The 278,363-nt window shown below is 47.5% G+C and overlaps 22 protein-coding genes and 2 long non-coding RNA genes across 51 annotated transcripts; 11 read left to right on the forward strand and 13 right to left on the reverse strand.

Annotated features, from left to right (window-relative positions):
- Positions 1-205: 205 nt before the first annotated feature.
- LOC143376328 (uncharacterized) lies at positions 206-16,778 on the reverse strand. 2 transcript variants are annotated; one of them, XM_076826513.1, is made up of 4 exons: positions 16,181-16,778; positions 4,974-5,071; positions 4,669-4,872; positions 206-2,196 (listed from the first exon to the last, which is right to left on the reverse strand). In XM_076826513.1, exons 1-4 carry the CDS (start codon positions 16,255-16,257, stop codon positions 1,691-1,693), a joined length of 885 nt encoding a protein of 294 aa, XP_076682628.1. In that variant the 5' UTR covers positions 16,258-16,778; the 3' UTR covers positions 206-1,690. The 2 variants fall into 2 exon arrangements, with proteins under 2 accessions (XP_076682628.1, XP_076682629.1); XM_076826514.1 differs by lacking the exon at positions 16,181-16,778 and adding an exon at positions 7,192-7,668.
- A 3,047-nt stretch (positions 16,779-19,825) lies between these two features.
- On the reverse strand, positions 19,826-31,814 carry LOC143376581 (uncharacterized). The gene is made up of 11 exons (XM_076827061.1): positions 31,770-31,814; positions 29,713-29,844; positions 25,890-26,055; positions 24,809-24,963; positions 24,620-24,703; positions 24,237-24,386; positions 23,467-23,652; positions 22,935-23,087; positions 22,789-22,846; positions 22,288-22,371; positions 19,826-21,527 (listed from the first exon to the last, which is right to left on the reverse strand). The coding sequence occupies exons 1-11, from the start codon at positions 31,812-31,814 to the stop codon at positions 21,358-21,360; spliced, it is 1,383 nt and encodes a 460-aa protein (XP_076683176.1). The 3' UTR covers positions 19,826-21,357.
- Eb1 (microtubule-associated protein RP/EB family member 1) lies at positions 31,069-38,207 on the reverse strand. Of its 6 annotated transcripts, none has more exons than XM_076826511.1 (7): positions 37,789-38,194; positions 36,406-36,698; positions 34,242-34,473; positions 33,864-33,938; positions 33,128-33,219; positions 32,894-33,049; positions 31,069-32,801 (listed from the first exon to the last, which is right to left on the reverse strand). In XM_076826511.1, exons 2-7 carry the CDS (start codon positions 36,670-36,672, stop codon positions 32,778-32,780), a joined length of 846 nt encoding a protein of 281 aa, XP_076682626.1. In that variant the 5' UTR covers positions 36,673-36,698; positions 37,789-38,194; the 3' UTR covers positions 31,069-32,777. The 6 variants fall into 6 exon arrangements, with proteins under 6 accessions (XP_076682626.1, XP_076682624.1, XP_076682622.1 ...); XM_076826509.1 differs by having other exon boundaries at positions 31,069-32,805; positions 33,864-33,920; positions 37,789-38,191; XM_076826507.1 differs by having other exon boundaries at positions 31,069-32,805; positions 37,789-38,188.
- A 638-nt stretch (positions 38,208-38,845) lies between these two features.
- On the reverse strand, positions 38,846-41,120 carry LOC143376326 (spermatogenesis-defective protein 39 homolog). The gene is made up of 9 exons (XM_076826505.1): positions 40,923-41,120; positions 40,691-40,847; positions 40,404-40,582; positions 40,185-40,321; positions 40,086-40,113; positions 39,870-40,014; positions 39,554-39,795; positions 39,102-39,278; positions 38,846-39,030 (listed from the first exon to the last, which is right to left on the reverse strand). The coding sequence occupies exons 1-9, from the start codon at positions 40,995-40,997 to the stop codon at positions 38,905-38,907; spliced, it is 1,266 nt and encodes a 421-aa protein (XP_076682620.1). The 5' UTR covers positions 40,998-41,120; the 3' UTR covers positions 38,846-38,904.
- A 531-nt stretch (positions 41,121-41,651) lies between these two features.
- LOC143376325 (uncharacterized) lies at positions 41,652-48,087 on the forward strand. Of its 2 annotated transcripts, XM_076826503.1 has the most exons (4): positions 42,079-42,574; positions 42,734-44,422; positions 44,517-46,596; positions 47,386-48,087. In XM_076826503.1, the coding sequence occupies exons 2-4, from the start codon at positions 44,414-44,416 to the stop codon at positions 47,700-47,702; spliced, it is 2,406 nt and encodes an 801-aa protein (XP_076682618.1). In that variant the 5' UTR covers positions 42,079-42,574; positions 42,734-44,413; the 3' UTR covers positions 47,703-48,087. The 2 variants fall into 2 exon arrangements, with proteins under 2 accessions (XP_076682619.1, XP_076682618.1); XM_076826504.1 differs by lacking the exons at positions 42,079-42,574; positions 42,734-44,422 and adding an exon at positions 41,652-42,019.
- Positions 48,088-48,235: 148 nt separating this feature from the next.
- Positions 48,236-55,269, forward strand: Fs(1)n (female sterile (1) Nasrat). Its single transcript, XM_076826515.1, has 16 exons — positions 48,236-48,552; positions 48,658-49,171; positions 49,240-49,535; positions 49,609-49,913; positions 50,006-50,704; positions 50,775-51,026; positions 51,089-51,404; positions 51,484-52,308; positions 52,382-52,894; positions 52,972-53,180; positions 53,258-53,396; positions 53,477-53,751; positions 53,877-54,242; positions 54,316-54,642; positions 54,753-54,906; positions 54,976-55,269. Exons 1-16 carry the CDS (start codon positions 48,357-48,359, stop codon positions 55,170-55,172), a joined length of 5,583 nt encoding a protein of 1,860 aa, XP_076682630.1. The 5' UTR covers positions 48,236-48,356; the 3' UTR covers positions 55,173-55,269.
- On the reverse strand, positions 55,209-61,052 carry LOC143376330 (kinesin-like protein KIF6). The gene is made up of 14 exons (XM_076826517.1): positions 60,631-61,052; positions 60,441-60,559; positions 60,302-60,376; positions 60,178-60,220; positions 60,015-60,119; positions 59,127-59,236; positions 58,484-58,600; positions 58,268-58,399; positions 57,682-57,816; positions 57,245-57,341; positions 57,022-57,177; positions 56,742-56,964; positions 56,600-56,659; positions 55,209-56,517 (listed from the first exon to the last, which is right to left on the reverse strand). Exons 1-14 carry the CDS (start codon positions 60,694-60,696, stop codon positions 55,457-55,459), a joined length of 2,499 nt encoding a protein of 832 aa, XP_076682632.1. The 5' UTR covers positions 60,697-61,052; the 3' UTR covers positions 55,209-55,456.
- Positions 61,053-61,396: 344 nt separating this feature from the next.
- Daam (disheveled-associated activator of morphogenesis-like protein) lies at positions 61,397-114,147 on the forward strand. 7 transcript variants are annotated; one of them, XM_076826499.1, is made up of 12 exons: positions 61,397-61,996; positions 101,010-101,117; positions 108,586-108,894; positions 108,982-109,206; positions 109,289-109,886; positions 109,968-110,242; positions 110,318-110,650; positions 110,763-111,238; positions 111,478-111,914; positions 112,080-112,207; positions 112,282-112,452; positions 112,548-114,147. In XM_076826499.1, the coding sequence occupies exons 2-12, from the start codon at positions 101,076-101,078 to the stop codon at positions 112,812-112,814; spliced, it is 3,261 nt and encodes a 1,086-aa protein (XP_076682614.1). In that variant the 5' UTR covers positions 61,397-61,996; positions 101,010-101,075; the 3' UTR covers positions 112,815-114,147. The 7 variants fall into 7 exon arrangements, with proteins under 7 accessions (XP_076682614.1, XP_076682615.1, XP_076682613.1 ...); XM_076826500.1 differs by lacking the exon at positions 61,397-61,996 and adding an exon at positions 74,996-75,237; XM_076826498.1 differs by lacking the exon at positions 61,397-61,996 and adding an exon at positions 89,039-89,219.
- Positions 114,148-117,686: 3,539 nt separating this feature from the next.
- LOC143376312 (uncharacterized) lies at positions 117,687-173,777 on the reverse strand. Of its 2 annotated transcripts, none has more exons than XM_076826477.1 (7): positions 171,630-173,777; positions 159,539-159,580; positions 138,619-138,709; positions 137,375-137,498; positions 119,266-119,440; positions 118,700-118,876; positions 117,687-118,406 (listed from the first exon to the last, which is right to left on the reverse strand). In XM_076826477.1, exons 1-7 carry the CDS (start codon positions 172,093-172,095, stop codon positions 118,243-118,245), a joined length of 1,239 nt encoding a protein of 412 aa, XP_076682592.1. In that variant the 5' UTR covers positions 172,096-173,777; the 3' UTR covers positions 117,687-118,242. The 2 variants fall into 2 exon arrangements, with proteins under 2 accessions (XP_076682592.1, XP_076682591.1); XM_076826476.1 differs by having other exon boundaries at positions 118,700-118,951.
- Positions 173,778-192,676: 18,899 nt separating this feature from the next.
- On the forward strand, positions 192,677-233,223 carry Cep164 (centrosomal protein 164). Of its 7 annotated transcripts, XM_076826490.1 has the most exons (12): positions 192,677-192,880; positions 197,467-197,616; positions 221,365-221,613; positions 224,805-225,575; positions 225,652-226,463; positions 226,544-226,963; positions 227,686-228,005; positions 228,394-228,842; positions 229,293-229,465; positions 229,550-229,781; positions 229,998-230,192; positions 230,315-233,223. In XM_076826490.1, exons 3-12 carry the CDS (start codon positions 221,445-221,447, stop codon positions 230,560-230,562), a joined length of 3,789 nt encoding a protein of 1,262 aa, XP_076682605.1. In that variant the 5' UTR covers positions 192,677-192,880; positions 197,467-197,616; positions 221,365-221,444; the 3' UTR covers positions 230,563-233,223. The 7 variants fall into 7 exon arrangements, with proteins under 7 accessions (XP_076682605.1, XP_076682606.1, XP_076682607.1 ...); XM_076826491.1 differs by lacking the exon at positions 197,467-197,616; XM_076826492.1 differs by lacking the exons at positions 192,677-192,880; positions 197,467-197,616 and adding an exon at positions 218,201-218,496 and having other exon boundaries at positions 229,998-230,254; positions 230,315-230,436.
- A 417-nt stretch (positions 233,224-233,640) lies between these two features.
- LOC143376737 (uncharacterized) lies at positions 233,641-234,614 on the reverse strand. Its single transcript, XM_076827381.1, has 4 exons — positions 234,496-234,614; positions 234,167-234,417; positions 233,970-234,089; positions 233,641-233,901 (listed from the first exon to the last, which is right to left on the reverse strand). Exons 1-4 carry the CDS (start codon positions 234,572-234,574, stop codon positions 233,641-233,643), a joined length of 711 nt encoding a protein of 236 aa, XP_076683496.1. The 5' UTR covers positions 234,575-234,614.
- LOC143376739 (uncharacterized) lies at positions 233,892-236,656 on the forward strand. 3 transcript variants are annotated; one of them, XM_076827385.1, is made up of 5 exons: positions 233,892-234,352; positions 234,529-234,919; positions 234,999-235,168; positions 235,260-235,543; positions 235,716-236,656. In XM_076827385.1, the coding sequence occupies exons 2-5, from the start codon at positions 234,909-234,911 to the stop codon at positions 235,851-235,853; spliced, it is 603 nt and encodes a 200-aa protein (XP_076683500.1). In that variant the 5' UTR covers positions 233,892-234,352; positions 234,529-234,908; the 3' UTR covers positions 235,854-236,656. The 3 variants fall into 3 exon arrangements, with proteins under 3 accessions (XP_076683500.1, XP_076683498.1, XP_076683501.1); XM_076827383.1 differs by having other exon boundaries at positions 233,892-234,919; XM_076827386.1 differs by having other exon boundaries at positions 233,892-234,919; positions 235,269-235,543.
- Positions 236,657-236,767: 111 nt separating this feature from the next.
- On the forward strand, positions 236,768-239,603 carry LOC143376738 (H2.0-like homeobox protein). The gene is made up of 4 exons (XM_076827382.1): positions 236,768-237,428; positions 237,579-237,791; positions 239,064-239,254; positions 239,336-239,603. Exons 1-4 carry the CDS (start codon positions 237,323-237,325, stop codon positions 239,522-239,524), a joined length of 699 nt encoding a protein of 232 aa, XP_076683497.1. The 5' UTR covers positions 236,768-237,322; the 3' UTR covers positions 239,525-239,603.
- A 134-nt stretch (positions 239,604-239,737) lies between these two features.
- Positions 239,738-243,817, forward strand: LOC143376732 (putative cytochrome P450 12a5, mitochondrial). Of its 2 annotated transcripts, none has more exons than XM_076827373.1 (11): positions 239,738-240,042; positions 240,176-240,457; positions 240,801-240,912; positions 240,974-241,096; positions 241,201-241,342; positions 241,424-241,674; positions 241,800-241,983; positions 242,344-242,513; positions 242,580-242,658; positions 242,735-242,935; positions 243,360-243,817. In XM_076827373.1, exons 1-11 carry the CDS (start codon positions 239,919-239,921, stop codon positions 243,468-243,470), a joined length of 1,779 nt encoding a protein of 592 aa, XP_076683488.1. In that variant the 5' UTR covers positions 239,738-239,918; the 3' UTR covers positions 243,471-243,817. The 2 variants fall into 2 exon arrangements, with proteins under 2 accessions (XP_076683488.1, XP_076683489.1); XM_076827374.1 differs by having other exon boundaries at positions 240,176-240,412.
- On the reverse strand, positions 243,609-244,981 carry LOC143376735 (uncharacterized). The gene is made up of 5 exons (XM_076827380.1): positions 244,483-244,981; positions 244,206-244,305; positions 244,032-244,133; positions 243,813-243,971; positions 243,609-243,737 (listed from the first exon to the last, which is right to left on the reverse strand). Exons 1-5 carry the CDS (start codon positions 244,875-244,877, stop codon positions 243,678-243,680), a joined length of 816 nt encoding a protein of 271 aa, XP_076683495.1. The 5' UTR covers positions 244,878-244,981; the 3' UTR covers positions 243,609-243,677.
- On the reverse strand, positions 244,761-247,546 carry LOC143376733 (uncharacterized). Of its 5 annotated transcripts, none has more exons than XM_076827377.1 (6): positions 247,160-247,546; positions 246,672-247,078; positions 246,466-246,565; positions 246,262-246,363; positions 244,963-245,212; positions 244,761-244,892 (listed from the first exon to the last, which is right to left on the reverse strand). In XM_076827377.1, the coding sequence occupies exons 1-5, from the start codon at positions 247,454-247,456 to the stop codon at positions 245,000-245,002; spliced, it is 1,119 nt and encodes a 372-aa protein (XP_076683492.1). In that variant the 5' UTR covers positions 247,457-247,546; the 3' UTR covers positions 244,761-244,892; positions 244,963-244,999. The 5 variants fall into 5 exon arrangements, 4 of the variants coding, with proteins under 4 accessions (XP_076683492.1, XP_076683491.1, XP_076683490.1 ...); XR_013087136.1 differs by lacking the exons at positions 244,761-244,892; positions 244,963-245,212 and adding exons at positions 245,221-245,754; positions 245,837-245,979; XM_076827376.1 differs by lacking the exons at positions 244,761-244,892; positions 244,963-245,212 and adding exons at positions 245,221-245,754; positions 245,837-245,992.
- A 1,565-nt stretch (positions 247,547-249,111) lies between these two features.
- On the reverse strand, positions 249,112-251,018 carry LOC143376734 (odorant receptor 4-like). The gene is made up of 5 exons (XM_076827379.1): positions 250,145-251,018; positions 249,939-250,038; positions 249,735-249,836; positions 249,310-249,465; positions 249,112-249,227 (listed from the first exon to the last, which is right to left on the reverse strand). Exons 1-5 carry the CDS (start codon positions 250,534-250,536, stop codon positions 249,165-249,167), a joined length of 813 nt encoding a protein of 270 aa, XP_076683494.1. The 5' UTR covers positions 250,537-251,018; the 3' UTR covers positions 249,112-249,164.
- A 1,353-nt stretch (positions 251,019-252,371) lies between these two features.
- LOC143376741 (uncharacterized) lies at positions 252,372-254,506 on the reverse strand. The gene is made up of 6 exons (XM_076827387.1): positions 253,666-254,506; positions 253,160-253,566; positions 252,988-253,087; positions 252,800-252,901; positions 252,573-252,728; positions 252,372-252,500 (listed from the first exon to the last, which is right to left on the reverse strand). The coding sequence occupies exons 1-6, from the start codon at positions 253,957-253,959 to the stop codon at positions 252,435-252,437; spliced, it is 1,125 nt and encodes a 374-aa protein (XP_076683502.1). The 5' UTR covers positions 253,960-254,506; the 3' UTR covers positions 252,372-252,434.
- LOC143376742 (uncharacterized) lies at positions 252,427-253,469 on the forward strand. The gene is made up of 3 exons (XR_013087139.1): positions 252,427-252,516; positions 252,678-252,930; positions 253,356-253,469. It is a non-coding gene; the product is annotated as an uncharacterized LOC143376742 (long non-coding RNA).
- A 1,695-nt stretch (positions 254,507-256,201) lies between the features above and the next one.
- LOC143376582 (odorant receptor 49b-like) lies at positions 256,202-256,886 on the reverse strand. The gene is made up of 4 exons (XM_076827062.1): positions 256,744-256,886; positions 256,567-256,668; positions 256,337-256,492; positions 256,202-256,270 (listed from the first exon to the last, which is right to left on the reverse strand). Exons 1-4 carry the CDS (start codon positions 256,807-256,809, stop codon positions 256,202-256,204), a joined length of 393 nt encoding a protein of 130 aa, XP_076683177.1. The 5' UTR covers positions 256,810-256,886.
- A 3,961-nt stretch (positions 256,887-260,847) lies between these two features.
- Positions 260,848-263,476, forward strand: LOC143376271 (uncharacterized). The gene is made up of 6 exons (XM_076826398.1): positions 260,848-261,665; positions 261,743-262,149; positions 262,733-262,832; positions 262,912-263,013; positions 263,075-263,233; positions 263,353-263,476. The coding sequence occupies exons 1-6, from the start codon at positions 261,372-261,374 to the stop codon at positions 263,419-263,421; spliced, it is 1,131 nt and encodes a 376-aa protein (XP_076682513.1). The 5' UTR covers positions 260,848-261,371; the 3' UTR covers positions 263,422-263,476.
- On the reverse strand, positions 263,295-264,369 carry LOC143376270 (uncharacterized). The gene is made up of 3 exons (XR_013087061.1): positions 264,235-264,369; positions 263,690-263,881; positions 263,295-263,427 (listed from the first exon to the last, which is right to left on the reverse strand). It is a non-coding gene; the product is annotated as an uncharacterized LOC143376270 (long non-coding RNA).
- On the forward strand, positions 263,860-274,019 carry LOC143376583 (uncharacterized). The gene is made up of 11 exons (XM_076827063.1): positions 263,860-264,751; positions 265,091-265,497; positions 265,770-265,869; positions 265,948-266,283; positions 266,350-266,413; positions 268,167-268,483; positions 268,552-268,958; positions 269,021-269,120; positions 269,187-269,288; positions 272,591-272,746; positions 273,893-274,019. The coding sequence occupies exons 1-11, from the start codon at positions 264,458-264,460 to the stop codon at positions 273,950-273,952; spliced, it is 2,343 nt and encodes a 780-aa protein (XP_076683178.1). The 5' UTR covers positions 263,860-264,457; the 3' UTR covers positions 273,953-274,019.
- Positions 271,094-272,263, forward strand: LOC143376269 (uncharacterized). Its single transcript, XM_076826397.1, has 3 exons — positions 271,094-271,467; positions 271,537-271,943; positions 272,006-272,263. The coding sequence occupies exons 1-3, from the start codon at positions 271,177-271,179 to the stop codon at positions 272,169-272,171; spliced, it is 864 nt and encodes a 287-aa protein (XP_076682512.1). The 5' UTR covers positions 271,094-271,176; the 3' UTR covers positions 272,172-272,263.
- Positions 274,020-278,363: the final 4,344 nt, after the last annotated feature.

Here is a 278,363-nt window from a genome sequence, read left to right on the forward strand (position 1 = left end):
GTGGAACTGGGGTGACGATGTCTTCGAGTGTATTGTTTAATCACGTCAAGCGTGCAAATGCAGCTCGGGCAGATAGCAAATTCAATGCGATTGAATTTGCTCGATCTTGGTGCTTGAATTAACTATAAAAATTGTAATGGTGGTTAAAACCCATAAATTCATTCATCGTTTTGCGTAATGTTAGAAAAGGGTAATAAACGAGACGTTTCTTTCGCTGAAGATTCGATTTTATTAAATATGTATCTGATATATTAGACTACTATGTATTATACACAATGTACATATATACAACCTATCGAATTAATTACACGCTATCTAGTTAAAGGCGATAAACTGGGATTCCTTTGTCGACTATTCGAGTGTCACTCACCAACCCCTGTTTCATTCACATTCTACATAATTACAGTGTTAGTGCCTGTTTTCATCCACCTGCCAGAGAACATTAAGCAGTCGTCTGTTTCGCACACCTTTCACACACGATCGTACTCGAAGTCGTTCAATCGTCGAACTTAAACGTTAGAAAACTGACCGTCCCCTATTTCACGAGAACTCCTAAGCGAAGGAACACGCTCAAACGACAAGCTTCGAACAGTTATCGATCTGATAAGTCTCTACAATTTCATTCCTCTGATGGTATCTCTAAAAATGTTCGCTACATGTCTGTTCTATCAAATTAGAAATATAAGACCTACCGAAGATTCGTCGAATGTTCGTAATCCAAGTGCAGGAGGTTCTATTCCCTTTTAAAGCGTGGAATTATTTTCGCCATCCTCGAGCAGAGTAATTGTTTTCCATCGTTTTATCTCGTTATCGCGATTAGATTGATAGAAAGCGAGCCGCTCGCGTTACATAAGCGACGGGCAATCTTTGCGATTTCGCTGTTCGACGCCTTCTTTCAACGAGCGCTCGACTACGCGTGACACTTCTGCACGATAGAAGGGAAAGATGGAAAGAAAACGCAGGGACTTGTAAACAGTGAATTTATCTAACGACCAACATCCTACGTATCTCATTTACTTATCTATTTATTCGCGCTAGATCACTTTCCCGCCACGATACACGTTCCGAAGGGTTCGAATATTATCTTTGGTTTCGCGCCATTCTCCTCGCTCCTTCAAGTCCACTTCCAAGGAAGCCTCCCATCCCCTTAGGTCCGTCCAGTGACACTTTTTTCCCAGAAAAGTTTCACCGACTTCTTTAAATCAAAGTGCTCTCGAGTACCTAGTCATCAAGAACACGTCGCAGTTACTGTTTCCCTTCGTTTAAGACTCTATGTTCACCATTGCTGATAGACGGATCTATGCTAGTAATATGTTTCACAGAATTCTCACTGGAAACAGTAAAGAGTCTTCTCGTTGAACTATGCTGCACTTCAAGATTCCGAAACGCCGCAAATCAGTGGCGCTGTTCTAAACGCCCCAACTTATCCCAAGAATATCTGCGCTTCCTCTATCATCCACCCAAGAACTACTCCATATTCACTCGTCACTGTTCACTCTCGTCGATGGAATTATTGACGTGTTCTCGTTCAGAACGAAGAACTCTTCGATCACCCGTGAATGCTCACTCCTCAGGTATCCCGTAGCCATCGACCTCGTGTCCACTGAAACGTCGAGTGTGCCGATCCACGTGCACTTAGACATCCCAGTACCAGCGACGCACAGTTCACAACGCTCACTAGAAGTTCTGTTTACCACCAGTAAGGCTTCTGCATGTACGGCGGCATGGGTACCTGCCCAGCGCTGGTGTACACCGCTGGCTCCATCAGCTTCGACTGGCACGGCTTGCCGTCCTTGATCAGCAAGGGAACAGCCACTCTTCTTGGCGAGCAACCGCTGCCGCTTGCTTCTACCCTCTCGGTGGCCGCCCTCTTCGTCTTGTACCTGTGGTTCTGGAACCAGATCTTCACCTGGGTGGGCGTCAGCCGGATGATCGAGGCCAGGTGCTCCCTTTCCGGGGCGCTAAGGTATCGCTGCTGACGGAAGCGTCTCTCCAGCTCGAACGTCTGCGCCTTGGAGAACAGCACTCGCCTCTTCCGCTTCTTGTGCTCGGTCTCGTGGGGCTGCGCCTCGGCCGCTTGCTGGTCGTCCTCGAACTCGGCCGACTCTTCCTCCTTGCACTCGTGGCTGCTCTCTTGCTTCGGGGCGAACGACAGGTCCGAGATCGTTGGGCTGGTCGAGTCTGGCTGCTGGAGCACTGCAATGGTTCAAAGAGTACGGGGTTAGTTGAAGGTGCGAACGGTTGGTAGAGTTGACGTTCGGTTGTGATTCTTGGAATTTTGATCTCCGTCTTTGACAGTTCAGTATTGAATATGATTGTGGAGTAGTTCTGTGACGCTCGTGGGGAAGCTAATAAAGATTAGTTTCATTTGTGTCGGCCTACCATGTTCCAAAGCTCCCAGAATCTAACAACGATCCTCGTATTCGATTAGGTGCGCCGTGTGGTGAACCGTTTGGGAATCGATAAATTCATTTAGGCACGGGGCCATTACGAAAGTGACCAGAGCTGCAGCTGCATTTTTTAGTACCCTTGGAACTCTTAACGGTGATTGCAGGCAGATGCAAGTATCTGTATCGATTTCTTAAGTCCTCCTAAACGAATGCTCACTCATCGTTCTGAACGCATCGACGGGGTTCTAAAAGTCACGTTCCTGTGCAATTTTCGGGGACTAAGTAAATCCAGAGCGGTATTAACAGCATCGTAGGCTCTGGGGAAAAGCGATGCAGTGAGGTACTGAGTAAATCTCGCTACTGATAGAACTGCTTGGTGTCAAGTTGAAGAAGAAAATGAGGGAAATACTAAGTTCGTTCAGGATGGAATAGAGGAGAGTACCCGACGATTCAGTGCGCCCGTCGCGTTCGCCGTTTAATCCACCAATATTTTGATTGGCCCCACGCTAAAGTGGCAAATACCGCGGTGGCCGTGGAGGAGACACGCTAATTTAATGTACAACGTCGAATCCCTGGCCGGGCGAGCACACAATACGCTTTTGTCAGCGAGATCCCTGCGCCCGTTTCGGGAGGGTGCGAAGCGATATAAAGCCTGTTTGATACCCCCGCGCCCTGGCTGCGCCCCATGGGACCGACTGTATCATTTTCATGGGAGATTAGCCTCCGCTCGGTGTGTCGCGTCGTGATTTCAATTAGACACTCGCCAATGGCGGTGTTAACGTCTTTAGATGAAACGATTCAACGATTAATTACACCCTCGTTTCAAGGCTGATCATCCGTGCACCGCGATTCTAAGTTCGCATTAATCCTGCGCGATCACTGGCTACGGTGAATAGTAGCTAACTATTCGGTGCAAAGGGACAGGGCACTAACAGGACACGGGGCCCGGAGACTACGAAAATACCTTGATTACCAATTTAACTGAACAATCTGGGAGGAGCGAAATTGTAATAAATTTAGTTGAAATTAACTTCGATTTTAATTGATTAAAGTTTTTAGTTGGAGGAGCTTAATTTCAGTTACAAATGATTTTCAAAAACAATCCTAATGCGTTCAGCTAAGTAAAAAATTAGAAGAAGCTTCGTGGAAACAAATAGAAAATGAAGAAGAATTGTTTGTCTGCACCAGTGGAATATCAACGACACCCTTCCCCCCTTGGATGGGGCGAAATCCCCCCCGATTTCTCGATTTCACGGTAACAATCGTAAAATAGGGACAGGGCGAAACGGACGAGTTAAAACGATAAGGAAAAAGTGAAAAGAGCTGATAGGCTACCGGTGGATTTTTTGGGCGTGACAATTTCGATTCATCGAGGGCCCACAGGCCTATGCACACGCATCTGTCCTCGAAAGGACATCTGTCCCCCTGTACGAGCCAATCGGTGAGCAGGAGCCACAAGGAGCTTTTACAGGACCATTAAATCCTGCTTAGCCGACGTGGGCCAATTGTATCGTGATAAATAAATAAGGGTTTCTATGTACCCCCAACTTTTTCACCGAACCCCCTGTCAACATATCCCTGCGCGAAGGCTGTGGATCGCGTGCTAGTATCCAGTTGATAAGGAACCTTTTAGCGAGCAAGATGGTGCCCTCCTCGTGAAAGTAACGAGAAAAGAAAGACACCTATATACATGTATACATAAATCCTGATATAGTTTCACAATCCATTATTGGCATTTATTCCGCTATGGAGTGTTCGCATCGAAAGTATTTTCATTTGAACTTTTAAATTACCGTACGACTTACAGTAATAATTGATTTCTGGAGTGTAATCCGGCCGAGATAATTAGTTGTTGGATAGATGACAAAGTAAACGATCGAGTCGTGTAATATTAGGTTACATTCACGAGGGAGGATTACGGCTGGAATAACCGCATTTCGTATGGAAAGGGGCGCAGAATTTAGGGGATGATGTGTATCAATAAATCCCAGAACGACTGGCAGCTTCACATATTTATATCTCCTTGACTGTATTGAAATCTACACCTACAGAGATTTCTCCTCGAAGAATTAGAGTTTCGATTTGAAGGCATTTTAGAACGTTAACAGCGGAGAGATTGGGACAACGGGTGATGGGGATGATGTATGCAAAGATCTGCAAATACCTCTGCAGCGACCCCATCGATTCAAGCAGCGCGCAGCTCTGCCTATTTAAAGTTCCTTCCATTTCTTCTTCGGCCTCCACGCGAAGGGGGTATAATAGACATTCTGTCACTCACCATTCACTTCCTCCAGGGGTTGTGGCAAGGTAGTCGGCAGCGTTGGACCAGTCGGCCATCCCAGCAGACCAGGTGGCGGCGGCGGTAGGCTTCCCCTATTCAGGTTCGCGTAAATCGCGGGTTGCAACATGGCCGTCGTGTGCTCGAAAAACTGTTGATACGCCGACGGGACATCGTTCGTGGTCGGTAGGACCGTGGTGCTACCTGGAACAGAAATCCCAAAGAAAGTAGTATCGACAGACGATGTTTTAAAACAACTCTACAGGCTCGACAGCATTAAACGCGGAAGGTTCATTCGTCCTTACCTTGGACCTCGGTTTCCTCCTGAGACGGCTTCGAGTCCAGCTGCAGGATGTCATGGATGTGGAAGCCTGTCCTCGGCATCTTTATGCTCTCCAAAATTCTGCAACAGAGAGACGTCGAGGCTCGTTTGAAAAACAATCATCCAAGTGGAAACTACGTTAGCTAAACACTAATCGAGCATTCTACGTGGTCACTTGAACGAACCTCTCCTCCGTACGTGCATTAAAAGGATCACTTTGTCTCTGTGTTCGGTGTTTGAAACGAGCAAGAAAACGGAGTAAAGCAAACGTGGTTAAATTATACTGAGAAGGAAGCAGAAAGCTTGTTTAAACGAAGGGTTGGATCGTCTGGTTTCGGGCGGAAGGATCTCGCGAGTCGAAAAGTCGGGCACAAAGGTCGGTTTTCGGAGCGAATCAATCCAATTTCCTGAGTTGTCCTGCGGCTTGGAGGGTGGAACTGGCGAGCGGAGCGTCAAGAAGCCATCCCGGGGCCCTTAAAACCCGATTAGGCGCGTCTTTCCCGTGAAAAGGACAAGCCGCTCGCGGGATACCTGCAGTTTCCCTGCCAAACAACCTGTCCCTTAGCACAGAAGCGAATTTCTGGCCCACCAGTTTAAGCCAAACGACCTATTATCGCGACACGTTCGGCCACGTTCCTCCGGTCATTCAAAGGGCCTTCCGTCGTGACGCTGGACGGTCGAGCAGTTTCTCCTAATCGAGAAAGAACGTCCACCATGTCTCTAACCATCGCGTGATGTTCGGTAGACTACGATAGTTAACTACTTGTTGTTGATTATATTTGGTAAATTGCTACTTTAAATATAGGTCATTGCGAATTCTCAGCGAAAGATTTCAGGGGGAAGAATGACGCTGATGGGGAACAGAGTACTTGACTCCAGTTGATGAATTGAATTTCTAAATATTTCACTGTCTCGTCTATGAAACTTGCGATAATTGAAAAGGTGAATTTGTTGTTAGTTTGGATGTGGATGCTCCCCTTGATGAAGATTAAGGAAGACGTAGTCTTACGATTAGTGAAATGTGATAGATGATCGACGAAGGGAAGGGTCTAACAGTTCTAAAGATTGTGCCTCTTTGGAATTTCAAGGATTAAGAAAAAATTCTAAGCTCGTGTTTAAGCTTTCAAGCGTCACACAAGAAAGTGAGAAACAGCAGCTAGTTTAATGAAAGAAGTTCGCGAAAGCTATCTAATTTTATGCAACGAAAGAGGTTAGGCGTTTTTAATGCAAATCACTGAGAGGTTGCTACACAAACATATATAAATATTTCATTCTAAAATCGTAAACACTTTGACAGGAGTGATTCATGCTTATCTTTGACCAATTAATTCTTAAGCCACAGCGTTGAAATCACTAGCGATTTCAACAGTTGCAATTAAACAAATGACTAAGAGTCTAATTGAAAATCCTTCGGTTTCTTCTTTTTGTTTATGTAAAATGCACAATGCGGAGCGACACACGCGTTCAAGATTCCCGTCAAGGGTACAATGATCGAACGGAAATTCGTTTCGATAAGCCACCGATACATCCCGCTGAAGCCACGTGCAAGAATTCAGGGTCATCAAGATCTTTGGGCGATCACAAAACCACGGATTATCGATGGAATCATCGACGGACCCCCCGACAACTTTTTGTTACGTTTCGCTTTTATCACCAGCCATTTCCAGGCCATTGTTAAATCTCCACAAATCTTCAAAAACCACTGGGGAGTGCTAAGCTTAAAAAAAAGAGAGAATCGAGATCTACAAACTTGATGTTACGAATTTATCATCAGCTTTTGTTAAAAGAATCCTCGAGGAAATTAGAAGAAATATAGCGAGTCACTTTTACCCTTTCAGGCTGTAGGGCTCGAAACCCCTATTCACTTTGACACGCTTAAGCCCCGAATTTGTTATTATTCAGAAACAATAAATAGTGCATCCGCAAAACATGCTACCATCGTTACACTTTATTCTTTCCACGACTTCGCTGCATTTCTTCCATCCACGATGCAAGCCCAACTACAACATACTGTATTTATCGCAAACGTGCTCGTCCACGGTGGAAACTCTAACACAAACGCATGCGAAAGTACGCTCGAAGAGAAGCGTCGATGAAACAACTCTACTGGAGGGTGTCTGAGCTGGGGGTGGATGGTGGTGTCAGAGAAGCTCCGTTAAACCCGGCGGTGTGGTATTCGGTGTTCTTGATGGTTCGTTTACCTATTATTGAAAGCAAGGTGGCTGTACCAGACGTGATTCAATAGACTGGTCGGATATGATAGCAGCGACCAGGGCAGAATCTTATTCTTGTCCGCCATTTTGAAAGGGTCTCGGTGAGGTGTTTCAGTGGCGTCAGTACATGTTACAAAGTCCTCGGTGCCTTTCACTGGCCTCGCCGCGTACTTGCTCGGAACCGGCCCTCGGATCGATCGAATATCACCTCTCTTTCTTATTTTAATCTCTCTCCCTCTATCGAGCACTCTCTTCCCTTAACCCTGTCCTCTCTACAGCTCCCTCGTACCTTTCTGTTTATCTTTTCACTCGGTCCACTTTCGTCCCCCTTTTCTACCCTGCCTCTGGCCCTCACTATCCCAACACCGTCACTCCGCGAATCCGTTCAACGTTCACACGCGCACCGGTGCATCCTCTTCTCGGCCGGCCAGCCGTCTCCTCGAGGACATCGCGGGGCCCAAGCGGCGCACGCGGTCAGCTCCGCGTTCGGGGCTCCCTGTCGTGCAGGAGGCACGCTCGTTGGAACTGGGTCGCGTTTCCACGGGGAGCACTACGTTGACGAGACCTGGACGGTACTTGGCTGAGACTTCGCGGTCGAACGGGAGAGGACGAACTGAGCCGAGACACCTAGCAGAGTCCTCCTAGCAGCGCTCTGAAGGGCTCTCCTTGTAGTTTTTGAGTGTCCTCGACGAGCACTTGACGGCTAGTGTTCCCTACCTCCGCGCAGTTTCGCCCGTCAAGCACCCTCGAAACCCGAGGGCGGATCTTCGCAGGGGCGGAGATTCCGAGTTTCACCCCTCGCGGCCCGAGCCAGGCGACAGTCCACCCCTCTCGGTGCAGCGGGGCACTCCTCGTCGACGAGCACTCGCCGGGCGGATTTTCCACGGAAGACCCGCTCGCTTCCCTTGCCCGAGGAGAGACGCGCGGCTCGGTCGATGATCCCTCCGAAGGTCGTGCACGGAAATCAATTTCGATCCGCAACTGCTCGCGAAAGTCGGACTCTGGGTGACCCGGGCGGGGGATGCCTCCTAACGTTTCGAGGGTTGGCGTGGCCACTCATTTTCGCGATAGGGGTGGGTTGGTTTCCACTGTCTGCTCGAGAATCTTTGCCAGATTGCGTTTGAGAATAAAATTGTTGGGCTTGTGGTTGAAAGGAGTCGTGGAAATTAGGGGGTGCAATTGTAGTTAAATTTTGTCAGGTCTTTGTTTCTTCTTAGGGTTGGCGGATCTTCCTCTTCTGAATTCATTATTTGCCACGTTTTATATTATTATATAGCCTCGTACTTCTAGACAGGAGTGCCAAGCATTGAGCTGTACTACTTGTTCCAGGCGTAATTAAACCTAAAAAATAATAGAGATCCACTAGAAACGTGAACCACATAGACGAGCTTGATAGTCATTCCTTATCGACACACGAGCCAATGTGACTTCTGACTTCGTTATCATTCCAACAAGCTTCTGAACTTAGTTACCATCATTTCAAGATGTGATTAGCTATATAACGCCAGTGCACACGTCCCATTCACCCTTCTTCCTCTATACGCAACTAAGAAACAGCGTTACGACGGTGTACTTGGATTCGAGGGTGCAGCGTAGCAGAGGGTTGAATAGGAATTTATTGAAAGGCGAAACGCTCGAGGAACAGCGGCCCCGGACGGGCAGGATCGGCTGGCAGCGCAACGAGGGGTGAGTTTCCATGGGGGTGGAGCCTTGGCCCGGCCAATCGGAGCACGGTGCGTCGAGGATCGCGACGTAGAAGTGTTTCGGGGGTTGATTTCAACCCTCCCCGCGCCTCGACCAATCGGGTCGCTCCATCGATCAGGGCTTTTTACACCGAGAGCATACTTTACGTCGAGTGTTAATGTGAAAGGGCATTAGCGGTGCTTTCACCGTGTCGTTTCGATTTTCTATTTCTCTCTTCATCCCTCTGCTGTCAATTTTAGCCCACTTCCTCTCCCCCTCTCTCTCTCCGCCTGGGATCGAGACCTATTGATACTCGAAACTGGGTTACAAGCGTCCTCGGTCGTCCTCGCGATCGTTAAACGATTTACGCCGCTCGGTGGAAGTTACGTCGCCATCGAATTCACTGTTGGGCTTCAGAGGGGGCTGCGCTGGATTGTAATTATCGTTTGACTATCTCTGTCTCTGGGAAAACTGATTTCTAGGTGTAGGGATGCTCGGGAAGTAATTAGCAACCACGGATTTTACAACAACCTAGCCTTTGCGATCCTCTTAAGCCTCGGAGAGCGTTCTAAACTTGGAAAATGTATCTCACACAGTAATAATTACGATGTGCCTCATAGTAAACAATGCAACCCTCAGTCTTGCCCACAAGTAATCCGAGTTTATTGTATTATTTATTTTTCGTGTAATAGAAGACCATCGAGGTTGTTCAGGATACACTTTATAAGAACCTTGATTTAAGGGCTTATTTGAAAGGAATCTCTTCGACTCAGCGTTACAAATGCAAGGTTGAGGACTCGTGAGACTAGCCAGGATGGTCAAATTCACCCTTGTCCGTGCTTTTTGACTTCTCCCCGTACAGGGGCCCACACGGACCTACAAAGGCCAGTCAGAATGAACCGGAAACCCGCTCCATCGTCGCCCTTGGCCCTTACCTGTTCCTCTTCCGAATCGCGCTCCTCTTACCGAGCCTGCAGCCATTTTCCCTCGGTAGATTCACCGTGTGTGCGTTGACAAATATTCGTATTTATGCGGGCTGCTTTTCTGGTCGATTTGATTCGAGCTGCAGGCCCATTATACTAGATCTCACCTGAATCCGACCGACCCAATTTGTCACTCCTTCGAGTACGATCCATTTCGTAGTTCTTCGACGTTCTAGTCTCGTTTCGCAGGTCTTTGAAGCTTCGGGGGTTTACAAAGATTGTGCGGGAGGAAATTTATGAGCGATGTACTTAAAAATCTTGTAAAATGGCCCCCTATACGTGTGTAATACCAGTTACGTGATTTATGGGGGAACTTGTAGAATAGTGGGGCAGTTTTAGGGGGTATTAAAAGGAGCTTCGTGAGTTCTAGTGGTGTGTACTTGGGAAGACGAGGTTAAGGGTGTTTAATTCACTTCTGCAAGCTTTTCTGAGTACATTCTTCTAGTATGTGCCAGTTCTTCTGCAAGGGGAGTTGAAAGCACAGCTACCCAGGAGCTTCTACATCGCCCCTATATTAGAAATTAAAACAGCAGAAGCTACCAGAACCCAATAAAATAAGATCCCCAAGTAGAGAGAAGAAGTTGCGGATAATATCGAGTGGAGTGTACCCTAATTATATTCTACTAATTTCAATCTCAAGCAACCCTTGTACCTAAGTGTTGTACCATTTCTGTTGAGGATCTTCTAAACCTCCCTGTATCAGAATTTTAATCCTTAAAAGCTACAGGGCCTGAAAACAGCGTTGACTTTTATAAATCATGGAAAAGGCACTTTCTCGTAAGAGATTCGAAGTGGAATTTCTGGAAGATAGAACGCCAGGTTCCCGTTTACATGTCTGCGCCCGTTTAACTCGGTTAGAATCGAATTCAACGAGAGTTTCTCCTCGTCGTTTTTCCTCCTTCGTCGGAGCGCTTCCCTCTCCTCGTTCGTCCTGGAAACGTCGACGGCAGGAAGCAGCAACGTGAAAAAGAGGAGCCGAGTCGGTGAAGTTGGAGCTGGGCGGGCAATCGAGCAACATTTGCGAGGATCCCACGACTGTTTGGCGATAGCTGTGCCAACTTGTTTCGAGCACGCAACCCAATTTGTCTGCGTCTCATTGTTTCATTGCCCTGGCTGTTGTTGCCTGTGCTTTTTCCTTGCCGGCCGCCGAAAACGTCGAGGGGATCGTGCCACGAATCATTACGATCCTTCAATGATCGAGTGTTGACCTCTCGACACGATTTTCTTCGTGGAAATCTCGTTTCATCTTTTATGGTTATTCGCTGAACGAACTGTCCTCTGTGTGCCACATGGACTTCAGCTTCCCAGTGTGGATTATTGGGAGTAGGTATGGGTCGGAACACTAAGACATAATCTACATATGTTATCGATGATGAGCTGTGAGTGAACGGTTTTAATGGAGAACTTTTAGAATTCTCCCTCATGTTTTAGAATTCTCCCTCTTGTTTTAAAATTCTCCCTTTTCTTTTAAAATTCTTTTTCCTCTTTTACAACTTTCCCTCCTCTTTTAGAATTCTCCTTCTTCTATTAGAATTCACCCTCTTCTTTTAGAATTAACCTCCTTTTTTTAGAATTCTCATTCTTCTTGTAGAATTCTTCCTCTTGTTATAGAATTCTCCCTCTTGTTTTAAAATTCTCCCTTTTCTTTTAAAATTCTTTTTCCTCTTTTACAACTTTCCCTCCTCTTTTAGAATTCTCCTTCTTCTATTAGAATTCACCCTCATCTTTTAGAATTAACCTCCTTTTTTTAGAATTCTCATTCTTCTTGTAGAATTCTCACTCTTCTTGTATAATTTTCTCCCTTCTTTTAGACTCCTCCCTTTTCTTTTAGAATTCTTTTTCCTCTTTTACAACTTTCCCTCCTCTTTTAGAATTCTCCCTCTTCTTTTAGAATTCACCCTCCTTGCACGATTTAATATCGGAATAAAGTATGAAAAGTAACATCCCCAGATTAATAATTCTTCACATTATTATACCAACTAATTTTGACCAAGTCGAGTGACTTCCACTTTCCACACACGTGTTTTTACTCGCTATAAAAACAGTCGTAAAGTATTTTATTCGGCGGATACTTGTGCATGGTGAGAAAATATGGACAGCGATGATTTATTGCATATTGTTGCAGTACGCAGGGTTTTACTGCCACCAGTGTTGAGTTTAATTGCCTTACCAGGTGGCCAGGTTGGGAGCCAGTCCTTCCTCGTCTATCCCGCTCTGTCTATGTCCCTCTCCGTCTGCCTGTTTACCACCATTGGGTGTTTACCCTCAAAGAGCTCGAGAATATAAACTTTTAGTCGTCATTGGCGATCGAACTCTGCCGCCGCCAGTTGCAAGGCGATCGGCTTAACCGATAGAGGTTACTTCCTTCAAACAGTGGATTAACTCGGGGTCCAACCGGACTGGCTACCGCCATGGTTTATCTTAAACGCCATAACGACGGTTTTAAACGGTGTTAACTGCCCTGTTCAAGTTAATCGGACGGGCTCGTTGCTGCCACGAGATTATCGGGGGCTAATCTAATCCACAAATTGTATTTGAACTCCTTCAGCTTATGGAGGTTCAAGAAGCCACTTATTTATATAGTAACCACAGGATAGAGCGAGATGAATGTCGCTTTAATTGTATAACTGACTGTATATTGATTAAGGAAGTACAATTCGTAAGATTTATGTTAGCAACAGCTGCTGTTTAGATAGCGTTGTCGAGGAAAGTTAGGTGATTAGGTTTTCCAACTGTCCTGAGAAATTATTCTTCAGCTTGCTCAGCAATGAAGTTACACTTGTGATTAATGATAATGTTTGGGTATCCTTCATGTGGAGCTGAGAATTCTTTGGAACGTGTGGATAACTATAGCACCACCGAGTTCCAAGGCCGATAAAAAGTCACATATCACCCCCACAGTACAATTAAACCAACCTGCCTAAATAAAATCATAAGCAAAGAACTCATCCAAACAACCTCAGCTCCCCACCACCTTCGACCACCGTAACCATGAGAAGGACGTCCCGTGGGGCTGAAGGGACCCTGAAAATTCACGGAGCGAAGCTAAAATTCGTTCGTTATGAATAAAATTCGTGCCTTCCATAAACGGCACTCGACCTTTCGAGAGGAAGGAACCGAGGGCCATTGGTAGCAGCAGTCGATTCCTGTTTATGGACACACTTGCGCGTACTCGTCCCACGAATGGCCACTTGATACCTCGCCTCACTCCGGCGGAGATTCAGGTGCCCGGGCTGAAACGTGCCGCGCTGAATGGCGGCTCCATCCATTTACGAGATATCCCGTCCATTAACATCACAATATCGGTACCTGTCGGTCAAACACCTGAGGCTCCCTCGGCGGTTCTTATTTATTGCCGCTACGTGCCTGCGCAAGACTTGCTGCAAAATTTCCCGGCCCTTGCCCAGTGGACCCCCTACTTTACACATCTGGCCGGGCCCGGGAGTGGACGGATGGTGCCTGTGTTTGCCCGTCACCCTGTTCACCGCGTTTACGTGAGAATCTGAATATTTTTTCTCAATAAGCTCGAGCACCACTAGACTCTTGGCCTATCGAAACGGTCATCCTCGAGTGCCGCCCTCCTCGAGTGGCTATTACCACCGGGATTGCGGAAATTGTTAAGCACCGTTGATCGGTGCTTTCGACAGCGAGCGAGGATGCATCGTAGAGAAGCAGCTTGCGGCGTCACGGTGAGATTATAAGCGTTGCTTTGTGCTCCTGGATGTTGTATCTTCTCTTCGAGATTACGTCCTGGGGATGTTTAAATTTCTAGAATTTATGCGAATTCACACTTCGAAGCCGCTCGGTAGCAATCTCAACAACCACCAAGAACTGTGCAACTGTCTGCAGAAGGTTTCTCCCGAGGCCCTTCAAACACGGCTCTCTCGATTGCCGTACAACTGTACGCGATTGAAGGGCCTCGAGAAGCGACTACGAGCCTAGGGTGTGAAAGGGGTCGGCGGGGAAAATGGAGTTTTACGTTCATTCATGAAGTGGGCACAATGGAGCAGCGGATCCTGGAGTCATGAATGAACGTAGTGGCCGTAGTAGACGGCTCGGCGGGTGGCCTTCGGGGAAACCTCTTTCAGAGGGGGCAGCTTCCTCGAGGAGGGCCCCTTCGTCTTCTCTGCCGTTAGAAGCCACGGGGCCAAACGTGACCCAAACTCTGCACGGCTCGTTAAAGACCAGCCACCGCCATCGTTTAAGAAACGTTTAAGAAGTTATATCCGAGGCACAAGGCAGCACCGTGGCTCCATTCACTTTTTCCAACCATTCTTGTTCGTCTCCTTTGCCGCGCCGTCGAGCTGGAACACGCTGTAAGGTCGTAGAAAGTGTTCCTTGTAACAGCCTCGATGGCCCACTCGAGGACTTTCCTGTCCGTGGCCTCTCGCAGTTTTGAATATTTATTCAGTCGCAGACGGGGAAACTCTTTGTGAGCACGGAGGAAATGATATGTTTGCGCAGCAAGTTCTGCTTCTCCAAGCCTCTTCAGTTTTGCTCTTCAGGTCTGCAGGCTAAGTAGTTATTGCCTGACGTGTTTTAGATTTATAAAATTTCGCTTTTAGCTGTAATTAGTTTATTGACTTTATATGCTAGTGTTCAGAGCGGAGGTGAGTTATGTCAGTTTTCTTAAGAGTTGTGAGTTTGCTGTTTATGCACTGGGTAGTTTATAAGGGAAGGTGAAAGCAGATATAGCTTTTCTGTTCTCGGTGTATTAGGAAGCCATTGATCTGGTCATTCCTTTGATATTGTACGTGGTAATTCAAATAATATCTGAACTCTTAGGCTTTTCACAGGCCTCTGCACTATTTCATACTCTAAAGTATGTGTTCTTGCGTTAGTAATCGCTTAGTTGTTTGTAAATTCTTCGGTAAATGCTTGTAGAATGAACATGGAACTGGAGCAATTTTTTAATAATCCGCAAAGAAAATTAATATCCCTGTTCTTATGCAACCATATCTTCCCTACTTCTAATCACGAAATCTATTCACTTTCGCGCTGGAACAAACACGGCACAGATATTCCCTGGCGTTCTAACTTCGTTTCGCGATATCACGTGTCCATAATCATTAATCACGCGAGGCACGACTGCGGTTTGAAAAAAAAAAGAGCGAAGACAATCCATTCGTGTGATCGCTGCGTGGACGTATCGATCGACCTGCATCGGACAATGGGAACGCGACAGATCTAGGTCGCGTGTCCACTGGATCTAGCATTAAGATTTATCGAAACTGAAATCTTAGTTAACTCAACTGTGCGGAACATTATCATTGACCTTAATTGAAATAGGAAAATAATTCTCGGCTTATCCTCTAGGCCTACAATTTCACTATAAATCTCCCGTTACAAACAACCGCGCAATCGAATTTCATTTCGATCTCCCATTCTCTCAGAAACAGAGACCCGTAGGAAAAGAACACGTACCTGTTCCACGCTTTCCACCTACTTTTTAACAAAGAAGCATCCCCCATTTGTTTCCCCAGAAAATACACCAGCAATTCCAGTGATAACTAGCATTATCGATTGACTTTCACGAGGCTCTTTCTGCGTTGCGGTCTCGAATAGAACCGTAGGATTCCGTGGAAATTTCGAAGGCTTCCGCCGCCGGTGATCCGACACCGGCTTGCCACGCAGAAACACACGAGTCGAGCGATCCATTCGCGTTACGATTAATCCGAAATTTATGGTGGAAACCAACAGGTGTTGGCACTTGGGGCCATTTCAGTTCTCTCGCGTGTCCAGCCGTGTAACAAGGCGTACCACTCTATACCGAAGGATTCGCCTAACCGATATGCGTGACTACTCTTAAACGTTCACTTCCGGTTTCCGGTGCTATCCGCCTAATCAGATATGCTAATCGTCCTCCGCGGCGCTAACTCCTGCCCTATCATTGATTTTTCTCTCCTACGACTGACTTGACAGCTCGCGATCGATGTTTCGGATTACTTTCCCGAATTATTCACACTGCCAAGTAAGTATGCCTGCAGGTGTTAAATATCAATCGCGAAAGAGCTTTAAATCCGTCATCCTATTTCAGAAATTTGAGTGTACGAGTTCTCTTCGGTTCAAGTTCGACTTCAGACATTTATTACTTATTTCATAGCGATTCGCTCTTAATCCGGATGAAATTCAAGCATGGAAAGATCGTAGAAGATGCTGCAACTAGACCTGGGACATTTTCAGAGTGTTTGCGATATTATTCATTTTGGAGTGCCATTGCAAATCTTCATTTCTAATAAGTTGAATGAAAACTCGACCAGCTCTGGTCGCGACGTACCTTCGGTCGATCCGACTGTTCACAGGATTCTTACCTGTAGTCGTCCTCGACGTAATCCGGAGGAAACAGATGCCAGGACGCGTCGTAGCACTCGTCGTAACCGGCTGCCATTTTCCAAGCTCCTCTTCCGTTCACTTTCCTCTGTGTCTTCGGTGGAAACACCCCCTCGATCCTTGCAGGAGTTCGCGGGCCGAGAGTCCTGCCGTTTCTCTAACGCTCCCGATCAAATTCGAAAACGGCTAATCTTTGGCGACGAGTTCATTCGAAGCGATATGTTTCTCTGTCGCAGGAAATTCCTCCCCAAATCTACCTTTTTGCCGCCGCCTTCGCGCTCGGTCCTTTGAGCCGATCCGCAGGAATTTTAATCCCCTCGGTGTTCTCCCTGCTTTCACGCCGAGCTTCCTTCTCGCCTCAGCTTTCTCTATTACAGAAACACACTCCGTCGCGGAACGAAACGAAGGGTGCTCGCATGACTTCGCGGAGCACGTAGAACGAAATCTCGTCGATGTAGTAACACACTGGACGACACAATTAAAGCCGACGATGGGGACGTTTCCCAGCCGTCCAATCCGTAATGGGTGCTCTCACTTACTGAGAACTATACAGGGATATATCGATCACCTATATATTGTATCAAAAATATGGCTACCAGATAGGAGCTCCGGCAACGTTATCTGTTTGATAACACCCTATATAGATTAGTTTGACTACTGGTAACGTCAGAGAGTCCGAAATGATATCGGATTTTACGGAGGTGCGGTACACATTGTACTGGGAAGTGATTTTGCCGGGGACCTTCGGGAAATATCCCTCGACATTAATCGTGCCATTTATTTAAATCCAGCATAATCAAATACGCTTGTTGTGCCACTCGAGGATATCGTTTGACAGATTCGTAGAAGTAGGGAAGAATTTCAAATTTTGACGGGACAGGATTTATATTCAGGGGGATTTGTGTTTTAATAGAATCAATTCCGCAGGAACGGCTCGCAGATAAATTTATTGTTGTTGACTGTGGAGAATGAAACGGGGGCAGTTATCGTTGCACGGTTGCCACCAGCGTGGTGGGAAAAGAATTTGTGAACGAAAAAAATGAAATGAAAGTATGTGTGCAAGAACGAGGAAGAAATAATAGATTATTGCGGTATCTTTCTCGCGTGACGATTTCACGATATCTCGGACCAATGGCGGCGATCTATTTTACCGTTCCTATACGGAGATCTTAATAGATACGCACGTGGATGTGTAGATACTGTTCGCTGTCAATGTGGTTAGCATTTCGTAATAATTAGTATTTCTTTCAGACATCTCGTAACAAGTGGCAATTCCCTTCGACGATATCACTCATCAGCATTCTGCTCCAATACTTTGAGCTCTCATATCACGAACGGAACTTTGGAAAAGAACGGAAGGGTGGTTAATTGGTTGTTAATTAATATTCTTAATTCGATGTTATACAGAACGGTTCTTCACAGTTTCATTTAATTGCGCGTCTATCTATTTTATGCTTTGAAAAAGCTGCTGATTTCAACAGGGAACACCCAGACCTAACAGAAACCTCACCCAAATCCAACCTAATCATTTCGTACTCCTAAATGTAACGTGTTCTATGCTTGACGAACTCGATTAATCAAGCATCGTATCTCCTAACTACAGCACCTAGATTTTACCGAAATCTGGGTCAGCGACGATAGCTCCGGATTAAAAAGCAAGAAGAGAACACGGCGTTAAAGTTACAATTTTCGTTCCGATTCATTAAATTAATGTTATCTAATCGAATCCACATCGAACTCCTACCTAAAACAGATTGACTCAAACGTAATTGTTCGATCGTACACCAAGAACAAATAAATCCAACGACCAACCGTCTCTTCGACTCTTTCGAACGATCAAAGCGCTTTAACGAATCATTGGTAATTGCAAAAGTTTCCTGCGCAAATTGGAAATCTCTCCGCAACACTTGGACGAGGGGAAAGCATTCTCGATGGTCCGCGGAAGCTCGCCCCTTCGACAGGCATCTCTGCGCGGGTCACCAAGGGTGTGAGAGAGTTCGCGAGATAACCGACTAATTTGTTACTACTCTACAATCGGCTGTACCTTACAATTTGTTAATGACAAGAGACCCTCGAGGTGAAGTATCCAGGCTTAGCCGACAAGTGCCACCGAACTGAGTCTGCTACGAGTGCACTGATAAAGCGAAATATTTCCTTCCGTATCTGTATTTGTATATGCAACGATCACGATAAGTAGCCGTCGGTTTTGCAAACTAAATGCACACGTGCAGATTCAAAAGTGCTCTGCCAGTGGAAGGCGCAGGAGCTGAATGAAAGGCAGTAAGTGCCTCCGTGAACGAGGGATGGGACTTTGACGAAGATTGAAAGGGAGATCCCTTTATTAGAATCTCGAGAATTCGATGTACAGGGTGGTCCACGCGAAATGTCGCGCGTTATTTTCATGCAAAGTGTTGGAGAGGACGAGGAATAAAATTTATTCTGCATTTCATTTAAAAAAATGAGGATTCACTAGGCAGCGCTTTTATCGTTCTGTCCTCTAAGGGTGTTTTGAGACACATGTTTTACAAAAGGGCTGCAACCGATTTCTAAAATTTGAAGGGAGATTTTTGTCGCATACTTGCGGTAGTTTTTGAGAAAATACTTTGTAACATTTGCTGGAGTATATTAATTCGTACATTGACCAGTAAGAAATGACGACCAATGGTCAAATAAACACGATGGTCAGAACGATCGCGTTACCAAGCTTTCTTCCGTTGAATTTCTAGGACAGTGTGACGCACTTATCTGTCCATCAAGCACATGTACGACATATGGGCTGTAATCTCGGCTTATCGTGATTCGCGATAAGGGATATTTTTTTCCGTAAGAATGAACGGCGACGTGTCGATATTATTAATACCGCGAGCAATAAAATAATGCTTCGATCGTTTCAATATTGTCGCGAGTTTCGCGAGACGAAAACGTTTCTCTGCCCGCGAAAGGGGTTGGAAACGAATCGAAAGGGTCGCGATAATTGTTTATTGCTCTTCAGATTGCAATGTGCCGGCTGTGTCGCGAACGGCATCGCACGAAACGATTGCTAATAGATAATAAATCTTTTCTTCACCGTCGTTGGCTAGAAACTCTGGCATCATTAAGACAGATGCAGTGTTCCTACGTATACAAGGTGTCCCATGAAATTGAAAGGAGGTATATCATCGAAACGGTTATGAACAGAAATCGTTTATGACGTCGCTCCGCGTTGAGCCTTAATTGAAAACTGTCCCAGCTGCAGACAAAGCAGAGCGTAATATCGAAGACCTTGCAGCAAGAGGGGTGCAGCTCCGTCTTTAGCAACTTCAAGTAAATTAGAAACAACTGTTTAAAAAATTATCGCTTTCACTTGAAATTAAAAAGAGACACTGATTGAAAAATAAATATAACACTAATTGAAAAATAAATATATTTCTACAAAATAAGCAGTAGTTACTGACTTGACGAGTCTCTATTTCTATTTCCGGGGAATTTTTCAAATCTGCTGCGTGCAAAACGTAGCTGCAACCCTCTTGCTGCAAGATCCCCCAATTGCATCTTGGCCGAAGGTTACTTATGGTATACCGATTATGTCACCGCAGAATACGCAGTATTACGTCCTCATCGGCGAGCCACGCAAACAACGGGCTGGCTCAGATTAAATAATTTATTAGCGTAAAATTAATTGCACATCCAGCGATAACAGTACAAGTTCGACCGCACGCGACCAGATAATTGTGCGGTCGTGAAGCGAGAGATACAATAGGACCGTAAATTTCCGTCCGTTTTTCATTCACTCGCGCGTGCGCTATTGAACATTCGCGCTCGAAACGATCGGAACGGAGAAATAATAAAAGGGACAGGGGGCGAAGACGAAACTGAGGGGTGGAACGGCGGGTAGAGGGAGCGGGGGAGAATGGTACTCTCTCAAACTTCCAACAGTCAAGTTCGAACGACTTCAGCGCAAGTTATTAAATAGCTGTAGTAGCTACAGTTCAGCAAGGTCCATGAATTTTCAGCAAAATCGTTCGGCTCTTCCATTTATTCCCCTCTCCCTCCCCCTCTGTATCGCTTGACTTCTCAGCCTCTGGTATCAAAAGAATTGCAAGAACGATAATAGTCGCCGCGAATTATCATCCTCGAGGCGGACGCATGGCGGAACCCCGGTTCAATGAGATAACGAGTATAACGGCGCCTCGTCGTGTACTTTGAGCACGGCCAGAAGCATCGCGGAGGTTTACGTCGTGCTCGACCGATCGCGCTTTTTCTCGCCTATGTCCACGCGTAATTGCTATCTTCGTGACCGCTGTGCTTCTTGCTTCGCCAGGAGCGCCGGCGATACGATGTCGTGTTGTCAATTAGATTACACGCTGGCTAGACAACTTGGCCGAAACGAGTACACAGTTTCGATGGCGGTGATCGAGTCGCTGCTTAAAATAATCAGGAGATATCCTCGCTCTACGGTGCTTGGCTCTTAAATCCAAAAGCGAATGATCTCCGAATTGTTTTTAGCATCACATGTCTCCGGCGCTCGATACTTAGCTAGCTTCTCGAATCCAACAGCGTTGTATCCTTCTACACAGTGGCATAGTTGGATCCTTTACAAGCTGAGAATTGCCAGGCGAATGGCTGCCGCAAACGAGTACTTGCTGGTAGATTCACTGGTCTTAAATCGGAGCAACGAAAATCCACGCGGCCACGAATTTAAGTTCTTCGAACAGCAATCTTGACTCTCGATCTCACACGGTCGATCCCGGCTCCCCGAGGACTCGAAGCAATTTAAGAGCCGCTCCGTCGCGCCGCGAAACGAACCGTTCCGCCGCGAGCACTGTGCAAAGAAGGATACAGCTGGGGAAACGAGGCATTTCCACCCGTTTCGATTGCTTTCTTTTTTCAACCGAACCACCGACACGTTTCGCCCGGGATCGCGATCGATAAGTGTAGCCGTATCTCTGCGAGTGCAGCTGCCCCGGCGACACTGATCGCGAGGCGCACGATCTTGACCGCTCGATTACAGCATTGCGAGCCTCGCCGATAACGCTTTCCCTCGTTCCACGAGTGTCCGAAATAAAAAGTACCGCGGCACGATCAGAATCCTTTCTGATCCTTCTGCTTCCCGAGAGGAACGTTCAGCGTCGAGGACAGTGTCCTCTCTGCCACTTCCTCCATCCAAAATGCTTCGCGCCTACTTAGCGTCGTTTCGAGCAGCCTTCTTGCGAGCGACGCTCTTCTTCTCCTGTGCAGCCGATGAGCTCTCCTTCGGACGGGAAGCACGAGGCTTCCATGCGCCGGATTTCTGTGTCTTGCGTTTCTGGGCTACCACTCCGTTGCTCGCTTCCTGCGTAAGGGGCACCGCTTCAAACCCGTGTGTACCGATTAATCTCTGGGTAATTGGTTAATCTGTCGGAAAGGTCTGTTGTATTAGAAGTTTCTAGTAATTCGCCGTTCTTATTAACCGTTCTTATTTATTTTCTTATACTGTACCCGTAGAAATCGTTATTAATTTTTAATATTAGCATGTGATTCATAAGTTCGTTATGAAGATAATTAGCTTTTGACTCACGCGCGGTTAGTATGCAGAGGGTTAATTGGATGCTTGCTCACCCCACTTTTAGTGTTCTTAGATTAAATATAGAAGCTAGCGTTTTGTAGTCACACGGGGTGTATCGCACTCCAGACAATTTTCTTCTAGAAGTATGCGTCTTTGCCAAAATTTCTGTAAATTTTTAGACCTTAATATCAAGATTTAGAAATTTCGTGGACTTTAACATAAAATGTCTCTTTCTTCCCACAACTGTTTTTCCAACTGCAAACTCCATCATATAAAAATTTCCACTTCTAGAAAAAGACTATCAGAGCACTGAAAAGTTGAAAGATTCAAGAATACGAAAATGGTGACTCCAAAATGACGCCTGGGGTGCAGTGAACCCCGTGTGACCAATTTCTGATTAGAAGAAAGTGACCGCGGAGGGTTAATGCAGAGTTTTGTTGGAGATATTTAACGAATGAAATAAGCCAGCAGAAATTTCTTTCGATTCTTCTGCGACAGAACGACAGTCCCTTCCGACAGACGCAAATGCAGGAGACAATCCGTGAAACTGATCGATGAGAATACCTGCCGGTGTTGAGTTTGCAGCAGATTCTACTTCTCCGCTAATGAAATCGCTGGTTTGTTTGCTCACTGTTTGCATCTGGGATTCTACAAAGATAAAAGTCTCTGGTTGCTCTTTCAGTAACCTACGTAGCTTTATTTCATAGATCTCAAATTTGGAAGGTAATTACTCTACAAGCATGAAGCTATACTTCTTCTAAGCGGAAACAGAGAAAAGGTCCACTATGTTCTACTATCATATCCTACGCGAAAGTATCAGGACGTCAAGAAGCGAAGAGTTTACGAGACATTTCACACATTCTGGCGGGTATCCCCTTTATTCAATTATCTCTGGTCCGATTCGCAAACATTAGCGCAGCTCATCAGCTGACAGAGCAGTGCACCGGACCGACTCTGTCGGGGAAATGCAGGTCTCCGGTGTACGACTCGTCCAGCTGATAGGCGAGTAAAATAGCGCGTCGTCATCGGCCTCGTACTCTTTTGCCGAAGAGTAGGCAGACTCACCCGGACTGGCGCACTCGAAGTCGGCTGCTATCGTCCCCAAGTCCGTGGTACGCGTATTCTACAATTTGCATAGCAAGGAAAATAGTATAGTCTTGTATTTTCATCCTTCAGATGTTACCGCCGACATATCCATCGATTTTTCCTACCTCGTCAATAGGAAATATCGTAGGCTTCTGGTTGCTGTCGTTGCAGAACAAATCCTTAGCTTCTCTACGAAGATCATTCAGCTCGTTCGACGACACATTCAGCTCTGCCTCGTCCTCGCTGCTTGTGCTTGATTGCATGCTGCATTCGGCGGGCTAAAAGTTAATCGAACAGATCCTTCTTGAACGAGTTTCCAGGGCAGATTAGATTGCAAATCGTTCGCATAGAGCAGCGTCTCCTAATTAAATTCCACCACGGAACCCTTCCGAACTCGCTAAAATTTGGCGGAACCCCCAACTTCAATAGTTTCTTTTTTACAGTGCGGTGACTAATTCTCGTTTAAATCTCGTTGATTAATTCAAACATTCTATTAAATTTTATTAGAAGATAACTTTTCGCGGCGCACCAATTGGGAAACGCTGACTTAAAGGGTGCAGAAGTCTCTACTCGTTCGATTTATCATTTGCTAGTATCACTTTTTTAAGAGGAGGAACTCCGAAAGTACAGTAGCGTTAATTTGCGCGTTTCACTCACGTTAAAATCAGTGTCGTCCGAGTTGTACTCCCGCGCGAGTCTGTCTATCCTCGATTGCAGCGTTTCGTTCTCTAATTCGTCGCTGCTCCCTTCGCCGGAGCTGACTTGAGAGAACTTGCGCTTCGCCTCCATTTGGTTGGAGCTTTCGGCTGACTCTGTGGCTGACTTCTCGTCTGGCGTTATTGCCTGCGATCGTTTCATACCTTACGATGTTAAATACTGAAAATTTCTCAATGCGATTGCTATCGAAACGGTGGACAAGAGCCTGATCCGTTCAATGTCTTGCTTATTAAACAGTTTGCGGGATTGCGGGAAAGTTGGCGCACTTCACGAATATAGGGGCATTTACCGAACTATGTGTATTATACTGGTAAAATAGCAGTGTAATAGCAGTGGCTCCAGCATTACTACAGACTGTATTATTTATCTATTTTATCTCGCTAGTACTAGGTGGCTATATTGGCAGTAATCTGTATTATGGTGTATTAACACACTGGTAGCCTAGTAAGATCATAATAGTACTTCAATTTCAACAGGGCTGTAATCTGGTGGCAATATACTTCAAGCGAATGCTATAATAGTGGCCATATAGATATAGTTCTGATACAGCTGGAATATAGTCTCAGTGCAATTGCAGTATATCAGTATAATACACGTATTGAAGGAAATCACTCCACAGAAAAGGTTCAACTATTCAACAACATTCGCGACCTACTTATTGTTAGTTACTGACAGCACACTCTACAAAAATCTGGAATAATTCTACTTACCGTCTCAAGATCCATGCCGCTTATACGAATTTTAGTCGGTGGAGGTGACGGTGATGATTTGGACGTGTCCAAGCAAGACAGTGTCGACAGAGTCAACTTGATGGATTTGATCAGGGCCTTCTTTGCCTCGATCATCGTCAACCTCTTGTCCTACATCCATCACCGAGACTATTATCGCTCCGTTAAATGGAACGTCTAAGGACTGACCGAATTGGAGGGACACTACTAACTACTTCCATGAAACTTTCACTGAATTTCTCACAGTCCATGCTCGAGTTTCTTTCATCAAAACGACTAATGGGGGGTTCGACGTACAGACAGAGAATCACAGAAAAGACAGCCATAAAAGTACATACACGTGGGATAGAAATTCCTGCATTTACCTTGGACGCTCTGCGCCTTGAAGACTTTATCGCCTTTAGGTTCATAGTTCTCAGCCTTCTGCGACTCCTTTGCATGAACTTCACCTAAGTAGAAAGCGATTTTAACAGAATGTTATCAGAGAGTAACTGCTGTGAGTTATATTCGTGTTACACGAGATTCTTCTAAATTTAATTGTAAAATATATGTACCATTCCACTCGGTTGTATTCGTGGGTAGCCCAGAATGAGCGCACCCACGTTAAGTCCGGTTCTAATGATACGCAGAATGACCAAGCCTGGCAGGAAGAGGACCCAAGGCAGAGGTCTCACCAGCTCCACTTTCCCAAACATTTTTCCATTCTCCTCTGTTACAACAAACAGGGAAAGAGAATGTTACGTGCTCGTTTCGCGTAATATTTAAGGGACTTTTCTTGTGCATTTCATACAATGAAATCAATACAATCAACCTGAGGATTGTATTGCTCGAGTGGCATTTCATTAAAAATTTCAGATCGGTATGAAATTTAATGGAGATTATTTAAGCTTTGAGGGCGTTCAGGGCCAAAGAGAAAATTAAATTCAATAAAGACCAATAAAAACGTACAACTTTTTGAAAATGCTTAAAAACTAAGTAATACATGTTTGAATTTCAGGAGAGGAAGAGAGTTTGCTGAGGAACTAGGCGGGGCAGGTTCGATGGCAATACGACAGAATACTAGGAGGCAGATACAACGTTCATTATACAGAAATCAAGGATAACCAGAGAGCAAATTTCCTAAACGGAGACTACAGGGGAAGAGACCAAAGCATAATCGCAAGGTTCAGATGTGGGAACGAAGAACGGGGAGGCAAGTGCTGGTAGGAAGAAGAAGAGGCAGTGTGCAGATTATGTAAAGGGGCTAGAGGAGACACTGGACCACATGCTATAAGAATGTAAGGAGTTGAGAAGAGAACATTCAACGATAAAAGGGATACTAAACGGAGAAGAAGAAGGAGCGAATTTAGTATCAAACTTAGAAATTTATTGAATCACCTATATAATGACTATTATACTAGGGAAAGGTGGGTACCTATATTAAAGAGCTACAAAAAGCTTCTGTTATTCAAGAAATATCTAAAAAAAACCTTCACTCACTGTCAAAAATTATATTTTAAAGTAATTATCTATAATTAAATACAAAGGGAGGAAAAAATCATTTTTGCCCAGAGTGACAGAAGAGCTACATCAGGTTCTGAGGGGATTGACAGTTTGAGACAGTTGTTCATTCACGAATATCTTTTACAGACGTACCTGCATTGATTTCGTGGGCTGGTAAGCTCCATTGAGCTGATTTTTCCACGACCCACAGGAACGAGTCAATGAGCTTCAACAGCGACTGCCCGACGGAAGATTTTGCCGTTGTGATGACCGCCGACTCTATCCACCCTGTAACACCCTCGGGTGTCTTGGGTACCACCTAACGAATTAAAAATTATCAAGAAAAGCTACAGAATCGTAGCTCTGTATTCACGCATTCACATTTGGTTTGTTTATCCCCTTTTTAATACTGTTTCGATGCGATTTCGATACTCACGACTGTCGAAGCTCCTTCATTCTCCATATTTGAATTCAATCTGAAAGTGGAGGCAGAGATTCTTTTAAATTCGTGGATAGGGTGAAGTTGCATTTGTCATTAGATTGTTGTACTATTTATCACTGCGTTGTTTTTCGCGCGGATAAAGTGCATAGAACTAGATGCGAAGGGCGTGGAAGAATTAGTCAACTTCGAGCGTAATAATAATCTAACAACAATGCTTATTCAACAAGCTTAGATAAACTTAGACAAGCGTGTCACGTTTAAATTTAGTAGCGGGGCTAAAAACCCGAGTGCCCCTCGAGATTACAAAATAAGATATTGCCTGCGTTTCACTCGACACTTATCGTACTTCCATTCATGAGGCTGCTGGAAAAGCTATTAGTTCGGACGTAGGGAGATGATCAAGCTCGTTTCGACTCGAGCAAGCTCTGTTTTCGCGCTTTGAGACGACGAACAGTTCTTCCAATTTCCAGCGAATACAATCGGGCCACCCTTCATTGCATCTTGATGATACTCGCACCCACCCCCATTCGTTGCATTACAATATTAAAAACAATGAACTTGTGGGCTAACACCGCGCAACCATACACCTTTTGCAAGCACAAAACTCGCTACATTTGAGGTATTGAGAGCAAAAACGGACTGACTCACATTGGAAAAAAATTATTTGCTCTCAAGAACTCATTCCTATTTCGATTGTTCCCCATCTTTCACTTACGCCGATCCACAATCACAGTGCAATAAATAATTAACGACCATTGATCACACGCGACGTATCGATAAAGTCACCTGTAGTACAGTGAATATTTTATTTGCAACTCGCAACTGGAGAGGAACTAGATTATTGGAAATTCGAATCCTAGGACGCAACGGAACTTGTAGCTTTCTCTACGCAGCGGCTTCCCGAGAGGGGAGACAGAGGGGCGCGCTGCCCCCTGGCACGAGCCAAATAACATTTTCGACTTTGCTCGAACCGGGGGACGTTCGCGCGGTTCGTTGGACGGGTTCGCGCGAATAAAACTTCTTCGGCATTAAGTCGGAATGGATCGTTAATAAATAAACAATAAGAAGCGCAACGGTGATAATCCGCTATCGGGAAGGCATGACCTCGTCCTATCGCGCTCCGAGCGCAGAAACTCCCATGATGCAAAACGCAACGCTCGGTGCGAAAATAAAAAAGGGGGCACCCTCTCGTCGTTTATAGGTTGATCGATAGACTTTTGTACGTTTCCGTGTTGCTTCGTGTACAGGGTCGCGGAGAAAGGAATTAATGGGGTATTTAGTCGATGAACTGGGTAGAAAGTATTTAGGGTGATTTCGTGTGAGACACTTTTGTGACTTACGATTGATATTTCGAATAGATTCACTATCGAACAAATGAAGGCAATAATTTGTTTAAAATCGTGGGAGAAAATAGAGTTGTGAAGTGAAAAAATCCTTAGCGATTTGCGTTTATTTTAGGAACTTGATTAGGGTAAATGTCCCAATTACTGCCACTTCATTTATTTTACTTAATAAACACGCAACGTATAAAGAATAGTGTAAAAAAGAATTTATCACAAAATTGGGACTGTTTTTCTTATTATTATAGTACACTCTTTATACGGCTATTCTTTATACGTTACTTTTTTTTTAAGTGAAATAAATAAAGTGGCAGTAATAGGGACACTGACAGTAAATGGGACATCTACCCTAGATGCTCTTTTTAGAATGTGTTTGGAAAAGTATCCTAAGTATACTACTTTAATTTTTCCATGCACCCTTCAGCATTGAGTTCTGTGCTTTTTAATGCGTCCCCCGTCTGCGCTTAACTGGCGTTTTCCAGTCTTGCTCTAATTGCCTAATGTTTCAGTCAGAAAGGAGATTTATATTATATTTATATTTGTTCGTCAAATTATTCCACGAGAAGGAGTGGAAGCAGTGAATTATAAAAACCACGTTAAGAAACGGACGGGAAGACGGTGCACGATATGTGAAGCGTTGTTTGTAAACATTTGAATGGGACCAACTATCCTGGTTCGAAAGTTATTGTAACCGAATAACTGTGAGAGTCCCCGCGAATCTGAAATCGATCGTCTAACAATTTCAAGGTTTAACTCCCATATCGTGCATTTTTAATGCGAATTCTAAGAGTATATTGATTCAACGAAACCCCGCGGAAAATATTTAAGTCCTCCAAATCCGATTCCTCAATTCGAAGAATGATTACTCAGGTATTTTTAAATAAACACAGATTAACAATTCTGTCGAAAGATCGTATTACCGCGAATACTACCCTGAGGAAGTTAGATTTCCAAAAAATCTGGCAGCATATGAAAATCATCGCTTCTTCAAATATACCTGTCACTTCGAACGAACGTAACTATCTCTTTAAATAACTTCACCGCGGACGAGAATCTTTTACCATGAGTCATCATTCACCAAGCACATATTTCACACTACCGAATCAACAGTTATTAATTAAATTTTCAGCACAAGATCGACCTTAATTAAATACTCGATCTCCACTTTGCACCGAACTTTCTCTGCTATCGCCACAAGTAGCCTCTCCTCTGATTTCGTCACAAAAAAATCTGCTAAACGTGAATCAAAAGCAGAACGTGATCAATAAGGAAAGCAACGATAACAATTCCGATATCGGAAGGCGCGAGCCGGTGTTATCCGCGCGGATGCAGAAGCTCCCGCAGCGACGATCTCCCCGCCAAAGACGGCGCAGCGCGAAATAAAAATCGCCCCCGCGACCTGGCCGCGGAAAGCCGTCGACATTGAAAAACATCAAGCGGCAGGAAAAACGTGAAAGAAAAGAAGCAGAACGGGACTCACCGAACGCTGCTCGCTCTACGGTATAGCGTCGATTCCGCGCTGCTCGCAACCGACTACAAGGGAACCTAACGAGGACCTCAGTTTTTCTGATGTTTATGTCAACGAGGACGTATCTGGAGCGAACGTTATAGAACCGAAGCGGGTTTCTCAAACCGCTTTATTCAAAATTCTCCACGTGAAGGAGCACTTGTTCCAGGAACCACGCAAAGTAAAACACCTTCGACTCTCTGTTCCTTCGAAGATCATCGGTGCATCCTACTCCAGTTTAGCGCGTCTCTGTACCCTCTACCCCACCGCCAGTAGTTGGTAAAAGCAAGAAACAGAAATTAAGGAACCGTCCTTGATCAGAGCAGAGTACTTTAGGCGATGAAGTTCGATCTCCCAGGAAAGTTGCCTCGGCTTCCAAGAGTCAATCTCCTCGTAGCCAGTGATTAATCTATCGATTGAAACTACCCGCTACCATGGTCGCTTCTAAGAAGCCGTGCAACCGCGCAACGATGCAAACAGCGATCCAGGAACGACTGGTATCGATGTCCAACTGGTGCCAGTGCTGAGATGACCGCAGAGATCGGGACCATGAAAAATCTGCATTACATAAGCCTAGCCAGACGTTCTACGGTCGCTTCCTGTCGCAGAAAACCGCGGCGCAAATAGAGCAGCGAGGTGGAGCCTTGGCTATCGAGGGTGTCTTTGGTTCGCCTTGGATTGCCTCACCTGGACAACCGAACGGTGCCGGTTAACGGCGGCGGAGCCTTCCCTTGGCAGAGCCTCCTCTTCGAGTCCTTCGGCGAGCTCTCGCGAGGCCCTCGAGTCGTTCCTCCAGAGGTCCGAGGGGTACCTGGCGAACTAGGGGCACGCGCGACCGACCGTTCGATCGCTGGCAATCGCTGGCGACTGGTACGACTGGCGGAGAACTGTCTGGATCGGGGAACCTTTGGCCGGCAACCGTATCTCCGCCGCTTCCTCGCGCACGTTAATGGTCACTGGGAACTCGGTGTGCGCCAGGCACCTCTCTTCTTCTCTCTTCTTTGACTTCGGACCGCGGTGGCCCCCATCGAAATCCCGCGTTCCCCTCGCGACGGGACTGTTGGATGTTGTTCTGGTATATGCGAGATAGAATTGGAGGCTGGGTCGAGGGAGCCTTATCTCGGTTTTGGAGAGATTATCTAGTTTGTTGTAGGTGCTGGATGCTGATAATCGTCGGCTTCTCGATCAGCCGTTTCTGTTTGTTGGATTTGGGACTTGTTCTTCGGATGGAGTTTTAGGGTGTGTCCATGAGGGAGTACTGGGGTTTTCCTGGAACAGATTAGAGGGGTTAATTCTGCGTTTCATTTAAAATTTCAAAAGTTGGGGATGTTGAAAGAATTTAGTTACATCCCAATTATAATACTGCCGTGTTAATTCGAAAGGGTATGCTATATAAATCGGATTAGATTAAATATTAAATCTGCATAAAAAGGTATCTAAATATTTGTGACAAACCCGTAAAATATTTCATAATCTCCAAAAGAAACTTTGGCAGATACGCTCAAAAGCTGGCATCGATTTCAAATACGTTCGAAATATAAACTGGTATATCTTCAGATTTAATACAGATGGCTTTCGTATTTAATATACATATAGATAAACTATTTTCCTGCTACCTGGCAGCAATAACTCAATTTAAGCGAAAGTTGCAGATACGCCCTTTTGAATTAACACGACAGAATAATAGATTGTTTATACACGAAAAATAATGTAACTTTAATCTTCTTCCAAGGAAAAGAGAATGGTACAAAGTCAGCCAGGTCCAAAATTGACCAATTTCTACCGTTCTCCTTTAAATATTACCCTGGATCACTTTTTGTAGCATTATTATTATTTAAAAGACAAAAGCAATGTTATTCGGGAAAAAAGAAAAAACGTACAATAGAAATACGAATAATAATTGAAAAAAAAACAGTAAAACTATTATTGCAACAAATTTTTGTTTTGGCAGAAAATATGATTCTCGTTTACTTGACTCTTCAAGTAAATATGGTTTAAACTCCACAAGACGAAGCCCACGCCAGTAAATAAAAGAATACGGTGTTGAATCCTATTAAACGTTTATTATCTCACCATTAAAATTTCAATTTTGAAGCACATTCGCGCGATGACCGTTGTGTACGCACCTCTACATAGAGCAATGAACGTAGCGCAAGTTAAGATGTGTTACTATCTCTCTGTCTGTAAAATATACGGCGGTGTGGTGTCACAATCCTAATCAAACAATAGTAACAATAGTCGACGTGTGTTCCTTACAGTTAATTCGATTCTTAAGAACCTAAAGACGACACGTAATTCATAGCTTCTCTTTTTATAATTATTGAAACCGACGATTTCAAAGGGGCATGCGTACCAGCCATACACACCAAGCAAATAACGCGCATATACAGTTTTCCCATATGTGTTCGGAAACCCTTTCGCTCGTTGCCTCTCATACTCTTCGGCCACACAGTTTTACAAATTCTTTTTCTCACTCCTCTTCCCCCTCCAAAGCGAAACGCTCCGTTTGCCTCGCGCTCGGAACGTAATCGCCGTGACGCTCGATAGATACACCCCGCGCGCTTCCTCCAATAATTCGAGCTCTCTCTCTCTCTCTCTCTCTCTCTCTCTCTCTCTCTCTGTAATCTCGCGTTCGTCGCTGTAGTAAGGCCATTCCTGCTTTGAAAGACGGACCGCGGAGATGCAAAGGACAAAAAGAACCGCGTAACGATCGGGCGGCGACGCCCGATCCAGCTACCTCTCACATCTCCGAAAAATACAACGCTGGTAACGGAAGCAGAATCTATCATTATCGTATTCTATTATCAGGGGGACCGTATCTGAGTTACGTTGTCGCTCGATGACTTTCAAATTGCACGTAAAGTTTTCGAACGCGTCGGAACGCGCCAGTTCGTGAGAATGAGAGATGAAAAAAAAAAATTGATAAAACTTGTAAAATTCAATTTAATGCGTTTCGTGTCGGCTTCAACATACATCATCGATCCTTCCCTCTCGGCTTGACAAACTTAATATCCCGTTTATAACAAACAGTCGGGTTACATGCGTGTTTTACAATTTGCACAATGTAAGCGGCTTGAACGAGTCGAAAACAGCAATATTAATGTACGCACGACATATAAATCTACGCTTTCGGAGAACTACAACAGGGGGGGGGGTGGGGGGCGTACGAAAAGGGCACAACTTGAGGCGAGACTGACGTTTATCGGTAAAAAAAAATGAACGAACGTAGTGCATTTACAAACAAAACCACTCATACGTTAATTAACATAGCGTAACATAGAATCGTCGTGTAACAAATTCGATTCGGATAACAGATAGGATCATACGTATTCGAAAATTCCCGCTTCCATACTTGGCGACTTGTCGATGTTCAAAGCTCTACCATTATTGCGTAGTACGACAAAGAACTATGACAATATGTAAACCGCTAATCCTGTATCAATCTCGTAACGATTACTTGCTGTAGAGTACAAGTTGCACGAGTGCATCGTTCCACGTATATCTATATCCTAATTACGTGCGAATCCCAATGAACTCGGTGAACTTTTCTTTAGTAACAAAATGAAGGCGCAGAAATGCTTAAATAGCTATACAAAGTAGCTTATCAATTATGCAAAAGGGTACTGATACTGGCTCACAAACGTAATAAACTGAAACGCACTTGGACAATTTGCTGTTATTCGTCTTATAATGATTGTACAAAATGTGAAATTAATATTCTTCCTCGTCATCGGGCGCGAGTCCATCGCCTTCTAACTCCTCGGGTGGTGCGAATCCTTCCTAAATCGAAACAAAAATGGCCATGTAATCTCTCTGCACCTATCTCGCGAGGCAGTATCGTTTTACAAGCAAACTGCCTAAAATATACCTCTGTTGCGTAAAGGACTTCTAAGATTTTCTGTACTATTGGCGGAGGATCTCCGTTATCACAATCTTGGCACATAACTTCGATATCGCGTAATTTACCGAAATAGAAATCCCTTTCTTTCTCCAATCCCTCGAGTGACATCTTTAATTCCATCAACTGTAACGAATCAGATATTCATTAACAAGTGTTGAGTAATTAATATCGCAAAGTAATAGGCTCGATAATTTATTGTACCTGAGCGCTTAGCTCTTCAACTTTGCCAGAATCGCCACGATTACCAACAGCCCCTGTTTTCACTGGTGGACGATGAGTGGGGACTTTGTTAGCTAGATTAAAAAGTTCAACGTATCATCCTTTGATCTTTCTTCTATCTAATTTATTTCTTTTCACAAACTGGTATCTACTATATTTACATAGATATTACGTACAATTTACGAGAGGGCTATAATTATTTGACAACAGATCTACTTGGACATATAATTACTACTGTTCCAACATTTATGCAAGCAGTGGGAGTACTAACTGTAAGCGTGGCAAGTTTGTGCGACGCACAGTACCAAAAGTTAAGAGGCATGCACTGACATGTTTAGCAATTGAGCAAAAGGAATTATATAAATGTTTCTACCTTAACGGAATTAAAAGAGTAAACGAAATTCCAGTATACTTTCGAAAGGTTTAGAAACATTATTATGTATTACATGCGACAGTTGATTGAAGTCATTTGTAATATGTAAAGTGAAGAAATATTAATAAAGTCTGCATGACTGAGTAGTTAAACGAAGGATGGACAACCAAAGTTAAGATTGATTTAATGGATTTTAAATGATTATCTGAATACTTCAATGAATAAGACACCAAAGTTGCAATGATTCTTTTTGGATGGATACCCTCCTTTAAACTTCTCAACAACGAAACAAAAGGAAAAGGAAACGAGCATGAAAATATAGATGAAAAAAAAAATAATAATTACTAGTACTCCTTATAGACTTGGTATTTTCTGCAAGCACAGGAGGCGCAGTTCCCTCGCCTGAAGTGAAATTTGCTCCTACGTTATTAGAACACACAAGTTCATTAATTTCTCGCACGTAGAATTTAAAATCTCGAATAGAATAAATGAATATATAATGCTCTCGATATCATAGCTCTCAGCGAATGCGTTTAAATTTTCGAAATCGTCTTTGTATAAGTGAAACCAGACTGAATTATTTCTATTTAGAAGAAAGCCAATGTTCATTTCGTGATCATTCTTGCAAAAGTCAATTATCCTTAACAACTATCTTTTTGCATTCTGTTCAGCAGTGTAATTTCAAGTACAACATAAAAGAAAAAAAGTTGTGAAATAATGTACCAATACGAGCAGCTGATTTAGGTAAATTTACATCACGTGGTGTGGTGCGTTTTGCATTAGTGCCGTGTTGTGCATTACTTCCACCACTACCCATTGACTCTCCTCCACGCATAGCAAGTGCATCGTATGACTCCGTTCTAGAGTAGTTTGCATCAAAGAATTTCTTGAACCATTGCAAAAATTCGAAGTTGTCTTGGAATCTGCCTTTCACCAGCCTATCAATTGGAACAATCTGCAAATCATTAGCAAAAAGTACGTGCAACTAAATAATAAAATAAACTGACGAATGATAAATCATAATAACGAAACTAAGGATTGGTGTAGCGAAACATTTTTATAATAACCATTGATAATTTTGAAATATGTATTTAAAGAATGAGGAAAGAGAAATAAGAAACGTGGATAATAAATTAACGAAAAGGGTTGACGATAAGTTTAAACTTCTCCCTGTCACGTTTATTAATAAAATCGTATGTCGGATATTAAATTTAATGCGATAACAATGCTATCGGCGCATACTTATTTATATAAATATGTATGTCGCATGGCTAAAGTGCATTTGTGATGTTTAACGTTGCGAGTACTATATAAAGATTAAAGACAATTCGGACTGCTCTATGTCCCTAAGACAATCTGTTACCCCCTAGTTCAGTGTATTAATAGACTGTTAAAAATAACAAACAGTCCTGATACCATTCTACTTCTATAGTAAACAAGTGATTCAAGAATTATTCATCTATACGACAGTTCTGTTCCTATGAATAAGTTGAACCGAACGAATGCAGAAGTGAGAAAGAAATGAGAATCTACGTACACTTAAAATAGATAAATATTGCGTAAAGGAACATCGTGCTATAAGATGATACAAAACTGTGCATCTGTGTATTTATATGCAATTGAGACTGCAAAAGCAGAAAGTACTTTATACTTTACATCGAACACCCCTTAAAATATCTAGCTATACATGTGTAGAGTGCAATTATACGCAGCCAAAGTAATTATTTATGCAGCAGATAGTTCTGTCGATGTGTAAATTACGATAGTAACATGCAGAAAGCAACACTATAGAATCGACACGATATTGCTATACCCATCTGTTGGCGAGGGGGAATATTACGTTGCTGCATATGCTTTGGCTGCACTTGTGGCTGCCTTAATTGAGGAGGTAAAGGTACCAACTGGGGATTTGATAAGTTATGCGTTCCATCGACCCCAGAACCCAGCGGTACAAAACCACGAGCTTCGTAAGCATCATATTCACGGCCATCATAATTTGCGTCAAAGAACTTCTTGAACCATTGTAGAAATTCAAAATTGTCTTGAAAACGACCTTTTACCAGTTTATCCACTGGAATTACCTGAACCATTTCCACAATAACAGAATTATGACTTTATGCACGCTGCGCTTCATACTGCAAAACTATTCTCTATGAAGTAACGTGATTCCACTTATTGCCATGATATCCCCTTTCACTCCCCGAGCTTACCTTCATTCTAGTATCTTATTTCACCGATGTATATTTCAAACTATTGTTATTATAGCTATGAATGATTCATGAAATACTGTTTATGCATGAATTTAAATAACTTTTCAATCTGGAGTTTAAACAGCTTACGAAGTAGAGACTTTCCCGCTTGAGCGAATAATACAAACCGGGTGTTACAAATATCCGAACAATAGTTTTCAGGCTTTACATTTGACGACACTACCGCCAATCCTATGTTTACCAATCATAATTGTTTTCATACAAAATCTTAAGTGATAAAACTAGGGATGGGTTCCTCGAAGCGTTGAAACCTCGAAACCCAAAAAAATGTCGAGTTTCGAGAGTTTCAGAGCCCTGCAAAGTTTCGGATTCGAGTTTCAAGGGTGTAAAAATCAGGGATCGAAAAAGTTCTCAAACCCTCGTTTTTAAAAAAATTCTGTTATGTTTCGATTAAGAAAATATCTGTTCCTGTGGAATTTTTATTGAAAAAAATGTACCTATTGGAACCTATTGAGAAAATTCCAAACTTTTTTAATCCCTGGTAAAAATTAGATTCGAGGCCACCCCTAGACAAAACACTTCGATAGACATAATTTCAAGGATCCTCTGCTCAGAATTTTCAACCAATTTTATGTCCGACGCATTGAATAAGTTGCGCTTAGGCTTTTCTCGCTTACCTTATCTACATTCATCTTTTTGAAACCACTTTGCAAAATTTTGAAATTCTGTATGTATTCGTGTTCGAGGTTGGTCTTGAATTTGACCCTCTTCAATGGTACGCTACCAGGGAAAAGCATGTCCATGAACTGACAATAGACCGCACCAGTGCATAGCTCCTCGATCTTGGTGAACGACGCCTGTAGACAATCGTTCACCCAGGCCAACATATCATGTCGACTCAGGTTCTCAGTTGTCACATTTGTCGCATAAACATTAACAGCCATATTGTTATTCTTCTCTCAGTTGGTGGCTAGAACATATAATAATTCGCAAAGTAAAAACAACATATCATCGCTGCATGGACAAAAACGAAGCGCATAAGTCTAGCCCGACCACAGTGGCATAGTATAATGAATTTATTGCTTGACCACAGAACGATTGTTATGAAACTGTTACATATATATATACATAATAAAACAATTGTGGGAGTACAAAAGCATTAGGGTAAAGGTACCAGTAGTTGACCATGTATCAGTAGTTGACAACTTTTCAGAAAAATGTGAAAAATAAGGTTTTTAAAAGTGGCTAACTGTGGGAATTATGAGCCGCGGCGCGCTGTTGAAAAGAGATAGTTGCACTTCTAAAAACCTAATTTTTCACGTTTTTCTGAAGAGTTGTCAACTACTGATACATGGTCAACTACTAGTACCTTTACCCTAAATAGAGTCCTTCCGATTCGTCGGATGCTAAACGCGTGGGACCAAAGAATTTTGATAAGTTATGCCACCAATGTGCGTGTGAGTGCATCTCTCTCTCTCTCTGTGTGTGTGTATCTCTCGGAACAGATAATTGTTAAGTGTTGTGACAGCTGAATTACATACAACTGTTAAGCGATACCATTGTATGTAACGAATGGAAAGATTACCATGCACAGAGACACAAAGTTCTAAGAAAATAATCTGTCCGCGATTAAATGCATACAGAGAACATCTGTACGCGTGATTGCTTTAATAGTTTCAATACACCGAAACATCATACTGAAACCAATATTGGAGCCGACTTTGGGCCCGATATATGTGAGAAGCTATTTTACCAATAACAGTTATGTACATCGCTTCGATTCTCCGCAACCGTTTCGGAAGGAAGGTTCGCGGGGCCGTTTTTAACAGTTATTTCTGTAACAGTTTCAGTGGCTGCTTAAAAGGAATAACATTCCATTCACTTTTTTGGCTCGAAACACTGTCCGTAGACATATTCGGGGTTCCTTCCTGGACGTGCCGCGACCTCGATGCACGCGTAATTCGTGGAATATACGACTAGCCACTGGTTCGCGCGATAAAGCAAGATCCAACGGCTCCGGGAGCCACGTAAATCCAGGAAATATCCGTTTAATAACTTACCAAGCAACAGGAAAACACGGTAACACCAATACGGGAGTGGTTGCCGCACGCAGATGACAAATGTGTACTATAGATCGTTCAAATGCGCATCCAACGGAAACTTCTAACGGTTCCTTCGGCAACGATTGGGCGATACACATGTACCGCGGTGGATCTCACCGAAGATTCTCGCGACTCCTATGAAAGATTTCTCTCTTGAGCTTTCTCACAAGCGCATTTATTTTTATCGTCCACTCGAGCGAGCATTTCCCGTCGAGCCGACTACGTAGCTACGGAACTATCGCGCGCCTGTCAACGATATTAACAAACGAGCACAAATGTGCACCAAGGAAAATTCAGTCGCCGGTAGGCGAGTTCGTTACAAGGAGATACGTTTAAAATTGAAGAATTCCCGATATCCGTTGAAAGGAGGAGGAGATCGAAGATTTAATCCTGCTCCACAAGGTGTGCCGCTTATCGCTCGCAGCCTATGCCACGAGCTTCGCCAATCAGAATGCTCCCCTTGGACAAGATCGTTGAAAAGGTAACCGTCGCGAAATTTAGAATTGCAGGGCACTTGTTCACGCATCTTCATCCGCTACTGGGAAGGAGTCAGGGACGAGGTTGATGCACGCGTTTCCCCTGACCCTTACGAGTCGAGGGGATTGATTTTCATTCGATAATCTTGCGAGATACTTGGAAATGAATAATGAAAAGAAATAGACTCCGAATATATCAGATAGGAGAGTTTTTCTACTAATGCAGATATATTGGTATTTTCTTATGTAATAAATAGGGATGACATTCTCGAAACTTCGAAACTCAAAATTTCGAGTCTCAAGAATTCGAAAGTTCACACTTTTTTCGTGATTCGAAACTCTCGAGAGACAGATATGAAAAAGTATAAATTCAATGAATAAAAAATCGTGCAAACAGGTTTATGCAAAAACTTCGTTGACTCCGGTTCTTAAAGCAAAATACTCCACTTACAAAACAGAATCAGCACCTCAAGCGTCGAGAGTTTCGAAGCCTTACGAACCTTCGAATTAGAGCTTCGAGAATTTAGGAATTACCTTCGAACCCACCCCTAGTAATAAATATATATATGAATATACAGTACAGTTTGTAAAATTGATGCTAATTTTTCCATTTGACTGATGGTAAACGTAGCGCGCTTTCCGCATAGAAATATTCCTCCGACTGGGGTTGTAATTTGGTTTTATATTCCATTAGTGCAGCGCGATCCGCTTGCTGTACAAGAATCTATAGAGGAACGCACGAGTAATATGTGAACTTCTCTGATTACAGTTGAATGTTTAGATTCAGATACTCACGTCGATCGCTATTCTAAAGCAATGCATGCTTTTCGCCAACTCCAATCGCCTTTCTATGTTATCAACGTATTTCAGATACTTTTCCAGGGCGTCGGGAGCTGCGTTGTTTTTATGCAATATCTTCACTACATCCTCGATTGGTAGATGAAGTTGCAGCTTTTTACTGCCAAGCCAGCCCTAGTGATTAATCGGTGTAAATCTGTATATGTTGCTGCTACAAATCTTAATATATAAAGCAGAACGTGTTTGTGTGTTTGTCTGTCGCCTAAAAACTTTCGAAGGGTAAACTCTGGGGTCACGAAATGTGTTCCAGCTCGTTATGCCCTAACTAATCTAGATGGATATGACTATTTTCGCAAAAAAAAAAATTTTTTTTATAAAATCAGAATCTAAATTTCGGGCGGGGCCGAGTAGTAAAGTTAGTATCATAAATACAGTGTGTCGTGCGCTACCTTTGTTAGGAGTAATCGATCCACATCGTCCCATTCACCAGCCGATGCTCTGACTTCCAGTGCAACTTTTTGATACTGTCTAGGAGATATATCATGTTGCTGCGATAGTATCAAGGGAGATCTTAAGGTATCCTCTGGTAAATTATAGTGAACCTTGCACGCGTGTCGCAGGCATTCGAGAACTGATGAATTTAATTCTAGTTCTTCATTGCCATCTATCTTCGTCACTACCATTTGCCACTCTGGTAATATATTAACACAGTTTCATTCAATGTATAAATCAGTCGCTCGAATACCGAGGAAGAGAATAGTTTACCAAGTAACTTTATGTAAGACTGAACGAACGAAGCTTCTTTACAGTCGGGTAAAGTTGAGAATTGCGTTTTATAGCTGTTTCGAAGCTTCTGCAATAGTCTGTCAGGGTCTCGGGTATTTTTTATAATAATATGTAAAGTTTTCATCTGGAATGAAACGTAATAGGTGCGATAGCTTTTTAAAATAGCTCGAATGTTTGTAATACGTGAGAACTTACGGCAGCATCCACCGAGTGTCCCAGCATACTGTAAGAATTATAAATTACTGAAGCAATGAAAACAGCGCAATGCGTATAAGAATGTTTAGTCATACGCACGTTAAAATATCTGTTATTTCGTTTATCTGCAATCTTGTAGAAAGATATCGTATATAGACATTTACGGCATCCGGTCTCTCTGCTAATATTCTTTGGACCAAGGACCTTTTAAGAGTTTTTGTGAGAAATAAGATAATCTGGAACATCAGTTTCACGCTGTACGTAAAAGCAAATTCACTGGAAGCGCTTGAGAAAAAATTACGAGCGTATGAGAATTACTATTAAAATTGCATTTCCATCCCCGTTTATTATAGCTGAATCTAATAGGGCAGTTTTACTAGCAAGCGATTTGTACTGCTCCAAAGAGTATGGTTGACCTAGTAAAATGTTCTTAAGAGTCACGTCCGGCTGAACAGCATTCTCTGAATGAAGTTTCTGCAATTTCTCCGTGGCCAAAACTATGAAACATAAAATTCATTAGTCCCTATCGTTGTTATATTAATGGTGAAGTAAAAATTACTCCAAATAACATATGTATTTGTCTTTATATGAATTTACTGGCATACTGCAAGATAGTGTTTTCTCTGATATGACGGAGAGCATAGGTTTAAGTGGTGGATAATCATCAGCAATCTTTAAAGATCCTTCCGATACGGGGGTACTCGAAATGTCAGCCCAAAGCTTATCTGTGTCGGTTCTTGATACTCCAAACAACTGATCCACCTGCAGTAGTCGGTATTAATTAATGTTGCGCTAATGAAGCAACGGACAACAATAATGAATTTTTTTTTATTTAACCTCGTTGTTTTCGAAGCAGAAGGATCGTTTCTCGCTACTGTACCAGAAATCTTCGTCATCTTTGGCAGAACTCATATTTGTAGGATTCTGTGAATTATGAGTTCAGTATTATAAGTTCGAAACACCAAATATTTGTTTTCAAAGACGTATACATTCAGTTTGCGTCACAGACCACATACTTTGTCGATGAACCCTAATCTGGTCTGTGGTCGATGGCAATGTTTCTACTTATGAACAGAGGCTAAGAAAGGTTTCTCATGGTAACTCACCGATGCATTGTGCATTCTGACGATACCACCACAGACGAGGTATAGAACTTATATAGAAATTATGAGACGGTAACACAGTTTGGGTGGCGACACGACATCTATAAGGTGATAGGTTTATCCTATACCTCGTCTGTGATGATACTGTCGCAATAGAATCATTAATTTACACATTTAGGTTATAATTACACTCACAAAACTGAACACTAACCACTTTTTTACATCGAATAAAAGAACTCTACGTTTTATTCAACAGAATCTGTGCACAAATCAATTTCTCACCAATTAGTACAGAAAATTTTCACTCACATAAAATTAATAATTCACACTTAAAATAATTGTAATATACCATTTCCTCTAAACAGTCCCCTCTCCTGTCAAACCACCCTCAATTTGAACAACGTTTTCTCTTCAAAGAATCCGAGAAACTTGACTTTTTTCCTCGAGACTAAAGTTTTCGAGCCTCGTCTCGTGGTGAAAAATCAATTGGGAGCTGATCCATCGAGGAACCGTGGCTCGATCGATCAATTTCGCTGCAGAACTTTCTTTCTCCTTGAACTTGAAAAATCCGGCTCGCCTTTCCATCTCGTATAGGTGGTAGAAAGAAAGCGCGTGCATCGCTCGCACGTCGCCGGGATGCTGTTTAAGGGGGCTTAAATTGGCGGGAGTTGGCTCGGTTGCACCTGGAGGTGGTGAACAGATGAACCGAGCACCGTGCATGTGGACAGTCGAGGTGAAATAAGCGGGTAAGATGGAGAGAGAGTTCGAAAGTAGGCCTTAGCCGTTCAGTCAGTAGTCAACTGCGTCCCTAGACGATTGGTTGCCGTAATGGTAAGTTTTCCTGTGACTTTGGTGTGTCATCGTTTCGTATACTTCGCGCTTCTAAAACTACAGTTCCAAAAGCTTCTGTCGCTTCTCCACGGTACGAAGTATCGCTGTGACTAGGGACTAAACATGTGCTACGATTATCGCGCGCGTTAGTATCATATTGTCTTTGTGGTGATAAGAATCAGCGATCTTATTGGCCGTGAAATAGGAGAGTTGCTTCGTGTCGCAGATGATTAGCTTGTCAAACCTGAAATACTGTGATCGGGGTTTCGTGCGTAGGAACGAAGAAAACGATGGAACTGTTAGTTCTTGGTCAGGTTATGTTGTGGAATCATCGAATTGGTGTCGATTAATTTATATTCAACCGTGGACAGTTCGTCAATCGAACATTTGGTGACTGGTGAGTGACAGGGCACTGTCACTTCACAGCTACTCGAACCGAGGAGGTAGAAACGCAATAACCACATGAATCGTTTTGTGCTATATATTAATCGTGGCGCGGGATATTTCATAACAGAATACGAATCAATTTAATACAGCACCACGATTTTATTTAAAGTGAGAAAGCACTATCGAAATTGTAGTATAAGAAAATAATTATTTTTTAGTTTCTAGCGCATTTTTTTGTAAAATCGTTTAACGTACATTTTTTTAAAAATATTTTTTTATTTTCTAGCTTTTGGTTTGTGGATTTTAATATTTTTTTCTGGTTTTTAGTCTTTGTGGATTTTTATACATTTCTTTCTATATTCTTTTATTTCTGACTCAAAACAATTGGATTGGTGGAAGTGGGTGAAAATTAAGTTGCCAGATTTGAACCATACACCAAACATACATACGGAGGATCGAAGCTAAGTAAAATCATTTAATAAAAAAATACCTACGACCGACGTAGCAAGATTCCAATTAACAATCCTGTATCAGATAGTGTATCGATCCATTCCAACGTTTCGTTTGAATCCAGATTGCAGTAACCTAGTTACACCATCTTTTTCTACATTGCTTATGCATTTATTCCGTCTCTCTTTAGCCTCGTGTCCGATCAAAGTTCGGACGAAAGTCACACCCAGAAGATATTAAATTTGTTCGAAGTGGCACAGGCGAGGATTGCAGAACTACTGTGCCCGTGTTAACGCGTGAAAAAGGTCACGTCTTCGAACACGAAAGTGACTTTCGTTTTCGACGATCATTACCGAGAATCGCGCACCGTGTCCAATTCCACGGACGTTATTCACAATAACGACTCTACGTAACGTAGTTCTCGTTGCGGCAAACACTCGTAACCCTAAACCCTGAACCATCATGGCACAGGCTGGAGCTTGGTTCCTGTTTTCACTCGATAACATTTTATCAAGGAAGAGAGCACGAGGGAAGTCTCGCCGAAGCTCGCATTCGTGTTCCCAAACCTCCTTTCAAACCAGCCGGAAAGTAGTGGCCGCTTCAGGCAGCCAGGGTATAAATTCGACCATAATTGAATAGAAAGTAGCTTAATAGGTCCTTGAAACTGAGGAATAATAAAGACAGGAACGAAAAGTGCAGATGTTGAAGCAACTGCCACAAGGGACCCTGCAGAATTCGTTATCCATACCCGCAAGCAAATAAAAACTACCGCAGTAGCTGCGTGTGTTACAAAATGCAACAACGGTTGCTGTAATTTCCTTCGATAATTATATTGCGCCGGTGAAACGGGCATAACAAGAAATCGCAGTTATCGCGTCACGCAATTCTATGCGCCCGTTGCATCTCTGTCTTAAAAATTTCGCTTGCATCGTTTCTGTATAGAAATTAGCCGGGTCGTTTCACGAGTAAGGGCACGCCAGTTTGTCGTAATTGAAATTAAACCCTCGAATTTAGATCGCACTTTGGATCACGCGATTCTCGGCGCGGGAAAAACGAAACACTGAACCAGTGGAAATACGCAAGGAGCTGGACTTTCTCGATCAGGCCAATTCAGTCAAGGATATTTTGCCAGAGCTGCTTTATGAATATGAAAGAGACACGCTGCTGAGCTGATTTCTAGATGTTCAAAGGGATAAACGTGTATCTTTCTTGCGCATTACCTATTACACGGAAAGTCGACGGTATCGCCTTTAAAGGCTACACGGGATCGAGGTTTTTCTCTCGCGAACAACCTATCCATCGTTAAGAAGATACTTTGTCCCTGCTTCTTGGAGAAAGGATCATTAACAGGACAGGTTAATAGCAATTATGTGAAAGACTTGATAATCGCAGCACAGTTCTAGATACGGTTTGATTTTTTGCTGAAAGGTGATGGGTGAAGTACGAGTGACGCAAGTCCTCACGAATGTAGGACAGATGTATACTGATTACGATTTGTCGCCTGTATAACGACGAGGTAGGGTTGGTGGGTCACAGAGTATTCCGTTATGGGCCAGAATGCAGATGGTAATTGTTTTACGAAGGCGCGTATAAGTTCAGAAGTTCCATTCGTTTCATAAGGTCTCTCAGCAAATACTCCCATTTATTATTATCTGCGTAGCTTGCAGTTTTCTGTCTGCTGCTCGTCCTCAGCCTAGGTCACTGCCAGGACAATGATCTCCCGTCGAGGACCGAGATCGAGGGCTCGATCAACCGCACGATCGTGGAAGTCGAACGGCAGATCCACAAGGACTCCACCCTGCCACGATTGTCGAGGCAAGAGATCGTGCAGATCCTTCGGAACATCACGTCTCAGGATTTGAATTCGTTCACCGATAAAGAGAAGATCGAGAAGGCTAGGAAGCTCTACCAGAGAGCGTTGATGGTCGTGCTTCCTTACAACGCCGGGGAGTCTTATGGGAACTTGAAGGACCTCTACACGAAGCCACCGATAACTCAGATGATTCCCGACCTCCTAAACCCAGGCAACGGTAAGACCGTGGCTGAAGAAGGCAGAACTGGAACGGAGGCTATCGACTCGGGCGCCGATTCCTCTGCACCATCAGCTTCCGAGAACCTGGTACCGTCCAGTGCCACTTACAAGACAACTGTGAAAGACACTCAGGCCACCACCACGAAGGACCGGTACAAAAATCACCGGGAGACTTACTCGGAGGTACGGACGAAGGTGCCGTTAAAGGAGACGTTGAAACTGGACTCCACGCCGCTAAGGTTCACCTTCAACCTGGAGAATCTTCAGAAGAACTCGCAGACGACCGAGAAAGCCGCGACAGCGAGGTATCCAGTTTATAGGAGTAACGGGGATAAGGATCTGGAGATCGTTTACAGTACCAGCGTCACGGAGCAGCCTACCACTAAGCCAGCTCCCAAAGAGATTACCATCAACCTGGAGAAGCCCAGGAACGACCAGAACGTGCTGACGTCCAGCGAGTGGCGTTACAACCCACCGCCGAGTACCACTTTCAAGCCAACTGTACCGTCCAGGCTCGACAAGCTGCCGTTTTTGCCAACGATTAACGCGGAACCTGAAGATCGCCTTGTAGCTTCTTCGACAGAGGGAACAGAGGCTTCTACTAAGGATTCAATGATGGCAGAAGCTTTGATCATGAACAGCGAACGACCATCTGCTCTCTATGTCACCCCAATGCCCACGGAAACCTCCTCGAAGGGGAAGTACAGTTCCACTTACTCGTTGAACTCCGCAGGTTTTCGCGCAGCCGCGACTACCACCACCACCTCGATGCCTATGAGGCCCGAGGTGATGGATTTGCTAGCGTCGATTGGCTTGAGGCCGGATAATAAGAGCAACGTGGAGGATGTGTACAAGAAGAACAAGGATATGTTGGAGAGCAAGTTCCAAATTCCTGATACGAACAGCGTGATCGACGCCACTGTTTCGGGGCTGACTTCCTTCGCATCTGACGCAGCATCGATCGCCAAGCAGAACACGTTCGAGAGTACAGGGTCCGAGATCAAGAAAGGTATGGATAATCTGTCGCCAGACGTGCAGCTGTTGTTCCAAAGGTTTGGTCTCCAGTCTTCCAAGCAGGACCACTCTACAACGATCTCCACGCAAAGGCCGACCATCAACCTGAACTCCTATACTAACTTCAAGCCCCTGCCCACTTCCAACGTGAAGGATCAAGAGATGAAGGAGTTTCTGGCTAGGTTCGGCCTCGGCGTCACCGATAACAGGAGGCAGAAGTCGATGAAGCTGACCACAGAGACACCCTCGCTGATCGAGGCTGTCCCAGGCAACATGAGAGGCGTCCTGGAGAACATGGGCCTGATCTCCAGCTCTCGTAAAACCACCAAGACCGTGAAGAACACCGTGGAGGACATGGACAGCACGGAGACCTCCAAGTTCCACGTGTTCAAGCCTCACGAAGTGAACGTGGACGATGAGAAGCAGAGGTACAAGATCAACGAGCTTCTGGACACGGTGAAGCTGGTTCAGGAGGGTAAAGTTGACATTCAGAGTGTCAGGAAGGTGGCCAATGATCTGCTGGAGTCGGCGAAAACGCTGAAGGACGGGCCGGATCCTTTGAAGCTCGAGGAGATTATCAAGATCTATAACGAGGACCTGAAGAACGAGATAAAGAGGCAAGAGGAGCAGCGGCAAGAGACAACTACGAGCGGCGACGTGGAAGAGACCACTCTGTCTTCGATGGCTACGACTGGTATTAAGAAATTTGTCATATATGTTTTGGGCAGCTCGGAGCTCTGGGTTGGAAAGATGATTCGGGGATTAACGAAACTTCGAAATGTACTAACGAACGTGTATAACAGGTTCAGGCGTGGATTTAGATGACTGGATGGCTGGCTACTAATTCTGCGGATCATACCAAAAAGCTCTGTTGACTTTTCTTGCTGCGGCTTGCGTTCTCTTGGTCTTACTGGATGGCGCGGTGAAATGCACTCTATCAACCACGCTTTTTCTCCTGTATTCTGTTCCTAGTTTCTCTCGGGTACAGTCGACCGTCGCGTCGAGTCTTACTTTCATGCGAAAGGAAGAGTTCGGTGTTTTCCTCAAAAGGAGCTGAGAAAAGACGAGGAGTTTAGATTGATATCGAAGTCTGTTACTTTCTACTTGCTTGTCCATACCCCATGCTAATCGTGAGAAGTACTCTGTTTTCAAGGTAATTTCCAGCCTCTCTGTCTGTGACTAACACCCGCGGGAAAGTCATTAACGCGTGTCGCTTGCGTTAGGGAGACAATTACTTCATTGTGTCCCGCGTACGATACCTTTCTCTGTTTGCAACGTTGAATGGTACCAGCGATCGAAATCTGAGCGCATGCTGTCCAAACGCCTCTCAGACTGGTGGCTCTGTTCGATTCTAATCTCCTTCTGTGATTAACCCTTCCAATCTACCGACTACCAGAAAGGACTCTTAGGGACCTTCGCTCAGAATTATACTCGAAGGACGTAGGAATTGAGAAAAGGGCTTCATGACGAAACTTGTCAACAGAATCGGCAGGAACCTCGACAGATTCGGCGAAAGCAGCCTCCGGCCAATTGGATTCCTCCTCAACGACGCCGGCACCTGACACTTCCTCGACATCCACCACGGTTTCGAATTTGCTGGCGCTGGAGGAATCTTTCGGTGGGACGTCGCCACCTGAACCCGAGCCCACTGTGCCTCCGAGGCCAAAGAGTGGTCTGTACTTCCTGGTGGACTGGAACTCCTTCCTCGAGGTCGGCGACGACGGACAGGAGAAGATCAACTTGAGGTTCCAACCGAAAGTTGGCGATAGAAGGCGATTCTTACCGGTCACTGTACCTTAGAACCCAACCAGTTCAAGGAGATTAGGGTTACTTAGAGTTTCGAAGTAATTGTTGTTGTCAGTAGAAAATGCGAGGTCGGGGATAACAAGTTTGGATTTAACATCGGTCGTTGCTGGGGTATAAAGCACTCGACTTGGAAAATAAGGGGAATTATTGAAATTAGATTAAGTAACAGTATGTAAATAGATATGACGTAACCGCGGGGTGCGTGGAGCTATTAAAGTGCACTTTACTTGGCCGTACAATGACGAAACACGTAGGACATATAATAATTTATACAGCTATTTATACGCGTCGTTTGTAATTGTTTTGTACCATATGTTGAACGAATAAAACGTTTTCCGTAAAGGAAACGAGGAATTTACGTCGTTTGACCTACATACTTGTGAAAGTGTGCTATTATCACGTGCGAACGAAGTAGAAACTCGGATTGGTTAATAAATACTCAATAAGGAAAGCGTGAGGAAGGAAGGATCTAAGGACACCTATCAAGCCTGCTTATATTTTCACACGCACGCTAAAATCTTCACCTGTATTGCGTCCTCAGAGGAGACACCGTTTCAAGACCGTATTCGTATCAAAATATTTTGTATCGCTGGATTCAGTATCACGAATCCGTTGCTGCGAATCGTTGAATCTCGTCGTGAAGTTGAAATGTCTTCAACGATTCTTAGCAGCGCGGTTCTGCTGATTTTCTTCTTTTACGCGAGTGTTTCAAAGTGCTGGGACCTCGAGGAAGCTGCGCAGAAGCTCATTGGCACGAAATCTTTGCGAACTCCACGCGATGCCGAGGACTTGTCGCCGATTTGGTTGGAATACGAATTCGACACAGGCGCTGGGAACAGAGAAGGCAATTATTACTGTTAATCACTACTCGATCCCTCTGACGCTTAAAATATTCTGAGACATCTTGAAGAGGCATTTCAAGCTTGAACAAAAAGGTTTCTTCTTCCAGAGCTGATCGTGACGGACATTTCGGTGAACGAATACGCGAGCCTCCCACAAACGGGGACGAATTGCCAATTCGTGGAAGCGAATGGAACTGGTTACTTGATTCGTAGCGCACCATCAGTCTTATCGTTCCACAAACTCGAGCTTGATAATATTCTAATCGGCGATCCCGCGAACTTGAGTATCACAGGAGTTATTTCGACGTTCAAAGTGATCAGCCTGAACAGCTTTCGATCGACGGTGTCCAAACCGGAAAGCGACCTGGTCGTCGTTTTGTGCGTTGAATCGGACAGTGGAACGTCCTTGCAATGGTACAGGGTGTTCGATGGAAAATCCTTTGAATTTTTCTGGTCCTGGCCGGTCCAGAAGCACATAAAGGACATAGAGTTCGCCCAGGTCGGGAATGGAAACCAGCTGTTGCTGTTGGACGAGGACGAACTCCGTTTTGGGAACATGTACTCGGCCATCGATATTTATAGCTTCAGCATCGATTTTTCAAACCATGCTTTCCACTTCTGGTAATCACCCAGTTTCTCGTTTCTCGAACAGTGCTGCTGCATGTAATCATCACGTTGACTTAATTTAGGCTCTGCCAGAGGACGCTGGTACCAAGAGTGTTCGAGATCCAAGTCTGCTCGGTGTACGAAAGCACATTGTTGGCCCTTCAAGGAGGTAGCGACGTGTTTCTGTACGAATACAGAGACAGAACGCCGAGCAGCATATTTGAGGAGCTGCAGACGATCAAATCGCAAGACCTAAAGAACTTTGTCTGCTTCGAAAGCGGGTACCTGCAGTTCCTAGCGATATCTGGTCCCGAAGCTGGGTTGTTTCACTTCTTCGAGGGTGAATTCCAGTACAACACGGAGTCCGAGTCGAACTTCGGTACGATTTCAATTTCAGATGTACGATCTTCTTTAGAATTAGCCTGACACCGATTCGTTTATATTTCTGGCAGATATCACAGAGATTTCTTGGGTCAGAGATATCAGGCTGGATACCTACAGAGATGAATCTTTATTGCTGATTCAGTTACGAAACTCCACGGTGATCGCTTTAGCGTGGCAGGGTCTGAGTTTCAAGAGGATACAGCTACCTAATAACGTCCTCGATGAATTCGACCTGTCTATGGTCACAGTTATCCCAAAAGTTGGCTTCGTTTTTGGCAACAGGCTCGTCAGGCTCCATACTGACCTGAAGGACCTCAAACACCCGATTCAACACACTACGGAGAGGCTGTTGAGCCTGCAACGTCTGCTGAATGTAAGCTTCTCGTTTAAGTTAACATATCAAAGAGTTTGCATGGAAATATAGAGTGATATTGCCAGTTGCAAATCGTGGAATCTGTTGTCTAGGACTCTCTGAATTATCAAGAAAGAATTCTCAACGAAACGGAGTCGCGTCTCGAGAAGAGCTACTTGAAGAAGTCCGAAATCACCGGGTTGTGGAACATCAGCGAAGTGAACGCGACGAATGCAGTGATAGCCAACGACGTGATCTATTATTCGGTCACGATCGGATCTGCCAACTTGACGAGGGAAGATTTAGGCTTCAACGCGACGTTTTATGCAGAAGCTTTGAAGGATTTGGAGCAGAAACTGGGAGAAGTCGACGTGAATTTAATTGGTAGTCTGGATTCCAACTCAACGGAGCTGAGTTTCGACTCCGAAGTCGAGGTATTCGGGAATATTAACGTCACTGGTACCTTGAATGTCGAGGATTTAACTGTGGAGTCCATCAATGACGTCAACGTGCTGAGTGACTCTCAAGCCGACGATGAAAGCGGCGTTATTGAAAACAGAAAGGTGTTTTCTTCCATGGAAGCTGTGAATCTGACGATACGTTCATTGAACGGTATCCCAGTAGAGGATATTCTATTCAGCGATTCGATAGGGGATTACGGGGAAGTAGATTTCTCGAAAATAAGACGGGCTGAAGTTAAGGGACACCTTTCCTTCGATGTGATTAATGACGTTGAGTGGGGAAACTTGATGAGGAGCATCGTGTGGAAGAACAAGCCGGCAGTTATTTGTGGGGACACTGTTATCGAAGGGGTAATATCTGAATCCTAGAAACTGAACACTTTTTCCTTGATACTAACATTGTTGTATTTAATATTTTCAGACCTTAATCGCGGACGCCGTGGATATAGATTTTCTGAACGATCTTCAATACCCAGAAGAGTATGTATTGATGGATAGTGACACTGTGGTCGACGTACCAGGGCCGAAATCGTTCAACAAGCTCGTAGTTTTAAAAAATCAGGCGAACACTATAAATGGCATAGGCATAGAGGATTTCGTGATTTTGGACAAAGAGAACGTTCTTAATAAGGAAATCACCTTTGAAAACCTGACAGTTGATGGTGTTCTACAGGTACGTTTTTGAAGTTCAAATGTACTTTCGTTTCGAATACTTGGAACGATTAAAAATTGCAGGTGGATGGCGAAGTAACAGGGCTGGAGAAAAAGTATGCTAAACTGTTGAATGAAAGCTCTGAAGTCTCGTCGAATATCATCTTCGGGGACTTAACAGTTTTGGGAAACGTCACGTTCGAGAATTTATTCGTGAAGCAGCGGCCATTGAATCTGACGGATTTATTATTGAAAACCGATCAGAATGTCGAAATAATTGGGAAGAAGACGTTTCTGGGGAATGTTGCGTTCAAATCCAATGTAATAATCACATCTGGCATGGTAAATGGCCACTTAATAGACGAATTCGCGACTTTGGACACGGATCAGCAATTTCCAAGTAAAAATCTAACTTTATTCACGCACACTTAGAATATATTGGATCTTTAGAGTGTCCTTCAACCCTTTCTGGTTTACAGATTTAATAAAAATATCGCCACACGTGACATTTGGAAATGTAACATTTGGAGCTGTGAAAAAATTGGAAACTCTTTTCAACCAGAACGAAAATTCAACGAGCAGTTGTTTGGAGAAGACAATTGTGTTCAAATCTCCAATTACTCTGGACGAATTGTCATTTGACAGTATCAATGGCAATATTTCATACGCAGACTTTGCTCGGAAGATAAATGAAACATTCCAGAGTATCCCCTTCGAGAACTTGACAGCAGATAAATTAGAGGCTGAAGAAATCGTGCCTGTATTTATAAACGGCGTCGATTTCGCGAATTTCACTAAACACTTGTCATCCTTGAACGTCATAGATGAGTATGTTATCGATAGTTTGGAGACCGATCGCTTAAACGCGAAATTTATCAACGGTATGCCTGTGGATGAGATCGATCGTTTGAAGAATCACGTGAATTCTTTGCTGGCTGGAATATTCAATGGGACTGTTACTTTGGAGTCTCTTCAAGTCACAGGGAAGATAAATACGAAGTTGATTAATGGAGAAGCCGTAAAAGACCTCTATAAAACTGATCGAATCGGTACTGTGGTTTTCAAGGAGAATGTTTCCATCGAAAACTTGACGATTCTTGGGTCGATGAACAATTTCGATTTTCTGGAACGCGTGTCGGACACGGTGCTAAAAACTGATCAAAATATCAAGGTCGATGGGTATAAGTTATTCGATGTTCTCACTTGCAATCAGCTTGAAGCTGAGTTTTTGAATGGACATGCAGTGGAGAATATCTTTGATCCAATTAGGGAACAAGAGTTGACAGGCCCTGTGGTTGTAAATGGTACGTTGTAAATTAATAAACACTGAATTACAGTGCCATTTAATTAACTCGAAATTTCTTGGCATGTTTCAAGGATCCGTGACAATTATCAACGAGTTCAATGCGACTGGAAATATCGGTGACGTGCCCTTCCACGATTTGATAGACAGATTCAAGTTCCTGGGGAACAATTCCTACGAACTTGGAGGAAACGTTCGTTTCTTCGGAAACGTGTCCGTTGAGAACCTTTTCACCAATGGCACGATTCAAGGAACAGACTTGGATGGCTTCTTGGAGACGACGATTCCCAAGAACGAGGACAACGTCACGATTTCTGGCACGAAAGTGTTCCAAAGCCCTGTCACCTTTAACGGCGCGTTCGTCGTGCGTGACGCGTTGAACGACATCGACTTGAAGAGATTCCGGAGGGCTGTCTTCGTTGACGAGCCTTTCTCCGTCCAGTCGAAACTGATTTTCAAGGATGGCATGAAGATTGAGAAGGATATTGCCGTTGAAATAGAGTTGGAGATGAAATCTCTCATGGGGGTCGATGTAGATGAGTTGCGACTCAATGTTCTGTATCTGAACAGGCCCACTTATATCAAAGGTTATTTGAATAACGCTAAAAATACAATATAATTATATTCCGAAGATTGTGAAAGTTTTTTTTATATTTCTTTGCAGAAGCTGTTACGTTCAATGACGTGACTTTCGAGTCAGATATCAAAGTGTCGAAGTTCAACGACCTGGATATGAGTTTGTTAATACCATTGAATAGTGAGCAAAGTTTGCCAGTGGTACTCAAGTGCCTCACTGTCACCGTCGATGAGATAAAAATCTGGGGATTGGTCAATGAGAAGAGCTTGGACACGATTCAGGAGAACACTTTCATGGTATGTTGCTGGAGACAAACACAAGCGTTGCTTGTCTAATTTGAGCGCCAAAAAAAGGGTACTTTTGCTTTTTCCAGATGAGTGGGAATCAGAACATAACAGGACACATCAACTTCCTTGGACATGTTCAAGTACGTCGCGATTTTAACGCGCGTCTCATCAATGGCATCGATCCAACGATGATGGTCCCACTGAATTTGAAGAGTGCATTGACTGGTAAGAATTTTGAGAGAAGTTCCATGAAGCCTTTGTGTGATCTTTCCTTTTACGAGAGTTCTTTTCGTCCACCTTATCAGGGAAGTTCGTGTTTGAGAAGCCAATCGTCTTCAACCAAGGTCTTCGAATCCTAGGCTACCTGAACGGCATAAATCCGAATCGATGGGAAGCAGTAGCTATCACGAAGAATTCCTTGCAGCAGATCATCTCTGGTAGATGGACCGTGCTGGGTAACGTCCACTTTGAGAATGGAGCCTCAGGAAGGGACACCCTGAATGGCACAAATGTCACTGAACTATCAGCCACTTTGGCGAAGAGGCATTTGGAAATGGACGCTCTGATGGCAGAGACCAATGTAGAGTTACCATTTCTTTTATAGAAAAGGTCCAGGTTTCGCTGGGAATTGCATAGAGTCTTCAATGACTTCTTCTATTATAACTTGATTTACTTTAATGCTTGGAAAACACACGTTTCTCACAGGAAAACTTGAACACCATGTGCCAAGATCTGAGTCAGCTGCAGCGTCACGCAGAGAGGCAAATCTACAAGTTCAGCGTGTTCGACTACCTGCAGATCATCGAGTACGACGCCACCATCGTCAGCCTTCATCATATCGAATGGCAAGGCTTGGACTACATGCTGGTAAGCTACAGCACCTGCCACATGCACGCGTACCTGTTCACTGGCACGAATTTCGAGCTGAGGGCCAACGTACCTGATTTTGGAGTAATCAATCGATGGACCAGCTTCAAGCACCACGAGACCTTGTATCTCCGCACCTCAGGGACAGACTCCTGTGGAAATGGACCTCTGAACTATTGGAAACTCGAGGGGGATCAGTTTATAGTGAGCTTTTATGTTGCAGCTGATCTTTGAAAGTGTTTCGTCCCCTTCTACACGTTTCTTTCACTTTTTCCAGCATGTTTTGAGTCTAGGCCACGAGATAGACCAAGATCAATTCTTGAGGTCGATTAACAAAAAAGATGGGAAACGGTCCTTGGAACAGGTGCAGGATAAGTTGGAGAAGTTTTTTTCGTCTCACGCAGATGATGATGACGTGAGGATTGTTTTGAAGGGCGATGAGATGGTGTTGACTAGTAGACAGGCCATTCATGAACAGGACTTGGTTAACAGGAGTGTTGGTATACGATATGGGATCCCTGAGATTCTGAATTTCAAGGCGGGGGTGTTTGGGAAGCATATGTTCTTGTATCATGACAAGGAAGTTAGCAAGGATCACATATTCGTGAGTTAAACTTTAATAAGAAATGCTTTGTGTGTTCGTTTTGATAGATTCTGATGACTCGTATCATTTCATCCATAAAAATCTTTGTTACCCTCCGGTACACTATACAGATTTGTAGCAACGACGTAAAACAGAAGAAGGTCCTGCAAACCATAAAATCTCACAGGCCAACGTCGTTCAGGATCCTTAATTTCGAGGGTTCGATCGAAACGCTGCTAGTTTTCGTCGATAACAGAAGGAATCTTCAGATTTATGAATACAAAGGTAGCTAGATAAGGGTTTACAAAATGTTTAACTCTCTCGAGCTTAGTAAAAGCTGTATCTTCTTTCTAGGAATCCAAGGATTTGTGCACAGGGACACCATAAGAATAAATGTTGACAAACTGTTCAGCTTTAAAATCAGGAAGCACCCTAATCTGGCAAAGCGAAACTGCCTCGCCTTGATCCACGAAAATCGATTAACGATCTTGGAGGCGAACATGCATGGCGAGAGGTTGGATATGGAAACGCTGACGTGCTCGGGACATTGAAGCTTGTTAAAAGATCATGGGTATTAAAAATACTGATGAATTAATATATAATTTATTTCTGTAAATACACAAAAATAAAATCAGCATTTCATACAAATCAATATGTTTTCTTTTATTGTAGTTAGTCTGGCAACATCACCTTGGCTTCTGATTATAAATACTAATACATCAAGAAAATCTTATTGCAAAGTGCATATGCACTTGGGACATATTTATTAATCACCACTGTGTGGTTGAATATAATTACTGCTACTGTTAATATCACTGCTCGCGTGTGAAGTCTCCTAATAAATACCACCCGATCGTTTTGCCCTGTAAAAGGCAATAATTTCCTCATCGATCTCAGCATCGCCAGTCAGAGGCAGTGAGTCCTTAAAATCTGCCTCGTCCAACTCTGACTTTTTACGAGGAGTGCAGGCTTTGCTTGTAACACTTGTAGCACTCCTCTTCCCTTCAATCTTCTTGCTCCTACTGCTCTCTATTTCATCGCTGGAAGGGTTGTTAATACTCTTTCTGGAGCTGCAAATATTCTTAGTGCCCAGCGGTTCAATATTCTCTTCTCTACTCGAATTATCATCGAAATCATTACAGTTTGCCCTCGAACTAACTTCAACCCTTTGGAGCGACGCTTTTATCGACTTTTCTCTGGGTTTACTTAACTTTCCAGGTACATTGAAGTTCAGGAATCGCTGATAGACTGGAGCTGAGTAGTCCGTCTCTTCAAAAGGAAGTTCTAAGGCTGTCTTCATTTCTTCACATTTGGTTTCAATGGTTTGAGGCGCAACAGTAGGGACTTTGTCAGTCTCTGGCTTGACTTTTGCACCAGAATTATGTCTGGTAGAAATGTTTTTCTTCGTCGAGCTTTGAATCTCTCCACACTTGGCCTGATTCCTTTCGATCTTGCGAAAAGATTGCTGATTCAGATCCTGGTCAGTCGCTTTATCATTATTCTGAGTTGCATTACCCAGAGTTAGGTTGACAACGTTGCAGGGCAATAAATCTGGCTTCGAAATGCCTGTGGGAATTGATTTGTTGGTTGAAAATTCTTCGAGAGTGTTCCTCTGGCTATAATTCTTCTTATCTCGATTATCCTTCTCCTGATGTTGACTATTAATATCCTGTGACTTATCATCCACGTGATCGTGGAAGGTAGACTTCGAAGCTTTCAGTCTTGGTTTTTGTTTTCTTGGAGGAACATGACTGACTATTGAAATCTCCTTTTCATCGACGATATTAGCAACCGAGGGCGCGTTGTCTTCCGCGCTAACATTTTCTGCGTTTCTTTTTAAACCGCTTAATTTTCCAATCAGTTCCGAGTTATTTTCAATGCTGACTTCAGTTGACCCTAGCAAACAAACCGATTGCACAGTAATCAACTGAATAATAAAAAGGGAAAAGGATATAGTTACTCAAATGATTGCAGCGACCTTCTTTGACTCGATGCTCCAGGCTCCCTCTTTCCTTTCTCACCAGATTGGTTAACAATGCTATTTAAAACTCAGGAAGCGATCATATAAATAAGGGAAGGCAAGGAAGGGTGTGTAGCATAAGAGAGCAGAAATAGGATACAAATTTCCTTGTCCCTTTGAACGACCATGTTCTTATAATATTCCACTTTCTTCAAGCAGCTGTTAGGGTCTCTGTTTAATTGAAAAATCCTCTTGAAGCTTTCGAAGCAATACTGCATCTTCTTCGGATTATGATCCCAACGAATCTCAGTATTCGACTCTAAAAAGCTTTCGATTTGAGAGTCCAGATTTCCTTTATCTTCAGCTGTGAGGTCCTCGGAACTCTGCGACCACGCAAAACAAAGCACCCCTTTCCTTCAAACCATCCCCCACAAAATTACCATTTGCTTTGCCATCTCCTTGATCTGTTCCTTCAGCCTCTCGTTCTCCAGTCTCAGTAACGCGTTCTCGCTGCGCGTATCCTTCTCCAGGACAACCTTCGCCTCGTTCCTGACGAGAGCCACCCTCTGCGCGAACCTGCAGGTGGACACTGTCTCCTGACGACGAAGGCGCGCGATTAATCAACGCGATGCTCCGCAGCCGATAAGATTAGCAATTTCTTACGTTGACGTTAAGGGTCGTGACGCTCAAATTAGCCAGCATCGTGGTTAAACAGTTTCCTCCCAAACTGTCCCTCAGAATCGATGTCAGGAGAGAGTTCCTAGGAATGCAGAGTCGTGCAGAGTGCAACGGTTGACAGAAAAACGGGGAACCAACCGTTCCACGGTTGACTAAAGGCCAGAAATTTTGTCAATCACCGTGCTACACTTTCTAATCGCGAAACCGCGATAATAATCTCCTGCACCCAACAGTTGGGCACAAGAAGGGCCCGCAAGAAATGATTGAGTTGAAGTGTCAGTGTTGCGATTGGACGCTTCGCGATTTAAAGTAAGAGGGTGTAAGTTAGAAGGTGTAAGGCGATGATCGCTGAGAAAGATGTTGGCCGAACGGAATAAAGGAAGACGAGGAGGATCGAGCGTGTCAGCCAGCCGATTTAGCACCTGTAAGGAACGTGACCCCCGCTCTCCTGACCCAGACACACTATGACTTGCTCCAAGTAATGTAGGCTCAGGTTAATGTGCTTCGCCTCGGTCAGGATGGTGCCGGTTATCGAGCATTTGTGGACCCGCTCGGACCTACGGAAGTCCCACGTTACAATTTGCCATTTAACCCGCGGACGCAGGCAAGTGGATTAGGTGATGCAATTGCAACAAGGTGTTCATGGTATGCTCTCTTCCTTGATAGGGTTGAGGAAAAATCAGGGTCGCGTAGAAACTTGCTATAAATTCTTTTGACTTCCCTGATCGTTGGAATGAGTTCTGCGCAAGCTTCAAATGAAACGCAACTCGTGGAGGAAGCAGTAATTGAAGAAGAAGAGAACGAGAACGTAATTGGAATTCTGCAGGATTGAAAGGGAATGTTTCTAGGATTATCACTTATACAGTTGTTTTAATTGACGCCTGAGTGAGATTCCTTTCTATTGAGCTTTCTAGAGCGGGTTATCTCTAGCCAGGGGCCAGCTGCACCTCTTCAGCAACCCACTAGCCTGGTACCTTCAGTCGATAGTGGAAGAACGAAGGTACGAACCCAGCTAGGTCCACCAGGTGCACTTTCGCTCGCTTGTACCGCTCCGCACCGAACTGCTTTATGGAGACCACGATGGTAAAGACGCAGTGCGATCTTGATGACTGGGGATTCATTGGTGTCTCGGCGGTGATCCTATAGAGACGAGTCATTTCATTGTCCTGCGCTCCTTCTTTCTCCAAATATAAATATGCTGGATCAAATTGCAGATTATCTAACCGATTGTCGTCGCCCAGTAGCAACATTTCCATCGCCTCATCCGCACTGCTTACGCAGTGGAAGGTGAGATTCTTCAGATGCAGTTGCCCCGCCTCGTCCTCCTGTACGTTGACGCGCCTGCAAGGCGTCAGACCTGTCGTAAGGTACACACCAAAGAACCCAACCGATAGATCGCGGAAATGAGATATCGCCGTTCTGTCGGCGATCACTTGGGACTTGTATCAAAGCGTCTCGATCAGAAAGTTCGCGCGTTGCGTAAAGCTAGTTGGTTGAGGGTACTTCCGCCCGCGAGTTGCCATTGGGAAAATACATGCTAATTAATTGCCTCCGCACTCGCGTTCGTTCGTGGCCTTTACTAAAGCCTAGATCAGCTCTAATTGACGCTGAATTTGTTGCACTGGAATCACTCAATTAATAGCCCCTCTAAGCCTTTGATTGCCCCTTTCTGTCGGGCGAGACGCGACAGAAGGAATGCAATAAGAAACGAGGAAGGAGTGGATGTGACGCGGTTGCACCTTGCGTTCGCGCGATTGCTCCATATTTGAGGCACGTCGGAATCACGGCTGATCGCTCCGGCCGGCTGTTTCCCTTAACAGAGGCCCGGGTTTTTGCGAGCCACGCCATTTACGCCGCCAGGACTTACGGTAAATCCTCCAATCTCGTAACCGCGGCCCTCCGATCCAGCAGGTCGTAGCCGTTCTCGTTGTAAATCTCCAGATAAGCCACCTCGACGGAGTACACGTTTTCCGGCCGCTGCGTGCAGATTTAAGGGGGGATTCTCGACTAGCAGCCCCGAAAGTAACTTGCATTTAAGAATTTTTTTTTTGAAAACTGTTCGTCATACTGGATTAAACTCTTTTGGGATATAAGGAGGCATCTTTGAGCTTGCAGAAAATATTTTCTTTATGTCGATCCTTCTTATTATTTATGAATTATTGTGGAATCTCGTCCACCTCTTCGACGATGTGACTCCTGTTGGCGGGATGTGTAGCACCTATCACAGTCATCTGATTGCAAAAAAATAGAAGTATCTCAAAGTTAGATAGTTTACGCTGGGATTGGTCCACTTTAAAGAAAAACAATGAAAAATCGAAAGAGTTAGAGCGTTTAAGAGACAAATTAAGTCTTTCCTTAGACAAATTTTTCATATTACTCTGTATATCGACGTAAAAAGTATTATAAATAAAAACTGAAATTAAAATTTTAGGTCCAGTCCCAGCGTAAATTATTTAACTTTAAGAGAATTCTCTTCTTTTTGCAATTAGATGACTCTGGCAGGTGCTACACCTGACGCCAACATCGCCGAAGAAATTCCACAATAATTAATAAATAATAAGAAAGATCCACGTAAAAAAAATATGTTCTGCAAGTTTAAAGATGCCTCCTTACATTCCGAAGGAGTTTAATGCAATATTAACAATAGTTTTTTTCAAAAAAATTCCTAAATTTCGGGGGCTGTTACACGAGAATCCACCCTTAAGGGCGTATACAGTTCTCGTTCCCTCTCTGCAGCTAGCTTAGAGTATCCAACCTTTCGTATGACGTCGAACAGGTACTGCAGGCACCTGGATATGATGCCACGGTCATCGTAGCTTCTCTGGTCACCGGTTATAGTGTACGTCTTTCCGCTGGCCGTCTGTGGAGGAGACGATTTGAATTCCCTTGGGGGAAATTATTTGGGCAGGTCGATTTACCTGGCCGTAGGCGAAAATGGTGCCGTTGTAGCCGTCGAGGGCACTTGAACAAACGAAATCGCGTAGCTGAATGAACGATTGAAGTTCGTGCTTTGTGGTAATTAACCGATACCCTTCCTTTTACCTTTCCACTACCGGCCGCGCGACGTCCTCGAACACGTCTTCCTGCCTCGTGGATTCCTCGAATATTTGGAAGAAACTGAAAGTATCGAGGAAGTCGAGCCTCTGGGAAATCGTTAATACAGCGAAGGTAGAAAACTCACGAGAAACTCCACGATTCCGCCCGATTGTCGGGGTACTCCTTCGTCTTCTGCGCGGGAGTAAGCAGACGCAGGAAGTCCTCCTCGAGGTGTTCCTTGGGGCGATGGTGCACTTCGTAATTCTTGGGGAAATTACACACAGGTCATGAAATCCTTTCTAGGCTCTAGTACCGCGGTACCAACGCGCACGTACCAATACGTTTCTCCGATTCTTCTCGGGCTTCAATCTGGCGTAGACTTTGATAGCATTCCTGGCCATTTCGTTTGCACAACCCCGGTCGGTTAATCAAGGGAGACGACCACGCGGTTATGAATCGACGAGAAACGATCGATTATAATCAGTTTCACGGCGAGTGACACGCGTTCCCAGTAGCAGGTAGCACCTAATTGCTGCAAGAGAAACCGATGTAATTATATAATTAGTTCATTAACTGCGGCCAGATCAAAGATACCAGGAGAAGCTCTGCCGCGCTTCTCATTCATCATCAACGGCGTTGGAACAGGAAACTAGATACCACGCGCATATACGATCTGTATCTAATCCGAACCCCACATTTAACGATCCAAAACAATTAATTACTCGAAACGATTTGCCGCGAAACGGTAGAAGTAAACGAAACTCGGGGAGTTCACTTTCAAGCTTGCCACTGAGAAAGCCGTTTCAAGCGGACCCGCCGCGTAACGGCGGTGAGCCTCAGGGGAGGAGGGACTGAGATCGGCGAGTAACCCCCCTGGCGTTCATCCTGAATCTCTCGATATTTCGCTGCGTAGCGCTGCGCTCGTGCTTCGATCGATCGATCCACCCTCCGCGAGAGGAGAGTAGCCGGTTGGGGGTGTAGGAGAGCGAGAGGTTCGCGGTCGCCTAGGCGACGACGTGGCCGTCGTCGCGACGTCGGCGCAGTGCGTCGCCGCGTTGGAAGAGCAGCGCCGGGTCGTCGGTCTACAGTCTACCCGATGGCAGGCCAGTGTCCGGAGTTTTCTCGGCTTCCGCGCTGTTCCTCGCCTCCCTGTCGCAGCCGACGTCATTCCGACGCCGTCCCAGCGAGTTCTCGCTAGCGTCGCGGCGACGAGACGGGCTTCTGGCTATGCCAATCGATGCCGAGTGCCGCGCCGTCGGTTTGATCGTTCGTCGGCGATCAGGCGCGTCTTGCCTGGCTCTGATGCAAGCTTCTGGCCCTGACCAGTGAACTCTGCCCGGCTTTTCTCATCGATCCACGCATCTTCTTCCCCTTGACCGACTGTTACATTCCGGGATCGGTGCCGTCGTACCCGAGAGCGTTGATCCCGATTGGAGTCTAGACAGATCTGTCGAACACCCTGGAAGACGCGGATGGGTGGCGTTGGAGTAATAGGCTGGAGGGTTGCTAGTGGATGAAACTGCTGTCGCCGCGGACGGTGAGATCGCCCGGCATTTGGTAGACGACATGCCCGCCAAGCTCGAGGGCACCGCCGCGTGAGAGGCTGCCGGGACATGTGCCTTTTGGTCTTCTATTGATCGGCGCGTCCCGACGCGGCCAACGGGTCCTGACGTCTCGGGATCGCGGACAACGGGAGGCACGGTAAGGTTCTGGCATTTTACCAAACGCTTTTTGATACTGTTCGAGTATAAGCTGCGACAACGCTGCGCGGAATAGGGACTCTGGACTGGACACTGCGGCTGCCATGTTGGGGGTGTTTGTTTCAACGTTGTGTCGATGCACCGTTGCACACTGTAGCTCCAGAGCTGCTTCGCGTTCGTATTACAGCGCTCTGAGGTTCTGCCGTTGGTTTTCGGTAGTCTAGCATTCGCAGTGGCAATTCAGAGTAGCAGGCGCGTGAATTTCGACAGTGGCATGGTAGCAGCGGAGAATGTTAATCTCAGGATTAGCTGTCTCGTCCACGGGCATAAGTTTGAAACGTTGCTGGCGATCGTAGGCTAATACCGAGAGGAATTGCACGTGTCAGAAAAGAGGCGCACGCAATGCCACGTAGCCCAAGGTTCAGCCTCTCAATTAAACCGGTGATAAATCTCGACGTTGTTCTGTCCGCAATAAATACGCCGCGCAATCAGGATTACACGAGGCGCAGGGGAGACGTACATACAAGTCGTTCCAACTTATTGCTACGCGTAAATCAGCGACATTAAAGACCTCGATGGTCGGGGATCGGGATTCGAGCAAAGATCAGCCGTGCTTCACCGAATAGCTGGCCGAGGCTACGCGGAATCCGAGGGAGGTGAAACGGCTGGACGGTGGAAAAGATAGCGACTACCTCAGCCGCGATCATTCCGCGGAGCTAATACCACCGACCGAGTAGCTACAATTACGCAACGAAGATTGATGCTTCCTCCATCGGGGGCAGTAAGAATCGTGCCAGTTTTCCATCGCCGCGAAGTAACGCAGCCTGGCGAAGCTTCAGGATCAGGGTCACGAAGGGGTCCCCATCTTCGCGAACTCCTTGCAACAGGAGTCCTAAAAGAACATATTCAAAGCCGAAGCACGCGACACGTACGTCACCGGTGACGCGGCGAATTGGAAATGTTACGTGACGAAGAGAACGGGGAATTTATGTCAACGGCTATGAGAAGACGAACCGCCATTAATGATCCGCGGAATATTAATGCACGATTATGGCGCTTGTCAGGGAGATTTATCTATAAGCTGTGACATTACGAAGCTCGTCGTACGCTGGGGACAAAAGCCAAGTTCTTGCCTCCAGCCAGGATTCTACTGTGCTCCTTGGAAGCTATTTATCGATGATACGAGTCGGGAAGAATGTTAGAAGCTCTCAGCAGGAACGAAGGTGGTTAAGTACCTATCTGTAGAAAAAAGAAAGAAGAACAAGGATTGTGGAACGATGTGGCCGCGTGTCTGAATTTCGTTATCGCCGCGAGTACAAATCGAAACGGTGCTTCGCGTTCAAGTAAGCCGGAGAAAGTCGTAAATTTAGAACTGGTACCGATGGCTGGAGCGGGGTGATTTAAACTGACGCTCGAGGAGGCCGGCGCTGACGTTGGAGCAACGACCATGGACGTTGCATCAATCAGCTCCAACGAATGGACGTATAATCTTGGTAATAAGGATCGATGGAGGGCGTAATCAGGACGATTCCAAGCGGTCCCCTATCATTGATCGTCGATCGCCAACCCGGCTCCTGGTCGCCGTTAGAAAAGCCAGAGGGGTCGTTTTATATCCCGCGGCTGCGCTAGCTGCCAGACAGACCCGGGTCGCTCATTAGGAGCGAGTAAGAGCGACCGCGAATAGCTCCGAAGGCTGCGCCACTCCGCCTGGAAAGCTCGTTACGTTCGATTCGTCGGGCGCAATTAAAAACCAGGCAAAAGCCACGGGAATCAGCTGCCGATTTGTCCGCCAGCTATTTCCGCAAGTGTTTTCGAACCGGGGGCATCGAAGCTGGACGGCTATCTGGAAACGCGATCGCGAGGAATCGGTTGGAGAATCGACTCGCGTTTTCCGCTTCCGATACACCGGAAAAGAGACCGGACTCCGCGTTCTTCCGCCTTTCTGGGAGCTTCGGGAGTGGAGGAACCGGCTGCTGCACCACGGGCTCGTAGAGAGCAGCGGTTGCGACGCGATGCGGCGAGCAGAAGTGCACGCACACTCCGGGGCCTTTGGGATGAGTAGGTGGACAGGATAAGGAAGTTCCTGCCGGCGACTTTTTCTTACTCGTCGACACTTTCGAATTGAAAGGCGGTCCACGTCTCTATTACCAAACACGCGGGATTACAAGATTAACCCTATCGCGTTCGTTACTTCGTAGGCTGATACCGCGGCGAAGCGTACAACAGCGCGGCGATTCTCATTAACGCGTTACAGGGAACTTCCATTGTGTACTCTGTCGGGCAGGCGCGTTCAATTAGCGCTTTCTTTTAATTTGGCTGATAAACGCGCCCGGGGGACGCGTTGCTCTGAAAAAGCTACGCGCTATATTTAACTCCCAAGGGTATACGCGCGGGCTCTAATTAATTACGCCGTCTGGCGCGTCTTTCGTACCCCCGCCTGTCGAATATACTTATTAATCTTCAGCCCTGTTCAACGAAAAGGAGCAAACTATCTAGGAATCGGCGATTCGCGGCTGCTCGATGAAAAGGTTACGTTCTTCCGATGATTTTTCACATTCCCATTGCTCAATGAGTTAGGAGGCGTATTTAGAAAGTCGCGCTAGCTTTCCAGGCATTTAGAATGCTCCCCAAATGGAGTAAAACGCGTGAAATTCAGGGGACTCTGGTCGCTGGCTGTTTTGGGTAAGTGCACGTGCAAGGTGCAACGTTTGCCACGCGTGATCCAACTCGAGGGATCCTCGCATCCCATTCGGAGCAATGATCGATAGGATCACCACGGGGAATCGAGCTCGAGAATCTCTTCTTCCCCCTTGGTACAGATATCGAGTACGCAAATGACTCGCCGCCAGCCCAAATGATAAACAGCGCGTTGCAACGGGCCCGCTGACATTTGAAAATGTCAGTGACTACCTACACGGCCTCTACACGTAGGCTTGTGCCCGTTGCCATTGTATCGCATCGGCAGCGACGATAAAAGGACGCGATAAATTGCCCCACTAATGCGTGCGCACTTAGAAACGAGCCCTTCTCGTCGCTCCGTCGATAGATCGAAGGGCCATTAAGGGGTGGTTCCGGTCAAAATGTCGATTCTTTTTTATTTCAATTTTTTGAATGTTTAAGAATGCGTGGTTAAAAGGATTTTTTTTTGAAATTCGTAAAATTCCCGAAGTTATAGACATTCGAGTAACGGCAAATGCATCGGTTAGGTAACACCCGGCCACTCGGCGCTCACGCGAAACTTTAAACGCGTTTTTCTCGAAACAGTGCCCTTAAAATCGGAGGAACCTGTATCTCGAAAATTTATTATCCGATTCGACTGAAACTTTTTTATTTTGGAGAATATACTTCTGGTTCGTGGACTGATCAGTACAATTTTGAAAAAATTGAAAATTTGTTGTTTTTAAAGGCGCTGAAGGACGAAAAATATAGGGAAAAAGTGATTTCAAACTTCAAGTGTCGTTATTTTCTAAAAAAATGTCAGTTTTGTAATTTTTTCTGGTCAGTCCACGAGCGAGTTTCATTCTCTTTAATAATCTGGCCTTGTTTTTTATTTCAGACCAATGGTTTAGATGCTACAGGTTCCATTGTTTTGTATGAATTTTTTTGACGCCTCGACTTTAACGATTCCCCAGTGCCGTCTGCAATGATTAATTATAAAACAAAAAATATATTTCTATAGTTTCAGATATCCTTAATACAATGCAAAAAGTCCTATCAAATTACATGTAGTAGTTTTCCTTTAATTAATTCCTAAAGATCGCCTATTTTTATGCGCTCTAGACCGGAACAGCCCCTTAACGCAAAAATTGGTCATGGTTCTTGTACTGTGTTGGAAAGAGAGCAGGGCCACTGGAAGTCACCGTGACGATGCTATTTATCCATTCTAGCGACCCAGTTCGACATTCGAGTTTCAGAGACAGATGAATCTTTTATTATCCCCTTTATCTCCCGCAATTAACGGAGAAGAAGTACTTCCCTTACAGGAACCGTAATTATTATTCTTCTGCACTCAGATGTCCCCGATACCACGCGAGAATGTTACCTATATAGCATTCATTAGCTTCTAACACCACGCCCGCGTTTCGAAGATAGGTAACGCAAATCACGCAACCACCTTTGAAAATTGTGGAGCACTCCGAGTGCACATTCCCGCGTTACTGACGCTCCGAACCGCGACCATCGTTTATCCTTAATCGCGACAAGGGTAATTTAATCTCGCAATGAAGATAAGCTCGCAATAAACCCGGGGTTTTTCAGCATTACCTCGCCTCTCTCTTGTAGCCTTATCGGCGCTGTAAATAATGAGCGCAACGTTGGTACAGCATCAGCGATACACGAGAAATTTCCGCGTTACGTGCGAGCAACCGTTCGATTTCCAGAAACGCGTTCCTTTATCGAACTTAATTAACAGCGACCGCGGAGTCGCCGGAGAAAGTGCTCACGCAGTCATTTCCCTCTTGAATTCCATCTTCAACGTGTTAAGATGTCTTATCGCATCTACAGAGCAGCATCGTTTTTCTTTTCACGCGATGCCTGCGCCAGCAGTGAGCATCCTCCGGTCCAGCACAAGTGTTCGTGACTCAAAATTTCTTTTCCCAACCGTGGCTCTGAGCTGCCGTATCTTTTATTCCGCGGTCCTCCGGAAAGATGCAGCATTTCCCGCGCAACGTTCGAACGCCTGTAATTTGTTTCATTGAAAGTGTCGAGGCGCGAGGAAGAAATGAGCCGCGGAGGGTCTTCCGCCTCCCTGTTCGCGGCTTTTTCCCCTGGAAAGCGGACGGCTGTTGCGCTCCCGCTAGATGTTTAATGCCACTTTCAGCACGCACGGTAGCCGAAGGAAAGAGAGAATTACGGCGGTGATACCCGAGGAGAAGTACACGGTTCGCGGCGCGCTTATTACGATTTTTATTGGTCTTTACGATCGCGCAGTCGAACGCGCTATCAAACGCATACCTAACTGTACACCGAGTTGGACACACGCGCGCTATAACAGTGTAGCGTGTTTGTTCAACGTTGTATGCATCTCGGGACGCCGCTGCATCCTGGACGCAGCTGTGCCTTGCGCGAAATTTATTGCAGTTTTTAATCGATCGAACGGCCCGACCCAATTTTCCCCTCTCTGGTGTCTTGTCCCTCGAGAAGACGCGTGTCTCGAGAGCAGCTCCGTCTCAAGAAGAACTTTGCCTCCCCCGGCTCCGCCGCTCCCAAATGGCGCAATTACGTCGACGGCCGTTTCCCCGAAAAGTGAGGGAGAATGGGGCAGAAATTTCAGCTCGATCTAATTCGTCGGTCGATATCTTCATCCTCCGGGCGAAACTATCGGGTAGGAAATTAGCCAATTATCGTTTGAAGAAAATTGCCGCGAGGAGCAGCTGGCCCGAGACGGCATATGCTTCCTGCTAATAGATTCGATAACTCTCAATTTCCACCGAATTATCTGTGAAATTTCATACTGTCTTCGAGCCTTAGCCAGCGTGCTCGAAAAGTGGGAAACCTGATCGTGGGCAACCCCTGGCTTTTGAGAAAAAGTCGCCTCGTTTTAAAAGCTGATCTCTATTAACCCTCGGTTGTCACACCTACTTGTTCGAACGTCGTTGTCACACTGGGTCAATTTGACCCTGCCAATATTCAATCAGCTGTTATTTAAATACTATTTGTTAAATTAAGTCTAAAAAATTCTGAGATAAAGTTTGAACACTGTGGAATATATGCCCGTCGTTGGAAGTTGACATTTAAAGTGTCGTCATGCTTAAAAAAAAATTTGAAGCAATAAGAGTTCCGACAAAAAGTTTTTTGCTTAAAAAATTGCAGGGTCAATTTAACTCAGTGTGACAACCGAGGGTTAAGTACACTAAAAAAGCGAATATTTTCAAACTTCTGTTTTAAATTTTTAATTAAACTGACACTCCAAAATGGGTTTAAAAGAAGCAAGAGGGGTGCTTCGCTCGCATCGCGTGTTTCAGTCAGAAGTCATTCCGATCCGTCGATGTCATCGCCAGGGTAGTTTTTTCATTGCTATATTTTCCTTCTCCGCCACCCCAAAGTTGCCTCTCCCCCTGGGAAAATGTCTACGGGCGCCCTTGGCCCTGATACTCCGAACACAGCGAACTAGCTGCGTACCTACTTCGACAAGGGCACGAATTTCTAATATCCGCCTGCAGCGGCCCTGACGTCGCTCTTTATCGAGCCCCGACGAAGTTCGAGGGTGCCTAATGAAACGATACCAGCCGCTATCGCGCGCAGAGGGCGGAGGAAAGGCGCACGGACAGAGGGGCTGGGCAAATAGTAGAAAAACGAGAAGAAAGCAGGCCGTGGAAGGGAAACGGACGTTTTCTCATGGTAGCCAACGAAACGTTTACGAGGGGCCCTAAGCAAAGGCAGCCTCTAAATATTTAGACGAGCCAGCCACGTAACACGTGTTTCCTCTCATAAGCGTGTCGACTTGGGGACGTCTTTATTGTTAATACGGCTTTGAAGGGATCCACCGTGCGTTTTAGAAAAGTAGACACAGCTTGCCTGGGCTTCGTTCCATCCTCTGCTGTTACATTGCCACCTTCCCAGTCGCAAATTTTAGAGCCGCTGCGCAACGCTGGTGTTGCTTAGCTGCGCGTGTTTGTTAAAGTTATTTTTCTTTATTGCCCGCGGGCGGAAGCTTTCGTCACATTCGCGGCAGAATTACGACACAACGATTTCGTTGCAAACGAATTACCACGACGACTGTTAAGGGAACAATGGCGTCATGGAACAATACGATCATTGGTAAGCGACCGAGGTTCTGGTCAGTGAAAGCTTTGATATTTCCTACCCAAAACGGAAGACTCCACTTTCGTCCGGTAGAAATTCTTTATGTAACTCGTTTCATATTGCTGTGCGATGCTCGTGGTCTGGATTCGTTGCAAAACAACTTTTTTAGATCGCGGAGGTAATCCTGAGATTTTCATTCGAGTAGGTACTCTATTACCAATTCCTCAACATTTCCACATTTTAGGCCTCCAACGTTTTCGTTAAGGAGACTAGGCAGTCGAAACATCGATTTTTTTTATTGCACTTTCCGAAAGAACTATCTCTTCTGAATTAAATGACGCTTGGTTTATATTAAAATTCGCAAAATTGTTGATTTGGCAGCTAAAAAGGTCAAGCGGCAACCCACAGTGTCGCCTTTGCTCAGAAACTTTAAATGCGTTTTTCTCGAATCTTTTTTTCTTTTGGTTTTCGGCTACTTGCGGATGAACGGAGGTTCGTATCGACTTGAAAAAATTACAGGATGTGTAAAACATGTGCCACTTCCCGCCAAACCTCTGATATGGTCCGTAAAAATTCGAGATTTTTATAAAAAAATTAAAAAGTCACTGATTTTTAGTAGCGCGCGATTTTTTTTTAAATAATCGCCGTTTTCGGCCACCAATTTAATAATTCTGTTTTAATTTTAGTTTTTATTGGTTCAGCGGGAAATTACGAATGTAACAAACAAGATTCCCACCTTGAAGTTGGATTACGTCACTTTTTAAGACCAATATTACCATTTTTAAACACAATCGTTGTCGCGCTCTAATTAAGACGATCCAGCGGTCGTTAATAATCCTCATGAGCGCATGATAGGCGAACAAGATCGTCGCTTTATCGGTCACGCCGTAATTCTCCCGACTCAGGGTCCCTGGCCCCGCGAATTTCAAGGCCCGAAGCCTTTCCTCGCGACCGGTAGACCTTGGTTTCATTCTAATTTCCGGACGATACGTCGTTTAAGGTCGGAGATAGTTGGCGCTCGAGGGCCTCGGATGGCCTATCGTGCCATTCGTCATCGTGGCTCCAATTAAGGCACTTCTAGCTCGCGGTCGTTGGCTACTCGAGGCTGCTGTAAGAGGATTTTAGAGCTAGGCAGTCTGTCCTCGGTATCATTGCCGCCTGCTACGTGGTGCGTTATGACGATTGTCCATTCTGGGATTACGGTGTCAGTTTTCGGGGATCTGGGCCTCACGGTGCATTATATCACTGTCCCTGTAATTCTTGCGCGACAACGAAGCCCGGGATCAGAGCCACTCTGCACTCGAAAGACCCGAAAAACCTCCGGTACCTTTTGCGCCGCTGATTTCGTTCGTGTTGCTCTGCTTTTTCCAATTTTCTTGACGATGACTTCCCTACCAAGAAGGCAGACTAATAACTCCGGGTGTAATGCTGCTGCGGGGCTTGTTTAAGGCACTCGGCTAAGGCGGTCGTTCCAAGTACGTACCGACGACGCGATGGGGCTTCCTCTAGTCCTGCTGGAAGGAACAGGACGAGTCAATAACTATCGAGCGATAAACCGCTGCCTTCTAATCAACGTCCGTCGGCCCCGTCCATTCGTTAGCGAAACTACGCGATAAAATCGATAGGCCTGCATCCCGACAAGAGCAAAGAGCGCCATGTGGGCTATCGGGCACAGCTGTCAGCTCCCTGCCCGGAGTGTATCGCGCTCCCTTAAGCCTCTCTCACAACAACGACCCCCTGGCCCGTCTATTGCTCCATTTACGTATGCATCGCCACGAGCACCGCCACGGAGGCGGCGTGAAATTCTATCCTTATTGATGAATATGCAGCGAACGCGATCCCCCTGTCACTTCGTATTGGCTGTTTTATAAAGCACGACCCACCCTGGCGAACGCGTGGAAACAGCCTCCAAAGAGCAACGCGAGATCGACGAGCAGTTCCATTCTTCTGTAACTTCTTGCATCCACTGTGATAACTCGGGTACTTTTCTTGGGGAAAGCGCATAACTGATTGGACTTTTATAAACTCGGTGTTCAGTGCTTGGACGCGCATGAACTTTGGTATCCTTACCAAATGAAGAGGTGTTGGCGCCGATTGATTCACGCGATTTATCCCCGTGTGGACGAGGCCGCAGGATGGACCACTGCACAATGGCCCGAGTGTTCTCCTTGGGAGTGAGTCAGAGGGCCCCGGGCACGACGTCTGCCAAAATATTGTACTTACACTCGCTGCAGCTCGCAGCCTTCAAGGAGCCGAGACAATGACATCATTCAGGGAAAGGGGGCGATAAGGAGTACGAGGGCGACGCGGAGGTGGGATATTAAAGTCCTGATTCGTGCCACCCCGCGCGAAGAATGGAGAGTGTCGCAGCTGCTCCTTGATAAACAAGAATCTTTCTCTCCTAGGTGTATAAATAGAAAGTGCAAGGGTGTTGGGAATGGTTCTTCCAGCTCCGCGGCTAGCCTCCGTTTTAAACGTCATTCTTCCCCGAGGAGGGTGATGATTTCAGTGCCCTTTCAGGCGACCTTCGGCGTCTGCAGCTCCCGACCAGCTTCACTTTCCCGCACTTGAAGCCAGACGGGCCAAGGTACACCAGCCGCGGCTAATCTTTTCAACAAACACCCCCTGAAGGTGCGAAACGAACGTGTGCAGACCACTCGAGACGAAACAATGACTCACGTGCGAACGGCCAATCGATAACAAGGAACGGTGCTTGACGTCTCGAGTTCCACTCGACCTGTGCGAAGTATATTACGCCTTTATATTTTATTATCATCACCCACGCATTGTGCAGATGGTGAAGAATATCAGTGCAGAGAAGAAGAAAAATGGAAGAGATAAGGAGTAAATAAAATCGTGGATGTAAGGAAAACAAAAAGGCTCAGCTTGGATAGCTGCTGTTGAGCCTGACCTGGGGCGTCGCGCAGAAGGGATTATACCCAGAACTTTCTTTTCGCCAGTGGATTTCGAAACAGGGAAATTCAATGTGTTCTAGGTGGATGACCGGCTTTTCCTGTGAAAAACTGTCTTTCCTTTGTTTCATCGGGCACGTCCAGCTTCCCCGAGGATATCTTCCTCCCCTGGAATCCCGCCTGCTGACTTTCTTGGAAAGGTTCAACGCGCCTCCCTTTTATGGGACATTCATTTGGTCGCGCTGCCACTTGAGCAGACCAACCCTTGTTAGGAGAAGCCAGCACCAAGGACACCGTTGGTCTCGCCTCTTACTTCGTTCAGCCTCCTTCGAAGATATGTTCTTACCGTGGCTGGATTCGATGAAGATATCCCCGCGATTCGACCCCGTCTTCCTTCGCGAAGGTTCGCCAGGCTCGCCGAAACAATTGCCACGAGATGATGCCTGGTACGTGGGTACGTCATCGGCCCTTTTAGGTCTCCGATGCCACTGACGGCCGTTCCTTAACAGAGTCTCAAGGATGCCCCGAGTCTGGGCAAGGTGAAGGTTAAAAGTCGTTCGTGGAAGACTTAAGATAGATCAGTGACACTTTATAATCTTCAATGTTCCTCGTCTGCAGCATCTTCGCGACTTCAGTCTCGCTTCATAAATGAGGCCTAATTGTCATCTTCTCACCGAATGCCTCGTTGCATTTATGAAACTCCGAGATGGTTCCTGCGAACTCTACCCTCGAACTGTGATCCTCTGATCGTCAGCCTGCTCATTTCTCCGTCGAGATTACAATCGCAAATCGCGAAGCGATTAGCTGCAACGGTTGTCCGAGAAACCGTTTCCACGGTGACTGTGATTGGATCGAGCGAAACTTTGATTCAGTTACGCTGCTCATTAGACGCGCCTACATACCTATGTACGTACGTCTGGCGAAGCGAAAGTGTTCGGGGGGCTAGAATTCTAAATCCGAAGGCGTCCCGCCGCACCGCGCCGTCCCGTTCCTCGACGAAATCACGACTGTCACGGCTCCTGTCCCTAATTGCCGTCAATTGCTGCCAATTGTCGGGCTGACCCTCTGCTCTGACCAGCTGCAATTTGCAGCTAGGTCGCGCGCGTCGTCGCTGGTCGTCGTGCAAATTCGTTATGCACGCGCTGCATTACTCTTTCTTTCCCTCTCTTTCTCTCTGTGCTTCTCCACTCGAATATAATTAACGTGGCGACCATTCGCTCATGCACGCTCCGCAATAGACTTTAGTGGTTTCGTACGAGCAACAGGGGAGGTACACGAATCGAAACGCTCGGGGATCACCGCAATTTGTGCACGTCTACGCTGCGGCTTGCTTTGCGCTCGTTCCTGGAACGCTGGGACACGCTGCAATCTGCAAGATACCGTGTGCTTCCAAAGCAACCTGCCCTTTGAGGGTCCATTTCTGATACCTTGCACCTGTGTACCTCTGTCGGAGTCTGGGAATGCCAGGTTTCATTGAGGTTCTACGTGAATCATAGTAAATGCATTCGAGTCTTGCGAATGAAGGATACAATGCCGTCACGTGAATAATTTTTGTTTTAATTTTCAATCGCCATTTCGTTGACTTTAATGCACAAAAAGAAAATTTTAAATATTTTTAGGGGAAGAAAGATAGAAATATAAATGTGAACATAAATGAAAAACACAAAGTAAATGCATTTTTATAAGCCGTAAGACAGTCCCCATCTTGTGTCGGAAGCAAAATTTTGATAAAAAAATTAATACAATTTTTATGTTGATGTGTATGATTTATACTTTTTTTGTGGGAAAAATATTTTTTATCTTTTCTTTAAGAATTTATATTGAAAATGTGCTCCCGAAACATTGCGGGGAATAGTTTTCTGCACCTCTCTGCAGATTTTATGCTCACCGTTTTGGAAACGTAGTTTCTGGGAAATCACGTTTAAAGTTGGACATGCAGTTTTGTCGTTATGCGATCTCATGCGCAGGCTCGCACATTTTTGGCAGTAATTCCTTCAATTTTCGGAATTTCGGGGCCCGGTTGCGCTTAAAATACGTAGGAAAGTTGTAGCTACAACGGAATATGCAAAAATCCCAAAATCGAATTTTCTAAAATTTGCAGGATTACCCCTTAATTGAGATACGTGTTAAATTCGCAAGGAGCGACTCTGCACTCTCTCGCACTCCTCCTAGCCACAGTATTCGCTGACTTTCAACGATCGTGTGCGGTAGGGCAGGCTGATATTTCAAGGTACCTGAGGGGAGATTTTTGGCACGGTCGCCGCGCCCAATAGCGTGGCAGGCTCGCCCTTAATAAACCGTGAAGCAATCCTAATTACGGCGTTGCTATGGGGCACGAGCACCGTTCGAGCATGAGGTGTGGTGATGCATTAAATTAGCATTGCATTTCCGGTGTGGTACCATCGTCCAGAGCAATGTCCCTGCAGTCTCAACCTCTTCTTAACACTTTATCCACTGCTCCTCCCCGCACAAAAGAAAACGAACATTCATGGCCCAGTTTCCGAGTCATGCCCCACATTATGCATCCGCGATACTCTCTGTCACTTCAGTCCCGCTGGAAACAATGCCACGAAATCGATCATGGAAATTATGCATGCATTATGCGGCACGAGGAACCGCCCCTAATTGCATCGGCATCGTCGCGCTCGGTGACCACTTCGCGCGGCTCGCGACGCGTATGATTTTCGAGCGGACCTGTAGACAGTAGTGGCCCAGACGTGGAGAAATTGGGCGAGGGAAAAGCAAGAGGAAGGAAAAAAGGGCCGGGATCGCGGCTGGTCGAAATGCGTGCAGCGTGTTGTTCGGTAGGGCGAGGAGTGGTGGGAGCTGAGGCAGATGTTTGGTGTACGGCACGAGGGCTCCAGTCCCCCATGGGGTGCCGCGGCATAAACTACCCTCGGTCGGGAGATTCTTTCGCGTAGGCAGGCCGGCAGGCTCCGCCGTCGGCGGGACGACAACAATGGCCTCGGGTCGACGCTTCTGCCCCTTGTGAGCAGGCCTTAAGGGCCACGTGACACACGCGGGAACACGCATTTTCACGCAGCCACGCTCGTGCCCGTGCTAGTGGACGTACCCACACAAAGCCCCCGCAGAATTCGCCGGGGACTCCTTCGAGCCGTGTCGAGCCTCGCCTCACCACGTGGATGCTCCAAAGCGTCGCGGAGGACGCCGGTGCTACCGAGAATCCCGAAGGCTCTCGCCTCGGAGTTTCATTCGCCGTGGCGCGTGTGCGACGCGCGAATAATTATCCTGGAACAGTGGTGCAAGCGGTTGTCAGTGGAAAGAACGGGCAGGAGCAAAGTGGATCGCGTTGCTCTCGGTCGGATCGGAGCGATTCTCGTCGACGAGTGCAGCCCAGAGAGGTCCGGGAGTGCAGCTATTTACTTGCCGCTGGCTGTTTCGAGCTGGCCAAAGAGAGGGATGCCGTTGAAAGCGGGCCGCGCTCGAGTGCCTTTCGAGAGGATGCTTAGCGCTTAAGCGTGGCCGGCGATCAGCTGCTGCGGACAGCCGAAATCGACGTTCGAGGATGCAGTTGGATGAGATCAGGCTGCACGCGCCGTCTCACGAGGCTCCGACACGCTGACGCGTAAGTGCCGATGACTTTACGTCGGTTATTTTCTAATGTATGCACACGGATCCATGGGCGATAATCAGCCGGGAACAATTGATGGGAGGATGTGGATCATTTTTTCATCGGCACGGTACGAAATATTCTGTCCTGGTTTCGTTCTGTGCCTAGGGGGGGTGGAAGGTCTGTCGAGTATTGTGGGGATAACTAGCCGAACCGCGGGTGAATCAAACTGTTCTTATTACTCCGCGGAGCTCTGTTGGGTAGAAGAAGCTTCCAGGCTTCTACCTTTCCTCTGTAATTACGCAGCTTAGCCTTATCTCGTAGACCGTAGACGTCAGATTGCTCCGAAACACGCGACAGTTGGAGCCAGAGTAACCGAATACCCACATAACAAAATGCGAAAACCACAGCCCGAACATCCTGAGCGGCCTCGAAAGACGCGCCATTCGTGCGTGAAACGCGGGGATCTCGATCTCTCCGGAAGTAGTCGAGCCACCGATCGGTATCTAACGACCGTCATCGAGTTTCACGATGCTGTCAGACCGGAAAATACCGCAAGTCAGACGCAATATCTCGCGGGACACGTCATTCCGCTGCGTCCCACTGAACACGATCCTCCAGCGTCCAGGACAATCGATGCATCGTTGACTATTGGTCCCCTAGGTCCAAGGGTCGCGACTCCTTCGCGATTCGTACAGCTAGAAACGATAAGGAAGCGAGGATCCGGCGCTGCGTTAATTGCGGCCCACCTTCGACTCGCGATCCAACCGGAGAACGAAAGTGACAGGCCTCCGAACGGTTTCGACGCAGGAAGCGACGATCGGGCACGGTGGAAGAGACCGGAGCACTGCTTTATCAAAACACAGCTACTCCGCGCTGCTTTCCCTCGAGACGATTACGAAAATCACACCTGGGACATCGTTTCCCGCCTAAACATTTCCCTACCGCAGGTTTCAGTATTGTGAAACGTGTTTTCGGAGCCGGGAGAGACGCGGCCGTTGCTCAAGAAGCTGCGGCGCCTCTGGACTCCGTTCCGACAGGGAAAGGTAGACCAGCCGGCCGATAAAATTCAGTCAAGAATTAGGGTAATCGAATTCAATCGATGCTTCCGCGTTACGATAACCCGTTTAGGCGAGGCGCAACGGCAACTACCGTGGCGGCACTGACGCGTGTATCTTGCTCGCAGGGACAATCTCTGTAGCATAATTCTAGTATGACCCAGTGGAGGCATTTATTGGTTAATGAACGGCGCAGCTTCGACGAGAACCTCGTCCCCAATCAATGGCAATAAAGTTGGCCGGGTGGACGAGCCAGACGCCAGCTTCCTACGTCGTTTACGCAACCGAGTACGACGCGTCCACGTCTCTTCCTCCTTTTTTCCACGGCACGTCGATCGACGTTTACGCGCCTCTCGATTGTAAATCTGTCGCGGAGTCGCTTTCTACCGGGCGTGCACGATGACGGAGAGCCTATCGTTGTCCAGGGCCTCGTCAGGTAAGCGCGCATTCTTGTCTTCGGCGAATCCGCGTGGAAAGTACAAGTCGCCGGCTATCTAAACCACTTTCCCACTTCCGTGCGCAGCGATGCCTAGGCGAGCGGATATTTAACGCCAGGGGTTTCGTTCGTTACTTGTTCTAATGGAAAATAGAGGATCGACGTCGACTTGCCCGCCAAAGCTGGTCCCCATTAAGGGGCCCGCCACGGACATCGCGTGTTATTTCCACAAACAACGTCGGGAATTAGAGAAAGGTTCGTTACGGTTCCCGGTCGATCGGGAGATTAGGTGTTTCCTCGGGGATTAGCGTTTCGAGGTCACCGTTTCGCCTGGAGAGGATGCCAGGACTCTACCGGCAGAAAAGAACATTGAGCGCGAAAGGATTGGACCGGCTGGCAGCACTATGCACATCCGTAGAATGGCGAGGAGAAGAGACGAATGCTACCTATCCAATGTCAAGAGCGCAGGGGAGAGCGTGTTCCTCGGTGTACATGGCACGAGACCAGCGAAACGAGCGTGTTGTTCGTAAACTGTGCGCCTCCGTGAGCCACAATTAACCGCGGCGATGCTTGAAACACGGAAGCGATTCTTTCTGATATAAATCGCCAGCTTACGTGCCGCGATAATCACCGGTTACACTAACGAAGTGTAAGTTCGCGTTGCTTTTGTAAAGCGCCGCTTCACGACTTCACGACTTGGGACCCTGTAACGGTACGCTCGCTTCTAGCCTGATGGAATATCCCCGATCGGGTGGTACTGGAAAAACGGACACTGAGGATGATAATGGAACGCCGGACCGTCCACGCCCTCGGCTGATAGCGCTACCGTTTCGTTTCGCTGAAAGTACCGTACGGTGTGTTCCTCTTTTCCTGGACGTGGGAAGATGCAGCGAGAATCCAGGATGAAAAGCACGACGAAAAAATGTGCTGGCGCGAGCGACAAGCGATCGTCTTAACGATCGCCCCATTCGAGTAGCCTCCTGGTTTTCTCTTCTTCATCCTTTTCGGCCATCCGAACCGAAGAGGAGGTGACGTCGCTTCTTTCGCAGCGAGCTGGAACGCGATCGCAATTTTTCAGCTGTCAGAGCGCGGAGCAGGCCCGAATTTTGCTCGTTCCTCTTTCCCGCCGCGTTACGCCTCGGCGATTTAATCGAGCTGATCGAGAACGACCCGGTACGAGCGCCCGGAGCTGGGTGCCGCAACGTTCCGCAGCGATCGAGCTTCCGAAGCAGCTCCGAGCAGAGATAACCCTACGTCGGACGGATCTAGCGGAAGAATCCGACAACGAAGGGAAGCATCGCGGCGAGAGACGCGGATTCGGATGCCTCCTCGAACCGCCGGCGATTCAACTGTAAATACCAGGGAATTATGCGATGTAACCGGGTTTTCTGCGAACCTCCATCTCTCTCCTTCGCACTTTTTGCCTCTCTAAAATCATGAATGCGAATAGCCGAGACAGGGAGACGCGGCGGGTGCCGCATCGCTAAAAAGCGAGCGGGACGAGGAGGGTCGAGCCGCGGGAGCGTGCGAGGAATAACGAATGCTTGAACCCGTGCCAAGATCTTGCCTCCTCGTGGCGGAGTCTCGTCGAGGGGGAACCCGAAGAAGCGACAGTCTCGCGATCGTCCGATAGATTCTTCCTCTGGGCCAGCGAAATTATCTGAATCTCGTCCCGGGATTTGTTATTAAAACGAGGGGAGCAGGTTGGAGACGCGGCTGGTGTAAACTTCGGTTTATCAGTTCTCTGGACCGTGGAGGATTTGAATGTGGATCGAATCAATTATCGACGAACGTTCGTCACGGTTTGGTACAGTGCAGGTAAATTTCACGGGTCGATTTGTTACAATACTGGATAAATAATTGGACAAATCTACGATAATTCAATCTCTGCTTTGCGTCTTCAAGTATGTGCACCGAGGTTGCGTAATAAGGCTCCACGACGGACGTTTGAGTACCTCATCAAGAAATACCATCTTCGCTTTAGAATTGAACGCGGGTAGTCGTAGAAGCTCGCAGAACTCGAGCTTCTGGCTGCAACAGTGAAGATTAGGGATCCTTGGAATTAATTCCATAGGTATCGTGGCTCCGTCGCGTGAACAAAGACTAGTTTGGGGGGACCAGCTCGATACCGTAGAAACTGTACTCTAGAGTCTCCAGTTGCTGCTACCCGTTCGATCCGGCGGGAGCTGAGACGTACTGGCAGCAATCCAGCAACGAGGGACCAGAGGTAATCGCACACCGCGCCCTGGCCCTTGTCATTCGAGTTCCTTTAATTAAATCATCGGCATTGTAGGCTCGAATGGTGAGTAGGGAGGCCTCGATCGATGGCGAATCACCAGGAGGGTCAGCACACTCCTAAACGAAGATTAATCGGCCTCTGCTTGCAGTCTACTTGAGTTTCACCAAGAACCGCTCCGTTCCCTTCTCGTTTGCCCGTAGGACGAAATCGTCCCCAATGTAATATATATCGCGGAGCGGTGCTATTATTGATTTCGTCTGGGCCTAAGGGTTTCGTGTGCTCCACCCACGCCTCTCGTGCACGCCGTGAGTCACTGGAAAGATTCGCCTGGCGAATTAAGAACGCGTCTCGCCTGACCCGTGACGAAGGTTTCGCTGAAGATGCACTGGCGTGGGTACTAAAATCTTCATTCCTCCGAGTGGAAGTAGATGCCTTCGGACAACAAAGGACGTCCAGTTAAAAAGCGATCTTCTAAAATTTTTGGGGGGTGGCAACTTATAGGCATGCCTATTTGCTTAATACGCGAATAAAATATTAAACATAATTTAATAGAAAAGACCACTTTTTTATTTCAGCTCTTTTGACTGGGCGACTTAAGGCAATTTTAAAAACAAATCACTTCTTTCATTTAGCAAAATTAGCAGTAACTCGCGTGTGTTGTCATATTGAATTAATTTTAAAATATGCTCAACTGTTTTAAATTAAAATATTTGATGATATTTCACGGAAAGGGTGGCAGACGTTCCGGGGGCGTCAAATCTCCAAATTCGCACCTGCTTCTAGGTACCTGCAACGAGATTAGAGTACCGTTTTCTAATTCCATACAAGTTGACGCTGAAAAGATTGCAATAAATAGTTTCGGAATCTTCGAACCACCGGACTTGTTCCCGCGTCCCTATCAGTACCCTCCCAAAGATAGCGGGCAAGCAGTAACTTGCGCAGCAAGCCGCGGAAAGTATGGAAAACGACCGTGACATTCCGATAGAGCACGCCTCCACCATCGATCTCCGCGTATGTATTATCTATACAAGGGTTCCATAAACGCGTTAGAGAGTGGGCTTGATGGATGCGCCTCGCGTCGCCGACCGCTGATACGCCCAGCCTCGGGATAGTCGCGACACGCGGGGAGAAACGAGTTAATTTCGCAGCCGGCCACTCGTAAATTCATCTTTTCCCACGAGAGCCGGCGTTGGTAGCACTCGACGATGTGTTGGACGAGCCCGCGGAAAGATCCAGCTTATCTCCTCTCGGCTTGGAAAGTTGCGCGCGAGCTCCAGATTTCCGCGAGTGGAGGCGATTAGCGCGCTCGAGGCGCGGGACAACTCGGTGCTCGCACGATCGGGGTCGAAGCCGATCCAGGTCTCTTATCAGCGCCGGCTCGAATCTCAGGCTGCAACCTATCATCCGTCTGACGGCGGCGCTAGGGAAAAGACCAGCTCCCGGTGTGGCCTCTCAAGCGGGCCCTCATGCGTGAAATTTCTCTCCTCTACGGCGGGGCGCGCGAGGAGGAAGGGGGAAAAATCGGCCAGGCAGGATAGACGTTTTATCGGCGCGGTAAAAATCCCGGCCCACTGACCCACTCGGGTGGCAGATAAGAAGCAGCAGCATGCGAAACGGACCACTCCTATTCTCGTCCTGTTTCGCTCGCTGCAGGATACGGCTAATCTATTCGCGCGTTCCTTTCGTATGTACAAGCCACTTTCCTCGGTCCCTGGCTGATCTAGATTCGTTAACGCATCGCGCGCCCATGTCCGCCGATTCGTCACGGTAATCGGTGGAAAGGCAACGCGGTTCTGGTGTAACGACCGTGGAAACCTTTCGAGTTGGCGCGTTCCGATTTCTTTCGGCGGGCCTCGGGGCTGTTGGGCTTGCCTGGGTAATTAAGAGCCCTCCGCGAGGTGGAAGTCGGGTGTCCTTGACTTTGAAGCCGAGGAACAGGGTTGGGAAGAACCTTCGGGCCATACTCGCTCTTTTTTAACCGACTTCAAAAAGGAGGAGGGTATAGATTCGAACCTTGTGTATTTTTTTTTATGTTTCTCCCCGCATAACTCCTCAGCATATGGACCGATTTTGATATTTTTTTTATTCGAAAGAGGGCGATGCCCCGGTGGTCCCATCCTATTCTACATCAACTTTGGCCCAACATTTTGCCAGTTCTTCATTTATTTATTTATTTATTTATTTTCATATGAACGGGTAAGACCCATTTGGGACAGAAGAAGGTGTAAAAGACGCAAAGTAAAGACACAGCGTTACAACAAAACAGAATAAAAGAAAACGAAACAAAACTAAACTAAAAGGAAAAGGAAAACTAAAAGCTCTGGTTAATAATCAAGACTATTGTCATCTTATTATTATTATTTTATGTACGTACGCGCATTTCTCCTCAGCTTGTTGTGTCAATTTATATATATATATAAAAAACCATGAAATAAAAAAAATAAAAATGCACTAAAAAGTAAAAATAATTTCTTCCCTTATTTAATGTACGACTCTCAATTTTTTATGTCTACGCCTCGTCCTTTGCACTGAGTAAATCTGGCGCCGACTTACAGAAATCGAGAACCGTAGATTAAATGAGGGAAAAACTGAATTTCTACATTTCAGTGCATTTTTATTTATTTTTTTTTTGAAGTAGGTTTTAATTCTTTCATAAATTTTTTCTGTCCCTGATCTGTGCATGGTCTGAAGACTCTGCGCATGGCAGGATTAAGCGAGTGGGACCAAAGGGGAGAGATTTTGGGAGCTGAGGGTAGCTCGGTGCACGGGATTACTTGGCGTTGCAACTGTTTTTAGGAGGATGTCATCGGAACCGGGCAGAAATCGGGTCGTCGCGAATCGTTATAGCATTTGCGTCATCTATTCTGGATATTTCTAGTACGTGCATGCAGAACCGAGACCGTACACCGATTTACGTGCCGTGTAATCGTAATTAAGACGCCCCCGGAGGCGCTCGATCACGTAAACAATGCCCGGGGGGCACGTAGATCCTCGTGGATCGACCTTTCGGCACGCCTGTCGAATCGATAATGCGTCGCCCGCGTATCGGGCGCCGGGCACCGTTAGCGTCCACGCTGCTCGCTGAAATTTATTCTAAAACACGCGCCCGGGGTCAGTGTGCCACGATTTTTGTCGAGCAACAGGTGTACCGTGCGTCGGCGCGATTTCTCGCGACGATCCAACGATCCTGCCGGCGATCTTTCCTGCGGTCGAGACGTCGCTGCCCCTCAACGGGGACGCCGTCTAGACTCGAATGTATTAGCAGCAGAATCTTGGAAACTGCCATTTACCATGGTGATCGTTAGTGGACGTCGCGTGCAGTCACCCTTGATACTTTCCGAACAGAAAGAGAACATTCTTCTTCCACCACCTCGGCGCGCGTGGCTTCTACGACCCCTAGAAAATTATCGGCACAATTTTCTCGAGCACCTACATTATTGAATTCGAGGTTCCGTCGACTCGGCCGACACCTCTAGCTGTCGTAAAACGGTCACAGCGACGACTCGTTTGCTTTCTATAGGCACGTTACAGTGATTTACGGCGAGGACATGCCTCGCGCGTTGCTCGCCGATTTTAGAGCGCCCTGTAACCCGGTGTAAACGTAAATAGCGCCGTTTTGAGTGGCGATCGATATGTCCGGCAGAAAGTCTCCAGCACGCGCTGGAAATGTCTAATGCGCAGGAACGGCCGCGGCGATAGCGACCCGAATGTCCCGGCACTACGGGCCACTTTGTACGTGTTTCCGCGGCGGTTCCCTGCCGCTCATTACAGTCATTTGCTACCAAGTTGCTGACCGCAATTTCCGCGTCAATACTTTATGACCGGCGTTCTCGGGCGTTCTTGAATCCCGGTGTGCAAGTGCGCCTTGTACTCGTTCCCCTGCGCGGAGAATCGATATTGTATGTCGGTCACAAGGCTCCGGGTGGGCAACGCGCGGCTGTTATCTATTCACGGAACGATAACAGGCGTGTTTCTTGCGGCGAACAAGTGCGTCGCACCAGTTCGATGCTCGCGCGAAGCTGTCGCTGCCGTGTCCTTTCAGTTCTAGTTCGCGACACGGTGCCTCTAACGGTAGCCTGTTCCGAAAAGATGACTGTTCGACACGCGTGAATCCGTGGCAGCTTATCCGCGAAGCATCGCGCCGGACAAAAGGTCCGGGACGTGCAGGAAATCGCTAACGGGCGGGAAAAGCCGCGAAGGTGGCGAAACGGAGGCTCTCTGCCCGCGGAATCGGCACGAACGAGAGTGGAATAACGAAAGGGCGTGTTACCTGAGCCCACGCGACCATCCGCGCGCCCACGCTCGGCTAGACAGGGTCTCTCGGTTTCTCGTAAAGCCATGGGACTCTGTATTATCCTGTAATGCAACATAAACGCAGTCTGCTCTATCAGACGCCCGTATGGTTTAGAAAATCTAGCGAGTCTAACGTTTCCTCGAAGCGGTGGCTCTGTTGGATGCCAGCTAGATACAGTGACTCGCGTTAATATTCGGACACTTTTTAAAATCGCATAACTTTTTTAGAACTGGTCCAAACGACTCGAGTTTTTTTGAGAAGCTAGAAGGATTAGTTTGCTAAATGACGTATTTGGTCGTTTTGAAGAAAAATGTATTTGGTCGGAATAGCGAAAAGAATAGTAAAGGTCGATTTTTAAACTTTTTTTGTGAGCTTTCGGCTTAAATGGCACGATAATGGCAGTGTACTCGACACACTGCTGACTGTGTTCTAAAAGCCAAAAGCCAGAGAGAGAGAGGGGCAGAGAGAGAGAGAGAGAGGAAAAGGGAGATCCAACTTAACGGGTCTTTCTCAGTAGGTCGATACGTGCAGTAGTTGACACCGATTAGGACCTCGAAATACGCATGTGTCGCGACTGTCTGTGTAATCAGCCCGCGATTGAAGGCTACAAAGAGCTGTAATGAACTTCGGATAGCCTTCGAGGAGCCCCGAGTCCCAGTTCTCCCGTAATTAACCCTGCGCCTTCCACGAGTCCTCCTTACCGGCTTCCAAACTTCGTCAAACACCATCGGTGAACTCCACTTTACGGGGCCAGCAGTCATTGCTCTCGAAAATATTCCAGCCTGCTCCACCGCCATCCCCGGAGTCATTGTCCTGTGAATAAATTCCGAGCGATCCGAGGAGCCCGGGGAACCGAGAAATTTCTCGCCCAGAAAGCAGCGCGACGCTTTCGAAAAGCCAGCCTTACGCATTCCCCTCGAAAATCGCCTTATCTCTCACGGTAGTCGCTCCAGCCGCGCCAAGTGCACCACTTAAGCTACCGCGCGCTACCGGCAAGCTCGCGTGCACGAGATTACACCGTGAAATCTCTTGGCCAGCATTTTTGGTGGGTGGTCCAGCGCAGCAAACGCGAGGGGAAAAGGTGAACTCGAAAGATTCTCCTTACATGACACGTTTTACGTGAAAACTTTGGGATTAAATGGGGGATTTTTCCAGCTCCTGCCCTTTCCAAGAGGGAGCCACGATGACACGAGCTTCTGCGTTAATAACCCGTCAGTGAGTCCGTTGAAAATCATCCAGAGACGCTCGAGGAGCGCTCGCAATTGCCGCGAATCTTGAGCTGTCTTGGAATTGCATTCTGCGGGCCGATTAGCCTTGCAAAGTTGGACCCGAGTGATTCATCTCTCATGCATCAGTTTAAGCGTGAGCGTGGGAAATGTTTGGAAAAACGGTCGGTTTCTCCTCGTTTGTGGGTGGCTCTTAACGGTTCATTGTACCAGGGATCACTGTACCAGCGGCTACTTTCCATTTCACTGTTTTACTTTCTGAATTTATCGTTTGACTATCGTGCAATCGAGGGTATTAATATATTGTCTGCGACGTGAGTTTCTCATCGGGCCTCTCGTTATATCCGGCGCGACGTGCGAACGCCAACGCGGAATCGAGATAGAGGAGCATGATTAAATGTGGCGCGAAATGGTTCCTGCTCGAAATCAAGTGGCATTACGCTATTACTTCAACGACTTTGCAGGGATCTAGAGGTTCCCCGTAAGCGTCACAGACGTCAAAGGTCGCGATTAATCGAAATCATTCCTATTTGCATCATTGGGAGAAGAAGCTAGAGAAACAAACCAGCGAGAGATGGTCCGGCGCCACGCATCGAGCCATAATATCGCCTGGAAGCAGGAAAAGTTCCCGTGAACGACCCCCGACAGGCACGAGAGGCGCTGAAATACGAGCGTCTCTGTTGGTCGTTGAAAAATATGCGTCATTCCCATTATTCCGTAATGTAACGTTCGACAGGGCCACGGGCTGTCGTCCCAGCCGATCCATATTCATGGATCTCCCGGGGAGTTAACGATATTCGTCTAATTAATCTAATTGAATCCTCGTGAACAGCACTGCCGCTAACTCCAATTTCTCAGACGCTTCTCGAAGACCCTCCGGTGAATTCCTTCGAGAACTCTGGATAGCCGAATCGCGACGTCCCGCGAGATTTCCCGGACACCTAGCGCGGATCACAGAGACAGACTCTCTCGCGGTGCAACCGACTCTCCGGGTAGAACGTAAGTTTGCAGGGTTAATTGATCGGCGGCGAAGGCGGTGGGGTCGGGTCAAACAGGCGCAGGCAAGAACCAAGTCGAAGAAGTAAACCGCGTCGAACGGTTTCTAAACGGCCGTCGAAAGCCGTATACGAAAGTACCGGTTCGCTTGCGCAGGTCATCGCGCTCGAAGGACACGAAGGTACCTGTACCATCCGCCAAGGGCATTCCTCCTCGACCCAGGGCGTGAAAGGGGTGAACGAATCGCCGAGGCACGAACTTCAACCTACACTCAATCTGGCACTTTCCGGGACATTCGCCTCGACCACTGGCCGGAGCAAATAATCCCGATAATTCTAGCGTAACGAGCTCTGGCTTACCCCTCTCGCGGCGTGTACAGCGTGATCCACGAGCTCGGCATCGCAGGACGTCCGCGGGAACCGAGCGAACTCGATTGAAATGTCGCGGCGGATCCCCAGGACCACCTCGACGAAGAATGTCCTCAAGGCCGGCGGTGCAGCGCGACAGGAACGACAACCAACCCCTCCTCCCCCGATAGGAAGGGGAAAAAATGTCCTGGCCATCGCGAGTCTCGTTTTTCCCGCTGAAAAACCAGTCATCCAGCGGGGAGAAGAGACAAGAGTGCATTCCATCGCGAGGCTACTGGCCGCCGGGCAAACAAGGACGATTCCTTTCCCCGATCTCTGTTCACTGTCTCCCAATTCCACTTCTGATGATCCTTGCGCGGTGTAGGATCTTCCTAGCTTCTCATAGACGAGCTCGCTACTCCACAGAGATTTTACTCTGAACAGATGGGTTCCACGAGCAGCCTGCCTATTAACCCTTCGTTGACACTCTGGGTGTGAGCCACCCATCAACTGATTTCGACGCTCTGTACCTTCTGTATGCAAAATAAATTCGTTTTCTCCAAACGCGACTCGCAAACTATATTTTTTCCTCAAAATATTATATCGGAACAACAAGTCTGTAGACTTTTAGCTTCTAATATTGAAACTTTTAGAAGCTACAATTTTTTGAAGATTTTCTTCGTGTTTTCTCGACGTATGGCGATCTAGAATTTTTTTGCAAAAGCTGTTATAAAATGTCGATCGAAAATCTATTGCGATGCATTCTAGAGACCTTGAAGTTGACCCATGATTTTTTTCATAATTATTGATACTATTTTACTATTTTTTTCATGATTATGGATTCTTCAGATGAGAATGGTAGTCGGTAAAAAATTGTTCTGGGTGTGAGCCACCCAGGTGTGGCAAAGTTGATCGAAGAAGGAGGTGCGTGAACGATGGGTTAATTCGAGCATTGTTCTTTTTAGCCGCTCTGGGAAGATGCCCTGTAAGCCCTCTATCGGCGATTCGAGGGCGCGTGGCACGCGCGCAGCTCGCGCGAGTGCACTCCACTGGCCGCTTTTTATTCCTGTTTGTCTGGTGGCCGTTTAAGTGCATCGCGCACGCAATCGCTCCTTAAACGCCCGTACGAAAAGTCCACGGAAGAGAAGCGGGATTCCAGGTGAAAACGCGCGGAATTTTCGCAGCGAGAGGCCTTTTCGTACCTCTCTTTTTTCTTGGTGTTGCACGCCGCGTCTCTCCCTGTTTGGCGCGATTCCTTTCCGTTTTCCACTCGGGAGCGCGCTTTCGAAAGCTTCTGCGCCGCCCTGCTCCTTTTTCATCGCAACGTTGAGCAATTTCAAGGAGCTCTGCGTAAAAGCGAATCGTTTTCTGATGCTTCGCATTTCAGCCTCATCCCTCTTCCCCTTTCGCGCTCTGAAATTTCTCTCGCGAGTGGGCGGATGCTTCTCAGGGTGGATATCACTGTCCAGGTGGATCTCTATAGTTCCAAGAAACTCGTGGGCTTTCGTCGCAAAAATTACGAATCCCTCCCTCGCGCGAACTCGCGCCGCGAGTCGATTTCACCTTCGCCGCCCGGACAGCGGAGTTATCGCCAAAAAGTGGGCACATTGATGCACGAAAGCGAAAGAGGAAACGGTTATGGTGGCTGTATTTCACGTGTTAACGTACTTGCCTGTTCCTTCTATTCCCCATTCGGTTACGTATAAACGCCGGTTTAATGCGCGGTTAATATTTAGGCGGATACATTTTAATGGCTCGTAAAATATTCCACCTCCAATGCGCCGGCTGCATTTCACGTTTACGTTTGTCGGTGCCGAAGAGCCTCGCGTATTCGCCAGCCTCTGCGTCCCATAAATATTCATTCCTCGGCTGGCGAAAATCCGAAAAGGTTGACTCGCCGCGTAAAATTTGGGTCGGTCTCGCCCGACGCGACCAACTTAATCTTCAGACTTCCGCCGGTTCTTTTTTATGTTTGCCGTGGTAATGCTCAGAATGACTGGCTCATTTGGCCAGTGGACGAGTAAACGCAGCAGCGTTTTCAGATGCAAGATTCAGTGGACGGGCATTGAACTTGAATTAAAGAGAAATAAAATAAAAGTAGAATAAACTCCACTATGTTCCTTCTGATTTTCCTTTCCTAAGTCTAATACACAGATTACAGTTGGAGTTTGATTTGCTTTCATGCTTCGACACTTCGGAAGCCCTAAAATGGCCCAAGTTCTCCGCAGAGATATATCTTCAGCTTCGAAGAACCGCAATAGAATTTCGTCAGCGAACCCAACGAATGTGCTCTGATAATTACGAACGATTCGTCGCAGTATTCAATGGTCGATGCTTCTCATTAGCCGGCGTTGGGTAAAAACAAAGACTTTCACCGTGACGATCGCAAATTTTATGGCGCTCGATACATTCACCAGTGCTCACGTACGCGCCTTTGCGTCGTTTCACAATTGTTTCAGCGATTCTCGAGAGCGATTTGTTCTCGGCTGTTATTATACCGCCTAGCGTCGAACGACAAACGATGCTCGCCGGATGGATGCGGGAAGATTAAAGTATCCGTGCTCGAACAGTCCCCCGAGTACAAGTAGGCCCCCCTTCCTTCGAGGGGCCAGCAGCGAGGCCCCCGTGTGCACCTGTGCAGGTTGAGAGGTGTTGTGTTTTCACCTGGCAGTTCAACCTACAATCGCGAGCAAGGAGGTTCCGCAGCCGCGATCCTCTCGTGTTCCACGCTCGCCACGAGACGTCGCGATCTCGAGCCGAATCCAAGCTCTCCTCTCCGCTCTTGGCCCAGCAGCCTTTCAGCCGATCGATCGCCATGTCGAAGAGGCATGCGGCCGAGTGAAACGCGAACGAGCGACGTTGGAACGCGCGTCCCCCGAGGATGATGTGACGGACAGAGAGTTACCATTCAGTCGGGCCAGCGCGAGTTACCAAGATAATTGCCAGCCGGAGGAGACAGATCCAGTGAGAAGTTGGGGAAGAGACAGTGATGCGGCGATGCACTCGGTTCCAGAGAAGAATCTCTAAAAGTCGTGGGTTAATTAACTCGATCCAGTGACTTGTTCCGCGAACCCTGAGCTCCTGCGCGACGGCGTCACGACTCCTTCCTCGAAAGCACCTCGTATGAAATCGTAGTTCGGTGAAGTTGTTCGTAGAGACGTTGCGCGTCCTTAGTAGAAACATTTCCATCGGTCTCGTTGTTCGGAACGCAGGATATGATTCGGTTGCCGGTGTCTGTGGGAAAGCCTTGATCGTTCCTCCGCGGAGAATCGTTATTGCTGTCGAAGGACAGTGAACTCTGGATCGGACGCGATCGCTAAGACTATTCGTTGCTAGAGGAAGCTCCACCTTCGAGGATCAGGATGGACACCGTGCTGGAAAAGATGGGCAAGCTGAATCTGGTAACGTTGCACCGTTTAACGTCACACGTACACCGTTTTGCGCGAGCTCCGTCGCCACGGCTAACGAGCACCTCTAATCGCGATCGTGGCCCAGGGGAAAAAGAAGCCGGTGCATTGTGCAAGCGCGCAGCAAATGCACGGGCGCCACGTGCGTGCGATGAAATCGTTTGCGCCGCGTAATTTCAGGGGGGGTATCGTTTTTTTTTTTAAGTTCAATATCGTGACTGGTTTTCAAGGGAAATGGAATTTAACACCTCGAGGCGCTCTGAATCGTAGCTGGACGTTGTTAGAACGCGATATGATAAGTTGCTCGAGCAACGAAGCCTATCCCATTCAATTTCTACCGAGAACATAAAAGAGCAAGAAAAAATCCAAGCCTCCAGAGGCGACTACAGGATATCTCCTCTTGCATCGAGAAGAACCAGTTGTCGCCCCGAGCTGCCGCTCATTTCCGTCAATTAAACGTTCCACATTTCACCGCTGGCGATCGCCAATGGCCGTGCTCTTTTAATAAACAGCGGCGCAAACGGCGGGATCGTTGTGCAAATTGCACGCGGAATTTTTCTGCTAATTGTAAGTCGCTACCCCCTAGGTAGCAACGGGCACGCCGAACGATCGCGTTCGCTGCGTTTTCTGGCAAGCTTAGGCGCAAGCTGGCCGGACGATCAGCGATTACCTCGTTACGATCGACTGGTTTGAACCGAGATCGATGGTTTTTGCTGCGGAATCGCCAGCGGCCGGCCGCCAGAGCCTGCTCGGCTCACTCGCGGTTTCTGTGATAGCTAAACAGCCGTGAATGATCGCGGTGCGAGTTACGCGTGAATTTTCAAAGCGTTTCGAAACCGACCGCCGTCCACCGAGCGAGTTGATTGAAAAATCTGATCGTCCACTAATGACGGACGTGTCGTGCTCCGCGGCCGTTTCGCAAATCACGCGTTGCAGAATCCTGGCGAGGCTTAATCGCCCTTGGAACTGGTGGTTTACGCGCACGATTTCCTTTTTTCGTTACCTTTATGGGCGGAGATTATGGGAATCGAAGGTGGTGGAAGGGACGTATCCTTTTCGTGGCTAGTGGGATACGGGAAGCTTGCGGGATTCTTCGCGGATAAACGGAGCTGGGAAATGAATCCTGAATGAGAATAGCGAGGGTTGTGCGCTACGGTTCGCCTGCTTTCTCGATTCGATGAATTCCTGCTCCGTGATCAGAGGAGCTGCTCCTGCGTAAGCTGTTCTTCCTGTATCGCTGTTCGCTTCACGGTCGACGTACCTCGCGCAAGAAATTTCGTATTACGCGTTTATATAATTGCGAGCAGCGAAGTCTCTCCGGGCTCCCCTAATCCCACGCAATTAAGGTAACGAGTTCTTTCGCCGTCGCCGCGATCCGTGAACAGTTGAACTTGGCTGGATTCGCGCGTATTATACGCAGGGACCATTTCCATCCCGTTAGGGCGATTTAGCACAGCGGTGCAAGAACGAATCTACATCGACGAGTCCCGTTTAATTGCCCGTAATTAGCTCGAGCGAAATTCAGACAATTGCGCGCAATTAAGGTAACCGATCTCGTTGTTACGGAAGAATAGTCGACGGTAATTTGCATGGCCGCGAAGGAGCAGGGAGACGGCAACACTTTCGTCAAGCTACATTCCCCGCGGCACGCACCCGCGACTAATTGCAACGTACACGTGAAGAAGAGACGGAATCTCGATCGTTCGAACGGTTCCTCGAGCGAATCGCTGGCCACACCGCGCATCGGTTCGTATCCTGCGCGCGTTCAGGTGCAAAGTACCCTGCAGCAGGTCGTTGCACGGTGGATGGGGACTGGAGCGACCCTGGGCGTTTCTTCGCGCTAGCTTCGAGACGATTCAGTGACGTGCTTGGGTCCGTTTCATGAAATAAGTGGTCCAAGGCCTGCTGATCGATGGTACATTTCCGATCGATCGTCAGGTCTCAGATAGTATCGATCAGAAGTCTTGTGACACAGGTTGGCAAGGCAGAAGATTTAATAGAGCAAAGTCTTCGACTTTGCGTGCTACTTTACCAAGTTCCGACTTTACTAATCCTCTAACCGAGCATCCTAAGCAGAGCTCACCTAGAATCGTCCGCTTTTGGTCGCCTAGCCAGTTAAAATATAAACAACTGATTGTGAGGGTTAAGCATAGTTTTCTTAGGTTTTCTGCATATCGGTATGGCAGTTACAGACCACGATTACATCCCAATCATGAATCAGCTGAATCTGTGATCCATTGAGTTTAGAAGAGCCGAGGACTTGCCTTTCCTTTTTACGATTATCAATAGCCTTATTAATTGCCCTCAACTCCTCGATTTGATAAATTTCTACGCTCCTAAGAGATCGTTTAGATTCACGCGGACTTTTCTTCCACAGCGTTATATTTCCTCAATGACCAACTCCGGACCCTGCAAACCGTATAAGTGTGGCTAACTCATATTGTACGAATTCAGAAATTCGGTTCATAGAAACCTGCAAAATTTGTGATTTGTCCGTCTGAACTGTAATATTAATTATGCACAGTAATGGGAACTTGTCCCCTTTTATCAATAAAAATAAAATTACTCTTAAAAAAAAACAAATAAAGTTCGATCTACTCTCAGCTGTTGTTGGTCCAGATTCGAGTATGACCGAATTCGCACGAAAAGGCAGATCGCTGTCGAAAGTGTTCCCAAGCGATTCCTGTGTTCGGAGGCAGCAATAATCGGGCACAGTGAAACGCGTGTAACAATGGTCGATGAAAAATGGCAGAATTATTGGGCCCCCTCTTTCTCCTGCTGCGAGACAGCGTGTTCTCTCCTCGCCTCTCTATTCAGCACTCTCACCGAAGATATTCGGCGAGTGAAACTTTTTCGGGCGCCCTTCTTTTATCGACGTCTACCGATCGATGCGTTCCATATACCTGTCCCGATAACGCGGACGCTGAACGTCGCAGAAGAATAGATTCCTCTTCATCCTAGCTTTCTCCCTATTTTCTGCGCGACCCCATCCGAAATAGCCACCGGGAGCGTCGGCCCAGAATTGGGATCGATTTCGAATTGAATTTGGCTCGGTCCACTTCGGCATGCTGACGTTATTCGACTCCGCAGAGGAATTCGTAGCGCCCTATTAAGAGAACTAAAACTGTTTCCATGTATCAACTCTATCGTCCCAGTTGCCGGGGCCGCAGCCTCCACTTTTGTGGTCCACGCGAGTGCCACTAAAGCGAAGTACCGTGGAAAGTAACTTGATTAATTCTTGACCAGCGCTCAAAAGCGCGATTAACTTAAAAACACTGGCTCCTTCGGCTGAGCTCGCCGCGAAGCAGCAAGGTGCTTAAAACAAACATTCCTTTTTGATGCCTCTCGTGGGAACGAGCAGAGAAATCACCGTTTCAGATACGGAATTTCACATTCTAATGGCTCTCGAAAAATATCGCATTACGAATCCATAAATACCACGAATTTCCCCCGGACAGCTGAACGGTTCCACGCCACGGGTGGAGATTCAAATTCTAATGCCTCTCGCCTAAACGTTTTCTTTCACTCGATGCTTGTCAGCGGCCCAACCCCGTGAATTATCGTCGCGCGCGCCTTTAAACCTGACGCGTGCTTGTGCGCTCGCCGGGCCGTTTGAAAAGGAGAGCCCAGGAATATCTTCGCTGGCCGCCGATCAATCGTCGAAACTACGCGCCGCGCGCGGTGGCTTGAAAACGTGGCTCATTCCGTCCCCAGCAAACTCGGGGAAACAGCGAAACCATATTCCTCGTTCTCTGCTGGAGAGCTGAAGGGTTTCCCCTGAGGTTTTCGTGGTCGTGGCTCGATTTCGCTGGGTGAAGGAACGCGCAACGCTGGTTTCGGTGGAGAGCGACACGCTCCAGGGGGAACCGTTTGATCTCGATCCAATGAGACGTTTCGAGGCGCGCGATCGATTTAAGATGGATCATCGCCCGCGGCGGTGGCGTTGTTACGGTCGTTCGCTGTAACCGAACATTGCTACCGAATAACGATAACGAGTGAGCAGGGCGACAGGTGATTGAGTCCTCTGTCATTGTTTCGTTGATGGATTCGGTTGGGAGTAGCGGGAAATTGGAATGAATTTTTACTCCAGCCGGGGTGGATCGGTGTATTTGGGAGCAGGGGATGAATGCTGGTGACTCGGGAGATTGACAGGGTAATGGGAGCAGCTTCGCATTCCAATTTTCATTTGGAATACTGTAGGGTGGGGCTGAAAGTCCGGTTTTTCATATAAACTTGTGTAAAATTTAGTAATAACAATCTAGAGATATACGGTGTTATTTTGTATAAACTACAACTACTATTCTTTACCTTTACAAAGTTGCTGGTTAATAGCGTTATTTTTTGCTGAGTTTCATCACAAAATGTGCGTCAATTCAAATTGCTTGGGGTAAAAAGTCCTTAATATCTTCTAGCCAGCCTTTCGTGTAAAACCAAATAAGTTAAAAAGTCTCTTGAAGTCAACAAATATTTATTAAACCAATTTTTTTGGTATACAAAATTGAACGGAAATACTACGCTTTTAAACAGAAGAATGAAAATACAGGACGCAGATTCAGCTTGAACAAAAAATTGCACAATAATCTCAATATAAAGATATAACTCTTTTAAGCACTTTGGCTTTATTTCTTAAACACGAATTATTTTAATATAAAAAAACAGGAAAATAGGAAGATAATTTATGATTCTACTGATTGGTTTGCTTCAACAGAGACAACCACTTTTTTTAGTATTTTAACAGGACTTCTTTAACAAAAAATGAAAATATAAAACAAAAATATAAGTAAGGTACTTCTTTCCACAATGGTACCTCTATACTTTCGTCGATATATAGGTTCGAAAATATTATCATTCGGAAATAAACAATGTCATGTACACATTACTAAAAGAACATATAATCTTAACGTATTCACCTTGTACAGTGTTAAACTGAGGTTTACTTCGAATAACACAACAAATAAAAAGGCGTACTTTGTTCGCATTTTATATACATACTGACAAATGCGTCGTATAAATCCCAAAAACGACTGGCGACCCTTGCGGTCCTTCCCATTACCATTTACTTGCTATCAACATAGTTGCTGCAATATTCAATCGATTGTCTACGAATGGAGACTTTGCATTTGGGACTTTTTACCCGCCGGACCTACCTTAGTTGCTAGACTGCCTCGAATAACTGCATCGACCGATCCAGAAATTCTTCAAACATCCGCCACAATTCGTTTTCCCCGCTGCTCCGTACCCAGCACAGGAAAATCTCTAAAATACCCACTGGTGATTCTCGGCGAGTTCCATCAAGCTCCCTCAGCAACGGCATTTAATCGCGCACCCTCGAGTCACGCGTGCTGCTTACTAATCACTCGACAAAGCAGTTCTCATAATGCCCCGTTCCCGGAGCCGCGGCGATACACTTTCCTTCCCTTCCGTCGTCTCAATGAAACCTTAATTACCAGAGAATCGCGCTAATTACGCGACAGCGCTGATCGCTGGAGCGACAACGACGCCGAACAGCCACGGGACGTAACCCTATTAAGCGGTGACTCGATTCCGCTCTTCTCGTTTGGCGAACGCGTGTATCTGCCAGCTCGGATCTCGCGTAATAAGAGTAATCATACGTCGCCCATCTGGGGAGCCAGTGGTTTGCAATTAACATTCTCGGGGCGATGCACGAGGCCGGTCCGCGGTGACAAATCACGCGGGAGTGTTTAACGTCCGGGGTTTCCAGCGACCGGCTGCTGGTTGAAGAATACTGACGTCGGATAAGATAACCAGTATCGCGAGATTCGACGCGATGCTCGATTTGCTGTTCCCTTAGCCTGTTTCTGTCTAAGCAGCCTCGTTAATAGGAGTATTAGGAAACGAATTAATGGCTTAACGAGGGGAAACTCGCGGTGGAACAAGGTCGACCTTGATATCCTCGGAGCGAAAGCTTTAAATAATCGCCGCAAACTTATTCCTCCGTTACAATGTACAGAGCCTGTCGTCCATCTGTTATTTTCGCAGATAAATCACTCTGTCATTGATCGCTTCATCTCCCAGTTGCACTTCGCGGGGCACCGAGCGGGTCTCGCGTTGCGACACAGTTGCAATCGAATCGAGCGTGCTTCCATCTCGCGCGTACCTGCGACCCTCCGCGAGCATCTTCCATCTAAATATAAATCATCCGATGAAACATTGAGCGGATTCTCTCTACCGCGATCGAAATTAGAATCTCCGGCGAGTTTCCCTCGCGAGAGCAGCGTCGTAATTACGCGTACGATAAATAATCGGGAGGCACGACTCGACTGCTCGGTCCGCGAGCCTCGGCAGCGGAGAAGGAAAACCGCGGAGGGCGCAGGAGCTGCTCGAATCGACGTAACCATGAGATAAGACCCAGATAAGGCGACCTCTATTAACAAATGTCTCGTTAATCAGTGTAATCTTGGGAATGTAATCGGTGGCAGACGTGCTTCTCGCGGGGCGACGATGCTTTCGATCGCTTGTAAACGTCCGTCGATTTCCTTGGCTGGCTGGAGGCGGTCGCCCTCGTTTCATCGCCGCGCCGACTCGTTTTCCACGTGTCGCCGCTCCACGGTGTCCCGTGCAAAACGAAACTCGAAAGTTCACCTGTGCCCCGAGGAGGCCTCGTTTCGCGCGCCTCCAGTAACTTCCCGGCGGAATCGGCGCTTTCGAGGCGCCTTTATCGAGGATAAGATCCGATGGAGAAAATCGGCCCCCTTCGTTCGAGATTTCTCGTATCTCCTGTCCCACGGGCTCGCGGCACACCGTGGAATTAAACGCTGGCATTCGGGGACCATCGGTTACGTGCCTGTCGGCAGTGTCTGGATTTTAGTTTCTATCGAATGTTAATCGATGCCACGGGCAACTTCGGTCCTGGTTATCTAATTTGTTCTCTTCTCTCTTCTCGTGGCGCATTTAGGATTTAATCGTGGGGGAGCCGAGTTGAGGGGACAAATAGATTTTTAATGCAAATTCAAGCGAATTCTGTAGGGGATTATAAAAAGTTATTTGAGGGGTCTCGCTACCTTGACGGACGAAAAATGATGCGAAATTTGGGAATTTTTTAAAACGAAACCGTTAAACATATTTACTTCCAGCTTTGTGGATTCATTGGTCAATCTTTAGGGAATATGGAAAAAAAATTGTGTGTGAAAATAGTGGTTGTATCCGGAGTTATAGTGCTTCATTTGAAGCTGCTTACAAAAATCGTATGCGCATTGTTAGCGTAAAATCAGCTGTTTTATTTAGTTGTATGAAATAGAAAATTTAAAAAGTTGTGTAATCTGTATGAGTGTGGCTATCGCCTGAATTAAATTAAATGAGAAATATTGAAAATTAAAAAAAAATGCAGCGTTTAAAACAGGCATCGATTCCTGCAAAATAATTCGCTGGGTTTTTAAATCGCAAAAGTCTAATTTTGCAAAAACCGACTTGGTTTTAGTACCAGCGAGAATGGAATATCTACCGAAGATATATGCCAAGTTTGAAGTCAATCGGTTGATTCTTTATTGAGAAAAACATCTTTTTGAGAAAAGCGTGTTCAAAGTTATACGGTTTTTTTAATTATTATTTTTAAACTGTTGCCTAAGTATGCACAAATATATGCATAAACTTTTCAATTAATATAATTTGAGGGTTCCTCTTTAAAAAAATCCAAATATCGCGCTCCCTTAAAGAATAAAATCCAGTTTCCTTCTCTTTTTACGAAGCTCCTGAATTGCTTCACTCGTGGTTGCAATTTTTTCTCCCGCGTACAAAGTATCTCGCGTGAAATTGGCCTCGGAAGAAGAAGGAAATCGGAGCAGAAAATTGCGTAAATAGACTCGGAGCAGACGACAATTTTCGAGCCACTGGTCCGTCAATATTTACAGTTGCGAATCTGCAACGCGTGACAGTCTAGCGTGACTCGATCTTTCATCAGGAAACCATTTACGTGATCGTAGATTCAATCTTACGGCCTGTTTACAAGCGTGTCTGCCGAGTAAATAGTCTAACGACGATCTATCATTGAGGAATTTCAATTTAATACTTCTTCGTGCCAGCAAGAAATTCGCCGTTCTCGCAGGTTAGTTTGAAAATGCTGTTCCTGAGAATAATTGGCTGAAGATTGCTCCGCGACAGAAAGAAACTACGCTGTCCCCGCGGCCCAAGCGGCATGGGAACGCACAGTGTCCAGGGACATCGATCATTTGGGGAAAAATCGTGTCGATCCTCTGGCCACCGGTGGGTTAGTGCTTTCTAAGAGAAAGGTGTTAAGTATAGGCATTCGTTTTCGCTGTTTAACGCTGCCAGGAAAACGCAACAATGCGGGGACCCGTCGACGCCATAAATTTCCACGACTCGGTGGAAAGTGGCCGGCAGCTCGTCGAGCTTAGAATTCCTCGAGGACTCTTAAGAGGGTTTCTTTTTTACGGATCATCGATATACAATAAAGTGGAAGTAGAACGGGTCCGTTGTTAACAGACACTGGTCGCTCGCTCGCGACACGCCTCGAGTTTCTCCGTTAATATTCCCCCGAATGTCGGAGCACGTTTCGCTAAACCCGTGGTTGACACAGCGATAGGTAATGGCAAACACGGGCGAGATAAAATTGCCGAGCACATGTCGAAAAACGACGCAGCCACCGAAAACGCTGATAATTCATCGAGTCGCTGATACTTATCTTTCAGTGTCGAGACACATGTAATCGAATTCGTTCTGATAACGCGTGACGCAGGGTAAACCAACCAGTAATTGACCGCATACCAGTGAATGGCAAAGAAATGTCAATTAATAAATTTAATCAATATTATATGTTTGTAAATGGAGTGTAGTTGCACTTTTAATATCCTATATTTTTAGTTAGGCGTATTAAGCAAACATTAATAAGCACAATTCTTATTAAAAGTACGCGGTCATTTACTGGGCTTCTACACGTTTTGCATTTTATAATTTTTTTTTTAAATTGCGATAATAATAAGTGATTATTTTTATAGAAATTTCAAGAAAAATAAATTTAAATGCAATTTCAACAGTTGTTTTGTTGTTATACATAAATATATTCAAGTATTAATCTGAAAGGTCCATAGATTCAACAATTCTCTTATTCACTGGTTGAGTTTACCTTACCTAAATTCACGAATTACCATCCACATCGGCGTTCATGGAAACTCTGTCTTGAAACCCGGCCCCTCGAACTTGTAACCAAAATACATCCACGCGGCAACCTGGAAATGTGATTTTCCACTGCCTTTGTCTTAAAATATCCCCATTTAGAAGGAAAAATTAACTAGTTCCCCAGTCTATCGCGTGTTCGTAGTTATCGTTTATCAATTACCGCGGCCGAAGGACGCGCGACGATATGCATAGTCGCGTGACAGCTCATGAGCAGAAAATTACACGGGGCTCTTCGTTTTTCCTTCCACACGGCTGATAAGGAATTCGTCGACACGATAAGAGGTGTACACCGTCGCTGGGCCGACCTCGTTGCCGGCTCGTGCCTCTTGGGCTTCTCCGCCGAGAGGCAGTCTCGCCGCCGCGCGCTCGCTCGCTCGCTCGAGACGCGCAAAAGTGAAATTCGCGAGTAATTGCCGGGGACGATTACGATCGAGATCGCGTCGGCGCCTGGGGCCACTCGTCGCGTTCCCCGCGAGACAAAAGGCTGTCGAATCGCCCCGATGTCTTCCAACGCTCGCCACGAGGACATCGAGTCCTGCCCGGAGCCTGAGAGGTCGTCCTGGTTCTTCAGAGTAGGTGGCCGCCTAAATTGCCCTGGAACTCACTATAATAAACATTGAATTGGAAACGAGGGTTTGGTGTTCTCCTGCAAGCAGCGTCTCTACTCTCCGCATCTGTATTTTCTCTCGTATCGCGCGCATCGGTCCCAGTTCCCTCTCCCCTTCAGGGTGTCCAGGCCACAGTTACAAAGAGGACAATACGGCCTCTGAAAAGGAACAAGTTTCGCGGACCTTTGTTGGCCGTCATTAAGACGAGGCCGGGTCAAACGGTGGTCTAAAGATGTCCAGGCGATGCGAGGAAGATTCATGGAGATCCTGCGAACGCCAGCCGGTTCGTTAATCGAGGCTTTCGCTGAAAGAACGGTGTACCTCGTAAAATGTGTCGCGTCCAAGCTGTATTCCCCGAAGCGGCGAATTTTTCATTTTACCTTGCCCGCGGAATGGTCCCTCGCTGTGACCTCGCGTAACACCAAGGAAGGAGCAAACGAATCGAGGCCGCGGTATTCTTTCAGTAACAATGCCTTCTAGCTGTACAATACACTCTGCTTCGACTTGAAGCTCGTATACTGTCGGCTCTTTAACGCTCGCTGGAAAAGTAATTAAGTTTCCCGATAAAGCCTCGTCGGAGCGCAAAGATAACGCGTAGCCGCGATTTCTTGCTTCTTGTGACGTCCGTCGGGTTAACGAGGCGATCTACCTTTTCGTTGGGTGCAGCGTTTACGAATTTCATGCGTTTCGAGGTTCGTTAGGCAGGGACATTGAACTTTTCTTGGTAACGGATGACAGGGCAGACAGGCGTTACGACACCATCGCGTAAAAGCTGCGTTACGTTCGCGGCACCGTAACGAGTCGCCCTACCTGTTCCTTTAATAACGCACCAGAATTCAGGCTGGACAAAAGTGAGTGAAAGTTGCACGCGGCTTTTCCGCGATTGAACGCTGGCGGAGCTTCCGGTTTTAGGGTTCATCGTAATTGGTCATTAATCGAGGATCGAATCAAGCCGTGAATAAATTTCTGCAGTAATCTCGGATTCGTTAACGTGGAAAGTTGCAGAGAGGGTGAAGTATTGAGGATGTTACGTCGCGTTGATTGGTAGCTGCAGGCACGAAGGATTCTTGAAAGATAGTTATTGTTATTGTAAACGGGAATCCCCATAGTATGCGGAAATTATATAAACAGTAAAAACTTAAGGAGTCTGAGACTTAGGGCGACCTTACCTAATATCGACTAGGAAAAGTTAAATCGCTGTTAATTGAATAATAATTGATATTTCTGCATGCAATTCGTTTGAAAGTAGAGAGAAATTATTCGTCTCTCGTGTAGCATAAGCTGGAATCGTTGAAAGCTACAGAATTTTAATTAGGAATTAAAAAATGTAAGATATGCAAAAATCGGGTCCTGACAAAAGTGTACCTAATATCGCCAACTCAAGAAATATTGATTAATTTATGTCTACCTATATGAGTTTTTAAAGTCATTTTCATATCTGCTTTTATTATTTCTTGCTCTATAAATGTTTTCTTATCAATTTTTTTTATTACAAAAATATAGAAATAGGATTTTAAAAATATCTTATTTTTTACGTTTGGCTGTACATATTGGGCAAATAAAGTTTATTTTGGTTGCTCCGAAAATCTCGTGACCCCACCTGTAACAAATATTACATCGAAACCATTGTTCTCAGGTAGGCGGTATTGAGAACACGCATTCTGCTAAAAGAAAAACGCTATTTTCATTATGAAAAATATTTGAATCGATTTCATTCCTTAAGTACATAAATAATTAGGTATTTCCAGTAGATATTCCTGCATTCACAGAATTATTAGACTTACCTTCTCTGAATGTGATTTAAAATTGTGACAGCCCCATAAATTTTTACACTATCAAGATTCTCTAAAATACTTCTATGATAAATTTTAGTGCTTACTTTGCGAGATATAGCGAGTGGCGATATTAAGAACTTGAGCGATATTGATCACCCTAATGATTTAATGAACTAATTGTCGACGTGCAAATGATTAACCTGTCTATGTTGCTTGAAATACTAATCTCGGTGTTCCTTGATTTGCAGAGGATTCCCACGTGTCCTGTGAAGAGTCCACAGCCCCTGAAGGAGTTCGTGGGTCGCTGCCAGACGATGCCATCGCGAGTGAAGAAGTCCTTCTGCGGCTGCCTCCAGGTAGCTACACTTATCTTGATCACGTGCTCCCAAAATAATTACAACCCGTACCACAATTTCCCCACTATCGCCCTTATCAGCACCCCGCATAAAACCTGCACGTATTTCACTCTTTTCTTTTCTCAACCACCAACTCGAACACTTGGATCGATAAGTATACACCTATTCCGCCTGGAGCAACGAGCAACCGCACCAAACTCCCCGCTAACCATTCATAATTCCATAAAATACAGTACCCCCATCGCGTTCTACGTTCGACGGAGAAAAAACTACCCCAGCACGCTAAAACTCCGCAGCGATCGAACGGCTGAAAGAGACGAATCAGTCGACCACCAGCCGTGAAAATTAATTTCACTTCTTCCTGAAACATCGCCGCGGTTCCGCGTTCCTCGTTCGAATTGGTGGCCGATTGGTAACGAGTCGACCGCGGCGAGCTTCCACGAAGCCTATTGTCATCAGGAAGTCGTTGCGCCCGTCAAGGCGCGGCGATCGAAGTACCAGGGAAACGGTTTCCCGTGAAAACCAGCCGAGCAGCGGACGGAACGTCGCGCGCGTCAGAATCCGCTCGCGTTCCCGTCCCGAGCGGATGACGGTGCGTTAAATCGCTGCCTCTCGGTGCACACCCATGGATGCGTGGCATTCTTGCGTTCGTTGCGTCGGCTCCAGTGGCATCTGCAATGCAAAGCGATGCTTGCGCATTCCCAGCGCGCGTCTCGAGCGCCTGGCGACCTGCGGGGATCGCGATACGCTTTTCATCCGGAAAGGGAACGTCCTGACTGATTAGGCGTGTCTCTGTTGGATAAAGGCTGGGTGCAGATGGTCGTGGTCGCTCTCTGCATTGGGGATCACGACGCGGAGTCTGGGATAGGCTGGAGGAGAAAGGCGAATGGGTATCGAAACGAAAGTGACGAGGATTGAGTCATTAATCCAGCTTCCGGATGGCTGGCTGCGATTATGGCACGCGAACGGATTATAAATCGCTCGGGATATCCTCTGAACCGGAAACCCGGCGGAAGTGGGGCTAGGAACCAGATGCTGGAACGAGTCCTCGCGTGATTTCGCGCTTTTCATCCATGGGACATCCTGTGATATTCAGATCCAAGACTCTTGCAGCGTTTCTGCCCGCGTTGCGCTGGAGGGAACTTGAATTTAGAACAGAATATCGTTCATCGAATAGCAATCACTTGTCGCAGAAGTTGGTGAATTTTTCCTCGAATTATTACTTTGAATCAAGTGGTCCACGATTCGAGTAGACTTCGAAGCAAAGGAGATTCGAATGAATGGGAACAATATACAGAAATTATCCGCGAATGCCCGTCATCGACACTTTCGCAAGTAGACGTCATCGGTTGCAGCGAGGCAGGCTGATTCTCTTTTTGCTGACTGATCGATCAATATCTCGAGGAATTTAATTAATGCGCAGAGCTAGTATGATCGTGGCAAGAGAGGTGTGTTTCCAGGGATGTGATTGTCGCATACCAATCCCTCTTTCGCCAAACCAGTTGCCGGGGACACGAGTATCCGATCCTCGGCCTTCGTGTTACTTTCATACTGGCATCTGGCTGTTCCGCGCGAAGTTTTATTATTGGCGAAGCGATCGTGCATGAATGGGAATTAACTGCAGTTCGGTTAAGCGCTATCTTTAATGATCTACCTTTACGAGGTCTAATAACACTGATCGTCGATAAAGCAATGCATTAAAATACCCGGGAGAAACTGCGCTTCTAATTAAAACAGCATCTGCTCCATTTCACTTTAACCCGTCGAGGATACTTAATTTACGGGTGAAGTTCCATTCGCCGGGAAGAAGGAAGCCTCGAGACTCCTGGATAATCATAAAAAAGAAAAAGCAACGCGATTCCACTGATCGTGAGAATTGCCTTGGTTCCGACCCGAAGTATCAGTTTCCTCAGCTTCGAGCAGGGAGCACAGACGAAGGAAACGAATTTCCATGAAAAATACGCGTGCCTGCGCGGGCGCATCTCGGCACGGTACGACGGCCAGCCGTAATTAGCATTAAATGCAAGAGTGGCGAAGACGATAGGTGCCAGCCAATTAAACGCGGAGCGCGATCCTCGCTATCGCGGCGAAACGTTTCGCATCCACTCGCATCCTCTGGAACAATGCGCGTTTGTTTCCATTTTTATCCGCCTGGATCGCTTAGATTTTCTTGTTACGCGCGTTCCACGCCGCTGGGAGATCCTCCGAGCGTCTAGCGATCCGTCTGGCCGATAATGCGAGCGCGGATGCTGCTGACGGGTGATAAATCCATTCGCCAATTCGCGTCCCGATTTCTGGACAGACGTTTCAACGAGAGCCGTCCGTTCTTCGGCTGAGCGTAAACAGGAAAGTGAGAGGCGTCGAGGGTTTAACGCGTCGAACGCTCCTCGCTCTCGTCCAGCGACGTCCTCCGCAGCACCGGCCCCGTCGAGGCGCTTCTATTCTCCCCTCGAGTGCCCAGAAGTTCAACGCGATCTCCCATCAAATGTCACTCAGCCTCGGGACTCGAGAGATTTATTGTTCGGATACTATCTGTATCGCGATGGTGTCGATGATCACGATTCAGTCGCGCAGATCATCTCCCGCTGGAAGCCTGGCTGATGAAGACGGATGAACGGCCGAGGGACAGTCGATGGAAGCGCGAACACGCGAATGCACTCGCGAGCTTCGAGCCCGGAAGAGCCTCCATTTCCATCGATTACCGTCGCGCCAGCAATAACGGGCAAATTGGCGCGAAGCCACGGATCTTCGATTAATGATGTTCAATCGACGGTACCAGCGTCTTATCAGCGTCGATGACCTTGCGAACTCGCACCTCACGATCGCGCGAACAATCTTCTCCGAGAATCAGTAGAGAGATACTCAAAAGCAGCTTGCGCCAGAGCCAAAGGCACCACCGTTAAGTCCTTCGTTTCCATTTTTTACTACCTCGTTAACGACGCAAGAACATTCGACGTCCAGAGGACTATCTCCTCAGCTTCGTCCGGCCAGCACCCTTTATCTGTGCATCCACCTTTGGAGGACCATTTTCGGCCACTTCCAGGGAATCGAGGGAACGCGGTATCGTTTCAGCGAATCGATTGGAGGAAAAAAAAGCAAAGCACCTCGCTGTTTCCTCGACGAAGAGTCCGCCAGCGATTCCTAAGCCAGTCGTCCTTGAGCGAATCCCGCGACCCGAGAGAGTCCATTATGCCGATCAACCCTGGTCAACGCTTCCTCCGCGCAGCAGGGCGTGTCTGGCGTGGAAAAGGGCGGCTATATTCCAGCGAGGCGAACATAATCGTATTTCCAGTATCCTCCGGGATTCTGATAGTCGTTTCTTTTTTTTTCTTTCAGCCGTCAGATCCGTCGAACGGCGGGGATGGTCGATGGAATGCAACCGTAGAAGGCGTCGGAAAGCCTCGAAACGATCGGTATCAGGTGCGCGAGTCACGGGGAACTTTCGTGTTCCGCGGCGACGCTTTCAATTATCGACGATGCAGGAATTTATACACGCTTCCTGCACGCTCTCGCCGGCATAAGAAGCGACAGAGAGACGCGGCTCGCTCAACTTTTTCCCCGCTGTTCCGCGGCTGGTTTGCATGCCTCCGCGTCGTTCGCTCTGGGGTATTTTGGATTCCTTGGCTCTTGCCCGTCGCTGCGCTTTATCGGCGTTCCTCCTCGTCGGCCAAGCCATCGATAATGGAAGATTAAAGCGCCCGTCGAACGGCCGGGAAAAAGTTCCACGTCCAGGGAGATGGAGTCGTTCACTTTGATGTCCCCTGCGCCACGCATACCATGGCAATTCGCTCGTTATCCCCAGCTCCGTTCCCACACTTCCCGAACAGTTCCTCGCCCGAGCAATTTTCCATTTTCACGGTCCCGTTCCACGGGACTTTGCATTCCTTTGGAAGGAACACTTCGCTCGGACTGGCGGCTGGAATAATCTCCCCGTAGCTTCATACTTTACGACGCCTGAACTGCCCCTAAGCAACCCTGTAAAAACTTAACGAAGCTCAGATCTGCGCCGTGCTTTCTTCGATTATCGCACGGTTAGAATGATAGAACGCGGGACAAGAGCAGGAGCAGCTCGTGGAGGAAAGAGTTCGGTAAGAAACTTCGTTCTCAGGATGCGAACGATCCTCTCTGTGGAACGGAAAAATTATGCTAATGCCACGGAGTCGTACGCGATCACGTTCCCGAGGAGTTTCTTACGGGACCTCGGTACCGCTCGAGGCACGTTGGTTTATTGCGAAGTAGACGCTTCGGAAGCGAGCGTATGTGGTGGCCGGGCGGCCAGATCGTTGTTTCCCATCGCTCCACTCGCGTCGATGCATCCGCAATTTCTTCGGGGTACAGAATAGAACGCGACCGTAATGACTTTCTTTCGCGACCGCGCGAAATTGCTCCGCCTCGGACACGGTCGAGCGGCTAGGTTCTTTCGGACCCTCGTTTCTTATCCATTTCCAGCGATTGTCCTTAATCGAATAGGAGTTCAGCTTTTGTGGAGATACGGTGGAGGTTTTATGGTGGAAGCGAGTCGTAAGAATGTTAATTCGTTCGCCACTCGACGTGCCTCCCACGCGCGCGTGGGTGTTGCCGGACTCCGAATCAGAATCCCCCTGCACTTGTCGATGCATGTAAATGGGGAAAGAATAGCTGCGCAGCGTGTTCCGCTGCGCGTAGATACATGATTTATCCTATTTCACTCCAGACACCTTGTACATTCTACTCGCAGCGGTGAGATAGCATCTCTGGTACCATCAATTGCTGAGTAACCCGAGTAGAGCGCCCGTGTCACTCCACTTGCCATTCCCATTCGCCGGGGGGTTAAATCCCAAGCGCTGTCCGAGGTTAAACCCTCGAGGGCCTCGAGGAAGTTCCCTTGGAAGCGTTCGCGACACAGCCGAGTATAAGATTTCGCTTTCGTTGCCATGCTAACTAGCGTAAATCGCATCGCGTGCGCCCGAATGGATGCCTCGCTGTATTAAATCGAATCGCGTTACGCAGTCATAATGTCGCTTCCTCGATCGTGCCTCGGATTACAACGGGCGCTGGAAAGAGCAGGAAGAGGGACACGCCGGGGAAAACGCATTTATGAAAACGCAGGATGCGATGACCGCGGTTATTCAATGCCTGGTTCGCGAGCCGCGCTGCTCCCTGCCATAATTTGCAATCTCCTGCGCGGCCGGCTGGCAGATTTTATTACGCGAGGACGTTGAACGCGTGGTCCCGTGCCACCAAGGTATTTCATAGAAATGAACGTGTTGATTTTTTCACGATCGAGCCAGTTGTGGCGAATGGCTGGATTGAAATACCATCGGCGATCTAATCGTCTCATTATCGAGTGTCTGTCGGCTAGATTCTTGTTTCGCGGGGATTGCGTTTGGCACTACATTTGGACCAAGCTGTGCAGAAATCTAGCAACCCTCAAAATGGCGAAAAATTAAAACACAGCATGGATACCATAATTTTGTGAACTTTATTTTGCAAAAAATTACCAATCCGTAGAACAATACCTACATTAATATAGGTACTAAAACTACCAAGGCATAGTTCAATTTTAGGATTAAAAAACAAAAACTGCATAAAATTTAAAGTAATATTAATTATACAACTCAATAGAAATAGAGCACCTTTTTTACTTTAATAATTAAAATCTTCATACTTAAACTGAGTTTCAGATCATTGAGGGTTGGTAGCTTCCTCACTAACTTGGCCCATTTGTCTCCGTTTATATCCATGCTAATACTGAAGTGAGTTTGCAAATATCTGTGCGAAAGATACAAGCAGGGATAATTCTACTGATTATTTATTTACCGATGACTCTAAGAAAATGACTCGTTAGAACGTTCGGTGTAGTAAAAAGCTGAGAGGATGCTGTATTTTCAAGCTCGTTCTCAGGCAAGTAGCCATAAATATCATCACGTGCGAGCAGCGAATGGATCGTCGCCCAAAGCCGAGAAACCCTAGCCCTAGGCGCGTTATCTTGGCGATTCTTTGGCGCAGGATCTATCCGCGCGTTATTTATGCGACTGGTTCGTCACGCTGGATAGACTTTCGTCCTCCGAGGAACGTGGACCGGCTGCTAGAGAGTCCAGCCTCCGACTGGTTGACCTCCTTTGCCATTTTTCCGCGGCGGACACTCACGTGCGAGTACCGGCTGGCCGTCGCGTGTCACGCTTTATCGCGTCTCCTCCTGTTTCGCGTTCACGTGCTGGGCTCGCGCGTGAACCCGTGAGCGTGGAACGTGTTCAGGGACGATGACTGTTGCATGGCAGCCTCGAGAAAGCAAGGGAATGAAATTGACGGAGATTAGGTGACGAAGGACAGTCAGATTGAAATTCGAGGATCGAGCTACTCAGGTTTAAAGGAACTTTGACTTTGAAAGAAGAGAAGGGAAAGATGTCAAACAGATTGCTCAGTGTTCTAGCTGCTTATTAGTTCGTCACAGACTATCGCTAGCATTCTCAATGTCCTCTATCAAATCGATTCTTTTCCTTCGCGACAAGATTCTTCCTATCGTCTTGCGATAAGCCTGGAACGCGTCTACAGATTGCAAGGCGAACCGAGGGAAGTTAGTAGAGTCATGGCTGCGTTTAGATGATGAATACTTCAGGTGTGGTGCACTCTTGAAGGCGTAGGATGATCCTCGGGAAGAATAAATAGTAATTTCCTAGTCACGTGTGAAAGTACCTTAGGAATCCAGTGCCTGAGCCGGTCCCCTGACCTTTGCTGCCGTTGGTTCTTGACTGCTCCGTTGAGTCGCATGAAAGAGGCTGGAGAATGGTACAGTGGGCACTGTTGATGATTTTCGAGGTACTCGAACATGGGACGAACTTTAGCCAGTGTAATTAGAACTGTACTTTGGGTATCGAGGAATACCAGAGGCACCGAAATCGCACCAAGAGTTTGGTACCATTTTTCAAGTCGGGTCTTTGGTACGCGCCCGAAGCGACCAATGCTCTTTCTGATCGTCGATTGCACACACTGTACGCATGCAAAGTTGGTTCACCGGCGGCATCTCGACGACCAGTCGACTCCGTGATTTAATGCCGAGGCTCGTCTTCAATAAGGTCAAGACCTGGTTGCATACCCTCGATCGTCTTCGTTCCCAATCGGTTTTCACGGAAACTGGGGAATGCCGATGGGACGAAGCAGAGGAGTCTCTCGCATCTCTTTCATCAACTGTTACAAATATCTCCTTGATCCAATTATGATTCCACTTATTTTCATCCCCCGCATTAATAATTCACCCCTCGCGAGTGAAATTTCAACGTTTCACGCTGCCTCACCAACAAATAACCCACCAGTACGCTCCTCCAGTTTGCGTCAGCCTTTCTCTGCTCCGTCCATCATCATCCAAGCGTCACCACTATCATCGCCGCCCCGAGTATCCCGCAAAAACAGAGCATCGCGAAGGTCAAACGACTACCTTGCGAAACTGGCATCGCAGCAGCTGAAGCTTCCTTTTTCCTGTTACTTGCAGGATGACGAGCCGCCGGAAATCACGTATTGCGTGGTGGAGCACACGGGCACGCTCACGCTTCAAGCGATGACGCCGACCTTGCCGATGCCAGCCGAGGAGGAGCTGAACAAGATGTTCCTCGAGCTGGTCGACGAGCTGGACCTGACCCAGGCCAACCGTCAGGCGGTTCTGGCGCTTCCAGCGAACAAAAAGTGGCAGATATACTGCTCCAGAAAGGGGAACGGCACGCTGGAGAACGGCGGGCTAAGGACCACGGACCTCAGCGGCGATCCGGAGGACTACATCAACAGGGTGAGGAGCATCGCCAGCGTGAGTATCGAGCAAGAGAAGAGGGGGAGGGCCATCTGTTGTTTAGATAGGGGTGCGAAGGTGTCTAACAGCGTGTGCGCATTTCAGAGTCCCTTTCCCGAGGAGGGCGAGGAGGTCTCGAACCAAATGCGCCAGGTGGAGGCCCTGAAGACCGCCCTGAGGACTCAGCCGCACAGCTTCGTTCTCAGGTTCATAGAACTCGATGGGCTGAACGCTCTGCTGCAAGTGCTCGGCACCATGGACGCGGAAGCGGCGAATAGTAACCTGCACACGAGCGTGATAGGGTGCCTGAAGGCGCTGATGAATAACTCGGTGAGCAAGTGATCCTCGAAGGATCCTAAGGTATAGCCGCTCCCGCGAGAAAGGGTCTCTATGCGATGATGAAATGTTACAGAACGGAAGGGCGCACGTTCTGGCTCATCCGACCGCCATCAACACGATATCGCAGTCGCTGGCGACTGAGAATATAAAAACGAAGATCTCCGTTCTGGAGATCCTGGGCGCCGTTTGCCTGGTCCCGGGCGGGCATCGAAAGGTCCTGGAGGCTATGCTGCACTTCCAGCAGTACCACTCCGAACGAACGCGCTTCCAGAGCATCATAAACGATCTGGACAAGAATTTCGGCATCTACAAGGACAACCTGTCGCTGAAGACCGCCATTATGTCGTTCATCAACGCTGTGCTGAACTACGGGCCTGGCCAGGTCACTCTGGAGTTCAGGCTGCACCTGAGATACGAGCTGCTCATGCTCGGCATCCAGCCCATCATCGAGAAGCTCAGGAAGTACGAGAACGAGACGCTGGACAGGCATCTGGACTTCTTCGAGATGGTGAGGAACGAGGACGAGAAGGAATTGGCCAGGAAATTCGAGAAGGAGCACGTGGACACGAAAAGTGCCACCGCGATGTTCGACTTGCTGAGGAGGAAGCTCAGCCACACTGCTGCCTATCCTCATCTGCTGAGCCTGCTGGAGCACTGCCTTCTATTGCCTCGTGGGTTTCAGTTTGTGACATCTTTTTATTGGACTTAGTAGGAGATAGAGCGTAAGAGTATCTGGATTCTTTCTGTTGCAGTGGATTATGGCTCCCATCCTCAGCACTGGCTGCTCTTCGACCGAATCGTGCAGCAAATCGTCCTCCAGTCGGAGGGGAACGACACAAGCACCGCGAGGAACCCCGACGTGGCGCCCATCGACATCAACGTGAAGGAAATCGTCCACTTGCTCGCAAAGGAAGAGGAACTGGTCGCGGCCAGGAAGAAGGCCGAGGAGCTCGAGCGGGAAAACTCGGACATGTCGACCAGATTGGCCAAGAAGGAACAAGAGTTGGATCTTAGGACACAGGAGAAAGTAATTTGAAACGTCGCCGCGACAGACGCGTCTTTCCTCTTCTCTCGAGTCAATGAATCTTTCTTTGGATTGCAGGAAGACATGGAGGCCAGCCTGGCGAGGGTCAAGGAACGTCTCGAGAAGGAGACGTCGATGCATATAGAGACGAAGCAGAGGATTTCAGAGCTGCACGACAACCTCGAGGCGCTGTCGCGACAGATAAACAACGAAAAGTCGGAGAGAAAGCGGCTGGAGCAATTGGTGGCTTCTGGGAGCTTGCCTGACGACGCCAAAGCGACGATTAAAATCGTCGACGACGAAGTCCTCGAGAAAGTCGAGGCGAAACCGATGCCTCCACCGCCACCACCTCCACCATTGGCACCTCCACCACCACCCTGTTTGATGCCAGCAGCTCCGCCTCCCATGAAGGTGCGAATAATCCTCGACTTTCGTAGAATTCTTCATCACTAATCCGTTTAGACGTAGGGATTCACTTAGCGTCGTCGAACTCTGAGTAACGTAAAGGGAAACTCGTAAATAGGTGGAGATAATCAAGAATGTTCCTCAACCAAGCAACCCCCTGAAATCCTTCAACTGGTCGAAGATTCCTGAACAGAAGCTGCAAGGCACAATATGGTCGGAGCTGGACGACACCAAGCTGTACAACGTCATGGACCTGGAGTCTATCGATAAGATTTTCTGCGCCTATCAGAAGAACGGCGTGTCTGCGGAGGGCTCTATCGAGGACCTGAGGACTCTGGGGAAGAACAAGAAGACCATGTCGGTGATCGACTCGAGGAGGGCTCAGAACTGCACGATATTGCTGTCGAAGCTGAAAATGTCTGATAACGAGATCACGAGAACGATCCTGTCCATGGACCAGCAGAATATCTTGCACATAGATATGGTCGAGCAGCTGTTGAAGTATATTTCCTCGTCGGAGGAAGCAGCCCTATTGGACTTGCACCAGAAGGAGCTTCAGAACAGGGCTGACTGTTTCCTCTACCAAATATCCAAGTAGGTAGTTTGTTCTTGTTTTAGTCTTCTGGCGTCTCGAGATAACGATTTCCAATACACTTGTATCAACGTCTAGCAAACACGGCACTCGAGCTGATAGATTATCAGTAATGTCCGATTAGTAAGATTGATCTCGATGAGGCGATGTTTGTGGAATGTCCGCAGAGACACTGTGATCGCACATTGTAATAGGAAGCAATGCGAACTGCTCCGTGTTATGTGTATTAATTCCGCTCCAGAGTCCCGCACTACGAGCAGAGGCTGCGATCCCTCCACTACAAGAAGAAGTTCGCCGCCAGCATCGCGGAATTGACGCCAAGAATGCGCGCGGTTCTCGAAGCTAGTCGACAAGTGGCCAGATCCAGGCGGCTCAGGAAGCTCCTGGAGTTGGTCTTAGCTCTAGGGAATTACGTGAACCGCGGGAACGCACGTGGCAACGCCTGTGGCTTCCGTTTGGCCTCCTTGAACCGTCTAGTCGACACCAAGTCATCTTGCTCGAAAGGAACCACCCTGCTGCACTACTTGGTCCAGATACTGGAGTCCAGGTTCAGGGAGGTGCTGGACATCGAGGAGGACATGCCGCACGTTCGGACAGCGGCTAGAGTGAGCATGGCCGACTTGCAGAAGGAGGTGGCCAACCTGAAGAATGGCCTTCAGGATGTTCAGAGGGAAATTGGTGGGTTGGATTAAATTAGCCGAAGCAATTGGCGCACCTTCTTCTTAGAATCTTCATAAACAGCTAGACTTTTATCTCACGAGCAACTCTTTCGACCTAGATAGTAGCACACAGGCTCGCACTAACCCTGCGATTGTAATCTCGAGTTTCCTTGATTCTTTCTAGAATTCCATCGTGGCCAGTCTCAGGTACTCCAAGGCGACATGTTCCTACCTGCGATGAGGGACTTCCAGGCCCAGGCCACGTGTAGATTAGCGGAAGCGGAGGATCTGTTCCAAGATATGAAAACCAGAGTAAGTTGAGTAGAGTAAAGCAAGACAGTAGAGCGAGGATGAGTTGAGTGAGACGTGTGTCTTCTCTGAAACAGTTCGACCGAGCTGTAAGACTGTTTGGCGAGGATTCAGCGGGCGTGCAGCCGGACGAATTCTTCGGGATCTTTGAGAACTTCCTGCAGGCGTTGGCTGAAGCCAGACAGGACGTCGAGAACATGAGGAAGAAGATAGAGGAGGAAGAGCGCAGGGCGAAACAGGAGCAAGAAGTGAGTCACTCTTTCGAAATCAGGATAAGGGAGGGTTTTAATCCATCGACGTAAGATCGAGCTTCAAATGTGTCTTATAAAAAAAAATGTTGCAGCTCCGAAAGAGGACGATGGAAAGGAAGAATTCTCGCGAGGGTATACTGAACAGCATCTCGTTGAGCAAGAAGAACGAGGCGAACAGCAACGGCCAAAATGACAATAAGGGTGAATTCGACGATCTGATATCAGCCCTGCGAACTGGCGACGTGTTCGGCGAGGACATAGCAAAATTCAAACGATCGAAACGACGACCTGTGACGCCCAGCGGTCAGGAATCTCGCAGACACAGCGCCCACAGGGAAGACTCCAGAGAACGGCATTGAAGCGTCCAGTGGGGTTGATGCTGATTACTCAAATGCCACGCTGAAGCCTGCGGAACGATTTCTCCTAGCCATGCAGCAGTCGTTTCAATCTGTCGAGCGTTCAGAGGAAGAAGGAAACGGTCGGTAGAGCTGGGTCAGGGATATTGTGTTCGAGGAATTTGGTTCCTTCGTGTAGGGGGAAAGTTATGAATTGAAATAGCGAATACGAGGAGTAGGGCACATGTAAATAGAGTAAAGACGAGGCGAATTATACGTTTCTGTCGTAAGTTTCTTTTCATCGATTACGTAGAGTTATTTCCATACACGATTCGTGTTTCATTGTCTTTGAAGCAGTCTTCCTTCTCCCTCGCTTGCCACTCGTCTGGCAACGATCGTTTCGCACGAACAGTTTTCTGAATTAATTCAATTCCTTCGTTAGGTATCTGTCGTTGAATTAAGAGTTACTTAGAAAAAGAACCAAGATATACAAACACTCTCTGCTGCATAATCATTAAATTTAGAGAGCTAAACTATGAGATACTTAGCGGCGCGTTAGTGACTCGCCATTTCGAAGCTTTTTCCATGCAAACGGAAGTGAAACGTTCATTCTCAGCGCTGTTCGCGTGAATTTAGGTCAGTGGCGGTCGAAATTACAAGTTGATCGAAAAGTAGGGGTGGAATACAAATTTGTACATTGTTGAGGTGACTGTGTTACGAGTCAGATTTCGAGCGATCATTTTTCTGTACATAGTCATTGTGTATTCCTTTCGTTGATGTTACTCGCGGCTCGAGGGCAGTGAATTGCAAAACTTCGACGAATGAACTTCGTAACAATCGGACCAATGAAAATTTCCACGAAGGTCGTTAGAACGGTAGAAAGGCTTGGACCTTCGTACATCGGCAGATTTCTTTTTCTAGAAACCAGACACTTCTTTTCGAGGAACGAATCTTTTTCTATGATAACTAGAGACACACGGAAAGGGCCTAGGGGTGGGAACTGACTCCCACCCCGCGTAATCTACAAGTCTGATTTTTGTATCTTAGAGAACGACGAGCGCGCAACGATGCATCGATTAGATTATTTAGGGGCTCGTTTACAATTGCCAGGTGGTTGATGGAATTCGTGCTAGTTCTTGGTGTGTAGGCGGCGAAGGCGGTGGGGCGAAACGATTAGACAGAGTTCGTTTTGTATAGTAGTCGATGTTTTGTAAGCTTTTGTATTTTTGTAAATATTCAGTATCGATGTCTCGTTCTTGTAGGGGGTAACCGCTCGGCAAGAATTAATGTCCAGCTAATATATTACTGCGTCCTTAATGTCACATGTATTAATATATAAAGAAATAAACCGAATAAATACTAAACTCTAATGTACTTACAATCTTTTGCAGCGGAATTTCATCAGCTGGCAACGTGATTTATAAACATACGCAAGGGTTCAAGTAAGCTCCTTCATTTCGAGATTCTCTGCCTTCAATCTTCTGGATAGCTTTGATATTTAATTCAGTTGGCTTGGGATATTATTACCAGTTAGGGGTGCTCTATTCTATTCTCTCACAGATGAGGTACAGGACCCAGGTATACAGAGGGTGGCCAAATTATTATAGTCAAAGTATTTTCGTCTATTTTGGGGATAATTTTAAAATGAATTTAATACTATTAAAAAAAATCTTAAATTGGCAACTAAGGTTCTAAAAGGAAACTTTCTTAGCTTTCCAAAACACTCATGAAAATTTGTCAACGATCATGAGTTCGCAAGTTATAGGTGTTCAAATTGAAAAGTACCCTTTTTGCTTGGATCGAAATTAGCTCGGTCAATAAAAATCATACAACAAAATCAAAAATATTTTCTGCAAGGAAATGATGTATGGAAATTTACTTAATTCCTCTTGCTAGTAGGAAGGATGTATAAATTCTACAAAGGCTCCAGTGCATTTCACTGAATTTGTATCAGTCGATAAAGATACATTCTCATTTTTTCCCTTATTGTCGAACGTGCTATTTTGTTTTAATTCTTGCCCCTATTAGCATTGTAGTCTTAGTCCATTCTGAATCAATAATATTGGATGTGGCAGAAAAATAGTTGGGATTAAAAAAATTTACATTAGATGTTAGATTTCTGCTATACCTCGTCTGTGATAAGGGTGAACTTCCTCCCTATAGTACCTCTGCCTCCACAGATGTCACCATACTGTCGAATGTCGAAGCTTTTGGATCACCTTTGCATAAAATTCAACCGCTTATGCATTGCTGTATAAAAGATGGTGCATATTTCCAAAATTAATATCTACAATCTTAATTATTTATTTCTTCACCTTTAATAGCGTCTAACAGAAATGATTCTTTTTCCAGAGAAAGTGTATCTAGTACCTTCTTTAGCTGTCTAACCTGTGCGCCGGCGAATAATACCAGAAATCAATTAAAGGAATTAACAGAAACGCGTGGTTGTTCAGTGCGATAAAATTTCAACCGTATTAACGACTTTCGGTGGGCGTTCGTTAAAAATTTAGGCCACAAACGTATTTTTATATAGGCGCGCCCCAAGCATTGGAACCGCGCGACAATTAATAAACTTTTAATTGATTTCTCACGTCAAAGGGTTTTTTATATCGGACCCCATTACCGTCTAATAATGATCAAAAGAGTTTCACGATACATCGAGGTCCATTATTCATTTTTTTTCAATCAGAACTATTATTTCGATTCTGTGGAATATCCAAGAGCGTCGTTAAATGTAACTGTCAGCTTTGATAAAACAAAGTCCCATTCCTCTAATATCTCACTGTCTTCAGTGATTATTTCTACCCGAATTTCTAAAATTCTCAGAAGGAATTCAAATAAAATCACTGCTCTGTAGAGACTACGCGTAATTAGCACGATTCAAGCTACAGAATATTTCGCAACACCTGCTGTCAACAGGGACTGATTACTGCAGAAGAAATAAACAATTTTAGAGCAGTCTTCTAAAACATGCCTACCTAAAATCAAAGATAAGAGAATGATCTCAAAGACCTGAAGTTTCCCTAAATAAACTCATTGTAATAGTTACTTCCTTCCAGGCTACGTCTCAAAAAGTGGTAGCGAGTGAAAGGATAAAGACGGCCAAGAATAACGCAGTAGCATTTTGTTCAGAAACTTTATTCATTACATACACTAGCCGACTACTATGCATGCGTTGGGGCATTAGGATACAGGGAGTCCGCTTGAGATCCGAAGCGCGTTGTTCAATACGTCTGAAACAACAGCGATGTTCCATTTCGTTATTTCGTTTCACCCTTGCCTCCGTGGAGCATGTGGTTACCTCATCCCGTAATCGATTCGTTTAAATTATACTGCGTTACGTTACTTGCTTATAGTCCGGTGGGTCTAAGACGAACGAAACCCTCTGCCGATCGAGACCCCCCACGTGATTGGGAAGAATCTCTTTCGTCGTTGAAAAAAAGGTGCAAAAGTGACGCGATCAGAAGCAAGAGCTGAAATATTCGGGGGTGCAAAAGTGGTCGATCGTGGGATCGACCCTGAACGCAAAGCTGCAAAGAGACTCGTCCGACTTAGTATGCCTCGTAACCACATACATTCGTATTTATATCTTTTATATATATTTATATATATATATATATATATACTTTGTATTTATATATTTATATACAGTGGGCAGGGCTAAGGTAACGGCGGCAGCGTGGCGCGAAAACTCGTATCCAAGTGAAAGAGTAATAATTAAAAAATAGTTACAAACTATTATTACAAATGCAATAATTATAATTTGCCCCTGTGGCACCTGCATCCCCATCGGGCCCTGCTTTTTCCCTCAACCGTAGGAAGTCGAAAATATGTCTGTGAAATCATGAAACGTGGTATCGAAAAATTGCAACTCTCGTTTTAGCACGAGTTCAGAATCCTCTTCGAGGATAACGCACTGAAACCACAAATTTCTGTCTTACAAATTGATTCCTACGAGTTTCTCTTTCATCATTGAAGACGCCATTACCCCGAGGACCGCCTCACGTAAATTGTGTATTCGTAAATAAAGTATAATGCCTTACCGATCTAAAACTTATACCGACATATTGCACATTTGACAACAGTTACATCTTCTTTAAGTACTTGGGTATAGGAAGTGTTCACTAATAGACATTTTCTGTTGCACTCTCTCCCTCTCGCGCTCTCTTGCTCTCCTTTTCACACACGCACACACACTCTCTCTCTCTTTCTCTCTCAGAAGCGCACAGTTTACTCGTGAAATTAATTCAGAATTTTCGCATTTATCGCGGAATTCCCCCAGTGTCCTCCGTTCCTCGAGGGCCGGATAGAGGATCCGTTTTAAAACAACGCCCGGGGAGCGTGCTCGAGGTGAATCTCGATGTGCGGTTTCTAATTCGTTACTCCCTCTCACCCACTGTAATTCATCGGATTCGTCGTTCGTTGCAGGTCGTTCGGTGATCTAAAAGGCGAAATCTTCGTCTCCATGCAGGCACACGCGCTCTCGGCTCGTTGTAATCAACGTCGCGGTGCAACACACACCCACACGTACACTTAACACACACGCGTCGCCATACATATGTATATATTTATATATCCGTGTGCATATAACGTATACAACCGGATCGTACACGTTATACATACACTCGCACTATTCGAAGCGACTATAACTTCTAATTAGTCATTCGCGTTCCACTTTCGCGTCGAATCATCGGCTGCTCGCATTGAAACATCGGTGACTTCTAACATCAACCGGCCGTTAAGAGGCGCGATTCAATAGCCGAGAAAGTGGAGAGAAATCGCGAGATCGAGCCGATATCGATGCGTGGAGGCTAGCGTTTCCGCTGCGCGATCGATGATTCGTCATTGTACCGGCCGTCCATAGGCCACCGTTTCGTTGATGAGGACCGACTCGAAGTAATTCTCGTTGTTCGTTCTCTTTTCACGGTCGACGTTGGCCCTCCCCCGTGGTGCCGTCGAGTTTCGCCCCGAAGGAGGCACGCGAAACGCGAGAACCGCCGTAGGCCCAGCGCGATGTCGGTCATCGCTTCGATGATACAGCCTGGATGACGATCGTTCGAATGCGAACGATCTATTCGTTGTGTTTAAGCGGGTGTCGTCCGTACATCCCCTAGGCGGCTTCCTCCAGACCGTTCACCCTGACTCGCGGAGATCAGCCTCGATAAACTCTGTCGCGAAAGCTCCCGGGGATCCGACTTGCCTGTAAAACGATCTGGGCGATCTCCTCTGAGTGCTCCCGTCGCCTCGAACAATAATTTCGAATGCTCCTCGGTGTGTTTTGCTCGCGAGATTTCCCTAGGATCTGTGCTCGACGGGGACGCGGCGCTAATATTCAAACGAACTGCCGACGCCCCCAGGAATGATCGGTCGGTGATGGACCGTTTACTTTCTCTAAAGTGTCTGAAACGTTTCGTGACTTGAAGGATTCGCAAGGAAATCGCGGGGACCGCGATTAAACGGAGGCGTGAAGCGTGCTTGACGGGGGGCCCGCTGGGTACGATGTGCTGGTGGGCACTGCCGTGGGCTGCAGGCTCAGTTGCAGCTGGTGCTGCTGAGCTTTCGCTCTCAGACAGGCGATGCTCTCGTTCCTAAGTTGCTCTGTGTCCTGGACCATTCCTGCGAGAGAAAAATTCCAGGTGGTTAGTCACGGGCTCGCTGGGAACCGATCGGCAGCAATCCAGCGAGCTACAAGTTTCTATTAGAAGAAGTGGAGGAGGATTGGCGCCCCTGTCGTCTCTTCGGAGGTTCAAGAATTCCACTGGAGTGCGTTTTATTTAGTAGGTACGCTACAGAATCTACCGATCACCAAGGAGACACTGCGTCAGATTCGTTGACCTGGGAGGACACTTACGCCCCTTCGAATCTTCACGGGATATTCGCTGCGCCGAGAGAAGTAATGGAAATATTACCTGTCGAGGAGGAAGGCCCCATGCCATCCTGACTTTCTTGTCCACTCTCTGAGCTGGTCGGCCCTCCCTGGTGATGATTATGATGGGGGCTGCTTCCGCTTCCGTTGTGGTCGTTTCCGCTGTCCTCGCCGCCGGACTTGAGGTGTTCCGCCGCTTCGATTGACTTCCGGTGCATCCCTGCGGGGCCACAGTCAATCAGTTCTTGATTATTTTCGATATCTTGACTAAAGCTGCTCGTCTTAGATGATTGAGCTGACAGATACGAACAGAAAAACAAAATTCGGAAATTTGTGGCGCTGCTTGCTCTTTATCATTTTCTTTTCTCTTTAGTTTTCACGTTCATTGAGCGTAGCTGGCTCCGCGGACCCTCGACGATCTGACTTTCAACGAAACGAGCCACCGGCGAGCAGACGGACGGGGCCAGGCCGCTGCCGTCGCGCTCGCTGTGGTACCCGTCGTTCCTCAAAAGCGAGACGTCGGGCATGCTCGCGCGCACGGAGCTAGCGAAACTTAATGCATCGGCTGGTTCTTCGGGGACGTTTTAAGGGGAAACATTTGGGGTTTACCTAGCAGCCACGGCGCCACTGACTCGTTCTCCTTGGCGCTCTTCAGGATCGTCTCAGGGAGAGGCAAAGAGTGTCGCACCATCGCACCGTACAGCCCGTACTCCGCCATAATGGTGCTCCTGCCCCAACACTTCTCCGTCTTGCGCCACTTTGCTCTTCGGTTTTGAAACCACACCTGAAACAGTAAGTCCCAAGTGAAGAATGTCGTTGGCGATTAAAGAATCCACAGCCAGGCTTCGAAACATCTCTCCACTCAGCGCAACTTTGCACCGCCTCGATATTATCTACCGATCGAGCTAACATTTAATTAAACACTAAACTTCTATCGATATCTAATTCCCATAATCAAGAGCTCAGCGAAATAGCAAGCAGAGCAATCACCATAAAAGTACCTACTACTAATGACTACAGATATCGCTTCAGTAACGCTTCCGTAACACCCCCAGAAGAATCGCTGTGAAATTCACAGGAGCATCGCTGACCGTGCCCCGGCTTGTCCATTTAATGATCATTGTCTCCTAATTGGGGCGCAATGAGCGCGGCGGCGCGGCGTGCGATCAGTTTCGTCCGTGCGGTTCCATGCCTCCTCATAGTTAACTATTACGCTTAAACGATCAGCTCGGGGTTCGTTATCCTGTTTTTCGCGGTTCGGCTTCCTGTTAGGCTACTTGTTAACGATTCTGATCATCGGACCACCTAGGGCGGAGGCGCGTGCCGTCTCCTCGGGACACGTTCCCATCCCCGGGCGAGTTTCAACTTTAACGAGCTCGATTTCGAAGGAGTTTCCCGTGTCGCGGAGCAACGGCAAGTAAACTAATTGTAGCTGCGACATTGGTCGTTGCTAACTTGCGCGTCGCGCTGCTCCCCGAAGAAGCTACGCAAATCTATACGCGATCCTTAACCGCGCGTGGAACAAACCTTTCACATTCCTTCCCTTTATTGATTAGAATAAGGGTGAATATCGTGCTGGACTCTTCCATCGCGGAGTCCAGTTTCAATGATTCGACGTGCGCGTGCACAGCGTCGATTCCCTTCGACGTTTCGCGTTTGCAACTTGAGACAGTGTTCAGGAAGCGCTGGAATACCGTCGCGGTGGAAAGCGATATTCTTGTATAATCGAGAGTAGATCAGCATTTGTAAACGATACCGCTGTGCCACTTTTATTGGACACTGCACTCATCCGCAAAGCCACGACATTCTGCTGCAATTTATTCCACGCTCTGTACACCCACCCCGTGCGCTAACATCTCTCCACTGATTGTCAAGACTTCGCCGAAGAGAATCGACGGATTCTCACAGTTTCGACAGCCCCGAAACAAGTCGGTTGCGCTAGTGGCCAATCCGTCACGCGCATTCCAGCTCGCAGCGGAGAGAGCGGTGCACGCGATCGTGCCTGGAAGTTATTTAAAAAGGCCTGCACACGCATCATTTGCGAGGCGCGTGGTGCAGGCAGACACGTGGGGGAGGCCCCGGGGCCAGGGCGTGTACCAATTTGTAGCAACAATGCTAAAGTCACCGGCAGAATTGGAACCGTAATTCGGGTGAATGGGAGCCCGTAGCCCTGTCAATTTGCGCTGCCACCCCGAAATTATCTTCCGCCTAGCCTCGGACGCGCTGGCCCGGCCTTTTTTTTCGCCACCCACTGCCCCTCCTCTGGCGAGGAAACGCTCGTGCAAATGTTGCTGCGTTTTCGACAAATGGAACCCTCTATTTTTCTTGATAAAAGCAGGGGAGGGTAAAGGTGATTGGCTCCTAGCGGAGTAGCTTGCGGATGATGGTGTTGAAACGGTCACTGGACTTCAGTTTCACTTGCGCCGAGGCGTTGGAACTCGTCGATTCGCCTCGTAGTCGGAAATCGCGCGATCGAGCGTAATGGTTCGCCATTCCGGGAAGATGAAAGCGGAAAAGCAGATGCGTGGAGCTTGGAGGAGCGAAAGGGAGTGGATGCCGCGTCGCGGAAATGGTAATGGTCGCGTGCAGAGAATCCTGCAGGATCTTTCAGGCGTTCTATTCGCTGACACGTAAATGATTGTACCGGTCATAAAGCTGTTACTTGGCTTCCCGACGACTTCGCCACGACTGCTTGCGACGAAGATAACCTGCCCCTGCAGGGAAAAACGAAGGTCTAGACCGTAAACGATCTTCGAGTTTGAATGATTCAGTGGAGACCCAGGATGACACTCATTGGACTTGAACTTCCTTTGCCTTGCTTCTTCGCAGCCTCTTCCTTCTCTTACAATGTAACACAGAGACTGGCTAACAGAGTTCACAGGCTGTGCGAGGGTTTCTCCTATGGAATCGTGCTCAAAATGATTGCTATTCAACAACAAGACACTGCAGTTCTCTATCAAAAACTTCGACCTAACCAAAGACCGAGAGACCTTCGGTTTCCACTGAAAGACAGAGACGACGGTGAAATAGCGAGTCCGCGCGAGGTCACGGTGACCGAATGAGCATTCGGAAGTAGTATCGCGACCCTTCTGAAAGCCAGCCCCGCGAAACGAGCTCCGGAATCTGCTAAAAAGACTTCTCGTTGGAAGTTGGCGAGAGCTTCGGGGTCCAGGGCGAGCGAGTCCTTTATAGCCGTGTTCGGGATCGGAAATCGCGTGCCGAGATTATCCTTCAGCATCCTGGTATAGCTTACCAACGGAGACACCGAAGCACGCTGACAGAATGGATGTATAGGCGGCGTGGAATGGGGCGCTGGGTGGGTTGGAGAGGGGTGGGGGCTGCATTGCAGAAGCAGCGGTAGCAGCAACGGCAACGAGGAGGAAGAGGATCCTTTATGGTGGCGTTCGTAGACTCGAAGGAGCGAGAACTCCGACGGTGGGCTTCCTCGCCCTCCTTACCACCCCTTTCGCCGCCTCCAACCCCGTCTCCCCTCTCCCGTTCTTCCCATTCTCCGACCCACCACCCTCCCTCTTTATTGGCACACCCGGTATAATAAGGAGTGAGTTTGTATTTAGTCGGCCATGCGCAGTACCGGCTGTTGGTGTATCATCGATCAGACCGGCGACTGACTATTGGACCAAAACAAGAGGATGAGAATGGGAATGGGAATAAAGAGAGAGGGACGGCCGATATATAAAGTGCGACGGAGTGAGCCGGAAAAGTGGAAAGGGGGCAGAGGGAAACGAGATCGAGAGAGAGGGTGAGGGGTTGAAGGGAAACGTAGGTTCGAGGAACAGAGACAGGCACAGGTGGTGATGCCGCGACGAAGACGAGGACGCAGACAAAACGTCAAGGGGACTAGGCAGTCGGAAACTCGATTTTTTGTTGTATTTTTCGAAAGTACCACCCTTCCCGAGTAAAATGCCGTTTGGTTCGTATTAAAATTCGCAAAATTAAGGATTTTACAGCCGCAAAAGGTCGAGCGCATCATAAACCGTTTCTGCGCGCACGCAGGTAGACTAATTCCTCTTTCGAAACTTCAAACGCGTTTTTCTCGGAATCATATTTCCTCTTCGTTTTGCAGTGATTGCGAAAAAACGGAGGTACAAGTCGATTCGAAAAAAAATCAGCACATGTGAAACATGTCTAGTTACGACCTGAACCTACGCGTAAGTCTGTGAAAACTTCTGCTTTGACAAAAAAAAATAATAAAATGGCTCTTTTCCCTGGCGAAAAATCAAGTTTCTTTAAAATTTGCCGATTTACAGCCGCCATTTAAAAAAATTTTTTTTTTCAATAGGTTCAGGGCAGAATGGTGGTCAGGGTAAAGTATCAATTTCAGAGGATATTTTACAGCGGCTCCAGAAAATAACACCTATATATCAGGCAACTGTAGCGCTGTCACACATATGTATATATTATTCAAATAATTTTTTTTTGCTGTTTATAGTATTAGCAAGCATTACCCAAAAGTACTAGTCACAACTTTTATTCATCTCCTTGTAATTAATTCGCAAAAAGTACTTGATTTTCGAGCGATCTGACTGCCTAGTCCCCTCAAGGTGGTATTGCTGCACAGATATACGAGGCAGAGTAAAGAGGGCGATGTCGGCCCCGGGGGGTGGAGAAGAGGGCTCCCTCCGCGGTAACTTTCTAGGGATTACCAATACACGAGGCGCGATACACGACCGCGAAGTCAGGGATAGCCAGCGATCAGACGAAACAGAGTAACCGAACGTGTCGTGGTACGAGAAGATTGACGGGGAACATTGCAGCGGAGGGTGAACGAGAGTAAGAGAGAGAGGGAGAGTGTGCGTGCGTGTGTGTGTAGAAGGAGAGGCGAGGAAGAGGATCCCATCGGTAGGGGATCCGAGGGAGATAGAGGGGACAAGTTGACGGCACCCACCTGCCTGCTTCTTGCTGCAACACTCGAGCTCGATGCCAGCGCGATGTATTGAAACTGAAGCTCTGAAGAGTTGCCGTCAGGTACTAGCAGGACAAGGGTCCTCGAAGGTCTACCTAACCGAAAGCTTTTTGATTTTCCGCCGTGAAGAGACGAGGCATCCCGCGCGATGCGAGAAACAGAGGGATAGGACGGAGGAAGAGATTGGGAAGGAACGAAATTGCCAGCGGGACGAGCGGCGGCGAGACCGTTATTTTTCTCTCAAGATCGGGGCCGGACATTGTCTATCGTTATCCGAGCATTCCCGCGGGATGGACGAGCTAAGAACCCCGCGATCCGTCCGCGGATGCCTTTCCTCCTTCGAATCGTCGCCGCGCTAACACCTTTACAAGCCGCGCAAGGTGATACTGTCCCGAGGATAATTGGAGATCTCGTTACTCCCCACCGGTAACTTCAATTTACGATCAACCGATAATGAGATATCGAGTTCTGCCTACCCCTCTGCCTTGCCAGGCCGATCTCCCACCTTCCGCAGCGATCTCTCCCCAACCCTCCCCTTGGCTCTCGACGCTCGCCTCGCCAAAGCTCAAACCGATGACGGGACGTATTAGATGCCCGTTACGTACTTATTAAACGCTTTCTTCCTCGCGCCTTCTACACCCTTTTCCTTCGCTTCCCCCCTCCCTTCGTCCCCCTTTCTCTCGAACGTCAGCGGCATTATCGTGTTTCGACTTGGCGGAGGATCCTCGAGACGAGTATCTTTGGCACCGTGATGGCTTTATTCGAGGAGAGAGACTCCAGCGGCGTTCCGTCGTAAACGCGCGTCCAAGATTGAGCTATTCCACGTCGAAACGAATAGGTGAACAATTTAGTTCCACCGATTCTCTTCGAAATTACAGCATTTGTATATAACTTTGCAGAAACAAAGTGTACTGAATTTCAACGGCCTATGTCAAATAGTTTTCGAAATATTTCATGTTAAAGTTTTGAAAATTCAAACAAAATCGGCTGTCGTGTCATTTAACTGTAATATCTCGGTCATTTTTAAAGATAATGCCACCGCCTTGAGTTCATTTTAAAGCTGAACGTTTTCACGTGGAATAGCTCGATTGCCGATAGATTCAGTACTTAGAGAGCAGTATTTCATTCGTCCACTATTCAGTACCAGGGAGAGGGTACCTTCTAATCTTCCACCAGCACCATTCGCACTATATCAAATATTCGCACGGATCATTGACTACGATCCACGCCGATCATCGCCGCGTACAATGGCTCTGGTTCGACGGATTCCCACAACCCCCGAGTCCAGGGGGCCCCAGTGAGCCAATTAATCTCTCACAATAAGTAGCGCGTGCGGTGGACCTGCGAGGTCGCATTAAACCCCCGAAGAACGCGTCGCTTGTTTGCCGCGTAATGGCCGAGCAACCATGCTCCAGCAAGTCTTGCTCGTTGGTCATCATCGTCAGGGCCTGGGGCATGCCTCCACGGGTGTATATCCCAGGAGCATGATTCCTCGGGACGGGCACTGGCGATCCCCAGGTACCCTCGCTGGCTCACCTATCCGTGAGCACGACAGCCCCACGCAGGCTTAATGGGAGCTTAATTACACATTATGTGGCAAATAGAGAGGCGCAGGTCTTCGGACCTGTTAGAAATCGTGGCGTCAGGGGCTTGCGCCTCTGTCGAAACTGCAGCTTGACGGTGCAACTGAAAGCTTGGGTACTAAGGTTCCGTGCAGCGCTAACTGCTCGCTGGTCATCGTTCGTGGGCAAATAGTTGGGTCGGGAGCATGGGGTGTCGTGGATGGACCCCATGCTGCGAAGTGGCACGCGCCGGTACATCATTAGGTGGGACACTTGCTGGACGAAGGACGGCCAAGGGGTCTCGGCCGTTAATCATGACTTGGCCCCGGCTGACAGAAAGGATCTTCGAAGGGAATTAATATCGAGTGTGGTCGGGTGATGGCCAGTTTCCCCGGTGTACGTAAATAAAATTGCGCATAATCGCGGAGAGTGTTAATCAGAACCACTGTAAACGTAATAGGGTAAATCCGGGAGACGCGGTGGACTTAATATAAAATGATTATTAAAGCTGATACAGGTATTACTTATTTTATCCGAACATAACTGATATGTTCAGAATTTTATGCTGATTCAGAACAACTGGTCGATATTTGCTTTAAGCGGGTATACCTGTTTGAACCCTCGGAAAATGTGTACATTTTGTGGATTTTTTTACAAGTCAACGGCTTGATGAAGATTTCCCGTTTTTTTACTATATTTACATAGTATTGTGAACTACTTAAAAAAAAAGTTTCAGTTAAAAAACTATTGTTTTTCGGAAGTTATGCATACATATCCGAAAGTCCCTCGATTTTAGACGGCTAAACGGTGGGCCTCAATATCTCTACTATCTCATTATCCCAACCATTAAACGGAAATAAACTTAGAAGTATATTTTAAATACGATTCTGTACACCGTTGTGTGACAAAAGAGGCTAAATGTAACCTCTATTTACCTTTTACAGCCTAGAAGGAAGCGAAGTGACGCTATTCATTCATCTGTTTGGCTTCTAAAGAAGTCATTGGTCTGCATTTTAACGCGTTTTTACGTGTAGAGTCTGAAATATAACGACTCGACCAACTCTCCGGCCCGACCGCGTCTCCCGGATTTACCCTATATCACGCAGACTATGTAATCTTGCACAGATCTTGCACAATGAACCGACAGCTCCGATACCGAGGCCTGACCAGTTGATTAACCGAGAATTACCTGATTGGGGTGATCGATCTTGTCGAGCAGGAAGCATAGATACTAACAGGAAACCCGATGAAACTATTATACCAGCAAGATGTTGATATCCAAGCCCCACTAGGGTTAGTTCACACCTAGGAGGATTGTATCAAGCTGAGAAAACTAGCCTGTACACGAGGATACCTTGGAATTACAATTACCGCGATATAAACCAATTATCCAACGTCTGACGTGTATCGCGTCGCGAGGACTCCGCAGCGTGCAGTAGTGGAAGCGAACGATTGCTCCGGCGTGCACGGAAAAAGGCCCTCGAGCCAAGATAAGCGAGCGCGTGCACGCTTTGTGGCTACCAGGACGACAAGGATACCGACCAAGCTCCTCGAGGATTCGGGAACACGAATCTTTCGCGGACTAATTTCCATCCGTCGTAGCTGGTCGACCGGTGCCTCATTAATTAACGCCAAGACGCCGTGCAGCTCGGCAGCGCGGTTTCTTTTCTAGTCCCGCCCCGCTCCACGCAGACTGTTTCCTCTTCTCCTGTTTCAGCAGCACGGTTTTCACCACGCAGACTCCAGGTTTCGATAGCGTTTCATCGGCGACGAGGGCGTGGCGAAACTTCGGCCCATGCTTCTAACTTAATTCGGTTAGTCGAGATTTATATCCGCATCCACCGTCGTCCCCCTTGTTCGCGTTCGTCCCGTTTCACCCCTCGCCCCGCAGCGTCGCCCACCCATCCACCCACAAACCCCCCCCAGCCAGATTTCGCCGTGGCGCAACCGGGTTTATTAGAATTTATAAGCGGTGCTCCGTTGACAATCCCGCAACGCCCAAATTGCTGGATATTCCGCGAGCCCGATTCCCGTCGCCGGAGGCTCTTATTTATCTGCCACCCGGTGGACAGGCTCCGTAGGCCAGGGGACACTGGAGATGTGCGTTATTGGTCAATTTTTGGGGTGGAACGCGGCCAGCCGGAATTCATCGCTTTGTTTGCCGGTGGTTTTACGAGCTACGCCCGGCCTCCTTTCGTTTACGAGAATCAACGATCTAAGAAACTGTCTGATATACACGGGGTGGCTCGGTAAATTGTCGGCTGACGCGTGAACGGCTGGTGATTTGTGTGATTTCATCCCCCCCGGGCATTCGTGGGAGCCTGGCCTCGAGCTCGGTGAGCGTGTTTCGAGCGGTTTAGGTGGCGATCGAACGGTTACACGGTCGAGCAATGGAAAAGCGTGAGATGACATATCCGGGACGAAGATGAGACACGTTACGCATCCTCTGGATAAAGGTGAGCTTCGTCGAAACGCGTTTTTTTTTCCCAGCGAAATTGGTGTGTCGCCCCTCGAGGGCACTCGTTGACGTTACATGGGGATGAACGCCACTTGTCAGTGTCTGTCTAGACACGCAGAAGTCAAAGGGCCACCCTTGGCTCGTGAGGATCATTTAATCATTTGACGGCGAGCGATAGAAAATTCATGAGCTCGACGCAACCGGCCACAACCCTATTGCGAGGGTTGAAGGGAGCATGGGCTATTGGGCTCGTGGCTCGACGATGCTCCGTAGGCCTCGCTTTATGTGCGAACGATCGGTCGCTCCTTACGACCGGATTAGGAGCTTCCCCACGCGGGAATTGTTGCCCTCTGAATCACGCGGAAATCCCATAATTCGACTTTAATTCGATCTGTTGGCAATTATAAGAGCAACGTGGTGGACTCCTCGAGGGGTGACACGCCGGCGTGACACTGTCCGAGTGCGAACTATGGTCGAATCAATCGCGATCAATCGATACGGCGAGGATGATCGCATTTCCCATCGTCGCGTTTGTTTTATCGAGGTGCTGTCAAAGCACAAGAGATTCTCGGCCAGGTTTCCGTACCAATCGCAACCAGAAGTCGGTCAAAGCATCCCCGCAAAGCCTCGCGGGGACGCGAGCCGCGGATAAAAGGCTCGAGGGAGCCTCTTTTCCCAAAAAATTCCCAGCGAGCATCCCTTCCCGGGCTTCCATTAGTTCGGTTTCGCGAGCACGCGGTAGATTCCTTTTGATCGCGGCGCTTTCCGCCGAAAAACTTATTTATCGTCGTCGCGAGACGCGAAACCGAGCTCTCGAGCCCCACGAGGGGGGAGAGAAGGTGATCCGTTTTCAGAAGAGTCATGCATCCACAGAGAGGCAGAGAGAGAGAGGGTGCGCGCGCGAGGGAGGAGGAGGGGTAGACAGGGGTAGAAAGCGTGGCGGAGAGAGGAAAAAATAGGTAGAGGAAAAAGAGAAAGCCTCTCGGCGAGGTTATATTTTTGTGAAACGCACTCGTCGCTCCGCCACAAAGGTCGTAGCTCGCCATCTTCGTGGTGGTGTCGTCAGGTTCGCGGCTGGGAACGAAAAGCCGAGAGAAAGCTCGTTGGATTTTAGACGCAATCAATTTAGGCTCTCTGTCTTTCAGCGCGAACGCCCCACGCATTCTCTCTCTGTGTGTGTGTGTGTGTGTGTGCCAGCCCGCTTCTTTGTGTGCGCGCGTAAAGCTCATCCGAGGACACTGCGCTCTCGAGTATTTAATGCGTTCGTAGCTTTGTAACCCCCTCCGGGGATGGAGCACACACGCTAACACCCTTCTGTGCGTAGCCTGCCGCCGCGAGTGTGCGCGTGCATCGCTTTCCTGTCGCGGCCGTGGCCATCGAAAAGACAAAATCAATAATTGGGCATGGACCGGCCTCGAAAATTCCTAACGGCGACTTACTCGCGCCAGGCTTATGCGCGATCACGAGTCGATCTCTCCCGATTCTTTTTGGGAGCGCCTCGAGTTCACCCCCTGCCACGGAAATTTAATTAAGCGCCCCGTCACGCGGCTCTTCGACTCGCTGGGAATTTATAGTCGAGGTTTATTTCCAATCCTATTGGAACAGAGAATTGCCAGTGGTTTTGGCAATGTCGAGGTGCGTAGGAACAAGGGATGCTTGCACGAAACTCGCAAAGTTCATTTCTGATAATTGAAACTAGAATATCAGGAATGTATGGGTATCGTATGATCTTCAAGTCGGGTGCGTTGGTCTCTTCTTCGGATGATCCCACTAGTGAAAGCCGAAGTCATCAGCGGGGTTCTTCATCCAAACCACCCCGCCGCGATAAAAGGAAGATTTCCGTAATCCGTTAACGACGGGCCGACGCGAAAATATTTATTTTACCCGACAGAGAGGGGCTAATTTTAGGGTTGAGCGTTGTTTGCACAGCGTTAGCGCGGTCTTTAGAACGTGTTAACGTCTTCTCTAGCCACTCGAAGCAGACCTCCTCGGATCCTTCGCCAAGATATCCACCTGTCGTGCCTTGTCTGCGAGGAAGAATTGAATTTTTCAGAAAATTCCGAGGCGATCGTCGTGCGCCGACAGTGAAATAACAGGCACTACCCCGAGGGTTGGATAACTCCAGCCAGGTGGCTGGTAATTGTGAAAACACTGTGGATTTAGCTTCCGCTGCCTGTCCTATCGTCGATCCAACAATTCCCAACTTCGTTGCAGTGTTTTAAAGGCAAATAACATAGCGCGCGGATGAGGCTTCGGAGCAGCATACGCGATCGGGCGGAAAGCGTCGAGGACCATTTCCGGCGCACCACAGAGCCGACACTATGGTGGTGCTGCGAACGAAGTCGAGTCGAAAATTACCATAAATTCGCCGTGCGAATGGTAATACCGCGGCACAATTCACGTGGACTTACGACGCCGGCCGCCTATTAAACATAAACACAAGTAGTAAGGAAGTCTCGCCCGCTGAAAATTCGCGGGTCATTTGAGCCGTTTCCGCGCCATTACCCTTTCTTAGCCGAGCTTCTTTGCGGGAGGAGCCTCTGGGTGGACGGAGGGCTCGAACAGAGATCGAAGTCGAGCGGAAGAGGGTTGAAGAGGGAACGAGGCCGTCGGCGAAGGCGGGGGTGGAGAACGTAACTCGATTCCTCGTTACTTTCTTCTCTCCAACGGGTAGATTATATCCTCGAAACGAGCCAAACTTTCAGTACCCTCCTTCCTTCCCGTTCATCGGTCTAAACGACTGGCCCAGGACCCACGAATCCGCCGATCTCATTCGGCAACGGCTGATGGGCCGAGCTGCTCTCGCGCGCCGCGTTATTGCCGCGAACCATTTTGGTTGCGGCGAGGGTGGAGGACGGTTTTGTTCTTGTCGCCGCCGGTTAATGCGCCTCTCTTGGCCGCGAGTGTCGTGCGCGGCCGGCGAGAGAATTAAAAATGAAAATTCGTAATGCCGCCGGGGATTATGCTTCATTTCAGCGATTACACACTCCTCCTCGGAGCCCCGCGCTTAATTTCCCCCTTTGTCCTGGCGGAGCCTCTCGCGTCGCCCGAAGACGCCCGCGTCGGGGAAGCTTCTTTGCGAGCCACGAATGGATCCCGAGTTTCGCAGCCGTCTCCGGACAGAGATGCTCCGACGTAAAACGAGATTTTCCATCGGTCCCTTAGCAACGGAAATGATCAGAGCGGTCGAGCTGTGGGAGATATATTTCTGCCTTGAAACTTGTTACAGGGTTGACGCGCGATGATCAAACGGAAGAAAATTCAGCGCAGCGATGTCGAGGTGTCTTTGTCTTCCATTCCGCAGCTATCGTCACGTTCGCCTTCTGTGCCCAAGGAAAAGGGCTTTCTGTTTACAGCCAGGTCAATCTTGCAGATAATTCAGTGGCAAGAGAAGAATTCTTTCTCGAGGAAACACCGAGCGGAAGCAATCGAGGAATGGAGGACCTTCCTCGAGCGAGATCGGGTTCGAACGAGCCTCTTATCCGGTTTTACGAGCGATGCTTCACTTGCCAGGCGCTCCTCTTCTGTAATTCTCCAAAGGAACGCCATTTTGTTGGACGCTGCGAGTTGTTCTTCTGGGATCAGCGGCGCGGCAAATCACGTATTAATGAACCAGTACGTGGCAGACTTGAACCGACACTGGCGTTTCTTCACAATTCACCGTCCACGCAAAAGGTGTCAGGCTTCAGAACGTTGCGAAGCTGAAGCTAGTTATGATCGGTAAGTGCTACAAAATGCGAGCTACATGTCTTCGGATCCCGAAGACGATGCTTTTGAAATCAACACCCCTGAAACACCCTCCGAAGCAAATTCGAAGCCACCGTTCGCTCCGTCGCTGGTTTCTGAATTCCAGGAAATCCTAATCAACCGGGCCAGTTGTTCGAGCAAATAATTACATGGCTACGATGCGTATCGGGCGAAGGGGTGCGGACGATGATCGTGCACGATCGAAGGGAAACGTCGAAGGCGCGACGCGGCTCGCGCATCGTTCCCTACCTGGCAGCCCGTTCTAACGAATCCTCAATGGCGCCTCGGCTGAAACGGGGCCTGACAATGGGGCCCTGTTGTCAGGAAGGGGGCTTCCTTCAGAGGAACCTTTGTCAGGGGACGTGTACGTGGAAGCCGGCTGAGAACCCTCCAGAGGGCCTCGTGGATGACTTGCGTCTCGAGGCCCATTCCTCGCTACTTCAAGTCAATTCTTCCCTCGCGAGCACGGCCAGCCGACTTTCCATCCTATCTGTCCCTCTCTGTCCCGACGATTGTGCGAGCCACGTCAAAATTCCCCGCTAATGGGCCGCTTACCAGCTGGATACGCGTGTTGTTTTTTCGAACGAGCCCGTGAGAGCCTGTGGGCCTCATTACCCGGATAGCTTCAACCGGGAAACGTCCGTCCAGCGCAGGAGTATTCCCCTTACTCGAGCCACCGCTCCGTTTAAGATTCTACAGCTTGTTCTTAGTTCTGCGATGGGAGGAATCCGAGGAAAGTCGTTGGATGCACGGGGTGATATCACAGTTTCAATTGAAATAGTGTGACACGCAAGTTTCGACAGAATTGAAACTTGAAGAGGGATGAAAGATTCTCAGATGGATATTTGAACACGGTGCATGCTTTGCTTATAGGAATCGCGTCGTTGAATTAAAATCGTATAGGTACTTCTAATCAGATTAGGGTCAGGAATCGCTCGCACCATCCACCATCTATTAATCACGCGTCCACGTGGCTGGCAAGATTAAATAGTAATTGAACAGTGATTCGTGGTGTCATTTTGTCGAAAACACTTGGCGAGGTGGGAAGACCCCCTCCGGCGTATTATATATATTGATCTCGGTGAAAGGACGTGCGGCGGGGCAGCCTGTAATTTTCGCACCCCCATAAGAAGCCGTAACCCTCCGACCGCCGAAATTACGTCCGTTTGTGCGCGATTCGCGCGCCAATCAGACGCAGCCTCATTGCGAGCACGAGAGCGATCGCGATAACGAGTAGTCAAGTCGATCGGTCTCCGCTTGGTCCTATTGAGGCTCCTGTATGGGGTGGATTCGGGAATCAGTCTCACCCTCGTGTCACGTCGACTCTTTTTGCAGGTGGGAATGTCGTGGATATAGTCTGGGGCTCGTAATAATGTTAATCCGAAAAGAATTCTGCGATCCATTCGATCCAACTAGACTAAAAAATATTTAAATTAGGCAACCGAAGATGGGGTGTAACATTCAAAGTCTTCAACTTAGACCTACAGCCAATCCATTGAAGTTTCTACGAGCTTCAGTGAATCTTTGCTTGTGCAATACCCGAGTTTGTAGTGTTTGAAGGATTCTTTAGACGCCAGTAGAAATGTAATCTTCTATCCAGTTATTTCTAGCGAAACGGGAAAGCGTTCTTCTCAAACGCAGTCGCATTTCCTCCGAAAATAGATGCACTTCGAGTTCCATCACTCATACTGGAAAAACGTTGGGACCCGCGGATAAAATTGGTGGCAGGCGCTCGTAATTGTATTACCTACTGCACGCGTGAATCGCATGTACAATTACGCGAGCGGGCCGGGCGGATGTCTGCCGAAGACATTTCGATTAACATCGCCGCGGGAGCGTTCCGACCTTTCTTTCTTCGAACCGTCAGCGCTAGGGGTGTAACGCGTTGCGAATAGTGGCGTAAAATAACAGGACGGATCTGCACGAGGGAGGCTGACTTCGAGACGGTTCTTTTTTTTATGAGCAAATTTGATTAAGGAGGCCTCTGCATCTGCTGGGAAGCCTGGCGGAATCTAATCTGCCGTCCTTATTTTGCGAGTCCAAGTATTGTCCTGCTGATGAATGCTAAGGAGACAGCCTATCCTGCTATTCCGAGCGGCATTTGGAAGCTTCTCATCTCGCCGAGGCTCGAAGACGAAGGAGCACTCTTTGTGCTATCTCTTCCCACCCCCTACTCTCTCATATAGACGCTCCGTCTTCCGCAGCTTTGTCCCCTCGAAATGAGAAAGCCTCTTAATACCAAAAATCAGCCGGTGCCCCCGTCAAAGGGAGCGCCGTGTTTCCTTTGTATCACTTTGCACGAACAAGCTGTACACCGTGGGCTTGGGAACGTGGCTGTGCGCAGACCAACACGAACTAAGTAGTGTCGGAACGCGCGCGTGCATGTTGATACAGCTTCGCGCCGAGAATTCATTTAACCTGCCCCATTCATTTAATCAGGTAATAACACTTCAGTCCGTCAGGCTCGACAGCCGGGGCGCTGTCAAATCGGCCGGTGGAGACGATAATTTCACTTGATAGCGGAAACGACCCTTTCCGGTCTGCCCTTTGAAAATTTCGACGTTAACGGCTCGTTACGGCTCGAACGAGCTAGCCTCTCGAGATTCTATCGCCGGACATTTGGCGGCGGCGATCAGCTCGCTTCAGGTGACTCTAACGAACTCAATTTTTCATTGTCAAATTCATTGTCAGCGGCGTTGACGCCGGGTGTGCTATCGCGTCGCCAGAAACGAACTGATGGATCGCCTATGCACTTTCCGCAGATATCAATAATTCGCGGAATCACCGTTCCCTTGCAGACCAACCCTTCTACCAACACCTCGCGAGGGCGAAATTCTACGAAAATCGAGCCAGCGATTACCGAAATCGCGGCTGTACTCCGGGAGCACATCAATCTCCATAAAATCTCCCTAATCGATATGAAAACTGGCCGCCGGTGGTGTTGGTCGCGTCGCAACCCCCGGGCGCGTGGGCGAGCGCGCGCACGAGTCCGCGGGAAAGAAAGGAAAAAAGCGCGCGGAACAAAGGGCAGAAAGGAGCTACAAAGAAATTAGGAAAGAAATAGGGGGTCGAGTCGCCGCGGAACGGGCAGGAACAGAGCAAGAGACGAAGAAGCTCGATGGAGACGCGCGTGGAAGGAGATTCGGGCTGCAACGAATCAGACAGAGACGATGAAGAGGGAGCGCAGGGGAGAGGGGACCGGTTGTAGGTGGTGGAGGAGGGCGTGGGTGTTAAGGGGGGGGGGTGAGAGGTGGAGGAGGAGGGTGACGAAGCGAGTGAAGTAGGAGGTAAGAGAAGAGACGAAGATAGCCGGCACTCCCACACAAAAATATCACCGTTAACGATTACCAACCCCTCTTTTCGTCCCGCGCTCGTTATATTGTGTCCCCGCCGCGCGCGCAAATTTAGAAACAAAAGACGGGTGGAAGGCGCGGTCTGATTGGCCGACCGGTCCGCGACTCGTCTCTCTGATTGGCCCGCGGGACCGCACCCATCCTGCAATGGCCGCTTTGTCGTTTCGCGCCGCTACTCTCCTCTCCTCTCCCTGTGTGTACGCGCCTGCACGCTTCAGCCACGAAGCTTCAACAACCCCGTGAAGCGCGAGGCTCCACCGTGCCTACCCCTCCCTTCGCACGGTCTCTCTTTCTCGCGTTTCTCCCACCTCGTTCATCCCCCGGGTGACGCGTCTTCGGCACCACCGTCGCTCACCCCCCGGCCGTTTCCTCTCTGTTACCCCGTTAATGTCGCCTCCTCTATCGGCTCCTTTGCCACCTTTGCTTTCGCGGCCCACCGCCACCCTCCCGCGGGCCCACTAATTCTCCTTGCTCGTGTTACCCCAGTTGTATCGAAATATGATCGGCAGATCGACCGACCTGTGCACGGACACGCGTGTGGACACGCTTTAGCGGGACTAGGCAGTCAGATCGCTCGAAAATCAAGTACTTTTTGCGAATTAATTACAAGGAGATGAATAGAAATTGTGACTAGCACTTTTGGGTAATGTTTGTTAGTACTATAAACAGCGACAAAAAATTATTTGAATAATATATACATATGTATGACAGCGCTACAGTTGCCTGATTTATAGGTGTTTTTTTCTGGAGCCGCTGTAATTTTAAATATCCTCTGAAATTCATACTTCGCCCTGAACCGATTGAAAAAGAAAAAAAACAAAATTTTAAAAATGGCGGCTGTAAAACGGCAAATTTTAAAGAAACTTGATTTTTCGCCAGGGAAAAGAGCCATTTTATTATTTTTTTTTGTCAAAGCAGAAGTTCTCACAGACTTACGCGTAGGTTCAGGTCGTAACTAGACATGTTTCACATGTGCTGAATTTTTTTCAAATCGACTTGTACCTCCGTCTTTTCGCAATCACTGCAAAACGAAGAGGAAATATGATTGCGAGAAAAACGCGTTTGAAGTTTCGAAAGAGGAATTACTCCACCTGCAAACGGTTTATGATGCGCTCGACTTTTTCGGCTGTAAAATCCTTAATTTTGCGAATTTTAACATAAACCAAACGGCATTTTGCTCGGAAAGGATGGTACTTTCGAAACATACAACAAAAATTGAATTTCTGACTGTCTAGTCCCCTTAATCCGCCTGTGCACCCACGTGCCCACGTCTGTGCTTCCGCCCGGCTAGATGGATTGCCCCTTTGGACGAGCAGGATCTTCTTATCGTGTTCTTTGTTCGGCTGGTTCACACTGGCAACCGTTGCTCGTGTGATCTGAACATGCCAGCTCGGACGACACGCGTGCGGTCGGAAAAGGGACACAGAGGCGCGAAGGACCAAGGGAATAGAGAAAGAGAAACGGGTAGAACGAGCGAGGGGGGTCGAAGGGTGAATCGCGATGCGAGGAAGAGGGACGAGGGGTTGGGAGAGAGAGGGAAGCTTGTCCCGGGTCCGCCATGCGGAAACCTATCTCAGGCTAGTACTCTACGCTCGCGGTAACTAACCGTCAGCCCGGGAAAATTCTCCCTTTTATGGTCGCGCCTTTTGGTCCTGCCACTCTCCACCCCCGTGGACAACGCACCACCGACGTCACCGTAACTCCTCTCCCTCGCGACTGTTCTTTTACCATTTTGCGCGCGGTGTCGATAATATTCCTCGATACTGCTGCGAAATCCAATCGATTATCATTCGAGACTGGGTGGATTGTCGTTGGTTGTTTCGAAATCTTCAGGTTGCAGCTCTAGCGAGCAATTTATAGAAACGCAGCAAGCACCGAATGCCTGCTGACTGGTAATAATTCGGGTTTAGTAGATAAGTGCGCGTGGAATCTCTGTTTACGGAAAGCATCAGCGGCGTAATTCTAGGACCAAATTATCGGCGACAGAACGACGCGCATTTTAATTGCACGAAATTAAATTAGAGCTTTATGCCCGCGGTAGACACGTCGCGCGATCGTGACGAGCAACGCTTTAAATTTTCAAAGAGCGCGTAACGTTATTAATTCTCGTTAACGACCAAAATTACCGGCGACGGGGGTGGGGGGCTTGCGGTTCCGAATGGCGAATTACACTTGGAAGCTTCGCGCTGGCAAAATGTCCGCCGACTGTTCGAGAACAAAGGCCTCAACACGGCGAGAAACGAGCTCGGAAAAGTCGCGTTATCCATCCTTTTGGATCCCCGCGCCGCCGACGATCGCAGGAAAAATAGCATTGAATTCCGCGCTGTTTTAATAGTCGAGCGATGGGAACAATGCTTGGCTGGCTGAAAGGAGGCACTCCGAATTTTACGCATTGCGACCGGCGTTTCGAAAATGCGACCATTTAATCGCGTTTGCGCCCTTCGACGTGATAATTCCCTGGGAGCGCGGGGGCGAGATTAGTTGAACGGAATTTCACGGCTGAAGGAGTGCGCAAAGAAAGGTCAATGGCAAAGAAGAGGAGCGTCCTTTGATCATCGATTTGAACACGATACCTCTGTGTCGCGAATTTCACAAGCAGCCCAGTGGATATCGGGCCACCGGTGATTCGTGGGTCGCGGGATCGGGTTTCATAGGTCTTTTGATTTTCGCTCACCTGTATCCTGTCTTCGGGCAGATCGGTTCGTAGGCTGAGCATCTCGCGAGCGTAGACGTCAGGATAATGGGCTTCCTTGAAGGCAGCCTCCAGCTCCTCCAGCTGTTGCGACGTGAAGATCGTCCTGGAGCAACAACCGTATGAACCTAGTTATATGCCATTACAGTTTTTCCCTTAAAACTAGCCTACACTTGGTGGGCGAACGAGGCGAGAGGCTGGGAACCGTTAACGCGGAACAATTTCATGTTTCTACTGCTCGCTTCCTCTATTTACGGAGCGTAACTGGTGTAAAAGTGGACGTGGTTATAAATGCAACTTCTTCTGATGGTGCTTTCCCATTTTACTTGGGTTGCCGAGGAAATTCTGGGCGTTGGAACGCTGAAGGCCATGGAGGGGGTGTTAATATTACGCGCAAGTACAGTAAGTGGTCTTTGGAAGCTGGAAATTAGAAGAGAAATTGCAGTAACGTCGGAGAGTTCCTCGAGTCGCGATGGCAACAGCAATTTTTTCGAAACACAGGCTTCCAATGAATCAATGAATGCAAATCCGCAGGCCCTCCGCCCCTCGATCAGCATCCCCCGTAGAGTTTCTCAGGGACTTAATGAAATTTTACAGCCAGATATCTGCACTGCGGCAAATTTTAATTCGCCCACGTTCAACCCGCGGATAGAATAATCTTTCATTTCCCAGTTTGATGGCGCGGCTCCAATTTTTAATCTTTAAAGCCGACAATACGCGGCACATCCGTCGCCCGCGCGGCAGAAACTTCGCTGTTTCAATGGAATCCATTTCGAGCGATAATTATATTTTTTAACGAGTAATTTAAGCCTGAATTCGCCCGTCTGGCACGCAATTATTGGCGAACGGTGATTGCATTCGGATTGTCTGCCGCCTCGAAATAAGCCGAAAACTCGTTCCCCAGGGGGGCTGCTGGTGAATCGCGCAACGGCGAAAAGTCCAAAATGATCTACACTCGTCGGAAGAGAATTTATCATTATCGGGGATTCGTCATCGAGCCACGCAGACGCGCCGATAATTAATCGAAAACGCGCGAGAGTGCTGCTTCGACGTTTCATCCGGGAGTTTTACCAGCGATTATTAATTAATCCCGTCGATATCGTGTTTCGATCTGGAAAATCCTCCGCGCCACGCGAGGCGCGTAAAATAATGGCCGCGCGCCGGCTCGGATCGCAACGAAAACCGTAACGAAAAACTCAGGGTTGATGTTCGCGTGAGACACTCACCTATGACGGCGCTTCTTCTTCTTCTTTTTGCTGAACCCGGAGAGACCGTCGACCGTGAAGTCTTTCCCCGAGTCTATGTTGTGCCCCACACCTGCAACACCATCGCCAGTGGCATTAGTTTCATGTGAATTGCATGGAGAGCAACTATCAAGTCCTTACACTGTTCCTCTAAGGAAGCACTCATAGATATCTAGGGGATTAGTGAGACGGTAAACCTGGAGTTCTTAACCGCTTACAGTACACTTATCTGTGCGTCACGCTATTTATTATTAATCATCTATGCTACGCTACGTTGACCAGATTTACTTTCTAAGGAAGCTGAACTGTAAATAGAGTAATTCTGCCCACTTTGGGTATTTTCGGCGCACCTCATTTAATATATGGCTGTTTACCGTTTACCTTTCTTTCTATGCGATATTTCATCGCTGGGTTAGCCGTGGCGTTCAATCACCCTTTCTTCAAACCTTACATTATGTATCGAGAGACTATGCCAGTGGAGTTAATCCAGTTAATCGCTCAACGAAGAATGGCAAAGAGGCGAGATATTAAGAAATTCAAGAAAGATCGTCCCACTTCCTCCGAAGCTCCATCTTCCGAGTACTCAACAGAGCTGGAGTAAATCCAGAAGGCCCGCGGGCGTATCTTTGTTCCCTAAAAAATCCGTGGGTAGCGGCCTCGGTTAGCGTTTGCATCTGACTCGAAGCTCATTATTTCATAGCACTGGCTGCAATTGATAATTATACAGGCCGCTTTGTTCGGGTTGCGCGCATCCACGTCGCGGATCAAATTACCCATTATACCTGACTTGCCAATGATTCCAGGGCACGCGTATTCATGCAAATTATACCGAACGAGCGTTTCGTTGGTCCGCGTGGCCGGCCTGGCTGATCTCCCTTCGTTAATATTTAACGCTGATTAGAGAAACTCTTCAGCCCTCTCGCCGAATAAACGCGGGCGCGCCTCGCTTTGGGATTATCCGCTTATGGTGGTGAAAAGTGTGGAAGACGCGAGGTCTGTCGCGAAGCCCCATTGTCCAGTCGGTCGCGCGTGTATTTTCATCTCGAAAATCCAGGTTCCCCAATTAGCGAGGCAGACAACAGACCGTCCACGCGCTTCAGTGACGCACGACGAAGGAAAAAAACATTTCTCCTCGTGTCTTTCATTTTCTCAAATTATTTCCTCGCCCTCCAGCGAGCACGCGAGCCGCCTGTGGATATGTATTAGGTGCGCGGGGATTTTCCGGGGGCAGGAGAGCGAGAAAATTAGGAAGGGTCGCCGGGCTGGTGGGTGGACAGGTCCCATGGTCCGGAAATAATTATCAATTATAAATTAATTTTGAATTAACGAGCGAAAATCGGCCTGGGTGGCGCGCAACGTTCCACAATGAAAACCCACCCTCTCCCCGGGGCTAACTCGTTACTACAGTTGTTGCTGGCAGCCGCTGCTGCCGCCACTACCCGCGGCTAATTAACTATTAATTAAGAGCTTAATTCCAATTATACGTGTCCTTCGACTAATTGGAGCCCCGAAACGCATTGCTGACGTCACGGGGCTACGCGTACAAGCCTCGCGCCCCCTCCGGACCCCGCCTCTCCCCTCGTCCCCGTTCTACTATTTCTTTCGCGGGAAATTATTTTCCGCCCTGCGCTTGACATTAGTTGCGAGAACACCTGCGAGCTGTTGCGACGGCGTTTAACGGGGCTCGCGGTTAGTTAAATGTCAGTGAAAAGCCGAGAAACCGAAAAGAAGCCAGGGGGATGATTCGGTTTAAAGCGTTTGTGGGGGCTGAAAGCTTTGAGGAATTTTGAGAATTCCCCGCGGATTCGTGCACGTGCAATTACAACTTTTGACGCGCGGCTCCCTTGCCTTCGGGAAGGCAAGAGGTCAGGGTTTTCAGCGATTTTTCTTTGATATCCCGCGGAAGAGGCATTGCACTTTGCCGAGATGTTTTGCCGCGTTCTAGGAACGGCTTTGTCGCGCTCGAGACGCGAACGCTGAGAAATTTGCAGCTGAAATTGGCAAAGGGAATTCCATTGGAGCAAAGTTCTTCAGCCTTGAGGGAAGCATAGTCAAAGCTAGTTTTCCGAAGGCATGGGCACCGAAAGAACCGAGGGAGCCTGGGAAAGGGAGACCCCGATGAATTTCGAGTAAAGAAGCTTCGTGGTCGCAGCGTGGAACGTAAAGCAGCGAAAACAGCGAAGGCTGCTTTTCAATAGCAATCCCTTTTCCTTATTCCCATGCTCGCGTTCTGTTCTCTTGCCCTCGTTTGCGACGCGTGTCACCGTTTTCTGGGAACACTGCTTCTAAGTCAAAGGAGAAACCACGTCGTTGGCATCGGTCACGTTCCGCGAAAGAAGAAAGATTCCGAAATAAAAGCTACACCCGAAACGTGTAACGTGTTCTCGACGCGTGGCTGCTGGATCGAGAACTATCCAATCCACGTTACTGTCACCCCTCGTTCTCCGTAAGGGGTGGAAAAGTGTTCCTCGTTGCTCGTCGCGAAGACGAAGAACTTAATGAGGCAGCGTCGGTGGCATTCAGACGATTCAAGGAAATTTCCAGCGCCTCCACTTCGTAATTTCATCCGTCGTTTCTTCTCCGCGCGTACACGTGTCTCTCTATCACTCGTCAGCGTCTTTTGCGGACTTATTCGCCCCAAGAAATATCACTCAAGGAGCGTAAGACTTAGATGAAAAATAAATATTCCAAGTCTGACTAAACTTGGCTCGAGACACCGCGCAACTGATCTCGCGCGATTCATTGTTTCGCGAAATCGCAAAAGAGGCCCCTTTTCCAGCGTTTTTAAGTACCCTTATCTGCCGCGGACCGTCGAACCGATCAGCAAGTTTCCAGGAGAACGTGGATGCTAGTAGCTGTGGCTAATCGCGCGAAGAGAACGAAGCTAATAAGTCCACTGTGTTCTACGAAATTGCAAGAAACGAGGGCTGCAAGTAACATCGACTTGTTTCTGCCTCTTACACGAAGGATCTAGCCGAGAATATTTCCCTCCAACTGGATATGAAATACACCGATCGCTTTTGCATAATCGCGGGAAAGAATACATACTCGGGCGAGTGATGTCGCAGGGAACATGGTAATTCACCGTTGGGATGGGTTGTTTTCGTCGCCACGGCACCCTGTCCTTCGCGTGAGAATGATCGATATTAGAGGCAGCGGGAAGCGTCACGATGGCTAAGTAGGAAACTCCGGCCGAATCGATTAATCAAATCCAGTTAACTATTACGGGGACCAGCGGGAACGCGTTTGCCCTCTAGCCCAGTGCACCCAGGGTGCTGGTCTACTCTCTCCCTCTCTCTTTCTCTCTCTCTCTCTCGCTGCTCTAATTTGTCCTGGATCTAATCCGTTCGTAGTGCCCTCGAATATCGTGGGATGTCGCGACCTCCCTCGAGACCTTCGCTAGGGAGAGACCGTGTTTGTGGGTGCAGCCACTTCAGAAGCAATTGTTTTTAATCTCATCGCCCAAGATTATGGCCGCCCGAGCGAGGATTCCACCGGCATCAAGGAACGTTTCATTCGATTCAATGTACAACGTCCAAAGTGGTCAATCGAAAGTTCGACAGACACTCTCGACAACACCAGCAAGGAAGTAACAATGGATATCACAGATGAGCGATGCAGAAGTAAAGGAGCTCAAGACGATGGAGGCCTTCTAGGGGGAGCGAATGGATGCTGAGACATTTGAAGCTCCAGAAGCAGTGTCCAACATTTTCTCTGTATGTACCTTCGTCTTCCACTCGAGAGTTCTGAAGCGTCAACCGGCGACGAAAACATACACCCGCAGAGGAAAGTCAAACGACTCTGAAGCCTCCGACTCGACTCCAACCCCCATCCAGCGATCATCTTGCGTAACCGTACGCCGAAGTCCCTCTCCCCCGGGCGCGGGATCGCCGATAAAAGGAGGAAATCCAGCAGCCTGGGCGAAAACTTTGCGGTCTACTCGGCCAGGAAGCGCAGACTTGGTGATCGCACACAGAGAGTCGGGCCGGAGTGGCAGGCGGCCCTCGAAACACCCTCCCGCGCGAAAACAGTGGTAGTTTACTCGCTAAATATATTCACGCGACGGGCTACGTACACCCAGACACTCGCCCGGGGTTGTTTCGCGCACGCATACACCCGCGAGCCCTCATACGGCGATTACACGAAGATTCCATCGCACATCGGCGCGCGCTCGCGACTAGCTGGTGCACGTGTACGTGAGCACGGGTGTGCACGTCGAGCGGCAAGGAAAGCGCGATGGGTACGCGCGCGCGTGTGTACGCGCGTGTGTGTGTGTGTCGCTGGTCGAAGCATCAGGAGAGGGTGGCGAGAGACGACGGTGGTGGTGGTGGTTGCGAGTTGCTGCTCCTAAGCGAGGGTGTGCGCGTTGCTGTCGGGCTGAGGGTGGTTACACAGGGGTGGTTGCCATCGGTGTGTGTTGGTGGCAGGCCGGTTACCAGGCAACCGGCAATAAAGGAGCGTGGATAGCCAATGGCGGCCCTCAATACACCCCTTCGTCTAACACGGCTTGTTTTCCGTGCTTAAGAGCGAGACAGAAGGAGCCTTTGCTTTAGTAGCTGTTAAGACCTTAAACCCGTGGCCTTGCTTGGCTGGCTGCCTTGCGCCACGCTGCTCTCGCGCCTAATAGAACCTCTTGGAACCCGCCTGCACCCGTGTTCCTTCGATAATTGATATTTTAATCCTGCCCCGATGCCGCCTGTGAACGCCGCGCCGCGCCGCCTCATCGAACCCCCCGTCAAATTACTTTCAACGACGTTCCCGCTAAACAGCCCCGTCAATTCTCCGTCCACGTTTGTTTTGTATCGGTTTGTTAGCTCGTTCGTAGGCTGACATGATGAAGAACGGTAAGGAGAGTAGGTTGGAAATTGTAGGACACGATGTAGGTGTGGAAGGAGTTGTTGGAAAATTTTTCTGGGTGAGTTTTACTAAATTCCTACGTGGGAAATGTAGGGGGTTGGTATTATGGGTAGCCTGGAGAATCTCCTGAATCCACAGGACGCAGTATGGGAGGTGATAGAATAAAGGAATACGTGATCTTGTGAAATGCAAGTAGTATAACAGAGCGATAAACGCGGCACTCATCTGTCGACCAATTTCACTTAAGGATGAACTTCAGTAACATTCGAAGTAAGCGAGAATCTTTGAAAATTGGAAGCATCAATCTTTATGCAATAGTAAAACCCTCTGCAAAATTTTAGAAAAATTGATTCGGTAGTTTTCAAATTATTTAACTTTCAATTTCACATGTATTCTTATGGGAAAACGCAGTATTGAGAATATAACTTCAAAATTAAGAGTGAAATAATAGGCCAAAGTTTTTGAAATCTGGTGTACAGAGAGATCAAAGAGTGGACAAAATTGTCACAAAAACTCCGGACAATTGATTCGATGGTTTTTGTTTAAATGAAAGAAAATGACACGGAAAACTGGTTTTTCTTCGATTGTCAGCTGAGTAACTGTGAAAGTGCAGACTTTTCACTGCTTTTCATATAAGTAAAAAGGAAAATTATAGTTCGATTATTTCATTTCTAGCAGTTGCATTTCAGGTACATTCCATCAAACAAGTTAATGATAAATCATCAAATATTCAATAAATTAGCAAAATAAGATAAACAATAAGAGCGAATTCAACTGAATTTGCGATAAAATTACACCATTGCCATTTCTGACTGGTTTTCATCACAGGAAAAAGCCTTATTAATATTTTGGAAATGGATTAACTTTTGGCTAAGATTGTTACTCAAGTTCATCCTTAAACATTAAAGCTTCAAGATACATACATGCATTTACTATCTGAATTGAAATCTCGCTAATTCTGAATATTTGTAATCCATACGCAGACCAACCCCTATCCGTTAAGAACTATATAATCTTACAATTCCCTGAGTGGTTTACCCCCTTCGTGGAGCAACTAAATTCTCCATCACGAGCTTCCAACGCTAACATATCACCTGTTATCGTGATTATCGAGGCATAATTGAGTCAGTACCATATTATTATTCCCATCACCTAAACTAACCACCAGCTTCGTACCATGTTAGAATCCAAGGGGGTGAAAGAGTACTGTAGCCACTTATTACCCTAAGAAGATGCAAGAAGCATCAATCCATTCGTACCCAAAGCTACCAGTACCGTGTCAAATCGCAAATTCCCCGTGTCCTGTTTGCTCTACGTCCTCGACACCCTTGCGCATCTGCCCCTGCGACCTCCAGCCCGTTGAAATTGCGTCCAGCTGGACGGACCGGACACGGGACGAGCTGGAGGATCGGTGGAAGACTAGAGAAAGGGAGCGCGGAGTTTACATCGAGCAAATGGAAACGTGCGAAGTGCTGGGAGCAGTGGGGTGGGCCAGAACGTCGTCACGTCGTTACACAGTGGCCCGTGTGTATGGTGTCCCAGGGGGAGGGCGAAGGTAGCACGTAGCACACCCCTGGGACGTCTTCAGCCGTCACTTGTCCGTATTAAACCAGGGTACTAATCCCGAAATTTAATTTGAAAATCTTTTCATGGCGCTACCGCCATCCGCCCCCGCCACTCATTCTCTTCGTCTCCGGCTGTTGCTGGAGCTCTCCCTCTAGCTGTGCACCACGAAGACATTTTAAACCTGGGGAATTACCCCGGTACCTTTGTGCGTCGTAATTGAAAATTCGTTTCCGCCCTCCCCCCCCCCCTCTTCGCGGGCCGGGTGAGCGGGATAAATGCCCTTTCGTGGATTCATCGAGAAATTACCTCGTCACGCGGTGAATGAGACGACTCGTCTTGGCCCCGGAGACACGGTTCCTCCTCGTCTCAGCCCGGGCTGCCACTTTATAGAAGGAGAACTACGTAAATGCGGGGCCGCTCGTGAAAGCGCCCCGGATGATTAACGAGACAAACGCTAGTTTTCGCGGATACTAGCGAGAATGCCGTGCTCGTCGCGGGGGAAAAATTAGGTTTACGCGATGGGGCAGGAGACAAATTGGATGCCTGGGAAAGGCTCTCCTTACGCGCCGTGGAAATTTACTAGGGAATTATTAAGAGCAACTTAGCAGCCCCTTTCCACGCGGGAACGGTTCACTGACTCGCGTCATCTGTACGAGTCAACGGGCGATGAAACAAAGGGCGCCGTTGCTCTGAGTGAAAATTGTTATGTTATCATCCGACAGTGGCTTCCATTCAAAACGCGCAATTCCGTTCCGGTGGATGATCGTTTTCAGCTGCCTAGGACGCGGGGGGAAATACCAGCGCACTTGAAAAATGCATCATGCCGAGAATTATTTATCGAGCGCGTGAAACATGTAACGCGGTCGTTTACATAGCCGAAAGGGCGAATGGAGCGTATCCGAGCGCAGTCGTCGGTTGGACACATCCCGGGGGATGTTTCGGTAGATTAGGGACCCTCAACCCCGGGTAGTTTTGCTGCACCATGTAACACGCTGTAAAACACTTGTAACAGACCGGCGGCAGAGCTTAGGGTAAGCTGCTAATGCTTCCACGATGTTTTCGGGGTCGAATTAATTTGACCGTGTTCGATCGTTCGCCCTCTAGAGACCTGGTCGACTCGCTCGGCGCGTTTCGCGTAGCTCTGCACTTCTTCCCCTTTCTACCATCGATCAACGAAGCTTCCAAGACTTTGAAGCACATGTCTTCCATCGACGATCATAGGACGATAATTGAACTCGAATATCCGCTTTAAAATATAATCGACGTAACGGATTGCGTTCTCGCGGAAGGCGGAAGGATTCGCCTATGAGCAGCAGGGACTGGGTTGTTTCTCCAGCCATCGATTCGCGGATCGACGCAGCACAATACAACAGTAATTAAGTCCCGAGACCAGTTCTCGAGCGGTTACATCGCGAAGACTCGACAGCTTAATCACGGTCACCGCGAGACGCGTCTCATCGATCCGCACAATCGGAGGCCCCTGGGCCCCTTGAATGGCGATAATTAATGAATAGGACGTGGCCGAAACAGAGGGAGAGAGAGAGAGGAAAAGAATCTAGTATAACGAATTCGTGGGCGTATTTCTCGGAAGCGCTTCTCTACTCTCTTTACCCTCGACTACCATCCCTCCACCCCCCTTGGTTTCTCTCCGTTTCTTTTTGCTTGCAACGGGCTTCACACCTCTTCGTGGTCAGAGAAACGTGTTTCACGCGCGTCTCGGACCCATTCTGCGCGGTCCCGCGCGGTGGCCATGCTCGAAATTCGACCCTCTACGAATGGTGTGAATATTATGATGGCCACGCATTCAGGTGCCAGCCGAGGACAATGGGCAAAGTGTTGATTGCCCGAAAACAACGCGTTTTTTTCACCTTCACGCCCGTACTTTGTTCCAGCCAGCTCGTGAACGAGAGCAGTCCAGCCATAGGGATGCTCAAGGACGCACCTCTGTCCACCCGAGCAGCACCTCTATCGATTGCACAAGCTCGCGGCTTGTCGAAAATAAACGGACGGCCGGCAGGAAAAGAGGAGGGTCCGTCTGAAGAAGTCTTTCGTGCAGCTGGATGAGTTGATCTTCGATACGTGGATAATGTCCCTCGAAGGAACCTTGAAACTCCGGACGATGGATGTCGAGTGCAGCAGAGGCACCGCGAATCGTCACTGGGTTCGGAAAACGTACAGTACCTCCGCTAGTTCATCCATAATTGAATTGAGTGCTGCAAATGGACTCATAATACCCGCGGAGAGAGAGAGAGGTCGCGCGGATGCTACCTGGAGTACCGGAGTTGGATCCCGAGGCATGGCCGGCAGTTGGCTCAGCTCGAACGTCGGGTGGTAGAGCGTGGTGCCATTCACGCGTCCAATTAATACTGAAATTGCAGCTATCAAGCAGCGCATTAGGCGTTTCCGTGTGATTAACGCCAGCGTGTAGCGGCCGCGCAGAGGTTTGGGAGCGGAGCCCGTGGAAAAGCCTCGCGCCCATTGAAAGGAAAGTAGCGGCTGCGGCGAACAAGAGAGTCGCGAGTCACCGCGACTTTCGCGACGGACCCGGCCGCCCGCGTTTCGCCTTTACTAAATTACATTAAACGCTTGACGCGCGCGCGCGCGCGCGCGACCTTACGCGTTTGCGGGCCGCAGGCATACGGAACCGTATAATTACGAGTCCTCGCAGGAAATTCAAGAGAGCCGGGGGGAGGGTGGCAGGGCGCAGGACGCGGTTTTTAGCGAATCCTCTCTCCCGGGGCAGACGAGAGGGACAAAGAGGGGCCAGCGAGCGTGGCCCGACGCCTTGGCAATTCCCGAAATAAATTCGCTCTTCCAGCACGTGTGCGGTGCAGGTCCGCCTGGCTGGTAACCCCTTACGCAATGCACGGACGGAGACGGAGGCCCGGGGAATAGACGAACAGAGACATTCGGCTGTGGAGAGGGAGAAAGTGACATACGGACGCGAGGAGATGGTTTAAAAGGGAGAAAGAAGCGCGGAGGATGGCGGAGGGAGAGAGCGAGCAACCCCATAGCCTAGCTACCCCTTTCGACTGGGCAGCGGCAGGCATAAGTCAGGAATTCCTGGCACGCGGTATATTGCGCGGGGGTGGAGGCCTGGCGGTTATAAGCTATAGTCTCCGGCGTGGCATGGCATGCACAGCCATTTACTTCATTATGTCATTAAGCTTAATGGCCCTGGCCCTAACACGGCTCTAGACTATAGCCACTTCTACGGTTCGTCCCCATTAACTCCTCTCTCTCACGACCTCGCCTGCCACCGCCCCCTGTCCACCCGTTCAACGGTCTACACTCTCTCGCTCTCTCTCTCTCTCTCTCGTGTCTGCTCCAGCATCCTCGTGAGCCAGCCTCGGCTCGCAATGAGCATCGACTTTACGCCGATGACCGGCTGAAATTGCAGGCAACATCGTGGAAAATTCAACGGACCTCGGCCACGCCGGGACGTATGGGTAAGTCGATAAAAGGATAAAGCCCTTTCGACCGCGCTCCAGGGACTCGCCACGATCTGACGCGTTACGTGGGAAGACTGCGAAGAAGCTCCTCTAGACAGATGCGAAACAGATGTCTCTGTGCATAGCACAAGTATGCAATTCCTCCTGGCCCAGATCAATACCAGCTAAACGCAGGGGAACAGAGGCCAGACGAAATGTCCTAAAAAATTGCGTGCAAATTAATTCGACCCTCCGCGAGCGCGACTATTAGCGCGTCAGAGAGACCGGTGGTACGCCCGCGACGAGACCCGCCAAAGCCAGCCTCTAATTATCGCAGAAAGAATCCCAGACGCGATGGAACAAAACTCACTCGTTAACAGAGCTCGTGACGAGTAAGTGGCTAAAGCGGTTAAACGCAATTGTTCGGCCGAAAATCCGCGCGCATATAGGGTAAATCCGGGAGACGCGGTCGACCTAATATAGTATGGCTATTAAAACTAATATAGATATTAGTTATTTCATCAGAGCAAACCTAATATGTTCAGAATTTTATGCAGATTCAGAGAAACTGGTCGATATTTGCTTTAATACAATATTTACTGTAAATCGCGTTGAAAACTGAAGTCACGACATCTGACCACCTACCCCGAGGTGCCGGGAGAAATGGTTTTCGTCGTTGGCAGAGACCACTCGCATAATTATTCATGGAGAAATAACAAGGAAGAAAGCAAAATTATTTATGAGTGAGTACAACAGATTCATTGATATTTAATTTGTTTACGCTAAACAAGTAAAGAACGCATCAAAGAAAAAGTGAACTACCTACCGGCAATTAGCAAGGCAAATGAATACAAAAGTGAATGAATAAAATAAATAAACAAAAATAATAATAAAATAATGATAAAAAATAAACAAAAATAATGAAAAAATCATAACTCGACCATCTCTCCTTTCTGCAGCGAGAGATGGTCTTGTCGTTAGTTTTGAGAGGAAGAGTTAATATGGCCAAATACTTTGACTGCATTGTCCCTCAATATCTCTACTATCTCATTATCCCAACCATTAAACGGAAATAAACTTAGAACTATATTTTAAATACGATTCTGTACGCCGTTGTGTGACAAAAGAGGCTAAATGTAACCTCAATTTACCTTTTATAGCCTATAAATCCAGAAAAATATAGAAGGAAGCGAAGTGACGCTATTCATTCAACTGTTTGTCTTCTAAAGAAGTCATTGGTCTGCATTTTAACGCGTTTTTACGTATAGAGTCTGAAATATAGCGACTCGACCAACTTTACCGCGTCTCCCGGATTTACCCTACGCGCAGCTTGCCTCGGGGAAGGATCCAGAATCGCGGCGATTCTCCTGCAGACCCCTGAATCCGTGAATCTCCTAGTGACGTCTTCGGGGGTCTCATTTCGCGCAGAAATATCCTCCTGCGAGGAGGATAGATTTTACGCTGATGACCGGGCGAAATTGCCGGCAGCATCGCGTAAAATTTACGCGTATTCATAAGAGTCGCGTGATCGCGCGCAGCGTTTCTGTGCCTGTTTCCCAGCCAACCCCTTCCAAATCCGCGCTCGATGGAGACACGAGGGTGGCAAACTTGTTACAGCACTGCTTGGGGTTCTAATAATTGGAGAGCGCCGGCGTGCCGTCACTCCTGCACGAAAAATGCGATAACTTATCGGGAAATAATACGATTTCTAGCTCTGCCTGTCGATATTTCAATTTGCCCATTTTGTCGAGCACCCGTGATCGTAGGAGGTTGTAACTGAATTTAGTAAGTATGCAAAGGCAAATACTTGAGCGTGCATGCTTGAATTAAATTATTGTTTTAAATAATATAATTTGAATTTCGACCGTGAAAATTGTTCTAATTAGAAGAGATGATTTCGGCGCACTGGTTCGGTCAATTAAGTAATTAAATAAAAGCTATTGTGCACTTTTGAGAATTGAGAATGAAAAACACCTAAAATACAGAACTATTACGCAACCTTATTAAAGGAGTAATGCCTTATGATGTGGTCTTTCTATTAGATTTTTCGTTTCTATATTTCTTTTCTATGTTTGACCATTATTACATATTACTGTCAACGTTATGTAATTATATTCTTGGACACCTATGAGTGATGGATTTTTACCACATAAACAATAGTTGGTGGTATTATGGATGTGAGGTTTGGAGTTTCGTCCTTCCAATTTATTTCAAAATCTTTAACGTTTACCGCTTTTGGCATCGTGTGGCCGCACTCTGGTTTACCCTCTAGTTGCTCGTGCCTTGCGTCTACTGTTTACCTCAGTCACCGTTCAACCGACTCGCAGGTCGCACGTTTCTAGCAAACGCGATCATTGTATAAAAGCGTACGCAGTGTTCGTTCGTTATCTAACTCTCCTTGAAAATGGTCACAACCACTGACCGAAACGTTGGAATCTGATAATTCTCAAAAGTGCACAACAGCTTTCATTTAATTACTTAATCGACCGAACCAGTGCGCCGAAATCATCTCTTCTAATTAGGATTATTGTTTCAAGTAGCTTCTGTTTTCGCCACTGGGACGTTTCTCCTCCCCGATCCAATAAACGCGTGAAAGTAGTTGCGACGCAGCGGCAAAGGCAGGTGGAAAACGAAAGTGGTCCTTTGTAACGGCGGCAATCGAACTGGTTTTAATAATTTGCATAATTTCGCGCTTAGAGGGGCGGGCGCCGTTGGAATCGAAGGAACAATGCGGCGCGAGCACCCTTTGAAAATAGAGCGGCTAAACATCGGGAATTAAATGAAATGCGGAGGCACGGGCTTAAAATCGTTCCGCGAATGAATGATTTCATAATTATTCTCCGAGTGGCGGGCTGTGTTCGATTCGATAATGCCTGCGGTACGATTCCCTGAATGGCGCAATTAATCGCCCCATAGTCGCGGAGACTCGGCGGGTCTTCGAGCCACCATCCGCGTGTCTGTCCATCGATCGCCGATAAATCGAGGTTTTCAGCCTGGAAACGGCCCCCGAACGTGGAAACTTGTGGGAACGTCTTTCGATCGGGAGCGGCGACAGCCAGCGGGAACACATGCAACGGCTCAGGAAAGTGTTGACTGCCGGCTGTTTTCGGAGTAACCCAATATTTTTGTAGCCGAACTACATATTTTGTTGGTTGGCGCCAGACTAACTTGCGTCCGCACATGTCGACCTAAATTTAGTCCCCGGGCCGCGCTCGCACCGTCTCGACTGTCACCCGTGAAAACTTTTGTTCCCGAGCTCGCTCTGTCGGACACTTGGTATGCCCGATGGTGGCTGGTCCTGTCGTGGGAATGCAAACACGCGATTTACGATTGAAACGTTGGGGATGAAGCGATCGTCCCGCTGGATGAGCACGTCGCGAAGGAAACAGAGAGCGGGAAATGGAGAAATAATGTCAGTGGAATGACAAGTAAATTAAGTCACGAGGAATTAGCAAAACAGAGTGACGGCGGAGGCGGAAGACACGAGGGGAGCATACAAATTAACGGGAAAAAAAGAAAAGGAACGGAGAAGTCTTGGAAGCAGCGCGTTCCCTGAAGTTCCGATTGGTAAATGGGGGCATTATTTGAAGCACCGGGAAGTTCTCTAATCTTGACAAAGGACGTCGGACGAAGGAGGGGGACGAGGTGACTTAACGATCGGTCGGACAAACTCCTCAACGTCTCGTTGACTCCCCTCAAGGTCGACGAGAAGAGTCTAATTGTCCCTTCCAGATGAGAGACTTGGCGGGCTTTCAAATTTCTTTGCTTACAAATTCATAAGGCACCCGAGGAGGAGGCGCGTCTCTTCCAAGGAGATTCATTGAAATTAGTGCAATTAGCGGGCTCTGGAGGATCCGTCGAACGGGGAGCGACTCGTGATATCGATCCTTGAATCGATTACAGCGTTGCCCATAAATGAAACTCCGGAAGATACAAGCAGGGTGAAGGATTTAATGCCGTTTCATGGTGATTTAACAAGTTCCGTCTGATCTATGAAATTTCCAAGCTCCCACCATTGTCTCTCTCCTCCCAGTCAGCTGAGGGAGGCCTGTCGAAAGGAGCACCCTTCGGTGTTGCAACCCTTTGGCGCGACAGATCCACGCGAGCTTCCTACCAAGAGGTTCCTCGTTCCTTAACGCTGATTCTTATCCACCCTCCCGTATCTGTCGGCTCTTTTCCGTTTCCTCTGAGCGACGATTCGTGGTCCATGGCACGCGGGCTGGCTCGCCCTCTTCCGCTCAATGGAACGCGCCCATCGTGGAAAATCGCGCCGGTGAAAAGGTGTGAATCTCCGGCCGTCGAAAAAGGACGACAATGCCCTGGCGCTGGCGTCGCACAATGAGCCTCTAAAGCCACAATGTAGCCACTGTATCTGCACGAACGAGCGAGAGCGAACGGCACCGGGAGGGCCTCTCCTCTCGCGGCGTCCCGCCGCCCCCCGGCCTACCCTCCGCGCCTTTCATCCTGCACAATCCTGGCAAGAAGGAGTCGAGGATGCCCGGATGTGCTCGAAAGCGCATTTTTCAGCCGCATAATATTTATCCGTCCGCGGGTTGTATCGCTTTAAAGTGGCAACGGTGAAACCGAAAACCCTCTCATCGAGGATCGACGCTACGCGAGAGGACGAGAATGTCACGGAGGGGGGAAAAAAGAGACTTCTCTTGTGGTGTCGAGGGAAACGAGGACTAGGTACCGTTGCCACCACCACCACGCCCATTCCTGTCAAAATATTTCCTGAAGACTGAATCGACCCCCTGTCTTTCCTCTCACTCCTCTATCGCGAGTCTCTAGCCATCGTTCCTCCTTCTCTCCTCTAGGTACAAGCTCAGCCACCTCCACCCTCCCTGGAAAGGGTTCGAAAATTCAGCGTCGACCGCGCGCGCTGAGCTACGCGCGTGTTAATCGGTGTAACGGATTTCCGTGTGCGTACGCGGCGCACAGAGATCATTGTTCATTGTATTGCCAGGACATGGCGTCCTGCCATTCTCCAGCCGCTTTTTGTCGGGACCAGCTGAGCCAAAATGGCCTCCGGTCGGGATGACGTCACGATTTCACGTGCTCCGCACGCAATAGGTACACGCATCGATCCCGGCTACTTCAACGGACGGCCAATGGGTACCTCGAGAGTATAACGAGGCTGAAATTCCTTCCTCGTTTGGGCCCTCCTCTTCTGGGCAACGATCCTCTTGGTAGCTGCAAAAGCTCCAAGTAGAACGCCCTCAGCTTCTCGGAGTTTGCTGGCCGCGGCTGAACGGGGACATTCAATGCGGAAGCTCATTTTCTGATTAGGGGCGAAGATCACAGTGCATTCACTCGCGGACGCGCTGGCGAAACCTAGTTGACGGCGCCTCACTTTTCTCGCGTTTGTTCCATGAAACGTCGGAATGTATGGGCAAGGGTCGAGGAGCAAGTGAGCCACCGAAAAGGATCCTTCTGCAAAGAATCTAGAGCAGAGATCTCGTCGATCGGGCGCTACGGTATTCCTCTAAGGTTCTCCATTCGAATGTGCCCGTGTTGCGTGCGTAATTACGGTGCTAATGAGCTCCACCGAGTAATCAAAGCAAATGTTTCGTGACACGAGCGAGAACCGTTTGAAGCCGCCTCCTTTACGCGGTTTCGCCTTGGTTCTCGGCCGTTTCTCCGCGTCGACTCGCCTGCTATTTTCGCCCCCGATTCGACACTTCGCCCCTATCCGCACTCGCGCCCGCTATTCGATCGGCCGATCGAACTCCTCCGTTCTTCCGGCTCCTGGCTGTCGGGATATTATCGGGCGAATTTGTCTTGCTCGCGAACCAGCGCGCGATCCGCTGGCACGTTTCTGATTACAATTCATTCCCCATGTTTACCCCGCCGCACGCGCTGCTACAGGCTCGGGCAGACAAACCGCTGCTCCAGGCACTGACTGTTACTAATTAAGGGCGGTTTCAGTACGCGTGTTAATTCTTAATTAATATCTTTGTTGCCTCCTCCGACGTGGCAGCCCTCGGCACCCATTTCTCCTTCCTTCTCTCTCTCTCTCTCCGCGTTTCTCGCCCCGTTCTATCCTCCCTCCTTCTCTGTCCTTCCACCACCGCACTTTCTAGCTTTCTTCTCTTCTTCCACCCCCCCGATATCCTCTCGCTTCTTCTCTCCTTCGGTCGTCTCTGTTTCACCGTTCGTCGCGTTCCATTCCTCTCGTCTCTCCCGCCGTCCGACACCCCCTCCGTCGCTTGTCCTCGTCCCTCTTTCAGCAACACCCCAGCACCACCGTCCACCCACTTCTCTCCTCTGGAGTCTCTCGAATGAAAGGAGATGTATGGGAACACACGCGCATCTCGAGCCCACTATGATAGGTACAATCGGTCACGAGTGACGAAAGGAAAAAAGCAAGAAAGGACTCCGCGTAGGTGGCGGGTTCCTCCGATTCAACGCCCAGCCGTTTCAACCGGAGAATCTCTCTCTCGCGGGCGAATCGAGGAACCGTTGGTTAACCCCTTTGTCCGTTAACCCTCGTCGCTCTTCCCCTCCCGAACAATTCCTCGCGATCTGGCAAATCGTTTCCTCCGGCCTCCTTCTGCCCTTCGAGCGGACTGAGCGAGGATTATTAATTAGGAAACGAGGGCACACGCCGCTCGATCACTCCGCGCCCGGGGAAACGTCCGTTTAAAATAAGGTTGCCCGCGACAATTTTTTTGGGATCGGCAGTGTTCGTCCCTCGGAAAGGGGGTTCACGGTTGGAAAAGCTTCGCCGGATTCGTGCCGGGGGGATCTCACCGGCGAATAGCTCTTCGGCTCCTAATAGCCAACGGGAGCACTCGAGATCTCCAACGAGCCTCGCGTCGTACTATTTGGCGAATAGTCAACAACCGAGTTCGGCTGGAGCATTGATCGGCGCTGGTCTTTGAAACGGAGCCCTTTACCACGAAAATGTCTGCAAAGCTGCCGACTCGAACGGCCTGCTATTAATCAACCGCTGGATACCTTCGTGCTTCGATGCACTTCATTTTTCACCGAGGAAAATACTCTCTGGCTCCCGCCACCCTCCTCCACCCCTGTGCCAGCCTTCGTGCTCTAGCTTCGATTTTCACCCCCCTTTTCTACGCTTTTGTTTCCCTCCTTTGGTTTCGGAAATCTTTTCTTTTCGAATAGTCGATCTATTATAGCTGGGCCTTGATAATCCACGATTCAAGTTTCGTATGAACTTTCGTTGCTCTTCGTACACAGTTAATGTTGTTCCATTCGGCAGCTATCCGTGAACAGAAGTACACGTGTACTTATAATCCGTGTACTTACACGTGTATTAAGAACACGGACTTTTAATTCCTTAATACACGTTACACGGGACACGTGTACACGTGTATTTAAATACACGTGAAAAGCCACGACCTCTAGTAGCGATCGCGGAATGGCCCTTACGCACATGCAAACGCCGAGAGGTTATGGTCCCACGTGTTCCTACGGAAATCGGGAATCTTAAGCACGCCCGCTTAAATATTAGAAGCACTCTTTCTAGCGCCATGCAGCACGCTCGCGCATATGTGTATATTCGAGACACTGTATACTTCTAACCGATTCTACTCGATAGGACGATCTACTGTGATATCTCATTAACGACTCTCTTATCACTCACCCTGACTACGACTCTCGTCACTCTATGACTCTTTATCGAAGACTCTCTCTCTTCTTCTCTACCTCCGCATTACTCGCGTCATCTTACGGTGCGAATCTTACAATATTATCGGCAGATTTCCGGATCATCCCAGCTCCCACTGTTTTCTCCTTCCTAATTCACTTGCTCACCCCCTCCGAGCTGTTACGATGATCTCGGGGCACCGACAGAAGGCAGGGCTTTTCTTCTCTCTCCTCTATCTTCCCCGGCCTCGCGACTCCCTTCCTGCTCGCCGATAGACTTGTCTCCGCCGCTTCTTTTCACGAGGGAAATTTCTAGCGGGCGGTGAAATCGATATCGCGGGAAATGAGGAGATTGGATTGGACACCGGGGATGGCTCGCGGAGGCTGAAGGATCCGGGAAGCAGGAGAAATTGCGACGAGCCCGGGAGACGGTTGTCCTGGGATGTTTATGCCGATGATAGAGTCTTCCACGATTATCAATTAGAAGGCTGCACCTACTTTGTCCCGATACTTTCAGCCGATAATTGAATCCTCCCGGTGATCCGACAGAGGGAAGAAACGAGGAAGAAGCAAGATTGTCCCCGATTAAACCGATTACGTTGATTAATCGATTCCTTGCCGCTTAATCGCGCTTCTTTAGTTTAGCACTTGCACCAAATTGATCACCCACCCAACCCTCGAATCTTCCCAGCCAATTTCAATATCTCCCGTCTCGCGTGGCGATACTTTCCCAAAACGATAGTAACTATTCCACTCCCTTTATCAATCCACGCGAGGAACCCATTTCGCAGCGCTCGGTAAAATCGAATTCTCTCGGCATGAAAACCGAAATCCATCTCGCTGAAGGGCAGGCTTCCCAGTGTGTACGATATTCCACGAGGCAGGGAGGTACCCGTTTGCCGGCAGTCTTTCCCCACGGCAGCCGTATATATAATTGACATCGCGTCAGGCCAGTAAACCGAGGCTGAAAGTAGGTACCCTTCTAGAAAACGGGTCCTTCAGAGGGCTGCTGAGCTCCGTGTTTCGCCGCGTCTCCAATTTTCCAGGCGGCTTTCCCGAGCGACGCTAGTACCACCCCGGGGGCCATGCCGGTCTCCTTTTGCTCCCAGAATCCTCCGGTATTTTCCTTTGCCGGCAAATTGGACTATTACGAGCGGGCTCCGTGCCACGGCGGAGCGTGTCCTCGCGAAAACCGCGTATTTTCTCTCTCTCTATCCTCCTTCTCGCTCCTCCCCTCGGCAACTACCCCCAGAGATCCTCCGTACCCTTTTCCACGTCCCTCGCAGCGCCCAGGTCCTCTTACCTAGCGGCTCAAAGTGGCGCGCAGTTGTTAAAACAACCAATTCTGTCGGAAAGCTGCTCGTTACGGACGCCTCTCGTCCTCGCGGAATCCTTCGTAATCCCGATGGCAAACCGTTCGTCTCCCTGCTGACGCAACGGAAACGCCGGCCAATCAGATCCTGGCCCCTCCATCACGCGTTTACCGCGCGCTTTCAACACGATTTCCTGTTCTTTCTCCCCAATTTCTTCGGTTTTCCCTGCGCGCTGGCGAAGCTCGCCATGGCAGTGGCTTTGGCAGATTCGTCGATTGACCGAAGGGATGCTTGATCGTTGTTGGCTTCCAAAGGGGTGGCTCGTGTATTATAAACCTGCGAGGAATCTGTACGACGAGGATCACGATGGTTTCGCGATGATCGAAATTAGAAATGGTGGATCGCCGGTGGTTTCGAGAGGTCCAGACATCCGCGTGGAATGGAATCCCGATGTAATTGACTGGGTATCTCGTACGGGACTGTGAGGAATTCTAAAGATCGGTGTCCAGGCCACGGAAGAGCGATTTAGAATTTAGCTATGGGCGTGGACGCGGAATCGTGTTTCGAGGAGAGAAAGAAAAGTCTCCCGTTACCGATTAGCGGCGGGATAGGGGAGGGTGTGCCCAAGCACCCTCGATTTCTCGAAATATTTTGACAAGAAATTCAATATTGCCGCTCGGGGAGGCTGGAAAACTTGAGACCACGCGAAATTATACACGATTGCTCGTACCTGAAGATCTCTGGCTCCCCTTACATCCTCGCATCCACCCTCTTCGAGCAACGTACGCTGTCCCTTGCTTCCCGACAGCTTTATCACCGATATTCCCATCCCCGACAGCCTTTGTAGGCCAAATTATTGTAATTCGTAAACGTTTCTCGATAGTGAGAATGCTAGAGTATATGTGGAGCAGCTTTAAGGGGGGTCACTCAGGTGAAAATGAACTACCAGTTATTTTACAGATAAAAATTCGAAAATATGTAGTTCCATATTACTTTTTTACACTGAAATGAATTGTGTAAGAGTTAATACAGTGAGAATTTTTTTCATAATTTAAAAGAAATATTTCAAAAAAATTATTCGATTGTAAAATCCACACCCTTATCCCTGTAGTATTTTATACAAAGACTGCAAAAAAATAATTCAGCTGGAAAACTTCATTTTTGTCCGAGTTATAAAGTCTTTTGTTTTGGTGCAGTAACTAAAACGCTCCAGTTCAGCGTAAAAAATAACATGGAAATACATATTTTCAAATTTTTATCTGTAAAACAACTGGTAGTTCATTTTCACCTGAGTGACGCCCCTTAATCACCGAATCGATGATGACGCAGAGTGATGCTGGGATCGGGAACGCGTAACGAAGTACGGATCCATCCCTATTAGACGCGAAGGTCATCCACGGCAATCATTTCCAACCTGTCGTCCCTTGTTTCGAGCGACATCGCTTTGCGGGTCGACCCTGCGGGGCTTAATGGCTCGGAAAAATCGGAATCATCGCGTGTATGAATACGTAATCAGTTGTCCTGCCCATCCTACCCCATGACGTCATCGTGCGAGCGATGTAGCATCGTTACGGATGATTTAGACGCGTGTTACGAATTCGCAGTGGAAAACTATTCGTATTTAGCCTGTGATATATTGCCCCACCTTCGATCATCGATCCATGCTAGTTTCCATGGGAATTTTATGCTTCTAACTTCGATTCCTCGCCTCGTATTTTGTCGAAAGAGCATTCACTGTTCTAAAACGCGAGATCATCCGCGAGAGCATCGATCCCGCGATAAATATCAAGCGGAAGCGTGTTGCGAGCAGCCGAGGAACTCGAGCGAAAAACATCGTAACCTCTGCACGGTCGTTTGCGCGTCTTTATGGATCCGCCCCCGTGAAATTCTAAAAAGTGATCTTTCGCCTCGCTGGGAATAGACAGAGCCGAGCTCCTCCTACCGCTTCGAACCTGTAAAACTGTCCTCCCGCTACGGATGGCAACGATTCCGCAGTGCATTCTCGAGCAGAGCTTTAAATTTTTACGGCAACTCAGATCTGACGTAGCTGCGGTCCACGGAACGTTCTCGCCGCAAATTCCCAGTGTAAGAACTTTCTACTTAGCTGTCTGGTGTGATCCTTACCTGGGCTGCTGTTTGCGAACGAGCTCTTCGACTGAGAGAACCCTGAAACAGAAAATATTAAATGATTAAAGTGGCTGAGCGTAAATTCGTCGGCAGAATCGTCGAGGGAGGATTTCTGGTGGTTTCTGATTGAGAGAACGCTGGTGGAAATTTTTCGTCGGCCAGGGAAACACTGCTCCCTTATACCTCCCCGGCACGCGGTATTGCAATAATTATACGCGACGAGTTATAACGAACGCCATGTTGGAAAGACGCCGAGAGAAAATGCGAGGGAAAGAAGGAGGAAATGAAATTTCACCTAAAAATTAACTAGATTCCAGTGAAACGCGTTTGAAAGGGGGTGTGGTATGCGATGCACGGGCTGCCTCGCCGCTCGACCCTGATTAACGACTCCGCGAAATTAACTCGACAATTATTTCATTAGCGGCCCAGTAAGACATTTTTCATCCAGTCTCAATGGCCTTTCGTATCCAGGGAGAGAGAGAGAGAGAGAGAGAGAGAGAGAGAGAGAGAAAGAGACACGTGTACGCTACAGCCATGGCTCGAATGCGCTACATCCTTAATGACTCGACGAGAATTAACTGTAATTTAATTAATTAAAATCTCTCGCGGAAAAAAAACACCGACCTCCTTCGCGTGGTACCAGACGTGACCTGGGTCACCTCGTTAGAATGATTACGGTTAGGTTTTACAGCAGCAATCGATGGCCGAGCCGCGCCCCATTCGTCATTGTCTCAGCTATTTATTCTAATACATCCGTGGACGAACAGAGAACTCGTGCATAATATTCGAGGGACTCCAGCGGAACGCCACGTAGAGCTGGCGCGATCTTAATTAATTATTGCGTTCCCACGATTCCCCTAGTAACGAGTGACAAGCCCGCCGCCCAGAACAACGATATTCGTAATTAAAGGCAATTTTGAAAACCGCCGCGATCCTTGGCAGCCGCGCAGACGTTCGTTCACGGCAACTTTCACTCGTTAGCTTCGCCCGCTCCCGCGGATTTAATTGCCCAACGCGCGACGGAACAAATCCGAGCGTTAATCCGCTGCTCGCCGGATTCTGAATCATTTTGTCGACTGGCTGGTCGGGCCTGGTCGACGCGCTTTTCACATTTTTACCAGAGGCTGTTAGAGCCACGTCAGATAAGCTCGCGAGTACCTTGAAAGTCGCTGCTGAACGAAAATAAGTCCCCGCGCAATAAGACGTTTCACCGCGGTGGTCTCCTAATAAAGTCGTCGAACGTGACGGTGGGTGGAGAGGCCAGGCGGTCTGAAAAACAGGGGTTGAAAAAGATTCCCGCGTTCCTAAGAAGGTTAGGGGCTCGTTGCCGGTCGACGGAGCGATAAAGGGCGAGGCAGAGGGTGCCACGGTGGGAGAGAGAACCGCGAGGCTCGCGTTTTCAGCAACTACCAAGCTTTCGGTTGTGGTGGTGCGCGGCTGGCGGCCACGGGGGCGGCGGAACTCCACCCTCAAACGACTTTAACGAGCCGCCGTCTTAAAATGGGGATGCCGAGCTTGCGCCGAGTTTGCGCGTTTGTTTGATAAATTAACCCAGAAAAGTGTGCTCCGCCGTCGGAACGCTTAACAAGCCTTAGAGCTTTAGAGCCTGAGACGACCATGGAAATATGGAGCAGGATATAAACGGCAAGGCCCTTTTTCTATTGCACACTGTTCAAATTGAATCGTCACGCTGAGATTCCATCCGAGTAATCGATTTGGTACACTATCTCCCTCAGAAAGATTACCTGAAGTCGGGGTTTTCGATGTCTCACTTCCAAATGGATTTACTTGCGAGACAAGGATTTCTTTTTCCCGAGTTCCTCCCCGTAGCGCAACTGTTCCCTCGCTTACAAGCGAGAGATCACAGTTCCAACAAAACCGCAGCCCAGGGGTAGCAGAATCACTCGCAGAGTGCTGTTCACTTGGAGACGCAGAACGAACGCGTGTCACGGGGCATTATGTTCCGGCATTATTCCGCTTTTCCTGCGGTTCGTTCCGCCTTTCACGGGATCCCCGTGAAACTTAAACCCCAATCGCGCACACGGGTGGAAGGTTTCGGATTTTTCGAAAAGCCCACAATAAGCGTCGGCCCGCGCCGAGCTGGTGACAAGACAGGGGCCTCCATTGAGAAAAATCCACTTCCTAGGTCTCGTGTTACCCGGCGTATTTTGACAAGATCTCATTGTCGTCGCGCGGCTAAGCCCTATTGACTCCATTATGGGCCTATTAGTATTATACTAGGATTTGTGGTTACTCCCTGAAAGACGTCCCTCCCAGCCGCCGGTACCTCCGCCTCGGACCTCTTATTCTTACGTACCTCGAGACGAAACCGGCGTTCGGCCCATTCAGGACTCGCCACGAACGTGTCCCTCGACTGTTCGACGCGTAATTTCCCTCGACACGGAGTCGAGTCAGCCTCGATCACGCTTGCACGCGCGCTGCCTCCGCTCGTCACCTGGATCTCACGCTTCCAATAGAGAACCACCGTGTGCCCGGGAGAAGGTCTATTCAACCCCTCCGCGTGGCTGAAAATTACCGTCCCGCGTAAAGTCACGAAATTAGATGAACCGCGAGACGAGTAATTAGCCATCGCGAGGGCTAACCGCCAAGCCGGTGCTCGGCGCGCTCCCGATGGCCCCCCGGTTAACGAGGCGGCCCCGGTAATCAAGCCTCGCCGACTCGACGCGACAAATAATTACCGGTGTAAACGGCAAAAAGGAGGAGTTTCGCGGCGGCCGATGAAAAGAGCGCGCGGACGGGCGCGAGTCGCGAGCCTCCGTCACAGGGATCCGTGCGTGGAGCACGGCTGGCGGAGGTGTAGGAGCACGCGCGCGCTCGTCGGCCTCGCGGAGAGAGCGCGACGACGAGAAGCCCACCTTCGTGTTTCCGAGTCGCGAGAGCAGGCATCGCGGAATGAGCTGCTACTTAGAGAGAACGGGTGGAAATGCATTCATTGGCACGCAATCAAGACTCGCCAGCTCGCCTCGTTCCTCCGCCACCCATATACAGGCGCACGCGTGTGAAACCCGCGCGTTCCCATTCATACAGGCGGCGGCAGAGGCAAGATTTGCTCGCGACACTTCTGTCTCTCTCGCCTTCTCACTCTCTCTCTCTCTCTCTCTCTCTTCTTGACTCGACGAACGGTAAGCGAGAGGGAGAGAGCGGAGGGATGAAACAGGAGGAGAGAGAAGGATGGTGAGAGAACGGGGTGCGGATAGCAAGGGACGGAAGAGCAAGAAGCCTGGGGAGACGATGGAGGAGAGAAAAAGTGAGAGAGCGAAAGGACGGAGGACTACGGGCGCGCGTAGCGTGCGTTTGAGGCGTGAATTCATGTATGCTCGCGAAGCACTCTTCACCGGGGGACAATCGAGGTGTTGGACTGGAAATCCATACCAATTTGAGCGACTTACGGTCGTTCGCTTGAAAGCACGGTATACACGTACACAGGCTTACACGCGCGCGCTCCACGCACCCATCCAGGGGCGCGGAGCGCGCGGGTAACGTCGCGCTAACACCTTGCCCCTTCGCGGTCTAATTTCTACGTACACAGCCTGTGCAAATTCACGGGTGCACACTTTCTCGGTTCACGGAACTACTGGATTCTACTTAAACCGCAACAGTGCCCCGCTATCGAGAGTAATGTTTACGGTGACGTAGGATATTTTGGAAACGGGCCATTGCCGCAGAGTTTATACGACAGGTGCGAGGTGTCTTTATCTTGCTAGCCGGCTTCATGGTTACACGCGATTTCCATCGAAATCCAACTATCCCCCGGTGCATTGGCACCGCTGCCGATGGCAAGGGTAGAACGCGAAAGAATCACAAAGAGCCGAGCGACGTCGCGAGATTTACACTAGAATTCCTGAAGGGACCTACGCGGGGACAAAAGAGGCTCGTCGAGGAGCTCCGGTATTCGCCTCCTGCTTTTCCACCGAGAGTGTGAAATTAGTTACGTGCATGGAGAGGAGAGGGACGTGATGCAGCATAGAGACCGGAGTCTGCGTAAGCGACTTGAAAACTGAAGAGACCGCTCGTCGTACTTTCAATTACGCCCTGACCCACTGACGCACCGGCCTAACCATCCCGATCTCGACCTCGGCACGATCCTACAATTAAGGGGACTAGGCAGTCAGAAACTCGATTTTTTTTGTTGTGTTTTCCGAAAGTACCATCCTTCCCGAGTAAAATGCCGTTTGGTTTACGTTAAAATTCGCAAAATTAAGGATTCTACAGCCGAAAAGGTCGAGCGCATTAATTCCTCTTTCGAAACTTTAAACGCGTTTCTCTCGGAAGCATATTTCCTCTTCGTTTTGCAGTGATTGCGAAAGAACGGAGATACAAGTCGATTTGAAAAAAAATCAGTATACGTGAAACATGTCTAGTTACGATCTGAACCTATGCGTAAGTCTGTGAAAACTTTTGTTTTGACAACAAAAAAAAACAATAAAATGCCTCTTTTCCCTGGCGAAAAATCAAGTCTCTTTAAAACTTGCCGTTTTACAGTCGTAATTTTTATAATTTTGATATTTTTTCGTTCTCAATAGGTTCAGGGCAAAGTATCAATTTCAGAGGATATTTCACAATTCAATTTCTTGCGGCCGGAATCACTGCAAAATTACAGCGGCTCCAGAAAAAAGCACCTATATATCAGGCAACTGTAGCGCTGTCATACATATGTGTATATTATTCAAATATTTTTTTTTACTGTTTATAGTATTAACAAACATTACCTAAGAGTACTAGTCACAATTTCTATTCATCTCCTTGTAATTAATTCGCAAAAAGTACTTGATTTCCGAGCGATCTGACTGCCTAGTCCCCTTAACTCTCCAACTGACATCGGATACCGGCGCGAAATCACTGGATCCCATTGGATATCCTCGGTAACTTCAATTACACCCAATTTCCCTTAATTTTCCATCGAGGTCGGATCCAGTCGCGAGCGAGGATCCTCATACGCCGATCGACGCCCCCTCTCTGATTAGCTGCGGCGCCGCGGTGTCCACCGACCGATTGCCAGAAACGTCGGCGGAGCAAACTGCCCGGAATATCGAGCAGAAACTTTCCCGGGGCACTGTACGCTCGCCGGGGCCACGCGGTAATGGACATAGTTCGCCGGTAATGTCCGAGACTAATTCCCGTGTTATTTCATTAACGTCCCGCAGGCTCCCGAGGGGTTAGGCAGCCGCCCACCATTGCCGTAACGCGGCACCAGCAGCAATGTCGCACGGGCTCGAGCGTAGCCCCCGAAAGGGGCTCGTATTAGGCACGTGTCAAAGGGTGAAAATTTACGAGGTGAGTGGCGGAGGCGCGAAAAGGCCGATTGATAGTCGCCTGCGTACGCGTTCACGCATGCATCGTGGCTGGAAGGAATTTAGTGAGGCCCTAGAAACACCGGGGGGGATGAAGGTGGTACGTCGGTACCGTGTTTGGAAGCGTGGAGTCTCGATAATAGTGAATCACGAGGATAGAGCGACGCGAAGGTGGACAGGCGTGAAAGTTCGTGAAAATCGCTTGGAAAATGATGCGAGCAGGTTTACGCTATGGTGAAACATGCTTACCCGGCCTGTTAGCGCGCATGACTTCTACCGAGGGGGGTAGATCGATACCGTTTGTCTGTCGATAATCGTGCCCGTCGACGGATTTTCCATTGAGCACGGGCCACCCCGGCGCAACGCTCCGCGAAATTAAATAATTGAGTAACGATAGGCGATAGACTGGTCGATAGATGCTCGGCTTTTCGATGCAGGCGTTAGAAATGAAGTGGAATAAATGGACAGTTTAAATTTGCGACTCTTGTCGTGGAAGACACTTGTTATGCGATCTTCCCTCGCTCTACGGCTCCTCCGATCACTGCAGACACTTTCTTCGGAGATGTTGTGTCTTCGTGAAGTCCCTTGCGAGGGTCTGTTCCCCTAACTGCCTCGTAACGACTTATTTTAATAGGGAGTATATTCTGTATATTGTTTGTTTCTTTCAATGCGTGGTAAATTATTCTCGTTGAATTTTCCTATTCGTATTCCATATCTGTTTCTCGTATCTTCCGCTGGCAATCGAGTGGAAAGCGTATAGATTTTCCCCGTATTTCCAGGATTGGTTTGTTCGAGCGGATTACGCGATTAGGCGATTAGAGGAGGGAGGATCGTATGATTGACACCGTGACCAGAGGGTAACGAGAGCAAATCATTTCTGACCGAGCGGGGAAAATTCGTGGTGGAACAATCGATGGGAAAAGAGAAGCCTCCTCTTTCGCACACCAGCGCTCTTTATACTCCACTCGACAGTTGCCAATAAATGTCCCTTAATTACAAACATTCAACGCGGAAGCTTACATAAACGGTCACAGCTGGGAAGGGAAGAACGTCTACTACCACTTTTCGCGAAAAGTAAAGGCCGCGAGCAACGTTTCCCTCTGGCGACACAGGTCCGCAAGAGGTTTTTCCATCGAGTTTTGTTAAAGAAACGTTTTTCCACCCCGCGCTCGCGAAACAAGGTTGCGCGAGTCGACGTAAACGAAGTCAAGGTACACGAGGGCCCGGAGAATATTGCTGTAAGCAAGCATGCATGTGAATCGTGACACGCTTAAAAAAAAAAATAAGAGGGAAAACAGAGAGTGAAAGAAGGGAAAAAGAAGAGAGAGGGGTCTCTCCGCGACGAGAGACTGAATTTTCCTACTTCTGACGGCGAGTACGCCCTGGCAGTGTTATCCAATTATTCTAAGTTGTTAAGGCGAGTTAGGGCGCTTAAGAGACTAAATTAAGACATTCCGCGCGACAAATCTCCCAAGAATCTCAATTAACTTCTCGCTGGGGGGGCGCTGGGTACTTTAATTAACTGTTTAATTTCGTTTAATTTGCATTCGCGATTCCATTAGCGGCACCGAGCCCACCCGCAATACTTTTATCCCTCCGGATGGATCGATTAACTGCATATTCGACACTTTTCGTCACGCATCCTTCACTTCCATTCTGACTTTCCTTTTTTACTATTTCTTTTCTTTTAATTCCTATGCTCTCATCAAAGTTAAAAAATAATTAAAACCAACACTTATCTCGCGAGTCCCTACATACTCGTAAGAGTTAAAAGTTAGAAAGTTAATCTTTCGTAAATGAAATATTCAATATGGAAGCCCCAAAATCGAAATCAACGAACATAGATGCCAAATTTGCCAAATTTGACATCAGCCAAATTTGCAGCAGGACCATGAAGACAAGAACCTTGGGAAGTTTCTTCCGATGGAAGGGAAGGTCTAAGTATCGGTTTCGGTGTGGGTATTGGGCTAATTTGAATCGTACCAGCTCTTACACACACGTGATCGCGGAACATCTCGCGCGTACACGCGAAAGTCGCGGCAACAACGGCGACTGCGTGCTCGTGTTCGCCGCAGCCACTTTCCCGGAAACAAAGCCACCCGGTGAATTCATAATCCGCTAATTTGTTCAAGATTTTTTGCTCGAGTGGCGGGCGCTTGCTTTGTCGCAAATCCGTCATCGAAGCCGGTTGCGTGGGGGGCTCGCGTTCAAGCCGCTTTGAAGTACTAATCAGTATCGACCTGTGCCTACAGGCCGCACCCCTTATCCGTGCTTCCACCACCGCCTCCCGGCCACCCCTCCCTCCTCCTTGCCCTGGGGTTGCGCGGAATTTCTCCCCTTTCTCTCCTGTCGTTCCTCGACCTTCCGGCAGAAACCGTTCCGTCAGGGGCGTGACGTATCGAGACGCGAATCGGCTCGTTCTGTTCGATGATTCGTTGCGATTTAACCCTTTTGATGATTGGAGAGACTGTAATCGTTAGTTCCTACGGGCAGAGCAGGCTGCTCGCGTGCTAGAACTCGGTGGAATCGTTCAACAACGATTCTCTGTCTATATAATAAGAGCACACATTTGGTTAGGCTTTGGAATCGGTGTAAGGAACTAGTGTGTTTCACGTTGATCCATCGCAAGCATTCCCCAACTGTAAAGGGGATGGTTAATGAAGTCCACGAGACCCGACGCTTCAGAACATTATGGGGATTAAGGAACATTACCAGGCCTATGCAAACATTATCTCAGAAAGCAACTCAGCCGTCGCTCTCTCTGAGTTCTTTCGCGTCTCACGGCTGTCGACATTGTAATATACTAATTACCCTAAAGGCCTCCCCAAAGGCGCCAAATCTCTCCGCAAAATAGTCTCCAAACGGATCTCCAAAAAACGTCCCTTTATACTTACATGAAACATGTTCGGTGCCCTACGAGAGAGCTTCGAGCCGAGGAACTCGCCCTACTCCTCAAGGTCAACTGAAGACGCTCAAAGAAAAACACCCCTCCCACCGCTGGCTGCCCATTTCAAAAACATTCCACCTCCCAGGCCAAACTAGTTAACACTCCATCGTCACCGTCGTTCCTCCCATCGATCGCCCCCGATGTAATATAATGGTCAACGATTACAAGCGTGGATCCTCGGCTCGCACTTTCGCCGTCCCTCGGTTGAAAGGGGTACAAGGGAACAATGGCGGGCCGATTGTGCCGCGTTTCACGGAATCGTTTGCGGAGATGTGTTACCGGGACGATATCAACGGAGGGGCGGTGGGAGAGCAAAAGGAGGCTGCTAGGGGACACGTAGGGTGGAAGAAAGTACGGCCGGAGGAGAGCGCGGATGGGGCGGAAGAAAGAAAATCGCTGGGAGAAGGAACGACCACGCGGCTGAAAACGAGGGAATAAACGAGGAACAACGTTGTCGCGTGGCCGTGTGCGAGGGTGTAATAGAGAAGGAGAGGCAGAGAGGAGCGAGAAAAGGACTGGACCGACGGGAGTGTGCAAGGAGACTTCTCAGGCGTTGATAGGCAATCTAGTTGATTGCCAACTTCAAACGAACCGAAAAAGCGGAGCGAGTCAGACACGCTCCTGTACAAGCCCCGTTGGAAAGGCAAAGCCCCGTCACCGAACACCCGCGAATCTCGGAATTTTTAGACAATGCGACACGCAGTTCCTGCACACCGGTCCCACTCCTCTTCCCCGCGTCGATTAACGCGGTTCCTGGCGAATCGATGATCCTCAACTCCCTCCCGACGAGCGTTCAACATTGTCGCTTTCAATTCTTTAGCATCGTATAACTTTTGCCACCGTCTCGCGATTAGGCTGACGCAGGCACGTTCTAAATACTTCATTCCAACTCCATAGAGAAGAATCGCGGTTCTAAGTAGTCGCGGTGGTGGAGTTTCTACTCTTGCTCCGGCCTTCCAACAGCCAGTTTGCACTTTTCAGGGAACTTTTGTTGTACCGCTGATTGTTAACGATTCTCCACGGCTCACCTTTGACCAGCACAGGTTTCAGAGTAACCCGTGCTCTAGGATATACGTGGCTGAGTACAGCTCAACATATTCGCTGCTGTTCGTGAGCACGTTTCTCGATTGCACGGGGAGCAGGGACCTTTCCCTCAGAAAATTCCAATGGCCCTCTATTCAAGCGGCACTCTCGACGTCCGCGGGATCAATGTTAATTAGCCAGCGCGAGAAGCCTGAAATTTACGATCTCGGTGAAGTGTGCAAACAAGTTCCAAGCTTCTTGCGCCAAATTTCAGCGGGCGAGGGTCCATTATGCTCGTGGAACAAAAGGTTCTTAATCGGCGTACGGAGCCAGACAGCGCTCCAACTGGGCCCCGTACCACGGATCCCTCGGATTTCCAAGCGTCACGAGGGAATCGATCTCACGGCGATCGATATGTGATTATTATCGGGGACGAGTCGAGCAGTTGGCTGGTCTGTGCCCTCGTCTTTAAGTCTGGCCAAGATTTAAGACAAAAAAGGGCACGAATGAAGCGCGGCAAATAAATGCTGTACTGTAAGACGAGGTGCCAGAGTGACGTTTGAATGGAAGGGCAGATCCTTTGTGCTCCACCGGGAACTCGACACCCGAAAATCGTTCTCAAAATTCGTTATACAGGACAAAATCCACTCCGCGTTCCCCGGCGACACCGTTGATGCCACCTCAGGGAAACTCGTGCTCGCCTTTTGCTGAACGATTGTCGTTGCACTATTGTGATATCGATCCACCGAAAGATTCCACGCTGATGCTTTTACCTTCGCGCCGGGGGTAATACATAAATAACTGAAGATCCGAGTCGTAGATTTAACGTTACTAAGTTAACGAAACTTTTTCTCGGATCGATGTACGTGGAAACTACTATTTTCCACAGATTAGAGAGGAAATGGAATTGGTACAGTTTTACGACTCCATACATCTCGAGAAATTAACGAATGGATAGATTACTCATTGACTCTTCGGCAATGTTTATAAAGCAGCTTTGCCAATTTCAATGTAAAGTGCCCTTATTTAATAGATGTCGATGAACAGCGGACGAAATCGAATGGATACGATTCTCACGAGAGCCCAGTCGATGGTTACTCGGTGCAGGTTGAGAACAGTGTGCCGGAGTGCGGCCATTTTTACGTTTTGTCGAGGCCCTTTGTGTTTTGGTGAGACATTGCAGGTCTGCCCAACACTCAACTCATTATACCACTAATTATTCATAACGTTGGGGATTATTCTGACAAAAATATTCAATTCCCACAGTGCACTCACCCCAGAGCTACCCCCGGCCTCCCTCGGCTCACTCCTTTTCTCCGTCTCATCTGACGTGTTTGACGCTAACAGTAATAGGAAGCTCCAGCTTTTTCCTACCGCGCTGGTGGAAATCTGGCTCCTAATAATTAACGTCGAGCCACCCTGTCCCGGACACGCGATATCGCTGGGCCAAGCAAACGAGACTTATTTGCAGACAAGTTTCACGCGGCGCTGCGCGGCCGGGTCAGCTGTTCCCAGCCAGTTTCCCCAAAAACGGGCGAAAGCTGGCCGCTGACAATGGACCCGGCCCGTGGATACGCGACAAAGGTGCGCGTCGATTTTCGGTAACACGATCTTGAGTGGCTCTCTGTTAAGCGATAGCGGTAAGTGGCGCGTTAAGTGCTCGTTTCACGCCGGGACGACGATACGCCTATTAATTTACTTCGACGTTCCCTGACGCCGGGGGTCGTGGGTTCAGCCGCAAGATTGAAACGCAATCCCGGTGATTGCCGATCAATGCGCGTTATTACGATGTATCGATGCATCGCCGAGTCGTCGTCGCGTTCAAAGGACGCGTGTACGCGCGTTCGTTAACGAGGGATTAACGGGCGAGATCCGAGGCGGCTTTTAATTGGTTTCTTGGAGGCTTTCTTGCCCCGTGGCCGCGCGCTAAGACCAACGTGCGCCGGCTAAAAAGGTGGCCGGAGTTCTATAGGGGCGCCGGCGAACGCGCACCTTGAAAAGTTCAGGTCACTTTTATTGTAAATTTCTCGCCTAGGTGCGAGCAACTAACGACTCGGCGGGGCCAGACGGGATCCTTGTTCCCGCGTCGCCCAAGATGTAGGTCTTAACGAACGTGTAAGATTGAATGAAGTTGTTTGCTCGTTACTCCGCGACAATGCCGCCCAACGTTTGTGTAAAATTAATTATTAATTCTTCGCCCGGGCCCCTCCCGCCAGCCCCGCGAAATGAAAGAAACAGTTAGAGGCTCCGTTCGCGGAATAAATGGTACGGATATAATTGTCGAAGCACAATGGACGGTTCCAGGGCTCGCGAGTGGAACGATGTGACGGAAACAATGTCATCTTAATCGTCATCTATAAATAAACGGGGCGAGGTTTAATGATAATGACGGCCGCTACGGCCGCCCAAGTAACGAAATGCTATTCGCTGGGAATAAGCAATGAGAATTTCGGATCGTTTCGCCCTTTCCTTCCAAAGAGTAACGTTAATAACAGTTTCAGGGATTCGTTGTTCCCAAGTGTAAATGGTTCCTTTCAGTGATTTAGAAGATGTATCGATCCCGGGCGGTACAGGAATTCTTGTTGCTACTATATTCCACGTGGTAACTATTATACAATTCGATATTCGACTAATTTGAGAGTGAAATAGCAAGAGCAATTCCCTCAAAGTCTCGCAAGATGTCTTATCATTAATCACACTCCCTCTTCACCTCGAACGAGGATCAATGGAAATTAGAATCTTCGAGGTGTCCGCAGTTTTCTACGCACGAGGTTGAAGCAAAGAAATGATGTTGTTATCAACTCACCGTGGGGCGACGCGTGCTGACTCGGGCTGTGCTGATGATGATTCGCGGTAACGGCGGTGCCCGGAAGTACGTGTTGCGCGTGTGCGGCCGGATGCACGTTGACGCCGGCCGGTGAGGCCGGAAGTTGGCCCGGTTGATGTACCTGATGATGGGGTACGTGGTGCGCGGGGTGAGGGTGCGGTGGAGGCAGGAAGGCAGCCGCGACGGCCGCTTGCGCGTTCAGGTAGGCCATCCGCGAGGCCGTCAGGTTGCCCAGGTTGCCTAGGTTGCCCAGATTTCCCAGATGGTTGGTCAGACTGGGCATGTAGTCCCATAGCTTGTGATGGGGCGCCGTTGGCGCGTACGAGACCGCCGAGACGCCGGCGGGAGGTGAAGCTTGTGGCGAGCCGCGATCGGTACCGCTTCCGTTTCCGGCCCCGTTCAGGCCCAGCAGCTCCTGGATCGCGAACGGCGACCGCTGCGGCATCTTCCTGTCCTTCTCCGTGATCTTGTCTACTCAAAACGACATCCTCCTCGCTATTCCTTGTTAATGACTTCGTTACGACCGTTCGAGCGCGACCCTTTCAGGGGTGCATGTTCGGCCAGGTCAACGTTACACCAGTATTCGATGTGTGAGATCGCTGTTCCTCGAGAAGGACGTATACGCGATGGGATTACAGGCTGAAAAGCTCGTTGCTGGCTCCTCTTGCGGTTACACCTCGAGTTTTAGGGACGAACTCTGTTCGCGTTGCCGTTGGGTGTCCTCGAAGAGGGGAGATTTTACTCGTTGGACTATTTCGTGGACGATCAAGGACTTGGCAGCAAGATTCAGCAGGATCGAATGCAAAAGCAGGACAGAATGAAGATTTGGTCGAGGCTAGGCCCTGGCATAACGGTCACTCGGCATCCGACGGTTTGCGGCGAGCGTTCGCGTCGCTTCCAGTGAGTTTTCTACATCGAGGGTCTCGGAATGCTGATTCCCAGCGTAGGTCCGCTGCAAAGCGATAGCTGATTGAAGAGTCTGAGTGATTTCGAATGATATACCGAGTGTTTCGTTGGTGGATATCGAGATACAAGCTGTGGCGAGCCGTCGGCGGCTCTAAGAGGCTTCATAGATCTCCATCGATAAAAATGTCTCGAGAGTGACTGTTTATCTAGCGTTGTGGGGTGGATAAAGAGCTTACTGTGTCGTGTCTTTAACTTATCTTCGTTGTAAAGGCAGGAGCTTGCGATCCGTGGAGCGAAGAAGCAGCGGGCTGGTTCCAGCGAGCGACGGCAAGTCGAACGGCTTCTCCTCTTCGGGCAACCGAAACCCCGTGTCCTCTTTTACACTTTAACACATCTAATGTCTACCAACTATGCCTCCTAACGTCACAGTCTAGTCTGTTCGTTGAATGCGAGTTTTCGTTGATGATCAGGTACAGATTGCCGCGTTCCTCGCTTCCTAACTCTCCCTCGAGCCCGTCCAGGGACAATTAGAACCTTATCTCTGTTCAGGAATTCTATTCAAGCTCCCGATAGCACGTGACGGGGCTCATTCACCGGCACAAAACTCTCCTTGGTCCTGAGCGATGCGCGCAGAGATTCCTGGAACCGTTTCCTTTCAATCCCTTCGCGCGAGGATTGAATTTCAGGGACAGCCGGGTCTTCCTCGCTCGCCGCTATTTCCAGAAAGGCACTCGCGCAGGCCAGACGACCCAGGGATTCACGGAGCCAGTCGACCTTCCCTCAGTGATCACGTCTATCAGCTAACTCGTGGAGATAGGCTGACGATCATCCTTATCACTGCGATCCCTTTCCCATGCTCCGCTGTCCAGGCGCACTTTAGATACTCGTCCTTCTCCTCCTGGCCGCGTTCATCTAGAGGTGTGCACAGGTCGCGAGGTCCGTCGGACTCACGAGAGCCAACCCACGTACAGCATCGTCGCGGCTACTGGAACATCGGACCGGTACTGAACCGTATGGGCACCGTTCGGGCTTCCGAACTCTGGCTCGCGTGCCGAAAGACGAGCTTGGACGTGGCCGAGAACGGCGGAAGCGGGAAGAACCGGCGTGGTCGCTTCTCGCGGGTTAGTGTCCCGGTGTGGTGACGTGTGTCCGTCTGTCGTGCCGTGGTGCAACCGTGTCGTCGTCGCGGCGATGGGCAACTGAGCTGTCGAGCAGCACGGGGTTGCTCGACTGCTCGGCGACCGACGAAGAAGGGAAACCCCCGGGGGCGGCTGTGCGCCGTAACACGCACCCACACTCACGCACACACACCCCGCCGTGCAAAGGGTGGCGTTTATCCGACCCACACACCCCCTCCGACACGGACCAGCCCCCACCTCCGACGGTCCGTTCCCCTTCGTCACCGCCTGCCTCCCTTTTCTGGCTGCATGCACACGCAACCCCACTCTGGGACCCTTCTTTTCTGCACTCGTCGACCCCCTCGCGACAAAGGCGCCTCCGCTACTTTGCCAGCCGACAGTGGCCGTCTCGCATCGCGGATTGGTCGGTTTTTTGAGACAGCCAGCCGGGCAGACATAGCCCTAGTTACCGACCAGAAGGTGGGGTCTACCGTTGTCGACGCCTCGACAGGCTACGCCTACGACAGACCGGTTTACCATGGGGAAAACAACCTGGACCCGATGCTTCCGTGGATCCAGGAGACGGGTAGCTTTCCTCGTACCTGGCTGGACCATCCCGACGCGCTGATGAGGATTTTCGGCACTTGATTGGGCAGCTGCGACGATACCGATACGGAGATGCTTCGGAGATTGATCTTTGCAATTGTCCACGTCACTGTTGGCTCAGTAGTCATGGTCGATGCGTAGATTTCAAGGATTTTTGGTGTTCGTGGACAGTTTCGTTCATAGGATAGAGTGAGCAGAAAGGAGTCTTGGTACTGAGCATTATATTTGACAACGATTAGGTACATTTTCTTGAGATCATCGAGTAAATTGGAACTGTATAAGAAGATGCTAGCGATAGTCTTTTAACTCAACATCTGCAGCTCCGATTCGTGAGAGTATTTAAACAAACTTCGATCCAAAGTCTGATAGTCGAAGCGTGGATCTACCTGTCTGGTCAATTTCGTATGGTTCTACTTAAACGATACAGGCGTAGTCTACTTGGAAACAAGGATCTCCATGGTACATGTTTCTAAACATTTCCCTGTAAGTAAAGTCACGAGTGACACCTCTGCTTTCAACCTCCGCAGCGATATTCAGTAGTAAAGCCTCTAGCATCGAGCGAAGATCCTTTCCGCAGGAATTGTAGCACAGTGAAACCGGCTTTCGCCCAGAACCTTTATGAACGAAGTGGGTGTGGTCTAGCCAGCGGCCAATCAGAAAGCGCCACTTTCCACCCTCATTGGCCAGGACGTAAATCGATTTATCACTCAACCCGTCCGCGGCCGACAGGGGAAACACGCCCTTAAGGTCGTCCTGCTTAAGGTCGACTCTCCTTGGACGCGTCCCGTGACGCTCAACACCGCCAATTCTACTCGGGGAGGGGTGGTGGCAGCGTCGGTGGCGTCGATGGTGGGTGACGAAGCCGGTGGCGGGGGTGGCTCGCGTCGAACGAAGACGTAAAGGGTGTCGAAACTCGTGATCTCCGGCGGCGAGTCTCCCGATAGTGTCGGAGGGAATTTTTTCGAAAGACTCCTGAGCCCTGTGGTCGGATCCACGTTCGAAATTGAGCCAGTTTTCGGAAACGAGGCTTTTCCTTCGCCTACCTCAACCCAGTTCTCTCTCTATCCACCCATTCATCCACCGCCACGGCTCCTTTCCCCATCCTGGCCACCGTATGTCTCCTCGTCTCCATGATCCCTCTTCTTTGAGCTTGTTGTCTTCTTCGGATGGAAACCTTGACAGAGGACTTGGAACGTCTTGGGGTGGAAGTCTCATTTTTTATGACGACTGAAGATCCAACTTGCTTGATGTTTAAGTAACGATATTTGCACTCGTGTGATTTGGTAGACGATGTTGTAGTTATTCCTCTCAAGCTTTGGTAATTCTGTAGCTTGTTCAAGGGATGAAGTAGCGTGTATTATGTATGCAATAATCTTTATTTAATTTGCCTTTATTGTAGTGTATTTTGGGAAAGGACTCCCAGGACAGCGATCACTTTACTCGTACACAGTTTGTTAGCTTCTGTTTTCGGATCAGGCACCTCTGCAGCTGACAAAAGGGGTTCCAAGTTTAGGCCTGATATTCTCAAGTTCGTGGTATAATACTTTGTGCCGAGATGGCAGACATCGCGAGGTATGAAGATTAAATAAGTGAAAAAGGAGCTCGTGCTCAGCTTGAGCGAGAATTCTGCTCTGAATCTCCTCTGTCGAATTTTCGAGCGAGGAAGTACCGTCACGCGCATTTAGCATCCGCATTTTGAAATGAAAAGCACCCCGATGCACGTACATTTATGCCTGCTCAACATTTGTCAGCGATAACTCGAAAGAAGCATAATACGAGAGTCGTGATAGTCTTCTATCGGCAAAAAAAAAAACTCGCGCATCTTCTGGCTGCAAAAGGAAACGAGGAGAATGCCAGAGGGAGAGAGAAAGAGAGAAGGACGGAGGTTTTGTGCACCGAGCTTTGTTTCAGTAAAATATCTCGGAGCTCCTGCGTTCATTTTCTCCACTAAGGAAAAGTATAAGAGCAGCCCCTTCATTTCCAACCCTCCCTTGTTTGCTACTTGTATCAAGAAATTATTGTACGCTTCGAGCTGCCCTGCTATAATGGGGGCATTCCGCGTCGAAAACATGAAATAATATCATTTTTTATCTACGTCCATTAACTCGCGCCAACAACACTTCCACGATTTACTGCTTTGAAAATTATCTATCCACTAAAAGACCCAGTCGTAACATAATTATCTTTAAGTTGAAAATGTCTCCTCCAACTTGCACCCCTATCATCGCCAGCGCAACTCCTTCGCAGATAGGCCTAGAAGAATTTTCTCGCCGGATTAGACAGCAGCAAAAAATCGGTAAAAATCCCAGGGAAATCGAAGGTTCCGTCTCCGGGGAAGGTAGTAATCAGGCGTTCGTCGCGCGAGAACGCTCGCCGATCGTGTAACCCGCGTCTCCATTCACGCGAGGGTTTCCCACGGCGTTAAGTAGCGCGGGGGCTTGAAAATCCCGCGGATCCCTCAAATTGCAATTACTCTCGTCGCGCGGGGAATTTCGAAGGACACGAAAAAAATGCTGGAGCTCGAGACCTCCGCCGGTGGAGTGCGGGCGATCTCGAAAGGGTGGCCGCGTTGACAGGGCTCTCCGCGACAGTCCCAGATTAAGTCCTCGCCAGCTCCTTAACTTAACGGATTATCGTGCTACGAAATTCACCGCATTGTGCTTACCACGGACGGCGCGGGGGCACGTATCAGCCGCAAACAGAAGCGCAAATATCTCTTAATCGGGCCAGATCGCGGCTCTCCGCGGGTTTAAGCCTCCTCCAGCAGGATTCCAGGCGTGGCGACCGTGGCACACGCTTCCACCTCGAGCCTTTCGCGAATATACGGGATTTTCCTCCCCTCCCCCCTCTCTTGGAGGGGCGGCAAGCGATAATTTGCAATATTTACATGACGGTCGGAGAAACCGGCGACACGGGAATGATAACCTTCTTCCAGCCTCTTCAGAGGAGCTCTCGCAGCCGCTGACATGTCTGCAGATTGTGAGATTGCCGCTCGTTAATGCCTGTAAATTCACGCGAAACTTTGTCAGGCGAATGTTCTTGCGAAATGTACGAAGTAATGGAGCGATGGAGCAACGGAGGTGCGGGATTTTCCGTCGAAAATAGGTTGATGTTGGTGTTAGACACCTACGCTGCACTTATTAGAGGCTTCTCTCAAGTTCTAGACATGTTAAAAGCAGGTTGTTCAAGGTTTCGCTATGCGACAGTCTTATCAAACACACGAGGCACAGGAGTGGTAGATTCGCGAGCTTTTCCGATCGGTGCACGAATTATTGCAGACATTGTTCTTGGGGTAACGGAGACTTTTATACTTCCGAAGATGCAGAACGAATAATTTGGAAATTCCTTTTGGATATAATGTCTCGGTTATTAATCGCTTTCATTTTTATTCTACTTTCGCTAGTTCTACTTGACTCTGTTCTGTGTCTTCTTCGATCCGCTCTGATTTCCTTGAACTGCGCTACATGATTGGAAAGTAACGCAATTATTTTTAAATAATCACATTCATGTGTACCTTGAAACGAAGCGAATCGCAGAGAATCGTACGAATATTCTTTCGTTCACGCACGCACCAGGAATGGATGGAATTTCAGCGGCTGGCGTGCTAACGAGCATTTATTTCACGGCTCCTGCTATTTACAATTAGTCGATGCGCTATGCACCGATCCTAGTCGCGGGTAACTAGACCTCTAACTACTCCTCGTTCCCACGGGTTCGTGTATTTCACCCACGATCACGTTGCCTCCGCGCACGACCTATCAATTCATCCAATTTCCTGTCCGGATCGTTTAACTTTCCTACCCATCCACGCCGCGACAGCAACAATGGAAGTTGACATCGAACAACGAGGATAAATCTTGGAACATGTCGCGGCGCTGCAATCCGAGGCACGTCGAGGAGTCTCCGCGACGCGATGCCGTGTAAATCGCGCTCAGAGTTTGCTGAAGAAGTAGCGGATCGATGCGTAATGCCCGTAAATGAATTTCTCGAGGCCGATTCTCTGGAAGAGGCCCACTTGCAAGGCATCGATAAACCGTGCCCTTCGTCGAGCAGCCGTTCGCCGGCTGCGAACACGAGCGAAAGGACCTCATCGCTCCGGCAATCCTCTTTTCGCGAACATTTTCGCCGAGTCCTGCAAAATTGTTAATCCGAAGCTTTTCCAATTACACGGCCCGTCCTCGATCTCAGCCCGCTCCTTCAACCTTACTCTGCCCTCCCCCTCTCCTCTTTCCTCCAACATCCCCCGCCCCCGTTTCTCTATCTCTCTTTCAGCTCTTTGTAAGCGAAAATACTCAATTCGGACGTTAAATTCAATTACAGCATTCCTGATTAATCCTAAGTATCCTTTTCCGAAGGAAGGACGACTCTTCTCTCCGTCGAGTCTCACCCCCCCCCCCACCCCCTTCGCCGCCAACCCTCCGGCGCGAGGTTCCTTCGAGAACGAGCTGGATCTCTTTCGGCTTAAGCTCGTCCTTAAGTTGAATAACTGTTGCGAACGATATGACGCCATTAAAATCTGCTGATCCTGATCCTGGCGCCGCGATGGACGACGAATCTGCACGCCACTCGGATTAGTATTGCTGGACAGAGAAGCCTCCACATCGCCACTTTCGATTAACCATTCGAATGCTGGGAATGGACCGAGTGGTAAGTGTTATTACGAATACAGCGTCGAACGGAACGAAGTGCTTTCAGCTTTCTCGATTGAGACTTGTCGCGTTGGTTGAAATCGGAGGAGGGTTGGTTACTCGCACGTTTCTTCAAGTAAATTCAGAGGAATTACTAATCGTGCAAGCTATTGTGATTTTTCTTCTTTTCTAATCTCTGTAAGTATATAGTCTAGCGCCTCGGTGAAGGTAATAATGATTTTAAGCTTCATGAACAAATCTGTGAGTCACTGTGCGTTTCGAGGAGAGGTGGTTAGCTTCTGGCTTGTAATTTCATGGGCCTGTGGACCAAATTTTGAGGTATTCCGCGTCGGTGAAACGCAAAACGCGGTGCAGGGTATTTTATGCGAGATGTGGTTTCCATTGCTCCAGTATTATGCTTCCATGTTCGTATTTATTGAAGGAGCACGGATTTCGAGAAGTCGCGACACCCACAACGACTCGCGATTAGTTCTCTTCCAGTTCGCCTCGCTTCCCGCAACTATGATGCATTGAAAACTCAATTAGCGAGCATGAGATTGCGTCAGGGTGATCTCGCGTCAATGCAAGGTGAATTAGCGACGTGTATGTGCGCCAAGTGGAGACAATTTTCGCTCGAGTCGCGTTGAAAGTATCGCGTTTCATTTCTTACATCCAACGCACTTGTGTTTCTCCAGTATTCCACAAAAAACGATTCTAAATTGTGTGCCACGATTCTCTTCCGCGTACAATAGCTGGACAAATTTAGAAATTAAAGGAAAACCCGAATAAAACGGGGTCTGAAGTTGCTCTAGTCCCCTGCGATGAATAGGCTCAAGTTTCTTTATGAAATTAGATTGCTGCTTCTTCCTTTCTTCCAATCTTTCTTCGTCCGGTCAGAATTCGAGAATCTTAATTTCTTTATGCGCAGCATCCCCAAAAGCAAAGAAAGTATCACTCGCAGTCGGCTCTTCACAGATTTAAACAACCAGTGTGGAAAAGAGGTTTTCAAGTGTTTGGGAAAGCCATCAGGGTGAATTGAAATGTAACCACCGAAACCTTTTGTAGAACATATAACTACTTGACTTTATTACTCGTCTTTTGTTTAACCAAGAGATTCTTCCGCAACTGCAAACCATTCGCTTCTTCCTTCGCAAGTCTTAGAAAATCCCGATTGGCGTCGGGTCTCGTCGATTCTTTTCTACGCCACACCAAGCCCTTTGTCTCTTCCAGCTTTTAATATCCCAATTTATTAACGATTAAGCTGTGTTTCGTGGCATCCCAAGGGGAGGAGCTCGGACCACCCAGGGCTCGTCAGAAGGACGACAAGATAATTCCTGCCTCTCAAAAAAGTCATCCAGTCATCGCCTCTAACTGGTAGTCCTTCTCTTAATCCTCGTTCCATGAGCCCTCGAGTATCCACGGCCACTCGAGCTTCTCACAATGCTCCGGCCGGCGCCGTGGTATCTCATTCTAGTTCTCTGGATAGATGCGTTGCATTAAACGCGTCTAAATGACGCGCGGAAGTGCATTCTCGTCGGCGGAGCGAGGAACAGGGTGATCCCTGAAGAACCACAGCGAGAAAATACATCCGCTTAACTCTGCACAGCCGGGTCTCAAGCTCCGCTGCATTTCTGCTGAAAGTTTCTTCGCATTCCCCGTCCACATTCGACCAGACGCATCTGGGACAATCAAGTCGAACTTCACTGTTCAATTTATTCTCGCACCTCGCATAATTTTTAAGGGCAGTGAAACTCCGAGGATATTGGAGAAAAGAATCAGCCTCTGAAGTCGATTTCAGCGAAGCTTGGGTAAATTGTTAACGCTTCAAATATTCAGAAGTGGTTCCTTCTCAATTTCGCTATAAGCTCGAGGAAGAATTGACGCTACAAGTGTACGCGTCAGAGCAGCGACCTAACTTCTACCATTATCTTGTTAATTTAAACACTCACCCAGCGGCAGAATTTCCTAGCGGCTCCTTAGAAAATCGTGCACCTTCACCCCAACCCCCTGAAAAATCCAAATCAAGAAACCATCTTGACGGGAATCGTTCTACAACTCTGGGAAGCATAAAACCTACCCTAATCGTAGCTGATTATTGTACCCATCGTTGTGTTATCATCGCGCACATACAGGGGGGGCTTGACTTCGAAAATCTAGTGTTTTTCCCAAAAACTCTGGTGAATTTCAAGGTTCCCGGGCCAGGCGACAGATGGCAGCATGCGTATAGTCGGTAATTTTGAACGTGCTGCCGTCTGCGCGCCGCGGATCGAACTGAACGCCGGTCAATTCTTTTCCACTCTCGTCCCGGGGCAGGGGGAGGGAAATAATGCAGCCTGAAATCCTCGCGAGCATGTGGCTCTCCATTTTGCGCGTCTGCTCTCGTCGCGTCGCGGCGAAGATCGCCGCCGCGACGCCCGTTCCACGGCTGTACAATACCCGCGCAAATTACACGCGCACCTTTTGTACCGCCGTGAAACGCTCGCAGGACACGCGTTGCCCGCGCCCCCCGCGACCGGAAGCGTTCTCTCCGCGGGGGTGAAAAAAAATCACGATTTGCATCCCTTCAATGTTCGACAAATGAATATCGTTCCCTGGACGATAAGTGACGGCTCTGTCTGGGCTTGGCCGCGTCTACGCTCACGGTCGGGGCAGGGATTTTTATAAAATCCCTGCAAAAAGGCGTCATTCGTTGATCATCGCTGGCGGGGCACCCTCCTACCCTTCTCCCTACTCCTGCAGCGCATCGATCGTCCATCATGCTCCCCTGGAATCATCGAGTTATTATAAACATTTTAGCGCACGCTTTTTCACCGAGGACGAACGCGAAATTGCTTTAATAGCTCGCTTTTAACATTCACGCGGACAGATGACCGTGCGCCGAATTTATTCGCGTTTTAAAATGGGAACACGCTGGAAGCAGCCGTTCGCTGGCGATGGGAAATTGTTTTAAAGTTTACTGCATCGACGGTGTTCTCCCTCTGGTGGGGATGATTACGAATTCTTCTCGATTACGTGACACCTTCTGGTGGATAGTCATAGGGTATACTTAATTCGACTGTGACAAGCACATTTGAGCTTGTATTTGATGAATTTGTACGCGTTATTTCATACATCTTGAAATTCTAAAAACCTCTGTATCGTTACTACCGCGAGTAGGAGTAAGAATTTTCATTCCTCCTTTCGCACCCTCATTCTCCCACAATTTTACCCCAAGCAAACACTTCGGTGCACAATAGTTCCATCATTCAGCGGAGTACTCGTTAAAATATTCCAAGATCTGCAGGCAGCAATGTAAACGGTTGCTGCGAAATGAACATCAACATCGTCCCAACGATTTGGAGCGTCAGGAATGAAATTCGTTTGAGCGCCTTAGGTTTTACCCAACACAGAAGACGTTTCCATCGACTATTACGTAGAAAGATCGAGGTGAATCTAACTTCGTTCCCTTGACCCGCTCGTCTCTAAATCCGTGCCAGCTTCCGCTGGCGCATTTCCCTTTTATTTCTCAATAGAAAAACACGGCGCGGACGGTGGCGGCCGGTGAAATCGGACCGCGTTAATCCTTTGATCGGCGGAGCAGGGTCGCGGTTCCGCTGGCAGGCGGAATCGGCCCCGTTAGCGGGCCCGTCCGAGATGAATATTCCGCAGTTTCGTCAAAGTTCGAGGAAATCGCGCGCTGCCCTTAATGGTGCACCGGATACGGCTTCAAAAGGAATTACGTAATACGATTTTTTCGACGGCGGGCGATCGCGGGGTAACGCGACCGAACGACTATACGCCGGCGAAACGAGAGGAAGGGGTGGAGTGAGATCGAGGCCCCTCGTTAAATATTAAACTTTAAGGATCGCTTTTCCACGACGGAGCTCCGTCGACTTTGCACACCCACACAGGGCGGGCAAGACGCTCGGCCGTGCACAGAGAGAACAGGGACGTTTCGCGCGCGTACACGCCCGCCGCGCTTAACGCTTCCACACCGACGAGCGTCTTTCCTTCTCCCGTGCTCTGTCGTAACGACATCGCCCAGCGATCGTTGGAAACGAGACATTTGAGAGATTATGCCAATCCGGCGTGTAAACCACCCGGGGAGGAAATACTTATGAGTTCCATGCCGCGAGAATCTCGTGCTTCTTTTTGTCCCCGCCCTTGCTGACTCGTCGACACCCTGAAAGAGAAATTAACGCATTGACACCGCTGGCTGAAGGGTGTCGCGCGTAGTTTTGCAACATCTCCGTTCTCTGCTCTTATGGCTGTCGCGATGGGGATTCGCTTCTTGTAACTGATCCAAGTGCACTATAATATTGGGCAATCCTGCTACGGCTTTGGTACTTGTCGCAGCGCGCCACGAAATCGTCCTCTGACTCTCGTGGGAGGATGACGAGCGGCTTTCGCGTATGGTAGCAGCTGATTCGTCGATCAGGGAAACGGTGATGTAATATTGCAGGAATTTATTTTATTTTATTTTTATTGATAAACGGGGATAAGTCACCATTAGTGTAGGGGAGAGCGGGGACAAAAGTAACACTTTTTACACTTGGCCTAGCCTACAATTATCTTTTATAGATATAAAAATTAAATTATGCCTTAAGATACTATTTCTTGGTCTATCATTTCAGCCCAGATTCAGTCTTACGTGATAAGTAGTTAAAAAGTTATGGCAGTTTTCCGCAGTGACTGTCACTGTTACTTTTGTCCTGCAGGGGTAGGACGAAAGTAACGCTAATTATTTTGAGGAGAATTAAGTAGAAACACTTCATTCAACACAAAAAGGATTTTTTACTATAAAAAAACGATAGAAGAAACATTTGAATAAACGTATTTTAAGTAACGATACAAATTAATAAATTTTAAATAACGAATGGTGGAAAGCATAACCAGCTTCGAACATTTCTTTGGTATTGTGTATTTAGTTGAATGATAGGTATTAAATTTCACCTAATCCGAATTAAAATTATGACATACATAGTGAAGGTCACCCATGCTGCAGTCTTCGTGAGTCCTACCCTTAAAATCTAGACATTTGGGATGATTCTCTCTCAAACAGCTTTCACTGAAAGGATCCAATCGGACCAGACATAGACAATCATTGTCAACTGAAGAATTCCTGTCCTGTACGCTATTTTCCTCGTCCAAGTAACATGTTACTTTCGTCCCCGTAGCGACGTGTTACTTTTGTCCCCAGCCATGTTTTTCAGAATAGAACTGTTATACCGTACAAACTATACAAGACTTGGTACAATCAAATACAGGAACTTATGAAGACATTATCTAAGAACGCTCTAGCAAATAATTGCTTTAATATCTATACTTTAAATATGAATATTAACAAAAAAAAACAAAATAGGAGAAACTTACCTGAATGATCTAAATAACAAGTTTAGCTTGCCCAGGGTATACGATTCGTGTTACTGCTCAGCGTCACTCAGTACAATATAAGATACACTACACACATGTAACTGTGTAAAGCAAACGTTTTGGAAATGATTGTGGAAGGGTGGAGAAGGCGTGTTACTTTCATGACGCCGTTACGTTTGTCCCCGTTCTCCCCTACATAATTGATATTACAGTTCAGACGGACAGATCACAATTTCAGAAATTTCTGTTGCTCGAAGAGAGGAATTGTGGCTGCATCATGGATATTCGCGTTATGGAAAGTGAGCTGCGGTTTGTCTCAATTTTCCAATATTTATCCTTGATTCTTTCGAACCCATCTTTATGTCTTGCGAAATAAACTCTGTCTCTGGGCAGTGATTATGTCGGAAACGTCATTGGTGAACCACAGAATGCTCGAGTAGACAGAGGCTTGATCGAACTAATGACGACTGAAACGAGATTCCCGTTGCCGGAACAAAGTCCTGATTCGAATGTCGAATATTGAACCTGCGTCCTGGAATTTTTGCCAGCGCGTCGACGCGGGTATCCCCCTGGCCAACGGGAAACGAGAAAATCTCCCCTTCCTGGCCGCTGCTATTGCGAATTGGCCCGATTTGCCATCCGTGTCAAATCTCGGTCTGAGCACGTCCGGTATTGACCATAGATCGTCACGTGATTCGCTCATTATACGATCCAATTAAGGGCCGACTGCGATACGACAACAGCCGATAGTCCTTCCGTCCACTGTAATTGGCCCTATTCGGAGACAACGCGTTTCCATGGGCGCCTCCGGGCTCGAAACGGTCGAAATCATTCGACGCCCGATTCCTTGGCAGTCACGATTCCTCGCTTATTAAAGCTGTCCTCGTTTATGCGCGGATAATTCACCCTCTCGAAACCCGCTCGTCACTCGTAGCCACCGACATGGACGTGAGAATGACGACAGGAGCGCTGAGTGTCGGGAAACACGCGATGATTCATGGTAAATATATTCTTCCTGGCTCGGCTGGGAAGTATTGGGAATTCTTTTACTCGTAGGGGCTGTGATTTCGGTGGAAAATGTGCTCCGCTTTCTCAGAGATTCACTCCGCTTCTGGGTAACTACTCGAGGAAGACGAGAATGGAAGTTTCACTGATGCACCTGTATTTTCAAATATCCTGTTCATGGACAAAGCCTGCACCATAGTTTCACGGAGAGAACCCTTCGAAATACCTTGCGACAAACTACACGTGTACCCTCGTTGTTAGAACTCGAAGTAGTGCTCGCGATAGTAGTGTCTTATCTTAATAATATCTTCCAGCATTTAAGGCGCGTTACACCGCGAAGACGTCCCCTGTGATTTCCCCAATCATTCCTTCAACCACCATCGCGACATTTGTTACAAACTACCGACGGCAATCCACAACCACCCTCGCTACCCTCGTCACTTCCAATCACGTCCACCCCTCCGCCCAGACGAAAGAGGAATAAAGTAGAAAGAAGACGAAGAGACGCATTTACATCTCGTTTCATCGTTTCGCGGGCGATTCAACGAGGGAACGGGGGCGAGCAGCGTGGTCCTGGAGCCACGGTATTATTCTCATTGCGCCCATCGAACGCGCAGAACCGTGGCGGGCGTAAAAAGGAACCGGCCATAATGATTCGCGTAACGATTTCGGTTTATTTTCCCGCTGCGACACGTGGAAATATCTAATGGGGCGTCGCCAGCCCCCGAACGCCTCTCATTAACGCATCTCGTTCTTTTTCCTTCGGCATTTTAATTGCAGCAATGGGCCCGCGCGCGCCACCGTGCTAAGAAATAATTATGCTTGCCCCGGCAAGCAGGTACCAACACCCACGCGCCACCAACACCAAACGGAGAGGACATGCATATCTTCGCCGGTTGCGCCTTCGGACCTTCCTCCGCACCCAGGGGTGCACGGAACCCCCGAGGAGAGTTCGCCGAGCGACTCTGTGTTTGCGCGACCCCCGTTCGTCGCCACCGATGATGGTATCACGCGTGCCACGCCCCCTTAACGACGAAATTACAGCAGCCATGTTTGTCCAAAGATCAAAGTCCAGGGCCAGGTGCGAACGCGCCGCTTCTCTCCTTTCCTCGGCGCCGTTCATGCAAGAAAAAGGCGCGCGGATGCATCGAAACGATCCTCGTTCTCCTCCTCGATTCCACCCCCTTCTTGCAGCCCCTTCCCTCCGGCCGCTCTGTCGAGCGTTTTCGGGGAACGTCGTTTAACCCTTTGACGATTGACGCAAGATTCCTCGAATGGCAGACGAGACTGTGCGCCTGGGATGGGAATATTTCGTAGCGGGCGCGGATTTCTTAATTCCTTCGTCTTGTATTGTAATTATGATCTCCGCTGCCAGCGCCATGTCAATCTCGACGATGAAGACATATGGAAAGCGAATGGAAGCATCGGGATACAGCTGCGTTTAATTCTTCTCTCGGCGGAGACGCGAGAAATGCACTGATCGCTTTTGACGGGCCTGGCGGGTCATAATTACGGCTGACTACTTGATTAGTCACTTAAAGGCGGCCGAGAGCTGTCGATTGGCTGACGCGCTCCTCCTGTTTCTTATTTTCAAAGGATCTACTCACTTAGGGGCCTTCGACGCGCGATTAGAAAGCGGAAGACGTTCGGATGGATCGTCGTGATTTCTAAACACAGCTAGGTATTGACGGATACGAGAGTCTGTTCACCGCGACCTGCCAAAAATTTCCACCGTCGAAGAGTGAATGTTTCTTTGGAATTCCTGCTTTTCATGGATCACCGAGATTCCTTATAGAATCCCCAAATCCCGCAGATATTACTGTCCTTAGTCAAAGAAGCTAGTAATTCGCGAATGAACGTCTTGGTGCCACGTCGGTTTACTAGGGAGAGTAAAAGAAAGAAGACGCTCGACGCAGCCGGGGATTCTTCAGTATCGCGGTTTAGAATCTTGTTGGCCGCGTGTGTCTCGAGTATCCCGAGAGGAAAAGAAGTAGTCTGTCGCTTTTGGCACTTCCCGGCGTTTTCATGGCCCTCGTGAGGCCGAGGCTTTCCAGCGGATTTTTCAGCGTGGCCCGAGGCTAGCGAAGATGCAACAGGCCCCTACTAACAAACCCAGGAGAATCTTCTGCCGCTCTTCTGCTCTAGTGGCCTCGACACGTGTAGTGTCATACACGGAAGCACGCTAGTTAGGCTAGTAACACTCCTTTCGACCCTGCTTCGCGCTCGTGTTTGTAGGTGAGAAGAATGCAAAGTCGGGAGTAGTGTTCCTGATTTCTCCGTATTTCTTGTTTCCCGAAAAATCAGAAACGAGATCATATTTCTTGAGAACTCTCGAGAATTCTCGAGAAATTGAAAAAAATATTGCAAAAACTATATTTTTGGAATAATGTTGATAATATTTATCAAAAACACAAGAAAACTTTAACTAAATGATTATTCCGGTCTAATTTATACAAAACTTGTGGAAATGAAAATAGATATTAAATATAATTGGTAAATTTATTTATTTAATACAAAATTTGTACAAAACGAAACATTACTTTTTGGTTTTAAAATTTATTTTTAAATAGCACAATGCGTCTGATGTAGCGTCAGCGAATTTATTTCTTTTTTGTGGCAAAATCTGTTACTGTTATATTTTGACGAAAATAAATGAGATTCATAATATTTTTCCTAGACTTAAGTTTCTCGAGAAATTATAGTATTTCTCGAGAAATAAGAAATAAGCAATTATAAAATTTCTCGAGAAACTCTCGAGAAGGAACATTATTCGGGAGGGTAGTTTTCACGAACGTGGGAGCACGACCTCCCTTCGAATCGCTCGCTACTGTAGTCTCCTTCATTCTTTGGAGAACATTGAGTGCCTATATCTCCTTAAAAAAATTTGATTGTTAAGGATTTGATAGCTCGCAGAATACACCTGTGATATACTTTCTAACGTTACATCTGAAAATCTTGAATAATGGAAACATATTAAGGTTCAATTTATGTTAGGATTGAGGTAGTTTGCGAATCTATAGCTTTGGGAGTTTCTCTTCGACGAAGAAGGGCGCTTCGAATTTTCGAAGCTCGATGATAGGGGATGTTCTCCCCTCCTCCGCGTTTCCATCCCCAGATCATGAATATCTACGAAGACCTCGCATTGCACGCAGCTTCAACTCGACTTATCAATTCGATTACATGCCCTCGATCCTCGCGCCTCTATTCCAAACACACGCGGAACGATCGCGAAGGAGCTGGATGTCGCGAGCCGTCGAAGGTCCTCGAGGCTCGTGATCGCGCAGCCCCCCTTTTTGACAGGCCAGCGATTTTGCCATGTATCCCGGTCAGGTCGAGAGGGATAAATGTTTGTACACCTCGCACGAGCCACCGCCGTTCCGTATCCCCCGAATTTCGAAAAAATGCAGTCGCAACGCGCCCACGACAGTTCGTTCCCGCGACGGTTCCTGGGGTGGTTGCAAGGGGCTGGGAGGGAGGCAGAGCTGGCGAGGGCTGCGTGGGTGGGCGCAGGGGATGATCGGTGCAGAGGGGAGGGGGCTCAGGGCCGTATGAATATTAATGTGCTGAAACAGCTAAACACGAGGAGCCAGAGGGCCCTTCGACGCCCGCTATCTATTAATCCTCAGCCTGCAATCTGCATCCCAACCACAGAGCCACGTGGTCGAGGCTTCATCCGTGTTATCGCGAACGAGATTACATCGGCGAGCGGCCGGCAGAGGGGGCGAAGAAACGGCGGCTGAAGATGGAAAATTCATTACGGTATTACTTCGTTCTGCGGTCAAGTGATCGCAACTTATACGTTTGTTAAAAACCGATGGCCGATCGCAACCCTTGAACAGCACGGCTGAATCCGACCGATCAATTCTCACGAATGTATTAAGACGCAGGTACCGAAAAATTTGCACGTGAGGTTCTGTGGAAATAACGCTCCATCGATGCACACAACAATGTATTAACTCGGCGATCCCGGCTTTCACAGTCAGACGCGAAGAAGAGCCGCGCGATTTCGGCGATCGAAACGTCTGTTCGTCGCGATAAAGCAATGGTCCCTCGGGAGGCCCGTAGAATCGAAGTCCGTCTACATGGTCGCCCAAAAAGAAGTGACCCCCTCGGGTGGTGCGCGGAGGTTGGTAAGAGTCACGTGTGCTCGTCTGAGCGTCGTCGAAGGAAGGAGACGTGGCATCGCGAGGGGTGAAATGGAAAAATATTTTTCCATTTTCCCTCTCGTGGACGGTGCGGAGGGTGGCTCCAGCTCTTTTCTTCATCTATTATGCGCGTTACACTCGATGCCGAGGGGAGGGAGACAGCTCGCTCGCACTTACGTGTATTTTATGCATTCGAGCGCGGATGCAGCCGCATCGGGGGAGGAAGAGCTCTGTGCCATCGGTGGAAGAGCGAGAGGAGGGTGGTCGGGTGTCGGATAGTCGACTGTCGGAGGGGGGCGGGTGGCTACGGGACGAGCGGGGTGCAGCTGGAGCTATCAAGAGGCTACATATAAAATCATAAGGCACGTCGGCCACGCCCACCACCCCGCGGCTTCGCCAATCGCCGGCGACTGCATTTAAATCGCAACCCCTCGGTGCATTGTCGACTTTTTTTCCGCGGGCGGGGTGACTCGCCCCTGAATATATATCCCGCAGGGTGTGCCAACACCAGGAATATTCATATTCCTGTTCCTATTCCCGCTGCAAGCCGTCGCACACGTCGCGCAGTCCAACCACCCCTCCGCTCTTGCCCACCCCTTTCATCCCACCGTCAGATCGGCCGTTTTGCGAGGCTCCCTTGCCATCGCGCGTTCCCTGCCTCCTCCTAGCCCTCCCCCTCTTCCCGTTCCTTCCACTGTGCACGGCAAACCCACCCCTTTGCCCCGCCGTGTGTCATTCACGCGCACTTATCCACCTGTGTACACGGGAACGGTGCGTCGACCATTCGCATTCTCATTTTCCTCTCATGGTAGTTCGTAACTCGGCTAGATAGGGAGGAAGGAAGAGGGTCGGCCGGGCTGATGGTTTCCTCCTGACGCGACGGTTCCCGATACCGTCAACGACGGCAGATGCGCGGGATGCGAGCGTGAAACGATAGCTACGGCCGATCTGACGGCCACGATGGAGCCGAGGCGAAATGCGCGCCTCGCGATAATGGATTAGGAAGGCATTTTGTTCCGGGGGTTTTTTTTTTGTCGGTCTGTCGCGGAACCGTGACGGATCGTTACTCCTCGGATTGCTCCGAGGGATTCTCCATCGATCCTGATTGAGTTCAATGATCGCGGGACAGTGGCTGGGCTTCTCTTTCGCTTTTCCTTGGCTCTCTTTTACCGATTTCCGTTAGGCGAGCTGCTGGAAAGAGATGGGCGGGTCTCGTTTCATGAATGAGAGATTATTGTACTTCTTGAAATATCGATTCTTTGGCTGGAACATCGGTAAATGAAGGCTGAATGAAAACTGTATAGAGTTCAGTTTATATCGCAATCAGGCCTAAGGGTTATTATAACCTTGAGGGGAAAGTAGTAGGGCAAGTTGAGGGAATGGATTATTGATTAATATCGATGCGAGCAAACGATTAATTCTCCCTGTCAGAAAGGAGGGGAATGATTTATCCGTACACCTTTTCAAAGATTCAAGTCTCGCTTAATTTACTCTCACAGCGCAGGATGAAATCGTACTTCCTGCAATCACTCCTAAATAGACTTTATCCTTCATCTCTAACGATACGAATCCGTAGAGCGTTCTCTACAGGTAAATGACACTTGCAGCGAATAATGCAATTTCCCTGTAACTCCTCGCTGCGAGGAGTTCCTTAATTGTATTTAAGCTGAAATAAACGAGGGCCAGCTTAACTTTGGCTCATTCTAATGACTTTTATTAAACGCGTCCGCGTGATATTCTCGTTAATGTTTGCTCGAAGTAGCTTATTCGCAAGTTGCTAAACAGGAGTAGGTATCCTAGTTGAACAACTGTGTTCATATTATGCTCGACGGGAAACGAGAAAATTACTGATGTACGTTTCGCTGGAATATATCTAGATCTCTAAAAGACTTTTTCTAAAATACAGTATTCCTAATTCGAATTTATCTCGAGCATCAGAATATTAAGGGTGCGGAGGGGAAACGGGAATGTCCATTTTTCGTGACTTTGTGATTTATAACGTACTAGCTGACCCGTTACCCGGTTTCACCCGGGAAGTATTTATGATGTTTACAAAGCAAAAAAGCCTAAAAAAATAAATAGCCTATAAACTAATCTAAGAAGTGTGTAATGTATATTCTAAATTTCATTGAAATCCGTTGAACCGTTTAATCGTGAAAGAAGGACAAACAAACAGACAACGTTTCACTTTTATATGTTAGTAGGGATTTTGTTGGTGACAACTGGGACCACAAAACTGTCCAATCACAAAGATTTATAAAGATCAAATACTCCCGTAAGATAACGTTAAAGATTTGGTGTACTGGTTAAAAACAGGAAACGTCTCTCTGCACTGGAACGAAATATGGAATGCTAAGCATAAGCACTCCTTGCCTAAGCATTAGCTTTTGTCGTCAAGATAAAACGAGACATTATTTAAGAAGAAAGTTATATAAGAAAATCAAGTTCATTGAACATTCTTTCTTCGCTGACGAATTAAAGTATTAAAACTTAATTTCCTCGATTAGGTACGCTGTTTTGTGACAATCTCTGTTTTTCTCCTTACCCTTCATTTAAGGTATTTGAGTTTCATCGAGTCAGAATTAATCAAAACAGAATGGAGATCGAGGGTAATTAAGTGGTATGGTATCACATTTTATTAAACTGGCTGAATAAATCCCGATGAGCGAACGGTAACGTCATTTAAATAACGATCATCAATTTTTGCTGCAGCAGGAGCATAGTATAAATAAATGTAATTACACCGTGAGTGAAACTAAGTAAATACATAACATAAGATGGTCGAGATTTGCATGAACGTGCCTGCTATTTATGTTTCCATGACTGTTGGAGTTCGTATTTGGAACTGCGGCCAATGTGAATCGTAAATATTCCTCCTTATCGCGCGAGGTACAGGTTTGGAAAAGTGGGGAAGCAGTCGTCCTCGTTTAGTATCGCGACGACCGCGAACAGGGAACCTACTTAATCTATTCCGTGATTTGTTTTCGCACGTCTGCAATTCAGTAGAATCAGACAACGGTAACGTGACAGGTATAAAAGTGGCAGCTGCTTCGTAATAGTATTAGTAAAGTGCTTAGTACTCACTCGTGTAGGAAGAATTGAAAAGAAACTATTTAGTTCGGTACGAATTAATTTACATATTTCATAACAAACATATCGCGATTACGTTACAACGTGCCTCGATAAATACTCTCTTCTCGCAAAGTGACGTTCATCGCCGAATACCAAGTATACAAAAATAAAGCAACGACTCCGCATTTAATCGAAGAGTGAATATATTAAATAAGAAATAAAGAACGTGCTTGAAACGTCTGTCGAAGCAATTCTCCTCGCTCGCTCGGCCGCCGCTTGGAGAACGTCACCCCGAAGGAGGAAAGGACGAGCCGAGCCCCAACGTTTATCCTTAACGATCAGAAAAAGGATTTCTCGCCTTACCGGACACGCAACGCGTCACGCGGACCGAGGAAAGGGTAAGTGCAAAAGCAAGGGACGAGGGAAAGAAAAAGAAACGACAGAGAGGGTAGAAACGGTGAAACATTCTCTAAAATTATTGGAAGGGTACAGTAAGAGTGCCGAAGGGGACCCTTATCCCTTCCTTCGAGCCTATCTTTTTAGTACATCACCCTAACACCCCCGTTCCCAATACCCGGCGGCTTCCATCGTTCGCTCATTTGATTTCTTCTTGGCGCGGAAATGGCTGAGCAGCCATTCGCGCGAGACTTCCGGTCGGCTGGAGATAGAAATGGAGTCCCTCCGGTTGAAAAAGGGTGGGAATCACTGGCAACCCGACGGAGCTTCTTCGTTGCCCCCGGGAAATTGCCGTTCCCCGAAAATTCATAATAAATTCGATAATACTGCGAGGCCGCGTGTCCTCGGTAATCGAATGAGATAAAATACCAGTATATCTTGCTGATAGCGACGGAAACGTCGACGTCTTGCCGCGTTTCGCTACTTTGTCCTCCCTGTTTGGCACCTGTTCGTTCTATTAACGATCCTCGATCCGAGCTCCTTATTAAATTCCCGAATTACTCGATTACTCTTTTAACAGGCCAGAAATGTATTTAAACTAATTCTTCCTTTGGTTCCTCCTTCCTTTATTCATATTTGTACAGGGAAGTGTAACACATTTTCTACTGCATGTACCGTGATTGTTAATTAATTCTGCGAAGTAAGTAGTTATTTTAAAGATAAGACTTTGATTAAAGCTTCGAGCTCCAGAAGAGAATTAGCAAGTATTCTAAATGAGAATTAGAATAGAGCAAGGCAGTAATCTGGATCGTCGAATAACATAGTCCTCGTCCAATAGCGATCTTACCATCGAGATTCACCTTTAGAAAACGCCGGTTCGCCCTTGAAATTCATAATTGTTGCATCATTATTTTCTGGCGGGCTGTATCGAGACTGCAGCGATGTCGGCGGAAAGGGTGTCGTTAATTATAAATTAAAAACGACGGTGCAGTGTCGTCGACTCGTTAGCTCGTTGCAATTATAAAAATTGCAAGACTGCTCGCTACGTTTGATGGGCATTGTCGTGAAACCGGATGCTCGCCAAGGGCAGTTTCGCGCGGCCGCCATTTTACCACCCTTAATTTCTGGATCCAATCAAAATGACTCACGCGACTTTGTAAGGCGACTCGGGTTCCCCCTCGGGGCACGCCAGTTTACGAGTGATGCAATTACGCTTAAACGCTAACGAGCCAACTCTTGATAGAAAATGGCTGTATGCTCCGTTGACTGCAAACAGTAAAGCCATTACGGTTCCGTTCCCTCTCCCCTTATCAATTTTTCTCCTCTCCGCTTTTAACATTCCCGATAAATCTCCATACAAAGTCGAGAGCATCTCTTTCATTCGCAGATGACAGCGACAGTCTGCTCGTAATGCGCAATCATCATCAAAGTATTATTAGTTTTAGACACAAGCAGGTTTAGCAGATTTCTAGCTGCATGCGATAAGCGCGGCGCGATATAGCATCAGGAGGTGCGATTCAATGTATACGCATAAGTACGCAAGGAAAATTGATATGGTTTCGAAACCATAATTCGATCGCTAAACTTCCATCGAGGCGGACTAGACAGCAACCCCTTGATCATCCCCAATCCTATCGCTAGAAATTCTCAAAGTAACAGATATTGCTCTCTACGGTGGCAAAGCTCGCGTCGAAGGAATTGGATTGAAACCGAATAACTTGGGATATGACTGGGAACAACCCCATTCCCCTTTATCGTGCGAGGGTGGAGCGAGGCTGCCGGTCCCTTTTAATTGACCGCTCGATTTCTCGACGAGAAAAGGAACCATTTGGGAAATTGCTAAAATTTCTATCAGAAATTTCGCGAGCGAGCCCCGTCGTTGGAATAAAAGGAGCCGATGGGGTGGGTTACGAGAATAGAACCAGCGCGGTGGATGCGGTATATACCCACGACCGAGAGCTCGCCTTGTCAAAGGTCCGACGCGGAAAAGTCGTTTCGCCCCGGCCATTGTCAAGTGCCCTCGTCCGAGGATCCTAAAGACGCTGTCCTCCCGCACGCTATACCACGATGTCCTTTCGCTTCCGCAAGGAACTTGTCCCGCCCCCCTCCGCCGCTAGCTTTTCCCACTGAATGCTTGTCAGAAGCAGAAGACATCCTTTGTAGCGGGCTAGTGGTTCGAGGGAAATTGTGTGTTGTACTCTTCGATATCCCGCGAGCGAACGCGGGTCCACCATCCCCATCGTGATTCTCCTCGTCCTCCGTGTCGTCGCCTTTCGGGGTCCGTGAAGCTCTCGTCGATTTAACGGCGATACACAATTTCGGGGACGATGTTGATATCCTTTCTCGCGGAGTGACAAAAAGTGAAACGAGCTCGGCTGACTCTGCCACTGACGTGGACGATTTAAACACTGTGGAGAGTTTTCGATAGGATAGAAAATCGCAAGAATTACCATGGCACGAAACTGTGGACACACCCTCGAATTCTAACCGAAGAGGCTTAAGCCCAGGACGTGACGCTTCACAAACGCTCTGCTCCTTGATTCCAGAAAGCTCTCCCCGGAATATTCACCAGCGCAAATTCTCCCTTTCTCCCTGTGAATTATCGTGCTCCATAATGCCGCGCGTAAATGCAGAAAAATCAACATCGGTCACGATTTTTCATCCCCTTGGTAGCGCACCACGCGTCATTAACGTTATACGTCCCCGTGTCGCGAGAAGAATGGAATGGCGGGTTAAAAGGAGGGGTGGGTGGGGGGGGGGGTGTCGAGGTGTGCTCGCGATAATAGCTATGATTAGAGTCGCAACGGCATATGGATGGCGCGGTTTTTAATGCGCTCCTCGGATTCCACGAAGGCTCCATATGTACGCGGGGCTGGGGTACGAAAGAAAAATGTTGGGAGACACGCTCGCACAAAGGCCGCGAATTTTAATAATAGATTTATGCGCATATGTTAAGTACCGTTGGTCCTTGTTATTTGCCGCAGGGGTGCGGGGGTTGCGTGGGATAACCCACGGGTTTAAGGTTTAACGGTATCTGCAACAATTGCACGCGCGCATAGGATTAATGCGCTCTGAAAGTTTGATCGCTGCGAGGCGATCCGGAACACCCCACTTTTGCATTCGATTATCATCCCTCCTGGCCGTTGATGCGCCCTCCGCGACAGGGGCTCGACGGTCGCCATCTTGAGAACGCGCGACCTTCGAGCCATCGTCATCGTTTATGCATACGTTTCTGCCTGTTTTTTATGCTCCTCGCGATGGAGAGCGTGGTCTGCTTTGGAAAAGGAAGGATGACAGCTCGAGGATAGGGGAGGCTACGTGGTACCTTAATTTAGGGGTGTTTATGGAGAATTAAACGATTGCGAGCCTGTAGTTGTGGATGCTTTACTGGACCAGCCCGTGGGCTGTGTAATTTTGACAAATTTTTATGTCTTACATCGATCGTAAAGTTAATTACTTTTTGTGTAGAAGACCGGGGTAGATTGTACCAAAAAAAGTTTTCGCAGTTTTTTCTCGAAAGTGTTATCCTCGATCAGGAAATAATTTGCGTGATTTACTACTTACATACGTGGTGAACTAATTGCGTGAAAGTACGTGACAAAATCTTGGACACTTAAACATCTAGCTTCATCTTAAACAAATCTGAACCTTTGTTACAATGTGCCCCAGTCCCGAGGTAAATTGTAACACATCTATTTTACTTATTTAAATACAAATATGAACACAAATAAACATTTCTAAAAAATATAAATGAAAACACATATCATTATTAAACATTTGATATACATGAGTTAAACAATAATTGCTTATTCATCTGATTCGATCAAAATCTTCTTTTTCGCTTTCTTTACTTTTGTCTTTATACTTTTTTTTATACTTTTTGGATTCTCGATTGTTCTCTTGTGCGTCTAGAGCATCTTTTTCTGGTGTGTCAGCAAATAGCTTGCTTTATCGCCATTTAGAGCGGAGTAACTAGTAGCGTGTTACAATTTACCCCGAGCTTGAATTTTTGCATTTTATTTCAGCAAACGAGAAACTAAACATCAAATTACTAAAATGCGTACACATTATAATAAACCAATGTGTACTGATTCGTTTGCGATAAAAAAGCAAAAATTCAAACGGTTTCTAATGACGGTTAATTGAAATAAAAGTGCTAAGACAACATTTACTTACGTGCTCTAAATACTAAAATTCTGGACTATAACCACAAATTGAATACATAACGCTTGTTTGTGTCACTAAAACCGACGGTGCTGATATCGTGAAGCAGCTCTCGGATGCTGTGGGTTACCAGATTTGTCGTTCAAAAGATTTTACTTATGTTACAATTTACCCCTTGTTACAATCTGCCTCGGCCTCCCCTACTTAGTCGTGACAGTAACGTCTCTCCATTGGTATTCAAAGTTTCTAATGAATATTTCCATACTTGAAATAGAGGAATGCCGATTATTCAACAGTGAAAGGGTAGAGTGTAAGGAGATAGCTTGAGTTTTAGACCCTAACGTCTTCCTCGCGTCGCCATTTTGTCATTAAGCCCTCGATCGAGATACGTAAGTCATTTATAACCCCCGTCGTTCTGTTGCAGCCCTAAAGGGTTTATGCCGGTGGCACTCGAAATGGCCCCTTGGAAAATATTTTTCTACTAATGGCTCCGGTCTACCAACCCCTCGATGCAACCAGCCGCCTTCCTCCCGATGTCTTGCCTTTCCCTTGTCGATCCCGACACACTCGCTCGGTAAGTAATTGAACATGGTCACGCGAAAACAACCCCCTGCGCATCGCACGGTAAATGCAAAGACCGAGGGGTCGTAATACGGCGAACGCGTTCTCCTCCGGAAGGAAAGAAAGATGGAGGACGGCGGAACGCCTCCAAGGGAGACATGCTTCTCATTGAAACGCATTTCCGCGAGCTTCCGCGAAACGTAGTTGCAAATCTCCCGCGAATTCGAACACGTATCTGTCATCATCGAAAGAATGTACTTACTTTTAGCGCCACTTGAGTACTTTTCATGCAAGAAGAATAGAATTTGACATAGGATAGCCTGATTTAAATCCCGGGAAATATATCAGTAGGATTTTTATTTTCTTCAATTGTATCGCGGAGATTTTAGGGTTGACTCTGAATATATATTTTGTGGCTGAGTCTAGTGTTTCTTTAGCAGTAGATGTTGCGAGAGTTTATGAGACAAGTTTCGTAATTGTGAGGGATATTTGCGAACGTTCATCCCTTAGACTCTAGAAGCTTGCAAACCAGGGTTCTGGACAAAATTGCGAATCCACGAGCTAAGTAGTTTTTTACTTCATGGTGTAACGAACCGATAGAAATAAGCGAAGTTGTATAAAACGATAAAGAAGTCTTGCTTGAAAATTTAACGCAGGGTACTGATAAAAATATCTGTTTACACACCCTGAAAGGGACGTTGTCAAAAGGAGTGTTAGGAATTTAGAGAATAAGGTTGTCACAGCTATTGTAAATAGTATTGCTTCCGAAAGCAGAAGCCCAACCCCCGAAAGCACCCAGACCCTCCGACCCGCCAACCTCCAAACACTCGGCCCTCACCCTGGAGAACGTTTATCTCCAGCTCATGCATAACAAAAAAACCTGAGCGAGGGATAATCCGTGAATTTCGTCCCCGGAAGAAGGAGAAAACACGTTCCCCCAGTGGCATTAGGCCGCGAATCCCATGTAAATTCGTCGGCTGTCGACATCCGTCCCCGACGAAGTCACCGGCTCGTCGAGGAGCGAAGAATTCCCTCATAAGTCGGCTCGTTAGCTGGTTATTTAGCAACGATTTGCGCTACCGCCTCGGTCCCCGAGCATAGTTTTCGGGCCTGTAAATCCGCGATTTCGCATTTAAATCCGATAATCCAGTTTTCCCGGAGCTCGCGGAGGGCGCGAGGGTGAAGCAGGCGAGACGAGAGTCGGCCCGCGTCCGCCATCTCTGCGTCCTATCTGCCATGTTGATTTTTGCGCGGGTGTAGGGGTGGCTGTATGGGAAGAGATCGGTCCTCCGCGCGCGGTATATCGACGTGGAAAACAATTTAAATCGACGACTCAGCGTCTACGCCATCGCGCGCGTCGTCACGTATGTGAGGGGGTGGGATTCGGAAAAGATGGAAACTCTATTGGAAATATTTCGAGGCGCTCGAGGCGTCTCTTGCGTCGCAGCGACTCTAGCCCGAGTTATTACGAATGTCCCCACCTCCTGTTTGGATATCCCCACCCGTTGTAACACTCCCGAAGGGCTGGTGCACACAAAGCACACATCTACCCCATTACGGTACAGTCAGCGCAAGAAGAGGCAGCCCCCTTTCCAGGCAGCGGGGACTATTATCGGCGCAACGTCGATCGCTGGCCGCCTGTATAGACAGACACACCGACGGCTCGGCGGGATATCGAGCGATCGGTACTTTCGACTTTTATCCGAAAACCGCATCGGTTTCGCATCGGTGGGCGGCGGGAAGGAAAAAGGGGTTGGGTAAGGAGGGAAGGAGAAATCGGGAGGCGCCGCGGCTATCGTGGAACTCTTTCCGACTCCCTTGTGCCGCTGCTAACCCCCTTCCTCTGCGCGCACCCCTCGCTTTTTTTGCATTAATTAAAAGCTCCTGCCTCCGGGCCGCCAGTAGCACGGCCATCTTGGCTCGAGGCACGCCCCTCTCCTTTGTTTTCGGATTTTTTTAATGATTTCTCCTTTGCAGACGCGTGTCCTTCTCTCTTTCTCCGGCACCCCCCTTCCTCCTACCCTCCTTATCCTCACCTCTCTCGTTCCTCTCGCCCGAATCGACTCTTTCTCAACGTCCTTCTCCGTCCCTCCGCTGGATTTCTCCAGCGTCCCTTCTCTCCGCTCGCAGCTCCTATCTTCCTCTTCGCAACCACCGAAACTCTCACCCTGTCCAACCTCCGCCACCCTCTCTGTTCCTGTCGAAATTTACACGCATTACCGCGTCTGTATCGATGCACACGTACACGCCGGAGCAAGGGAGAGAGTATCCAATGCAAATGTGCGGCTCTCGCGTGCAAATACACGCTCGTGAATCGAACTGCATCTACGGAGTTCGAGAGGGGTGCACCATAATACCAGCGATCCGAGGCGAGGCGACCGATACGGGGGCACCTGCGCGGGACGGAGACACAGGGTCCTCGGCAGAGGGTGGGAGAGAGGCCGCGGGGCAGGCCATGGTTTTCGAAATAGTTGGGACCTTTTCTGCGTTTAGTTTTTTGCCACCAGCGCGTGGCGTCAGGTTACGCACAGTTTACACGCCGGATTCGCTTTTTCTCTTCTTTATCCCGATCGACTCGTTCCCTCTTCACCCCCCGCAACCTTATCTCTTTTCTTTACACGGATGCGGCGCATCGAGGGGGCACTTCGATCGACGCCTGATGCGAGGATCCTTACATCGGTATGTCTTTCTGCTTTTTTTTTTGGTTTGTTTTTTCCATTGCTTTCGACCTTCTATTTTCTAAGATTCTTCTTCCTCTTTCTGTAGATCTTCCGTAGAAGCTAACGACACTTCGTGAGCGTTTCTCACGGGGTGCTGGGTAGAGGTTTCGTGTTTTCGGGGTTGTTTAATTGGGGTGCAGAGGACGTTTTCAGGAAAGCATGTGTGGTTTGAATATCCTAGAACCTGTCTAATCCAACGAAGGATCCAACGAACCCTCGTTTTAAAGTTGTAGATTCCGCGGTATTAATATACATTTACTCGATCTGCTTCTAACTGTGCGTTACGCTGTATTTAAATCCAAACAGCTGATAGCGTGTTATACAATCCAGCAATTTAGGTTTGCATTCGAATAGAGTTACCTTGCTAAGAATCTACCATAACGTGACTTTCGTCGTCGCACTGGTGCACAGTAATTATTCTGTAAATATATTTAAGGCGACTGCACCCCTTGACCCTTAGAGTAGCAATAGTTTTAGTCGAAGCAAGCTCCGCGTGGATTTTCGTTCACGTTTCGATCGGAGCAAAATATTTCTCTGCGCGTTAGAAAAAGTTTGCGAATCACGCGTCCCAGGCGGACGTTCTTATTGTAAAAAGCCAAGCGGCACATCTGCGCTCGACAATGTTTGGACACGTCCGCGACACACAACTTTTGTCCAGCGGGATTTCAATGCGGACACCTCCGTTCGAACTCTCCGCAGCATAATGGAATACGTCCGTAAATATGAAAATTTTCGAGCACTCCGCTCCGAGGCCCTGTCGCCGAAGAACGAACTTTGGCAATTCGATTCGCGCCCGAATCTCCTCCGAGAGGGGAATCGTTAAAGGAGATTCCGTGGGCAAACTGTGAAATAACGGGGCAAACTTCTTCTTCGTCGGGAATCAGTAAACCAGTTCATTTTTGGGATTTTTTTTAAGAATTCTGAGGTTCATAGGAAAGAAGGGATTGAAGCTTTTCGATGACGAAATATAATATAAGGGAGATAATATTCTGAAGAAAGGGATACGTCGTCGAAGTGCTTCGAAAATTTGGAATAGCAGAGTGCTATTAGAATTTGCAAATAACGAAGAATAAGTTCAGCATCATGAGTCAGACTTGCACTTGGATATCATAGAAATGCAAAGCTGAAGTGATGTTTCTGTAGAATTCTCGAACTGAGACACTATATTTGCTAGTTTCCCTAGCATCACTGAATTCTGCACTAGTTTTTCTGCCATCTTTCAACGAAGTTTGAATACTTCCGAGGTTTTGCATTCAGAGGAAAAGGAGTAAAGTTTGGTCGGGGAATTGTTTGCCACGCGACGGGAGTCGCGATCCGTCGGCACGTAGGCCTACTCGTTCACTTGCCTCGCCAACCATTTAAGTAGTATTCGCTGTCTGGCTGGAAACATTACAACATTTCAACCACTCGTGTCAACCTACCCCACTATACATCCAGTAACACGCAGCACAGTTACGAATCGCTTAAAAATTCACCAAACTCAAAGAAACAATAACTAACTTCTCTGAAACAAATTAAAAAAAAAAACACAGTAGTCTACCATTAATTAGAAAAATTAGAGTGTCCCGGCAGCTGTCCTATCTTCACCATTACACGCCACAAATATCATAGACTTTCTCCTCCATTTCCCTCAAGATTTCGTCAGACAAAAACTATTCCCTTCGCCCTCCTCGAAGCAAAATCACCGCAGAAGGTAGCCAGCGTTTCGACAATTTGCTGAAACAGTGGCTTCGAAGTTTCGGCCCCGTCTGCCACAATTAGTCCAGCGGGGAATGTTTATTCAGTAAGAAGGAAGGATTCGACGGGCGCGTTTCCGCGGAGGCGGCTAGAAGCGTTATTGTGATAGAAATTGCAGCTCCTCCGGCCGAGGATGTAAATTATTTGTAGTCGGTGCCCGAATGAAGTGTTCATTAGCAGCACTTGTGTGCGTCTTTGTCGTAATTACTGATGGAACCTGCACGGTTTCCCGGGCCCGGGTACACGCCGATTCGGGGGAAGAAATCCGCGCGAACGTTGTAATTAAATTGTCGCGCATCGCCGGCTTCATTATTTATATGCTTATTTGCCCCGCATAATGCGCGCGAGTGTAACGAATTGTGCGCGGCCGTGTCGTCGTCTTGCCGCCGCGATGGAAATTAATTAAAACGAACAAATTACGGCAGATGCAAAATAGAAAAGAAACTAGAGAGACGGAAGGAATAAATAAAACGCGCGAGCGTACACTTCGTTACACGCGGTGGACACGGTGAATTAATTGCGACCGACGATTTTTCGGTGCGCGAAAATTCCCAAGGTCCCCCGCGGACGGTTCCCCCGTCTCGCTTCGAAAACTGCGAGTTTTCTAGTGCTCGGAGAAAACATGCGGCTGCTGGAGACGGGGATGGACGATCGAGAAGTCATTAGCGGAGGCACTCATTGTCAGGGGCCTCGATACCTACGAATTTAAATTTATTCCATTTCCGCTTGGCAGCGTGGACGATTGCTGTTATTTCCCGCGTTAATTGTATCCTTCGTGCCAACTATCGATAATGCCCGGTTGCCCTTGGAGCCTGGACTACGGTGCTCTAAGATTGCCAGTTACAGGATCAGTTTGACACTGCAATCAACGAGGGTTGATTTCAAGCGAGACCGGTCTTCGAGCTTCATTAATATCCTCGTGGTGCATAATTTTCTCCCGCTGCTTCGGCCGGGCAGAATTTCGACGTTTGAAAAGATTCTTTCCTCCGGAGGCAAGCTGCGAGCCAGCTCGAGGTAATGGAGCAACGATAAATCGGATAAGAAGAGGCCGCTCTAGCGAGGTCCCCAAATTGGCCCCGGTATCCTTCGAGCGACGTCGCGCGTCGGAATCCAATTTTTCAATTTTCTCATCGACACATCCACTCGACGCGACGCGACGCCCGTTGCAGTAAATTTCCATCGTCCATGTCGAGGCTGCCTGCCAGCGTCGAGAAGTAGATATCGTCGGCGCCGTGCTTCCCATTTCTTCCTCCGCTGACTCCTTGATCACTTCGACTCTTGTAACGAAACTTTCCCCGTTCCACCTGGAACGGAGAAAAAGTTTAACGAAATCTGACGCAAGCTGGTACTTCTCGCTTGATCCCTCGCTGATCGTGCTCTGCTGTGATCCAAGGCCAGCTCGAACCTCCAAGAAGAGAAGGACAGTCACGAGTTTATTGGAGGCTTGCAGAAATCTGCAGGTTCGCGGTGGAAACGACAAAGGTCCGATGGAAAAGCGCGGGAACTCGATTCCCCCTGCATTGTCCGAACGATGCACAAAGATACTGTCTCAGGTGAGAAGGACACGCTCGGTTCCCTGTCCGCTTTCAAATCGATCCACTCGAGCCGTTCTCGCGGGCCGACGCGTAAAAAGCCGCGGCCAACGTCCCACGGGCGGTTATAATCGAATGAAAACGGGCCCCTCCTCACGGGTCTGCCACCTCCTCAATGTCCGCGGCTAATTTGTCGAAGAATCGAGTTTTGAAATTTGAGAAGAGGCCGAGGAGCCGCGGGAGCCTCCGGCTCTAGGACTTGTCAGCGAGCCTTTTCACCGTTCCCTTCAATTCCAACTCCCTCATTCTCTCCCTCACTCCGCGTCCCTTCATTGTGACCCCCTTTCCCCCGCGCTTGACCCATCGTGTTTGTGGGATATTTTGAAATTCGAAATTGTCTGCCGCCAGTGTCGCGTCGCGTGTTTTTTCACGTGCTTGCCCGCGAATCCTCGACGTTCACGCCCGGCCAACAATCGCGATCACAAAGCGCTGGAAATCTTTGGATTTCCGGCCTCCGGCTCTGGTTATCGAACGTTTATATCGTTCCCTTTGTGCGTCGGCCAGGCGCGATCTTGGACGAGGCGACAGGGGAAAGTGGAGCCTCTTGTTGTGACCCGTGGACAATTTCTCTCGATACCTGCGCGATAGGTATCGCGTGTTTGCTGTTGCAACTGGATTCTTACAAAGAGCGACGACGACTGTTTGCGACGCAGGGCGATTCAGGTGACAGCTAAGCGATTGCTACACCGAAGGTGATTCATAAATAAGAGGCAAGTGGAATTCGATCCAGAGGATGAATTTCGTGGTTACCTGCAAGTGGATTATCGCACAATTTATCACCCACTTTGCGAGACGCTGAGAGAAGCATCGCTCCTCCCTATACAACCACCCTCTATCAGGGAACTTGACTAGCAGTGCACCTAACAGGCTTTACCCTCGTTCATCCACGGTTCCACCTTGGCAGAGACCAAGTATCGCGACTTCAGCGCTAGAATAAGAGCCAGCCCGATGCCGAGGGACCACCCTCGCGGCAAAGAAAGCAGCGCCCTAACTAGCGTCGCCTATCGAAAGAAAACAGTGGCAGTGTCCTCGGCGCGTTTCCAGAAGCGGAGGAGCCTTTTCTTCGCGGATTCCCGCGCTAGGGGAACGAGCGCTCGCCCGTTTCGACATTATTCGGGCACAATGTGCTCGGGGTGGCGCGCCCGCCGAGAGGGTGGACGGGAAATTACCTAGATGCGAGTTTCGCGATTGCACGTCGACGCATCCATTCGCGAGGAGCCGCGCGCGTATCACAATAGCCGATTCTTGGGCGGTTGGGCCTCTAAAAATTGCATTGTCCACTTTCCTACTGTCGCTTGCGTTCTCAGAAGCGCGCGACTTTCTTCTGTTCTATTCTACGCTCTTCATCGCGAGTCCTTCCATCCGGGCTGTTCCCGGTCTTCGGCAGGGGAGACCGAGCACACCGCGGGGAAAACAACGGCGCCGTTGTTGCACTTCGTTTACTCACTGGCGGTGTTTACCTCGTCGTCGCGCGAGGGGAATATTGGGAGAGCCGGGCGATTCGCAAACACGGAAGGAGCGCGCATTATCATTCGACGGACAGCTCCGGGATATTTTTTAACGATCGAAGAGGTCGGCGAAGCCTCGACGTTGCATACCGAGAGGCGTGCTTCTCTCGGTACGCGGGAACAGATACGCTTTATCCGATGGACGAGCGTTCGCGTTGGACGATTCGGTTGTTCGCAGGCAAGCTTCGCCAGCCCCGCCATCGGCTAAGTTCGTTGTCCCTTTCCACAAGGGAATATAGGTTTTCTTGATCACTTTTCGCGGCGAGCGGTTGCATCCGCGCTTCAACTTGACCGACGACGACGAGGCTTTGATGTTTGAACTGGAAATGAAGCGTGAAAAGTACTGTCGCTCGCGAATCGTCTACGCGCTCGCGTACTTTCAGCCGCGTCCCTTTGACGCGACAGCCAGGCAGCGGGAAATTGCGTTTGATTAGAGAAATGCGGTGTGAACGAACCGTTGTTGCTGTCGTTGAGCGTAGCGTTCACTCGTATTTCCCAGCGCTTCCATTTCGAATCGGTTGCGTCTCCCCGGTAGAGCGTGTCCCTAAACCGAGCTGGCAATCTTCGGGAGATTGGTCAAACAATTTGGGGGACATTACGCGATCTTAATCGTCCGTACTACAGGCAGAATGACATTTAAGAAATTTTGCACAGCCGAGTACTCGACGAACAGCCGAGTGCCTTCTAGAGAGCTCCTCCCGTTGAGTTCGCCCGTCCCTCGGCTAAAAGAGGGAACAGCGCCCAGCTTCACGAGCCTAAATCTCGTCTAATTAACGGCGAATATGTCTCGAGTTCCGGACTAGTAGACGATCATCGTTCCCAGCGTCATCCTCCTTCACTAATTCTAAGCTACGATTACCTATGCTACTTTCCATCGAGTCGTTGGGAACATTTTGCCACTGCTCGTCTCGCCTAGGATCTGCAACTCGATGCTCTCACCGATTGTTCCCCGTAAACCGTGCTAAAGACCACCTAGCCCCTCGCCTATCCGTCGTCTATCCGTCTATCAGCTCGCAGGCCCACCTCCTGTCCCTCGTTCTTCCTCCCTTTCGCATCCTCTGTCTCTCGGCGGCGTAGTGTGGCACGACTATCAACAATCAACACCCTCGAGAGCAGCGGTGGCGAGGAGCAAGGAGGAACGGCAGGGTGGAGGGTGGATGGCGGAGGGTGGACGAGGGGATGAGACGAGGCGGTGGCGGTTTTCACCCTCTGCGCCCCGCGCAGGCGAGTGTAACGGCGACGGTGATGGTGATGGTGACGGTGGATACGGTGGAAAAATGTGTGCGTCCTGGGCTATTCCGGCAGCTCGTGGGAGAGCTCGTTCGATTCTCAGTGTCTGGGAATAATTAGAGGCCGAGGTGGCCCGGGTGTTGCCACGGCAACCGCCAATCAGAGGGCAAAGAAAAATTTTTCCTTTTATATCGCGCATTTTTCTGTGCTCTCGCCCCCGCGCGAGCGCGCGCCCCGAGAAAAGGGGCTCGCGGCGGAGTACGCGGGGGTGTTGCAGCGGCTCGCCGCGCTCCGCGGATCGCCGTCGAGGGGGTTGCCGAGCCTCCTCACCCACCCCCGCGCCAGATAATGTATGCAGAGACACGTTGAAACATGTGGATATACTCAGGCCCTTGGTCTGCGCGTGCACGTGCACGGTTTCCGCGGCCGTGTGCGGCACCGTAGACGCGAAATACCCAGAAATCTCGATTGCACGTTACCACTCCACGCGCGCGCACTCCTTGTCTTCACGCTTCGCTGTGAGCGCCGTTGCAGCCCCGACCACGTCCTCTAAGAGCTCCCGCGAATTTTCTTCGCCGACGGACACGGGACCACGTCTCGTCCCTCCTATCAAGCCTTTCTTCCTTCCTTTCCGACTGATTATTGTCCAACGTGGCGCTTCACCGTCCAGAAATCTCAGTGGCGATGCTTCGGTGACCGTGTCAGTTCCAAATCGCAGCGGTAGCCTTCGCTTCTCATCGAATCCTACGAAATTCAAAGTTGCATTAAGAATTCCTACTTCCCGCCTTCGTATTTCAGTTAAGAAAAGGCCCTTTGAAGCCTGAGTTTGAAAATTCTTCAACAAGCTCCGGATCTTTCATTTCCGTTTCATCGAAACTTAAGATACACACCCCTAAATAGTGATGGAACGGATATCAATCGCGCTATCCTTAATTTTCATGCTCTTAACGCTTGCAGCGTGTTTCAAATACTCGAGACTGCGGTATATACCGCGGAAAAATTAGGAATATCGTCGCACTGTTACTTTCCAACTGCAGAAACAACTCACAGCAGTCAGCTCTCGCAATTATTCGCTTGAAATGGCAAACTACGTTGTTCCTCCGTTCCAGACACGCTGGCGAAAGAAAGTTTCCAGTCTGGCGGAATCTTTGACGACGCGTTTCCTCGTGGCAACCAGCCATCCCATTAGAAAACGGGAGCGAGATGTTGTTTATTATTTCGTTTGCACGATGACTCCTGGTGCGACGAAAACCATTCTCTTTGATGTTCCGCCACCGCGTCCCCGTGGCATCGGCTTTTTCAATTAATGCAAAAAGGAGTGTCTTAAGCCGACACCCCCATGGAACACTTCACCTCGCTTTCGAAAATGGCGTGCGCGTATGCCAGAAGAGACATGTTTGCTATTGTAAGCGAGCCTTGGAGCCCGCTCTGATCACGATGATAGCAAGGGAACAGGGCGAATCTGCACTTTCTTTCGAGCAATTGTTGCCTCAGTGGCTCGGCGCTCTTCCAAGAATCCTCTCACGACTTGGCTAATTTATTAAAAAAAAAATCATACAACAGCCAAACAAATTTTCTCTAAGGCGATTCGACGTTCGAAATAGCAATTTATATTTCTATCTTCAACATCCCTTCTCCCTCCCGAGGTCCGTTTATCACTAGCGACAAAGTCCGCTCGAACACATCGATCATTTTTACCATAATTATTAATTACCAGAAGTCATTGATGTCGCGAGACAAAGGGTGTCCTGACGGATCGTCGGAAAGACGTCCTTGCGCCCGTCACGTTCGACGATCGTGCCGTACCGAGTGCTTGAAGGGAAATAATAAATGTCGACAAGCACTGGCAAAAGGAGGCTCTTTCCGTCGAACCGAAGTGTGGGTGTCACGCAGCAGTACGGGCCGCCTGAATGGTTCTTATTTTGGTTCGGTTTGACAGCGAACGCCTTTGTCCCGGGGCCAAACTGAAAGCCGTACCTGTTTTAATTAACTTATTCAAACGATACCTGGCCGGATATGTAATGTCACCGCGGAGGACATGCGAGGGACGTTTAAATGGACCTCTTCAGATACATGGCAGGTCGCACGACCATCCTGAAACGAATATCGGAGCCCACCGAGTGTCAGCAGAAGAGCGTTCTATTGGCTTCGCTGGTGGACACCATTGTGATGTCGGTTCGAAGGTGGCATGGGCCAGTGAGAAGATTCAACAACCAACAAACTCTTATAACACTCGCCTTTCAAGCTTTTTCTCCCTAAACAGCGAGCACAGTCGACTTGCATCGACGATTCCTTAATTACAACTAAAGACAACGTACATCTCATCCTGGTGGATAAAATGAAGTGTACACTCCCAGAAGATGGTAGCCTTTTCCTCTTTTCCCCACTTTTCCTAAGAGCAGCAAATCCTCAGGCCTTCAACGTCCTTCAACTTCCATTTTCCCCGAGAAATGGCAGGAATGCTCGCCGTTGTTACGCGAAAACGTCACCAATCACGAGTCAACGTCCCGCAGCTTGGTCCCAATCGATGCTGACGCAGGCCCGCGTGGAAATCGAGAATCATGGATCGGTCGAAGTGTCGGGTTTCCGCCGGTCAAAATTTCTTCCGGTGGGCCGGGGTTCGCGGCGCAGCAGAATGCCACCGGGTAACACGACACGTATATCCCTTCTTGGCAAGCACGTGGGAAGAAACCGCCTCCTAAATACGCTCATAGAAACCGTGAAAGGGGTGTGTTTCAAAACATGTCACCTTCAATATCGGCGCTGGCCATCGATCCGATACTGCCTGGACGAACGAGCCCGGGCCTGGTGTTCCGTTTCTCGGATCCAGCCTCGCCACTGCGATCGAGAAATTCATCCTGGATCTCTTCCGCAGCGCCTGGCGCACGTGAACCAACGGAACGCGATGGAATCTCGATCGATTTCATTGGCTTCGTTCGGTACGATCCTTTTCACAGGACCGATGTCGGAAGACCGGGCCCCGTTGTTGTCTGTACTTCCGGTTCCAGGGTTTAGTCGCTCGTCAGTTGATTGACGAAGCAAGAATGGAGATCGATTCATTGGCTCCTCTTGGTTCGCGATTAATCCCATGGTCTCTTGGGGTGATCCGATCTCCGCCCTGTCAGGATGCCTTCCGGTGTGGTTCGTCGATATCTTTTGCTGTCTACAGATTCTGCAGGCAATGTCTAGGTATCGCGTTACTGGAGAGTTACAGAATAGTACTGTGCAGGATCTTCTTGGAATCGAGTGTCTTAGCGCAAGCTGTAAGGAAAATTTACCTTCGTACTTTCTGCAGTGACCCGCGATGTGAAAATCAAGTATTTTTTGCGAGTTAATTGCAAGCAGACGAATACAAATTGTCACTAGTACCTTTGGGTAATGTTTATTAATAATTTAAACAGTAAAAAAAAGTATTTGAATAATATATACATATGTATGACAGCGCTAGAGTCGTCTGATTAGTAGGCGGTTTTTCCTGGAGCCGCTGTAATTTTGCAGTGTTTCTGGCCGTAAGAAATTGAATTCTGAAATATCCTCTGAAATTGATACTTTGTCCTGGCCCCCATTCTGCTGTGAACCTATGGAAAACGAAAAAGAAAGAAAAATTATAAAAATGGCGACTGTAAAAAGGCAAATTTTAAAGAAACGTGATTTTTCGCCAGGGGAAAAGGACGTATTATTTTTTTTCGGTCAAAATTGGAGTTTTCCCAGACTTATGCGTAGGTTGAGGTCGTAACTACACCTGTTTTACATATGCTGAATTTTTTTCAAATCGATTTGTATCTCCGTTTTTTCACAATCACTGCAAAAAGCAGAAGAAATATGATTCCGAGAAAAACGTGTTTAAAGTTTCGAAAGAGGAATCTAGTCTACCTGCGTGCGCGCAGAAATGGTTTATGGCGCGCTCGACCTTTTCGGCTGTAAATCCTTAATTTTGCGAATTTTAACATAAATCAAACGACATTCTACTCGGAAAGGGTGGTACTTTCGAAAAATGCAACAAAAAAAATCGAGAAATCGAGTTTCTGACTGCCCCTCAATGATAGTTGGTTTCTGAAGGCTCTTAAACCTTGGAATTTTAATGCGAGTCCAATTGTCGAGAAGATTTATGATAGGTACCTACTACCAAGAGACGCGAGTCGTGTCATTCATTCTCCTGCAAGAGAAACAAATTTTTCATTCAAGAATGAGAGATTTTCTCCGACTCTCTCTCTACTTTCATCCACATTCGATCGCCGACATCGCGATCTGCCGCCAGTGATTGGGAGATTCTTCCTCTTCCAGGCATCGACAGTCGTGTAATTAATACAGCCAGCGATCAATTACGCGCCCACCAATCAATCATCCTAATTTGTCTCGCGTGTCCGTTAATGGGATCCAATTTGCACGTGGGATGCGAGTAAATGCGCGGCGTATCTGAACACGGATTCATCTGTTCCTGGACATAATCCTCTGGAAATGTAGAATTTTAATGGCCAGCTACCTTCCACAGCTTTGACGTAGATTCGCCGACATTCGATCTCCGTTGCTTACAATTCCTGGTGCTATAATCTGCTATCGATACGAATTGATCGGACAGTGTATGGGAATATTAGAAATGCGTCTGTCTTTCAGATGGAAACTTTAACTCTGACACATTTGGTAAAACGGAAATATTTTGCTAGACATTGTCGCTTAGTTTTGAGACTTTGAGCTCCTTCTTTTATCCCCGACGATTTTGTCTGGCAAGCGACATTTCGCACTCCTCGATCCACGTTCGCACGCGATGCCGATCTGTCATTTATTATATATCGTACACGCGATTCGCGCTCGATGCAAAATATTGCGAAAGGAGAAAGCAGGGATCCAAAGCAATGTGTCTCTGAGGAGGTTCGTATTCCCAGTTCACTTTGCCTCGCATCGGATTAATGGTGACGGTGTGCGCAACTTGGATTTTCATTACTCTGAATCTCACGCGTGAAACTGCAGCTCCAGCAAAATTCCGCGACAATTCCAACACTGACCCCGAGAGTAATCGAACGAAATCTTGAAATCATGCGACCGCTCAACAATCACGACCGAGAAATTCGTTTCCGTCGAGTGGCATCCATTCAATCACTTTCGTTCTACCGCGATAGGCACGTGGGCATTGTGCAGACAAACCTAAGCTTTTCCATCAACAGACGCTAGTGATAGTTGAAGCTTTGGGACACTTTTCAACACCGAGTCCCTTCGATTTCCCACAAATTCGCAAGCAATCGAGGAACCAATTCCGAAAGAATTGAAAGCTGCACATTCTCCATTAAAACAAGCCTTCTTTTCCCTAGGAGATTCTTCCCAAAATTCGCGAAGAATCTATACACTACTTCCACGCATCATCCCCCAAGCTTGACCGCCACTTTCGACCATCGAATTATCCCCGATTATCCCCGAAGCTCCCAAAGACCGAAGCAACTTCGGAAGCCCCCTGAAACTGCAAGTCCGTGGGATGAAAGAAACGCAGCATCGTCGAACGTGATTAATATTGGCATTTCGCGCGGTGCGATTCGCGAACGGAACGCAACGCGTCCGCGCATCACCGGAGGCCCCGTTGCCTCCGGCACACGCGGCTGCACGCATAATGCGTTTCTGCGGGGCTGGAGTGTGGGCGCGAGCGCGGAGGCACCCTCTGTATATCCGCCGCTTTTAAACAGTAAATACATTTTAGCGGTGTAGCGGGTAATGTGTAATATTTTTAATTGGATCTCTCCGTCTCTGTCGTGCTCTCGGCACCGGCGCCCTTCGGCCGCTTCTTCCCGCGGCAAGGAAACCGCTCGAAACCTCCGCGCCGTCCGTCGTCGCCAACCCCTTCGCTCGCCGGTTCGCGCGCGCTTCCCTCCGCCACCCTCCGCCACCTCTCGCTACCCTCACGGTCGTCGCTGACGGAACTTGCAATTATTTTCTCGTACCTTGTGGATTGTCGCACTGTAAAAATTCTTCCCGCCCGCCACCTCGCCCCGCCGGTCCCTTTTCTCTCGGCGTGTGTGAGTGAGCCCCGTCGCTTTTTCCGCACGCGTGTGCTACGCGCGCCCCCGTCGCTTTCCTCCCCCTGCCGGCGCATTATATCCTGGCTTTGAGGGCCGCGTAGCCTCCAGGTGGCATTAGACCCCGCAGAAAAGGACACTGAGGTGAATTAGTGACAGTGGCGGACGGGTGACTCTCTCCGCGGGGGTGGCGCGCGTCGCGGCCTGAAAAATTGAAAAGCAAAATGGCGCTTAAAGGCTAGACCGACACCGCCGCCCGATGATACGGTGCTAATGGTCTCTGGCTTAGGTCCACGCACGTCCTGATGGCTTCCAGGAGGATTCCACTGCCGCCTCCTCTCCGCTGTCTTCCTGAAGCCTTCCATTGTGCTTCTGTTCGAGACGGGCGATCGTAATTGCCGCCACGGTCTCCTCTCTGTTTCGAATCCTATTTGTTTGGAAAGGATTATTAACGGTGGAGCTTGCTGGCTGAGTTTTGGGAAGCTGTTAGGTTGAGGGTAGTTGGGAGAAGACCTGCTGGGTAATTTTCAGTCTGTCGTCTTCGATGAAGGTAACACCTGCAATCTGAAGACCATTATCATCCATAAAGCCGGGAATCCACTGGGAAGCTAAGCTGAGCTACGCTGTTTTAGCTTAGCTTTCGGTGGAAACGGTTCCACAAGAATGTATCGAAGCTAATTTTTTGAAAACGTAGCATGTCATAGCGTAGCTTAGCTTCTAGGTGGATTCTTGGCTTTGGATTCTTCAAACACTGGAATTTTATTCATTTTGAACGAAAGAAACTCTTCTTGCTAATCCTCCAGCTGTTGCATCGTGTATCGTGTAGATTCCAGAACTGTTTCATCAATTAATATACCATCCAGTGTCAGTAAATTCTACGAGCGTAAACTTCTATTTCGTTATCCAGTGTGAATCGAACAGCGCGAGTTGATAGGGATCTCGATTGTCGTTCGCGCAAGGAATGAACATCTGTTACCTGGTGAACGTAGGTTTCGGATAAGCATCTCGACCGGATGACGAAGAATTGCGTTATTATTCCACGCCGTGTAAACTGTCGTCGCCGATAACCATCGACGCGGCCGCAGGCGTTAGGAGCGTGAAAACATCGTTTGAATGGATCCACGAAACATGAATTTTCTCGCGCACACAGTGGGAAGCTCTACGCAACAATAGACTAAAAGCTTTGCAAAGAGTATTCGCGTTGAGTCAGATCGAAGTACAGTGATTGCATAAATCAGCCGGGACTTGATTCAATTCAACGTTCGTTTGTAAGCCAGAAGCTCTAAATTGTTAGAACAGACAGTAATAGTCAACACAGTATTAGGACTCATTCGCTGAACCTGGGAAATAGTTGAATTTAATAAAATCAAGTCGTCACTCGCCGAAGAAGCTTGCCGTCGCAATGGCGTATTTCGTCACTGCTTTCACAGCTTCCGTTAAACATTTGCGCGAGAGATTTTACAAATTTTCTGGGATTGATGCGCACGAAATATTCACTGAATTATTCCATCCAATGTGCAAAATCCGGGACGCGTTGCGAGTAGTGTAATAGCAGTTAATAGCGACGCAGCGGATAGCCTGTTACGTCTTATACTACTTCGGGACGTTGTGCGATAATAATTCGTGTTCAATGATCCCTGTAGCACGGAAAAATTTAACGACTCGTTACTATTTGTTGGAGTCATCAGGAAAATAGATTTGAAACTTTCGGTAATCCAACGAACCACCATCCCTTAGTCTCCGCAACGAATACCAACGTCGGAGTGGCGAAAATTCAGCATTTCGCGGTCGACGAGAAGAAATACAACGTTTTGTGACACGGTAGTAGCGAAGGGTAAATTCTGGCAAAAATGGCAAATTCCACGGGCGTGAATCGCGTCAACAAGGACAGTCGCGTTCTCCAAGAGGAGCGTGAGATCGGAATCGCTGAAGGGTCGAGCGATTCCACTTCATCAACGCCCGATTATCTCGACTTTGAACGGACAGAATCATCGGGGTTAGGCTGGCGAATATCGGCCATTGCCGTGGAAGATTGCAGTCGCTGGTACGCGTCGCTCCTTTTGTGCTTTTCTTCTTTCTCGATCGGCCGCGTTCGGTCCACCATTTTGAGGGATGCGGACGTTGGCCCAATTTCTAGGGGTTGGTCTTTTGTAGATCGACTCGCCCTGCCCCGAGCAACCCTCCCCGCTGTGACATTTATTTTAACAAGGTAACGACATTACGGTGTTAGGTCAGATTAGGGGATCCCCCTGGGCGAGCTCGAGGGGCCTAACGACCAATAGAATTTATTGTTCCGGGCAATGTACGTGATTTCTCCGCTGTTACCTTCTCTCCCGTCATGGCTGCGTAACGGATTTTCTGCGCCTCCATCGAGCTGCTGGTTTCATTGTGTCACCTTCTTTCCCACATGCATTCAGGTACATTCCCCTCGACTTTAATCATCTTTGTGTTGCACTGTGTGGTCCACAGTGTGAGAGGATCAGAGAATGAAACTGTCCTTTGTCAAACAATTTCGTCCGCGAGGTTTCTATACTGTAATATCATCCATCAAGTGTCATTTAAACGAAATTTATGTGCCATTCACTTTGAGACCAGTGAAAGAGACAGAAGCTAAGCAACAAATCATACGTTCGTTCTTATGTCAACAAAAGATTGCTTCTACTACCCCAGCACTTCGTCGAGAAGTACGCTCAAATATCTCTTCTCAAATCAACCCACCGCAGAATCTAATCGACGAAGAAATCGCGAAAAACGTCATCAAGCAAGTTCCTTTCGAGAATATTCAGCGAAATGGAGTGAACTCAATTTTCCCACTTCGTTCGCGCTTGGAGCAGAGGACCATCGGTCTCCTCCACTCCGGGGGATGATTTTCCAGCCATCTCTAGCGTTTCAGCCATTTTGTTCGTTTCCTGGCGGGATCCGCGGCGACGAATTCCGAAGGTGGTTCCGCGGAAGCCTGTCAATTAAGGTGTCATCGCTGATGGTCCCAGCGTGCCGGAGTCGTTGATTGAGCCCCGCGATTCGCCGAGAACACCGGCGGAGAATAATAAGTGGAGCGCCATTAGCCCGCGCTCGGCCACCGAGCCGCCTCTAACGATTTATTTAGCCCCGGGAAAAGTGGAAACTCGGTACCGGGCTCGTATAATACGCGGGGATCGTGATTCGAGTTAACGAGGATTTTTACAGAACAAAAAACGCACGGCGGAAAGGTGGGAAGGGTGGACGGAGACGGCGACACGCGGCCGCGGGCCGCGGAAGGGAGAAACAGCGACGAGAGGTGCGAGAGACCGGGGGGGGAAGAAAATAAATGTTCCGGCCTCGAGGCCGCAAGTATTTCTGCGCGGCGTCGGCGTAGGATATCATTATCATTTAATTTCTGCGTTCGACGAAACGGCCGCCGAATCCTCGCGTCGTTAACGTTAACGCCGTGATTCGGCGGTCCTCGTTGTTTTCTATAGACCGTGAAATTTAAATGTCCCAATCGATGCCTGATCATTATTCACGCTGCCGGGGGAGGAACGGTGTAACCGGTACCACCGCGACGCCCCGGCAGACGCTGGAAATACGAATTTCCCCGCTCGAGTATTGCGTCTTCGAGGCGCTCCACGGTGCCGATGAGGCCGGAAGGTGTTCTCGAAACGATCCACGCTTGGAGAAATTCGTCGTTGCCGGTGTTATATCGCGGAGCGAATGGGACGTGTCGATGACTACGTACCACGATTTTTGGTTGCGCCATCGCGAATTTATTAATACAGGCCTCTGGCTTCGGAGTCGAATGGCTGGGAGGACGAATGGAGGATCGTTTGGGATAATGGTCTTGGCAAACAGGATCCAGGAGCTTCTTGTGTTAGGAATAAAAATTTCTTACCAATTTATTGGAGGGTGGATGGGAAGGGATCGGCGTCTATATGTATAGGTCCTAAAAGGAATTGCGTTTCGCTTCATTGATACGCGATTTCTGTTTCTAGACAGTTACCACTGATTTGTTTTGAGAACTGGGTGGAGGATTTTTTTATTTAATCAATTGTTTCTTATGTTTAACAGTTCCAAGTGATTGAGTCAGGTTTAGGGAAGAGTAGAAGTGGTCTGAATAGATTTAGTGGAATTGAAGAACATAATCTACGTTTATGCTAAGACTGGTGAAGAATATTTAGAAGAGGGCGTTTGTCTTAGAGGTGGGGTGAGTAGCAGTAGGAATATTATTATCGTTACGTGCGCACTATGAATGGAAGGAAACGTTTTTATCCCAGATTTACAAATGGGAATGCTGCCGCATGAATAAAAACCAATTTACATCGTGCACAGTATATTACTGTCGTCATTTCCGACGCAAACTGCATAAATCTGAATAATTGAACGCTTTAAGTAAGTAAATATTAATTTTCACTGAATGAAGATGATTACGAGTCGCTGTAATTTACAGAATTTGCCAGTAGTTTATTACGAATGAGGTTAATACTAGGGGTGGTTAAGCAGACGTTGGCGCCATCTCTCCTAAGGATACTCAAATATAACGTTTCCTTTTCATATAATTTTCCATATGATAGACAAATAATATTGTAATCAATGCAATCTTGGCGCAGAATAGAGTTGACAAGCGTAGTTTCAATTAGCTGCATCAATATTTCCATTTCTTCCCTGAAAAATTCGATGTTACCACGGTATAGGGGAAATATTTCAACCGTCGATAATAATTCTCCCTAAATTGTCGGTAAGGAAGAGAACTGCAGTATTTCCTAGGGGCAAATTAGATGATTCAAATCTAGTGACAAACGGCGCTGCCATCGTCTTTCTTGTCGACGATGATCGATAAAGTACGAAACTTTGAACATTTAAACATTAATACTGGCGTTAGGAAGGTGGAAATCATATTTCTTCAAACCTACATGTCCAAAAATATTTTTCATGAACAGAAATTATATTTATTTGCTCTGTAAAAAAAGTATATCCTAGTGTCGGTACTTCACCATGACCTTCGCAGTAACGTTCTTCATTTCTCTATAATTAGCCTACTCTCCGTTGCTTAAATGCCCTATAAAATCGTTTACACCAAAGTAAAACACGATGCACATGTTCCGGGAATATTACACAACATACTTCCTTCTTAATTCTTAGAATTGATTGCAGCTGAGCGAACCTATTGCATCACCGATACTGCCACTGCACTGCACTATTCATTCCACCATAAATCTATAATAATCTGGCATTATGCCCTCTAAATACTTAAGCACAATTCCCTACGTTCCCCAGAGAAGGATAAGTCACCTGTACCGCAGCAGACAGGGAAGAAAATCGCGCACCTCCCCCACGACCCTGAGACGCATAAAATCGCTCATCTCCTGAAACAACAAAGTGAAGATATAGCGTTACTTATCAAACTGGAACATTTCTCAGAACCACAAACCAGCTGGCACTGCCCAAACTAGTTCCACTGGGATGAAAGAAACAAAGTCGAGGTCGCCCGAGACAGTGACCCTCGGCTCTTCAGGCTGTCCCCTTCATCAGTCAAAGGCGTCACGTTCCTCCGCGTTCACTGTCCCCTGAAATCAACCTAGAATCCCTGAAAAAAAAGAAAGGAAAAAGGAACAGAAACGCGACAGAGCATCTCACAAGTCCCGGAGGTTTCCCGCCCGCGCGCTGCCGCCGCTCGCGCTCGCCGGGCTCTCGATTAATCGATAAGACAGTTGCCGTCGGCGGCTGTTACTCGTTTCTTTATCACTGGCCTAGTTCGGGGTCAGGCTACCGGGGGCGCTGGCACGCTGCTCTTCTGCTCTTCTGCTCCTCCTTCCACCGCCTACGTTCAAGTCGAATTCAACATTGACCGTCGTCGGACGGGCCTCGTCGCCGGGGCGAAACTCACGCGTGCACGCGTCCTCGTCGCCGCTGCCGTCGTTCGTCATCGTCACGGGAGAATGACGGGCATCGGCCCACGAGACTCCGCCGCGTTGTCTTGGCACGTCCTCGCGAGCCGCGTTATGTGAACGTCCTGCACCGGGGGACCCAGGGCCTACCTCTCCGCGCTAGCATGAGCATTTCCCAGGACAGCGCGGCCACGATCGTCTGCAGGGAGGTTTTCGACGAGACGTCGCATCCGTCGAACGAAGGTACGCGCGGGGGGATGGAGGGAGAAACGTAGGTACGGTTGACGTGATACGTCAAAGTCAGCCTCGCGGTGCCCTGTGCCCTGTGCCCTGTCCTGGCCCTCCTCTCCTCGCGATCGATGTCGCACGGGGTGGCTTACTCTCGGCTGGCCGCCGACTGTCAGCCACCGTTTCCGTTTTTTCCCTCCTACGGCCCGGTTAATTCCTCTAGACACTGGCGATTCGGCGATCGCGGCCTTGACCAACGACTTGACCTGCCCCTGCCCGTTGCACTCCTTCGCTTAATCCCTTCCGGTGGCCGAGCCCGATCCCGAAACGGTTAATAGACGTCGTTGAATTTATTGGATCGTCGTCAGCTGTCGTACGATCGTGCGTTACCGTTGCACGCGACCGTAGCCTCCTCGGCGCAGCAGAAACGAGAGGCAGAGGCTTTTTGTGCAGTCCGCAGGCACGTCGCTTTCGCGAGCCACTCGGTTGCGCAATGCAAAGTGATGTAAAACTGCATTGCACCCGGCGGGGTTGTTATCTAATGGCGGTGGCAGGGACGACAGCTCGTGGGCAAACTTTATCCTCGTGCATCGTAACCCCCTGTCAAGTGTCTGCTCGCGGGACGAGCGTAGAGAAACGATTCGGTCGAAAGGAAATTAATCGGTCCCCGCACGTCGCTCGCTGACAAGGTCGCGCTGTACGCGATCAACGGAAAGTAATGGGTGACAGGTGAACGACTGGGAAAGGGTTAAGGCGTAGGAGAAAGTCATTAATAGAACGGCAAAGGGTTGAATAGTTTTGGTGGAGAGTTTCCTTGTTTATTTACACCGTGGCCGCACGGGAGCAGTGAGCCCGTAGCCTAGCGCGCCGAGGAAAATCAATAGGATCCGCAGTGCGGCGAAAGTTTTGTCATAAGCCTCGAGAACCTCCCTCTCTGTTAGCCCTGCCATCGGCCGAATTTCCAGCGACGAAATCCCTTAAATTACCTGCAGCGTAGAAGGAAGCTTGTCCCGCAAGGGTGCGTGGTGGGAAAAGGCATCGTAAACCCTCGGAATCATTGACCGTGGCACTTTGGAGCGGCTACGAAACTTTATCCACCGCGGGGGAGACAGATGTTGTGGCGGGCAACCCCCGTGCAACGGGCCACCTGTCAAAGACTTCCATGATGGAATTTTTAATCGGTCCCCTTTGCAGCGCTGTCGTCGCGTCTACGCAAAGAAACCGTCAACTATTCAGACCTCCTCGACGGAGGGACGAGCTCTTTGCTCGAAGACGCTGCCATTAATTCTGTGTTTGAACTTGAACGTCGCCTGATACTTCCGCCAACGCGTTCTGGCAGTCGTTTGCCGGCTTTATTCCGCGATTAATTCCCGTGCGAGGAAACCGCGAGGCTGTGTGTCGGGAATAATGCAGGCGGAAAGGTTCCCAGGAAGCAGGAAGTTCTTTTATCGAGGGAGATCAGTAAACATAAGCGGCACCGCTTTGACAGAGTCTCTAGCTTTGCCGGTGATTAATTATCTATGGGGACATTCCATGCGAACTCGGACAGATTTCAGAGTAAATTTTCGTAGATGATGAAATTTGAATATGTTGTAGTCTTTAGCGACGTTTAAACGTACCTCAAAGGATTTTTCGAAATTTTGAAAAATGTCGATTTTACAGCTGTTTCAAGTTAAGTGCTAACTTTTTTTCAATACATTATAGCTATGGAAGTAGTAAACGGATGGAGAGGAGCTTTGCGGTGCTTATAGAGAAGACATTGAAGTTTTAAGAAAAAATTATTTCAGTTTAAAAAAAAAAATTTGAACCATTTTTGTGCAATTATTTTAAACAAATGCAGGTTTTTAACATCGGACAAGTTTGGAAAAATCTGAAAATAAGGAGAATATAGTTCTACCCTCAACTTGATCGACAAATTTTCAAAAGTATGTCACTAAAGACTACAACATATTCAAATTTCAGCAATCTACGAAAACTTACTCCGAAATCTGTCCGAGTTCGCATGAAATGTCCCTATGATAAGGAACGCTAAATGTCATCGACTATAGCGCGACGCAGCAAGTCGGAGCTCGTGAATTATTTTCGGGAACAATCAGTGACTATTTCGGTTACCCAACTTTCGCTTGTTTCGACGTATAGAGCGAGCCCGGGTGGATGGCACGCGTTATTGAAAAATTAATTCACCGCGAGGGAAGGTCGACGAGCATGTTGCCAAATTAAATCCAGCATACGTGGCGACTGTTTACGAGTCCACGGTGTGACGAAGGAATAATGTTTGCAGCTAAGAGGCATCGAAAGGTTAATGTCGATTTTTCTTGCTACGAAAGCATGACGTATTTCCTCGGGACGTAGGCAACGCTGGTCGGCGCGCGCTAGCCGCGAAGACATTTTGACGTCCCCTTTCTTCCGGAAGGACAGTTCCGCGTTGCCACGTGTAACCTACACCTGGCCTGTAATCGATGAACGTCGTTACACTTCGCCTACGGTCGACCCGGCAGCCTTGAAATCACTTGTCCTCAAGAGCGTATTAATACCCTTTCGCATTACTCATCGACGGGGCTATTAATAGCAGGCGACAATTTAAAAATGCCACCCCTATCCAAGCGATGAAATGCTCTATCTACGTGGACGCGCGGCTTGCCATCGATAAATCCGCGGATCCAATAATACGGTGTCAAGAAGTCCTCTGGTTCTCGTACGGCAAATCCTTGACCTCTTTCCACGCTTCGCGGAACGTCCTATGCACGCACTTGGGAGCGAAATCGCGGCGAACGAACGCATACCAGGGCATATTAATTAATCCACCAGGCGGCCGAGGTAGTGGACGGTTCAGCTGCTAATCAGCTAATGGAGCACGCGCGCGTTCTTTCTTTATTTTTCCAGAGGTGCTCGACTATGCTAGACGCCTGGGAATCGACCCCGATGCGGAACCACACCTCCTGGACTTGGCCCGCGAGGGCCTCATGGCGGCCCTGCCCACGGGCTGGCTGCCCTGCTTCCACGAGGCCAGCGGTGCCTGGTATTACTACCAGTCGTCCACCCGAACCACCAGCTGGGAGCACCCCCTGGACCCCGTTTACAGGGACCTGGTAGAGCAGGCCAGGGCTGGCAACGCCAGGCAAATGAGCGTCGGTACGGATTGCCTCGTCATTACCGCTGAATGGAAAATATAGGATTAATGTCCCGCGCTTGAATCGCGGGGCGCGCACTTGATAGGGAATCGTGACAGAGACCGATTATGCTAATGCGTTCACCTCTTAGTTTTGCAACTGACCCATAGGGAGCGGATGAATGGTGGTGGGCCTGAATGTGCATTCTCGTTGCATCCAGACGGAAACCGATCGTGAATGCCTCTACGTGCGATGCAATTCTGCTTTTCATTTCATAGTAGTTGCTTTCTTCTTTCCCACGAGGAATAGCCGGATGCCTGATTTAGATTGCACTGTTTTTGTTCTTAGCGTACGCACGGTGTAGCGAAGGGGGATGGGTCGAAATCTATTTTCCTTTTTCATTTTCGGTTGAATGATCCTTGGCGGTTTGTGTTCCATAGAGAATAGTGTACAAACTCTGTATATAGGTGTATAGAAATTGTTAGTTTTTATAACGAACGAGTAGGGGATAACGATAGCGATTAACGATACAGTACAATGTAATTATCGCTGGATATATCTTTCATTAGCCTGCCGTGTATCCATCAAAGTCACATGTCGCTTATCGGGAGCCACCGACTTTGGCACAGCAGGCGCATAGATTAGAGCTTGCAGTCCCGGGTTTTGTACGTGTATGTAGAACGTTGTATACAAATAAAGGAGAAAGTTGTGAATCGTCGACTCGTAGTGGCATGATTATTTGTTTGTCAATTGTCTTCGTACAGCAGCAGTCGAAAGTCTCGGGTTCCTCTTTATCAGATCAGGAGTTTCTCTCGATAACGATTGGCTCGTCCGACATGCTTTCGTATCCACATGCCAGATCGATACCGAATGGGTAGCAAATAAGATAAGATAATGGTAATCTTCAGAAAAATCAAGCGTCGTTGCTTCTTAACGAACGTTATCTCGCCGAGATGTGCCCAAACAGAGAGAAAGAGAGGCCAGCAATCGTTGCCACGATTCTCGCCACCGTTGAACGCTTCGCTTACGAACACCTGTTCATCTACGCGATCCTACTTGCCAAAATCTCGACGATCGCCGACGAGCGTGTCGCGCGCTCCACGCTAATATCGCACCTCGTTAGCGTGTTTTGCCAGGCTTCGATCCAGGGCCCAAGGACTCCGCTTCGCAATCGAACCGCGAGCTGGCTTTCCGTCAACGATCCATTATATTTTTAGGCTCGTCCACGGAAACTTTGGCCACGATCTCCCGGCAATTACGTCGCGCCCGTACTTCCTCGTTTCTTGCATCTCTCGCGTTAATCTCCCCCCCTCCGCTCCTTCCTTCTCGTTCAGGACCGTTCGCTGGGACTTTCTCGATCGCGGACCGATCGTCGATCGCCGGCCGGGCACGCGAGCACCACACGCGCCGGTTACGTAAAGTGGAAATATTCCCGGCTGACCTTGCAGCATCGGGTTCGTACATACAATTACACGTCGCGCGTTCGTTTTCTTTTCCAATGACCGCAGATCGTGACGGCGAAACAGCGCGACGCCTATTGGCTTGCTTTTTTTTTTACGTAACGCGCGGCTCCTCCTTTCAGGTTTTATGTAACTTCGCGGGACTCGCGTGCGCGCAGCCAGCCGGCGGTATCGAGAGTGAACGACTCCGTGTCGTTAATTATTTACAACATGGTGCACCGATTACGATAACGCGGGCGCGTTATCGCGCTGCGAAGTGCCCGATCCCGCCGGAGCGTCGCGATAGTACCTCAAAAATATTTACGAAATTAATACGTGGGATCGGTTTTGTCAAAGTTCATCGCTGCTCCCGCGCATCGGCCGGCCGATATCTCCGCCGCGGGACCACGTCTCTGCCCTGGCAGAAAGCGAAACACGTACGGCCAGGCTATACATGCCCCGGTTTAGAGCGCCGTGCATTCCGCGCCGCCTCGAGTGCAATAGAGTTACACGGCCGAGTTACACGCTCGAATTGGTCGCCGCCGATCTTCATCGATGGCACGGGCCCCGGGGCAGACGAACGGCGGTGCTCGACGGAGGGCCCTCGAGGCTCTATGGAGCGGGCGACACATTCGTTAAGGCACTCGCGTGTCGGTGCACTCGCTCGTGAAAGTACGTAATAGCCGGCGATCGGGGGATCCGTCCAATTATCGCGTCGCCTGTGTATCGGACGGGAATTGTCGCCGGCACGACGCTCTGTCAAGCTCGCCGCGGGACTCGTAATCGGAAGGGTGCGGTGAATCGATTTTCGCGCCGGTGCATCCAACTTGCTCGACCATTTTTCCAACGAGCTCGAGATTCCTGGAGGTTTCTGGTGACGTCACCGATTCGTTTAGAGGTATGAACCAGACGCGAGATCGAACTGACTGCTATTGGATAACGAACTGCTGCTCGGGGGCCGGTTAAAAAGGTCCTGTTTAAAAACGAGCACACACTGTTGGCCCGTAGTCGCGACACAGGCGAAATTGCACGAGTGCGAAAAGTCAATATTTGTTGGCGGCTCGGTCCCTCTGGCATTCTGGTTTTCACGGCGGAAGATTAAAGGCTTAGGCTTCTAAAGAGCGGAGTTTTTCAAATTTCCCCGTGTAGACGGTTCTCCGAGCCTCCCTTTGGGCGGCAGCTTCCCCTGGGAACGAGCTTCGCGCGCTGGTTTCAACGCGAGTTTTCGCAATAGCGAACCGTTCGGATGCGCATTTCGCGGTTTCCTCTGGCCTATTAATAGTCTCGCGCAGTTGCCTTATCAGCCTGGCTTTTCCACCGGTAATCTTTGAAGACGTATTTTTTCGCTGGCCTGGGATGTCTGTCGGTGCGAAAGAGGTAGGAGGAACACGAGCACACGTGGCTGTAAAAGGCGTATCGAACAACGCTAAAGAACCTCTCGCGGTTGATACATAATCATCGCTCGCGCATTTCCCCAGACTTTATGGCGTGTTTTCTTATCCGTTACGTCGCCGTTCCTCTTGCCCTCCGAGCACAGTAAAAGAAAGAAGGGAAAAGAGAGGAAAAAGCAGTCGTTGACATCCACTCGAGAGAACGTTGACGCTGTCGCCTCTGTTCCCTCGAGAGGGCCATCGTGAACGAGGAAAAGTTTGTGGCGCATTTCCCCGTTGCTTCGAGCTGCTATCAGATCCACCCTCATTTCGAGCTCCCACTCCCTTCGATACCATCGAAACAGCTTCAGAGAGCTACAGAGTGTTCGCTTTCTGATCGACAGAGGAGGACTCGAAGACCACGGCCAAGGATCTCGAGTCGCACGAGGAGGCGACTCTGCCCAAGGAGGCTTCCTCCTCGAAGGACACCCTCAGATCTGCCACCAAGGCGAATCCAGCGTCCACCAGGATCCCCACGAAACTGACGCCCTTGAAGAAGTTGGACAAAGTCGAGGGGGTCCGGAAGAGGGAGAATACCAGCCAAGAAAGGCAACACTCGAAACGTGAGAGCGACCCGAAGCTTGACAATCCTTTGGCGACCGACAGAGCTGCCAGAGATTACACGAGCCTCAAGTTCCAGGATCCTAGGTTCTACGAGTGTCCAAAGATCCTGGAAAGTGTGCCATCTACCAGTGCCGCGGGGACTGCCACGGCCACGTCCCCGAAACAGGAGCTGGACTTGACGGAGGTGCTGAAGAGGTCCGAGTCCCTCAGTCCGAGGGACGAGAGGGACTGGGAGCAGCTGTCCAGCAAGTTCAGCTCCGAGGAGAACATTATAGACATCGATAAGCTGAGTGTAACCACGTTGGCCAGGTCAGAGAAGCCGGACAAGTTCGACAAGGAGAAGCACCCCAGTCAGTTTAGCCAGCAGAAGGAGCTCACTCTCAACGGTGGAGGGACTATGTTTCTGAAGAGCAACAGGAGCAGGGACACCACACCCAGCCAAGAAGGCGCCAAGCTGGAGGACTTCAGGACCGTCACCATCTCGGACGAATGCTGCAACATCGCCGGAGACAAGCTGAAGTCGATCCTCAGGGAGAAACAGTCGGACGACGGTAAGGCGATCAAGTGTATATCTTTTCAACGTGACTCACGGTCCGTGCGTATTCGTTAATTTTGCTCGATGGTTAGCAGATGACAGGCCAGTGGACGAGGAGCGCAAGAGCGTACGCTTCGACATAGAGAAAGAAGTTTGCATCAAGTTCACCTACTCGGGGTCCGAGGAGGACTGGGAGTCCGAGTCCGAAGAGCAGAACGTAAAAGCATCTGGCGCGGCCTCCAGCAATCTCATTGGTTCCATCGTGTCCCCTCAGTTCTCACAGAGCTTCGACGACGAGAACAAGGAGGACTCTGAGAGCAAAGCGGAGGAGGATACCAAAAGGAGCTCGTCCTCCGATAAGCTGGAAGCCTTGCAGAAGAACTCGAAAGTTATCGGCAGGAGGTTCGTCGTTCAAAATGTTTCCGAGAACGAGCATCGTAGCCAAATGGCCAGGGAGAGCTCGTCCAGAGAGAGTGTTTCGAGGGAGAGTAGTCTAGATGGCGAGCCAATCAAAAAATTCGATAGGATGAAGAACATTGATTTAGTCTCGAAGAGCGAGACGGACTGCAGCTTGCCGAGAAGCAGCGACTCCGACGAGTTTCGTAGGAGCAGGTCGAAGGTGGATAAGCCGAAGAAGACGATAGGTTTCTCGAGGGACAGGCAGACCGACGACGACGACACCCCTAGAGCGAACGAAGAGGTGGAAACGAAGAGCTACGAAGAGCTGAAGGCCAAGTTGATGAGAGAACTTCCGCGGGACATCGAGTTGCTGAAAAGGGAGTTCGAGGATAAGCTGGAGCAGACGAAGATGGAGCTGGAGGAGAATTTCTTGGAGCAGAAGAGGCTGCTGCAGAAGAACTTGAACGAGAGGCTGGAGGAGCTGAAACGCGAGATGACCGAGAAGGTAGTCGTTGATGCGAGAAGAGGCGATCGCTGACTGTTGGTTTCGTATAATAATTCGATTTTATGTCTGTGGTTTTCAAGGAGGAACGCGAGATCCAGTGGTTGATCGCCGAGATGGACGAGACCAGGCTGGAGAACCTGCAGAAGGTGAAGGCCGAGCTGGAGGTGTGCTACGAAAAGGAGCGACAGGAGATTCTGGCGAACCTGAAGACCGAGCTGGACGATAGAAAGAGGGAGCTGTTGGAGCTGAGGAACCAGGAGATGGGTAAACTGGAGAGCGAGCACGAGCGCAGCTTGGGCGAGGAGAAGCTGGCGAAATTGAGCGAGTTGGAGCTGACCAAACAGCACACGGAGAAGATCGAGGTGATGAAGCAGGAGCTGCAGAAGGAGTTCGACGATTTATGCGCGGACCTGCGGGCGCAACAGTGGGAGAAGATAACGAAAATCACGGAGGATCATGAGAAACGTCTGACCCAGATTATCCGCGATTTTAGAGTCGACGTGAGTACCTGACGATGTCTATTACTTTAAGTACCTGAAACCTGTATGGCAACGTTGTTGAGCAACGATCTATTTCTCCCCTCCACTGAGAAAACACGCTACCTCCAATTCAATATCTACCGTTGTTTAAGGAAATTAGGTTATTTATGTGATACGAACGATCGGCGTTATGCAATGGCTAGTTAACTCACGCCAGAAGCATTCTGTCGCAAGCTTCCAGCCGGGGGCCTCGTTAGGCGCAACTTCTTTCTGGGAACGCAATAAAAGCGGCAAGCTAATCTGGCGTTAATAGATTCGTCATCCAATTCTTTCGTTTCGTCCACCGATTGTGTAACACCGTCCAGACACACGGCCGCCTTAGGATATCTTTAAGAGGGTTCCCCTCCTAGAATTGTTGTATCTCTGAATGATTATATTTGAAGAGCAAATAAAGTGCCAAGAACTGTCGCAAAGTGCACTGGTACGTTTATGTTTTATCCTCGACAAACACACACGACACCCGCAGGACTGTGTACCTGGCCTCGTGCTTGGGACCCTCCGGTTGCGGGTGGCTAGTCAGGCTGTTTAGGATCACGGGACGGAGTTTGCACGTCGATTAGGATCCGGCCGTCGAAGAGGAGCCAAGGGGACCAAAGCGACGATTTATGTCGTGAACAAGCAGAGGCTTGGCTGAATAAATCCCGATGGCGTGTCTGAAGGCAATTTGTCTGCTGCCGTTTCAGGAGGAACTCACGCGCAAGATGCACCAGCAGACACTAGAGGAGATTGTAGCGGATTTCTCGCGAGACGCGCAGAAGGAGGCGCGGAAGCAGGCTGCACAGCAGCAAGAGAGCATGGACATGGAGAAAATGAGATCCGAGAACCGACTGCTGCAAGACAAGTACACCGCGCTCAAGAAGAAGTACAGTAAGCTGACGAACAACGTTCGCCTGGTTGTAGAGAAGAGTAGCAGCAGGAAGATGGGATACACCACGGCCTCGGAGACGGAGAGGTCGACGTCCACGAGGACCAGAACCGACAGGACTGAATCGTCTGAGCAAAAGTGAGTCGAGGTCAGAATTAACTGTTTGCTGTTTCACTTCCCCGAATTAACCGAAATCCGCGACCATCTCTCGCATTGTAACAAGAGGTTAACACTTAAAGAGCTTTCTTTAAACACGTGTAGCCTTCCTCAACCTTATCTAACTCTGTGTGTAGATACTGTATGAAATAAGAGTTACTGTTAAGCTTTCGCACATCCATTTGTGACGTCACAGTCCCCCCAGTACCTTCACAGTCGTCGATACTTGCCATACTTGTGCCGTATTGCGTGGAAAATTCTACAGCATTGATAGAGACCGACACCACGGAGGGTAAACTGTGAAGGTACTCCCTCACGTTCATACGATTCGCCCTAATGTTTGGCTATAGGCCTTAAATCGTGCTCGCAGTACCCCGGTGAGGAAAACGCGCTCGTGCTCGGCGGCGACGAACGTGAAACCGCAAGAGGCTCAGGCTACGGGCGAGCAGCAAGCCGAGGTTCATCGCCAGCCGGAAGAAGCGACCGGTCAGAAGGGCGCCTCGGGGTTTCAGAAGGTCGCAGCCGCGGCGATGTCGAAGAGCGCAGCCAGATTCGAGTCCGACGACACGACCACCGCCAGCGAGACCAACGCGAACATGATGAAGAAAAGGAAGAACTTCAGCAAGAGGACGACTAGCGCAGCCAGGGCTGGCGCTGTCGCCGCCGCTGCCGCTGCCGCCGCTGGGAACAACAACAACAACAACCCTGAGAACCCGGTGGAGAACATCCGGAAGCAGCTGGAGAAGCTGGAGGACCTTGGCGATCAGCTGCCCAGCAACGAGACGGCCTACACATTGCGATATCCTTTCCAAGACAAAGGTGAATGTCGAATAATGCTTTCGTACAGTCTTGATCTACCGTTCTCCAGTAACGTTGATGAATAATTAATAATCTACCATGTGAAGTATTCCACGGCTTAATTGCTTCGATTATGCTACCACGTTTTCGTTCGGTTCCCTCGAGCTCAGCTGTGTTTTAACACTTTCGTTCCTTTTCTGGCCTCTGACTATCGTTTCTGTTTATTCTCTAGGCATCTATAGACTTTACTTTGGCTAACGGCTTATGCTCCTCGACTCGCCCGTAAGTGCACCACCAGATTTTTTTCGTTCACCCGCAATCGGCCGCGATCTTTGGTTTGCCGATTTTCATCCGCTCCTCTTTTCTGTTGGTTTCTTTCCGTTACTTATTTCCTTGCACGCCGCATCCACGATCAGCCCGGAGTTCGAGCTCGTCGGATGACACCGAAAAGGATTCTGCTCGATTTTCTAGCGCCGGCGAACGCCTCCTCGGAGCTGGAGTTCTTCCGGCACCGAATTCACGTCGAGAGGGACTCCGTGAGGCGCGCCCAAGAGGCGCTCAGACACCAGGAGAACGCTTTTCAGAGTCGACAGAGGGCTTGGAAGCAACGTATCGCCAGGGCGACGCTAGAGCAATTGCTTCAGGTGAGTTCAACGCCCGTGCAACGCTTCAAGGTTAATCCAGAGCTGCTGGTTGCGAGTTTCAAGCGTTCGTCGCGCTGATTTCAGGAAGAGGGCGAACTATCGGACATGGAGGTGAGGTTGCACCGCACCAAGAGCCTCTTGGGCGAGAAGGTGATTTATCTGAGGCACCTGGAGCAGACCCTGGAGAGAGTGGTCAGCGCGAAGAGAACCGTGAACGACGCGACCTTGACGAGGAACGACGAGATGACGTTGAGCGACATGGGCAGTGCCAGCAGTGGCTTCAGCTCCACCGATCTGGGAACGGACACGTTCATAGGTGAGCTAGCTGAACACCTGCGCCGAGCCCTCTCACCATCAGCTGTCTCTTGGTTTACGTTTTTCATCTGACACTCTCATGTTCCGTTTCTCGATCAGCATGGCCACCCCTTTGCCGATATCTCGATGCTTTCCCCGCAGACGAACGTTCCCTCAGCTCCCCCATTCACTCAAGAATTTATTTCCGTTTCTTGTGTCATGATCCCCCCGTATTCAGACAAACCGGATCACTACCAGGAGTCGACGGAAATCACCGCGAGCCTGGAGAACCTGAACTCTGAGATCCGCGAGATTTGGGGAGTGCTGAACAAGTGGCAGGACAGTAACGTGCCACCGCCGCCCACCTTGATGTCCTCCTATTTACCGCGGCTGCGTTTCCACCACCTGACCGTGCAACCGAACAGCGTGCAAGGTCAGTGGAAATCAAGAGATCGTCATATACATAGGTCCAAGACTCCAGACCGCTGATACATGGTAAGACAGCTCCCAGTCGCCTGGCTTCGTCGTTAACGTTGCTTGCCCGCTGTTTTCCAGGAACGTTTGGCACTCCGCACATCCAGTCGAACATCCTGTCCCAGATAACAGCCGCGCAACCACCGACGACCACCACGCAGAACATCATCGCGCAGTACGGTCCCAACAGCGGCTTCACCACCAGCGTAGGCACCGTGGAGAAAAGCACCTCGAACCTGATAGAGAGGACGTGTTACTTGAAAGATTGGCTGCGGCTGGCTCGAGTCGAGAACACCGACTTGATCACTTCGGCCCAGGCGACCCTCTGAAGAACAATCTACCGTCTGTCGAAAAATTCGTTTCCAAATGTCGCTCATTCGGAGTCCGACGAGACTCCTCCTCCGCGGAGGAGATTCGTCTGGCTGAGAACTACTACCCGCGAGGAGCAATGAGCACACGCGATGTTCGCGTGAAAGTGTGGAAAGTGTGTTTTATCGAATCGCTGGAACATTTTACGTAGTCGGATTCTGTACACAGGGGATCGGAAATTCGTCAGGTGATTGAGACGTCCCTTGCAACTTTAGTGTCCGAGACTTTGTTCTCGGGGTACAAGCATATTAACGACATTTATTTGCCACTTGAGTAGTTTTCTGGCGTTGATCACCGAGCAAAGGATCCAGGATCGAGTCATTTGGAAACGAGTTTCCTGTCGTTCGTCGTTAGGATAAGTCCCAGAACGCGTGCTCGCTCCGACCGGTTTCAAGCTCCATCTCCGCCTGTTCCTATCGAGTTCAGTTCGTCTGTTCGCTGAATGAACCATTGAAGACTGCAACGAGGCTCGAGACGCGACATGCTCGACCTGCCGGCACCTCCGACGCTCGTCTGCATCGGTGTTCCTTGAAACACGTCGCTGGAACAGCAGCTTGCTGAATAAGGGACAGAGAGACGTGTTCCAAGCGATCGACTTCCGAATTGAATTTTAAGGAACACCGACGCACCGCGTTGCGAATGGTCCTTTCGCAACGTTCGCGCAAGTACGAAGAGAGCGAAGGCGCGCGAATGTTGGAAGCTGAGGAGAGGACGGGTCGTGCGTCTGATCGCATGGAAATCAAGCTTAGAGCGCGACAGGGTTCCCTTGTAAATAAGAATCCATCGATGTCCGTAAGAATATTTCGATACGGTTCGTTGCTTCCTTCTCCTGACAGTCTGTTAACCGTTCGCGTATATTTTCGAGACCGACGTTTTTCCGCGAGTCTGACGGGAATGTATAATATACGTAACCCTATATTATTGTACACCTACTATTATACACGTGTATCGGACACTTCGAATCATTTACACGGTAAAGTTTAACCGCGTTTGAGGAGGATAACACGACACGATGGATCGACGACGCGCGATCTTCGACGATCGAGAAGTGGCGATTCACCCTCTTCTTTCTTTCGCGGCTGCAGAACCCATGTGATAGACGAATCAAAATTACCGATAACGAGAGAGAGAGAGAGAGAGAGGAAGAGAGAGAGAGAGAGTGTTAGCTTTTGTATGTCATTGTTGCGAATGTTTCACGATAACGAACGATTTGGGACCGTTTCACCACCACTTCTTCGTGCCTCGAATATCGAACGCGTCCGCGAGACTGCGTCCGCTACCCTCGCGTTTCTTCAATGCCAAAGTTACATAATCGTCGTACCTTCTTAATCGTATCACGATATTTACAGGGAAAGTAGAGGCGCCAAACGTTTCTGGTACGATCGAACCCCCGACGGCGACTAATTAGTTACTCGGATCGTACCAATTGCGGTTGATTTTAGAGATTCAATCGATACTTCAACCCCCCCGTCCCCTGCCCCAGTCCCCACGACCCAGATGAATGTAGCTCGCATTAATCCTGATCTCATTAGGTGTAATAGCGTAGGGCGATCGAGGATATTCTACTCTGTGAGACCCGGCGGCGTTGATCGAACGGCCGACCGGTAGCAACAGCCCAGAGATCCCACTGTAATTGGCGCGTGAAATCTCGTTTCCGCGTAGTCGTTGGCCAAGTGGTTCCTTCTTTATTGTTACTCGGTCATCGTTGATATTTCATTCGACTTCGTCCCGCTTGGCGATCGTTCCGGGTATTAATCGAACGTTTAGCGGCTTAGCGAGCCGCGAGATCGACGATCCAAGCCGGGCGATTTTCTATCCATTTACGGTAATATTGTTAGAGTTTCCGGTGGATATTCGGAGTCGTAGAGTCTCTTCGAGACGCTCCGCGACGAGCGTAGAGAATTCACATTTAGCACCGTCCTCGCGAGTCGTGCAAGTAAGTACTTTCCCCCGTGAACAATAACGCGCCGCCGACGGCCGATTTATTCGTCGACCCGTCGGCCGAAGTCACGACATTACGTCCGGTTGTTGTTTATGTTAATTTCGTGGACCGTCTCGAACGGTGCTTCGCGCATAGTGCAATAATCCGCGATCAAACCGTTCCGCGACGCGGTCGCGTGGTTTCGTCGAGTGCGGCGGCATTCGGCAGCCCTGCGCAATCAGTTCCGCGTGTTTAATTAGTTCTTTAATCCGCGCGCAGCCATTGGGCGTTCATCGCGATCCGAGGAAGTTCTCCGCGCGAGGACACGTTCATTTTCACGTCATCGCGTAACGTACAAGGGGAGGAACGCGTTGTTTGTAAAAATTGAGCGACTCGGGGGCAATTGAGTTTCGTGCGAGCAGCCTCGCAATGCCATCCTGGAGATGGCCGCAATTATGAGACGGTATTGCCAAAACTGAATCCGCCGGGTGTTTATTTAAATAAACGGTCTGGTTAGTACCTCGAGAGCTGTTTATTGCATTCCGTTGTTCTTTCTTTCTCGGTTTCTATTCGCGTACGTGTACAATACGAGAAGCATTATCGACGTACAAGATTCAGTAAATTAATTTTGGAGTACCTTGTATATTCTGTAATATAGTATATATTTGTATGGACGCAAATATATATGCTCTACAAACCACCACCTTGTTCACCAATAATTCTCTCTGCTTCGCGTGTATGTCTGTTAGTTCTGTTTGGAGAAGGAGAAAGATTTTACCAACGCAGTAGTAAGGTAAAGGAGAGGGAAGGTAAGGAATGAGAATATATTGAAAGGTTCGAAGAAGAATAGTGATTGGGATCCTCGACTAAAAGAAAACAAACCAAAAAATTCTTTTCTTTCAGACTTCTTTATAAAATAGTACCTACATCAGAAAATTACAAATTTCGGACGATTAATTCCACAGGATCGTTGAGTCATTACTGTAGAGACACTTGAAGATGGAAGTGATACTTAAATGATTTTCAAAAATTCCGCAAGACTCATCGACATTTTTTTCTTGACCCACCTTCCAGCAAATAAAGTTAAATAAACCGCCGACTGGTTCAGTAACTGCGGCTAAGAAAATAAGCTGCAATCGTTGTGCGTGTTTTCGCACTGGTCGCTATTTTCCTCGAATTCGTCCCTGCCAGGAAGCCACGCAGTCATTCGACGATCCTTCCCCTGGGTCTTGTTCTTCAGGAAACTCTGCGCCGCTCTTATAACAGGCGACGTTTTGCACAACAGCAATCTGACGCAAGTAGAATCGACGCCATCCACTCTTTCGATCAGCTGGTTGGGCAGCTGCTCGTCCTGCGCCTGCTCGATCAACCTTTGAATCTTGAAATGGAAAGTATATCGCAAAGACTCCTTCTCGAGTTACCGCACTCCCTGACTCTAAAACCCACCTTCTCGCTTTTGCTCTCCGTAATCAATTTCGCGGGGTTCCACGAGTGCGCGTTATCCTCGTCGTCTAAGTTCCTCGCAATGTTTCCTTTCGAGGGGCTCAACTCGAATAGAGAACTTATCTACGAGCGCGGACGTTGATACAAGGCGAAGAATTGATTCCTTTCTGTGCTTAAATCGTTGCAGACTTGGTACTTACCATTTGAGCAAGGAATATGACACTGTTAACAGCAATGGCTGTAACCTTCTGCGAATCCAAGCCAACCAGTCGAAAGAACGCGGACATGATGTTGGAAGGGCCAAAACCATCCTTCTTCTTCGCGGCAGTGTCTTCCTGTTCCTCACTCTGCTTGCGACCCAAGCTTCTCGCAACCAGGTCAGCAATGTCCCTCGCAGTTTCCAAGTAATTCGTCGCGTACTCTAGGCCAGCCTTTATTTTGTCCAAAACACCTGCAACGAGTGGGAAGCTTGCACGTTATCTGGTCGCGATTATTTTGAAACGTCTCGAGTTTGTGATGCTTCGCTGACCGTCCTTCTTTTCTGGCAAAGCGGAGACCAAAGTCGCCGTCACGAAGACGCAGTAGACGGCACAAGGGAACTTCCTCATCGTGACAGAACTAAGGCTGCGCTGGTACTGAATGTCACACCGGAGCTGCTTGTAACGGGTGTTAATTACTCCTTTCCACCCTGCTGAGTCTAACGTTTCTGTTCCTGATTTCGGGCGCGATGATTGACCTCTTCTCGCTTTGTCAGCCAAGCACGAGAAACGAGTGCCCGCGATCCAGGAGACAGTTGTGCCTTGCTGCGTTTTGGAACCAGTACGAAACGAGACTTGGCAGTGTTCAGCAACCCCTCCGGATCTTTCTGAGTTAATACAGCTGCAAGAAGTCTTTGCGATCAGCGTTGCGATTGCTTCACAGAACAGTGGGGAACACTTCAAAATGGCAAAGTTGTAAGTAACACTTTGCAAGCTGTAACTTCGTCGTTACAATTCAACATAGACCAAGCGCGTCCCATAATTTCGGTTCCAGCAACGTCAGTGCATCACTCGTTCCCTCGGTTTTTATTCTCTTAACAACTCCCTGGTTGAAACTAACAACTGGGAACCGGACATCCTTGTACATGGACGAGATTCACGGTCTAAGCGAGCTGCCAATGACAGAACTGATGCACATCAAGTCTTCCTTGGCGAACGAGCAAGGTATCCCCCTGAACCGCGTAGCGAACTCTAGAAATCAGATCCCGGAGGAAAGTCAAACGAAGCAGATTGTAAAGCTTCGTCATCTGTTCAGAATTCCTAGGAAAGGACGAAGAGGACATCTACATGTCCGGCAGGACGTTCTCCCTGCCGCTGCCCGTCGCTCTTCCTCTGAAGAGGGCCGATAAGAAACCAGTGAGGCGATATGGAGAGCACTACGAGGAGAAAGGGAAGGACACGAAGATCTCGAGGATATTCCAGCTGGCTGTTACTGCGCTCTCGTTCCTGGCTTTCGGCGGTTATTTGCTCACGCTGATAATTACGGCCATTCGTCGAAGCTCCGGGAACATGGGGAACGGGAACGTGATCGTGCTCTCGGTGAGTCGATCCCTCGCTTCGCGAAACGCGCGTAATTGAAAAACAAACGCCAGTCGAGTGTATGGCGCCGCTGCGGAATGGAGTGAAAAATTACGTCACGTTCCTGAAACAAGAAATTGCATCGATTCGGCGTAGAGGAGCGTTGTTGTCCAGCCATGCACTTCTGTTTCAGAACCTGCAGGGACTGCAAGGCTACACTCGTCCCAAGCGAGACGTCTTCGCGTTTCATCCCGAGGAGAGCGACTTTGAGATCGAGAAGCTGTACCAGGGAATGATCATGCTGTCGCGATCTTACGCGATGCAAAATTAAGTCGTTCATCAATGGCGTAGCTGTAGAATTTCGAGATATCTTCTGCTAGAGAATTCAAGGTTCTTCCAGGGAAATCTCGTTTGACAATGATAAACTGTGCAGAACAGCGTGGTATTCTTACTGCACCTCGAACGTTAGGATCTATTCAGCTTCACCTAGATTTTAGTCCACGCAAGTCTCTCCCTAAGCGGAAAATCACTTTATCGAATCTCACGTTTTCTTCTTGCTCGGGTAAAAGAGGAAAAGCAGCGTGGGGCAGCGAGTGGAACACGAGGAAAAATCTCGCGATCGACTGAACTCATTATCGCGATTCGCCGGGCTCACGAAAATCCTAAAACCTAATAAAATCGAATAGAGGATCACGGTGTGTACATATCCACGAAGAATATTCTTAGCGTGTGGGTAGAGGCTGCTTCAAACATGGCTCTCCAAATAAACACCTAAGTGACTGTATACTCCGAAAGTCTGCGCGCAAAGATAACCATATGGCTCCCAGAGATATCATCGGCCATACGTTTCTATGCTACTATTCCGCGGATATGTATAGCCTGATTAACAGTTTTTTGGAATCTTCTCTCCCCACGTCCCTCTTTTTCTGCACCCTCCTCTTCGGAGAAACGATTGACGACAGACTCTGATAGCTCGATGCAACTGTGTTCGCTAAGATAATTTAATCCACAGCACTGGCATGCTATTATCCGTGGATAAGGTGCTCTTAATCTGATTAATATTACTATTTTAGTTTAAACATAATATATATATACTTAAATAAACTGTACTCAAATAAAATTAAACCGCATCTACTCTAAGTCCGCGCGATACTCAGGCTTTTATACAAATTATGATATACATTTAGCGATCGTTTATTCTGCTCCTCCGTGTTTCACGTAGCGGGTAGGTTTGATAATATTTACTCAGTAAAAATGTCGAAGGGAGGGATCGCTCCCCGCGACGCTACATGGAGACCACAACTCTGGTACCAGAGGCTCATCATTCTTCAGGGACCAATCTTCCGAGGGACACGCCTACACCATCCGTGTGGACCAATCGCGCGGTGGAAATTGCAGCGAGCTCCGATGATTTTTTTTGTCGGAACGAAAATCTCCTCGGGAAACGGCAGGAACGCACGGTCGCTTATTCATTCGAAAAGCTTTCCGCAAAAGTCAGCTTTAAGCGCGCGCCCTCGTCAATGTCAGTGACATAAACTTCCCCCTCGCTTCATATTTATCGTCAGTAAGGAATTACCTCGCACATGGAAACGCCGCGTCGAATGCTGTCGAATAATCGCCGCTTTTAATCATGCCACGAATCGCGAGATCGAGTGGAGTGTATCCGCGAGGGATCTATTCGAATTAAGAGGTCCTCGGTGGTCCTACGATTAGGTGGACGATGTGGTAGACGTTTGAACTGTGCGAGACAGAGGATACCTAAAAGGCCGCAGACAAGTGATTTTAGTGCGAGGGACAAAAATGAACGAAGTCAAAACCCGCGTTGTGGATGCAGCGAACTGTTCGAAGCAGCTCAAGTTTGGCGTGGAGCGGATACTGTCGGACGAGATTTCTTCGAAGAGGACAGGTAAGATCAGAGGAAGCTGTCACCTGTCAGCGTCCGGCTGATAAAGTTTCTCGCTCGGGTCAGTGTGCAAGCTTCCACTCGTCTTGAGCGATGAAAAAGCGCGTCGATAGTTAAGCAAGAAAATTTGTTCCAAATCGCGCGTTCCTGAAGACGTGCTCAGGCCACTTCCGCTGCAATACTCCACGGTGAGGTGTCCCTGTCCAGGAGGCTGCGTCAGGTGCGAGGCCCTTCGAATCTGCCCCACTTTTCCCTACAATCAAACGACTGTTCCTGGGAATTACGGGAGCACGAATCACGGGACTGGAATCGTGGAAAATTATGGGAATATTTATCGGCCAGCTCCTCTGCGACCTGTCCCCCGTGGTGAGATCTCTTAAAGTCTACTTGAAACCTTCGCATAGACTAAACATCGTTACAGTAGGGATTAACACAGCTTTCCATGAAAGTGACTAGCAGTCATTCGCAAAATGAAAAGTCCTTCCTCTATTGAAAAGGTTGGAACAAGCGAAATACGAACACGAGATGGTTACAAGTGTAATGAACGTTATATTCGATCATCTGTATGCATGCTACTCGCACCGACGAGATTTTTAAAGTCACCTTCGTTTTATCGTTGACGATCGGCAAATTAAAGACCTCCCACTTTGCCAGCACCTCGATCTCCCGAGCGGAAATTATCCAGGAGCTCCTTGCTCATGAAACGAAGGTTGCGTCATTAACAAATGCGACCATATGGGCCACTGTCTTGTCTCTCGAGTACTCGGCAGCAAGTAGGGCAAAATATTTACGCGACAGTGTATTCTCGTGTTTCCTGCCCGTGTTTAAACGACATCTTAAGTGCCACCATTCGTTTACACGCGATGTAAACAGCGGTTTCGTCGTGCCCCTTCTTGGTTACGCTAAAAACTCCAAATCCTGGACCGTCACCCCCGTCCTATTATTAGCCACGGACCACTCGAATCCCGCATAAAACGTTAATCAGGGAAATCACGCGTGTTTAACGATCCTCCACGGATTTTATTCTTATTACAACGAGTCCTATCGTTATACCGAGGTAATATCCAGGAATCGGAACGGTTGGCGCTGGATTTAGAGGAAAAGTATTCTGGCGATCTTTATTCCCAAGCTGCCTGAAATTTGTACATTATAGAATTCGATGACAAGCGCGTGGGAAGGAGGCAACAATGGTTTTATTAATCGAAGTTGCACCTTCAAAGAGGAGCAAAGCGTTCCCGAAATAGATATGACCGTACGGCTAACTGCTGCCTATCCAATTCATTCGGAGCACCGTACCAACCGGAGAGAGAACCGCACTGTTTAAATTCGTGCAGATGTTGTATACTTCTGGAGGGCTGTAAATCAGCCCGAAGTACCCAATCGCGGGGGCCTCTTGTTCGGTCTAGGATCTGTTGAAACAGACACCCGTCCACCCGAGACTACCGTTTACATCGTGTCACGTCTCCTAATTTGTGATCTGGGCTGCATACACCCTCGCGTATCCCCCGGGCTTCTGTCTTCAACGGACCGTACTGCGTATCAACTCGTTTAATCTCTAAGCCAGAAAACATTCTTTCCCTTAAACTTCGATTGCCCGTTGCACAAGCCAGCTTCCAATAGTACGATGTGCGTTTGCAGTGCCGATAACTTCTGCATCGGCGTCAGCGAACCAAACGGAGTCCAATGCTAGGAGGAAGAGGTCGTGGTCGAGGGCTGTGTTTAGTTCTCTGCAGAGGAAAGGGTTGGAGAGAAGATTCTCCTTGCAAAAGTACATAACTAAGCCGGATAGGAGGCAGCTAGCAGCGACACTGGGCCTAACAGACGCTCAGGTAACGTCTCAGAACGATCAGGCTTGCAGGCTGATGGGAATTCAGGGAGCCAGTAGTGGAAGGTATCCTTGTGTGTTGCAGGTGAAGGTTTGGTTCCAGAATCGACGAATGAAGTGGCGGCACACGAAGGAGAGCGAAAGTACTTCGTTGACGAGTCTCGATTCGCAGAAGGAGCCTAGGAAGTTAGTGAAGGGTAGTGTAAGGAGCACGGCGGCGGAAAAGACTGTTTCGGAGGACGAGGAGGATGTCGAGATCGAGGTCGACGTGTAAAACGTGCAATGTGTATTTACTGTGTTTGACGATATTTGATAAGGTTTAGTTTGTAATATTCTGACGATTAAAATTTGTATACCGAATAAACTTTGTACGCAAGTTGATTGGCGGTTCCACGCGATGCCATGAATACCGGCACGGTTCAACGAGTCAACGTTCAAATCTTTCTCTGTCAGCTGCCGAGGCAACTGACTTGTTAGCTTTCACAGAACTGGAGAATCGGGAGGTATTTTTTTCTCGAAAGTTTTACGATTAATCCCCACAGGTAAGTGACATTTTTCACTTCGCCAGAGAGCTACGTACGTGATACAGGAACTTAGCTATATTCCAGTAATTAAATTGGTCGCGCGAGATAATGTTCTAACCAGGGAATAATATAATTACAGTCGCGATGCAACGCTTGCTACCGAAAATTCTGTCGCTGTCGCGACGATGCTCGGTGATGAAGGTGTCGAAGCCTCTAACCGCGAACGAGGGACAGAAATGCTTGAATCTCACTGCCTCTGACATAATTTGTAAGTTAAATTGAAAGAAACTGATCCGGTCACGTTGCATTCGCTCTTTCTTCGATCGAAGTTTCCAGAAGTGTACTTCAGAATCGCCATGTTTAATTGATGAACAGAATTTGAATAATTTTCGACCTTTCAGCCGCGTCCATGACCCAAACTCAAGCAGCAGCCATGCCCGGGCCGTTAACTCGAGCGGACGCGATTCCTCTGTTGGATCCAGCGGCTGCTGAAGTCTCGACGACGACCTTCGAGGTGTCCCCGTTGGGAATGGAGCCACAGGTTACCGTAGAGAAGGCACCGTTGCCATTCGAGGAGATCCCTGGACCAGCTGTGCTGAAGATCTGGGAGAAGTATTGGAAATACGTGCCGCTCCTCGGTACGCAACTGTTTTCCAGTCTGCTAATCAACAGATTCACCCAGGGTACGATCTGTTGAAGTACCGATAGGTCCGAAACCCGAAGATCCCTGCCCTTGCGACGAAAGTGTCGATTATACTCCAATGCACTGCTTACAAATTGAGCTTGTTAGAGGAATATGTTAGACGAATAATAACAATAACAGAGTTGGCCAAGAGTAGACTTTACAGAGATTAAACGTTGTTGGCTCTTCGGGTTGTCGATTTAGCGCACTCCGATTCACCTGATGTGTCAGAATATTGCACAGGATGAATAAAAGTAGACTGTAGATTGATAGGAAAATATCCGAAGGGAATTCTACGGTAACTCGATTTGAACTACGTTGAATCTCATACCAGTTGTTTCCAGGACGGCTATCGTGGAATCGCAACGTGACACCCTTGAAGTACTTATTCAACGAGTACGGCTGCATCGTGAGGATCAACGGGCCCCTTTCCGGAGAGATTGTCATGATACATAGGTCAAATTTTCCATGTATAACTCTTTGCAATCTACCTGTACTGACTCAACTATCGGTGCAGGCCTGAACACATAGCAGAAGTACTGAAGCAGGAAGGGGCCGTTCCAGCTCGCAGTGGCATCGATATTCTGCAACACTATCGTCTCAACCATCGCAAGTGTCGCCTTGCCGGGCCGTACTCGCTGTTAGTAAACGCCTTCAATTCATAAATAATCGATTGCACCCCTGAACCAAAAAAAAAAAACAGATTAGAGCCTAATGTTTTTTAATGTACATTGAGTTGCTCAGGCAGGGTTCAGAGTGGCTGGAGGTGAGAGAAAAAGTAGAGCGGGAGTTCAGACAGATCGCCACTGGCTTCCTCGATAAGATCGATATGGTCAGCGACGAGCTAATCAGCAGGATATACGAAATACGCAACAGGCAAGACGAAGTGCGTATCAAATTCGAGCGAGGAATGTTTTACATGCGTGTGGTTTAATTCGGAGAGAAATTTTCAATGGTGGGTCGATAGGTACCTGCCAATTTTCACGAAGACATGATTCGCTGGGCCATGGAGTGCTTCTGCACCCTCACGTTCAACAAGCACCTCGGATTCCTGGAGCCAGCTGGCTACAATCCGACGTCCGAGCCAGCGAGGATCATCAGTGCATTGATGACTGCGCACAAGTACATGAGTCGCTGCGAAACAGGCTTCCAGGTCTGGCGATTCTTCCTCACACCCTTCGCGAGGAAGCTGTTCGAAGCCTGCGACATTCTCGACGGGTAAATCGATGGCCTATAATCTCGATGTCCTAGGATGTCCCACATTGTCCCTCAGCTTGCTTGCATATCATTCAACAGGGCGAACTGATCTACCGAACCTTCTTATCTTTCCATTATTTCGACAGGGTCATAGGGAAGTACGTGCGCCAGACTCAGAGTAACCTCCGAAGTCGGTCATCTCTGATGGAAAAGGGTGGAAGGGCAGAGGACAGTTCGCCGGTCCTGGAAAAGCTCCTTCTGAACGAGGGTGTCCACCCAGACGACATTTGCACGTTGCTGATGGACATGATCATCTTGGGCGTGCAAGCGGTAACGTATGAGTGCAATTTGGCAGATCCAGAAATGAAAAAGGAGGACAATCTAGTCTGAAATCGTTTGAAACGGTGATATCAACTTTTAGATAGCAGCTTTTATTATGTAAGAAAACATTAGTGTTTGCATTACAGTAGAATAAAATTTGCTTTTATTTTGCAACGTCCTTTCTCATTTTTTGGATCTGACGAGTAGCGATGGAATTTTGCCGGGTGAAGCCGAAGCGAGTGGATCACTTGAGTTGTGGATAAAACGAAAAAGGAGGACCCTGTATCTCAGTAAAAAAAGAGGACACGTCCTCCTTTTGGATAACCGCGAAGAATTCTCGTGAAACTTTAGCATCCATGTACTTTTCAGACAGCGAATTGCGAGGCATTCCTGCTGTACCACCTGGCAAGGAATCCTCGCACTCAGAGGAAGCTCTACGACGAGATCGTGTCTGTTTCGGCGAGCAAAGGCACTCCCTTCACGGAGAATACGCTGAAGAACATGCGGTACTTGCAGGCCTGCATCCAAGAGAGCTTGAGGTACTTGACTAGCGACGATCCTCTAGACGTTACTATTAAAAGTAAAATCGTCAATTTGTTTAACAGGTTGCGCCCTGCGTTCCCATATTTCACCAGGCTTCTGCCGAAAACTATATCACTGCACGGATACACGATACCCAAAGGAGTGAGTATAGCGATCCAGCAGAAGCTAATTCCATTAGAAAATTGATAGCATCGATGATGGGTAATGATTCTTTCAGACGTTTATCATAATGGCGAACCAGATTACCTCGCAACGCGAGGAGAATTACGAGGATCCTGATAAATTCAGGCCAGAGAGATGGTTGACCAGCTCGTCGAAGGAAAATACCGATTTCAGCAGCTTGCCTTTTGGATACGGAGCGAGGTCGTGCTTGGGAAAGAACATGGCTGAAGCAAATATGATGCTACTGACTGCGAAGGTATGTAGGTCTGATTAATCGCTTACAAGGAAACATCCCGAAACTGAAAATTCAAAAAATTCTGAGAATATGTAGGGGATTTCCTCCTGAGTACAACGCAATTTTTGTTTGCTGCCCAAATTCACTTCGAGTTACAAAATAAAATCAGAAAATAGCCGAATATTCGGGGGTTAATTTCACCCCCTTAGAATAAATTTGGGCAGCAAACAAAAATTGCGTTGTAATCAGGAGGAAATTCCCTACATATTCTCAATGTTTCAGATTTTTTTGAATTTTCGGGTTCGGGATCTTTCTTTGTTAGCTACGGCTGAATTATTCCGCGGGACTGTATCTCTGCACGACAATTTTCGACTTGGAAAGCCTTAACTAAAATGTTAATTGTGCCTTTCGCGCAATGGTAATTATTATACCTTATATTTTGTAGCTCGTGCGACAGTATAGAATCGAGTACGATTACGCTGACATCAAGAGCAATTTCATGATGGTGAATGTGCCCAATAAACCACTCCGTTTCCGTTTCGTCGACAGGAGCTAAACTGTAAAATTGATGAGAGTGTCGAACGATAGGGAATTATACGCAGTTTTTTTTATCGTTAACTTAATGTATAGAAGGTATTGTGTGGTAGGTCGCAATAGGAGCCTTGAAAGTAACGATTAACTGTAATTTAATCCTCGATTTCGTTGGATATTCACTATATACACGAGGATGAACAATAAAATAAGAATTATCGTGTGTGTGAGTTTATTTAACATGTAGTACTACTCTCAGGGTAGAAAAGAAGGTAAAAATCCCGTAGAACACCTGCGAATTCAAAATAGAAAAGGAACAATGTAGAAATGAGGGTACACGAGCAACTGCTTGAAATGTTCAGCTTACCTGACCACAGAAGTTCAAGGACCATGCCGAGAGAAATCCACCCACGTGAATGACGATGGGCTTCTGACATCTCTGAATGATCATCAACCCTTTTCTGCGTGTTTTTGGGGTCGCGTTGATCCAAGGAGTCTCGTAGACCTTCCAAGCGATCTCTTGTGCCTGGTAAAGATGCACGTGGAAGATTTGTTTAGGTGATCATGGATATAATATAGCACTCACGTTCTCTGTCATCATGTCAGCAGCCCAACTGCACGCGAGGAATCTCAGCATGGAGAACGTGGTTACGATAGAAAATTTCATCAGTTCAAGGAAATGTAGATCCTAGAATATGTGACACGTTCCTGATACAGGACGCTAATATGTTCACGAATTCACGAAGAAGCGAGCACTTACGTGTGTGACCACCAAACCCGAGACAATCATGTACAGTGCCACTGCTACCGTTGATTTCACAGCTAGGGGCCCTATGACACGGTTTACTTCATTGGCGTAGCTAAAGAAAAAGAGGCGAATTGAAACAGTATCGTCACTGCGAACTTCTTCTAATTAATCTTCTAATTAGCCTCCTAATAGGATTAATACACCCAATGCTTCGAACTATAATAATTCATAATTCCAAGAAATCAGCAACCGCGATCAAAGTCTTAGCTCTTCCAAGTGCAAATTATACCTGATTGCGTCCTGATGCTCCCTAATCCATGCCTCCAACCTTTTCCCATTGATACTTTCCACTGCACGTCCCACCACTCTGAATTTACAAGCAGCATGCCATATTATGGTGATTATTAGCAGATCCAGGAAGACCACCAAAGCTGCGTTGAGGATGTGAAGCACATTCAGGCCGTAGGTAACGCACCTCCCCCAATATTCGTCTCTTGGTATCATGAAATACACTGTGTTCACTGGTGTCACTTGGCTTTCTGCGAAGAGTGGTAGAAATACAAATAGCAGGGCACCAACGACGAACACTGATATCAGCATGTAATAGACCGCTCTAGTGCGATCCAAGTAGCCGAGTCTGATAATCCTCTCTTCAGGATCGATCGTCTCGAAGAATTGTTCCATCTCGACTATTAAACGCTGCAATCGTCGTTGAAATTAGTAACAGGAAATTGTACAAGATTCCACATTTGTTAATGCCAATAGTGACCTGGAACTGTGACGCTGTACATCGGCAATAAATCAAATTAAACAGCGTTTCCAACATGAATACCAGCTCCACGAACGATTTCACGAATTCGCTCAGACTCGTGAAGCAACAGCGCAGGCCGTTCAAAATGGCCAGCATTCCGTAGAACTCGTTTGAAAAGTGTGTCCAATATATTACTTTCGATAGAAACCACCTCCGTCTCGTGGCATTCGGTTTTAGGGGCCAGTTCCCACTGAACTCGCAGCATGTTCTGAGGAAACTTATCAAGTTATTGCTAGAATAATGCATATCGACGTCGTGTTCCTTCACTGAGCTTGCTACAATCTTACTACTGAACGCCCGCTTTACAAACCCTGCGAACAGTGACACGAGCGACTGTTCGAATGTCACAGAGACACGTGTTGTAATGTCGAAAGAAACTGGAACACGTTTCCGGCGACGTATCGTAATTACGTTTAAATAAATTAAAGCGTTAATTGCGTTACGTTCCCCTTGTGTAATTCGTTAGGGAGCAAGCAGAGGGAAGGCGTTCGTGCAGAAGTCGATATTCATTAGAGGGAAACGTAACTAGGGTAATATGTATACTGCTCCATTGATTTTAAATTTGCTAGAGAAGAGTGTAGGGGGGAATACGGTAGAACTCTTTAGGAGTAAAAATTCTATGTTATTCTAAGCTACAATTATTCCAACAAGAGTTAGCGTCTTCTGTTTCCGAAACACTCAGTCCTCGGACTCATCCTCCATCAGCATGAGTCGTAACGCAGTGAAGAAGGAAAAGATGTTCGAGATGTACTGAAATATCATGAGACATCACGAAATATTGATAAATGTTCCCGATAATACATAGCAGATTAAAGTACGAGGTTTCCCATACCGAACAGAAGTATCTTAAAGACAGAATCGGTATCACGCACTTGATACTGATAGCTACCGCCTCTTGAGGTATCATCGTACACAGTATAAGCTTCTGCACTTTCACGGATCGTTCGTACCACGTGGACTCGTACGCACCTTGAGCTACACTTTGGCTCTGCCAGTAACACAGTCAATTTGTACCAATCTGTTGCACGAGGTACCGTAAACTGGGGAAGCAGTTGCAGTACCGGGTAACATTGACAGATAATTGGCAAGGAGAAATAATTTTACGCATTTTCACACTTGGAGTGCAATTACAAAGGATGAAATGTTATTGCAGGATATTTAAAGCAAATGTAAAAATATTAATATTTATATTATACAAAAAATTGTCACAAAAACATGCCAGTGTTCCTCCAGTGTACGGTACCGAATAAAACTCACCACGTGCATCAAATGATCAGCTGGCCAGGCGCACATGAACACCTCCAGCAACGTCGTAACAGCCAGGGCCAAGAACTGCGCCTTCACCGTAACAGGCTGTCTCTGTTCGCAAAAATACGCTTCATCGTGCAATTAATAGATTCGACTATTAAATAGTTTGACTTCGATGTCAAGCCAAGACCGATAACACTGTAAACTATTTACCCCGACGACAACAATACCGCACAGAAGAACCGCCAGCCCGCACATCGTCACCGTGATCAGAGCTATAAATTGAACAGCGTTGGCCACATCCTGGGCGTACCTAAAATCAGACGTCACACGTGCTATGATTACTGGGAAACCTGAAACACTTTAGTATGTTGGATGAAGCAATGCCTGCCCCATTTGCTCGTTGATTCGTCGCTCACCTTCTAACGCGATAGTACTTCTTTACGGACTCGATGAGATTACCAGCGTTCACCACGTCGCGCAGTTCAGACGTGAGAATCTCGATGCGAGCTGCTGCACATGATATCAAAAGCGCGCCAAACACATTGACGGAAGTGTGAGAGGAGCATTGCATGATAGCAACCGCCTGATGCACGAAAATGATGGTGCTGATGGGCTCGTACTCGACGGAAAAGGGATATTCCGCGGTGGTTGGGAAGGGTTGAGGTAGCAGGAGGGTCCCCGCGATGACCATCACCCCGGACATGTAAAACCAGGTGGCTGACATCGCGTAAAATGTCGAGAACTTGTCGACGTAGGATTGAAACACGCCCGTTTCCCGGGGGTTCGCGTCCTGGACGTAAACAATCATTTCTTTTATCAATCGCTGCAATAGACCAGCAAAATCATTGAATCATTCACCATCGAAGCGACGGGTTCGAATAGGGCACGCGAACATCGCTGTTACCTGAAAATTGTCGTGCTGAGTGGCGCAGAATAGCGTTTGCGTGATGACATGAATGAGGGCGAAACTGAGGCTACCTGCCTTGGCGATGTTGATAGAATCGTCGAAGTGCAAGTATAAGGAGTTCAACAGGGCTAGAAGAAGCGCGAATGCGTTGATGGTCAATACGATCCTCAAGATTTTGAAACGGATCACCTGATGTTTAGTGGCTGCCAAGGAAAGTGGCCAACAGCATGACAGCGCTGTGGCTAATCGAGTGAAGGATATTGCTTTCTCTGGTGTCACGTTTTTAAACATCATGGAACGAGAGTAACGATGATGACTATTTTTTTTTATTAAAGAGGGACCACTCTCGGACCGTGCACGTAGAAGAATGAAACTGCGTTGCGTGCATTTCTCATTTGCTCTCTAAATCTGGCGATTAATTAAAGGTATCGTGCTGCGTCGTTTCTGAACTGGAAACATTGTGGCAGAATGAATTCCTCAAGAGCGCAATGAATGATGCATAGGACCACGGCCGTGATAGGACTATTGTGCGCACGAGCAATTCATCAAGAATTCCACCGATCTATATGTATGTGTGATTTCGCCCGTTACTCGGCGTGGTGAAAATGATGGGTTCAAACGTCTTCTGCTCTCCAACTGAGCGTAATTTACTATGTACTGAGAATGGTATGGTAGTAAAACACGCATTTCTTTTCTTAGGAATTCCTCGTGCTTTACCCCGGCAGAGCACACCCCTAGGAAATCTTATCTATTATTTTTTTTCCAATATTATCGACGTGCAGTCGCGCCTTCGGGTACATTATTAGCCTCTGATTCCAGTATCGCAGTTTTCCTTGAGATTTCTTCAGGGTAACATTTACACAGTGCTGCCAGTTCATGTTTGTGCGTGCGACAACACAACCGTCGACAAAATCGAGATGCACCACTTGCCCCAGAAATAAGCATATTAAAAGATAAATAAAAGTCTTTTTATCACAAATGTTATACAGTATGTTCGAAACATATGAAGAGTGTTTAATCATGGATATGACACTCACGTTATCTGTCATCACTTCAACAGCACAACTGTACGCGAGAAATCTCAGCGTGTTCAAATCAGTTCAAGGACATGTAGATTCTAGGAGATGTGACACGATCCCGACACAGCGCAGTTCAGTAACACGTACAAGAATTAACGAAGGAGCGAACACTTACGTGTGTGACCACCAAACCCGAGACAATCATGTACAGTGCCACTGCTTCGGTTGATTCCACAGGTACGGGCCCTGTAGTACGGTTTACTTCATTGGCATAGCTAAAAAAAGAGGAGAATTGAAAAAGTATCATCACTGAGGTCAACTTCTAATTAATCTTCTAATTAACCTTCAAATAGAATCAATATACCCAATGCTTCATACTATAGTAATTCATGATTCAAGTACAAATTATATCTCATTGCGCCCAGATGCTCCCTAACCCATCCCTCCAACCTTTTCCCATTGATACTTTCCACTGCACGTCCCACCAGTCTGAATTCACAAGCAACATGCCATATTATCGTGATTATTAGCAGATCTAAGATGACCACCAAAACTGCGTTGAGGATATGAAGCACACTTAGCCCATAGGTAACGCATCACCCCCCAATATTCGCCTCTTGGTATCATGAAGTAGACAGGGTTCGCTGGTGTCACTTGGTTTTCTGTGAAAAGTGGTGAAAATGCTAATAGCAGGGCTCCAACGCTGAACACTGACATCAGAATGTAATGTTCTATTCTAGTGCGATCGAAGTAGTCTGATAATCCTCCCTTCGGGATCGATCGTCACGAAAAATCGTTCCATCTCGAATATTAATCGCAGCAATCGTGCGTCGTTGAAATTAGCCATTGCACATGTGTGGGTGAAGAGTGTAAGAACAGAAGTGGTAAAATTCTTGAAATAGGTTTGTTTTATTGTTAGAATCCTCTGTATTTCTTAGCTACGACTATCCGAACACTATTTAGTGACTTTTGATTCCGGAAGCTCAGTCTTCATCCGTCATCATTACTCGTAAAGCAGTAAAGAAGGAGAAGATGTTTGAGACATACTGAAATATCATGGGATAACACGAAATATTGAGAAATATTCCCCACAATAGATAACACATTAGAGTAAGAGGTTTCCCATACCGTACAGAAGTATCTCAAGGACAGAATCGGCATCACACACTTGATACTGATAGTTACCGCCTCTTGAGGTATCATCGCACACAGTATAAGCTTCTGCATTTTCACGGATCGTTCGTACCACGTGGACTCGTACGCACCTTGAGCTACACTTTGGCTCTGCCAGTAACACAGTCAATTTGTACCAATCTGTTGCACGAGGTACCGTAAACTGGGGAAGCAGTTGCAGTACCGGGTAACATTGACAGATAATTGGCAAGGAGAAATAATTTTACGCATTTTCACATTTGGAGTACAATTACAAAGGATGAAATGTTATTGCAGGATATTTAAAGCAAATGTAAAAATATTAATATTTATATTATACAAAAAATTGTCACAAAGACATGCCAGTGTTCCTCCAGTGTACGGTACCGAATAAAACTCACCACGTGCATCAAATGATCAGCTGGCCAGGCGCACATGAACACCTCCAGCAACGTCGTAAAAGCCAGGGCCAAGAACTGCGCCTTCACCGTAACAGGCTGTCTCTGTTCGCAAAAATACGCTTCATCGTACAATAAATAGATTCGACTATTAAATAGTTTGACGTCGATGTCAAGCCAAGACCCGTAACACTGTAAACTATTTACCCCGACGACAACAATACCGCACAGAAGAACCGCCAGCCCGCACATCGTCACCGTGATCAGAGCTATAAATTGAACAGCGTCGGCCACATCCTGAGCGTACCTAAAATCAGACGTCACTCGTGCTATGATCACTGGGAAACCTGAAACACTTTAGTATGTTGGACGAAGCAATGCCTGCCCCACTTGCTCGTTAATTCGTCGCTCACCCTTTAACGCGATAGTACTTCTTTATGCAGCTCGCCAGATCACTGGTGTCCACCACGTCGCGCAGTTCAGACGTGAGTAGCTCAATGCGAGCTGCCGCGAATGATATTAAAAGCGCGCCAAACACATTGACGCAAGTGTGAGCGGCACATTGGGTGCCAGCAACAGTTTGGTGCAGGAAAATGATGGACCTCATGGGCTCGTAGTCGACGGAAAACGGATATTCCGCGTTGGTTGGGAAGGGTTGAGGTAGCAGGAGGGTTCCCACGACGACTACGCACATGGATATGTAGAACCAGGTGCCTGCCAGTACGTAAAATGTCGAGAACTTGTCGACGTAGGCTTGAAACACGGACAATTCGGCTGGCTCCGCATTTTGGACGCAAACAACCATTTCCTTTATCAATCGCTGCAATAGACCACCAAAATCATTGTACCGTCCATCCTTGAAGCGATGAAGGATGAGACTCTTACAGTTCGCGCAGCTTCGCTGTTACCTGAAATGTATCGTGCTTATTGGCACAGAAGAGCGTTTGCACGATGCCGTGGACGAGGGCAAAACCGAGGCTACCTGCCTTGGCGATGTCGATGAAATTGTTGTGGTGCAAATATAATGAGTACACCAGGCCGAGAAGAAGGGCGGATGCGTTGATAAACATTGCGATCCTCAAGATTTTGAAACGGAGAACTTGAGATTTGGTGGCCGCCGAGGGAGGTGGCCAACAACACGACAACACTGTGACGATTCGAGTGAAGGATATTGCTTTCTCTGGTGTTGCGTTTTTAAACATAACGGAACCCAGTAGCGACGGTAAGTATTGTTTGATTATAGAGGGAACAGTCTCGCACCGTGCAAGTATAAGAATGGAACTGCGTTGTGGGCATTTACAGAGGAATCGAGGGGTGTCTGTATCTCGCGATGAAGCGTCGCTTTTGAACTGAAAAGATTGTTGGAGAATGAATTTCTCAAGACGAAATGAATAATGAATGGGAGTGTTGTACCTACGCACGAGCAATGCATCAAGAATTCTACCGATCTATATTTGTTATTTCGTTGCGTTACTCGTCGTGGTGAAAATGATGGATTCAATCGCCTTCTGCTTTACACTGACCGTAATTTATTATGTATTGAGGATGGTATTGCATTCAAACACACATTTCTTTCCTTGGGGCGGTCTTCGTGCTTTACCTCGTCAGTGCAAACACCCCTAGGAAATCTGATCGCCGTTATTAGCCTTTGAATCCGGTATTGCAGTTTTCCTTGAGGTTTCTTCAGAGTAACATAGAATTTTCCTGCATTTACGCAGTGCTACCAGTTCGTGCTTTTGTTTGTGGCAACGAAATCGAGATGCAGCATTTGCCTCAGAAGTAAACATATATAAAGATAAAAATAAGTCTTTTTGCATAAATTTTATACGAAAATGTGTTTGAAACATGTGAAGAATAAGATAACTCGTTTATAAGATCTTTGCTTATTAATAGTGTTTGTTGTATAGTATGGAGTAATGTTGATGTTTTTGTAGATCTATACTGTGTCAGTTTTAAAAAAGAGTCATAAAACACAGCTTTTTAATTTTTATATATCGTGGTTAATAAATATTATTTTTTACAGAGGATCCATGAGCACTCGTTGTGGATATTGATTTTTCAGAAGCTCACGCGTATAGTGGCCGATTAAAGAACAGTATTGTTCGAGAGATTTATTCGTGCGATATTCGGAAAACCACGTATCTACTACTTGGAGTCTAAGGGTGTAAACAGTTACGTTCTTTGGGAAATGAAGACTAGTGCATGGATGTTGGTAATTGGAGTGAGGTCAAGCAGAAAGAGAAAGAGCAAGTGAGACAGAATACTTTACGAATGAGTTTATTGTAGAATTTGGATGATTAAAATTAACAAGTTACCTGTTATCAGGAATAAGATGCTACCTTAAGCTACTATTATGTAATTCACCTACAATTATACCTACCTGCATGGTCTGAAAACACAAGCACTTTCGGGATTTTTTCTTAAAAAGCTTGAAGACTTTTTTAAATAAACCTTTATTCGTCAAATTTGTTATTTCTTATGAACCAGGTCAAAGCTACAGTGGTAACGGTAATAAAAAAACGCGCGCTTATAATTCCAATACTTATTTAGATATCGCATTGCAAAAAAAAACTACAAGAACTGTAAAATATATACTTTCGAATATACAACCGTTTATTTAAAACAAGTCTTCAATTTAAAAAAAAAATCCCGAAAAATACTTGCGTTTTCAGACCTTGCAGGTAGGCATAACCCCTTAAGTGTTCAATCGTCACCCTTTGTCATCATGACTCGTAGAGCAGTAAACAAGGAAAACACGTTCGAGATGTACTGAAACATAGAATACGTAAATAAACGTTACAATACAGACAATCTTCGATGTGGTTATTTTTATTATCGTACCGAACAATAATAGCTCAATGATAGAGCAGGAATCACACACTTGATCCTGACAGCGATAGGCTTTTGGGGTACCAACATATAAAGTACAATTTTCTGCATTCTCAGAGTTTTTTCGTACCACGTGGACTCGTAGACTCCTTGTGCAACATATTTGCTCTGATGACAGCAAAGATTCAGCAAACAACTCTTTGAAATTCGAGGGAAGCGTGGTACAGAACGCTACTAACCACGTGCAGCAAGTGATCAGCTGGCCAGGCGCACATGAAGACTTCCAACAGAGCAGTCCCTGCCAAGCACAGGAACTGCACTTTCACAGTGAAGGGCTGACGCTGTTTGCAAAGGCTCCTCTCATTAAACGGTACAGAATGAATTACTTTTAAAACTAGGACCGCGAAAGTCCTAGTGGCAAACTCACCCCAATACAGTTGATACCGCATAGCACAAGTGCCACACCGCACATCGCTACCGTAATCAGAGCTATATATCGAACAGTACTAGCCACTTCCTGAGCATATCTAAAAACCACCTTCCCGTGCTACAACTACAACATGTAGATACCTTCCTTTCTCGCGCGGAAAACATCCTACCTCCTCACGCGATAATACTTTTCCATGCACACGATCAACTCAGCGGTGCTTGCAGCGATCCGCTGTTCCGTCATCAGAATTTCGAAACGCGCCGCTGCGAACAGCAACAGTAGCGCGGCAAACACGTTAACGCAAGTGTGCGCAGCGCACTGCAAGCCAACAAGTGCTTGGTGCAAGAAAATGATGGTTCTTATAGGCTCGTGATGGATGGGAAACGGGTACTCAGCGTTTGTCGGGAAGGACTGGGAGATGAACAGGGTTCCAATAACCACCACAGATGCAGTTACGTAGAACCAGATCGCAGAAAACCCGTAGAACATGGCGTACTTGTCGATGAACCCCTGGAAAATGTGCCTCTCCTGCGTACTGGCTCCCTTGCAGTAACTCGACATCTCCGCGATCAACCACTGCAACGCGTCGTCGATTGAAATTACTGGTCTCCAAATCTTTCAATCGAGGATAATCGTATCGACAGTGGGAACGTAGGGGGCGGGAATGATTCTTACCTGGAAACGATCGTATTGAGTGATGCAGAAGGACGTTTGGAAGAGGAGCTGGGTCACAGCAAGGGTCAGGCAAGCAGCTTTAGCCACTTCGGTGGGATCGTCACGGTGCACGTATATGGCATACAACAACGGCAGAAGGAGGGCGAAAGCATTGAGGACCATTGCAGACCTGAGGAACTTAAAACGCAACAACTGAGACCTGGTGACTGTGGGTGGAGGTGGCCAACAGCAGGTGAGAGCTACGCTGAGTCGAGTGAACTGAATCGTCTTTTCCGGCGTTACGTTTCTAAACATTCCGCGAAATCAGAAGAACAATACCACTTGACGAAAGGCAAAAAACTGCGATCTATACTCGAATGACGTCGCGAGATGTTCGTTCGATACGAAACGTTTTGATGTTCCCTGAAGAGGATGCAGTTCATGAAATGTGTTCGAATACTGTGTATCCCTCTTGAATAAAAGACTCTAGCGCACAATGAATTCGCGTAAATTGTAATCAATAGCGAATGCAACCCTTGGTGGATATATGGGGAGATATCAGGGTGGTTCTGTGTGTAAACCTCCGATGATTCTATTTGCCTGCGTGTGTGAATTGGCGCGCTATGGGTGTTGTGGCCCTAATGATAGCTTTCCTCTCCGCCTCCTCCATTCTCGATACTCTATCTCGTGCTGGAAAGCAGCGACGAGTCGGCGTTGCTTACTGCTGTGAGAAATATTGCATGTGGAACACGTGTTCCGTACCTCGGTCATTACCTTCTATAGTAGGAGAAATGATTAATGAAAAGCTTTATTAGTCCATGCAAGTTGGCGTATGGTGTAAGCAAAACAATGTCCATCCAGGCTGTTAGAAATGTATACTGTACAAGTACAGGTTTGTGGAGAAATTGCTAATTCGTAAAGTTGACCATATTCCTTCGAGTTTACTTAAAATTAAACCAACTACTTCCATCGCGTTTCTGAACAACAAGAATTCTTCTTCAAACAAGCACCCCACATGCAAAATGCTTGGACGATATAGGTGTTCCGGTGGTTCTTACGCGTTACATTGTTCACCAAGAAACATTTCACGCTCTCTTCGCGATACTGCTAAATGATTTCATGCTTTGACGAAGTGGAATATCTAAATATCATTTTTGAATAGTAAACTTGGTTAAAAATGATTGAACTACGATCACGGTGAATAGTGAATCGACTGTTGATGACTCCACATTGGGGTGGGATATTATTACGGGTTTACCCGAGAGATATTACGATGCCGTTGGAATGAGTACGCGTATTACAGTCTGATTTTCGTGAGTTGAGACCTGAGGCCTAAAATAGGTCCGGTAGACGAGACAGGTGACTGGCCCGATGACACGTTTATGAGATTTCTGCTTATTAATAGTGTTTGTTGTAAAGTATGGAGTAATGTTAATGTCTTTGTAGATCTATACTGTGTCAGTTTTAAAAAAGAGTCATAAAACACAGCTTTTTAATTTTTATATATCGTGGTTAATAAATATTATTTTTTACAGGGGATCCATGGGAGATCCATGAGCAAACTATGTGGATATTTATTTTTCGGAACTTCACGCGTACTCGATTAAAGAATAATTCGAGGATTTGTTCGTGCGATATTACCGCAAAACCACGTACTACGTGGATTCCAAGGATTGAAACAGTTACTAAAAAGAGTAAGTGAAACAGAATTCTTTACGAATGAGTTTATTTTAGAATATGGATGATTAATAGTAGATGAAAATTATTGAGAGACGCTACCAAGAATTTTGGGGTGAGTCAATGATAGGTGACTACGACTGGTTCTTTGTAAGAGAAACTGACCTCAATGCAGGCAAAAGAAACAGAAAGAGCCAAAATTGCTTTTCAAAAATAAAATAAAATAAAATACTCTTAAATTTCTTTTCATTGAAGACAAATACGTAATTCGCCAAGAAAGAGGAAGAAATGCAAAAATAAAAAAAATCCTAATTTGTCCATGGATTTTGCTCAGATTGGTCTTGTTTTCTTCGTAAAGGTGCGCACTCTACGTAAAAAATAAGAAACTGGACGTTACATGATAATTTCTATATCTTCCAGGCTATGTAGTGAATTTTCGATTCAATTTTCGGCTCCAAACATTACATTTTTCTTAAGTTTCGCTCGATTCCGCGTAAACTATTGGTCCGATTGAAAATATTATACATACAAGAAATGACAATAAACTACTTAGTGTTATCTAACATAGTTCCTTTTTATTGTAATATTCAGATATGTGGACATTCGGTGGTTTAGGAACGTCCTATGGTGCGATTGGCATAGAGGTGTCAATCGTTAATTTAGCTAAATGTAGAGTTCGGAAAAGAGTAACCTCATAAAGTTGGCGATGGTGAAGTTGATTAGGCGGCTGGCCAGTTTAAGACGACCCGCCGATCTTGGGTTCGATTCCCATCGCCTGAGGTTCTCTTTATCCGCCTACAGACGAATAGAGTAAACCGTTTGCTTCAAACTATAACTGTATAAACAGAAACAACTACGTCCAGCGGTACCAGGCGTGTATTCAATTTTCGTCGTCGTCAGTGATTATAACTCGTAATGCAGTGAACATCGAGAACGCATTCGAGACGAACTGAAAGATTAATAAATCATCCACAATTCTCATAGTGACATGAATTAAGTGTAACCAATCACTTACCGAGGAATAGTAACTCAAAGACAAAACAGGAACGACGCACTTAATACTAATTATCACTGGTTTCTGTGGTAACAGCAAATAGAGTACATGCTTCTGCAGTTCCAACGATCCTGTGTACCACGTCGACTCGTACACAGCAGCCATGACGTTTCCACTCTGACAACAATGAGAAAGATCATCTAATGACACTACAAAATACAAAGTAGAAACTGTATTAAAACAAACCGCACTATCTCCCTCAAGGTATCGGCTGGCCAGGCGCACATGAACACCTCTAACAACGCAGTCCCAATCAAGAATGTGAATGGCAGCTTCACCATCAATGGTTGACGCTGTTTGTAAAAAATACAATCATCTCCATATATCTGCTTCGACTAAACCCAGCTACAGTTATATAAAGTGCTCACCCCGATCACGAAAATGCCGAAAAGTATAAGTGACAAGGTACAGAGTGTTATCGCCATCAGAGACATGTACTGAACGACGCTGACCACTTCCTGGGCATACCTACGACGACAGGACTTCGATCGAGTTCGTACTTATTCAGACAAATTCAAAAGAGAACATACTAAAAACTACATACATGCATTGATCCCGCGAGCAAAACTAACGAGGTCGGGCAACACAAATGTGGGATGTTAATAAAAGCTGAATGAACTCAGTAGTGAATTCCTTCTTGCTTTTCCAGACTTTTCAGTTTTCCTCGCGCGACTTATCTGTCCGAGCGTAACACTGACTCACACCTTCTTATATTGTAGTACTTCTTCAGACACTGGACCAGTCCATGGATGCTATAGACAGCACGCAGTTCTGTCGCCAGAATCTCGAAACGTGCCGCGGCGAACAGCAGCAACGACGCTCCGATCATGCTGATACTTACCTGAGCAGCGCACTGCATGCACGTCAACGACTGGTGAAGGAAAACTATGGTCCTGACGGGTTCGTAATCGGTGGCGAACGGGTATTCGGCGTTGGTCGGGAATGGCTGCGATATGAACAGCGTTCCCACGATGACAAGGATCGCCGACGTGTAGAACCACATCGTGGAGATCCCGTAGAACGTGGCATACTTATCGACGTACTGTTGAACGATATATCTCTCGTGGGACTTCGCTGTCTGACAGTACGCAACCATCCGTTCGATCAGCCACTGAAACATCGGTTACTCAAGTGCGCAAGGATTGCTATGCGTTATTGCAAATGTATCCTTGCCAAAAGGAGACGAATGGACCGACAGGAGAATTTCAGATGACGTTACTTTATGGAGCTTCTTTCCTATTTGTATTCCTGCCCAATGCCTCTCACAAGCCCTCCGAGCTTTGTTACCCCGAACTTTCGAATCCACAAGATAGATTCACCGTTGAGTGGTCCGTCAATAGATTCCACCATTCGATGCCTTTCAGCGAGAGCTTCCATTCCACTTCGATTCCAAATGCTCCATAATGTAACATCGTCCGATATTCCACCAACCGTGCAAACAGTGGCCAGTGATCTTACTTGAAGACGATCGTACTGGGTAATGCAGTATGAAGTCTGCATGATGACCTGAGCGACGGCAAACGAGGAGCAGATCGCCCTTGTGGAGTCGATGGTGTTGCCACGGTGCAGGTAGCTTGCATAAAGCAAAGGTACATAGAGTAAGATCGCGCTCAGGACCATCATGACTCTTAACATCTTAAAACGAAGCAACTGAAACTTCGTAGCTGTCGGGGAAAGCGGCCAGCAATAAGTCAGAGCTACGCTGCGTTTAATAAAGACAATGGCTTTCTCTGGCGTTACTTTTCCAAACATGACCGCGCAAAATAAAGATTACGAGCAGAGTGGGACTGAATGCTACAAGAGTTACCAGTGGAACACCCCACCGCTTCCGTATTCCATATAGGAACTGCAAGTTTTAAAAGCATCGCGGTAAAATCACGGATCGTATGCGCGAGCAACCCTTCAACATTCTGTTCTCCCACGTCGGCGTATTAATATGTAATGTTCTATTGCGTCTGTAATTATACCTCGGTAACTCTCCCTCAACTCCAGTGCAGAATATAATTCTCTCGCATCTGAAGATTATTTTCGCGCGGCGTGTAGTGAACATACATCACTCACTATACTGGTACTGTAACGTCGTAATATCGTGGATACCTTGTATCTTATAAATTTGTAACAGAATTTTATCAATCGACTAATCGTTGTCGAGTACTGTACACATAATCACCATAGAATATGGCAATTGCAAGAAAGTAATAATAAGACTTCGTCTTGTTTCAGCGATGGATATGACTATCAAGAACTACTGTACACCCGAGGAGAAATCATTTAATCTGTCATAATTATTGAAAAAACCCTTTCCTCACTAGTCTTTCAGCTACACATTTCTGGTACTTTTCCTCCATATTCGCTCAGCTCAAGCGTCAGATTTTGTGGTAGGTAAAAAGCACAGAGTTTGTATGTAGTAATGCTGAGATTGTGTTCAGCAATGTGTAAACTTAACACCATGGGAACAGAGACTCCGTACGTTCAATCTGCGTCCAGCATAACGAACAAAGGTTGAGCAGCCATTGGACAGGTACTGAAATGGTATTAATTCTTTTATTATTACTAGTATCTTTGGATGAAAGTCGGCCATGTATAATATGAAATAGTGTGATGCGTTATTTTGAGTGCGATCGATGTGTGAATTATGACATTAGACAGTAGATGGTATTGTCTAATAATCACACGGTGATTCCATACTGAGCAGTAAAAACGAAAAGGGAGCTCTGCATGCTCAAAACGTGGGAGTGCCACTCCGATTCGAATACACCTTGTGACACGAACATACTCCACGAAACATTGAACATCAGCCCGATTCCCTTAGCTTATTAACTCATTGCCGGTCAAGTATTAAAATAAAAACTCTAGAGTCTAGAATATCCATTTCATTTGCTCTAATTAAAAAAAATTAATGTTGCCTTTACGCAACAATTGCTGTTAATGGGTTGAAGGAAGAAATGCGTGTACTTTTTAAACAAATAAACTAGGCGGACGCGCACAACTTACCATATTCTTCATGTGACCAGCTGGCCACGCGTATATGTACATCTCCAAGAGTATAGTGGAGAATTCGATCATGTTGCACCTTCGCGATCATTGGCTGCTTCTGATCAGAAAATTCCTGGAACATGATTTGCTTAAATTCACTGTTGAACAAAATAGCCTTACTCACCGTAATCAAAGCGATGCAACAATTGGTGACTTCGATGGTATTCAATAGGTACTACTGCTATCAAGCCACTTAATCGGACGGAGGAAACAACTTAGCGGGCATATCTATGCAAAAATTATAAAAATCGTAAGCTACGGAACACCACGTTTCGCAAAACTATCTTTACCTCCTTAGGTACATTTGCTTTTTAATACATGGTATTATACACGTATCTAAGAATCGCGTTACGAATTATTCCGTTACAATCACAGATTTTTCCAATAAATGTAAACTTTTATGGGTTAATATTGTTTATAATCACTAGATTTATCTTGTATTAACTATTCCCAATGTGATAAACATTTCGATTATAATGAAATTGTATTTTGTTCGGCGATTTGTGTGCCTCGAGTTGACTGGCTTTCTACAGATTTTATTAGACCAAGTATAACTGTGGATAGATTACGCATTCAATCCTTTAATAAACCTGTATAAATGTTTGCTAATGCAGCGAATAGTATAACCACGAAGTTTTTCACGGAAATGGGCCGTTATTTACCTCTTAAGTTTTTGGTGCTTCCTTATGCAGGCGTTGAGCTCGCGGCTGGTCCCTGCTTTGTCCAGCTCCACCATCAATATCTCGAACCCGGCAGCCGCGTATCGCAATAGAAAAGCGACCTGAGCATCGACTGTCATACCTGCGAACGCCTGGAAGCCAACTAACGATTGATGGAAAAATATGAAGCTTTTCAGCGGCTGCCGTTCCGCATGAAAGGGGTAAATCGCGTGGTGAGGGAGTAACCACAGTGCGTAAGCGCCATGATAGTACTTTGTCGATACGACGTTGAAGAATGATTTCCTCCTGGGTGAGTGGCGCGTTTACAGAAACTTTCCATGTCGTAGAACAAAATCTGTAACCACTTGGCACTTAATTCTCCAATTCTTGAATATTTTTAAGGATTTATCGGCGAACGAGGTTTCAGCTTACTTTGAACTGCTTCTGTTGCAAGCGACACACTATCATCTTTATCGTAACCTGGGCGAGAGCGGATAAAATTCTCGCCGTTTTCCCAAGGAACATGGGCTCCTTATGGTACTCGTAAATCGCGCACAGCAGCGGTAGAAGTAACCCGATGGTACTAACAAAGTCCACATACCACAGTACGATAAAATACAGACGCCAAGTCTTGTTTGTTAGCACCAAGTTACTACTTACGTACCGTTTTCGAAAATCCCCAAAATTGCCTCGACGTCCTCGGAATTAATTTCTTTTCATGAAACAGTTATACTCGATTCCATCACTTTGAAGTCGTATTACGTTAGGAAGAATTGGATCCTTCAGTATTTCCGTGTGTGCAGTGTGATGGATGTTGCCTTGTCCGGGGGCGGATAGTTGACTTCTTTACAGTATTTGTCTTTCAACTGTGGTATTATCGTTCACTGTTACCCCTCGGCTAATACCAGTTCTGATGCACAACATTTTCCACATTATCATCTATACCCTTTCCGCGAAGGAATCGAAGGAAACAGCTTGCAACAGACAGTCGCGATTGCATACGGTCTACGAAGGGTTAAAATAATTATAACCAGCGATGTATCTTGATCGCATAGCGCCGGTGGTACGCGTTACTTATTTACACGATATCCCGTTCTACGAAATGTACAACGCGCAACACGAAGTGATGGAATCGAGTATCACTGTCTGATGAAAAGAAATCGATTCGGAGGACGTAGCGTCGAGGCAATTTTGGGGGATTTCGAAAACGGTAGTAGCTAGGTAGAAGCTAGTTGCACCAGGGGTTCTTACAATTATGAGAAAAAGAAAATAAATAATATTGTAATCTCAATTTCGTTGACATGGGATTTCTCGTGACACCTGAGAAGGCGATTCTTTTCACGAAACTCTGTGTCGCACTGTCGTGTTCCTGGCCACCCTCGCTCCTGGCAAACAAGACTCGGCTTCTGTATTTTAACGTACTGTGGAGTGTGGCCTTTCTTAGCACCATCGGGTTACTTTTACCGCTGCTCTGCGCGATTTACGAGTACCATAAGGAGCCCATGATCCTTGGTAAAACGGTGAGCCTTTTCTCCGCTGTCGCCCAGGTGACGATAAAGATGATAGTGTGTCGCTTGCAACAGAAGCAGTTCAAAGTAAGCTGACACCTTGTTCGGCGATAAATCCTTAAAAATATTCAAAATTTGGAGAATTAAGTGCCAAGTGGTTACAGATTTTGTTCTACGACATGGAATGTTTCTGTAAACGCACCACCACGCAGGAGAGAGACATTCTTCAACGTCACATCGACAAATACAAGTACTATCATGCCACTTACGCACTGTGGGGCGTCCTCACCGCAGCTGTCGTTGTCAGTGGCCCGTTGTTCATGCCACAAACTTTCCCCACGCCCGCGGTTTACCCCTTTCCGGTGGAACGACAGCCGCTCAAAAGCTTCATATTTTTCCATCAATCGTTAGTTGGCTTCCAGGCGTTCGCAGGTATGGCAATCGATGCCCAGGTTGCTCTTCTATTGCGATACGCGGCTGCCAGGTTCGAGATATTGATGGTGGAGCTGAATGAAGCAGAGACCAACCGCGAGCTCGACGCCTGCATAAGGAAGCACCAGAAACTTCTCAGGTAAATAACGGCTCTTTTCCGTGGAAAACTTCGTGGTTATACTAGGTATTCGTTACATTAACAAACAATTATACAGCTCGGTTAAAATATTGAATGTATAATATATTCACAGTTACTTGACTGATGGTAGTGTTGTGTCAGCGTTTTTTATTTCTGTTTACAATCATTAGCTCCTGGGTACCAGCATATAGGTAGTAAACGAACTTCTGTACTTTTAAGCTAGAATTTCAGGCCTCATATCTCAGGACCGCATTGAAATATCGACTTAGAACAAAATGCACGTCAAGGGGATGCTCCCCTCTATTTAAGAAACTATACTCTATACTAATTTCTGGGTTCTTTAATACGTGATTCGTGTTCAAAATAATTACCACTGCATATTGAAGGAGTGCGATGAATTTATTTTTCAACGTCACGTAATATTTGTTTAAGTGTACTGAACTATAAGGAAAATATGCTTGCGTGTTGTCTCTGGGATTGTATTTATATGACATGGTAGCAAAATGATATTTGTATCTCTGAAAACGGAATATAAACGAGATGTTTTTTGGCGTCGAGTTAAAGTCGCTTTGTTGAATTTCAGGTACATAAGGAGGTTACGCCGATCTGTAAAATTTTTAGCGTTGGCTACTGTAGCAACGACAAATGTAGCCGTGATTTTCGGCAGTTTGAACCTGGTCACTGTGAGTATTATAATTTATTTATCCCGTATGAACAGTAGTACAGGATTACGAGTTCTGGATATTTAAAAAAAAAAAACAGAAGCAACCATTACCCATGAAAGCTCTGTACGCCCTCGTAGTGTTCAGCGCCAGCGTGGAACTCTTCATGTATGCTTGGCCAGCTGACAATTTGATTCACATGGTAATAAACTATTTCTTGTTTCATTTACTCTGCTTTCACCATGGCTTCCATCGTATTCCAGAGCAAAGAAACTGCTACGGTTGCCTATAACACGAACTGGTACGACAAGGATGTTAACATGCAGAAAAAAATTTCTTGTATGATATTGAGGTCTCAAAAACTCGAAACCATTCATATTAGCGGTATCCTGCCGAACCTTTCCCTGTCTTATTACGCAAAGGTAATCTATCAATTTGTATATAAGTACGTACCTAACGCTATTATGTTATAGGTGGCTATTGCCCTTCTTCACACAGACGCTCGATTTCACCGTAATCGAATAATCTTTCGTGCTTCCAGTATCTGTATACAGCATTCACTTACTTTACCGCATTGCGTATAATGGTGGAAACTGCCGACGTTGATTGAAACCTCCTAGACAGGAAGAACTTAGCGAATCACGACGACCGCACATGTACATATACGTTCACAGCACGCGTGTACATATCAAGAATATACAAGCTGTTTTATGCGCTGGTGCGTTTGTTTGAAAGAGTCGGTAAATTTGCAATCTCTAGTCATGAACTCATACGTTGATCGCACTCAACATAACGCATTATATGGTTTCATAGCATACATGGCCGACTGTCATCCAAAGATAATAGTAATAATAAAAGAGTCAATAACATTTCAGTACCTGCTGAATGGCTTCTCCATCATCACCACCACTTTGCACGTTATATTGGGGATAGATTGAACGCACGTAGTCCCAAATTCTGTTCCCATAGGATTCTGTTTACTCGTGACTGCAAACTCTATGTTAGTAGCTTCCAAAAAATCTGAGGCTTGAGCAGAGCGAATACGTAGGAAAAGTAACAGAAATGTGTAGCTGAAAGAATAGTGAGGAAAGGGTTTTTTCAATAATCATGACAGAATAAATGATTTCCCCTCGGGTGTACAGTAGGACTAGTTCTTGAAATCCATTTACATCGCTGAAGCAAGACGATTTTCCTTCTTACTTTCTTGGATTTTTCTTACGCTATAATGATTATATGCGCAGCACTCGATAACGATTAGTCGATTGGTAAAATTCCGTTACGAATTTATAAGATACAAGGTATCCACGATATTACACGTTACAGTACCAGTATAGTGAATTATGTATGTTCACTACACGCTGCGCGAAAATAATCTTGAGACGCAAGAGAATTATATTCAACACTGGGATTGAGGGAGACTTACCGCGGTATAACTATAGCCACCACAGAGCATAACATATTAATACGCCGACGTAGGAAAACAGAATGTTGAAGAGTTGCTCGGGCATACGGTCCGTCATTCTCCCACGATTATTTTATAACTTGCAGTTCCACTGTAGAATAGGGAAGCGGTGGGATGTTCCACTGGTAACTCCTGTATCGTTCAGTGCCACTGTAGTCCTACTTAGTCCTTATTTTGCGCGATCATGTTTGGGAAAGTAACGCCAGAGAAGGCCATGATCTTCACTAAACGCTGCATAACTCTGGCTTACTGTTGGCCGCTCTCTGCGACAGCCACCAAGTTTCAGCTGCTCCGTTTTAAGATATTAAGACTCGCGACGATCCTGAGCGGAGTCCTGCTCTTTCTACCATTGCTTTATGCAACCTACCTGCACCGAGACAACGCCATCGCCGCCACGAGGGCCGCCTGCCTCTCCTTTCCCGTCTTTCAGATCATTGTGCAGACTTCTTACTTAATGACCCAGTACGATCGTCTTCAGGTATGATCATTGACCAATGGTTGGTGGAATAACGGACGATGTTACATTGTGGAGCATTTGGAATCGAAGTGGAATGGAAGCTCTCGATGAAAGGTGTCGAATGGTGGAGTCTATTGACGGACCACTCAACGGTGAATCGAACTTGTGGATTCGAAAGTTGGGGGTAACAAAGCTCGGAGGGCTTGTGTGAGGTATTGGGCAGGAATACAAATAGGAAAGAAGTTCCATAAAGTAACGTCATCTGAAATTCTCCTGTCGATCCATTCGTCTCCTTTTGGCAAGGATACATTTGCAATAACGCATAGCAATCCTTGCACACTTGAGTAACCGATGTTTCAGTGGCTGATCGAACGGATGGTAGCGTACTGTCAGACAGCAAAGTCATACGAGAGATTCGTCTTCCAACAGTACCTCGATAGGTATTCTACGTTCTACGGGATGTCCGCTATGTGGTTCTACGGGACAGCTTTCGTCGTCGTCGTTGCAACGCTGTTCATATCGCAGCCATTCCCGACCAACGCCGAATACCCGTTCCCCACCGACTACGAACCCGTCAGGACCATAATTTTCCTTCACCAGGCTTTGGTGGGCATGCAGTGTGCTGCTCAGGTGAGTGTCAGCGTGCTCGGAGCGTTGTTGATGCTGTTCGCCGCGGCACGTTTCGAGATTCTGGCGACAGAACTGCGTGCTGTCAAGAGTGTCCATGGACTGGTCCAGTGTGTGAAGAAGTACTACAACATAAGAAGGTGCAGTGGACAGTGTTAAGCTGAGGCAGATAAGTCGCGCGAGGAAAACTGAAGAGCCTGGGAAAGCTGTCTTTGGACAGCAAACTAGCGAGTCCATTCTGCTTTAATTAACATCCCACGCTTCTGTTGCCCAGCCTGTTCAGTTTTGCTCGTGGGATCAATGTATGTAGGTACGTACTTCTTAGTATATTCTAACAAAGGTGGGGTGCAAATTGTCCCCTTTTGATTTGGACCGAATGAGTTCGAAGTAGATCGAAGTAGTGTCATCCTAGGTATGCCCAGGAAGTGGTCAGTGTGGTTAGGTACATATCTCTGATCGCGATAGCATGCAGTATCTTGTCACTTATACTTTTCGGCATTTTCCTGATCGGGGTGAGTATTCTGTACATATAACTGCAGCTGGGTTTAGTGCAAGTAGATAGATGGGGATGAACGTATTTTTACATACAGCGTCAACCACTGGCAGTGAAGTTGCAGTACGTGTTCTTGTCTGGGACTGCGTTGGTGGAGGTGTTCATGTGCGCCTGGCCAGCTGATAACCTGATGGATGTAGTGAGCTCTGGTTGCATACAGTTTCTATGTACAGTGTCGGTTGTAGTGTCATTGAATGATCTTTTTCGTTGTTGTCAGAGTGCAAACGCCATGGCTGCTGTATACGAGTCGACGTGGTACAACCGAACCTTGGAAATGCAGAAGAATGTACTCTATATGCTGTTACCACAGAAACCAGTGGCTATTACTTTCAAGTGCGTCGTTCCTGTTTTGTCATTGGAATACTATTGCTCGGTAAGTGAATGGTTACATTTAATCCATATCACTATGACAACTATCGATGATGTATGAATCTTCCAGTTCGTCTCGAATGCGTTCTCCATGTTCACCGCATTACGAGTTATGATCAGTGACGAAGACGAAAATTGAGCACACACGTGGTAACGCTGGACGAATTTGTGTTTGTACAGTTGCAAAGCAAATGAAAGGATTCACTCTGCTTATCTTAATGTTTCAATAAAAAGGAACAACTCTTCTTTGGGAATTTTTTTCTAGAAAAACCGATAAACTTTTATTATTAAACATTAGTCTATTGGAAAGAGTATATCTTACGGATATTTCAGTATTTTTTGTGATAAAAAGTATTGAATGGTTTGTGAGTTATAGGCAACGCCCGAGACGTCCTGTTTTAGGCACTCTGCTGTGACAACCGTAGCTCGGTGCAGGTTCATGTAAAATTGATTTTTTTTTACATAAAATATGAAATTATCTAGGCGCTATCAGGCTCGAGTTTGAAAAAATCATTTTGAGACACACTGGCGGCTGTGCAAAGTTGAAGCATCGATATTTGGCAAAAATGTTTGGCAATCTTTACTCTAGCTATAGTCAATACTCTGGGCGGTGCTTCTACAGGCGAATATAGGATGAAAATTAAGGGCGATGAAATTTCGGTAAATGCTTCATTTATTAATTATTGATAGTTCAAGATTGGTGTCTGGAACGCCTGAATCATGGCAACTTGACCGACAGGGGGGCGCGCGAGACAGGCCAGCCAAGGTGCGTGCAGTGGCGGCGGACGAACGACAGATTTACCCTGTACAGCGCATACTTACCCACTTCGTCGAAACTGTTACTTACATGCAATGCGGCACGGCGTTCTTGCGATAACTTATGAACAGGCAGAAACGTCACGTTGTACGACATTAAACCTGCGTACTCGTAAAAATCCACAAGAGCATATCAAAATCCGCCCAATGGGATTCTCAGGTAGAGAGGGTGGATGCCATTGCCAAAGAAAATTTTGCCCTCAAAAATCACTCACTCGCGCCGCTATCGTCCTGTCCGCGAGTGTCCAGAAGAATATGCTCACAGACATACTCAATTAGTGGCCGGAAAACTTAGTGGTAAAAAATTCGAAAAACCTGGCCAAAAAAGTACAAAAATCTACAAATAAAAATGTTTTAACATTAAATAGTTTTTTTTCTTGTTGAAGATTACAAATATTTTTTGTAATTTTTACTTGAGACTCTTAATGAGCGACTTCGAAAACCTTAATACGCCCATTTCTGTACAAATCAAAGGTCCCCTTCATCTTTTGACCAGGTTTACACAACGGTAGTCTATCAATTTCTATACACCGAGAGGTAGTATGTTCCTAACCCAGAGCTATCGCGCTCTTTCACACATATGCTCGACTTCACTGTCATCGAATAATCTTTCGTGCTTCTAGTATCTGCACAGAGTAATGGTGGAAACTACCGACGTCCATTAAAACCTCCTAGACGGAATTAGCGAAACACGACGACCGCGCATATGTACATGTTCGCAGCACGCGTGTATTAAGTAAGCTGCTCTACGTGTTGGGTGTTTCTTGGAAAGTTCTGGTCTAGGCGTTCAGTAGCCCTAGCACCTGGCTAGTACACGCACCCTAACGATCCATAATTGAAACCAATAAATTATTGCGATCGGGGGATGTAAAAGAACCGCGAGTAGCACTACCTGGGATTCCTGGGAACTAACTAAGTAAAAGTCCTACGATTCGCCGCGATACCCAAGTCACGCGTTGCGTGTCCATTGTACAAAAAGTGGATGTCTGTCAGGAGCTTTTAGATGCTCGCATTGGTATTCCAGCTGTCGACGAACCACGGTGTGGCGCGATAAACTCGCGAGTTGAATAGGAAGAATTCATTTACCCAAACTGACGATGAGCAAAGTAACGCCAGAGGAAGTGATCGAGTTTATGCGGAAAAGCGTAGTTTCGGGCCTCGTATGGCCGCTTCCATCAACGGCAAGCACTCGTCGAACTCTTACGTTCAAGATCCTGCAAGGCTGCACGATAATCAACTCCACGTTGTTCCTTCTGCCTCTGTTGGGCGCGGCGTACGCCAACCGGCACGACACCGCCGTTTTAACCAGATGCATCGTCGTAAGTATTGCCACGTTCCAGTTCGGCTTCCAAGCCGGCATCTCTCTAATTTGGTATGAGAATATTCAGGTAAGTCGCCTACAGAGTAGCTCCGTAATCCGAGGTAGACAGGTCTGTCTTCTCACGTCTCATTCTAGCACATAATCGAGGAAATGATTGCCTGCATCAAGGATGCCTCGGCGCTTGAGAGGGAAGTTTTCCAAAAATACGTGGACCAGTGCCGCATACTCTATGGGAGCGCGGTAGTATGGTTTTACATGTGCATAGGTACTTACGTGTTTTGCCCACTCGTTTTGCCTCAGCCATTACCGATGGAGGGTGAATATCCGTTCGACACTGAGCCCCTGCTCGCGTGGGCGATCGTTTACTTCCATCAGAGCCTCTGCGGTCTTCAGTGCGCAGCGGCCATGTCCCATTGCGCGTTCGGCGCGCTTTTGCTTTGGTTCAGTGCTGCTCGATTCGAGTGCCTGATCTTGGAATTGAAGGCGACATCGAATACCCCCATGCTGATCAAGTGTATTAAAAAGCAGATGCGCCTAAGGAGGTAAGGACATTGTTGCGTGGCGTGGTGTTCCGTAGCTTACGATTTCTGTAATTTTTGTATAGATATGCCCGCGAAGTTGTTTCCTGCTTCCGATCCAGTGTCATTTGCGCAATAATAGTGAGTACGATCGCTGTCACCCTTTGCTGCGTCGGTATGCTTGTGGTGAGTAACGCTATCTCATTCAACGGTGAATTTATGCAAATCATGGTCCAGGAATTTTCTGATTAGAAGCAACCAATGATAGGCAAAGTGCAGAACATGTTCGTATTCTTCACTATACTCTTGGAGATATTCATGTACGCGTGGCCAGCTGATCACATGAAGAATATGGTGAGTGGCGCACCGGTGGCTAGTTTATTTATTTGAAAAGTATTTAGATTTCCTCCCTTAACCCATTAACAGCTGTTGCATAAACGTAACATTAAAATTTTTTTAATTGCGACAAATGCAATGGATATTCTAGAGTTTTTATTTTAATGCTTGGCCGGTAAGGAGTTAGAAAGCTAAGGGAATTGTCATGATGTTCAATGTTTCGTAGAGTATGATGGTGCCACAAGGTGCATACGAATCTGAGTGGTACACCCGCGCTTTGAGCATGCAGAAGGACTTAGTCTATATGTTGACGTACCAACAACCAGTGTCTATTACAGTCAGTGGTATCATGCCAGAGCTTAATTTGCGTTACTACTGCGCGGTAAGGGATCGTCGTGCTACAGTATATCTATCGCCTGATGTCATGAACTCATACGTCGATCGCACTCAACATAACGCATTATATGGTTTCATATCATACATGGCAGACTGTTATTCGAAAATACTAGTAATAATAAAACAGTCAATAACATTTCAGTACCTGTCCAATGCCTTCTCAATCTTCACTACTATGCGCATTATGTTGGACGTGGATTGAACGTACGTAGTCCCAAACTCTGTTCCCCATTGTATACAGTGTACTCGTTGTTGAAAAAAATTAATATTACTGCAAACTCTGTTTTTTGTACCTTCCAAAAAATCTGGCGCTTGAGCGGAGCGAATATGAAGGAAAAGGTAATAGAAACGTGTAGCTAAAAGATTAGTGAAGGAGGGGCTTGTTCAATAACCATGAGAGATTAAATGATTTCTCCTCCGGTGTACAGTAGTGCTATTTCTTGAAATTCATATGTTATTACTTTCTTGGAATTTACTTACGCTATGTTGACCACGCGCACCGCACACGAGAACGATAAGTCGATTGGTAAAATTCTGTAACAAAATTATAAGATACGAGGTATCCATGATGTTACATGTTACAGTACCAGTATAGTGAATTATGTGTGTTCACTACACGGCGCGCGAGTATTATCTTAAGTTGCGAGAACATTATATTCAGCACCGGAATTGGGGGAGACTTACCGAGGTATAATTACAGCCACCACAGATCATCGAACATTAACACGTCGACGTGGAAGAACGGAATGTTGATTCTGGAAACTCGGTCACCGTACTATTTTTAACGAAGCTAGTGAGAAATGATATAAATCAATTTTTCATGGGATTTCCTTCATTACGAACCGCAATACGTCGTTCTTGGTGTCTGTTTCATCGGCGAAACATAAGGAATCAATTGGCGTTGTTTTTGCAAACATCTGATGAGAAATCACCGTTTAATGGTATTCCAACCCTTCCGTGGGTCGAAAGCCCTAAAATTCGGTGAGGCCCTGCGGGGTTTGTCCTCGCCACGGGGTGCAGGCGGTATCTCTTTGAGTCCAGTGGCTCCAGGATTACCCTGTACAAAGTAATAGTTGAAACTGCGGACGTCGATTAAAACCTCCTGTACAGAAAGCACTTAGCGAAATATGATGACAGCGCATATGTGTATGTTCACAGCGCACGTGTATATATCAAGAATATACAAGTTGCTTTGTGTTCAAGTGTGTTCCTTGGAAAGTTCTCGTGTAGGCATTCAGCAGTCCTAGCACCTGGCTAGTAGCACGCACCCTAACGATCCATAATTGAAAGCAATTAATTATTGCGATTGGGGGATGGAAAGGAGCCGCGAGTAACACCACCTGGGAACTAAGTGTTGCAGTATCCTGCGATACACTATAATAACCAAGTCACACATTGCGATTCCATTGTACAAGAATAGAGCACTGGTATTTCAGCTGTCGACAGACTACAGCTTGGCGCGATAAACTCGCGTAGTTGAATAGGAAGAATTCATTTACCCTAACTGACGATGAATAAAGTAACGCCGGAGGAAGCGATCGAGTTTATCCGGAAAAGCGTAATAACGGGCTTCGTGTGGCCGCTTCCATCAACGGCAAGCAAGCGTCAAACTCTTACGTTCAAGATCCTGCAAGGCTGCTCGATAATCAACTCCGTGTTGTTCTTTCTGCCCCTGCTCGGCGGGGCGTACGCCAACCGGAACGACATCGCCGTTTTAACAAGTTGCATGGTCGCAAGTGTTTCTACGTTCCAGTTCGGCTTCCACGCCGCCATCTCTCTAATTAGGTACGAGGATATTCAGGTAAGTCGTCTACAGAGTAGCCTCCGTAATCGAAGGTAGACAGGTCTGTCGTCTGACGTCTCATTATAGCAAGTAATCGAGGAAATGATGACCTGCGTCAAGAATGCCTCGACACTCGAGCGGGAAGTTTTCCAAAAATACGTGAACCAATGCCGTACACTATATTTGGGCGCGGTAATATGGATTTACCTGTGCGTAGTTAGTTACGTGGCTTCCCCATTCGTTTTGGCTCAACCATTTCCGATGCAGAGTGAATATCCGTTCTCCACTGAGCCCCTGCACGCGTGGGCGATCGTTTACTTACATCAGAACATCTGCGCCCTTCAATGCGGAGCGGCTCTGTCTCACAGCGCGTTCGGCGCGCTTTTCCTTTGGTTCAGTACTGCCCGATTCGAGTGTCTAATGTTGGAAATGAAGGCGACATCGAATACTCCCATGCTGATCAATTATATTAAAAAGCAGATGCACTTAAGGAGGTAAAGACAATGTTGCGTAGCGTGGTGTTCCGTAGCTTACGATTTCTGTAATTTTCGCATAGATATGCCAGCCAAGTTGTTTCCTGCTTCCGATTAAGCATCATTTGCGCTGCAGTGTTGTTTACGATGAGTTTCACAGTTTGTTGCATCGGCTTCCTTCTGGTGAGTAACGCAATTTCATTCAACAGTGAATTTAAGCAAATCATGGTCCAGGAATTTTCTGAATAGAAGCAACCAATGATAGGCAAAGTGCAAAACATGTTCGGATTCTTCACTATAATCTTGGAGATGTACATGTACGCGTGGCCAGCTGATCAATTGAAGGATATGGTGAGTTGTGCACCTGTGACTCGCTAGTTTGTTTGTTTGAAAAGTATATACTGTAGGAGTCGGAAAAAGAGATCCTTGGGCGCTTGGACTCGAACCCGCGAGCTCCAGATTCCCTGGGCACTGATCACAGCCTTAAAGTCTGCGCACACATATCAGCTAAACCCATTAACCGCTGTTATTGCATTAACGCAATATTAAATTTAAATTCTTTTTGAGTAGGGCAAATGCAATGGAAATTTTAGAGTCCTTATTTTAATGCTTGGTCATTAATGTGTTAATAAACTAAGGGAATTGGGCTGATGCTCAATGTTTCGTAGAGTATGTTCGTGCCACAAGGTGTATACGAATCGGAGTGGTACAACCACGCTTTGAGCATGCAGAAGGACATAGTCTGCATGTTGACGTATCAAGAACCAGTGACTGTCTCAGTCAGTGGCATCATGCCAGAGCTTACTTTGCGTTACTACTGCACGGTAAGGGATCGTCGTACACGGAAAGAGGTATTCACCGTCAGCGACGATATTTTCGGTGTTGGCCTTTCATCGTTCCTTAAGCCGGGAATCCACCGGGAAGCTGAGCTATGCTACGCGATGCTATGCTATGCCATGCTACGTTTTACAAAAATTAACTTCTTATGGAACCGTTTCCACCAAAAGCTACGTTAAAACATAGCATCGCATAGCATAGTTTAGCTTAGCTTCCCGATGGATTCCCGGCTTTAGGCCGCGTACAGACTTGAGCGCGAACAAGAATGAGGCAAGCCGAGGCAGAATGAATAGGTATACAAGTGTTGTACGTCGGTGAAGTGCTTCGGGGTAGTCCGCCGCATGCCTCGGGCCGATCCAAAGCTTCTGTACATGTTTATTTGTGATTTTTCTTTTTCAGAAATACGAATTTTAAATGGCACCGCATATTTTCTTTTCTATTGCGTTGTAGTCTATAAAAAGACGAATTCATAACTTTGCACAGAAAAATTGAAAGCAAATGATACTCTTCACACATTTTCATCCTCGTTCGGTGTTGAAGATCACTTTGTATCAATGAATTTGGGGATTTTTTCATCACATCAATAAAACGAGTTATTTAAGGTGAATGTTCTTAGTGACTCACCCTGTACATTAATTTCCTTTCAGATTCGTATTTCTCAAATGGCAAGTATGGATAGTGTGCATTCTCGAAGTCCCCAGATACTTGGCTTCTGGTCTTTTATTGCATCTGTTTTGAGGGACCTACATCTTTTTTTTTCATGAACGAGGAGTCACATAATTTGAAAAAAATTGTCAAAAAATCTCAACTAGTCCAGTCCGAGACATTCGGGTCTGCCTCGGCTTGCCTCATTCGCGTTCGTGCTCAAGTCTGTACGCGGCCTTACGGTGCTCGCGGATCGAAAACGACGAACGGCGAGCACCGAAAATATCGAGCACTCATCCGAACAGTGTATGACAAGCACCGTTCCCAACGGTGCAGACCTTTTTCCGTTTACAGCATATCTATCGCCTGATGTCATGAACTCATACGTCGATCGCACTCAACATAACGCATTATATGGTTTCATATCATACATGGCCGACTGTCATTCAAAGATAATAGTAATAATAAAACAGTCAATAACATTTCAGTACCTGTCCAATGCCTTCTCAATCTTCACCACTATGCGCATTATGTTGGACGTGGATTGAACGTACGTAGTCCCAAACTCTGTCCCCCAATGCATACACTGTACTCGTTGTTGAAAATAATTAATATTACTGCGAACTCTGTTTTTTGTACCTATCCAAAACATCTGACGCTTGAGCGGGGCGAATATGGAGAAAAAGGAATATAAACGTGTGTTGCTTGTTCACTAACCACGAGAGATTAAATGATTTATCTTGTGTACAGTAGTGCTAGTTCTTGATACTCATATTCATCGTTCAAACAAGACGATTTCCTATTCTTACTTTCTTTGTATTTACCTACGCTATGATGACCATGTGCACCACACTTGAGAACGATAGTCGATTGGTAAAATTCTGTTACGAGAGAATTATATTCGGCATTGGAATTGAGGGAGACTTGCCGAGGTATAATTACAGCCACCGCAGATCATCACGTGTTAATACGCCGACGTGGGAGAACAGAATGTTGAAGAGTCTGGTAACTTGGTCACCGTATGATTCAATTTGCTAACGTTTTGCCATTGAATTACTATTGCTCGGCAAGTGCATGTTACACCTCCATTCCATATAACAGTAGACCTACGCCCCTACCGATTTGCGACCGACCTGCGCAGCTGCCACGGATCTGACACGCGCGATTAGATGTAATGACGGAGAAAGGAGTTGTGTAAGGCGGGAGATTGTAACCCTTAGTGGACCAATAAAGAGCATACATGTAAATCAGACTACTGTTCAGTTTGAAATGATATAAATCAATTTTTCATGGAATTTCCTTCATTATGGTTCGAATTACCTCGTTCTTGGTGTTAGTTTCATCGACGAAACATAACGACTCGATTGGCGACGTTTTCGAAAAAATCTGATGAGAAATGCGGAAATCCTGGAGCAGAGAGGACTTTAAAAATTGTGAAAAACTCAACAGTTCCAGTATCTCGCTGAAATATTCCAACTTGCACTTATTCTTCTATCTTAACACTATATTCGTATTCTGGGGTTCGGTAGGAACAATCCAACAACATTTTAAGTTACATAGTATTGCAAGTTAAAGAAATTCTTATATACGACTAGAATATTTGACAATCGCAGCCATCGGCTCGGTTCTCACCGATTACCAGGTCTCACCGCGAGGAGGTTGCTGCGCTTGGAGACCCGTAGAGAGATAGATGGAATCAAAGTTCCATCGATCTCCCTGTACATGAAGCCTACTAAACCAAAGAGATGGATGGAAACAAAGTTCCATCGATCTCTTCGGTTTAGATATAGAATCTAGGGAACTGCCAAGCAATCACTCGATTAAAAGAAATTCAGGAAAGAAGGAAAGGCGAAGGGTAAGCATGAAACAAGTATTGGACGGCGCAGTTCCTACCACCCTGCTGTCCAAGTCGAAAGAGAAAAGCGCTCGGCGCCTCCCAGACGATTCCTGTTGCTCCGATGCGACTCGTCAGGAGCAAACACTTGACCTGACTCAAGCCGTCCAACACGGAGATTGGGTAATCGAACCGGGTGACTTACGCAGGCAGTGTACCAAAAGGTGCACCCCCTACGCCCGAAACTTTTCCCTTTGGACAAGAACACCTAGGGATGAAACTGATCCACCCATACCGATTCCATGCTCAGTCACTTGCTTCCGCAAACGGAAGCAGCGGTAACCTCCTCATCACAGATGAGGAGCCAATAAACGAACAACAAAGTTAATGATTTAGTGACTGCTTGGCAATTTTACATGGGACCTTAAATACTTCATACTATAATAAATTAGCCTAGGCTTCCTTAGATGTCTTCTTTCACTGTCACTTTGCACGATCACTTTTCACTATCACTTTTCACTAGTTTCTTTTGAAATATATCGTGTTATTAACTCCATTCCCCGAGTAACGGTGAACCTGAAAAGCTGAAACAATCAACTACTATATGTTAGTAACGGTGTGGTCGGCCTGGAAAGAAATTAAGGAAAAGCTTATTGAGTTGGAGACGATCGAGATAATTTCGACCAACAGCAGAGCACGCACGAGCATGCAAAACCACCGCAGAGATAAGTACTTGAAGGAAAGAGTGACAGAAGTCACAAAAAACCATCGAAGACATAGACGAGATGAAATGAATCAGGGAAAACCATCGAAGACATCGACGAGATGATATGAATCAGGGAAAACCATCGAAGACATCGACGAGATGAAATAAATCAGGAAAAACCATCGAAGACATGAAATGAATCAGGGAAAACCATCGAAGACATCGACGAGATGAAATGAATCAGAGAAAACCATCGAAGAAATTCACGAAAATGAAATAAATTATTTAAACCCATCGAAGAAATGCATGAAATAAAATAAATCATGCAAACCCATCGAAGAAATACACAAAATAGAACGACTCGCGCAAAATTCTCGAAAGTATGCATGGAAATAGGACAGATGATGGAAAACGACCGAAGAAATCAGATTTGACATTCGCGAAACAATAAAATTTTAAATGACTTACCGAACCCCAAAATTTCATCAGCACCAAGCGAATAAACGAACCCAGGCCAGAGGGGCGAGAGGCTGGCGGAAGAACCAGGTCCCCAGCAAGTTCGGCAGCTCCGGGGGGAGGGGGAGGAAGTACCAGGTCCCCAGGAAGTCCAGTGGGTCCAGGTGGCTCGGCAGCTCCAGGGGTGAGGGGGAGGAAGATCCAGGTCTCCAGGAAGTCCAGTAGATCCAGGTGGCTCGGCAGCTCCAGGGTTCCCCGAGGTCCTTCAAGTCCGGAGGACCGACGACGACTGAGTACATGAAGATCTGTGAGCTCCTTATGTAGACTTCGAGGAATGATGTCCCCCGATCAAAACAAGGTCGACGGTTAGTTACAATTGCGAAATCCAGCGAATTCTTCGGCAAAAATGGATTTTCGGCTAAAATATCCATTCCAGTGGCTATTGCTGTGACAAATAATGTTAACAACATTTACACTAACCGCCCAGTATAAATTATTATTAACTATAATCGATAGAACTCGAGATATCAAGCAATTTGTAACATTTGGCCTTGGATTTGCAAATGATTTTCTGCGCCGACTGAATTCTCTTTTATGCACACGATTACAAAATCATTTTCTGTTTTTAAACATCCTTCAGTTTCTGAAAAAGTCTTCTAAGTAACGGGTATATCTGAATGGAATCCTGTTAAATTAAAAGGCCTCCCACATGGTCCAGTAATCGATGAAATTGAGAAATCACGAGATAATATGCACTATGCCATGCACACACTTCACTGAACCGATGAATTTCTCAGGGCTAGACAAACTTTTAAGACACTCATGCATCATGCAACTTTCTGGGAGACTTTTAAAATTAGATTTTACTGTAAATTTCAGTGTTGGCGGTAAACTAATATTAGGGGCAAACGGAATCCAATTATTATTACTTCACTGGAATGATTAAACAGTGCATTAGAAACTTGTGGGAATATCAGTAACAGCGTGAATTTTTAATACTTTTTTCGGCGCACGATACGTGAAAGGGTTCGCAAGGGTACGCAAAGTGCTAATAAACAATGTCATCTTGCAATTTATAGCTTGCACGGGCTTTGAAGAAATGCCATTTCTGAACGCCATAGTGTCTTGATCCACGAAATGGATTTTCGGAGAGAAATCCGCGTGAGTCGTTGACCAACCGAGCCAAAGCATACAGTAACAAAAGCCTACCCTCTTATGTCAAACTCTCTCTCTAAACAAGTCACACGTATACAAGTACGCCACCCCTTTCAGCATTTCAACACATTTCAGGGTAGTTGCTGAGTTGGACGCTGTTCATGAATAGAGGTCGCTAAATTCAGTCCTCAAATTATGGGTAGGTAACACAGATTGGGTGGCGACACGAAGTCCCATAAAGTGATGGGTCTATTCTATACCTCGTCTGTGGTGACACGAAGTTCCATAAGGTAATTGGTCTATTCTATACTTCGCCGATGACAATATTCCCTGGCTCCACGGGATAAAATTCGTCTTACCATGCGGTGGTTACGTACTGGCAATCGATACCGCATAGTATTACCTTCCGACAGCAAGTGAAACACGTCAGACAAGATTACGCACTCGTAAGAATCAAATCTCATCGGTACGGATGTTTTTTAATATGTCACAAGATATTGATTAAAAAAAAAACTGAACCTGGTGAATATCCCCAATCTAGGAACCGCAATACAATATCAAGGACAATGGTCACCAAATGCGGTACAATTCCGTGTTATACCTACAATACAAATTAGTGAAATTACATAAAACTTGCATACAGCAACTGTTACATACAGGGTGTTTTATACAGGCTGAAATTCGCGTTGCATCTGCAATTGAAAGTTTCGAGGCGAAAATTTGGGGGTTCGCAGGTGCAGCTCGAAATTCTGTTTATCTTGCAGGTGCAAGAATCGTTTAATCGATTTCGGAACAACCCACTTTCCTT

Source organism: Andrena cerasifolii, chromosome 14, assembly GCF_050908995.1.
Source record: "Andrena cerasifolii isolate SP2316 chromosome 14, iyAndCera1_principal, whole genome shotgun sequence".
NCBI lineage: Eukaryota > Metazoa > Arthropoda > Insecta > Hymenoptera > Andrenidae > Andrena > Andrena cerasifolii.

Excerpts from the sequence above, each read along its gene's own strand:
- LOC143376328 (XM_076826514.1), bottom strand. The coding sequence starts at position 7,289 with ATGGCGGACAAGAATAAGATTCTGCCCTGGTCGCTGCTATCATATCCG. Across the intron at positions 5,072-7,191 it reads CACCTTGCTTTCAATAATAG|AATTTTGGAGAGCATAAAGA; the intron begins GTAAACGAACCA and ends TCTCTGTTGCAG. Across the intron at positions 4,873-4,973 it reads GGAGGAAACCGAGGTCCAAG|GTAGCACCACGGTCCTACCG; the intron begins GTAAGGACGAAT and ends TTTCTGTTCCAG.
- LOC143376581 (XM_076827061.1), bottom strand. The coding sequence starts at position 31,814 with ATGATAGATTCTGCTTCCGTTACCAGCGTTGTATTTTTCGGAGAT. Across the intron at positions 26,056-29,712 it reads GGCACCGTTCGGTTGTCCAG|GTGGTACCCAAGACACCCGA; the intron begins GTGAGGCAATCC and ends TTAATTCGTTAG. Across the intron at positions 21,528-22,287 it reads TGCAAACTCAACACCGGCAG|CGGTGCCCCTTACGCAGGAA; the intron begins GTATTCTCATCG and ends ACGGGTTTGAAG.
- Eb1 (XM_076826507.1), bottom strand. The coding sequence starts at position 36,672 with ATGGCTGTTAATGTTTATGCGACAAATGTGACAACTGAGAACCTGAGT. Across the intron at positions 33,939-34,241 it reads TAAATCAGCTGCTCGTATTG|GAGCAAATTTCACTTCAGGC; the intron begins GTACATTATTTC and ends CTAATAACGTAG. Across the intron at positions 33,050-33,127 it reads TTGAAGAGCTAAGCGCTCAG|TTGATGGAATTAAAGATGTC; the intron begins GTACAATAAATT and ends GATTCGTTACAG.
- LOC143376326 (XM_076826505.1), bottom strand. The coding sequence starts at position 40,997 with ATGAGTTCTGCCAAAGATGACGAAGATTTCTGGTACAGTAGCGAGAAA. Across the intron at positions 40,583-40,690 it reads AGAGAAAACACTATCTTGCA|TTTTGGCCACGGAGAAATTG; the intron begins GTATGCCAGTAA and ends TATGTTTCATAG. Across the intron at positions 40,015-40,085 it reads GACACTCGGTGGATGCTGCC|ATGAAAACTTTACATATTAT; the intron begins GTAAGTTCTCAC and ends GTTTCATTCCAG.
- LOC143376325 (XM_076826503.1), top strand. Across the intron at positions 46,597-47,385 it reads GTCTTCGATGGCTACGACTG|AATCGGCAGGAACCTCGACA; the intron begins GTATTAAGAAAT and ends ACTTGTCAACAG.
- LOC143376330 (XM_076826517.1), bottom strand. The coding sequence starts at position 60,696 with ATGGCCAGGAATGCTATCAAAGTCTACGCCAGATTGAAGCCCGAGAAG. Across the intron at positions 58,400-58,483 it reads CTACTGGGCGACGACAATCG|GATCACCGCCGAGACACCAA; the intron begins GTTAGATAATCT and ends TCGTCTCTATAG. Across the intron at positions 57,178-57,244 it reads TCACGACCCTTAACGTCAAC|GAGACAGTGTCCACCTGCAG; the intron begins GTAAGAAATTGC and ends CTTCGTCGTCAG.
- Daam (XM_076826495.1), top strand. The coding sequence starts at position 98,879 with ATGTCTTCCAACGCTCGCCACGAGGACATCGAGTCCTGCCCGGAGCCT. Across the intron at positions 109,887-109,967 it reads GCACTGCCTTCTATTGCCTC|TGGATTATGGCTCCCATCCT; the intron begins GTGGGTTTCAGT and ends TTTCTGTTGCAG. Across the intron at positions 112,208-112,281 it reads TCCAAGATATGAAAACCAGA|TTCGACCGAGCTGTAAGACT; the intron begins GTAAGTTGAGTA and ends TCTCTGAAACAG.
- LOC143376312 (XM_076826476.1), bottom strand. The coding sequence starts at position 172,095 with ATGCCGCAGCGGTCGCCGTTCGCGATCCAGGAGCTGCTGGGCCTGAAC. Across the intron at positions 159,581-171,629 it reads TCAGCACGCGTCGCCCCACG|GGTTCTCTCAGTCGAAGAGC; the intron begins GTGAGTTGATAA and ends TTTCTGTTTCAG. Across the intron at positions 137,499-138,618 it reads AAGAAGAAGCGCCGTCATAG|GACGATCTTCACGTCGCAAC; the intron begins GTGAGTGTCTCA and ends TTGTTGCTCCAG.
- Cep164 (XM_076826488.1), top strand. The coding sequence starts at position 218,418 with ATGAGCATTTCCCAGGACAGCGCGGCCACGATCGTCTGCAGGGAGGTT. Across the intron at positions 229,782-229,997 it reads GGGAACGGACACGTTCATAG|ACAAACCGGATCACTACCAG; the intron begins GTGAGCTAGCTG and ends CCCCGTATTCAG. Across the intron at positions 230,193-230,314 it reads GCAACCGAACAGCGTGCAAG|GAACGTTTGGCACTCCGCAC; the intron begins GTCAGTGGAAAT and ends GCTGTTTTCCAG.
- LOC143376737 (XM_076827381.1), bottom strand. The coding sequence starts at position 234,574 with ATGAGGAAGTTCCCTTGTGCCGTCTACTGCGTCTTCGTGACGGCGACT. Across the intron at positions 234,418-234,495 it reads TTTGCCAGAAAAGAAGGACG|GTGTTTTGGACAAAATAAAG; the intron begins GTCAGCGAAGCA and ends CACTCGTTGCAG. Across the intron at positions 234,090-234,166 it reads TCATATTCCTTGCTCAAATG|ATAAGTTCTCTATTCGAGTT; the intron begins GTAAGTACCAAG and ends CCGCGCTCGTAG.
- LOC143376739 (XM_076827383.1), top strand. Across the intron at positions 235,169-235,259 it reads TTCCTTGGCGAACGAGCAAG|AATTCCTAGGAAAGGACGAA; the intron begins GTATCCCCCTGA and ends TCATCTGTTCAG. Across the intron at positions 235,544-235,715 it reads GGAACGTGATCGTGCTCTCG|AACCTGCAGGGACTGCAAGG; the intron begins GTGAGTCGATCC and ends CTTCTGTTTCAG.
- LOC143376738 (XM_076827382.1), top strand. The coding sequence starts at position 237,323 with ATGAACGAAGTCAAAACCCGCGTTGTGGATGCAGCGAACTGTTCGAAG. Across the intron at positions 237,429-237,578 it reads GATTTCTTCGAAGAGGACAG|ACGTGCTCAGGCCACTTCCG; the intron begins GTAAGATCAGAG and ends GCGTTCCTGAAG. Across the intron at positions 237,792-239,063 it reads TCTGCGACCTGTCCCCCGTG|TGCCGATAACTTCTGCATCG; the intron begins GTGAGATCTCTT and ends GTGCGTTTGCAG.
- LOC143376732 (XM_076827373.1), top strand. The coding sequence starts at position 239,919 with ATGCAACGCTTGCTACCGAAAATTCTGTCGCTGTCGCGACGATGCTCG. Across the intron at positions 241,343-241,423 it reads TACGCAACAGGCAAGACGAA|GTACCTGCCAATTTTCACGA; the intron begins GTGCGTATCAAA and ends GTGGGTCGATAG. Across the intron at positions 241,675-241,799 it reads GCCTGCGACATTCTCGACGG|GGTCATAGGGAAGTACGTGC; the intron begins GTAAATCGATGG and ends TTATTTCGACAG.
- LOC143376735 (XM_076827380.1), bottom strand. The coding sequence starts at position 244,877 with ATGGAACAATTCTTCGAGACGATCGATCCTGAAGAGAGGATTATCAGA. Across the intron at positions 244,134-244,205 it reads CGGGTTTGGTGGTCACACAC|GATCTACATTTCCTTGAACT; the intron begins GTAAGTGCTCGC and ends CACATATTCTAG. Across the intron at positions 243,738-243,812 it reads CCTTGAACTTCTGTGGTCAG|GTGTTCTACGGGATTTTTAC; the intron begins GTAAGCTGAACA and ends TTGAATTCGCAG.
- LOC143376733 (XM_076827375.1), bottom strand. The coding sequence starts at position 247,456 with ATGATGTTTAAAAACGTGACACCAGAGAAAGCAATATCCTTCACTCGA. Across the intron at positions 247,079-247,159 it reads CTCAGCACGACAATTTTCAG|CGATTGATAAAAGAAATGAT; the intron begins GTAACAGCGATG and ends GGTCTATTGCAG. Across the intron at positions 246,364-246,465 it reads GCGGTATTGTTGTCGTCGGG|AGACAGCCTGTTACGGTGAA; the intron begins GTAAATAGTTTA and ends TTTTGCGAACAG.
- LOC143376734 (XM_076827379.1), bottom strand. The coding sequence starts at position 250,536 with ATGGTTGTTTGCGTCCAAAATGCGGAGCCAGCCGAATTGTCCGTGTTT. Across the intron at positions 250,039-250,144 it reads AAGTACTATCGCGTTAAAGG|GTACGCTCAGGATGTGGCCG; the intron begins GTGAGCGACGAA and ends GTCTGATTTTAG. Across the intron at positions 249,837-249,938 it reads GCGGTATTGTTGTCGTCGGG|AGACAGCCTGTTACGGTGAA; the intron begins GTAAATAGTTTA and ends TTTTGCGAACAG.
- LOC143376741 (XM_076827387.1), bottom strand. The coding sequence starts at position 253,959 with ATGTTTAGAAACGTAACGCCGGAAAAGACGATTCAGTTCACTCGACTC. Across the intron at positions 253,088-253,159 it reads AAGTATTATCGCGTGAGGAG|ATATGCTCAGGAAGTGGCTA; the intron begins GTAGGATGTTTT and ends GGTGGTTTTTAG. Across the intron at positions 252,902-252,987 it reads GCGGTATCAACTGTATTGGG|CGTCAGCCCTTCACTGTGAA; the intron begins GTGAGTTTGCCA and ends CTTTGCAAACAG.
- LOC143376582 (XM_076827062.1), bottom strand. The coding sequence starts at position 256,809 with ATGTCTCTGATGGCGATAACACTCTGTACCTTGTCACTTATACTTTTC. Across the intron at positions 256,669-256,743 it reads TCGGCATTTTCGTGATCGGG|CGTCAACCATTGATGGTGAA; the intron begins GTGAGCACTTTA and ends TTTTACAAACAG. Across the intron at positions 256,493-256,566 it reads CCGATACCTTGAGGGAGATA|AGTGGAAACGTCATGGCTGC; the intron begins GTGCGGTTTGTT and ends CATTGTTGTCAG.
- LOC143376271 (XM_076826398.1), top strand. The coding sequence starts at position 261,372 with ATGGGATTTCTCGTGACACCTGAGAAGGCGATTCTTTTCACGAAACTC. Across the intron at positions 261,666-261,742 it reads TGCAACAGAAGCAGTTCAAA|ATTTTGTTCTACGACATGGA; the intron begins GTAAGCTGACAC and ends AAGTGGTTACAG. Across the intron at positions 263,234-263,352 it reads CCCTGTCTTATTACGCAAAG|TATCTGTATACAGCATTCAC; the intron begins GTAATCTATCAA and ends TCGTGCTTCCAG.
- LOC143376583 (XM_076827063.1), top strand. The coding sequence starts at position 264,458 with ATGTTTGGGAAAGTAACGCCAGAGAAGGCCATGATCTTCACTAAACGC. Across the intron at positions 264,752-265,090 it reads CCCAGTACGATCGTCTTCAG|TGGCTGATCGAACGGATGGT; the intron begins GTATGATCATTG and ends CCGATGTTTCAG. Across the intron at positions 265,870-265,947 it reads TCGGCATTTTCCTGATCGGG|CGTCAACCACTGGCAGTGAA; the intron begins GTGAGTATTCTG and ends TTTTACATACAG.
- LOC143376269 (XM_076826397.1), top strand. The coding sequence starts at position 271,177 with ATGAATAAAGTAACGCCGGAGGAAGCGATCGAGTTTATCCGGAAAAGC. Across the intron at positions 271,468-271,536 it reads TTAGGTACGAGGATATTCAG|CAAGTAATCGAGGAAATGAT; the intron begins GTAAGTCGTCTA and ends GTCTCATTATAG. Across the intron at positions 271,944-272,005 it reads AAGCAGATGCACTTAAGGAG|ATATGCCAGCCAAGTTGTTT; the intron begins GTAAAGACAATG and ends ATTTTCGCATAG.